Source organism: Dryobates pubescens, chromosome 11 (genome assembly GCF_014839835.1).
Source record: "Dryobates pubescens isolate bDryPub1 chromosome 11, bDryPub1.pri, whole genome shotgun sequence".
Taxonomy (NCBI): Eukaryota; Metazoa; Chordata; class Aves; order Piciformes; family Picidae; genus Dryobates; species Dryobates pubescens.
The window spans coordinates 10,538,073-10,813,889 of NC_071622.1; the positions used below are offsets into that span (position 1 = coordinate 10,538,073).

Sequence of the window (275,817 nt, forward strand, 5' to 3'; positions counted from 1 at the left end):
ATGAATTGTGCCCAGCAATTAGGACAAACAAGATGTGCTGGTAGCCCTTGTTTGAGAGCTGCTCCTTGCAAGGTGAGAAACAACTTCCTCTGCTTTTTCTGATTATCTTCTAGGTGGTTTTATTTACTTGAACCATCCAAGTGCTTAACATCACCTGGTTCAGATGGCCTGAGCACCCAGCAGGGATCAGATATGCAGGGGACCAGTTGCATTCATCCAGAGATTCATACACTGATGTGAGTCAGTAGGACCAACATTCAAACCATGGCTTGAACTTCAAAGGTAGTGACAAGGAGCCCTGCGTGAGGGAGCTGAAGCCCAAGAGAAGGGGATGCAAAGTGCTGCTATTACTGTGGTTTTTGGATGCCAGGGCTGCTCTGTGGTGCTTTGTGGGCTTGCATCAGGGAAAGATGTACCCTGTTGTGTGTGGTCTCTTGATTCATTAGACTGATCTCAGACCTGGGTTTGCTCTTCTGATCCAACCCTTCCTGATGTGGTGGCTCAGGCTGATGTGAAGGGGAAAGGATGGCTGGCTCTGCAGGACAGTAGAACAGGCAGAGGATGCTTCCTGGGCACAATGAGTCCTCTCTGCCTGTCCCTGCTAAGAGCAAAGGCTTCCTTCCACCCTGTGCCCCCACCTTGCTTCCAACAGAGTACAAATTTGGAGTGTTTCCTTTTGCTGCAACAGACATCCCCAGAGCCTTCCTGCACCCCCTGGGTGCCATACTGCCAGTCTGTGGCTCTGCTGTAGGACATCTCTGGGGTTTTTTTGTTTTCCCCAGGCCTTGCTCTCAAAGACTCAAAAGTCTCAGCAGGTTGTTTCCCCCAAGAGCAAGCTCCCAGCCACCAGCAGCTGAAGGCTCAGTTGCTTGTTGCTTTCCCTTATGCAGGAAACTTTCCGCTTGAGCTTTTCATCTTCCCAGCCCAGGGAATCTTCCCTGCAGAAGTGTGTGGGAAGCTTCTGCCCTCCTGTGTCCAAAGTCCCCTCCACAGAGAAGCCAAGGCTGCACTGACCTCACAGAGGAAATATTTTCCATGACACCTCCTTCTGACATCTCCTTTTGGGCTCTGTACCTATAGCTGACCCTGCTCTGGCTGTGCAGCCAGCTGGCCTGCGCTCTGCTGGTACAAGGAACAGGGCTGGATCCTGCTCTCTCCTTTCCTCCCTACAAGTTCCCAGGCAATGTCATGGCCTGAAGGTTTCAGTGACCTCTCTGGACTCCCCTCCAGGGACTCTGCTGGCAAATGACGTAGCTTTTGGGCCAGTGTTGCTCCCTGCAGACATTGACTCCGTAGTTTCTCCAACACCTTCCCTCACCTGCTTGCAGCTATAACATGCTTGTGGCTAGGGGCTGCTGCCAAGCCAGCTGGGATGCTGGAGGCAGCAGCCTCAGGGCAGGCATGAAGCATCTGGGGGCTGGAGGTGGGATGCAGGGAGTTTCTGTTGAAGTGGGAGCAGCTTATCACCAGGCAAAGGAGGGGACATGTTGACTCTGTATCCTTGCTGCTCTTGCAGCTCAGTGACAAGATGTAGGTGAGCCAACAGCTATTTTCCACCTGCAGACTCTTACTCTTTTCACTGTGTTGTTCCCCTACAGAATCTTTTCCCTGCCAGTGCTCTTCTGGAGGGGACAGCCGCGTCCGGTGGTGATCTCTGGTGGGTCTTGGCAGCTGGATTTACAACACAGGTAATGCAGAGCCCAGGGCTCTTCATGGACAAGGTCTACTTTATTTGCAATCACAAGGAGTTGGTGGCTTTCTGCCACTGTTGGTTTGCTGAGAGATGCTGTGGTCATTCTCCTGAGGCTTTTCGAACTGTGTGCTGACTCCTGGGCCCAGGGTGGTGGTCTCCTGAGGGGTACCAGAGCTTCCCATGCCTTTGTGCACAGGACTGAATCCCTTAGGATTAGATTCCTACCACTCTCCTCTTGTGGACCAGGGAGCAGACACAATGTGCTGCCAAAAATACTGCCAAGCATGTGGTGTACACCAGGAAGGGTCAAAAGATGCTCAGGTTGGCCTGACACGCAGCCCTGTACCCATGTATGATCAGGTGACTGCCTGGTGGATGTGGGGCAGGCTGTGGATGTAGTCTACCTGGACTTCAGCAAGGCCTTTGATACCATCCCCCACAGCAAACTCCTGACCAAGTGGCTTGGACAGCAACACTCTGAGCTGGGTTAGGAACTGGCTGGAGGGCCGGGCCCAGAGAGTGGTGGTGAATGGTGCCACATCCAGCTGGCGGCCAGGCACTAGTGGTGTGCCCCAGGGATCAGTGCTGGGCCCCAAGCTCTTTAATATCTTTATCAATGATCTGGATGAGGGCATTGAGTCCATTGTCAGTAAGTTTGCAGGTGACACCAAGCTGGGGGCAGGTGTTGATCTGTTAGAGGGTGAAGAGCTCTGCAGAGGGACCTTGACAGGCTGGACAGATGGGCAGAGTCCAAGGGCATGAGCTTGAACACATCCAAGTGCCAGGTTCTACTCATTGGCCACAACAAACCCATGCAGTGCTATAGGCTAGGGGCAGAGTGGCTGGAGAGGGGCCAGGCAGAAAGGTACCTGGGGGTACTGGTTGACAGTAGGCTGAACATGAGCCAGCAGTGTGCCCAGGTGGCCAAGAGGGCCAATGGCATCCTGGCCTGCATCAGGAACAGTGTGGCCAGCAGGAGCAGGGAGGTCATTCTGCCCCTGTACTCGGCACTGGTTAGGCCACACCTTGAGTCCTGTGTCCAGTTCTGGTCCCCTCAGTTTAGGAAGGATGTTGACTTGCTGGAAGGTGTCCAGAGAAGGGCAACAAAGCCGTGGGAGGATGTGAAGGCTGTTAAGGTGCATCACACCTGAAGGTGATGGTTCAGTGCTGAGGACATGGCTCTCTGCTGGAAGTGCCTGCCTGCTGGACATGGCAGGCTTTTGGTGGGGCATGTTGCACCGTATTTTGGAGGTAGACATCTAGCTGGAAGTATAAACCTTGACTTTCCTGGAGGCCTGGCTCTTCCTTGGGGCTGTTGCTCTGTCTCCTCACATTTCTGGGGAGAGGAAACTGTGGCTAACCTCACCACAAACACAAATCAGTTGGGTTTTTTGGTTGCTTTTTTGGGGTTGTGGGTTTTAGATTTTATTTGTGGGGGTTTTTTTGGTGGGTTTTTTTTGGTTTGTTTTGTGTGTTCAGTTTGAACAATAAAACATCTGTTCCTCAGCTCAGCAGCTGGACCAAAACGAGATGACGTTAGCATTGATTATCCTCCGGGATGAGGAGGCTGATGGGAGAATGGTGCAGATTTCCTGAACGCTGCATAACAAATGAGAACAACAGCTTGGCTGGGTGACTCGTGTTCCCAGGCAGCCTCCAAACACCTCCTCCTCCAGGTACCCACCCTCAGCCATGGGGTGAGTAGGGGAGAAGTTTTGGCAGGCATCAGAGTGAGACCCACTTTTGGTGGAAGGACTCACGGGGACTGCGTGGCAGAGATTTTTCTGAATGCATTTGCCTAATAGAAACACCCACATCAAAAATCACAGCAATTGGGTGTTTTGGAGGGTGTGCTGAAGGGCTGGATGGGCACCCAACACCGAGAGCCCCAGCTGGGACATCACCTATGGCAGACGCGAGCAGCCGGCTGAGTTGGGGTTCGCAGAGGGAGGGGATGATGCAGAATCACGTTCCCTGGGTACAGAAAGGGGCTATTAACAGGGAAAAAGGGGTGAGGTGGGGGGGAGAGATGGAGCACAATGGCTCTGATTTGTTGGCAGTCATGACCCACAGTCCCTGGCAGCACCTCAAAGCAGCTGTGAAGTGCCAGTTGGTGGCGATGCTTCGGCGCGTGATGCGGGCGCCTGACCCTGGCGTAAGGCTGGGACATAGGCTGCCCCGCGGGGAGGGCACCCAACCAGCTAGTCCTCCCTGGGGCCCCCATGAGGAAACCCAAGCATGCTTGAGATGGGCTGAATGCTCCAGGGACAGGATGCCTTCACTTGCCAGGGCTCTCCCCAAAACTTGTTAGCCATGCCTGGGTAAATCTTGCCTCTTCGAGGACTGGTTTTGCCTTCCTGCCCAAAGCTGGGTGAACACAGCCCTGGACAAGTGGTGTCAGGATCCATGCCAAGGATGGCAAGCACACAAAAGTATCTTCCTGGCCCATCCTGGAGAAGCAGCTTATTTCCCCACATCCTGGTAGCACAGAGGAAAAAAAAAACATAATTGTGGGTGGGAAGACTAAAGAAAATGATCAGGCAGCAGCACTCTTCTGAGTGAGCTGCTTTGTACCTGTGCAGCCAGAAACTGGAATAGCTTAGGAAATAATCTGGGCTCCTGCAACTTGGAAGCCTCTGAAATAGGTTTCCTGCTTCCTGGGGAGCTGTGATTTTTTTGGCCTGACAGCTTCCAGCACCACATGGATGAGGTAAAGCTGCTCATCATGGTGGAGCTCCCTGTGGGGCAGGGCTGGGGGACAGTGGAACTTATGGGGCTCACACGAGGCTTGTCATGATTTTTGGAAGGAGAGTGAGTGAGCAGGGTGAGCAGCAACAGCAAGGGAGAAAAAGCCACTGAGAATAGCAGCTTGCTCTGAAAATTTGACAGCATCAAGCACCCTTTTTCTCTGGCTTCTTCCCTGAGTGTCAGGGGTACCACCATGGGACAGGATGTCCATGATGGGCATGTGTCCTGGGCTGTGTTGCTGTACATCTGCACACCCAGGTGCACTCAAGTGCAGGCATCCCCCACAGCACCCAGGAAATACACTGCTGAGAAAAAAAATCCTGTGCTTGCTTGCCTGAGCCATTTTCCTCTAATCCCTTATTGCCTTTGGCCTCCAGCCTTGGTTGTATCAACAAGCCACTCTGGGCCAAAACCACCCCAGGTGTCACATCTGACGTGCATCTCCTCTCTGCTCCCAGTCTGGGCTCTACCAGTGCTCCTGCCTTGGCCTCTACTACCAGAAAACAGAGTCCAGCTGGGAAAAAGCCCCCAAATCCTCACTCAGAAGAGACTTGGTAGAATGGGGAGCTGAAATAAAGGCAGCTTCAGCTTTGGAAAAACAAACAAACAAACAAAAAGCAAACCACTTTATCCCAAAGCAAGTGAACTTACCCCAATTATGCCTACCTTTTGTTATTTGATGTACTGCACTTCAGCCTGTTTTCCCAAGCCTTACAAAAGTGAGTGTGTCATCACTCCCTTCCCTCACTAATGTGCTGAACTGGCTGATTTTGGGGAGATCTGGCATAAGGCATTCATTCCTCCCCAGTTCTCAGGTCTTTCTGGTTGTATGGAAACAGGTGCCGCTGCTGGAGGCCGAGCGGATCTCTCGCAGCAAGGGAAAGGCTTGTTGGGTCCCTGGTTTCCCCAAAACCTCCTGCCTGGTGGTAATTCCCAGGGATGGGATGCATGGATACGAAGGGGAGCAATCCAGGATGCCCTGTGCAGGTGATGGATTTGATAGGAAAAGCTTTTGCAAGGCTGGATTAGGGAAGAGTTCGTCAGCCAGACGCAAAACTTGGTAATCCCTTCGTGCAGGGCTGAGGAGGGCTGTGCCCGGGGCTTGCGTGTAGGCTGGGACTGCCCTGACTCCAGGCACATCCTTCCCTCTAGGCCTGGAGAGACCTGCTAGTGCATTGGGATCTGCAGGGATGGAGCCAAGATAAAGGCTGAGGTCTCTGCACCATGCTTAATTCTCCCGTGACCCATCCATGGTCTCTCCCTTTATTCTTTTGACCCAATTTGCAGGCTTCTGCTTTTCCCAGCTTGCTTGGTAATCCTAAATTACAGGAAGCAGATGCCCTAAACATCTCTTGAGGAGGTGGACCTTAATCCCTAACTACAGCACTGGTGCTCTGGCTCAGTGGAAGCTGTCTCACATCTGCAGGGAGTGAGGCTTCTCTCCCTCCCATCCAGGGCAAAATGCACAGAGAGGTGGGGAACAGGCTCTTTGTAGTCACCAGGTAAGGAGAGTCAGCAGGGCAGGATTAAGATATGCAGCAGTCATCTATGGATCATTATCCAAAGGAGGCTTTGGAGGGATGACTAGGACAGAAAAGGTTGAACAAGGCATAGGAGAAGCAGGGAAATCAGGCCCCTGCCAACTAGGTCAAACGAAAATAAGAGAGCACGACTGGATCACCAGGCGAGGTGATCTATCCCTCTGTCCCTCCAGATCCCAATGCACCAGAGGGTCTCTCCAGGCTGTTTCTGCAGGAGATGCATGAAGCATGTGCAATGCAACTGCCTGCCCAGAAAAAAGAAGGTGGGGAAGGGGGAAAGCAGGGCAGTGTACTGTCTGCCACATGGCATCTGTGACACTGGTGTGATGCTCCATGTAGGCAGTGACTGGGTGAGGGTTGCATGGCTTTACCTTGCCCCAGTGTGTGGCTTTGGAGCTCTTTTGGCTACTGGGGTAGGGCATAGCTTCAGGCTGGGGTTAAAAAATGTCATGACAACATTGGCCTCCCACCTCCATGGGTGCTGTATGCTCTGCAGGGCTCTCATTCAGCCCTGCTCACCTGGAGGCTGCCTTCACCCCAAACTCCAGGCTCAGCATCACCGCCTAGGGCAGCTCTTGGCAGGGACAAGGTTGGGATTATGGGACTACTAGGGCCAGAAGCTGTCCTCCCCTTCATCCCCAGTTCCCTTCACCCCTTCATTTCAACACACTCCTCCACCTCTGGCTTGTTTGCACAGCTCAAAATGTTCTGAGCATTATCAGTGTTTGCACTTTTGCCACTGTTTGTGCTGGTTGCACTTTAAAGGCAATAAAGTCAGGCTTTGTTTGCTTACAAGGAAACCATATTTTTTTCCCCTCATTAGACAAACCAGAGCTCACCCTAAAAACATGGCACCAGCCAGCCCTGTAAGCCTTGGGCCTGCTTGGGCTCCTGGGGACAGTGTCGCTGGAGGAAAAGGGCCTTTATGTGCACAAACGCTGTGCATCAGGCCATGGCTTTGCCTGCCTTCTGCCTGCCTTCTGCTCTGCCTTCATGCTTCATGTGGGGACTGAAGCCAGCATCTCCCCCACCTTTCACTCTTTGGCTGGTCCTCTGAAGCCAGTGCTGAGGTATCCTAGGTCACAGAGCCCTAGCAGGACCTTTTCCAAGAGAACTGGCATCACCCTGCCAAAGCTGCTTCACCCCAAGTAAGTCCTGGGCCTTAAGGGAGCAGTGTGGGATCTGGGTGCTGCTGCTGACACTGGGTGGTGCAGATCCCACCGGTGTGAGGAGGTGACCTTGTGTGTGCCCAGCCTCCTGCTGCTATCCTTGCATGCCTGCGCAGCCTCCTGCCTGCTGGCCCCAACATGTTGTCCCTGTCCACTGGGTTAAACATTAACAGGCTGGAGCCAGTGCAAGGCCAGAGGAGCCTCAGGAGCGACTCAGAGAAGGATGTTATTCATGGAGAGAGCAATGCCAAGAAAGTGCCCTCCACTGTGCTGCTTGATGACTTCCATCTGGCTGCTCCTCCCTCCCTGCTTATGGAAAACCCTTCTCCATCTTCCTTCTTGGCTGCCCATCTGCTTTCTCCATCTCTTGGTCTGGTTGTGCAGGGGCCTGCTGAACTCCTCAGAACAGAGTATTTCATACACCAGCTAAGGCTGATCTAGCCAAGGAGCTGCTGCTGGGCTGTGTGCTGAGCCTCTCAGGGTGATGCCAGCTGGCCCTGCTGCCCCTCCAAACTCTCGGTAGGGCTCCAGCATCCTCGCGCTGGGGCAGAGCCCATGGCAAACCCCTGCTCTCCCCAGTCCCTGGGACTCTGGGGCTGGAGTTGGAGAGTGACAACAGCTGCCCACTTTTCCTGGAAGGGCAGTGCCCCTTGTACCCGATCCCTCAAGCACGTGAGGTATTTTCTCCTCCCCATACCTCTTGAAAGAGCAGCCCTGGTGGCTTAGCACCAGGAACACGATGTAAAGAAGGTGCCTGCTGGCTCCCGGCTCCACAAGGATAGCCTGGGGCTGGGAGGGGCCAAAAAAAGAGCAAAAACCACACAGCTGTAAGTGGGGTTTAAGCTCACAAAGACAAGAAGGGCTGTGGAAAACCAAAGCTGTCTCTGGGCTGGCAAGAACAGCAGCGGCCTGCAGTGTGGGTGCTGTGTGTCAGTCCGTGGCGGCTAACCCTGCCCTCTCCTGGACACCAGGTGGCTGGCAGCCCTCCCTCCTTGGGCCATTTCCTGAAGTGTCTCCCCCAAAAACGCATGGATGAGGAGAGCAGCTTGCACAGAGCTGCTGGGCCAGGGAGGCTTCTCACAGTGGGTGTAGGAGGTGAGCTGCACTCCTTCGATAAGGAAGAACAAAAGACGGGAATAGTGTCTGCAAACCAGGACCGAGGCATGGGGAAACCCTGAGAGAGAGGAGGGGCCTCACAAGCTGCTTGCTGAGGACCACAGTGGGGCTGAGATCTTGAAGCTCTCAGACACGGCCATGAGGATGGGATGGGATATAGAATAGAATAGAATAGAATAGAATAGAATAGAATAGAATAGAATAGAATAGAATAGAATAGAATAGAATAGAATAGAACAGAATTAACCAGGTTGGAAAATTTGAGATCATCAAGTTCAACCTATCATCCAACACTATCTGTCCAACTAAACCATGGCACCAAGCACCCCATCCAGTCTCTTCCTAAACACCTCCAGGGACGGTGACTCCACCACCTCCCTGGGCAGCACATTCCAATGGGCAATCACTCTCTCTGTGAAAAACTTCTTCCTAACGTCCAGCCTAAACCTCCCCTGGTGCAGCTTGAGACTGTGTCCTCTTGTTCTGGTGCTGGTTGCCTGGGAGAAGAGACCAACCCTCTCCTGGCTACAACCTCCCTTCAGGGAGTTGTAGAGAGCAAGAAGGTCTCCCCTGAGCCTCCTCTTCTCCAGGCTAAGCAACCCCAGCTCCCTCAGCCTCTCCTCATAGGGCTTGTGCTCCTGACCCCTCCCCAGCTTTGTTGCCCTTCTCTGGACACCTTCCAGCAAGTCAACATCTTTCCTAAACTGAGGGGCCCAGAACTGGGCACAGGACTCAAGGTGTGGCCTAAGCAGTGCTGAGTACAGGGGCAGAATGACCTCCCTGCTCCTGCTGGCCACATTCTTCCTGATCCAGGCCAGGATGCCATTGGCCTTCTTGGCCACCTGGGCTCACTGCTGCCTCATGTTCAGCCTACCATTGACCAGTACCCCCAGGTCCCTTTCTGCCTGGCCGCTCTCTAGCCATTCTGTCCCCAGCCTGTAGCACTGCATGGGGTTGTTGTACCTCGGTGCTGTGCCAGTGCCACTGAGCAAGGGACAGCCCTCACTTTCCTGCAGCAGTCATGCATTCCTGTTTGATGCCCAGTTTCATACCCCCAAGGACTGAACTGGGGTGTTTTCCACCCCAGCTGCCCAAGGAAGAGTGAGTTCTACTGGCACAGTGGAGCAGGGAGCCATGGGAAGGTGCCTGCTGTCCTCCCATGCTTTGGACCTATGGCTGGTTCTTCTCTGGGGTTTCATTGAGTTTTTGGATGACTTGCTGTTACCTCTAAGCAAACCCAACAATGTGCCTAAGTTTGTTTTACATCCTTGTGGTGTTTACTGTGATGGCCAGGAAAGTTTGGGCTGGGATCAATAATGGGAAGCAGGACTAGGACAGGGAAAGGCACATTGCTTGCTGTGTTCTGACACCTCCTTGGCAAGCAAACACCAGCAGCTCCCTGAATTTCCCATTTTGCTGATGAGAACCATTTCCCAGACCAGGAATGAACCATCCAGCTGCATTCTCCATCTCAGAGGGGATGGCTGGTGCAAAGTGAAGCAAGGCTGTGGCAATGGCTGGCTGCCTGCAAACCCTGCACTATAGTCCCCAGCCTCTCAATCATGCTGGGGTGGAGGTGTTATTTGGCAGGCCAAGGTGGATGTGAGTTGCTCTGGGGAGGAGGCACCTGCTGCAACTGCAGTTTACAGGTCTGGAAAGCTGCCCAGATCATGCTTGATGCTTCTTGCTCCCACCCATCATAGGCCCACCATGCAGGTGGGCACAGGGTCCCTGGCACATACCAGTGCTCAGGAAGCTCATCCTTGCACAGCACAGCCTTGGCTGCAGCTCCTCTTTCCAATCTGCATCCCCCCAGAGTATCTCACCCCACCTCCTGCTGCTCTCAACAGCTCTCTCCCCCTCACAGGTCCAGTTCAGCATTCCTTGGAGCCCTCCAGGCTCTACCAGTGCTAATTTCCCTAAGAAACTGTGATGCCAACATGTTGCAGACACCCCAGCATGGTGCAGGCTCATGAGATTAATCTTGCCTTAGCCCAGACCCAGGGATGGGTGGGCATGGGGTGGACTTGGGTAGGAGACACACTCAGGTCCCTCTGCTGTATCCTGAAGCTCACAGGCAGGGAGCACTGGGTGACATGGATGCACCTGTGGTGCTAATTGCTGCCAGTAACCCTGGGATTATGCTTTCCTGTTTTCCTGTTTGTTACATCCCTCTCCCAGCTCCATTCCCTGCCCCAGGCCAAACCAGAGCACAGCAGGCCTTGGGATCCTCCTCATTAAATGCTATTATTGGGTTTTTTACATCCCAGTTTTGAAATGTGGTTTAAAACATGTGAGAGAAAGACACAAACTGAGCTCAGAGCCCCATGGTTTTCTGCCTCCCAGCCTCCAAACACACCTGGTATGTCCCTCAGAATTAGAGACCAAGTGGTAAGGCCAAGGAGACAAGCCATCAGGCTGACCCCCCTCTCCTTCCCCTGCCCCCAGCCAGCACCCAGGATTGATATATGACAGGGTTATCTTTTTTGGGTGTATCTGGAGCTGCTGAGGCCCATCCTGCAGCACTGAGCAGAGCAAACCCCTGCCTGTCCAGATGGAGCAGTCACCTGGAGGCGCCTCCCTGGGCACGGCTGTATTTCATCCCTGGATCTGGAGCTGCTTATGAAATTATCAGCGCTAGACAAAGGGTGATTTTAGTTTCAGCAGACACACAGCACGCTGGCCACCTTGCTGGAGATAAATCTTTGACCTGGTAATTGTATTTCTCCTGCCTCCTTCCTCCCTGGCTTCAAGTAAATGGGTTTAATTTGGTCTCAGCTCTCTGAAGTGGTGGCACTGAGAGATGGGAAGACATGAGAGGGAAAGGGCAGCAGAAGACTTTCCCAGCCCAGGGCCTGAAATGTCCAGAAAGCTTCCTGAACAGTTTCACCATGAACCCAAGGTGCCTCCAGGATGCTGGAAGAGGCCCTGTCTGCTCATGATCTTCCCTCCGCCTCACCTTCATGGCAAACCACTAGCGAGAGGTTCTGCTGAGGCTGAGGGGTGGGACTGGACAAAACCTCTCACCATCTCTTTCTGCTCATCTGCAAACACCTTTCTGACAGCAGCAAGGGCAGCTGTGTTGTAGCTTTTCTGCCTGTGGCTCTCTTGCTTTACCTAACAGGTCTGGCTGCACTAGATATGTTTGCCTTTTGTGTGCAGAGAATAGTTCACTTGGGAGGATGCTTGGTCCCTGTGCAGATCTCCAGGGAAAGGTATAAAAGCAGAGGATAAGGGGTCTTGGGGTACATGAGTGAGACAGAAGGGGGGCAAGATTTGATTGATATTCATGCTATGAAACACCAGGAGTAGGATTTGTAGGAACTGCTTTTAGAACTGCAAGCTTCTAAAAGGCTTTTGAGGGTGTCTTGTGCACAGCCCCAGAGTCCTTCTGAGCTTTGTTTTCAACAGTGAAGAACCCATTTGGAAACCACAATACAAAGCCATGCATAGACCTGCCTTGAGTAGGGGAGAAGTAGTGGAGGTGTTTAGAATAGAATAGAATAGAATAGAATAGACCAGACCAGGTTGGAAGAGACCTTCAAGATCATCAAGTCCAACCTATCATCCAACACCACCTAATCAACTAAACCATGGCACCAAGCACCCCATCCAGTCCCCTCCTAAACACCTCCAGTGATGGCAACTCCACCACCTCCCTGGGCAGCCCATTCCAATGGCCAAAAACTCTCTCTGTGAAGAGTTTATTCCTAACATCCAGACTAAACCTCCCCTGGTGCAGCTTGAGACTGTGTCCTCTTGTTCTGGTGCTGGTTGCCTGGGAGAAGAGACCAACCCCCACCTGGCTACAACCTCCCTTCAGGGAGTTGTAGAGGGCAAGAAGGTCTCCCCTGAGCCTCCTCTTTTCCAGGCTAAGCAACCCCAGCTCCCTCAGCCTCTCTTCATAGGCCTGTGCTCCAAACCCCTCCCCAACTTTGTTGCCCTTCTCTGGACAACTTCCAGCATGTCAACATCCTTCCTAAACTGAGGGGCCCAGAACTGGACACAGGACTCAAGGTGTGGCCTAACCAGTGCTGAGTACAGGGCAGAATGACCTCCCTGCTCCTGCTGGCCACATTCTTCCTGATCCAGGCCAGGATGCCATTGGCCTTCTTGGCCACCTGGGCTCACTGCAGGCTCATGTTCAGCCTACCATCGACCAGTACCCGGCTCTCCATCCACTCTGCCCCCAGCCTGTAGCACTGCATGGGGATGCTGTGGCCATTGTGCAGAACCCGGCACTTCTCCTGCCTGTCTGAACACTTGGGGATAGCCTGTTTGGCCCATAGGTGTTTTGTCCATCAGAAAAGCAAACTGGTCATGTTTGCAGAGCTTCACTGAAGCAGCATGAGATCAAGGACAAGAGGTCACCTCGTGACAGCAGCTTGGCTGCTTGCTTGGTTTGGTGAACCTCTCAGTTTATCACAGTTTGAGGAAGACACTCTCATATTAAAAAGCATAATAAATCCATACCTTGATGCCTTTTGCATAGCAGCTGAGGGACACAAGCCCTGGTTCTGGGCTCAGAAAGGCTGCCAGGGTGGGTCCCAGCTCCCTTTTCCCCCACGTGACAAAAAGCGATTCCAGTTCTTCTCGTCTGACAGCCAGCTAGCGGCCTTGCACTGCGTCAGATGAAGAGCAGATGCAGCCCTGGCAGGCAGTCAGGAAAGCACTAAATGAGCAAGGTTTTGTTCTGCTTCTCACATCCACACCAGTCCTCGGCGCTTGCAAGTGCGTGGTGTAATCATCCCCCGTTTGTTTTCATGGCTTTGGTTCCAGAATAGATGGGAACAGAAGCTCCAGCAAGCTCAGCTCCTGCTGCTCTGGGAGCTGCAGGAAAAATGGGGATCACAGAATCACAGAAACATTCAGCTTGGGAGAAGGCCCTCAGGGTCATCAAGTCCAACCGATAACCCTGCCCCACAATGTTCACCCCTAAACCATGCTGCCAGGCACCACATCCAAAGGACCACAGGATCACAGGATGTCAGGGGTTGGAAGGGATCCAAAGAGATCATCGAGTCCAACCTCCCTGCCAGAGCAGGAGCATACAATATAGCTCAGGTCACAGAGGAATGCATCCAGATGGGCCTTGAAAGTCTCCAGAGAAGGAGACTGCACAACCTCTCTGGAGCCTGTTCCAGTGCTCTGTGATCCTTACAGTAAAGAAGTTCCCCCTTGTGTTGAGGTGGAACCTCCTGTGCTGCAGCTTATAGCCATTGTTCCTTGTCCTAACCTTTAAACACATCTAGGGATGAGTAGGGGACAGTTACTACTCTGTCCTCTTGAGTACTCAATAACTGAGGTACCCCAAATCAAGCCTCTAGATCAACTCTTTACTATGGAAAACACTTAAAGACATCTGCTATGATCTGAATATAGAGTCACAGAACTATAGAATTGTTTTGGTTTAGAAAAGACCTCTAAGATCATCAAGTCCAACACCACCATGGTCATTAAACCATGTCCTGAAGTGCCATGTCTGTGGTTTTTTTAACACCTCTAGGGACTCCACCACTCCCATGAGCAGCCTGTTCCAGTGCCTGACCATTCTTGCAGTAAAGAAATTTTGCCTAATGTCCAATCTAAATCTTCCCTGGTGCAACTGGAAGCCATTTCCTTTTGTCCTATCACCTGTCACTTGGGAGAAAAGACCAACCCCCACCTCACTGCAACCTCCTTTTGGGGAGTTATAGAGACTATGAAGGTCTCCCCCCAGCCTCCTTTTCTCCCAGCTAAACAGCCCCTGTTCCCTTGGCTGCTCCTCTTCTCTAGACCCTTCACCAGCTGCACTGCCCCTCTCTGGACCTGCTCCAGCAATGTCCTTGCCCAAAAGTGATCCCAGTATTTGAGGTGAGGCCTCACCAGCGCAGTGTCCATGAGCTCAGATCTGCTTCTCTGGCTGACTTACTTCCCCAGGTAAAATATATCACCCTTCCCATCTTCCCATCAGCCGGGGAAGGGAAAGCAAGCTGTAGCTGCCTTTACACACAGCACCCCAAACAGCCTGGGAGCATTGGTTAGCCTGTCAGACACCAACACCAGTCCCTCAAACCATGGACTGGGATTGCACAACATGCAGGAGGACAAAGCAAAAGATTTCTTGCATGGAGAGGAGGAAATAACCAACCCAACATTTCTTACACCAGCAACTGGAAAATTCTTGAAGTAAAAAAGGCACAGCTTGTCTTTTTTGGTCATTTATGTAGTTTCCCTAGGGACAGGTAGTAACTGTGGTGATGGAACATGCTAGTGTAACCCTGGCACCAAGGACAGGATGCAAATACAGCAGAGGCAGAAGGCAGAGGATCCCCAAATTCCTACCTTTGCATGTCACTGGTCCTGCCCTGCTGCTGCAGACTGGCTCTTTGGGCTGATCCTCCATCAGGTTCCCACCGGGCCAAGGACAGCTCAGGGGGTTTGCTCGTCCTGCCACCATGGCCATGCAACCTTCCCAGCACAGCCAACCCATCCAGGCAGGCTTGGCAGGCCAAAAGCAAGCTGTCTGCAAACAAACACCACCAGTTTCCTTATCTCCCAGTGATTTATCCAGAGAAGGAAAAGCTAAGCTGAGCCTTGACATCCTGCTTTTCACTCTGCTGGGTTTTCCAGCCAGGCGAGGAGTTCAGCGAGCGTGGCCGAGGTCAGACCACAAATCAGGGCTCAGTCAGCCTGGCTGTGTGGGAGCCTTCCAGCTCAGCCTCCCAGCCCAGGGGCTCCTCCAAGTGATTTATTTTTTGCCTGCTGGTTCCTTAACTTTTAGTGCATGTGCTGGATTTCCTTCTTACTTACCAAGAGCTGATTTGGGACTCCTTGTCCCCATGCTAGAGGCTCAGTCATAGCTGTGCACTATGCAGGATCATCCATGCAGGGTCTCCAAGCAGTGGAGATGCCTTTACTCTTCCAACTGCCATCCATAAGCAGCTGCACACCGAGGGAAAAGCTGGTTTTTCCTTTTCATTGCCCACAGGAGAAGTCCCCAGTGTCACCCCAGAGCCAGCTTTTAGCTCTGTCAGGCCACATCCCTATCCAGCAGTCAGGGAGCAGCCACAGTTCTGGTGTTTGCTCTGCTTGTTCATTGGCATTTTGGGATGGGATGGGATGACTGCTGATGGGCTCATGGGGTTTCCTCCCTTCCAGCAGCAAGTACTGGGTTGGGCTGGTGCCATGATGCATGGGCTGGACACAGGAGCACAGCATTGCAAGGAGGTGAGCAGCCAAAAGCCCAAGGGGATGGAAAGAAGGTCCACAGGCTTGTGGGAACAGGGTTTTCACCTCAGCCACTGCATAACCTGAGCCTTCAGGCAATTCACTTTGCCAACCATTGCTTCCAGGCAGGTTTCTTTGGAAATGATTCATCTTTTTTAAGAGGCTGCCTGGCACAGACACAGCTCTGGTCATGCACTAACGCTCAGCAACCAGCAGCAGTTCATAAAACCAGTTATGAAGAGCAGTTCCTAACTCCACCACAACATCTGCATAGCAACACAGGTCACTTTAGCTTGTCTGAACTTGCAGTGTGGTTGCACAGCCAAGAGTGGCTACAGCTAAAGAGATCCTGGTGGTGGGGCTCAGTTTCTTAACACTTCAGTATTTATCAGGCTTAACTTCAGCTTAACACAGAGCTTTGTGTGTGCAACCCTGGAGACATGCACCAGGCTTCAAGAAGTTCATGGAATCATAGAAACTTTGGGTTAGAAAGGACCTTAAAAGGCTATCTAGCCCAATCCCCCTGATGTGAGATGGGACATCTGGAACTTAGATCAGGCTGCTCAGAGATGGAGTCTTCACAAGCAAGACTGACATTTAACTGGGTGTTAAATGTCTGGTGCTGCTTGCTGAACCAGCATCACAGGGGTCCACACAAATACCCTTAAGCTGGGTCAGGATGAGCAGAGGGAGCATCTTGCTCCCTTCATGGGCAGAGGGGCTAGCACCCAGTGGGGCAGGGTGGCCCTGAGACACAGGCTGTGTCCCAGCCACAGGGCCAATGCTGGTGCTGGACTTTGGCCAGCTGCAGGAAGGTGTTTACTACTGCCATCCTATCAGCAGCTAAACAGCTGGCAGCTTCCCACAGAGCCAGCACCCCTCCTGCCTGCCAGGCTGCTGGTGGGGACAGCCTGATGGGCACAGCCTGCAGTTGGGAGGGTGGAGAAGCAGATCTGGGGAGGCTGGCAGTGTGCCCCCAGGGTGCTGGGGCAGGGAGCTGAGCTTGCAGTGCAGCTGGGATGTGCATGAGGGCCTTTTGCACGTGCTTGTGTCAACCCAAGTTGGGTGGCAAAAGCTTGTCTCAGCACTTGGACACAGCTTTCCTTGTGACACATGCTCTGGGGTGCCACCCACTATCAAAAGTGCTGAGAACCTACCTTGCTGCCTAATGGTGCAGGTATCAGGTTGTGACAAATGGCATCTCCTGGTCACTGATCTCACAGGGCTCCAGCCCCAAAGACAGACAGCCAAGATGCTCTAAGGTGGCTTGAAGAGGTCTTCATCCAGTTCCTAGGCTTGTGGGGACTGATGGTCATGTGAACCAGCCCTGCTCCAGACAGAAGTGTTTAAGATCTCCTTGGCCCTGTTCCTTCAGATCAGAAAATGACCACCTAACAGAGCCTGAGGTGTGGGGAGGGGGAATTTCTGTTTGTGGTGCCAAACATTGCCCTGCAGCGAGGAGCCACCAAGACCCTCTGGTACCAGTGAACAATGTTCAACAGGACTAACATCACTTTATCTGGGGTTGTTTTTGACCTACAGGGTCTCTAGGGCTGCAGCCCATAACGTTGTAACCTGACTCTGCAGCCCTATAAATATGACCAGTACACCCTATAAATATCACCAGTGCAAAACAGTAACAGTAACTGCAGTAACAGTCACCCCATCTAGTGAAATAAATGACTATCATCCAGCAGATGGGCTGATCAAGTTGTAGGCAGGGATCTCTGTCCAGTGCTGTGGCCAAGTCAGCTCTTTACTGACCTGCACACACCCCAGTCCTGCAGCAGTGAAGATGGCACATGGCCATGCAACGCTCCAGTTCCTAGAAAGGTTCGTGCGGCGTTTGCTCTGCGTCCTTTGGGCATGGCCTCAGCTCCCATGCTGCAGCACAGAGGTTACTCCCTACCTTTTAGGAGCATGGCCTGTGTCTGAAGGTCTGTGGAGACCAACCTCTCTCTGCCACTACAGTGCCCTCCCCCATTACCAGTCAGAGGCTTGTTAGATGCCTGGGAGCTGCACAAAAAGCTCAGCTGGTGTCTCCTTGGCACAAGCCACCCATCTTGCAGGCTTTACACTGGGAAGCTCTTTCTTCCCTTTATATAACTCCCCCAAGCACAAATTCCTACACCAGTGATCAAAAGGGCTACAAATGGATATTTCAAAGCCTCCCTCTTTTTTTTTTCTGCAAGAAAAAGGAAACTCATAGCCAAAGGCAGAATGAAGGAGGAGAGATACCTCTGGCAGAGGCTCTTTGCCAGCCAGAGTTGTCTCTTGGCCACTTATCGACCTCTTACTTGCTTGCCCCCTTCTGCAGGATTAGTTGGTGCTCAGGACTTCATAGACTGTGAGCAGGCATCCCCCTCATCTGCAAAGGAATGACAGATCCCAAGACCCCACAGCCTTGTAACACTGACGTGGAGTAACCTGATTTAGGCTGTAGGAGATGCCTGTTCCTCCCATGGCTCTCTCCTCCCTTTATAACACAGCCTTATTGTCCAGTCTTGGCCAAATCACCAGGCAGGAACCAGCAATGGCCACTGTTGCCTTGATATGATTTTTGCATCAGAGACTCAAACTGGATGAGGAATTGCACTGCACAGCAACTGCAGGGTGTCTGCCCTACAGAGCCTGAGCATCCAGGCTGTCTTACTGTGCAAGCACAGACAGGTGAGCCTGAGCATCAGTATTTGAAAACCTACACTCTGAATTGCACTAAGTTTGGGAACTTTGGGTCTTCTTCTTCTGGGTCTGAGAGTGGAGATCATTGAAGGAGGCTTGGGCCAGAGCTTGGCTCTCATGCATGCATCATGGAGGGGATCACAGGACAGAGTACAGAATTAACCAGGTTGGAAAAGACCTTTGAGATCATCAAGTCCAACCTATCATCCAACACCATCTAATCAACTAAACCATGGCACCAAACACCCCATCCAGTCTCTTCCTAAACACCTCCAGTGATGGTGACTCCACCACCTCCCTGGGCAGCACATTCCAATGGGCAATCACTCTCTCTGTGAAAAACTTCTTCCTAACATCCAGCCTAAACCTCCCCTGGGGCAGCTTGAGACTGTGTCCTCTTGTTCTAGTGCTGCTTGCCTGGGAGAAAAGACCAGCCCCCACCTGGCTACAACCTCCCTTCAGGTAGCTGTAGACAGCAATAAGGTCTGCCTTGAGCCTCCTCTTCTCCAGGCTAAGCAACCCCAGCTCCCTCAGCCTCTCCTCATAGGGCTTGTGCTCCAAACCCCTCCCCAGCTTTGTTGCCCTTCTCTGGAGACCTTCCAGCAAGTCAACATCTTTCCTAAACTGAGGGGCCCAGAACTGGACACAAGTCTCAAGGTGTGGCCTAACCAGTGCTGAGTACAGGGGCACAATGACCTCCCTGCTCCTGCTGGCCACACTGATCCAGGCCAGGATGCCATTGGCCTTCTTGGCTGCCTGGGCACACTGCTGGCTCATGTTCAGCCAGCTGTCAACCAGTACCTCCAGGTCCCTTTCTGCCTGGCTGCTCTCCAGCCACTCCAACCCTAGCCTGTAGCAGAGGACCATCCATTCAGAGCTGATGCTGGGGAGCAACCAGAGGCAGAGAAGTGTCATCTGCATCTCCAGTGGCTGGGTTGCAGCGTGCTCCCCAGGCTCCTCTAGGCATTGCCCACTGGGAGGAGATCTGTGCACAACTGGGAATGAGTGGGGACCAGGGGGACTCAGGGGCTTTGTCAAACTAACCTCACAGCTAACCACACGCTCAAAGGGAAGAGAAGCCCATGGGGCAGAGCGGTAGGGCACGGACATTTTTCAGCTGCACCACAAACCACGTTTTCCCTTTTTTTGCTGCTGTTGGAAACTTATTTGGAAGGAAACATCCGAGCACATTGCCTGGCTGGCTCTGCAGCACGTGGAAAACAAGCAGGAGGGCTGGGAGCAGCAGGGAGGAGTGGGCGGACGAGAGAAAAACCTCACCTCAGCAGAACGGTGGAAGGGCTGGGAGGAAACCCTCTGCGTGCCTTTTGCCACAGTCATCTTTGCAGTCCTGGAAACAAGTGCTGGATCCTGGAAACACTGCTGGAAGAGAGGCTGTACCATTAATTTTGAGTGTAAGGCAAGCCTGAAGAGGCAATGAATGTTTGTGTGCACATCCACATGCCAACCTTTTCACCTCTTCCACTCTGACACCCAGACGTGGTGTCCTGCCACTTTACCAGAGGCTTCAGCTGAGTCCTGTCCAACATGTCACACCCCTGTTTCGCCCTCCTGTTAATCTTATTTCACTCTCTAATCCTCCCACCCTGCCCAGCTTGGCTCCTGTCCAAATGTCCAGGGCAAAAGATGGCAGTGAGGAGGACATGGGCATCACAGGGCCAACAGCAGTAAATTACAGCTCCTACTGCAGTGGTTCTGAGTTCAAGAGGGTGGCTGGAAGGGCAGCTTAATGAAGTGCAAAGGAAGGGGCAGCATGAGATAGAAAAGCTGGGAAAAACACCAGCCTACTGCTGAGTAATTTCCTTCTGACTAGGCATGCCCTGCCATCTCTAAATCCTTCATCCAAAGGATTTCATACATCTCCTGCTTTCCTCATCCCCCACAAACCAGACACTCCTGTGTGGAAGGTGAGTCCCTTTGCCCGTATTCTCCATGATCCACAGCAAATGGATGGGAGCTAGTCTCAGGGTCATCCTGGTGGGTCTGTCACACTGTTAGCCAAGGAGGAGGAGGGAGCAATGTCCCAGGGAGGCAGGGGGTTAGAGATGGGGAAAGCCACTTGTCCAGCTTCTGAATTGCCTTGCAAGAGAGCTAAGGTGGAGAGGAGAGCTAGTGCAATGAAGATACAGTGGATACCACATGCATATTTGAGCCTATCTTGCTTCCAGTTCCTGGAGGCAAGTGGTCTGGCAGACACCGGTGGGATCCCCTTCTGCCAATCAACTTCTCCTGGTCTTTCTTAGCACATAAATTAGACTCCATGTCCTAGTTGTGGACAGCAGTTTCCAGGCCAATGGGTCAGAGCCCATCTCTTCATTTTGACCTTTCTTTGTGCCTGCACTGGAAGAAAATGGATGTGAGAGATTCCAGTCCCCATATGCATAGACCTGGGAGGTTGTGCAATGTCGTGGCACCATGGTGGCCTCAACAATGCCCCTTAAAAGCCTGAGCAAGCTGGAGGCACTTCGGGGTGATACTGGCAGTGGACAGGGCTCAGCACAGGCAGCGCTGCTTCTGCTGCTCTCTCTTGCTTTCTGCCTTGAATGGATTTCAAAGCTGTTGGCACCACCGCGGAAAAGCCACAAAGACCTGGCGCTGGGAGAGGGCTGCAGCTAGCAAAGCAGATACTGTATCACTCCTCTTTGCTGGAGGATGGCTGGGAAGGGGAGGCCCAGGAAATGAGGGTGTATTTCATGTTGACTTTACTATTTGGTGCGATGCCAGAGTATTCAGCAGTGGGGGAGGAGGAGATGATCTTTGCTCCAAAGAAAACAGAGTCACTCTTCCAGGGAAATCTCCTCTGAGATTCAAAACCCAACAGGGCAGTCGCCCTTGATGTTCTCTGGGCTGGCACGGTGTGTCCTGCTGCAAGGTCCTTGCTCCACAGTAGGTACAGCTCAGACCACCAGCAGCAGGGGGAATTACCATAAAGACAGGGCCATGCTGCAGCTAACATCCCCCTGATCATGTTTTCTCTGCCATAGCCCTCATGCCAAGCTGGGTGTCCCTCCCTGCCAACCCTTTCCCATCCTCATGGCATAAAAGGCTCGAGCCCAGCCAGCCCCTACCCTGGTTGCCTTATGGACATGGGACTACGCTGTAGGGAGGGGTGCTCATCCGACTGCTAAACCCATCTCTATCCCTGACCTGAACCTGAGCTGGAGAAGGAATGGATCCCCCTCCCCCATCTTTTCTTTGGTCTTGAACAAAACCAAATCATCTCTGACCACCACAGCTCTGGCAAGTGTGATATGAAATCCAGCTCTTGAGCTGTTTGTTTGGCTCATATTTTCTACAGCAAGCTATAGACCACATCTGTGTTCTGTATCATGGTATCATAGAATCATAGAAAATATTACCTGAAAAGGTTGGACCAGATGATCCTTGGGGTCCCTTCCAACCTGGTATTCTGTGATACCTCATGTACTGTGCCTGCATCCTGCTTCTCACTCAAGCCTAAGTGTGTGTGTGTAAGCATCCTGGAGGACCAGTTTGCCCAGTAAATACCATAACCAACCCAGGGGCAACCAGCACCTCCCTCTTCCTGCCTCTGCACCCATGGGTGAACAGAGCAGTGAGTTTGATGGATGAACCTCCATCCTGTCTACAATTATGTCTACCTGAAGGCTGTATCTATCACTCATCTGACACCAGCCATCCTCCCAGAACCACTTTCCAACCAGTTCTTGCTGGCAGGGCCCTGCCTGCTCTTCTCTTACCTTGGAGGGGGTGTGTCCATGGGTGTAATTCAAAAGGGATCCAAGGGTAAAAGCCTGTGGCTTTGAATCTTTCACTGCTCATCTGCTGGAGGTGTGCAGAGCCATGAAGCAATGGTGGCACCATGGAAAGTGGTTATTCATGCAAGATGTGTGCTTTTCAGGCCAGATATTCTGTGTCCTGATAGAATTTAGAAGAACCAATGAGAAGGGCTGATGCTGCCAAACAGAAGAGGACACAGCAGAAAAAGACTCTTGAAATCTTTTAAAGAAGTAACATCTGTTTATTGACACAGCCCTTGGTGCTGCTCCCAGCTCCATCCCCACAGGGCTAAGCTGGTCCTGCTCACCTGGCAGTGCCCTTGCCTTTCCAGGAGCTGTAACTTGTGGCACGGACAGCTGCAGTGTAGCCTCTGACCTGCTCTGACAGCTAGTGCAGGAGAGCTGCCATGGGATGTCCCAAGCTGCTTCATTGCCCCCAGGCCCAGTCTCACCTCACCCTACACTGTGCAAGAAGTGCTGTGCTCAGCCTCTCCCTGGGGTGAAGCACCACCAGCATGCACAAGGTACTGTGGTACCTTCACCAGCCACTCCCAGCCACCCCCTGAAGACTGACACAATTTAGCCTGGGATACAGGCAGTCCAGGCTCCACTCCCATAGCTTAGCTAAGAGCTGGGCAAGATTTGGTCTTAATGCTTGGACACCAACTTGCACTAGTCACTGTTTTCTTCCCAGCCATTTAGGGCCCCTGGAGCCAGGAGGATGTTTGTTCCACCTTCCTTTCAGCCAGTGCTCTGCCACAACACCCCAAATGACCAGAAGACTTGCGACATTCATCTCAAGATGGCTGGAAAACGTTCAGACGTGAAGACAATCCCCTCTGGCAGTTTCCCTGAAAGATGCAGAAGCTGTGTGGTTACCTGGCCCCCTGCTTCCCACCCTTTGTAACAAGGCCATGACCTTCAAGCCCTCAGCTTACTGAGATCCCACAAGGATTTGGGGGCATTAAGCCATTATGCACCTTCCTGGGCTAAGGCCTCAGCAGGATGCAAATCAGCACAGTATCATTGCTGCAGCTTAGCACGACTGTGTATCCGAGCAGGCGACATGGGACATGTTATCCTGCCAGTTCTGTGTCCAACTATCCATCCCTTACATCATGGATGAGCACTGAACATCCCTGATGTCTCTGTGCTCTGCATGTGGCTCATCCCCATGAACAGAAAACACCAAAATGTTTCTCATTTTGCACCCAGCAATCATCATCAGCTCATGCTGTGTGGCTGCTAAGCCCAAGAGACCTGCAAATAGCCCTGATGCAGGGAGAAGGCAAAGGGACCCACAGCTGATGTCCTTCAGTTAAATCCCCTGAAACTCAGCATGCTCCATGTTTTCATCCCCGCACCTACCCCAGCTGCTTCTGAACGAGGTTCAGAGGGCAGCGGGCTGGAGCCCAACCATTGGCCACAATAAATCACCCCCCAGCACCACTGGATGTACACCCACTCTGCAAAGGCAGCAGCTGCTGCAAGCACGGGCAGGGATGAATAAACAGCAACGCGAGGAGGAGGAGGGGAGGGGGTGGGGGAACCCAAACAATCCTTAGAGCAGGCCGGAAAGCCTGCAAAGATCTGGTTAGACCCAGGGAGGGCAAACTGCTGCTTTCCTTGCTCTGCTCCCCCTCCTTTCTTCTTCATCCAACCCCTAAAACAGCCCCCCTTGATCTGCCTGTGATTAAAACCAGGGCTTCCTTCAGCAGCAACGAAATCTCGTTTTTTGTTTTCTTTATTTTGGGGGGGAGGGGAGCAAGCTGTGTTGCTGGAAAAAGGACGGGAGGTGCCTCCAAGTTCCGACCCACGCCTCTCCTCCGGCCTTGAATTAAAAAGCCAAGGGGCTCTGGAGGAAAGGAAGAAGGGGAGAGAAGCAAAACATGCCGTTCCCTGCAGCCCTACCAGCTCCTGCCCCCTTCCATCTCCGCAGCAGCAGAGGCCCTGGCCTGCTGGCAGCCAGCGGATTGGCTGGGGGTGGGTGGGAAAGGGAGCCCAGTTTGGTGTTACTGGGCAGACTTGGAGATTTTGGGGGTATGGAGGGAGGGAGGGGGATGCAGCGAGGCAGCGCCTGCGTCAGGAGGGCAGCGCGCACAGGGCCGGTTTTGTGATGCTGGATTCCAGCTCGCCTCCGCCGGCGCGCTGGGACACGGCGTCAGCTGCTCTCTGTCTCATGCTGCTCTTTGGGAGACGGCGATAGGGGGGGACCGGGATGGCAGGGGGGTGGTCCTCTGGGTCTCGGTCGGTGCTGGGCGACGCGGTGCCTGTCTGAATGTCCCCATTGTGTCGGTGGGGAGGGAGCAGGAAGCGCTGGCATCAGCCCTCGGAGCGCCTTGGCACCTCGCCGGCACCCTGCCAAGGCACGGGACACCGGGAAAGGGGCTCTGCCCCCAGGGAGATATTGAGGGGAGGGAGGGGGAAATAGGAGGGGAAAAGAAGAAGAAGGAGGGGAAAGGAAAAAAAAAAAAAGCAAGCAGGGTTTGGAAGTAGAAAATGTTACTGTGCAGAAAAGGGACTGAAAGGGAAGGGAAAAGCACAGCCAACCTCTTTGTCTGCTACACTTGGGCATTAAAAATGGCATTTGGGGGGGGGAGGAGGGCAGTAGAAAAGTCCCCCTGTTACTGCCCCAAAATGCTAATTGCATCTCAAAAGCTGGGTTTGCACAGGTGGCTGGTTTGGCAGGAGGCTAAATTGGTGCCAGCAGGATGTTTCACCCAGCCCCAAACCCCACTTATGACTGACAGAGTCTCCCCATTTCCCAGCCCCAGCCAACCAAACTGCCCCCTCTTGCCAGCACAGATGCTGGACAGGGACACCCCATGAGCCTACACTCACCCTGGCCGTGGGCAGGTGTAGCTGAGCTGAAGAGCCTGGGTTCACCTGGATAGTATCACCAGCATGAGCGGAGAAACTCCAAAGCTTCTCAGCACTCCCACAGAGTTTGACAGCATGAAATTAAACCTGAAAGCAGGAGACAAAACCTTAAATGGCAGCAGGAAAGGAACTCTTTTTTTCCTTAAAACATGTGAAAGGCAATTGATTTCTCTAGGCCAGAGCCCGAGAGAAAACCCCTTCTCAGCTCCCCGTGCCAGATGCTTGCTCTGTTCTCCTGTGTGAGGTTCTAGGGTGCCCTCTGAACAAAGTCTGTGCTTACTGCAGGCTGCAGGAGTCAAGGCTCAATGCATGGAACTGAGGGAGATTTCTGTCCCACAGGAGTCACCTTAAAAATCTTAGAGAAAAGAAAACCAAAAGAGATTTTGGAATAATATTTTGAAGAGCATCTACATGGCTGCAGGGCCCTGGTGCCCTGTCAAGGGGTAACCTGGGCTGGAAGGGCCCTCATATTGGACAAGTTGTGGGACTAGCACCTGTTCAGAATTTTTTTAGATTTCTTCATTTTGCTTGCTTATTAGCACAGAAAACATAAAGTCCATCACCCAGTCTTGAGCAGAAGTAACAAACAGGCCTACAGGGCTGACTACCACAAAAGCAAGCAGGATCCACTCCATGTGAGCAGGGGAACCCATCCTGGTGTCAGTTTCCTGAGCTTTGCCTTAATGAATGGGCTTTGTCATTGGGAGGAGCAGACACTCCTCCATTAGAGCAGCACCTGAAGTTAGAGTGTTGGCCAGGAACCAGCACATGGAGAGCAACTTCCACCCAGGGAGTCCAACCAGGGCCCATCACATCCCCCTGAGGGGGTACCTCACCCTCCGAGGATTTTGCTTACCCATGCAACCACCATTAACTCGCAGGGCTGATGCAGGTCCACCTTAGACACCCAGCAGAGTGAGACATTGTCCTAGTGGCCATCAAAGAGAAGATGAGGTAAGTGACAGCAGCTTGGAGGGCAGCCTCTGGAAGATGCAACCTCTGAAAGCCAAGCAAAGTCCAAGACAAAAGCGCGTGGAGAGCCACGCTCATTAGAGAAGACAGCGAGGTGTTTTTTGCTTGTGTGATGTGAGCTTTCACTCATGGCTCCTCATTAGGACTCAAACGACCTGTGGACCTATCCAGCTTTTGGATGCCAGTATCTGTGCTCCTATCAGCCTCCAATTGTCCATGGGGCAGGTCGCTCGAGGGAAAAAACAACAGACAACCCCGTGCAATTAGAAACCAGGCCCTTCCGTGTGGGCACTCTCCTAGGGTGACCCAAGACACTGATCTGAGCCTTCTGCCCTTTTTTCCCATCCACTCCAGCCTGGCCAAGGCCAGTACCAAGGGATTTTAATTAAAACTTCTTTCCAACCACAGTGGTGGGCATTTTGTCTCTTAATTGCAGAACAGACAGCCTCTCAGCGAAACAAATGACTGTCCAGTTGGTCAGTGTACCCTTTCCAAGCCAAGAGCTGGGAACATTAGCTGCAAGCACAAGAAGAGTCTTTCATAGTGAGGACACATGAAAAACAAGAGGTGAGTGGTCGTCATTGTCATTAGGAAGCAAAATGAGAAGAACATTTTCTTCTGCTGGGTACGGGTGGAAACTGGGCTCAGAGCCTGTCTCTGCCATGCTGGAAAACCAGGATGGAAGAAGGGCAACCACATCTCATCCTCACCCCCATTCACTCTTGGGTTTGCCTTCCACTTGCTCCACTTATTCTGGGGAAAGGATTTGTACCCACTGTTCCTTTGGAGGTCTCAGTGGCTCTTGCTCTAAGGGTTCTGATGTCAGTGAAGAGGCCTTGTCATGACAGTCCCTTGCGTGACAGTGTTCAGGCAGCAGCTCAGAGGCACTGTATGAGATCAGTGGGCAGTCAGAAGGCCTTCTCTGTTACCTGCAGAAAATGTGAAGTCCTATTTTACCATGTTGCTTCTCAAGCTCAAAGACCTTGTGTTTTATAGTGTGGAGCTTCATACCATTGTTGCTCCCATTTTCTAGGTCATCCAGTTCTCCTTTAAAAACCACCTATAACCTCCTCTGTATCACTGGCATCCCTGAGCTCTGCCCCATCCACACATCAGCATTGTTCATCTAATTTGTTGGGGGTCATTTACATAAATATGAAAGAAGGCAAGCCTGGGACACTCCAGGGGAAACTTTCCCTTCTACCTAATGCTTCTCCTTGCAATACCAGCCGTCCACTTGATGTGGACTCAGTGCAGACCTACCTCCATCCCACTCTCCAGCCACATACATCATTTATTTCTCCAAAACCCATTGTAGATCCTGGAGCTTTCTCTGAAGGATGGCAGTTTGACTTCTCTGGCACAGTTCATCCATCTCCAGCAAGGACAGGCATCCTCTGCACGGGAGGAGAGACTTTGGTGGGGATGTTGGAGATGAAAGGAACACTTCCAGTTACAGCATTTCTCTCTCTCAAAGCAAACTGACACCTGTATGTGGTAGACCTTGGGCTGTTTGTTGACACAGCACCCACAGCATGCAGCAGCCTGGAGAAAACCCACACCACCCTTACCAGGAAAGAGTAACATCCCTCACTCTAACAGCCCACCTGGGCTGGACACCACCCAGCTGCCAAACCCACTTCCCTCAAGCAGTCCCCTCATTAGGCTGATTATAATTACCTGTCAACCTAATTGCTCCCTTTCCCTAGGGAGAAGTAAGCTCAGAGATGCATCTCCTACAGAGCGTGGCTGGGAAGCTACTGGTAATTAGTGGGATATTTTTATAGCCTATGCTGAGAGCTTTGAATCAAGAGAGCGGATCCAGGCATGCAAAAAGCTGTGGTGTGTACCTAAAGAGTGCTGCTCGTGCTCCTCACGATTAAACATCCTCATTAGCACAACTCACTCGGCAGACAGGGCCACAAAGATGATCAGAGGCTGCAACACCTCCCCTGGGGGAAGAGCCGGGGGGAATTGGGGCTGTTCAGCCTGGAGAAGACAAGGTTCCAGGGACACTTTATCACAGCCTTAAGGTGCCTGAAGGGGACTACAAGAAAGCCAGTAGGGACTTTGTGCAAGGGCTTCTAGTGATAGGGCAAGAGGGAATGGATTGAAGCTTGAGGAGGGTAGTCTTAGACTGGATATTAGGAAGAAATTCTTTACAGTGAGGGTGGTGAGACAGTGGGATGGGTTGCCCAGGGAACTTGTGGATGCCCCCTCCCTGGACATGTCGAGGCCAGGCTAGACAAGGCCTTGAGCAGCCTGGTTTAGTGGAAGGTGTCCCTGCCCATGGCAGGGAGGTTGGAACTAGATGGTCTTTAAGGTCTCTTCCAACCCAAACCATTCTGTGATTCAATGATTTCTAAGCAAGGCATATGCTCCAGGGAGCCACATCTGTGTCTTTCTGCCCTGGAATCATCACCAGCTTTCTTTTCCCCTGGCAAACAACATGAGTGTATTCGTAATTGAAGGATGCTGACTGGAGGATGAAAACAAGCTGGTGAGGAGTTTTCACTTTCAAACACTGCAGCTTCACTGCATGGAAACTTTCCCTGTTTCATGTTCTCCTTTCCAGCCAATTCACATTTTTGTTTCGATCTTTACAGCCCCAGCCAGGCACTTCTGCACGGAGCTGTTGTTAGTGTGTCATGGATAGCAACACATACCTAAGGCAAGGAGTCAACGTTTGCTGGAAATGGGCCTGGCTGAACTCCCTTTCCCCCTCCCTAATCCAAATGGCCACCAGCTTTGGAAAAGTTTTCCTCCAACTCTGAACTCGTTTGGCCCCAACTGCTATAAATAGTCGGAACAAAACCTCCCAGGCCAAATGCCCTGAGTGTTTAGAAAGCTTTGATCCCGAGCTGCTTGAGCCTTTTCCACTCCTGCAGCTTGAGCCCATACTGCTGCTCAAAGTGGGGCCAGGGAGATGTGACTGCCAGGGTGGGAAGCAGGAGGGTGCTAAGTCCTATGTGCACCCCAAGTGCAGACCCTCCTCGCCTCTCCCGTGGTCAGCCAGTATCAGTGCAAGAGCAAGAGGCCAGCGCATTGAATCGGAGTCACCGTACCTGCCTCAAGTGCATGGACCTCCCTGAGGAGAGCTGTGCCTCAACTGGAGCCAGCAGGCAAACCTCCTTGCTCCCAGCTTCCGTGTTTGCTTTCTGTCCCTGTTTTCCTGCTGGTTGAGGGTGCTTTGCTTCCCCCTCCTTCTGGGTGTGCCTGGCTCTTGTGCCTTGGCACCGCTCGCCTTGGCCAGAGACGGAAGTGGAAAGACACAAACATGGGGGGGGGAACCCAAAACAAAACAGAAAAAGGGCTGCTCTTGCAGTCTTTCCAACCCATCAAGCCCAGAGTGAGAATCCTCTGAGAAAGCCAGCTCTCATAAAACCCCAGGCCAAGAAGTTTGGATAAGCAGGCCCAGGGTTTGCATGACCCCCCCCAGTAAGATCCTGATGGTTTCAGAGGAGCACAGCTCAGCTCTGCAGGCCACCAGAATGTGCAGGGGTGCTCAGCACCCACAAATCAGCAGCTGAAGCAAGCACCCAAGCATGCTGCTCCTCAAACCTCCTCTGCCCACAGCTGGTGGGACTGCATGGGGAGGCAGGCCCACATACCTCCCTCAGCCTTCACCAACCCCAGCCTTCATATGGCTCCAGCCATGAGCTTGTCCTTGCCATCTGATGCTGAAGGCTACCTCAGCCTGGATTTCCAAGCTCGGCACTGCACTGGGCAGCACCTGCCTTTTCTACCTCTGCAGTTCCAGCAGGTTTTCACATGTGTGCCTTTGAGCTCCCAGATCCCAGCCAGGAAAACAACTTTAATGCCCAGGAGGCTTTTTCCCTGCCAAAGCTCTCCCTTTTGGGAGCAGAAGCTGGCAAAGGCCTGGCATGCCTGGCACAAGGAGTGTTGCAGGGTAGCCCAGGATAATTCACTGGCATCTTCCTTGTAAGAGGGGACCTCAGCACCCAACATGGTCAGCAGGACAGACAATCAGGACAGAGGTGCAGCACCAAACCATCCTCCCTTCAAGTTGTTTTAGCAGCAACAGGGTTTCCTAGCAGTTTTGCTGCAGCCTTACACTTGGCCAGCACTTTTCCCCAACCAAGTGACTTCAGGCTGGTTACAGGACACTTTACTGCAGAACAAAGCCCACCTGAAACTCTTAGAAGTGTTTCAAACCCCAAGAGCAAGCATTTGCTCTCTCCCTTTTCATCTTGCTCCACAGCAGGCTGGCAGTGGTGAAATCTCTGTGGCTCTGTGGAAATACAGGGGAGCTGACATGAGCTTGGGCGGACACGTCTCTGAGGAGCCAACTTAGCTAATGCTGCGTTGGGAAAGGGCTGAGGTCAGCCCCAACACCCTCAGGCACTGACAGGCATCTGGCATGGGGGGGCAAGAAAGCTTGGAAATTGCTCCTGAGGGGAAGTTAGAAATAAAGCAGCTTAGCTTTAAGGGAGAAGTGAAACCGTCCCAACAGAGCTCGTTTCAGACAGGATCAGCATTCGTTGCCTTCCTCAGCCTGCTGCATCCCATGGTGCATCACACAGGACTTGACCCCGCTGCCTGGGGCTGTTCCCTGTGGGCTCACAGCAAAACCCTTGCAGGGGACATCCAGTCCAGATGGTGTCTGCATGGTGTTCAGCCTAGTGTCACCACTTGAACACCCTCCCTCAGCTCTCCAAGGCCATAAGACCTGCCACCTGAGACCCCACCTTTTCCTGCTCACTCCTCACCAGCACCACGGGACTACTCTCACCCAGCTGCAGAAATGGCTGCAGCCCCCAGAAATCCCCTTGGGTGGGCTCCCAGAACCTTCCCTCATTCCAGGCCACGGCATCCTGGATGGGGTGGCCGCTCCCCACGGAGCACACGGGGCTAGCCCCGCGGGGGGGTTGGCAGCAGAGGCCGCCTCAGAGGTGAGGGCTGGCCCCGAGCTTTGTTTTATGTCCTGTTTATCCTGCCGAGAGAAACAGAGGAGTTCAGTGTGCAGGAATCTCGTGCCCTCGCCCCGCTCCCCCACCGCATGAAAGCTGCTGAGCAAACAGGAGGGAGGAAAAAAAATCAAAGGCGCTGGCGCCCTGCTGGCAGCCTGCTGAGTTTCCGCACCGCCGGCCCCGCTGCCAGCTCTTACATAAGCCACCGGCTCGGCCCGGTGCTGCGCTCGGGGCTTTTGGCTTGCAAACCGAGCAGTGTCCCAGCAGAGCCACCCCGGCACCCCGCAGCAGGGCAGACCCCTCACCTCCCTCCCGGTCAGCCTGTTGGGCTCTTCTTCCTCCTATCAAATAAGATGTGAGGCCTGGGCAGCCTCTTGATACCCAACATTCAGCTGGTCATTGGCATGGCAGGGCGAGAGTGCTGCTTTCCCCATGGCGTCCCGTGGCCCTCAGACCTAGGCAGCCCATGAGCTTGCCACCATCTCCTAGAGTAATAATCACAGAATCACACAGAATCACCAAGGTTGGAAAAGACCTCAAAGATCATCGAGTCCAACCTGCCACCACAGACCTCATGACTAAACCATGGCACCAAGTAATAAAATAGAATAGAATAGAATTAACCAGGTTGGAAGAGACCTTCGAGATCATCGTGTCCAACCTATCATCCGACACCACCTAATCAACTAAATCATACAACCAAGCATCCTGTCAAGCCTCGCCCTGAACACCCCCAGCGTCGGCGACCCCACCACCTCCTCAGGCAGCCCATTCCAATGGGCAATCACTCTCTCTGTGTAAAACTTCCTCCTAACCTCCAGCCTAAACCTCCCCTGACGCAGCCTGAGACTGTGTCCTCTTGTTCTGGTACTGGTTGCCTGGGAGAAGAGACCAACCTCTGCCTGTCTACAACCCCCCCTCAGGTAGTTGTAGAGAGCAATAAGGTCACCCCTGAGTCTCCTCTTCTCCAGACTAAGCAACCCCAGCTCCCTCAATCTCTCCTCATAGGGCTTGTGCTCCAAGCCCCTCACCAACCTTGTTGCCCTTTTCTGGACACGCTCCAGCAAGTCATAGATGTCATAGAATCACTGAGGCTGGAAAAGACCTCCAAGATCATAGACTCATAGAACTGTTAGGGTTGGAAGGGACCTCAAGGATAGAATCATAGAGTCAACCAGGTTGGAAAAGACCTCAGAGATCATCAAGTCCAACCTATTAGCTAATACCTAACAGCTCATGACAACCGAACCATGGCTTCAAGTGCCACATCCAATGATCATCTAGTTCCAACCTCCCTGCCATGGGCAGGGACACCTCACACTAGAGCAGGTTGCCCAGAGACACATCCAGCCTGGCCTTAAAAACCTCCAGGGATGGGGCTTCTACCACCTCCCTGGGTAACCAGTGTCCAGTGTCTCACCACCCTCATGGTGAAGAGCTTCGAGTCCAACCTTCTACCCAACACCTCCATGTCCCAAGGTGCCACATCTACTCATCTTTTTTAGCACCTTCAGGGATGGTGACTTCACTACCACCATCTCATCCCATCCCATCCTCTTCAAGTCTTAGCACTGGGACACTCCTGTTAGAAAATGGAGACACTTCAGTCCTCTGACGTTACAGAGCTCACTTCTCTCTGCTTGGCACCCGGGACATCACAGAGCCGCTCACAAGAGGTTTGACAGTGGTGGCATGGGTGTGTGTCCTCTCCACCAAACACTGCTGAAAGCACCAGAGGAGACCATCCTTGCTTTCTCTAAGGGTGTCTTGATCCTGTCATCTTTAGCTATTGAGCGGTCCCCAGGCATGAGGGTGTCCCAAAGACAGGCCCTGCATGGGCTATGAGGACTCATTTCCCCATCTCTCCTGGGCATGACCTCAGCAGAACAGGAATGAAAACACTGTGAACATAAAAACACCCAGGAAAGACTTATTAAATCCTCTGCCTATCTGCACTTCACCATCAGGCGGGGCTCCACCTTCCCCTTCAACACAAGGTTACTCTGATTTGGCAAAGCGACAGCTAACCAAGGAGGGCCACGAGGAACACCATCATCCTACCTTCTCTTCTTGTCTCCACCCTTTTTTTGTTCTCTTTGCATTCCTTCCACTGCAAGAAAAGGAAGAAAGCAAAGCTTCACACTTTGAGAGGTCACCCAGAGCCAGTGCATGAGCTGAGGTAGCTCTCAAGGGCCCCCAGCCAGCCACACCAGTTCCTCAGCACCACATCTCTGCATCTTTTAAACACCTCCAGGAATGGGGATTCAACCACCTCAAGAACCCTTTGAGTGAAGAAGTTTCTTCAAATATCCAACCTAAATCTTTCTTTGTGCAACTTGAGGCCATCTCCTCTCCTCCTATCACTTGTTACTAGGGAGAAGAGACCAACACCTACCTCACTCCAACCTCCTTTCAGGGAGTTGCAGAGAGAGAAGAGGTCTCCCCTGTGCCTCTTTTTCTCCAGAGTAAACAACTCCAGGTTCCCTTAGACACTCCTCATAATACCTGTTCTCTAGACTCTTCATCAGCGTTGTTGCCCTTCTCTGGACTCACTCCAGCACCTTGGTGTCTTTCTTGTAGTGAGGGGCCCAAATCTGAATCCAGTACTCAAGATGTAGCCTCAGCAGTGCTAAGCACAGGGCAACCATCACTTCCTTGCATAGGATACAGACCAGGATGCTGTTGGCCACCTGGTCACACTGCTGGCTCCTAGTCAGCTGGCTATCCAGCATGATGACTTCCTACATCATTTTTTTACTCTGTTTTCTGATTTCTGATTCAAAGGAATAAACAAACAAGTACCAAAATGCCACTTCCCTGGGTTTCACCCCCATTCACACCTGCCAGCAAAGCAGCCCCAATTACCTGCATGCTCCCCGAGCCCTCGGTAGGGAGCTCCTCAGCATCCAGCATGCAGAGTGGAGGGATGTGGTTTATTGGCCATGGTGGTGCTAGGTCAGTGGTTGGCCTCAATGATCTTAGAGGCCTTTTCCAACAGAAATAATTCTATGATTAGATCAAATGAACTCCTACACGGAGCTGTGGCAGGCTCAGGCAAATGCTGGCTTGGCTGTCCCTCTGTAGACTCCATCTTGCAGACAGAAGGGCTGGAAACAATTTTGCTTTAATTGCTTTTTCAAATGCAGCCAGCAGATGGTTTGGTAACCCGAATTCATGAGTCTTTCCACAGCTCCAGGCTGCTGGCTTGGAAACCAAACCCAAGAGTGACCTGGGTAGTGAGGGACCCATCCTCCCCGCTCTACCAAAATGCTGGCCACGATGCCCAAGATGTAACTGCCCAGGCTGTCCAATCAGGACATCTCAAGGCTGCCCAGGCCATTGGCTGCTATTGCATGCCCTGTCTGCAATCTCCAGCCACCAGCACTAGCAGGAAGTTGTCTCCATTTCTAGGTGTTGGTCTCAGCTCACAAACTAGACAAACAGCAGTTGGGTTGCCCAGGGCTGGCAGGGACATTAAGCGGGCTGGTCTCTGGTCCCAACTGTTATTTTTGGTTGGGGAGGCTCCAGGCAATGGGCTGGCTGCTCCTGAAGAGCACTCATGCAGCACAGAACAGCCAGAAATAAGGGACAATTTACAAGTGCACCACAGCCTGTGGTGTCAGGGCCACCATGCTCAGAAGCAGCTTGGAAGCCTGAAGAGCCCATGAGTATATAACATGGCCCACAGCTTCCCTGGAGAGCATGGCATGGTTTCTTCAGGGCATGGGAGGACATGCCCTCCCCATATATCCCTTTGTCACTTGGTCCTTGGGGGGTGTTCCCATGAACCCGTGCCCAAGAGCAGCCAAGCCGCTCTGGAAAGGCTCATAGGTTAGGTAAGCAGAGTCACTTTTCTTGCTGGCTCTCATCCTGACCTGCTGTGTGATTTCCCACTAGTGCCTTCACCTTTCCCTCTTCATGGCAGTCACAGGATTGCTGGGCCATTGTCCATGCTGTCCCTGTGCCCATCAAACTGGGAGCAGTGACTGACAGTTACACACTGGCTGCAAAGCTAAGCACTTACAGCAGGGGGTTAATGCAGCCGGGCTGACTCTCCTGACCCAAGTGGTTTACTCTTCACACGTAGTCCCCACCCCTCTACGAACACCTACGTGCTCAGCACCCCACAGCACCCAGGTTGCAGAGCTCTGCCCCCAGAGCAGCCACATGACAGTGCAGAGGAGTTAAGGCAGTCCCCAGAAGCTCAGAACCCTCTGGTGAAGCAGGCTTGTTTTTCTCTTACGAAGTAATTTGAAATTCTTGGAAGGCAATCAGGAAAGTACAAAGTATTCCAGCTCAGGACAGCCTGGGACTCATTCCTTAGAGGCACAATGGTTGTTTACTCAATCCCTCATACATTAATATCTAAAAATTCATGAGTTCAATTGTAAACAAGGAGCACTGGCTTTACAGTGCTGCCTGCTTAACAATAGTGGTCCTGGCCTGAATGCTGATTTTGTTATCTTTCTTCTCATCTTGCTATCAGAGGGTCAAGATCTTGCAAAATTATGGGAAATATTTCAAGCCTGTTGATGTCTGGTTTTGAAACTCATCCCTCTAAAACCCAAGGCCAAAGAAAGACTATTTCACATCAACATCGAGGAGCACAGGCAGGGAGAAGTGCTGTTTGTGCCAGCACTGTCCTCTGGCTCAAGAACAGATGAGGAAAAAGCCGTCTGCAGATCCATTCCTGCTGGAAATCTGTAGAAGCTTCCTAATGATTGAGAGGGAAGGTCCCCAAGGCAGTTTCCTAAGGGGATCAGGAGACATGAAATAACCCAAACCCAACCTATTTCCAAGACACAGCACAACTAGTTCCTGGAAACACTTGTACCAGCAAGTTGCCTATGGTGAGCAAAGGTATCATCTGCATTCATCAGCCCAAGGACTCTAAGTCCAACAGTCCAGGACTCTTCCCAACACTTCATCTGAGGAAAGCCTCTGAAACTCCATCCCAATGGCAAGCTGGCAAGCCCAGCTCCCTCTGTCAGAAGGAGCTGTGGGAGATGAGGGTGAAGAGCCTGCAGGATGGACACGGCTCAGAGCTCATTGGAGCTCACCTTCCCTTCTGTCTTTGCTGACTGGCACTGCTGTAAGCCCTTCTCATGCCACATCTGTGCAGCCTCAAGCTGCCCAGCTGGGCCCACTTACAGATCTCTCTCCCTTTTGTGTCTGGTGCTTACTGGAAAACACAAGACGAGACCACAGCTGTGGGCTCCAGGAGGTTGCCCAGGACATTCACAGCTAGGTTGGTAGCATTTCCTGGCTCCTTTACAGCCCTCCATAAACACGTTGATGTTTCAGGCATTTTCAGGCCAGGGAACATGGTTTTAGCTCAGCTTTCTCATCTCTCTTGAGCAACAGTTATTTGTTTAGGTAGCTTAAACAAAATGAGATCCATCCCTGTTGCTTGCAGAGTCAGAGCAGATCAGCTAGCTTCACCTCAAAGCTTTCTTGCACTTGTGCAGAGCTCAGATACCTCCTTACAAGCCATTGCCTCAAGTGGGTGAGAAGAACCAAGTAAAAAGTACTTTCAAGTCTGATAAGGGCTGTGCATGAAAAACCAACTGCTGCTTCTAGGGACAGAGTCTCAGGCTGTGGAGCAGCAAACTGCATGTTAATCTCAAGAGAGGGAAGCAAGAGGAGGAGGGAGCTTCCTTGAGCAGGAGGTTCATGTATCTTTATCTTTGCTGCTGTCAAAGGGCAACAGCTGCGATTGCAGCATCTTGGAAAGTCTCCATGCAGGCTATCTCCTGAGGACATCACCACAAGTCTGGCAAAATCACCTTCACTCTCTTGATAATGATTTCAGTGCACCAATGAACTCCAAGGCAAGTTCCCAGGGAGGAATCACCTCCACTGGCTAGAAACACAGCAGCTTACATTTGAGTGAAACCTTTGGCTCGCTTAAACTATAGGTACCACCTGAGATGCACAAGCCTGTGGTTGCCCATTGTTTAAGCTGTGATTTCTGCCCTGCAGGAACCAACCAGGCAAGTGGGAGTTTGGGCTAGTCATGCAAGTGCTGCCAAATCACTACCCAAGGGAGCAAGCTCTCAGACTCTAAGCCCAGATTTCAACCAGTGAAGAAACCGGAGATGAAACACCCCACAGTTCAATCCCTCGCTCTTCCTACCCCATGAAACACAGCAGGACATGGCATCTGAGAAAGTCCGTGGGCCTCTGATCTTTACTGCTGCCTCTTCAACCAAAATGACCTCCACCAAGAGGATCACTACTAAATCAAAACCTGCAGTGCCACAGCAATGCCAGAGGTAGCATCTGGCTTCCTGTTCCTTCCAGCAAGCAGCTACTTCTGTGGGTGTCATGGGAACACCCCCTCTGGGACATTTTGCTCTATGTTTTGCACACCAGTACTCTCACTGGAAGAGCCCAAAGTCTGTCTCCAAACACTGACCTTCAGCCTACCTCTCCAAGGAGCACATCTGCACCAAACCCAGCTGGGACCATGCTGATGCCACTCAGGCTGCTAAACATCCTGTTCTGATGGAAAAAACCCCATCAGGTTATGGTTGGAAAGGCTCCTTCTGCTCCCTGTAGGGGCTGGAGGTACCATCCTGAAGACTGTAGGCAGGGTGGGAGCTCCTCCCTGACCGCCTGTGGTGACCACAGCAGAGCACAAAGCCAAAGTGCTTTTATGGCTCTGCCTGCCCAGATCCTCGGCTCTCGCCCATCCTGCTGCTCAGCCAGTCCACCCCAGAAGGCAGCTCCCTGTTTGTCTTGGATGACCTCCTGCCAGACCAGAGCTTTCCACAGCGTGGCCCTTCGGTGCTGCCGGAGAGCGGATTTCCTGCCATTTGATCTAAATTTGCCTGTCGGTTCACCAAGTGCCTCCTGATTTCCTTCATCAGCCCTGCTCTTTCCATCATGGAGGTGGCCCCACAGCCCAGGGCTTTTTGGCAGGGAGCTCAGGGACTGGCCTGGTGGTCAGCGAGCAAACGCTGACGTTCCGTGCCTCCTCTGGCCCCAGAGCTGGAGAGGATCTTTCCTCCCGTCCCAGGCAGATGAAGCGTGGACACGCAGTGCCCTCTGCCGATCTGAACACCGAGGGAGATGCGGGAAGGAGCAGCATGCAGGGCTGGGCAGCTTTGCAAACCTGAGTGAGCTGCCAAGCCTCTTGCCTCCCTGCTAGCTAGCTCCTTGCTGCCATGGCAAAGACAGAACATTTCTCTCTGCTGATAAACTCTCGGAACAGCTGTTTGAGAAGGCCAGTGGTCCAGTTGGCATCAGCCAGCTCCACATCTGCAGGTGACAGCTATTTAAGGAAGCCAGAACATCTTCGCTATGCTCTGCAGGCCTACCCACTAGGTCTGAGCAATCACCTTCACCCTTCAGGCTTGAGCAATGAGGAAGGCAAAAGCAACAGGCAAGCTGGGCAGAGCAGCAAGGGACAAGGAGCCAGCATGAGGGACAAGATCATGTTCCTTTTCTTCTTGACCTGGGGCTCCTTTTCCCAAAATAAATGTGCTGCCTTATCTTGAAATAGTAGAGGTAAGTAGCTGCACAGGGAGGACAGGCTGGTGGCCCAAACTGTCACAGGGAGCCCAAGAGCCTTACCAGGAACCTCATGGATCAGGTGTGAAACAGAGACGTCACCCCTACCAGGATCTCAGTGAATCGCTGCCCTTGCTGCAGAACACTTACTGTCTATCTTTGTGTTCCCAGGAATTAATCAAAGGCCCAGAAAGGTCTCTTGCACTGCTCCTGCTCACAGGACTGTAGGTGAGGCTAGCTGTAGCCCAGCATCACGAGCTGCAAGCCACTACCAGTGGATTTAGCAACTGTCAAGAGTTTTAGGTGTGTGAGTGCTGCTGCCCAGCCTTCTTTTGCGAACTGGGGCAGAAAGAGCAACCCAAATGGTTTGGCTGGAGTTGGTAGAGCCCTTCTGAGGCCCAGCAGGTGTAATGGGCCTGGGCTGCTCCAGTGCAGAGGAAGCTGAGAGCTTGGCACAGCCCTCAGACCACCCTGGGTCCCCACCATTGCATGAGAGCAAACCTGAAGCAGCTCCCAGCCATGGGACTGGCAGGACACCCATGGCTCAGACCCGAAGCGAGATCTAGAGGCCACAATACAGGCAGCAAAGTCCAGTCCTAGTTAATAAGAGTCACTTTAAGAGATAAGGCCATCCAGAGACTGATAAGTTTATAACACTGGCAGCAGTCTGACCCCCAGCAGATTTACGTGGCACAAGCCATGTCCAGCTAGATCAATCATCTCCCGGTGTTGGACTGGTATTGGCTCTTCCCTGACTGCAAAGGCTGCATATTCCTTATCTCTGCTGCAGGGAAAGGTCACCACTAACATGCAATACATTCAAGTTTTGATTGCTTTCACCTCTCCATTAGTTTTTCCAGGATTTCTAGGTGATTGAGACACAAATCCAATGGAGAAGGTCCTGGCTCCATTTCACACTTGATTCCAAGGCAGGTTTGTCTTTCTCCTTGTTTCTAGCCATGGCTTTTCTGGTTCTGCCAGTGTCCTTCTCTGGGTACCTGCACCCTATCCCTGCCATCACTCCCTGCTTGTTACATACCACACTTACCGTGCTCTGGGACAGAGAAGACCTCCTGCACCTTCACACTGTGCCTTGGTCTCCTTGGTGCTCCTCCAAATGACTCAGGTAAGGGCCAAGGTGAAAAGTCAAGGCTCTCCTGTGAACCAAAGAAGTATTTCAGAAGAGAGGAGCACATGAAACCACACAGCATCAATGCAGAGCTCAGCTTGAAAACCTCAGTGCCTCTCTCAGGACCTCTCATTCAATGTGACTGCCACCTTGTTTGCAGTATTTCATTGGGTGCATCAGCCCAGGACACTTCCTTCCTCCCTGAGGAGGGCAACAAAGCTGGTGAGAGGTTTGGAGCACAGCCCTATGAGGAGAGGCTGAGGGAGCTGGGGTTGCTTAGCCTGGAGAAGAGGAGGCTCAGGGGAGACCTTATTGCTGTCTAAAACTCCCTGAAGGGAGGTTGTAGCCAGGTGGGGGTTGGTCTCTTCTCCCAGGCAACCAGCACCAGAACAAGAGGACACAGTCTCAAGCTGCACCAAGCTGGATATTCGGAAGAAGTTCTTCACAGAAAGAGTGATTGGCCATTGGAATGGGCTGCCCAGGGAGGTGGTGGAGTCACCATCACTGGAGGTGTTTAGGAGGAGACTGGATGGGGTGCTTGGTGCCATGGTTCAGTTGATTAGATAGTGTTGGGTGATAGGTTGGACTCGATGATCTCAAAGGTCTCTTCCAACCTGGTTAATTCTATTCTGTTCCTCCAAAAACCAGCTCCTGCTGCAGTAAAGCTTGGCTGCTGTCTCATGGTTGACATCTAGGGAAATGCAAATAGAAAACACAGCCACATGGATTCTCCCAGGAGGAATAAATTAGGCTCAGGCCACACAGACCTGCTGCCTTCTGGCATAAAGCCTTGATTGTTTTTTTTATGGAGCATCCTAGAACCCTCAGCCTCCAAGGTACTCACATCCTTCTGCATGGAGCTGAGCTTTGGTGACAGGGGCACCAGGAGGACCTGTTCCTGTCTCTGTTGCCCACTACCCTTTTGTCAAACTGCACCTCTGGCCCCAGTGTGCCCAGAGAGCACAGCTGGTATCTCTGTATTGCACCTCATCAGGAGATACCCAGCCGGGACAATCGCCACCCCTCTGCACCCCTTATCTCCTCCTTATCTCACACCTGCTGTAAAGGGCTGGCAGGAGAAGTGCTGCATCAGGAGTGCTCTGCTGGAAGGAATTAATTTGTTTTTTTAGCACTGGCAGGGCCCTGTGCCAGCCCAAAGTCCTCCTGCCCGAGATGCTGAGGGTAAGTGTGGTTCAGTGCCTCACTCCCTGGGCCATAGCTTGGTCCCAAACCAAGATAGCATGCCCTGGAGCTGGGCAATGGGGAGGCCAAGAGGATTCACAGTACACCTTTTGACAACTCAACCTTCTGGCCTCTCCTTCACAGGCCCACAACAAGGAGCCCTGCCTGCTGATGCTAGTTTCAGTGGCAACACCTAGGAGCTCCCATCTGCACCCAGGGCAGATGCCAGTCCCATTTCCTGTACCACTGATGTAGCCTCCAGCCTGTTCTTAGCACTGAGAAGTCATCAAAACCCAAGGCCACTCCTCAGGAGCCTACCCCAAGCAAGCAAACAGTTCCTACTTCCCTGAGCTCAGCAGCTTGCCTGATAAAGGATGGGATGGAGCTGCTCAGAGAAAGGGAGGTCATTGTGCCCCTGTACTCAGCACTGCTTAGGCCACACCTGGAGACCTGTGTCCAGTTCTGGGTCCCTCAGTTTAGGAAAGATGTTGACTTGCTGGAAGGTGTCCAGAGAAGGGCAACAAAGCTGGGGAGGGGTCTGGAGCACAGCCCTGTGAGGAGAGGCTGAGGGAGCTGGGGTTGCTTAGCCTGGAGAAGAGGAGGCTCAGGGCAGACCTTATTGCTGTCTACAACTCCCTGAAGGGAGGTTGTAGCCAGGTGGGGGTTGGTCTCTTCACCCAGGCAACCAGCACCAGAACAAGAGGACACAGTCTCAGGCTGTGCCAGGGGAGGTTTAGGCTGGATGTTAGGAAGAAATTCTTCACAGAAAGAGTGATTTTCCATTGGAATGTGCTGCCCAGGGAGGTGGTGGAGTCACCATCACTGGAGGTGTTTAGGAAGAGACTGGATGGGGTGCTTGGTGCCATGGTTTAGTTGATTAGATGGTGTTGGATGATAGGTTGGACTTGATGATCTCAAAGGTCTCTTTCAACCTGATTAATTCTATTCTATTCTAAACTCTAACAAGGTGGGGCTTGGTCTCTTCACCCATGTAACAAGTGATAGGATGAGAGGAAATGGCCTCAAGTTGCACCAGGAGAGGCTTAGGTTGGATATTAGAAGAAACTTCTTCACAGAAAGGGTTCTCAAACATTGGAACCGGCTGCCCAGGGAGGTGGTTGAATCCCCATCCCTGGAGCTGTTTAAAAAATGCAGAGGTGTGGTGCTGAGTGGCACAGTTTAGCACCAGACTTGGTAGAGTTACATAAAGGTTGGACTTGATGATCTTGGAGGTGTTTTCCAATTCTATGATTCAGCACTGGCTCTTCTCCCATCAGATAGAGTGCACAGCAGTGCAAAGTCCCTGAGGTATGGCTCTGGGCTGGCCCTGTGGCCCCAGGACATGGTCAAGGCAGGCGGTGACAGCTACAGGGAAGAGCCCAGCTTTCTATCCCACCAAGGCTTTGTGGGGCACAGGAGCATGCCCTGAGCACAGGGAGGAGGTGCTGCCACCTGAGCCCTGCAGCCTGCTGCACCCAGAAAATACTCACTGGCACAGGGCAAGTCAGAGAGCAGGCATGGCCCTGAAGCTCATGTCCCAACCTCACCAAGGTTCAGCTGTGGGAGCAGCTTCACCCCCACTGCTAAGAACAGCAGCTGACCAGCTCTGCAGTATCTCTGGTTCACAGGCACCTCCCTTGCCTCAGTTTCCCCAGCTGTTCAAATTACACCCCTCCAGGACTTGGCCAGAGCCAGCCTGGGCTACTTTACATCTTGGGGCTACCCAGCTGTTACCAGCCTGGTGTAAGCAGCCCCACAACAGTCTCTGCCAGGCGGGCAGCAGGCAGAAGTGGGTGTCTCCGCCTGCATCCTCACTCCCTTCTCCTGTCTGAGTGGCCATGGGCAGCCGAGGTAGCCTGGGGCCAAGGAGCATCTCTACCAGGCACTCAGTGCTGCTTTAAACTCTCCAGATTCTGCTCAGGCTGGACCCATTGCTGAGGGGTGGGTTTGTCCCCTGTTTCCAAGCTGTCAGCACAGAAAGGATCTACCTGCATCCCTGCCTGCTGTTCTTGCAGGGCGACATTGCCATCTGCTGCCTGCTGCTCGGCAGGACATGCCAGCCTGACGGCCTCCCAGCCCCGGCCCTCACAGAATCATGGGCGGATTTGGCTTGGAAGGGACCTTTAAACCTCATCTAGTCCAAGCCCCCTGCAGTCAGCAGGGACATCTTCAACTAGAACAGGCTGCTCAGAGTCCTGTCCAAGCTGACCTGGGGTGTTTCCATGGATGGAGCATCTAGCACCTCTCTGGGCAATCTGGACCAGTGTCTCACCACCCTCAGCATAAAAAAAGATTCTTCCTTCTATCTGGTTGAAATCTCCCTTTTTTAGGTTAAACCCATCACCCCCTCTCCTGTCACAACAGGGCCTGATAAAAAGATGCTCCTCATCTTTCTCATAGCCTCCCCTTTAAGTACCAAAAGGTCAAAAGAACATCTCCATGGAGGCTTCTGTTCTCCAGGCTGAACAACCTTCATCCCAGATTTCAAGGGGACTGTCCCTTTGGAGACCCTCCAGCACCAAGCACCACAGGCACTGGGGCAGCACCCACACCACTATCTCCACAGAGAGCTGCCTTTCAAGGATGCCCCTCTGGCACCAAATCTTGAGGGCAGCTCATGGCTTCAGCCCAGGAATGCCACCAAGCATCTCCAGGTCCACTCCTCAAGAGCTGTGTCTGTGGCTGGAATGCTCATTTGCAGCTTATGAACATGCAATCATCCAGCAGCATGAGGATGACAGAGCAGCATCCCAAACCAGGGCTGTGTCCCCTGCTGACAGCCTGGCTTTGCAAGCACCAGCCCCACCACTCCGAACTGTCACAAAGCAAGTCCTGGTCAAGGAGCAGTGCCCTTGGCTATGCTGGTGACTCACCTGCTGAACAGGAACACATACCTCCAGCTCTTCTTCCTTGAGTTCTTCATCTGGAAACACAAAGATGGTATTTTTTTAAACCCATAGCCACCCCAAGAGACATACATTTAGTTTAAACATTAAAGCACTGCATATTGTTTCTACAGCTTAAGATAGGAGATGCCATCAAGGGAAGGAGAAGAGTAGTAATTATCTGCAGTTCAGAAGTTTAATCTTTAGAGAAGGAGTTGGGTTTGCAGCTATCCTTGTGACATGCTTCTAAGCTGATCTGTTCTGAGAGGCTGAGCAGTTTACAATTGAGATTACCTGCCTGAGACAGGAGGTTTCCACAAGGAGGCCTGGGTTTATAGGTCACCAACACAGACTAAGGCTGCTGGTTGCTGTGATCTTTGAGAGGACAGGCTCACAGAAGATGGCATGGTAGCATCATTGAATCATAGAATTGTTAGGTTGGAAGGGACCTCAAGGTTCATCCAGTTCCAACCCCGCTGCCATGGGCAGGGACACTTCACACTACATCAGGTTGCCCAGAGCCACATCCAGCTTGGCCTTAAAAGCCTGCAGGGATGAGGCTTCCACCACCTCCCTGGGCAACCTGTGCCAGTGTCTCACCACCCTCATGATGAAGAGCTTCTTCCTAACAGCCAATCTGAATCTACCCATTTCTAGTTTTGTTCCATTCTCCCTGGTCCTATCACTACCTGATACCCTAAAAAGTCCCTCCCCAGCTTTCTTGGAGGCCCCCTTAAGATACTGGAAGGCCACAATAAGGTCTCCTTGGAGCCTTCTCTTCTACAGACTGAATAGCCCCAACTCCTTCAGTCTGTCCTTGTAGGAGAGGTGCTCCAGCCCTCTGCTCATCGTTGGAGGTCACTACCAGTAAAAAAATAGAGGAGAAATATCATGTAAGTAACTGGGAAAGGGAATCTGTAATAAATCACAGAGCCATTTTGGTTGGAAGAGTCCCTTAGGCTCAAGTCCCACCCAGCAGTGCTAGCTCCACCACTAAACCAAGTCCCTCAGCACCACATCTATGTACCTTTTAAATCACCCCAGGGATGGTGACTCCAACACTTCTCTGGGCAGACAACCCTTTTGGTGAAGAAATTTTTCATCACATTCAACCTAAACCTCCCTTGGCACAACTTGAGGCACCCTTGGCTTCTCTTATGCTGTTGGCCACGACTACAGGGACTATCCCCAAAACCTGGCTGACAGTCAACAAGAAGGATTACACTGTATGGCTTCTGAAGGGATCTAGATGCCTTCATACACGAGCTTACAGACCCAGCAGCACTTCTCTAGAAAACAGCATCGTTGTTTCCTGCATGAACTGGTGGAGGATGCTGGGGGGCAGCAGCTACCAGCACTGATTGCTGGGTGATGGAAGAGGAGGAAGGTGTAACAGCAGGCTTCGTGTGATTGCTGTTGCAGAAGGCAGAGAGTGGTCAGGTGTGAGGGGTCCCTAACCTTCACTTGGAAAGCAATGGAGCTGAGGAGAGCTCTGCTGGAAACAGATGTTTGTGTCTGGTAGCAAGATCTGCTGTGACACTGTTAAATGCTGCAGTAGCATTTCCTACCCTTTCCACCCACGTGGCCATGCAGCTGCCCCTGGATCCCGGTCTTCCCAGTTACTGGCACCTGGATGTGCCACAGCCTCAGTGCAGTTGTGGCACAGACACCCAGGAGCTGACTTTAGACATCCCCAAAGAGCTGGGACATCAGCTTAGGATCGCTGCTCCATAGCTGCCTCATCCCAATGGCCCATGGGGCTGGGGGGGGTTCTTCTGAGACAGCCCCAGGGCATCCCTTCCTCTGAGCCTGTAATTTGGCTTCCAGTCTGCCTTTGTGCCTCAATGATGAGCCTGGGAGTGCCTTAGACAGGGTATTATTTGGGCTTCCTCCCACCATTGCTTCTCTGTGGGCAGGCAACATGGTGTTTATCCCATAACACTGGTAACCAGGGACTGCAGGGGAAAAGGGAGGACTTCAAAAATAAAAGTAACAATCATAATGATTTTTAAAAAAGAGGCACTCACTTGTGTGCTGCAGCTTTGGGGACATCTTTCTCTTCTTGAGTCACTGTTTTCTCAACCAGGCCGTATGACTTCCATAGAGAGAATAGAATAGAATAGAAATAGAATAGGGATAGGGGTAGGGGTAGGGGTAGGGGTAGGGAAGGATAGGATAGGGAAGGATAGGATAGGGAAGGATAGGATAGGGAAGGATAGGATAGGGAAGGATAGGATAGGGAAGGATAGGATAGGGAAGGATAGGATAGGGAAGGATAGGATAGGGAAGGATAGGATAGGGAAGGATAGGATAGAATAGAACAGAACAGAACAGAACGGAAAAGACTTTTGAGGTCATCAAGTCCAACCTATCATCCAACACTATCTAATCAACTAAACCATGGCACCAAGCACCCCATCCAGTCTCTTCTTAAACACCTCCAGTGATGGTGACTCCACCACCTCCCTGGGCAGCCCATTCCAATGGCCAATCACTCTTTCTATGAAGAACTTAGTCCTAACACCCAGCCTAAAACCTCCCCTGGTGCAGTTTGAGGCTGTGTCCTCTTGTTCTGGTGCTGGTTGCCTGGGAGAAGAGACCAACCCTCACCTGGCTACAACCTCCCTTCAGGTTGTTGTAGACAGCAATAAGGTCTCCCTCTTCTCCAGGCTGGATATTAGGAAGAATTTCTTCACTGAAAGCCTCCTCTTCTCCAGTCTAAGCAACCCCAGCTCCCTCAGCCTCTCCTCATTAGTGCACAGCATCTCAGAAGGCTTTTTCCTGGCTGCATCTTCAGCACAGAGCTGTGCTGCAGTGAGAAAGCAGCCCAGGACACCACGTTCCTCACAGCCCTGAGCAAGGAGCACAGCTCATGCTGTTTTTTTTCTTGACAATGTTTATCCCCTGCTTCAAGAGTCTGAAGGGGAGAGCAATACTCATCAAAATGATCTTTTGCAGCATTTATTTTCCTCTCAGCTGAATGCCTGCCCTGGACAGGGAAAGAGCTGTTGTATGGTGAAGGAAGGACCCCTCCAGGTAGCCCAAAACAGCCAGCACGGCTGGAGCGGGACCAGCAATGCCAGAGTCACCATGGGACCTCCCCAGCCTGGCCATACTTTTGGCAACCTGTGCTAAAGAGAGAGCTTCAGCCCTGGCCCCTGCTTTCTTTGTAGCTTGTGAATAAGCCTCAGCTGGCCCCACTGATGATGGTCCTCTCAGAGTAATGAGTTGAACCTGCCCCCAGCCTCTGCAGAGCTCTTCTCACAACTTTCTCTCACACTCTATATTAAACCATGCCCAGCTTGTGTTCAGTAACAGCTTCCCTATAGGTTCAAGTCCTACCACTGTTCCCCAACACAAACTAAACCACTCTGCTTTGCAGAGATGCTGCCAAGACCCAGTGAATGCTTTTTGCTGGTAAGGTATTGTTTGCTCCAGTCCCACAGGAGGTTACATGGGAATAAAACTATTGGGAGGAGGATTTCAGACTACCAGAAGCAGGGATAGTAATGTATGGGGAACTGGGAAGCCACTTCATTTGTATCAGACCCCTGCCACAAATCATGGTTTCAGCCCTAGGAGAGTTGCTCACACATGCCACCACTCATCAGTGACCTCATGGTCCAGTTATCTCTGACTCCAGAGAGAAAAGACTTTGCATGTCTCTCCTTTCCTGTGGCCACTGCAAGATCAGTTCCTTCAAGTGCTTAAATCTAGAGATCACTCCAAGACACAGGCTCTCATTTACTGCATTCAAGTTGTCCACGAGAGGAACACCAGAGGAGATGAGCACCCAGGGAGCAGGCAGTGGGATGGCCATGCATCCACCTGGCAAGTGGTGCTTTGCTCTGGCCCATCCTCAGGATGCTCCAAGTGCAGCCCAGGGTGTCTACTTCATCCCATGTGCTCCCCCAGTTCCTGAAAGCAGGATCATATTCTTGTATTTGCACATGCAAAGCCCTGGTGCAGAGGTGCAGGACTGAAGGCTGCTCTGCAGCATTTATGTTGAAATATAAGCTGTTGCCAGGACTTTAGGGGATTTAATTTCTGCTAATCCCAAATAAAACAACTGTAGCCAGAGAGTTCTTGGGGCTGAGATTGCCTGCAAAGGCTGTAGCCAGGTGGGGGTTGGTCTCTTCTCCCAGGCAACCAATGGCAGAACAAGAGGACACAGCCTCAAGCAGCACCAGGGGAAGTTTAGGCTCGAGGTGAGGAGAAAGTTCTTCACAGAAAGAGTAACTTCCCATTGGGATGTGCTGCCCAGGGAGGTGGTGGAGTCACCATCCCTGGAGGTGTTCAAAAAAGGATTGGATGTGGCACTTGGAGCCATGGTTTAGCTGTCATGAGGTCTTAGGTATTAGGTAATAGGTTAGACTTGATGATCTCTGAGGTCTTTTCCAACCTGGTTGATTCTGTGAGACAGCTCAAAACAAGGGGGAAAGTGTGATTTCAGTGCCAGAGAGGAGCCAGAAGGAAGGGAAAGCCAAGCAGTTTGTGCAAAACAGGCTGTAAGAGATGCAGGGAGGAAATATCCCTGTGGGAAAGCTCCCACACTGGGGAAGGACAGAAACACACACGCTGGACTTGTGGAGAGGGAGAAGCAGCCTGCACAGTAGCCAAGGAATAATCAGACAGTGACAGATATGTCTTGAAAAGGACAAGAGGCAGGGATTTAGTGCAATACACTGGAGACAGAATCACAGAATTGCCTAAATTGGAAAAGACCTCCGAGATCTTTGAGTCAAATCATTATCCTAACACTGACAAGTCCTTGAGTAAACCACATCCTCCAGGGATGGGGACTCCACCACCTCACTGGGCAAGCCATTCCAATGCCTGATAACCCTTTCAGTGAAGAAATTCTTCCTAATATCCAACCTAAACTGAGTTGAAGGTGACAGCATAGAGTCCAGAGAGGAAGGCAGGGGTAAATCACCCAGTGAGCACTACTGGGGCTGGGCTGCCTTTTTGGAAAGCTGCCTCTGGAAAACAGGTTTGCCCTTGTGGTGTGTCTGAGCAGCTATCCTGAAGTGCTCTTCCACCTCTCTGCAGCAGTGAGCTGTGGCAGGAGGGGCAGCCTGTACACTGCTATCCATAGCTTTCCCTTCGGGGAGCAAGGAAAAAGGTAAAAGCAGTGCTGACATTTCCCAATGTCTCAGCCAGCTGGCTTCAAACCATCCAGCAGCCTCTGAACAAGGGTGCTAGTAAATCAGCATCCAAAGAGGAATTCAGGTTCCAAAGAGGAATTCACCGCACCACTTCTCAGTGAGAGGAATGGGGCTGCTTCTTTTCTGTGCTGGGGTTTGCTACTGGCTTTGCCTTCCTCAGCAGTGATTGCTCAGATGTCTTCCTCCCCACACCTCCCTGGCCTTGCCACGGCATGGGGAGCAGATGAACGTTGCTCTCCAGACCCCTCAAGCAGCATGAGCTCCTTGGGCCATTTTACACATGTGCAAGAAAGCAGGGTAGGGCCCACTGTCCTGCCTGCAAAAATGCAAAGAGCAGTGGTGTGAAAATCAAACTGTCACAGGCCTCACCTCCCCTTCTCAGCACCACACATCCCACAGACAGCAAACCCACTGGCTGCTGGCTGCATCTGGCTCATGGGCAGGGGCTGATTTTCATTCTCTTTGCATGTTCTGCATAGAAGAGAGGAGTAGCAATGTGGCTGCATTGCTCTGTCTGTATCTAGGGGCAGGAGGCATCTTGGCTTGCCAGCATCTGCTGCTGGCAGCACACAGGGCAGCTGCTCTGCTGAGCCAGCACAGAGGGCTGTCAGGCAGCTTTCCTATCCTCGCCAAGCTGTCCTTGGTTTCTCACCCTTTTGCTATTTTTATTTCTCTGGAAAGGCTCTGTGTGGCCAGGTGACCTTTATTAAGATCATGTTATTTAATACTGCATGATTCTGCATTTGCATGGAGCTCTTTTCTCTTCTGGGCTCAGGAATGGGAGAAGCTGCTACTGCTTGCCTGGCCCTGTGACACGGGAGCTGCTTAACCGTCAAGGGAAACGGCCACCGGGTCTGAAAGCTGGCACAGGATCAAGGCCTCTGTAATTAACAACATCTGCATTTTGTTTCCTGGTGGTTCTGCAGTTTAAAACCCAGGAAAACAGTTAATAAAGTGCAGAAAATAAAAAAGTGTATGCCCATTACCTCTTGTCCCATCACTGGGGACCACTGAGATAAGTCTGGCCCCATCTTTCTGACACCAACCCCTTGGATATTTGCTAGATCCCCTCTCAGACTGGGAGCTCCAAGCTAAACAACCTCAGGTCTCTCAGCCTTTCCTCATATGACAGATGTTCCAGTCCCCACAACATTTTAGTGGCCCTGTGCTGCACTCTCTCCAGCAGTTCTTTGTCCTTCTTGAGCTGGGGAGCCTAGAACTGGACACAGTGCTGCAGGTGAGACCTCATAAGTGCAGAGTAGAAGGGGAGAAGAACCTCCCTTGACCTACTGGCCACACTCCTTTTAATGCATCCCAAGATACTCTCATGCAGAGTACATTGGATATGACAATGACAGGTGAAACACTTGCACCCTTTGCTGGGAGAGCCCCACTCTGAAGCAGAACTGCATCGAGCATGTCTACATCAAGAAGCTCCTTTCTGAGAGCAAGAACAGGGACTGGACAGTTGGTAAAAATGGCTTTTCTCAGGGACCTGATAGCTGAGGCAATTAGGAGAGAATTAAACTGACATTTCTAGCTTGCACTGTAAGAGAGATGTGCAGTAGTGAAATAATTAAGAAGTTACTGCTGGGAACATCCCGTTCTCCCACTCGGCTGCTGCAAAGAACAAAAGGGCAAGAAGCAGTTTTGGCTTCTTTCTTTCTTTTTCTTTCTTTCTTTCTTTCTTTCTTTCTTTCTTATTCCCCCCCCCCCCCTTTCTTTCATTCTTGATAATTAATTGCTCATTACTGCTGCATCCCTGACTGCTAGAACCCAAGGGTTTTCCAAATGACGACAGAGATATTTAGCGGTCGGGATCTGGTTGATCCAGCCTCGTCTGGTGACAAACAACAGTCTGCCAGCCCAGCCCTCTCTGCTCAAGTTACTCACATGAAGGGTTTAGAGTTTCATTCTCTGGTTTATAGCACTTGCCTGAAAGGTCTTTCCAGCAACTGCCTAGAAGCAGCTCCACGATCAAGCTGCAGCTCCATCCCTCGCTGTCTCTTGCTGTCCAGCACCATCTGCTTTGCCACCAGTTACACTGGTGTACCAGCTGCATCTAAGCGGCTCAGGCAGGGAAAGTGGTCCTCTGGATGGGAACCCACCTTGGAGCATCCTCGTGTAGATAAGGCTAACAGTGCCAGCTCCTCCCAAGGGCTCAGCTGGTCCTTTCCAGAGATTACTTCCCAGCTGTTTTTTCACAATGCCACAAACACTGTGCTCGGGAAGGAAGATTCGCCAGCAACCTGAGTGTCTCATGGGTCCAGAGGTGAGCCTGAAAGATGAGGAACAGCCAGGGGACACAAGACACTTACCTTGCTGATCTCTTCATTGCAGAAAGGGCCCTAGCATGTGTGAGAAAACAAGGCTCCTTCTAGACCTTTCTAAAAGAGTTATATTTATTGTCTGCCCACAGGATTGCAGCCTGGTCATGATCCAAGTGCCAGCATGCTCTTCACATGAACCTCAGGCTTCTTGAGGCAACCCCAAGTCATCACTGCTTCCAGCAGCTGTGCTTGGCTTGTACTTCAGCCCATCACCCAAGGGCAACACTCCTGTGCTAGCCCAATGCTAGGTTTGCTTGCAGGAGACAACAACAGCATCTGATGTTTCCCAAGTCAGAGTATCCCTGGATTTTAGTCTCTCTCATGCAGAGAGAGGTTGTGTATATCCTGAGCTGGTGTTTAGCAGAAGGGAGAAAAAGGCTTTCTGTGGTTTTAGGACAAGCATCCCCTTCCCCAACAAGGTAAGCGGTGACAGATGAAGCTCAGAGCAGGTATGTGCTGCTCCAGAGTCTCTGTCATTCTATTCAGTATTCAGTATCACCAAGGTTGGAAGAGACCTCAAAGATCATCAAGTCCAACCTGTCACCACAGACCCCATGACTAGAGTAGGGAGGACAATAGTGCCCACTGCAGGCTTGAACTCACAAGCTTCCCATTAAGGGTCTTATGTGCTACCAACTGAGCCACACTTCCAGCCTGCTTCAGCCTGTCCAGCCTCCTGCATGAAAACTCTTCCAGGAAGCATTTGGGGACCAGTCTGGAAGAACAGGGAGGTTGCACGCTAGGCTGACACCATCATTTCCACTGCCAAGGGCAGTGGTTGTGTTTTATAAGACTGTACACAGTCAGCCAGCAAATGCTTTACTGAGTAAGACAGGAAAGTCACTAAATACTCTTCCTCAAGAGTGTTTCCTGATGAGAGAAGCAAAAAAGCAATTACAGCAAACTGTGAACTAAAAAGGAAGTCAGGTCAAAAGACAGGTGAGTGCACAATGCACTCAGCAAGGCTCTGTGCTGCAGATTGCTAAAAGCCCCCCAGATTTGTTTCGCCTTTTTGAGCATGAACAAAACAGCTCAAGCTGAGCCCTTCCTCATTCAGAGCTGGCTGTCTTCCATCACAAGAGATCACATCAGGTTGAGGAAGTCCATGCAAAAAGAGAAAACTGTCCTTGTCTCCAGTTTGGAGAGAAGCAGAGACCTTTCACCCAGCCACCTCCGTGGGCCGGACCTTTACTCCGACTTTGCTGCCAGCAATAACCCTTTGCATTTTGGGAAGATGTCCTGCATTGCTTGGATGGTGCTTCTGGATTCCTTATTCTGCCTTTCACAGTGGTAAAAACCCTGCTGAAGGGGCTGAGCCCTGGTCCTGACCACCTGGCCATGCAGTGAGTTAGCTCAAACCAGTTAAGGGGAGTAGTTGTTAAGTCACGAGCTGGTGGCTAGGCTACCTTCCTGTCACCTCTGCATGGCTCTGAGCGCAGGGACCTAACCTCAAGAGTCCCTCACAGCCAGCAAGATGTGTGCTGATAGTTTGTGAAGAAACAGAGCTGCTCAGGTAACTACTCCTGCTTCCAGATTTGAAAGCCTTAATGAGAAAAGGAGTTGATAGCTCTGATGTTTTCTTCTAGCAGATAAACAAGAGGAAAGCTGTTCTGTGAACTGCATGAGCACACCCTCCTCTGGAAAACACCATTCCCATGCAGCAGCTGTAGTTCAGCAGCATAGCCATCCTACAAGTGGATTTACAAGTGGACTGCACTCTGGTGCAGGAAGCTGCATTGCCCTGTGATGCTATGGCATTTTAGAATAGAATAGAATCAACCAGGTTGGAAAAGACCTTTGAGAACAAGTCCAACCTATCACCCAACACCATCTAATCAACCAAACCATGGCACCAAGCACCTCATCCAGTCTCCTCCTAAACACCTCCAGTGATGGTGACTCCACCACCTCCCTGGGCAGCCCATTCCAATGGCCAGTCACTCTTTCTATGAAGAACTTCTTCCTAACATCCAGCCTGAACCTTCCCTGGTGCAGCTTGAGACTGTGTCCTCTTGTTTTGGTGCTGGTTGCCTGGGAGAAGAGACCAACCCCCATCTGGCTACAACCTCTGTGTCATGGGCTAGCTTCCACTGCTCTTTAAAATGATTCTAACCTTGCACAGGCCCACAGCTTCTCAAAGCTTCAGACACAGCTGGGATCACCAAAATAAAACCACTATTACCCTCCCTATTGCCAGTATGTTATCCTAGTGAAATGCTATTCATCTGCTCTTCTGTTAGTGAGATCTCAGCCCCTGCTTGTTTTCAGTCTGTAAGGAGGAAAACTGCAGTGGAGGCTCCTGATGCCAACAGAAACTTTAGAAGATCAGAGGCAGATTATCACATGATGAAACCTCACTTTAAATAAAAGCTGCCTCCTCCAGAGATTTCAGTGCCCTTTACTCAGTTTAATTGACAAATGATGGATTGCTTAGTTTACATCAAAGATTCCTGCTTCAGACTCCTCCATACCAGGAGAAGGCAAAGAATGCAAGAAGAGGATGATGATATGCAGGGGGAATAAAAAGACTGTATGACAGTAGCTTTTCTTTTGTGCAGGGTGCTGGAGCTACCCTTCAGAAGCTGGGGTGTATTCACTGCCCAACACCTTTGCTAACTAAGTAAGAAAAGAGAACCAGAGCTGCCAAGGACTGGCCAGTGATTCCAGGTCAGTGTGGCTCAGGGATATGCAGCACTAGAGCTATTCTAACTTCTCAGTCTTGGGACAATCTTCCTGAGATGGAAATGAGATGGGCAGGAGTGATGGAATGAGGGGACAGGAAAGTTATCAAAGAGCAAAGGGTAGTTCTCTGCTCTGTGGTTCACAAACACCATTCAGTAATCAAAAGTACTCACAGAGCCAGGATCCCCTGCTGCAGCTTTGTGCTCCTGTCCAAGTACTTCCTGTAACCAAAGGGAACCACTCTTGGTGACATGACTTAGTGGAGCTAACTGGCCTGGATCAGGAACAGTGTGGCCAGCAGGAGCAGGGAAGTCATTCTGCCCCTGTACTCAGCACTGGTTAGGACACACCTTGAATCCTGTGTCCAGTTCTGGTCCCCTCAATTTAAGAAGGACATTGAAACTCTTGAACATGTCCAGAGAAGGGCAACGAGGCTGGTGAGGGGTTTGGAGCACAAGCCCTATGAGGAGAGGCTGAGGGAGCTGGGGTTGCTTAGCCTGGAGAAGAGGAGGCTCAGGGGAGACCTTCTTGCTGTCTACAACTACCAGAAGGGAGGTTGTAGCCAGGTGGGGGTTGGTCTCTTCTCCCAGGCAACCAGCACCAGAACAAGAGGACACAGTCTCAAGCTGCACCAGGGGAGGTTTAGGCTGGATGTTAGGAAGTTCTTCACAAAAAGAGTGACTGGCCATTGGAATGGGCTGCCCAGGGAGGTGGTGGAGTCACCTTCACTGGAGGTGTTAAAGAAGAGACTGGATGGGGCAGTTGGTGCCATGGTTTAGTTGATTAGATAGTGTTGGATGATAGGTTGGGCTCAGTGATCTTGAAGGTCTTTTCCAACCTGGTTAATTCTATTCTATTCCATCCCATTCCATCCTCTGACCTCTGCTGTAACCACAGGGTTCAATGAAGCCATTGCTGTGGAGCAGGTGTATTTGCTCAGAATTTCCCTGTTTCAGCTGCACATCATAACTGGCTATGTCTGTTGTAGGCTATCAGCAACTCAGACTGACACTGTGGGAGTGGCAGGGCCTGGGAGAGACTTCCAAACCTTTATATTAAAGAAGTGACAATCTCTGGGTTAAATTGAGCTCTAAGGGATTTCCTGTAGCTTGCACAGGAGTTAGTGGAAGTTTCTTTGCACACTTTTCCTAGAAGCTATCACATATTTTTACTATTCCCTTCACACACCCAAGTGCTTTATATGCAAGTCAACCTTCCAGGCAGGTATCTTTTGTAACAACCTTTTAGTTAGGCCTAGTAGTTTTCATTTCACCAACCATTTACTCTTCCCATTAACCAGACCTTTGTTCAAAACACTTTCACCATTATGCTCTTGCAGGTAGGAATTCCACCAACTGCTAACACCAAAAGGCAGAATAACGAGATGCTCTCAATTACCACAACTGTCTAAGCAGAACAGTCACACAACATAAAAGTGCTCATAGTGGTGCAGTTTAATTGGATATTAACCCCCCCCCACAGCAAAGGCACCACTTACCAAAGGGAGAAGTAGCATGCTGAAAAGGGGAGACTCTAGCTGATGACTTCCAAATGGATTTAGAAGATGAGGGTGGAAACTTCATGCACGATAGCTTCTGGAATGGCTTTGTCACCTTGCTATCTGCCTTCTATCCAGGTCATTTCAGATTGTGGTGAAGAGCACAGTCCTTGCAGAATCATATAATGACCTCTCTCTGCAGATCAATTACCCCCAGTTTCCTTTCAGCCAGGATTTTTTTTTCATGGAAAGATTGCTCCTCTTAGAGAAGCTGAACACAGCCCTCAGATAAGACCATTCTTTTGCTATGGGGGCACATCAAAAGCCCTTTGGAAAGCTAAACCCATACTGGAACTACCCAAAGCAGGGAATGTGGAGGTCTCTCACACATGCATGTGGTACATGGGGTCCAGTCATCCCAGCAGAGGTACATCACCAAACCTCATCATTTCAGAGACAAATAACACACCCCTATGGATGGGATGCAGATCAGTTCCCTCATCTGGACACTCCTGTGAGGAATTGTAATAAAATGACTTGTTAGTGAGGCTGTCAGTATTAGAACAGAATAGAATAGAGTAGAGTAGAATAGAGTAGAGTAGGAATAGGGTAGAATAGAATAGGAATAGGAATAGACCAGACCAGGTTGGAAGAGACCTTTGAGAACATCAAGTCCAACCTATCACCCAACACTATCTAATCAACTAAACCATGGCACCAAGCACCCCATCAAGTCTCCTCCTGAACACCCCCAGTGATGGTGACTCCACCACCTCCCTGGGCAGCCCATTCCAAAGGCCAATCACTCTTTCTGTGAAGAACTTCTTCCTAACATCCAGCCTAAACCTCCCCTGGTGCAGCTTGAGACTGTGTCCTCTAATTAGTCCCCCATTCATTATCAAGCTAAAGTGCTGCTGCAGACAGTGGTTCAGCTTGATCTGAACCAAGGACCTCATCTCACACACAACCATACCCACAACTATTGGATATTAGGAAAAGTTTCTTTCCTGCAAGAGTGCTCAGACATTGGAACAGGCTGCCCAGGGAGGTGGTGGAGCCACTGTCCTTGGAGGTGTTCAAGAAACATGGGGACATGGCACTTTGGGACATAATTTAATGGCCATGGTGGTGCTGGGTTGACAGTTGGACTTGATGATCTTGGAGGTCTCTTCCAACCAAAACAATTCTATGATTCTGTAACACCTGCTCAGCTGTCACATGGGTGGAAAGTGCTGAACAGCCATCACCACTTTTTACTCTATGAAATATGCAAATGATGCAGTTGGTACTTTACATTAAACAGCCCAATAGCAAATGCCAAGGGATGCTGCCCTGAAGCTTTACTTCCATTGTGCTGCACAATTTCCTGCTGAAAAGACAGAGCACACTGAAAAGAGATGAATGAAATTATAGCAGCCAGAAGGGGAAATGAAGCAAAGCCTTCTGACATGGAAAGAGAAGTAAAATTTGAACTTATGGACAAAATGGATGCTTCTACTACAGAGTTTTACAGTAGATTAAGTGTCATGATGAAGTCTCAAAGTTACAAACCCCATAGGCCTAACTGAGTTACAGCCTTGGGATGTTCATCAGCACCTGCCTGAATCTGCTGGGCCAGTGTGTAAGGCATTTTTTCTTCTCCAACCATCTGAATCTAAATCAAAGTGAAGAGTCTAGCAGACACTTGGGCAGTACTCAAACACAAAACATGGTTTTGTTAGGAGAATCACAGAATAGATCTGGTTGGACCAGATTATCCAGTCCAACTGAAGGGTCAACACTAAACCATGTCCCTAAGCACCAGGTCCCCACTCTGCTTAAACACCTGTAGGGACAGTGACTGCATCACTGCCCTGGGCAGACCATTTCAATGTTTGAGAACCCTCTCAGTGAAGAAATATTTTCTAATATCCAGCCTGAACCCACCCCTGTGCAGCTGGAAACCATTTCCTCTAGTCCTGTCACCACCAAAGAGAAGAGGCTGGTCCCCTTCTTGCTCCAACCTCCCTTCAGGTAGTTGTAGAGGGCGATGGAGTCTCTCCTCAGCCCTCTCTTCTTCAGACTGAGCATCCCCAGCTCCCTCAGCTTCCTTATGTGTGAAAGCATTTAAATGAAGAAGGTTCCTGTGCAAGGAGTAGCAGAGTGACTTACATTTGGTCTTCTGCTCTGGGAATTTTGCATTCTCAAACATTTCCAGCTGTAATACTCAGCTGGACAGATTTAGAGTGCACGATTCCACGAGAGAGACAGATGTACTCAATCCCTCACCCCAAGAACATGCAGCATCATAGAGAAAAATCAAGATTTTTTCCATGATTACCAGACACTCAACTGATCCCATGAAAGTGCATCAGGGATAGGTACTCCCTTAGACAGAAACATTCATGGAATACAGCTGGAAACTGCTGAGTTTATTAAGGAACTGTTCTGTGGTTGCTTTTTGGTTCTTTTACTGTTAAATAACCAACACAATACTTCCCCTCCAAATAAAAACCAATAAGCAATGGCAAGAAAAGCTCAGTAGAATGCCAGGGACAGCTATGGAATGTTCTGAAGTAGCAAAGACCTGCAGCAGCAGATCTCCAAACCCAGTGCCAAAGAACCATCACACTGGAGCGGGAAGGACTAATTTGTCCAGTGACCAAGACTGCAGAGAGAAGTCTCACAGTCTGCGCATCTTTGTGAGAAGCTCAAGCTGACACATTGTCAGTTCAGCAAACTGAGGCAGTGCTGGCACACGTGAGCAATTTCCATCTTCTCAAGTCTCACAGTTCATGACTCAGTGGTAATTAGGTTATTCTTTTCATACAAAGCCAGTTTAAAGCCAGTACGTACGACCTCTACCAGTACAACTCCCAGAGATACCCATTACATAGTGCTCCCTGACAGCCATGGCTGGGAAGCAGGTCCAGACCGGCCTGAGCACATGCAGCGGAGTGCTGTCTCCAGCCCAACCGAGCAGACCTGGTTCAGGCAAGAAGCAGCCAAGGAGAGCCCAACCACAAATGGAACAAGAGTTAAGCTTTGTCTGGTCTGTGCGTGCGCTCGTGCCTCCGCAGGGTGCCCGACTCGGTGAAGGAGTGCCCACAGTAACCGCAAGAGTAGGGCTTTTCCCCGGTGTGGATGCGGTGGTGGCGCTGCAGCGATGCCAGCCGGGTGAAGGTCCCTCCACACTCCTCACAATAGAAGGGGCGCTCCCCAGAGTGCGTCTGCTGGTGTCTCTTCAGCCTGAGCAGCTGGACGAACGCCATGCCGCATTCCTGGCACTTGTAGGGCTTGTCCTGCCGGTGGATCACCTTGTGCTTGGACAGCAGGTTGGGCTTATCGAAACCTTTGCCGCACGTGGGACAGGCGTAAGGTTTATAGTCCTCTTCCTCAGCCCTGTGGCTCTCAGCGCAGGGCTGCCCGGTGTACTCCACGGTGTGCTGGTTGCGGTGCACCACGGACCAGGGGTTCCTGGCCATGCCGTTGCCCAGGATGACCATGGAGCGCTCGATCTTGTGCACGTTGCGCAAGTGCCTCCAGACGTCGGCCGTGCGGATGAATCCCTTGTCGCACTCGGGGCACCTGTGCGGGCGGTCGCTGGAATGGATGAGCTTGTGCATGCGCAGGTTGGCCGCACGGAAGAACTCCTTGGCACAGACGGGACACCGGTAGGAGCTTCCCAGCAGGTGACTGCGCTTGTGCTCCTGCAGCTCGCTCACGGCCTGGAAAGAGGAGCCGCACTTCCTGCACCGATACGGCGAAGCTTCCTCAGAGACAGGCTCCAGGTCCTCATGGAACGCGTCGGCAAGAGCGGTGCTTTCGCTGTCGTCGCACAGTCGCTGTGGTTTCTTGGACTGCTCAGAGGAACGGGGCTCCAAACCTTTATCTTCACACCGCAGGTCAAAGTCAGTACTGGAGGGGACAACGGCTCCAGCTCTACTCTCACCTTGTTTCTGGTAGTAGGTCTCATAGGCTTCTTTGTCTTCATGCTGCAGCTCCGCAGGAAGCTCCTGCTTACCTGAAGGTCCAGCGGAGTTGCAATGAGGACTGCATGCCTGTGAGTAATTCATATCTACCTCCTTCTGGAGGCTAGGTGTGTGGCACACTGGTTTAGTGGTCTTCCTGGAGTTATGAGAATGCTTCTCACCTGTGTCATGAACATTATTCTCAGAGTTCCAGTCCACATTCACATCCATCCTCTGAGGCAGGCACTACTCCACAGCTCATCGATGATGTGTACAGCAAGAGCTTCAGGTCTTTCATGGTAAGGCTCTCTCATTCTCAGCTCTCTTTTACAGTCCTCCCTAGAAAATGAAGTCAAATCCTCTGTCATAATCAAACCTTTGCTACAAATGTAAACTGATCAGTTTCTCTTGAAATTTGCCTGAAGATGAGAAATCTTCAGAAAAGTGGGGCACAAACACTTTGGGCACAGTCCTACACCAGAGCTGCCCCCACCACAGAGCTTTTTCTGAGGATTCACCCTTCATCTTTGTTTTCACCTTGCTAAACACGAACTAGAAGCACCAGTCACAAGGTGTTTTCTTCCAGAAACTACCCAGGTAACACAATGAGACCCAGCAACTATGTCAGCAAATAGCCAAAACCACAAGCAATGTTCAGAAGGGAGGTCTGAAAAGCGTGGGAGCACCTTTGGCCTCCCATTGTGACCAGCATTATCTTGAGGGTATTTGGGGTCCCTGTGCTACTACCAGCACAAAGCAAAGCTATGAAAGAGCTGTCCAAAAAGTTCAGAAATTGTCCTCCCAGGCTTCAAAGCACAGCCGGTAACGCTCCTGAGCTGGCCCAGCTTCAAATTCTCTGGGTAAGCTCCCTTTGCAGGCCAGCCTCGCTAGCAGAAAGTATGAGGCAATGGCAATTGGTCAGAAATAGCTGAGTCACAAACTTTCTTCTGAAGAAGATGCTTTCATTTATGCCACACCAAAGTATGGATTCACAAGAGGGGTTTGACGTTTGTCCCAGCAACCTCTGCTGACAGCAGCCTCACAGGGAGCAGTCACCCACCTGGTTTACACCTGAATTCACATTGAGCAGTGTAAGGTCATTGACTAGCCTAAACTCAGAATCAGAGAATCATTTTGGTTAGAAAAGACCTTCAAGATCATCAAGTCCATCCATTATCTAACTCTACCAAGTCTGATGCTAAAACCATGTCCCACAGCACCACACCTCTGCCTCTTTTAAAAACTTCCAGGGATAAGGATTCAACCACCTCTTTAGGGAGCCTGTCCTGATGGATATCTTGGCTGCCCTTCTGACCCCCACCTTCTCCTTCACACCCACTTTTCATATTCCCTTTACTCCCACTGCTTCACTTCCTTTTAACTGCTTTTGTCCAAGACTTCTCTGAACACAAGCACATGCAACATAGAAACATACATGCAATTTTCCCCATCTTTCTGCATTTTCCTGTGTACATAAAGCCTGTCTCTTTAGTTTCAGCAGGTTTAAACAGTTATAAAGGCATGCATTAAGTGAAAGGTCTTATTCACATCTCAGAAAGGCCAGCTTCATTTGAGACACAAATGTGCTTTCTTCTGCTGTGATACAGAAAACAAGCTGAATTAGCCTTCTTCATTAGTCACTGCCTGGAACAGAATGGCTCAAGTCACCCCCTAACTTCCACCACCCCCATTAATTTAATAACGGGGTGCAGGAGCCGTTCCTCACCTCCACCAAGGGGCTGAGCACCGCCGGCAGCACCCCAGCCCCACAACTCAGCTGGTATTTCCTTTGTTGAAGAAAAAACTTTTGCAAGGGAGGCTGGCACCGCTGGGCTCTTGAGAACTCCCTGACAAAGTCCCGTCCGCTGTCCACCGTGGGGGGAGGATATTTAACTCATGCCGTCGGCTTTAAGGAAAGAAATAAAAAAATCAATAAAATGCATCTTAAAAGAAAGAGATATATTTTGTTTTTCCCCCTCCAAGCAGAAAGAAGCCTTAAAGTTTCCCCCGTGGCTCTGGAGTACATCTCCCTCCGCAGCCGCCGGTGATTCCTTGGGACACCACCACCATCACACCTCCCTGCCCCCTCTACCGCTGCCCGCCCCGACCCGTACCTGCGGGGCTCCCGCTCCGCAGCCCCCGGCCCCACGGGCACCGCGCAGCCCCTTGCGCCGGCGCGGAGACCCCCGGCAGCGGCGCAACCGCAGCCCGGCCCGCAGCGGCCGGCGCCTGCCAGCAGCGGGGCGGGACCCGGGCAGCTCCCCCCGTCTCAGGGCTCGCAGGCAACGCCGACCAGGGGTGGGCCGAGACGGGGACCTCCCCTCCCGGCCCCGGCGCCCTTTTCAAATCGCTGCGGCTGCGGCAGCGGCGGGCCCCGGGCGCTGGGATGCGCGGAGGAACATCTGAGGCGCTGGATCCAAGCGAGCAGGTAAAGCGCAGATTCGTTTACGGCTGGAAAAGTCCTTCAACATCATCGAGTCCAGCCATTACCCAACTCTGCCAGGCCTTATAGCTGATAACACACCAATTTGGAGGAGAAACTTCTTGATCCTCTTGGCCTTGCAGCCCTCCCTCTTGTTCATACTTCTGTCAGCACCTTTCATTCCCACACATCCATTTTTACATTCCCATCACTAACATAACTGCTCAACAGGAGTCATCCAAGGTCCAATAGCCCAGCATTCCAGAAGCATTTCTGGAAAGCTCCCAACAGCATCTGTTCAACCACAACCAGTGGTCCCTGACCCAGTTCCCTCAGCACTCTGCATCTGTCCTCTCCATTATCGTACTGACCAGCTCTGCACTTCTGCACTCCAACATCTCCATCTCATCTCCCAGGGATCACTCCTGCTTTTAACACCACACTGATGATGCACACTGGACAGCTGTCCTGCTGTCTTAACAAAACTCCTACAGGTTTTGGGAATGGCTTTCTACTACCAACAGCAAACCCAGAACCCAAATTCAAAAGGAACAAGAGTGCACATTACAAGCACACCAAAATTTAAGAGTCCTCCATGCTCCACATGATCAGGCAGTTAGATTTATTAACATTCCTTCTATGACAATCCTTGAACCCATGAGAAGAAACCCAGGTGCTCCTTAGTATCATAGTCATAAAATGGTCTGGGTTGGAAAGAACCTCTGATGGTCATCTAGTCCAACACCCCTGCAGTGAACAGGAACATCCTCCATTAGATCAGGTTGCCCAGAGCCCTGTCCAGGGTTGGGGCCTCAACCACATCCCTGGGCACCCTGTTCCAGTGTTCCATCACCCTCATGGTAAAGAACTTGCTCCTAACATCCAATCTAAATCTATTCTTCTCTAGTTTGAAGCCATTGCCCCTTGTCCTGTGACTGCAGGCCTTTGCAAACAGTCCCTCTCCATCCTCCTTGTAGGCCCCCTTCAAGTACTAGAAGGTTGTTACTAGGTCTGCCCAGAGCCTTCTCTTCTCCAGGCTGAACAACCCCAGCTCCTTCAGCCTGTCATCACAGCAGTTGCTCCAACCCCCTGATCATTTTTGTGGCCCTCCTCTGGACCTGTTAGATCAGATCCATGTCCTTTGTGTTCTGAGAGCTCCAGAGCTGGACACAGTACCCCAGGTGAGGTCTCACCAAAGCAAAGTGGCAGAATCACCTCTCTGGATCTGCTGGCCACGCTTCTTGTGATGCAGCCCAGGATGTGATTTGCCTTCTGGGCTGCAAGTGCACACTGTTGACTCATGTCCTACTTCTTGTCCATCAGAACCCTCAAATCCTTTTCTGCAGGGCTGCTTTCTATCACCTCATCCCCCAGCCAGTATTGACAGGATTGTTCTGGACCAGGTGCAGGACCCTGCACTTACTCTTGCTGAACCTCCTGAGGGCTCACCTGTCCAGCTTGTCCAGGTCCCTCTGGATGACATCCCATCCCTCTGGTATGGGGAATCTTTCAAAGAAAGAAACATCATTCCAATTCCCACAAACTAGGAAAGAACCTTCAGAAGATTTTCATTGTTTTTATTGTATTTTTTTCTGAATTTAACATTCTTGGACATTTTTTACTGTGATGCAGTAGCTGGGCAGGGTAAAGGCTTTCTTCCATCTAGACACAGGATGAACAAGCCATGTGCTCCTTCCACCTCCCTCATGGAGGAAAAGCACACAACCTCTCTCCTTATTCATCAGCTCCCATCAGCAGTACCCCAGTAACACATAAGCACACACCCCACCAGAATCTCCACAGCCAAGCACGTGTGGGTGGGGTGCAGGTCATGAGCAGCCATTCCTTAGCAATGCAAATCATGGCTCATTACAATTCATACATTGGAACATGAGAGGATGTATGGAGAGGGGAGGTGAGATTTAGGGGAGGTTTAGGTTGAGTATTAGGACAAAAATTCTTCACCCAAAGGGTTGCCAAGCCTTGGAACAGGCTGCCCAGGGAAGTGGAGGTGTACCTATCCCTTGGGGGGGGCGGGATTTAAAAGCAGTGTAGATATGGTGCTGAGTGACAGGGTTTAGTGGGGACCTGGAAGTGCTGGGTTAATGAAATAGAAACAGAAACAGAAACAGAAACAGAAACAGAAACAGAAACAGAAACAGAAACAGAAACAGAAACAGAAACAGAAACAAGCCAGGTTGGAAGAGACCTTTGAAATCATCAAGTCCAACTTATCATCCAGCACTATCTAATCCACTGAACCATGGCACCAAGCACCCCATCCAGTCTCTTCCTAAACACATTTGGAATTGATAACTTCAAAGGTCTTTTCCAACCTAAATGATTCTAGAGTTCTATGAGAGAAGATCACAGTATCACAGTATCACCAAGGTTGGAAGAGACCTCAAAGAGATGGAGCTGTTCTGGCCAAGAAGGCTGTGCAGCCTGACAGTCACACTTCTGCAAAACCAGTCCTAGAAGGTGGTGATAACCCAGACAGCACTGCTGCAACTTTGAGACCAGGTGTGCACCAGAACTCCTATTTAACACATTCCTCTTACAAGTAACATTACTCTTATGAGACACCCAGATGAGTACAGCTAGTCCTGACCACATCCAACAACGGCACATCTCTTTTGGCTTCAGCCTGATGTGACAGCAGCATTTTCTCTTGCAGCTGCCAAGCAATGGTGTAATGCCAGCAAACAACAGTCTTCCTTGTAGGGAAGAAATGACCAAAGCACCTGCAGATGCTCCAGGTCCTCCTCCTCCTCCAATGGATCAATAAATAAAGCACTTTCATCACCCTCACTTCATTCTTTTTTTGAGGTTCCTCAGAGCATTTAGAGCATTCTAAACCTTCGTCTGCACACTGCAGGTCAAAGTTGGTTGGATTAAGCTTCTGGTTGTAAGTTTCAAAGGCCTCATGTTCTTTGCATTGCAGCTCTATATGAGTGTCTTGTTGGACTGAAGGTCTAGCAGAATGCAACTGGAACATGGTGAGCAATATTCCTCCAGCTGCAGGCTGGTTTGGCAGCCCACCCTTTCTGAGGCTTGTCTGAAATCACCTGAGTGTCCCTCACATGCATGACAACTGTCATTAACAGAATCACAGAATTGTTAGGGTAGGAAAGGACCTCAAGGATCATCTAGCTCCAACCCCCCCTGCCATGGGCAGGGACACCTCACACTACATCAGGTTGCCCAGAGCCACATTTAGCCTGCCTTAAAAACCTCCAGGGATGGGGCTTCCACCACCTCCCTGGACAACCTGTTCCAGTGTCTCACCACCCTCATGGTGAAGAGCTTCTTCCTAACATCCAATCTGAATCTACCCATTTCTATTTTTGTTCCATTCCCCCTAGTTCTATCATTCCTTGACAGCCTAAAAGGTCTCTCCCCAGCTTTCTTGTAGGCCCCCTCAAGATACTGGAAGGCCACATTAAGGTCTCCTCGGAGCTTTCTCTTCTCCAGACTGAATAGCCCCAACTCCCTCAGTCTGTCCTCATAGGAGAGGTGCTCCAGCCCCCTGATCATCCTTGTGGCCCTTCTCTGGCCACACTCCAGCATACTGGAAGGGCACAATTAGGTCTCCTCAGAGTCAAGTCCACCTCCAGCTCATGGTATCACATAGTGCTTACTAGTTAGCAGCTGTGGAGTCAAGGGGTATGAATAGAATAGAATAGACCAGACCAGGTTGGAAGAGACCTTCAAGATCATTGCATCTAACCTATTATCCAATCCACCTCATCAACTAAACCATGCAACCAAGCATCCCATCAAGTCTCCTCCTAAACACCTCCAATGATGGTGACTCCACCACCTCCCTGGGCAGCACATTCCAATGGGCAATCATTCTCACTGTGTAGAATTCCTTCCCAACCTCCAGCCTAAAATCCCTGTGATCTCTCATGGCTGGCTTTTTTCCTGTCAGCTTCCATGGAAAAGAACCAAGAATTTCATTGCCTGCCAGGCCAAGCTAGCATTCAAGATGTCAGTTTAATTGGAAATAATTTAGTGGGAATAAATAATGCAGAACATTGCAAATGGCCTCTCATGGGTTAGATCAAGGACCCAGGGCAACTCTGCTCAGTGTGCTGCGTCTTCTGCGGTCGGTCTGAGATGAAACAGAAAAGGGCTTCTTGTGGAAAGGTGATAAACCCAGCAGATGCACACCCCCACACTTAAGACCAACAAATGTGTCAACATGCTCATAAAATTCATGAGCACAGTCTCCAAGCTAGCCACTTGCTTTCAGAAGCAAAGAACCAGCCACTCTACAGAAGATTTCCTTTTAACCTACAACAAGAAAAATGGAGTTTGGAGATCTCCTCTCATGTGTATTGGCCTTCATCTCGATCAAGTTCCACATACTTTCCTTTTTCCTCCCAGTACAGAGGTACTTAAGATGCACTCTGCCCTCTATTTCATGTTGCACTTACAGGCACATGAATTCATTAAATTCTGCACTCTAATCCTTTCCTATCAGCCTCAAAGAGTTATTCCAGCACTTCCCACCCCACCCCCAAGAAAAGCTGTAATCCTCAAGGAGGAGGCAGAAAAAATCAGTGACACACAGAATGTCTCCACCACCCATTGATTCCTGTTGAATTTACATTACTGGTGCTTTGTGCCTGCCCTACATTTCTATTCCAAACACACGCACATGGATGCAAAAAGTCCTCCTTTTTATTCATGTTACCTCACTTTTATGTGTTTTAAATCTGAGACATCTGTCAGGACATGCAAGTCTCTGAAATCTACTTGTCAGCTGGATCTGCTTTGGAGTCACTTTTAAAATGCATCTTTTAAAATGCTTAGATTCTACACTCCATTCTTCTGTTAAACCCACTGAAAGAAAAATGCAAGCTTGCTTGCTGTCACAGTGACAGCTCAAGTTATTTGATGACAGGTTTAACATCAGGTTCCATCAAACCTGAGTTTTTATTTGCCATAGAGGTTTCTCCCTTGACATCTACTTTGTTTGGGGATTTCCACAAAAACTTTAAACATCTGAGAGCTTCAGACTCTTCTACATAAAAACAAGCCAAAACAAACTCAAAGAACTTTTTTTTTCCTAAGCAGGAGCTCAATTCAGAGAGACTTAACTGGCATTTGGTTGAAGCTTGACCTTTTAACTCCCCAGGGCAAAGCAGGCCTCCCTTTAGCACACTGAACTCTAGTGAAAGACTAACAACAGCTGTTTACTGTTAGAGATACTGAATTTTGCCTAAACAGCAAGACAGCACCAAACAGTAAGTGTTCTCCAACCCAAGCTGATTACACCTCACACCACAGCCACAGAGAGGAAGAGCAAGCAGCCAACACTCCAGCAGCACCCTGCTGCAAGTGTGATTGAAAGGTTCCTCTGATTTCTGATACTGTCCTCTCAAACCACCTGGAGCAAGGAATTGTTCCACTGGCTTCTAGCCAGCTCTAACCTGTTACTGTAACATGCCTTTTTTTCTGTGAAGCTTGACAGGATCTTCTAGGTCTTTATGTCCCAATCACACACAGTCCCAGTCTTCTGTGTCTTTGATGTCCCTGGCACCTTGTAAACAAGACAGTCAAAAGAAACAAGCACACTGAGAAAAGTCCTAACTAGAGCCTAAAGTCAGATAGTTACAAAATCTTGAGTCAAGCTGCAAAGAACATGGAGCAATTAATGGAAAGAAGTTAGGTGAGGACTGCAAAAGGCATGCCACTCAATTAACAAGTTTTTGGCAGGCTCTTGTCTCTCAAACTTGCCTTTTCCTTTGTACATATTGCTCTAGAATGCCAACAACCCCCTGTGCAAAACTCTTGTATGATTCTAGACCAACTCTAACAGATTGATTTCAGTGCTGGAAATCTTAAGGCTGTAGAAGAGTCTGCAAACAAACACCTGACCCTTCTAGTGCAGGACAGAAGGTTGGAACTAGATGATCCTTGAGGTCCCTCCCAACGCTGACAATTCAGAGTCTATATGCAAGAACATCCATACTGTACAGCTTCCTGCAATGCCTGGCTGTCGTTTCAGAGATGCCACCTGTTACTTGCAGCTGTACTTTGTACGTGCTTAGTTCTGAGAACTGACAAAATGCATGCACAAGCTTGTTAAAGAGTTAAAGGATAAATCTCTATCGGCTGAATAGTTCTCCCAGTACCCTTGACCTGTGCTGACTTGCTTTTATTATAACTCTTCATTGACTCAGAAAAGGCATTTGATGACCTGTTCACCCATACAGCAGAAATGATTTTTCCTGGAGTACCCGAGTGTCATCAGGATATTTTTAGTAGTGCCCCAGTAAAACACAGGCTCTCTGAGAGTTCTTTTTTTTGATTAAGAAGGAAATAGAACAAGCAGCTCTCACGTAACACACTACACCACTCAAGTCAGCTCAGAGCACCACGGGGGGAGTTTCCCAGCCCCCTCACCCCTCGCTCCTCCCAGGGCTAAAGAGCGAAGGGCCGGTGGGAAACCCCCCAGCTCGCGGCCCTGCCCGGCCTGGCTCTCCCCGCAGCTGACCCCGCCGCCCGCATGCCCTCACCCTGCGCGGCGAGGCCAGACCGAGCCAGACCAGGCGGTGCCCCCCGGAAGCGCCAGGCCCACGGGCGGAGCGGCGGCCGTCGCGGTGCGGACAAGCCAGGCGAGGGCAGCGGCACCTAAAGCCCGGCACAGCCCGCGCCGGCTGGCAGCCGCCATGTTGCGAGGGCACGCTCTGGAGGGCGGGGAAAAACAGACACCGCCCGCTGATGACGTAGCTCTGGCCCGGCCTGACCGACAGTTCCTGCCGCCAATCAGCGCCGCAGCCGGGCTGTCGGCCTGTGTTGCGTCACCTCTGCGCGCGCCGGCGGCCGTGGGCAGGGGAACGCCGCGCCGAGGCCGGGCCCTTTAAACCCTCCGGTGACAGACATACCCCAGTGACCGGCACAGCCGCAGATTAGCCCCTGGCACGCCTTTGTGGGACTGACATTCAGACACTGGCCCCACTCACACCTTCGGCGGGGCATGCCACAGCTGGAGACTGCCCCAGTCACACCTCCGGTGTGCCTGGCACCCCGAGATCAGTCCTGGCACCCCGAGATCAGTCCTGTCACACCGCCAGTGTGCTTGGCACAGCTGAAGGCTAGCTCCTTTCACGGTCCTTTGTGAGTGACATACTCCTGCTACATCCCCAGCGTGACTGATATGGGCAGGGACCTCCTCTGCCACACCTCCGATGTGACTGACGCCAAAACCCCCTCCCCTGTCACACCTCCAAAGTGGCCGACGCAGAGAGTGGTCGTTCCCCTTCACACCCCCAGTGGAAATGACAGAGTCACGGACCAGTCCCTGTCACTCCCTCAATGTGACTGGCACTCAGACACAAGTCCTGGTTACGCCTCAGGTTTGACTGATACAGCCAGACACCAGTCCCCATCACATGCTCAGTGTGACTGACATCTGGAGACCAGCTGCTGTCACACCCCCAATGCAACTGACACCAGCAGAGACCACCCTTGTCACACCTCTAGCGCAACTGGCAGCAGCAGAGACTGCCCCTGTCATTGGCAGGGACCGCCCCATCACACTCCCCGTGTGATTGACAGAGGCAGGGCCTGCCCTTGTCACACCCCCAGTGTGACTGACACCAGCAGGGACCACCTCCTGTCACACTCACTGTGACTGAATCTGCGGCTGAAGCACTGTCACACACACCTCGGAGACTGACACAGCCAGGGACAAAACCCTGCTTCAGTCCCCAGTTTGACTGACACACTGAGAACACTCCTGTCCCCTAATACCTCACACCCCTGTGAGGCTGACACAACCACCTGCTGTGAGACTGTCACTCAGACACCGGCCCTCGTCAGCTGCCCTGACGCAGCCAGGGTCCAGGCAACACACTCAGAGACCACCACAGCTTTCCACAGCTGTAGCCTGACTGACAGTGAGGGCAATCACCCCACTGGTGCTCCATAGGCAGGTCCAGAAACTGATGGCAAAAGGTATCAACACACCTCCCATTCCCCCAGCATTCCTGACAGGGGGCAGTTGCCTGTCACAGACCCACATGACAGTGATGTCCTCCATCCTTGCACTGCGGACAAGCCCAGGCTGTATCCCTTTGTGGGGCTGAGGAAGCCAGGGTCCTTCTGGACACCAAAAAACCCAGCAGGAGACACCACCACTGCACTCACAGGAGGAGCATGTTGTTTTGTATGGTACTTAGCTGTGGAGGACACCTTGTCAGAGTATAAAGCACTCCAAAAGGAATAAAAGAGAACTCCAGAACTGGGCCCAGCACTGCAGATGGGGTCTTAGCAGAGGAGAGGGGCAGAATCCCTTACTGGGGATGCAGCCCAGGATACATTTGGCTTCTGGACTGTGAGTGCACATTGCTGGCTCACATTCAATAAGGTGTCTCCAGAGTTTTCTTTTCACCAGGCTGAATAATCCCAACTATTTGAGTCTTCAGAGGGGTTCCAGCCCTTTGCTCATTTATGTGGTGTCACCTGGACTTACTACAACAGGTCCATATCTCTCCTGTGCTGAGGACCTCAAAGCTGAACCCAGCACTGCAGGATGTCTGGATACAGTGTGGAGCTCCAACAACAGAGGCTGTGCCTCAAAGCTGGGGTCTGCCACACCTGTTGCATGCTGTGATTTACCCTCACAGCAGCTTTGCTGCCCACAGCCACCAGAGAAATGACTGCACGAGGGAGCGTGAGCTCTCAGTGCACATGAGCAATCCCCAAACAGCGAAGGCTACACAGGAGAAGCCTCCAGAGCCAGGACTCTTTGCTAAATCAAGTCAGGGGTATGATGCCTGTGCTATGCAGATGAGCTGTCATATTGTCTCCCACACAAGACCGTCTCCAAAGGAACCTACACCTACTGCAAATATCCTGCAGCATATGGGCATTTATAGGTCAACCTGGAAGAAGTGAGAGTAATGATTGTCCAAAAAAAGCAGGAACCCAAATAATTCTTCCAGTGTTATTCTGGAAAAGGCAGACAGGGAACAGGCTGAATTATACATACCTGAGAGCCATTAGAAAATGTCAGATCTCCTCTAAAGTGCATTAGAAGGGGGGAAAAAAAAATGCTTCCAGCTTTCCTGTGCAAGAAGAGAATGCAGCACGTAAATGATTCCCTAATAAAAATCAGCACTGGAATCAATTTGCAAGCATATTCTAGCCCTCTTTTGTGATGGGGATGGAGTCTGGGGTTTCATCCTAACAGCCAGAAACATCATCAGGCTGAAACTTTGATAGAGGAGCTGCACTTTCATTGCGGGAGCAACTGTGATGTATAATCCAGGAACAACTCCTGTAATGATTTCACAGCAAACCCAGAAGATTTGTTACCTTTCTCTAAATTGAGCTGGAATGAAAAAAATAACTTCTGGTGCCAGCTCTATGAAAACAATACATGTGTCTTGACAGCATAATGCTCGCTGATTTAAAAATGGAGACCAAGCAGCGACGCAATGTTCCAGGTGTTGGGGGAGGAAAGGGACTGGCAAATCCCAAAGTCTGAAACTCTCAGTATTCACCTCCAGTATGTTCCTGCCTCATCTCCCAGCTGAATGCACCATCTTCAGTATGTTTTTCCAAAACATCAGCTTCTGAAAAAGAGCTAAACCTTCCTTGACTGATGCTTCTGCTGGAGGGCTGAGATTTCTATAATTAGCATCAGAGAGAATTTGAGGAGGAAGCTCTCTTTTTCTTTTCTTATTTTTTTTTTTGGGGGGTAGGGCTTCTTTTTTTGGTAAATTAGGATGTTGCATGCTTTAAAACAAAACATTTTGCTTAAACCATCAGCACATGGGTCCCTAATTGCAGAGTGGAGATGAGGAGCACGTCAGTAGTTGAAAAAACACTAAATTTGCGGGGAAGTGACTGGAGCGGTTGCACAGGAGGGGGCAAATGGAGATAAGACAGGCAGTCTGCTGGTGTTCAGCTGCCAGGAAACCTGCACAGCAGAGACTTACCCTTTATAACAGCAGCAAGGGGGGGTGGAGGTGGGGAGTAGAAAAACTATAGAAACACCTGCTTTCCCTTCTCTCCTGTGTCTGCAAACTCTCCTTAGATGAATTATTGGACCGCTGCTTGATCAGTGGAGACAGTTTCTTGCCGCTGGAACGCATCCCTCTCGCATTTCTGCTGGGGTCTCTGCAGCTACTTCCAGTTGCAGAACTGCACAGCCATGTTCATAATGGTCACATCGTTCAAGAGGGAGAGACCCTCAGCCCTGAATGTTCTGGTCACCACCAAGATGACCAAGGTGTCCATCTTTGCCCATTTGTATGAACATCTTTTCTTTTGGCACCTTTTTAGTTTTCTTTGTCGGAATGGAATGGAATGGAATAGAATAGAATGGAATAGAATGGAATAGAATAAGAATAGTATCACAGTATCATAGAATAGAATAGAATAGAATAGAATAGAATAGAATCACAGTATCACAGAATAGAACAGAACAGAACAGAACAGAACAGAATAGAATAGAATAGAATAGAATAGAATAGAATAGAATAGAATAGAATAGAATAGAATAGAATAGACCAGGTTGGAAAAGGCCTTTGAAATCATCGAGTCCAACCTATCATCCAACACTATCTAATCAACTAAACCATAGCACCAAGCACCCCATCCAGTCTCTTCCTAAACACCTCAGTGATGGTGACTTCACCACCTCCCCAGGCAGCCCATTCCAATGGCCAATCACTCTTTATATGAAGAACTTCTTCCTAACATCCAGCCTAAACCTCCTCTGGTACAGCTTGAGACTCCCTTCAGGGAGGTGTAGAGGGCAAGAAGGTCTCCCCTGAGCCTCCTCTTCTCCAGGCTAAGCAACCCCAGCTCCCCCAGCCTCTCCTCTTAGGGCTTGTGCTTCAAACCCCTCCCCAGCTTTGTTGCCCTTCTCTGGACACCTTCCAGCAACTCAACATCTTTCCTAAACTGAGAGGCCCAGAACTGGACAGAAGTCTCAAGGTGTGGCCTAAGCAGTGCTGAGTACAGGGGCACAATGACCTCCCTGCTCCTGCTGGCCACACTGTTCCGATAATCCCTAGGAAGAGTGGAGACATAACAACTCCTTGCCAATAGGTGGCTATTGAGCCCAAACTGTTCATTTTCAGCTGCAGCAGGCTGTCATTTCCCATTCAAGAGAAACTTGGGAGTGAAGATGGTCGTGTGGGACTAGGCACACTTTGGGCAGCAAAAAAGCTTTGCCTTCAGCCCTGCAAATCTTCCATGAGAGCCTTTCTCTGTCAGGGAGCTGAATCTGTACTGTCCCACGGGTAAGAGGTGGCCATGACACTACTGGCAAGGTTCTTGCCAGCATCACAGCTTTCCAGGTTGAACTGCTTCAGCAAAATCCCTTGGCACTGCCCACAGCTACTAACTGCAGGAGGACACCCAACACGCATTAAACACACAAATATCTCATCAGCCCCCCTCGAACTCGAGGCACAAAAGGTCTGCTTTAATTTGCATTTAGCAACCTTCTCCGACCTGAAGTATAGCAGGCACAGGATCATCATCTTACACCGGGGAGACATCACAAAGTGCTTACCTGAAAAAGAGGCGTCCCTCCTCCATCTGCTAGCAAAACAAGCTTAACATTTAAAAACTGCCTGCAAGATGGGAGCAAATGAAGTCCTGAATGAGTGCAGGAAGTAACAGAACGTTATAAAACTAAGCAGATAATTGCTGATAGATTATCTGGAGACACAGGCCAACCACCACCAAACAAACAGCGAGCCGGAGCATAAAAATAGCTGATAACCAAAGCACAGGGCCCGTGCAGAGTGTGGTAGGTTAGACTTGATGATCTCGAAGGTCTTTTCCAACCTGGTTAATTCTGTGATTCTGTAACAGGCAATCTCATTCCTGGCACCTCTAGATTTGCCTTCCCCTCCCCCCCCTCCCCCCTTTTTCCCCCCCCCCCCAAAGCTCTGCAGTTATTCAGATTACGAAATACTGCTTGCAGGAATCCAGCTAATGTTAGTCACAGCGTTTTGCACTCCACAAGTGCCTCTGTGACTTCACACTGCAAGTAAACCCTATTTTATATCAAACTATCGACTTGCCAAGTGAAAGCTAAGTTGCCCTACTTTTTTTTTATTTTTTTCTTAAACTTGTTGGGGTTGGTTTTTTTTTTTTTTCTTTCCAGAGAACTGAAACTCAAGCTAACAAATCAGAAAATGTAAACTCACCAGAAAACATCTGGAAGAAGAGGTTAAAATAGTTATCCTTACTCAGCTGGAGAATCTATTGGTTATCTGTCCTGGATTTAATTAGTGGAACCCACAAAGATTGCCTTGCTCAGCACAAAATTTCTGACCTGAGCCAATTTCAGATTTGACAGGATAAAATACAGCTGCTTAGAAGACCTGGCTGAACAACACCTACGTAGCCTGCATGCTGATGAGCCTTCAGAGGGCAACTGGCTTTATGAACCCAGCCCTGCTCTGAGGAGACACCTTGGAGAGAGTCAACAAGTGTGAGGAGTAATCAGGGCACAGTTGGGTGCTTTGGTGTACCCCAGGACTGCCTCGGGGTGTGATTTTGGCTGCTGTATCCTTTTGGGTGCCTTTTAAACTGAAGGATCATGGGCAATGCAGAGCAGCCAACACAATCAAAGCCCCTGTCATAGGTAATAACTTCAAGATTCCCAAACTGCTTATAAGTACATGATACTCATATAAAAATTAACGACCCATCGACTGCAAACAGCAAAGTACAAGGCAAAACCAGATTTGTTGATCTATCTATTTGCCATTTGCTGCCTGTCCTCACACAGAAAGTGTTTCTGGTTATGGTTACTGTTAATTGCTTTTTATCTCACAGTGGAGCTAAGAGGTTTCAGCTGAGACAGGATTTCACAGTGTTAGGCAATTACCCAAACATCCAGATGCACAAAAATTCCCCGGTTCGTAATCTGAACGAGGCAGAACACAACAAGCTATCTCGAGCCTAAGGAGAGGTTTCTGGGGGGAAAGAACAAAACCAACAAGGTCTAACTGACCAAGAGAGCATCAGGGAAGGTGGGGGAAAAAAAAATGAATCACTGCCTTCTTGTACTTCATCTGTTACAGCTCACAGATTTGAAATGCATCCACGGTTGCCTGAATTTTAACTCATTAACAGGAACACACAGAAGCGTCGTATTTTCAACCACTCCACAGCTTCTGAAGACATCCCTCCTAAGGAGGGCTTCCTCGTGCAGTGTCATTATCTCCGACAGATCTGCCTTGGAAATTTCCTCCCGGGGCTCCTCCGAGTTGACAAGTGAATTCTCTGCATCAGAAATATTTGTTCAGGGGCTGCCAGGCTCATCAGTCACTTCCCAGAAAAGGAGGCGGTCCAGCGGGGATTCTGCTCTTCCCCCCTCCTATTGCCCTTGCAGAAATGATGTTACTGAGGGGACAACAACTGCAACCTCGTGTCTGTGCCACTCATCTCTCTGTGACACTGCTCATTTCTCTGTGTCAGGGCTGGCAATAACACTACTGCTTGGCCGTGGCCCTCACAGCCAAATCACAAACAGGATAGGATAGGATAGGATAGGATAGGATAGGATAGGATAGGATAGGATAGGATAGGATAGGATAGGATAGGAAAGGATAGGAAAGGATAGGAAAGGATAGGATAGGATAGGAAAGGATAGGATAGAAAATAATAGAATAGAAAGAGAATAGAATAGAAATAGACAAAATACAAATAGACAAAATAGAAATAGACAAAATACAAATAGAAATAGAAATAGCCAGGTTGGAAAAGACCTTTGAGATCAAGTCCAACCCATCATCCAACACAATCTAATCAACTAAACCATGGCACCAAGCACCCCATCCAGTCTCTTCCTAAATACCTCCAGTGATGGTGACTCCACCACCTCCCTGGGCAGCCCATTCCAGAACAAAGATGAGAGAGTATCCTGGATCAGCCTGAGCACAACTTCCAGCCCCTTGGCACCCTCCTGCACTGGGGGTTAAGAAGGCTAAGACACCCCTGCTGGCTACCATCCACCAACACAGGGCTAATAATCTGAGACCTATCCAGGCAGAAGAGAAGCACAATCACCCCAGTATGGCATTGTTTTTAACATGCACCTTTTGTAGTAGTTCTTGGTGGAGTGTACCAAGTGATTTATGGTATCTCTGTGTAGTATCATGAGTGGACAAGGAGAGGAAGGCTGGATCTCAGGCAGCATCTAGACTGGTGGGTTATCAAAGGCCTCCTCTAACAGCTCCCGACTTACTTAATGAAGAGTTCCTTCCTACAGCTCTGCCACTCCATCATTCATCATTAACAAAGCACTTAGGTGTCTTATCTCTGAACACTGAGTTTTCTTGTGTACACACAAATCAGCCTCTCTCTTGTGAGAAAGCTGAGTTTTCACCCAGCCAGCTCTGTCTGAAAGCAAAATCTCTGCCACAAGAATGAAAAACACCTCCCCCTTTTCATTCTCAGACATGCTACATGACAGTCCTTTCATTTTCAAATGCTAGTCACTACTCTTCTTTCCATGTTCACCAATTACTAAAACGATTTTGCTTAGACAGAGACAAGCAAAGTATAGTGCAGCTCCTTGTTGTTTCATCTTCTGTGTTTCTTGTCACACAAGAGAAGATTGAATTTGGTCCCTTTGAAAGATGGCTAGGGACTCATTTGTCTTGATTATTCCCCTTTTAAGCTGGTGCTGCTGTGCTACATGTCTGAAGCTGGATGAACCTCGTGGTGAATGTCAGGTTTCAAAAGATGTCACAGGAGAAAAAGTGTTATTAGTTCATCCCCACTAACAAAGGTGTCACGCTGGATTTTCAGCCTTGCCGCCGCTGCCGTGTCTCTGGTTGCTGAAGCCAATAGATGAAGGTTCATTAATTAACAAAAGAAGCCGGGAGATAATCTTGCAATTATGTTATTGGAGTGGGACCCAGGAGATCTGGGTGGCTTTCTCAGTCCTGGACCGGTTGCTATGTGATCTTATTCAAATCACTGCATGGAGATAAACGCAGAGCGCTGGCGGTGCCAGCTCCCATAGGCTGCAGGCACTGTGGGCAGGGGCTGCCACGCGTTGTATTTGCCATTATTACCAGCTGGAGTCACTTCTGCTCTAAGGCAAGTGGAGAAAACCTTCCCAACTCTAAATACATGTCATGTTCTGTGACTGCCTTTGCTCAAGCTTGCTATTTTTCCAGAATCTCCTGTGATTGACTAAATCACTCCTTTCAGCTTAGGTTTTTTTGGGGGGGGGGAGGGGTTTGGCCTTTCTTCTGTTTCCTAGTGAATGTCTTTACCTTCTGTCTGTTGCAAACGAGAACAGTTTTAATTAGGTGCTGCTGAAATGTCTTTTGCAGTTTGGCATCCTGTTTGCTTTCGCTCCTCTCGTTCTCTTTGCAGCTCTGTTCCTTCCCACATTGCTTATGTTTTCTTGTTTGTGGAAGCTCTTCGTTATCTGCGGGATCTAATCGTGCTGCACTTCAGTTTCACCTTTAATAAGCATAAACAGGGGAAAGAACATCTGAAGCCCCTCTCTCCAGGTGCTCCTCAAGGAGGCCTCTTTACCTCCAGCCTGTCCCTCAAATGTTAAGGGTTTCCAGCTGAACTCAAGGACAAAGAGCTCAGCTCACCTCAATGGATTTGTTGTGCTTCAAATTGCATTTCCAAATTACTTGATTTTTTTTCCCCCATACAACTTTAGGGATCATACTGAGCCTACACCTTCAACAGAAGTCCAGAGCAGTGGGGAACTGCTCAAGAAACTCAGCAAAACCTCCAACCCTCAAGGATGGTGCCATTAGAATCTACAATCAATAAGGCTGGAAGATACCTCAAAGATCATCAAGTCCAACCTGTCACCCAAGACCTCATGACTACTAAACCATGGCACCAAGTGCCACATCCAATCCCTTTTTGAACACCTCCAGGGATGGGGACTCCACCACCTCCCTGGACAGCACATTCTAATGGGCAATCACTCTTTATAAGAAGAACTTCTTCCTAACATCTAGTCTAAACCTCCCCTGGCACAGCTTGAGACTGTGTCCCCTTGTTCTGGTGCTGGTTGCCTGGGAGAAGAGACCAGCCCCCACCTGGCTACAACCTCCCTTCAGGGAGTTGTAGACAGCAAGAAGGTCTGCCCTGAGCCTCCTCTTCTCCAGGCTAAGCAACCCCAGCTCCCTCAGCCTCTCCTCATAGGGCTGTGCTCCAAACCCCTCCCCAGCTTTGTTGCCCTTCTCTGGACACCTTCCAGCAAGTCAACATCTTTCCTAAACTGAGGGGCCCAGAACTGGTCTCAAGGTGTGGCCTAAGCAGTGCTGAGTACAGGGGCACAATGACTTCCCTGCTCCAAACCATCTATTGTCAGATCTCTCCACTTACTTCTTCCCTCAACTGCTGACCTGGGCCAGTAGCTGTAGAGGAGCGGCGGAGGACAGGCAGTGCACTGTCCGAGCAACCTAGGTTTGGGCAGAAGTCAGTCCCACCAAGAAAAAAAACCCAACCAAAGGTATTTGAGAAGCAAGGATTTGCAAGCTGGGTGTTATGAGAAGTGGATACATTCACAGTGACACTTCTTTAAAATCCATTTTTCTGAGGTTTGACATAAGCCAGTCAGGAAATCTCCTCCTATCATGTTATCAGGGACAACTGCCTTGCTGCAGTGAAATCATTTAGCCATGCGTGGAAGAAGAGAGGATTAAACAGAAGAAGACTTGGTGCATGGTGAGTGGGATTTAAAGGCAAACCCTCACAGTCACTGCCCTGCCTCCATCCCTAGGAGGGTGACAAACAGGGAGCTGATCTCTGGGGCACTTTGTCCAGCTGCTGATTCTAATCAAAACATGAGCGGCTTTGCCAGGCTTTCTTTGCCCTTTGGGTTGTCAACAAAACAATTTGAAGGTGCTCTGGGGTTGGAATACTGGGCTTTATGCTGACCTTAGGAAGCAGACAAGCTTGCCCCCTTCTTCCCACACTTTTCTTGTGGGAGCACAGCTAATTCAGCGCAGCAATTCCATCTCTGCAGTTAGGACTTCTGTTTTCATGCTAGCCAGCACAGATTAAAAACCTCTATTTTCACAGAATCATAGAATCAGTCAGGTTGGAAAAGACCTGAGAGATCATCAAGCCCAACCTATCACCCAATACCTAACACCTCATGACAACTAAACCATGGCTTGAAGTGCCACATCCAATCCTTTTTGGAACACCTCCAGGGATGGTGACTCCACCACCTCCCTGGGCAGCACATCCCAATGGCCAATTACTCTCTCTGTGAAGAACTTTCTCCTCACCTCAAGCCTAAACTTCCCCTGGTGCAGCTTGAGACTGTGTCCTCTTGTTCTGGTGCTGGTTGCCTAGGAGAAGAGACCAACTCCCTCCTGGCTACAACCTCCCTTGAGGCAGTTATAGACAGCAAGAAGGTCTCCCCTGAGCCTCCTCTTCTCCAGGCTAAGCAACCCCAGCTCCCTCAGCCTCTCATCGTAGAGCTGGTGCTTGAGGCCTCTCCCCAGCCTCATTACCCTTCTCTGGAGACCTTCCAGCAAGTCAACATCTTTCCTAAACTGAGGGGCCCAGAACTGGACACAGGACTCAAGGTGTGGCCTAACCAGTGCTGAGTGTAGGGGAGGAATGACTTCCCCTCATGTCATCAAATAAGGACACACATAAGAAATCAGTATTCTGTAACTTCTTCCCTAGTGAACAGCACTTCACTCACCAGGTTCTCCTAGTTCTATCCCAAGGGGACACCTGTTGAGTTTAATTCCTTTCTGCACTTACTGGAAAAGCAGCAGCCCTGTGCTCTAAGCTTAGAGATCTGTTCTGGGCCTATGCCAAACCCCCAAACTATTAACAAGTGACATTTCAGCTATAGCAGATGAAATATGTACCTTAAAAATCAATTCCTTCAGCTATGTTTTCCAGGCTTCCTTTGGAGGACTCAAAGCCTTGATCTGACTTGTGGCTTGAGTCCTTTTTTTCCAGCACCTACACAGGTCCTTTTTAATTCAGGCTTCAGCCACAGAGAAGAGTGACCCAGCCACCACCAAAGGCTTTGTAATGGGATGGCGTGGAGAGAAGTGAAAGACTTTTCAAAAACCACTCTCAGCACAGCTACACATTGGCCACAGCAACCCCATGCAGAGCTACAGGCTGGGGACAGAGTGGCTGGAGAGCAGCCAGGCAGAAAGGGAACTGGAGGTACTGGTTGATAGTAGGCTGAACATGAGCCAGCAGTGTGCACAGGTGGCCAGGAAGGCCAATGGCATCCTGGCCTGGATCAGGAATAGTGTGGCCAGCAGGAGCAGGGAGGTCATTCTACCTCTGTACACTGCACTGGTGAGGCCACACCTTGAGTTCTGTCTCCAGTTCTGGGCCCCTCAGTTTAGGAAGGAGGTTGACTTGCTGGAAGGTGTCCAGAGAAGGGCAACAAAGCTGGGGAGGGGTTTGGAGCACAAGCCCTGTGAGGAGAGGCTGAGGGAGCTGGGGTTGCTTAGTCTGGAGAAGAGGAGGCTCAGGGGAGACCTTCTTGCTGTCTACAACTACCTGAAGGGAGGTTGCAGCCAGGAGGGGGTTGGTCTCTTCTCCCAGGCAACCAGCACCAGAACAAGAGGACACAGTCTCAAGCTGTGCCAGGGGAAGTTTAGGCTGGATGTTAGGAAGAAGTTCTTCATATAAAGAGTGATTGGCCATTGGAATGTGCTGCCCAGGGAGGTGGTGGAGTCACCATCCCTGGAGGTGTTTAGGAAGAGACTGGCTGGGGTACTTGGTGCCATGGTTTAGTTGATTAGATGGTGTTGGGTGATAGGTTGGACTCAATGATCTCAAAGGCCTTTTCCAACCTGGTTAATTCTATTTTATTCTATTCCTGCTGAAGTTTTCAAACCCAGCACTGAAATGACCTCCAGAATTATCCAGCATGTTGTTTACTTAGTGGAGGCTCTGACACACTGCAGGTTTGCTCATGCTTAATTGGAGCAGGAGAAGCCCTGTGTACCTTGGCTCTGACAGGCACCGTGACATTTTCTTTCTGCAAGGGGAAACCTCAAAGACGCCCAGGCCTGATAAGGTTTGACTGTTTCCAAGGTTCACATTTACAAAGGAAATAGGCAAAAATATCTACAGCTACAGGAGAAGAAAGTGAAGCAGGTTGGTTTTTTTTTTCCCACTGTGTGGAGTGGAAACCCTAGCTTCAGAATCAAGGCAGCTAAAAATCACTAGTTGCTTTTCAAAATGCTGGCCAAACAGCTGCTGTTTGACATTTGTGTGTGCAAAGTTACTGTACAAAAAAAGGAAAGAGGAGAGACATGTTTGGAAGCACAGCAGTAGCTGCATGCAGAAGAAAACACATGGCTCTTTCCAGCCTGGATTGTATCATTTAACACATCTCTGGATGGCAGAGCTGAAGGCATCGTGGGGTTGTTCAGTCTGGAGAGGAATCTGGGGGAGACCTAAGAGCAGCCTTCCAGTGCCTGAAGGAGGTCTACAAGAAGGCTGGAAGAAAGGGACTGTTTACAAAGGCCTCATCCTGATAGGATGAGGGGCAATGGTTTGAAATTAGAGAAGAGCAGATTTGGATTGGACATCAGGAACAAGTTCTTTACCATGACGGTTGTGGAACACTGGAAGAGGTTGCCCAGGGAGGTGGTTGAGGCCCCATAGGTGGAGATACTCAAGGTCAGGCTCGACAGGGCTCTGGGCAACCTTCTCTGATGGAGGATGTCCCTGCTCACTGCAGGGGTGTCAGACTAGGTGACCTTTTGAGTTCCCTTCCCACCCAAACCATTCTATGCTCGCATCTGATGTATTCACTGGCTACCCAAAAAAACCCTGGGGTGAAACAGGTCAGCGGTGGTAACACTAGCAGGGGTTGCCCTCACTGCACTGCTGGACTCACCAGCTTTTGTGCATCTCACCTGCCTCCCATAAGGGCAGGAAAGCTGAAGAGAGGATGGTTGTCCTGGGTCAAAGCCAGGACTTCTCTAGCCCTCATGGTGGGTCTGTTATGCATCACCACATCTGCAGGACCAAGTTCACTTGGGACAGTGGTGATGCAATGGGTGAGCTCCAGTTTGGTGGAGGACATGGAATATTTGTGCCTTAAGAAAAGCAGCAGCCATGGCAGCGTGGAGAAGAAGAATGCCAGCAGTGTCAATGTCAGGGAATTCTTACAGCTTACAGTAGATGACATGGCTAGATAAATTCCAGGTGGTACCACAGATTAAGTGCATGCCACTAAGCTAATGAAAACACAGCCTGCATTTCAAGAGGGCCTCACTGCAGTGTCAGCAGTCAGCTCGTTTCTGCTGGTCAAGATAATTGTGATGGAGGGCCAGCAATGCCAGCAAGCAAGAAATACTCTGAGAAATGGTGACAGATGGTTTCAGGAGACCCTTAAAATAACACTAAGAGTAGGACAGAAGCATAGATGAAGCCATAAAAGCTGACCTGTTGGATCCTTCATCATAGCAGCAGGTCCTATGGCTGCCAAGATGTTCAGCTACAACGAAGCAAGACTGATAGGTGCTTAATTAGAATAAAAGATGGGGGAGATAAATAAAAGATGAAAGCCTTTAAGTGAATGGACAGCAAACCCCAGCAAGCAGAGCCTCTAAGCCTACACTTGAGAGAAAACAGGTACTGCTGACAGGGCAGTGGAAGAAAAACAAAGGAGGTAAGAGTGCTAGGCACTCCAGACACACCACAAGCTACCTCAGTACCTGGAGCTGCTTCTGCTGCTTGGGACACCAGGTCTGTCCACTGAGAATAGGATGCTCATCCTGGCCGTGGGGTGAGGCTGTAAGCTCTTCCCTCCCTTCAAAGTTTTCCCCCCGACTGCCAGCTAGAAACCAGACACCACAAAACTCCTTAGCTTATTTGCCTTCATCAATATTTTACACAGATATTGGTTTTTACTGTAAGAGCCATCACTTCTTGTTAATTTGAGTGCTGGAATGGCACTGGCAGGCAGAATACCTTGGCTCCAAGCAAACCCTAAGGGGAAAAGGGAAATATATTCCTAAGAACAACAATTGGAAAGACTCTAATTCAATAATAGATTTTGTTTGGTATCATTCTGGCACCAGCAGTCATCTTCCTGGTATTTTTAGGTTCTGATGACGCCAGCAGGTTTTGCTGGGGTTTTGTTCTTAGGGGATTTTATCTTTTCTTTTTGTTATGCAAAAAAAAAAATTCATTCCATAGTTTAACCACATTGAATGAAATCACAATTATCTCTGGAATTCAAGACTTTTTATCTCTAGATCCTCAGCAAAGCACAAAGAGGTTTACCAGAGACAAGAGGCTGAGGGAGCTGGAATTGTTTAGCCTGGAGAAGAGGAGGCTCAGGGGAGACCTTGTTGCTGTCTACAACAACCTGATGGGAGGTTGTAGCCAGGGTGGGGGTTGGTCTCTTCTCCCAGGCAACCAGCACCTCTCAAGATGCACCAGGGGAAGTTTAAGCTTGAGGTGAGGAGAAAGTTCTTCACTGAGAGAGTCGTTCGCCATTGGAATGTGCTGCCCAGGGAGGTGGTGGAGTCACCGTCCCTGGAGGTGTTCAAGAGGGGATTGGACATGGCACTTGGTGCCATGGGTTAGTCATGAGGTCTGTGGTGAGAGGTTGGACTTGATGATCTTTGAGGTCTCTTCCAAGCTTGGTGATTCTGTGATTCTGTGACTTCTGGGTTGGCTTTTGGGGAAGGATATAGAGATGGGATGAGGAGAGGAAGCAGCTGCGTATTCACCTAGCAAGAGACTAAGAAGGTTGTAAATGAAGCACATTACACAACCCAAGAGGCAAAGTCTGGGTTTGTAAACCCAAAACAAACATCAAAATCATCTTGTTTCATGTGACAGCCTCTTTCTTCGTGCTTCCCTTTCCAAGGGATTAGTTGGGGAAGTATTTATTTGGGGTTATAAGCTGCAGCAGCTATACAAACCAGGCACCAAATATTGCAGACACCTGCTCTAGTATTGTTTGTGCTTTCTACTAGGTTGTGAAATTCTTGATCTAAGGAGGGGGGGAAGGGAAAGGGGGGGGGGGGGGAAGAAAAAGCATATTTTGAAGAGCTTTTCCCTGTGACATCCTTTGCCTTGTGCATCCTGGAGACTTATTTTTTGTGTGCACTAAAGGCTTGATAGCAGGGTGGGGACTGCAAACCCAGAGGAAGACAGGAGGGGCTCCCAAGGAGAGCAAGGGTGAAAGGTAGTGTACCAGCATCAGCTGTGTGGCCTTGCACTCAGGGTTCTGTGACAGGGTGTAAGAAGTGTACCTGCTGAACCCAAGTCTCCTCACCTGTACTGAGTCTGAAATCAGGAGCTGTTGCAAATGGAGATGGTCAATCAACTGTGTGGTTCCTGAGCCTTGTTGCCCGACTCCTACACCCACTCATCAAGGTGCAAAGGGATGATCACCTAGCTGTAAGCACACCCATAGCACAGCTCAGGGCCACTGTCTAGCTGAAAATACCTCCGTCCTCTTTCCAGCTGCTGTGGATTTCTTATTCCTCAGTGGAAAAGACTCTTCTCATGTTTTGTGACCGTAGAGGAGCAAGCAGAGAATGGTTTCACCGGGCATCTCCATCTCTTCCCAAGACTGCCTGGCTGAAGGAAAAGAAAGAGGAAAGCAAAGACCACAAGAGCTGCATGTCCAATGATGACAAATACCAGACCAAGAAAGGACGTTACTGTTCCAGGGCTGGCCAAATTGAGAGTTAACCAAGCCCTTCCAAATGAAGGAATTTCTACTTAGGGACAGCAAGATTCATGTCCCCTCACTGCACTTGCTGCTAGGCTTGAGGCAATTTTCTGTAGCTGCATGAACACTCGGGTTGAAGAGACATTGGTTACAGAACTGCTTGAATGAGCTACAACCTATAAATTCATGCTTTCAAGAGTTAGTTCAGCTTAGATGTCACAACTCAGAGTGATACAGGGCCTCATATTTTTTCAGTGGTTAATAACTGGGGAATTCTTCCTGCTCTGGGCTTTTGGAGTTTTAATTTATTTTGGTTTTTTCTCTATCTCCTTTCCATTTTTTATTATTTTTTTTTTTTACAATTTTCATTTTTACAATTACAAAAAAGTATTTGCAAAACATTTCTCCCTCCCCCCCCCCCCCCCCCCCCCTTTTCCCAGATAGCTTCTGGCTGCTTTCAAGCTGAAATTTGGCAGTCAACATGCATTTCTTATTCAATAACAGACACAGATTCTGCACTTTAAAACTTGTGGTGGGTCCAGACCCAAGAGATTTAGGGTTTTTTGGGGCCTTTTCTTTCAAATCGGAATTAAACTCACACATGACTTTTCTTGTCTATTTTTTTTTTGTCTAGGGAGGGGGGGAGGGGCGTTGTTGGTTTTTTTTTTAAGACACAAAACCCTGGGACACGGATTAATGACAGCCAATTAGCCACACAGTGCCTGGGCGGCTCTTGCGGAAAGGGTCTTTAATCAGTCACAAAGTGGTGGAAGCTGCCGAATTTTACAGTGGGGCAATTTCATACTGGGGAACTAGAGCGCCTTGGATGCCAACCGGGAGTGAGGATGTGTGCCTTTTTGTTTCTCTTGGGCGCTAGTCCAAAGCCAGCCCACACCAAGCCCTGCCTGGTGGTTTTACTGTTTGCCGGTCGGTCGGGGTTTGACGATGTGGGGTGCAGGATTAGGGAGCAGGACGTTCATTAGCGTTGCTGCAGGGGAACCCCCTCAGCTGATCCTGCTCCCTCTGGGCTTTTGCATTCATCACCTATTTCCCCGGAGAGAGCTACATTAGAGCAGAAGGAAATGTGCACATCTAATTTTAACTTTGAAGTGGGGGAAATGGTGGCAGGTTGGTTGGTTTTTTTTTTCCTGGAGCTCCTTCTTATCCCACCCCCCCCCACCCCCCCCCCCCCGCTCCTCCTCGCCCCAAATATCTTTGCAGACTTTTAAAACCCTGGTTGGTTTGAATATGCACAGGCTTCTTAGCTCAGTTTGCTCAGACCAGTGCCTTCGGGTAGCTTTTTGAAAAACATGAGAAATTAACATTTGAAAAGGTAGTCCCACACACTCTTTGAGCAGGAAATGTGGCTTCCTTCTCCATCCACTTTATCGCTAAGCAGCTTGGAGGTAAATAATGGAAGCTTTCACGGCCATTTGTGATTAAACCACATCAGCCGAAGCTTTGGGATAATCTCCCAGCGTTTCTTTGCTGAGCAGGGGAATTGGACAGGGAGCTGCACCTAGATATCGATGTGTTGTCTCAGACGTTGCAGACAGTCGCCCACAGACCTTTGCTTAAGAGTGGGTGAAACCGGACAAGGAGCAAGTCAAAAAAGCTATGTGGACATGAGCCAGCAGTGTGCACTTGCAGCTCAGAAGGCCAACTGCATCCTAGGCTGCATCAAAACTAAGCATGGCCAGCAGATCAACAGAGGTGATTCTGCTGCTCTGCTCTGGTAAGACCTCACCTGGAGTACTGCATCTGACTCTGGTGCCCTCAACATAAGAAGGACATGGACCTAATGGAGCAGCTCCAGAGGAGTGCCACAAAAATGATCAGGGGGGTTGGAGCACTTCTGCTGCGAGGACAGGCTGAGGAAGCTGGGGTTGTTCAGCCTGGAGAAGAGAAGGCTCTGGGGAGACCTAACAGTGGCCTTACAGTGCCTGAATGGGGTCTACAAGAAGGCAGGAGAGGGACTGTTTACAAAGGCCTGTAGTGATAGGATGAGGGGCAAGGGTTTGAAATTAGAGAAGAGCAGATTTGGATTGGATGTCCAAATAAGTAAGTTCTTTACCATATTCTTACCAGAGTAAGTTCTTTACCATGAAGAGAGTGGACCACTGGAACAGGTTGCCCAGGGAGGTAGTTGGAGACATTCAAGGTGAGGCTCAACAGGGTTCTGGGCAACCTGATCTAAGGGAAGATGTTCCTGTTCACTGCAGGGGTGCTGAACTAGATGACCTTTTGAGTTCCCTTCCAACCCAAGCCATTCTATGATTCTATGCCAAAACACTCACCTTTCAAGCTAGTGCTGGCCCTGCCAGGCTCCTCTTGCTGGACCACAGCAGTAGTCATCAAGGCTGGAGAGGATACTCTGCTTCCTTGCTTCATGTCTGCCTTGTAAACATCCTGGGTCCTGACACACTACCAAGTTACTGGCAGCTTAAAGCTACCTCCTGGCACCTGTATGGGTAGGTCAAGCTCACTCTGGGCAGGACACCTTGCTTTAAAACACTATGCCTTAGGGCACCACCACATGAACATTGCCAGGCTTGGATCTAGGACCTGACTTAGTATCCTTCCACAGACCCTATGGCTTATGCTGACAGAGCAACTTGCTTTGAGGTAGCATGGGGAAGGGACTAAAGGCCTTGCAGGAGGGACAAATCTTGAGACACAAAGTTCAGGAAAGGCTGATGAGAGTTTTATAGGGCCAAATGCTAACAGACCTACTGCACCAGGCATGGAGACAAAACCTAGAGTGTTGGAGTGCGATATCCAGGAGCCAAAGCTCTCCTGAGGGGCACATTTCAAAGCAGCTGTGACTAGGTAATGGTGAGCATCACCTTCACAGGAAATGAAAGCAAAAACTAGACCAAATTTGCCATCCAGGCCTCAGTGTTTTCTTGCCCATTTTTGCATGTGCACCAATCTGCCAAGCCAGATGTACAACTGTGTTGTGTGGGCAAACAGGCACTCGTATGGGCAAACATTGCCTTGATGCGTGTGTTCTTGTGGGCATGAAATCAGGCGGTGCACAGAGGCAGTGAGGAGAAGCAGGGCTGGGTGAGGGCTGTCCTCTCTCCCTGGCCATGAAAGCTCTTCCTCTAATCCCTGAATCCACGAGTTTGGGACAACTAAGCTCAACAAGGCTCAGAAAAAATGTGCCACACTGCGGGACCTCCTTTCAGGCAGCTTCCCCAGCAGGCTGAACTGTCCCACCTTGCTGGCATTGCCACAGGGTTTGACAAGCAGCCAGCCATGCCTACCGTGAAAGCCATGCTCGACTGAGTCACATCTGAGGTGATGTGATCAGCTTGGATGCGAAATGAATCACGTCAAGGTGCTTACCTCATCTCATGTATGAATTCCTGTCTTCTTCAGGGTGCAGAAGGACAGCCAAGGAGGCAGGGAAGTGCTATACCACTCTTAATACGACGTGCAACACTGTTTATCTTCTTCCATCTATGAATAACCTTGTATAAGCCATTAAAAACAGGTGTGAAGTAATGCATTTGCAACGCTTTCACAAGCTAATTGGGAGCATTACAACAAATGACGAGGTAATTAGCCAGTGTTTCAACCCCAGTAATCACGTATTGTAATTCTAGCAGAACCACAAAGACTCTGTAAGATTGTCTCCTTTTGGAAGAAAGCACCATTAGCCTTACGGTCCGGACCCTTCTTCTTGAAGCAAATACAGTTCTCCCAAAAACAGCAGTGGGAAGAGAGTGTTTTCCATGTGCGGTGCCCTTGGAGCACCCTGGAGCTGAGGATCTCCAGACATCAGCCCTGGTAGATCCAGCTGAGCAGCCCCTGGGCTGTGGCTCTTGGTAGAGGGAGTAGGGGAATGGGCAAGATGGATTTCACCAGGTGGTTACACATGGCTGGTTTGGGCTGAGCAGAGAGAATTGCTTAAAGAGAAGCAGGGCAGGGACAGAGACCTCGTAAAGGATATCCTTCAATCCTCCACAGGCTAAGGGGTCCCTTGCAAGTGTGATGGGCAGCAGGACCAACTGTCAGCGGGGAGAGGACACCAGCTTATGGTCAGGGGGGAAGGCTCTCCTTCCAGACCCAGTCCACCAATCCTCATCTTTGTATCAAAGGCCAGTTACTTCTAATTCAGGGTCCAGTTCACCATCTGGGTGGAAAATAGAGACAGCTTGGAGTGTGCTGGAAAACCCTAGGATGTGTTAGTCTATGGGGGGTGTTTGGGAGGAGACTGGATGGGGCACTTGTTGCCATGGTTTAGTTGATTAGGTAGTGTTGGATGATAGGTTGGACTCGATGATCTCAAAGGTATTTTCCAACCTGGTCTGGTCGATTTGATTCTGCTCCTATTCTGCTCTGCTCTATTCCTATTCTATTCTACTCCTATTCTATTCTACTCTACTGAAGGTTGCTTTGGACATAGCAGCCCCCACAGCCTCTGGAAAGGCCCAAGGTTGCTGAATACCAAGGGTGACTTGCAGCAAGAGCAGCTGACAAAGCTCAGAGCCTGCTTTGCTGCACTGCTCTCTCTGATGCAGAGGATGCCAAGCTGGCACTCGATTCCTTCTTTAAAATATTCCTCTCTCAGCTCCTAAAGCATCCCCCTCCCTCCCCAAAATAAACAAACAAGTTGGAGAGCTCACGAGCCTGGGAACGAGCTGCGGGCAGGAAGCGCTGCGAGATGACGGAGCTCCGGCGTCCCACGACGACGGGGGCTTGTGCATCCTTCTGCCTCATGGTGGTTTCCGGCCCCTCCACGTCACACCCTGCAGCTCCCCCTGCACAACAGCTAGTGTGGAGGTGGTTCACACAGGCCCCATACCAGTGTCACAATGGGTGCTGTCAGGACATTGAGATAGGACTAGCACGGAGTGGCCTTCAGCAGAACCTGGTGCTGTAGGGCTGGCAGCTCACTGGGGAGGCAAATTCTGTGTTAATCCTGGGCAAGAATGACTTAGCCCCATTCAGCACCACAGTGCATCCCTCCATCCCACTGGCTCAGCAAGCAGGGCTGGGGAAGGCATGGGCTGGCGAGGGCGAGGGCTGAGTCCTTACCAAAACTGAGAGAGGCAAGAACGGGATCTGGTTGATCTCAGCCTCCACCACACATCAAGTGAAGGCAGCACCAAGGGATGCTAAGGCTGCTCCTGTCTATGTCAAGGGCCAAGACAGCCAAAAAATCTCTCCCTGCCTAGAGCTCCTCTGCCCTTTATAGGTCTCTGCCCACCTTCTTCCTCGAGAGCGAGGAAGCAGAGTGGAAACAGAGGCTTTGTTTTGAACAGTACCTGTTTCCATAGAGATGTGCTCAGAAAATGACACGAGACAAAGATGGAGGTTAGCAGGCAAAACAGAAGGGCTTCTCCTTGTGCATCACAGGAGATGTCTCATTTTGTCTATGGCCTTCAGCAGCCTCCACTCTCTTGGATGAGGCTGAGTGTGGGTGCGTGGCATGAACCCCAGGGGCCCATCCCCACCAGACACAGGAGCTGGTGTCCTCTGCCACAGCAGATCTTCTGGTAGATCCGGGCATCTCTTATGAGGATGTTGCCAGCCACCCCCTTTTGGAGCTCAGAGGTAAATGAGAAGAGCCTGGCTGTAAAACAGCAAGACGATGGAAAGCAGAAACAACATCTTATGGAACAGACCTCTAAGACCATAGAGTCCAACTGTCAACCTAACACCACCCTGACCATTAAACCATGTCCTGAAGCGCCATGTCCACACATTTCTTGAACACCCTCAGGGCTGGTGACTCCACCACCCCCGAGGCAGGAAGCATGAGAAGCATGGGCAGCAAGGCCTGCCCGTCTGGCAGACGCAACATCCCACCCCACAACTGCAGCATCACTCTGCAGCACAGCTACTGGGAGAAGCCTCCCTGCATCCTGAGCAATGCTCAGCCTGTGATTCACCAGCTACATTTGCTGCTCTGCGTGGGACAGGACAGCACAGCCCCAGCAGCAGTGGCTACCTCTGCCCAGCTGTCCTTTCCTGAGGTGTCTGCTGAGGAGAACTTTGCTGGTTTCTTTTCCTGTGCTTGGCACAAGCCAGGCCAAATTCACCCTGGTACAGCTCCGCTGACACCAACGCTGTTATCTGCTCAGCAAGAGCTGACACTTCTGTTTAACGAGGGAGATTAGTTTCCTCCACCCTGCAGAATCCAGGATTTTCTTGTTCTTCTGGCAAATCAAGATGCCTCGGGAGGAGATAAAAGCATGGATGCAATTAGATTCTCTCCTGTTTGCCTTTAATCAGCTCTCTGAGGGAGCTGGCTCTGTAAAAAAATAGTTGCAAACCCTTGGTTACTTCCACAGAGAAAGGAAGGAGTTGCAGAATAGGCAGGGTGGAGGAAAAAAGTGGGAAGAGACAAGCTTGCAGGATTCTCTAGCAGTTCCCACTGCCAGTAAGTGATAGATGGGGTGCCAAGGGACATGGTTTAGCACAAGCCTTGGTAGTTAGATAGTAGTTGGACTCCATGATCTTTAAAGATCTTTTCAGTTCAGTGGTTCTGTTCTATGATGCTGGCTGATAGAATCACAGCATGGTTTGGCCTGGAAGGGACCTTAAAGATCATCTAGTTCCATCCCCCTGCCATGAGCAGGGACATCTTCTACTAAACCAGGTTGCTCACAGCCCTGTCCAGCCTGGCCTTGAACATTGCCAGGGAAGCACAATTTAAAATGAATCATAGAATGTATTGGGGTTGGAAGGGACCCTCAAAGGTCATCTTGTCCAAATCCCCTGCAGTGAGCAGAGACATCTCCAACTAGCTCAGGTTGCAAAGGGCCCCATCAAGTTTGACACTGAGCGTCTCCAGGGACAGGGCCTCCACCACCTCCCTGGGCAACTTGTTCCAGTATTTTGCTACCCTGATTGTGAAGAACTTCATTCTAGTGTCCAACCTAAATCTACCTTGCTCTAGCTTAAAAACTATTGCAACTCATTCTATCACTACATGCCCTTCTAAACTGCTCTGGGCAACCTGTGCCAGTGACTCACCACCCTCACAGTGAAGAATTTCTTCCCTCTATCTAATCTAAATCTACCTTCTGGTAGGAAGTAGCTATTTCCCTCACCAGATAGAGAAGTGGAGATATGCTGGTCCTACATATTTGGTAAAGAACATAAGGGGATGCAAGCAAGGAGTTAGAATAGATGAAACCTTCTTAGACCATGAAATCTTGTCTTGAGGAAAGGCAAACAAACCTGGACAGAACTGCAAGGGCAATGGGCCCAGGCTCAAAGATGCTGTTAGCTGCCTGGGGAGGTGGTGGAGTCACCATCATTGGAGGTGTTCAGGGGGAGACTTGATGGGGTGCTTGGTGCCATGGTTTAGTTGTTTAGGTGGGTTGGATTGGTTGATGGGTTGGATGCAATGATCTTGAAGGTCTCTTCCAACCTGGTCTATTCTATTCTATTCTATTCTATTCTATTCTATTCTATTCTATTCTATTCTATTCTATTCTATTCTATTCTATTCTATTCTATTCCATTCCATTCCATTCCATTCCATTCTCATGAGGATGGGCTGCCTCAGACCAAGATGGGGCCACAACCCAACACTGCTTTCATCTGCACACCAGCCTGAACTTTGGGGAGCCTGTGGTTGACTTCAGGCCTCAGGATTGCCTACTTCTTTGATGGGGAACCAAAGATGAGGTTTTATCACCATGCTCAGCTTCATCCATAGACCAGTACAACTGCTTCCCAACAGCTTATCCCCAGAGAGAAGTGGCCATTGTCAGGGCCATACAAATGGCAAACAAATTCCTCAGTGAAAGGAACCCATGGATTCACAAGAAGAAAATTACCACAGGCTCGAGTGGGACACAGGCTTTGCCACACAGGGAGACAGAGAGAGACCATCTGGGGGCAAACAAACCTTCTCCTTGAAGAACAGCAATGACTCAGCTCCATCAGCTGGGAAAAACCATCAGACAGAGCTGGGCATCTTCTCAGCATGGGAAAGTCTCACTGGGGAGGGGGCAGGAGGTGGCTGCCGCTGTCATCCAGCCTCTGCAAGGCACACTAAGAAGAGAAGCCAAGCGTCCTGCTGCGCCTTCCAGATGGGGGGGGGGGGGGGGGGGGGTCAGCCTTCACAGACACAGCACCAACGCTCTCCTGGCCACCCTGGAGCCCTTGATGTCACTTTGATGCCACAGCTCCTGGCAGACAGAGCGGCAGCCAGGGCAAGCCCAACTCCTGCTAGTGCTACCCTTCGCCAAGCATGTTCACAGGCACACACCGCCCACAGAGGGGGAGCACGGTGGTGTCTCAGCTTTTCCCAACAGGGCTGGGCAATTAAAATGCAAGCAAGATTATTCAGTTTTATCATAGCTGGGCACATTGAGAAGTCATCTGCCTTTTGCATTCCTGCAAAACAAGAGGTGCTCTCCACTGGCGGGGAGCCTCAGAGCTGCCTCTGCATAGCCTCTGCTTAAAAAGAAAGAAATTCATCCAGCTTTGGCTCCATCTGCAAGATCAGCACCTGAGCAGACACACAGCAGCAGATACCTGCAGAGTGATAGAGCATCGCTGCAGAAAGGGCCAGGACAAGCTGCTCCACACATCTCTGCAGGCTTATGATGCCCACACAAGACAGCAGTGGCATCACCAGAGGCCTGGGCCACTTGGTCCCCTCCAGACAGCAGCTGGTACTCCCAGGGGACAAGAGCCACGAGTTGGCGTCATCCATCTGTGACAGTCCCTAGCACTTAGCAGACACGTGGGGAGAGCTGGAAGCGCAGTAGAGCGAAAAGAAGAAGGAGCAAGTTTCATTTAAAAAACACAGACATTGCAGTCACTGGAATGGTTCAGCTGAAGTGACCAAAGCCTGACAGGACCTACACAGGTCAGGTTGTCAGGCACACACTGGGACTGCTGCTGGGATTCAGCCAGGAGGGCTCCTCTTCCTGACTCATGGCTAATAGATCACTGATAAAGAGCTGTCAAGGTCCCTGTGGAAGAAGCTATTATGAGACACTCATGGTTCTGGCTGCTGGTGGAGAGCTTAGAAAATGCTGGAATCCCCTTTTACAGGGGATCCTTGCTCTGCTGTTCCATGAAGCCTACGTTGGGTGAGCTCACGAAGCCACTGGAGCCTTGTGGAGCACCTTGAGTCATCTTTCTCAGCTGCAGCTGCGGACCCATTGCTGTGCAGCCTCTTTTGTTTGCTGGGCAAGCCACACAAACTTTCATGTGACTAAAGAGCCACACTGGGGTTTTCTCTAACTGGGACATGCTGCTTGCACCTCCTGAAATGCAGACCCCTGCCATGACACCCCAGATTCAACTGATCCCCAGAGCACGGACCCATTGCTGAGTGCACCTTGAGTATCTGTGGACAGATTTTTTGATGTCATCAAAATATCTGCAGCCATCCTCACCCCAGGGAGCATTCCACCAGCCAACACAAGGCACAGGCAACCAACCAGGCATGCAACCAACCAGTCTGCAGGGAGCCAGCCCAGTGCCAGGTGAGCTCAATCCGCACTGGGCAGGCAAGGCAGGCAACCGCTGCCTGTACGGCAGGCGAGCAAGCTGCTCGCAAGCATCTGCTCTCACCAAAGGCAGGCTCTGCTCTCTCCACTGCTGAGACCTCAACACCACCAGTAACTCACGCTTGGAGCCAGAGCTGGGATGCTCAGGACTCAATAACTACCTCCTTCCACAGATGAAGCTATTCATGCTTCCATAAAATAGGATTTGTTTCTCCCACCCTGAGCTGATATGTTTCAGGGAGCAAAGGCTGCCTCCTCCTGCGCATCCAGATGGCAGCACCCCCAGGAGCCCCAACCCTGCTGAGAGGCAGGCTGTCACTGCAGAACACAGCACCAGCAAGCCAGGGGCTTCTTGACAGCATTGGAAGAGCATAGGAAGAGCTTTTGGTTAGAAAGTCACAGCACCTTGCAGACATCTGCCACAGTGACCACCTGAGCCTTGTGCATGAACATCACAGTTTTACAGAGTGTGAAAGAACAGCTCTGAGGTTGCAGCTTCCTCCTTTTATTTTCTCCTTATACTCCTGGGGATGGGAAATGGGCTGCACAGGTCACCTCTGACTCTGCTGCTCTCTCCCCTCCATTTTGCTTTTGCCTTCCCTCCCTTTCTATGCCCATCGCCCATTTGATTCCACAGTGACATTTCATTCTGCATCACAGCTTATTCAACCAGCAGCACCTCAGAGGTCAAGACAAGCTGAGGTTTGGATTAACAGACGTAAAGCCACTAAAAAAGACCCCACCAGCTGGTACGCTCCCCAGTTCCCAAGCCACTGCTCTCAACCAGCACTGCTGTGCTAACACCAGGAGAATTACTAGGTCTGCTAACCGCCCAGACTGCCCCAGCAGGTCAGTGAGGCAGAAAGTCATGGGCATTTAGTGCATCCCCTGATGAGTACAGCACAGCACCCAGGTTTCTGCCACAGCCCTAGACCTATAAATTAACCTGTGGCTGTTCAAGGGAGGTTTTGCTAATTCCCAGGCTCCAAACAGAGACACGTTTCACATCTGTCCCCACATGCTGAAGCCTCAGGCACAAAGCACAGGGATAGGCATGAGATAAAATTCCAGCTGTATCTTCAAACAAATCTATCTGCAGTTTTACACTCACCTCTCAGCTGTTCCTTTGGTTCTGCCATCATCTGTCTCACTACCCCAGCTGTCAGAACTGAGGTAGGATGGTGGACGCTGCCAGGGAAAGACCCTCTTTAGAGTAAATCCTTTCTCTGGAGGTGCAGGGGGGCTGCTGGAGGAAATGGTGAGGCACAAAGGACCTGAGCAGGAGGAGAATGGTAAAGAGGGTCCCCACTGGTGACTTTGGCAAAAAGAAACTCTCCTCTCCATGTCCTGGTAGGAGCCCATAGCATCGACACTAGTGTAGGGAGGTTGGTGGCTTGGCCACCAGCATTAGTATGTGGCCTTTCAGCTTTATAGCATCAAGACAAAGCTCTATAGTGTAGGAACAGGCACCACTGAGCCCATCCAGTACAGATACCTCATGAGAACATCACCAGCGACTGCTGTGCCTACCGCCACACGATGAGGGTGCCAGCTCACTTGGCTGTCTCTTTTGCAGGACCCAGCCTGCAGGTGACGGAGCTCATTCCTGCTTTTCTGCTGTGCACTCAGGAGACCTGGCTTTGCTTTGGGGCTTCTGGAGATTCTTATGGTCTCCAGAGAAAGAAGAATTTATGGGGGAAAAAAACCCAACCAACCAAATACCAAATCAGCTCCCTCTGCCTAAGCCCCTGCTTTATATTCAAGCGCTCATGACAGGCATTTGTCAGGAACAGAGGATACAGCGTTCTCCGTCTGCAACATGTCTCCTTATGGCAGCACTGGCAAAATCAACAAATTGTTCTACTCATGGCTGTGAAATTCTGCCTGGGAGGTCTGTGTAGCCCTCATGACCTCCAGTTTCCCAGCTAAAATAAGTTTTTGTTGCTGGGAAAAGGGCCAGACTCGCTCCCGGTGCTGATAGAGCATCTCCCCTGCCCCCAGCCTGTCTGTGGGACAGCATCCTCCTGGCTCCCCTTGGCCTGTAGCCCTGCAAAGGGCTGGTGGAGCTGTGCTCCTGCACAATGAGCTAGCAGAAGGGGCAGAATATGGAAAATCCTTAATTTTCTGGCCTAGTTTCAGCCAGGAGATGATTGCAGAACATTGCTTATCCGCTTCCTTCCCAGACTGAAACCTGACCTGTTCTCATGGCCTGTAATAATGTCTCTGAGTTAATTCACTGGAGCTGTAGTCATTTGTGCCCAAAAATATGGCTTAACCTTGTTCCTTTGATGGGGAGGGATAATGAGGGCAGCAGCTCAGCCCCCAGCAAGCGCAGCCCCATGTGAAAGCCTCCTGATCCCCTACCAGGTAACCCTTGCAAGCAGAGCAACCAGGGGCTTCTGCAGGGGAAAATTTCAAGAAGCATGATGAAAATGTTCAGGCAGCAAGCACCAGCTCCTGCCAAGACCAAAGGATAGATGCCCAACTCACTAGAAGAGCTATTCAGTGCCTCAGTTTCCCTACTTGTGAGCAGGACTGGACTCAGGAAGGGTGAAAGCCCATCCTGGCCAAAGGCTGGACCCGTCTCTGCAGTGTCTGGTTGCAGATTCTCCAGGAGAAGGGCAGGGAGAGCCCCTTAGCCTCATCACTGCTATTTAAGAGGGACTCATGGGCTGCACCTGGGGACTGCAGCATTTCCATCATGCACAGCTGGGAGCAAGCATCCCAGCTTGGAGCCAGCACCAAGACCTTTGCAGAGCATCTCCTAGGAAGTCCAGGGGTGTTCTTGGTGCTGTCAGCTCCATCTCCAAACCAGGAGAGCCCCGTGGTGACATGAATATGTTGGCAGAAGGTGTGGGCATGCAAGTGCCAACGGTAGGATCTGGGAGCAGCTCATCCCATCAGGGGCTGCAGGTTTTATCTGCAGATCTTCCTTCTGCTACAGCCTCTTACAGTCCACTTGCTTTGGCTGAATATTTCCAAGTGGTTCCTCAAGCATGATGGAGGAAAAAAGCTCATGGGGCAGCAGCAGCTTTACAGCCAGAGATGATAAGTAATCATAGAACAAATCCATGCCAATGTGAATTGATGTGGAGCACCCACAGCAGCTAACCCCAGCCTTGAGCCAGCCATCTCTATCACCCTTTTTCCTCAGGCGGACGTGCTTGGGGAGTGCAAAGGAAGGAGAAGGAAGCCTAGTGAAAGCTGCCTGCTGTGACTGAGATGACTTCCCAGCCATCAGCTGCTGTCACCAGAGCGTATCGCTAAAGCTCCTCCTAGGGCAAGGCAGGAGAGGGGAAAATTAGCAAAGGAAATTAGGCAGGGCAGCCTCCTTTTGTCATGCAGATCGTGGTGGGCCGCATCTGCTGAAGTCTAAAACCGAGTGAGAGCAGAGGAACAAGCTGCAAAGGCCTTTCCCCTGCGAGCTGCCGGTCTCTCCGGTGCCCAGGGAGGGTTTCCTGCTGGGACGTGCTGCGGAGGAAGGGCAGCCTTGCTCAGAAGCGTCCCGTTGGGTGTGCTGGGCATGTTCAAACACCCACCAGCCTCTCGCAGGCAGCGGGGAGAAGCCGATGGTGTCAAGCATCAAATCGCTGTCACTAGCACAGCCTGAAAACCCGCTCGAGGAGTTGATGCAGGCAGAAAAAGAGGCTAAGACCAGAAGAGTGGTGGCACATGTGACTGATAATCCCATCTGCCCGTTCCTCTGTCAGCTGTAGGTCTGCATCCCTGCTGGCACTGCTGAGATGCCACAGGCACGGAAGAGCAAGCTGGGCTTCTGCAGCACAGCTCCGCTTGGCGCAGGGTGAGAGCATCTCCCTCTTCCCAAACCAGCACCAGGAGAAGCAAGGATTTTTCCAACACTTGTCACAGAAATGTCCCCAAGCAGCAAAGAGAACTGGCTGGGCATGAGTGGCTTTCTCAGCCTGGCTTGCATCTTTTGTTGCTTTGCTTCCCCGCTCCCTGGCCCACTGGAGCATCTTCCACCCCTCAGTGATGGCAGACCTGGGGACAGGGATGTTTGTCCTTGCAGTGGGGTGGTCCATCCACTGTGGAGACGCCAGGCACCTAGGGATGGGAAGACCATGACAAACCCCCTGTTCCCAGCACCACTGTGGAGAGCCTGGGGCTGCAGGTGGCAGACTGGATGTGACCCAAGGCTGTGTCCTCAAGAGGATGCAGGGATTCATGGCCTGCCCTGTTCCTCCCCCCAACATCGCAACACCCCCCGCTCTGCTCTCACTTCTGCTGCAGAAAGCAGCTGCAGCTATTCCTGCTGGGAGGTGTAAGACAAGGCTTTGCCAAGGGGCAGGGGAGGCTTTGCTAATTCACAGCTCCTTCGCACTGCTCGCGCTGCTTTCCTAATGTGTTCCGAGCTGCTAGAAGAGGTGAGACTTGCTGATACAGCGCAGTATCACATGCTGGAGGAAGAGAGACTCAAGCTGGGACAGGTCCTTAAAAAATTAGGGCTGTGTAAATGAAGCCCACCCTGTGATCAGTGAGAAAAACCTAAAATTAAAAAAAAAAAAAGCTTGATTGCACTTTTTTTCCACCCCCTACTAAAGTAAATCAGCAATGAAATAAGGCCATCTGCAAGCCCTTGTGGACACTTCAGAGGCCAAGGGGAAGGGCCAGCTGGGAGCTGTGGCTCTGTTGATGGTCCTGCATGCTCTGTGCTTCACCCAAAGGACCCAGAGCTGTGATGCCATGGCCTAAAGCCCGTGTGTTTGCCCAGGATTAAACTCCACTGGGAGGTATAATAACCCTTGGATTTGTTCCTTTCCTCTTCATCTCCCCTTCTGGAAAAGAAAACAGTCCCACATCATTCCTGATGGCCACGATGCAGATCTGTGAAAATCAATCTGAAAATCACATCATCTCTGGCAGATTGCTCCATAAATTGACTGACTGGGTCCCTGGGGAGCATGTGTGGGAGGGAGACAGAGTCTGGCTCAGGCCTGGCTTTAGCAAATAGCAACACATCCTTAACCCTTATCTCTATTCCCTCTGCCTTGCACCCCGAGCAGCACCAGCACCTCTGCTGAAGTCTGCTGGGTGCTTCACATCCGTGCCCTGGTCCCTACAGCTGGACCACTGCAGAGACACCCAGCTCTCAGCCCTGCAGAGGCCTCAGGCTGAGGGTACTGAGTGATTCTGACCACAGATCATCACTGCTGGGTTCCTATCAGTCCGCCCAGTCCTCCCAGCACCCAACAGCCTGCTGACAGGGGTGCCTGGCACCTGGAGAGCCCCACTTTGGTGAGAGGAAGATACCAGCTGGGGAAGACGAGCGAGTAATGCTTTTTGCATTCATTTAGAAGGCAGAAATTTGTGGCTTTGGGGTTGTCTGTAATCTACACAGAGACAGCAAAGGCAAATGAGCAGTGGGCTCTTTCCAGCTCTGCGGCATTTAGCCAGAGGATGGTGGCTACCAGACAAGAGAAACCCAAGGGAGAGGCAGGAGCAAGACCAACTTTTCCTATGCTCTTGCTCCCTGCTGCCTGTAAAGAAAAAGCTGACACAAAGCAGCTCCCAAAAAATCTCCTGGGAGACAACATTTCCCAGCTCCCTCTTGTGTGCACTGGCAGGGGCCATTTTCCAGGGCAGTCCATGGTATTTCACCTGCTCATGTAGGGTCTGTTAAACACAGCCAGTGCAGATGTGCAGAAGGCAGATCACTGTCAAGAGGCATAAATAAATAATAAGAACAAAATATACAGATGCTGAACCAGACTGGGCTGTTCAAGCCTCATGAGCACATCCTACTTCCACGGGGAGCCACACTGCTGCAGGAAAAGAGCAGTGGCTACATGGACTTGCTGGTGGAGCAGATGCTTACTCATGGGAAGGACCACAGAATCACAGAGTTGTTTCAGATGGAAAAGGTCTCTAAGATCATCAAGTCCAGCAATCAATCTAACTCCACCATGGCCATTAAACCATGTCCCAAAGTGCCATGTCCACACATTTCTTGAACACCTCGAGGACCTGTGAGTCCACCACCCCCCTGGGCAGCCTGTTCCAGTGCCTGACCACTCTTTCAACAAAGATATTGTTCCTAATGTCTAACCTTAATCTCCCCTGGCACAATTTCAGGCTGTTTCCTCTCATTCTATCACCTGATAATAGAGAGAAGAAACCAACCCCCACCTCACTCCAACTTCCTTGCAGGGTGTTGTAGAGTGCAAGGAGGTCTCCTCTTCTCCAGACCAAACAATCCCAGTTCTCTCAGCCACTCCTCATAACACTTGTCCATGGTCACCATGGAGGAGAGTCTCAGCTGTGGGGGATGCTTAGCTGTGGAGAGGATGCTTGCCCAGAGAACCATTGGAGCTGCCAGCCCGTGAGCCATCAAAGCCACGTGGCTCCTGGCATGAGTAAGCACCAGCCCCACTTCAGAGCCCACACATCCTCGACACTGGGAGAATGAGCCTGTAAGTACCATGGGAGGAGTGAAAGGGAAGGAGGGGGAGGAGAGCCACCCCCATCATCTCCCCTCAGAGTCATCAGCTGTTTCCCTGCTTGCTCAGCTCTGTATATATGGATCATAAACATCTTGCTGGGGCTGGAAAGAGGAAGGCAAAAGGTTTCATTCTTCCAGGTTTCCCAGTCACCCCCTTTTGTCCCTTCCTCCTGCCAGGGGCTTGGGTTTGACTCCAGCACCCTCACACCTAAATTCTTTCTGTTTTGCTGGAGGGGTGAGTGTGGTCATCAGGAATTTGACTGAGGCGGTGTCTGAGTGCTCAAGGACCCGGGCCAGGCTCCCCTTGCTGTCCCCTAGGGTTGCACAATTGCTGGCATCCTGCCTTAAAAATAATCTGGGGGAGGCTTTAGGGAAGCGCCAGTGCCTGCAGTGCTACAGATGCACTCAGCACTATGTGCCGTTGCAGGGGGAAGGAAGAGGAAAGCACAGCAGAGAGGAAAAAAAGCTAATAAAATGGGGCTTTTTCCTGAAAAGGGTCTTTTCCTGGGACAAAGAGCTAGGTTACAGGATGATGATTTCCTGTGGTCCTAGATAAAGGTCCCCCCAGGTACCTGAGTGAGCTGTGCACAGCTCTCACTGGCATCGTGGGCAGGGATTGTTCCTCCTTGTTGGGAGCCCTGAAGCCGCCACATCAGCTCCAGCATAACCCAGGGCTGGAAGGGCCCTGGATCACACAGGGGCAAGGTGAGGGGAATACCCAGAGGCCAGGTTTTGTTGTTTCTGGTGGCCATATCTCCTGTGTGTCCCCAGGCTCAGGTGAGGAGGAGCAACCCCAGCACTTCTGCCAGCCGTGCACCAGCAGCGTCTGTTTCTGGGGTACTTTTGTTCCCAATTTATCCCCTGTCTCCTGGAGCTATTCTAAGCAGGTACAATCTGCATTGCCATTGTTATTCAGATGATGTACAGATAATTTTAACCTTTCTGTTTCATTTGTCAGGGGGCTTTTTTTAGCCTCTGTGCCTGCCAGGCAGAATGCTGGCTCTCCAACAGTGAAGGCTCCCCGGTTTGCAGCACCAGTTTCCCTTGCTGGGTGAAGCTTTGCCTTCCCTGTGTTGCTCCAGGTACCTTTTTCATGACCCCAGACATGTTAGGGGGCTTGGGGAAAGGCAGCAGAGGAGGTTAAGCACTCAGCTAGCTACATCCATCACTCACCTTGGCACCAGCGCCCCAGGCAGGGCTCCATGGGATGAGTCTGTCAGAGACTTGCATGCTCAGTCCCACTTCCAAAGCCTTTGTTGCAGTCCATACCTAAGACATTCACTTCAAAAAAGGTTAATGCAGAACTCCTGGCACGTGTGGAAGGAGGTCTTCTCCTTAAATTGCTTCCAGCACTAATGCAAAGCCCTCAGTGATGAAAGAGGCATCACTTCCCTGCAGACCCTTCCCCAGAGTCAGGAATGCAGATGACTTTTTCGGTTATAAAATGGGAATGTGCTTCCCAGCCTCAAAAATGCCAGGCTTTGCCTCCACATCCTGCATCCCTTGCCCAGGCAAGTGCTCTCAAAGCTGGGCCACCTCTGAACAACCTGATCTAGTTGAAGATGTTCTTTCTTACTGCAGGGGAGGTTGAACTAGATGACCCTTAAGGGTCCCTTCCAATCTAAAACACTCTGTGATCCTCTGATTCCCTGAGCCATGTGGCTGTGGAACAGAAAACATGCTTTTTAGCACCTCAGGAGCCAAAGAACTGAACCCCAAACCTAAAAGCATTTGAGAAATAATAGGGAAGATGCACAAAGTGAAGGACACCTTTGTGGCACCAGGCAGAAAGGGGCAACAGCACATGGGAGACACACAGGATGAGCTAGGCTCAGAGTGGTCCAGATGAGCAGAGCAGAGCAGTTACCTTCATCCTTCCCTGAGGTCTTCCCAGCACAGCACCCTCTCATTGCTGGGAAAGAAAAAGAAGAGTGCTGTTGAAAAGCCATGAAAATCTCTCCATCACTGTGCTCAGCCTGCAGACTGCCCCAGGCTGCTGACTTGCCTCTGACTACTGGAGAACTTTTTGTGCTTTAAACAGCTCTGCAAAAAAATGAACTGTAAGACCTGACATCAGCATCTTCGTCTGACAAGTCACCCATGAGCTTTGGACCAGGCAACAGCATCTGAATCCTCTTGACATCTCCTGGGCACAGGCATGGAGAGGTGACCAAGCTGTCTGAAGCCCCCAAAGCCTCAGATCCCAGCAGGTTTTCCAAGCCCTTGGTTTACAGGCTGGTGCTCCCTTGTATTTCTCCAGCAACCTGACGCCACCACAGTGCTCTCAGCTTCCCCAGACCAGTTTGTTGCAATGCTGCAGTTACCAGATCCTCAGGCTTCTGGTCCCTGCAGCATCCTCAAAGGCCCAGTGCCAACATCCAGTGTATCTGGAAGTAAGCAGGCATGAACCACAGCTCCCAGACCCACTCCCTGTCTCCTTGCAGCCCCCCCTCCTACCTGAGGACCATGAGGATGCCAGGGCAGCCCTGGCAGGGGACGGTCCCTGTGCCCACACAGGGGAACACCCCATCCTGCATGAGGAGGCTTCCCCGCACAGGCTCTGGGTCACCCCTTCGCTGCCATGGGGACCTTTGGAAAGGGTCCAGCATCTTACCCAGGGTCCCTGTGGCCCCACCAGCATGGGGAGGTTGTGACAAGATGGGGTCCACAGCAGTTCTTTACAACAAGGTTTTATTTTTCTTTCCTTTTGACAAAAAACATTGAAGTTGTACATCGCTGTCAGTCGGTTCGGCTCCCTGTTGGGGCCTGAACCAGTGTGTTATGATACAACATCCCACCCAGAGCCTGGGCAAAGAGGGCAGAGCATCTCCCACCCACCCTCCCTCAGCCCCAGGAGCCTGCAGCCCCACGTGGGGCAGGGGCTTTGCCCTCATGGGGGAACAGGAGAATGGGGCTGTGAGAGCCAGCCCGGAGGGGGACAGCAGGGCTCTGTATTCCGGGATTGGCTCTTCTCCCTGCACACCCTCTGCAGTCCCTCCAGCAGCTTCACAGAACTTTGAGCCCAGTCCCAGCACCGAACTGGGAACCAGTTGCATGCTACTGGTGAATTCCTGCCTCGGCAGGGGCTTGTCCTTTGCAGGTAGAGGTTGAAAAGCACCCCACCTCCCTTTCTCATCCTCCCTCCCATGGTCAAGCACAGCCAGAAGCCACCAACGGTGAGCAGAGCGGCAGATCCTGTGTCCCGGAGGTGAAGATGTCCAAAAACCCCACAGACCAGAGATTGTACAGAAGCAGAGTGAGTCCAGAGCCTTGAAAAGCAAGACACAGGCTGCAATGGTGCCTGGGGGGCCGTATTTCCTTCCCCCTCGGCATAGTCGTTTCCATGGTTCTCCTGGGGGTGGATTTTGGTTTCAGAGACGTGCTTCGGAGGTGCCACCTTGTCCCTGCGGGTCCCTGCCTGCCCTCCCACCGAGGGAGCAGGACTGCAGCTATTGCAGGAGAGAGAGAGGAGCAGACCATTTTAGGGCCACCCCTGGGAATAAAGGGGGCCCGGCTTTGCTTCGTATAGTTTCTGTACACGAGTGAAACACAGGTCTTACATGCCCAAAAGCTCAGGTTTGGATGCCACAGCCCACAGCCACGAGCGGGTGCCCCAGCCCGCACCACCACCGCAGAGCACTGCCCCACACCACTCGCCGGTCCCATCGCGGGGCCGAGGAAAGAAAAAACGCCTGAAGCTTGAAATCCGCATTAAATGTGCCCCCGCTCCGAGAGCATCCCTCCCTCCCCACCCACCCAGCAGGCACAGACACAAAAAGCCGCCTCCTCCCCTCCCTGCGGGCTCTTACTCAGCGCCCGGCGCATTGTCAGACGCCGTTCAGCGCCGGGAAGCAGCCGATGCCAGCACCTGTATTTAGAGCATGGATGGACAGCGGCGCCCCCACCACCGCCCCCCACCCATCCCTGGCACCCACGCAGCCCCACGCTGCCCATCGGGCCGAACTCGCACAGGGAGCAACAGCCTGGCAGCTTCAGGTTGAAGGCATGAGCTGCTCATGGATGGTTAGAAGGTGATGCCTAGAAATGGACAGAAGATATCCATGCCGTGGGCCAGCAGCGTGGGCCTTCCCCACAGCTGCATGGAGCATGATTTGCCCCTGTGCACCAAGACATCAAGAGATGGAGAGAGCTTCCTGGGGAATTTTGGGGATCCTTTGGCAGGTGGAAGTGTGGGCCAAGCAGGGACAGTGGAAGTGCTACCCACCAGTGGGGACCAATCAAGGCAGTAGGAGGTTTTGGTCCCATAAGCAGAACGTGCTCTTTGGTACACAGAGGACAGCTTGACCATTAGAAAGAGGCAGTTTGGTCCATGACCAAACCCCAAGAGCAGGCAGCCTCTGAAGCTGGTGGAATTTGTTACTGGCAAAGCAGAGCTCCTCTGAGGGAGCTCACATTTGGGGCAGGGGCTGATCTGCACATGCAGGAGTGGGGCAATTTGTGCCCCAAAGCATCTTTCTGTTGGGAGAAGACATAGATTATCCAGAACCGAAGCAAAGCCTGGCCAGAGCTGCTGATCAGCCAACCAAGGACCTGGACCACACCAACCTGCAACAGAGCAAAGCCACAGGCAGGATGAGGGCTGCACCAACTCCCGCTTGCCCAGCCCAGCAGGCTGAAGACCACATCACATCTCCACACACATGACCATACCTGATCCAATCACACCAACCATACCCCCCAGTTCCATGAGGCAAGCTCTTCCCTGAGGCTCCAAAGGCATAATACCTTCTGGCTCCCCAGAACCTCTCTCAGGCTGAGGACAGACACAACTTTCAACAGAAACACATTGGTGATCACCAGGGTGAGCCACCTATCACCACAAGGACACCAGCATCTCCCCTGGCTGATAAGAAAAGCATCAAACACACAGCCAAGGGTGTCCACAGATTGTTAGAGCTGACAGCACATAATTATCAGATTGGTTAATGACCAGCACTGGAAGGTGGTCCTGTACTGAATCTTAGCAGGAGTCGTGAGCCACCCTGCTCATCCTCCAGACTATGCTCCTCTCCCAGAGCCCTGCCAGCTCGTGGACATCTCCCTGCCCCTGTGCTGAGGCCATGGAGTGTGCAGACCCAAGCCACCCCCATGACAGCCCCTTCTGAAGGGGATGTCAGCCCTGGGAGCAGGCAGTGGCCATAGCTGCAGGAGAAATGAAAGCAGGGGAGGTGCCAAAGCTGGGCTACTCTTCCTACAGGACAGAGCTCAGGTTACTGTCACACAAGCACAGCATCATCTCTCCCCTGTGGACATAAGAATCTTTTTCTGGGACAACACAGCAAAGAGGCCTGTGAGAGGCTTGCCACCAACCCACTGGCACCACCATGCCAAGTGAGCTGAATCATAGAATTGTTTTGGTTGGAAAAGACCTCCAAGATCAGTGAGTCCAACTGTCAACCCAACACCACCATGGCCGTCAAACCACATCCTGAAGTGCCATGTCCACGAGTTTCTTGAACACCACCAGGGATGGTGACTCCACCACCTCCCTGGGCAGCCTGTTCCAACGCCTGACCTCACTTTCAGGAAAGAAATGTTTCCTAATAGCCAACCTAAACATGCCCTGGCACGACTTGAAGCCATTTCCCCTCATCCTGTCAGCTGGTACTAGTGAGAACCCCCACCTCACTCCAGCCTCCCTTCAGGAAGTTGTAGAGAGCAATGAGGTCTCCCCTCAGCCTCTTTTTCCCCAGACTACACAATGTCAAGCCCCTCAACCACTCCTCCTATGACTTGTTCTCGAGATCCTTCACCAGACTTGTTGCCCTTCTGAACCCCCAGGGACAGCCCTGTCCTTGTCCCTTGGGCATCCTAGAGTTGCCCAAAGACCCCCCTCATCACATCCACCTCTTAACAGAGAAAATTCCATTGCCACCACTGGAAACATCTGGGATGGGATGAGGGGAACAGTGTGACGCTCCCAATGCTCTGCTACAGCATCAGGTGCACAGCTCAGTCCTGCCCCCACTAAAGGGGGTGTGGGCAGGAAGGGCCCCGAGGGGCTTCCCAGCATCATCAGATGACTGAAACCAATCCATGTATGTGTGTATCTTTATATATACAGCGTATAAATATATATACACCCCCTGTATGTACACGCACAGGCACACCTAGGGATCTCCCTACAGAAATAAATATATGTTGGTGGGAGACAGGATACATTGGCCAGCACTCCCCCTCCCTCCCCCCTGCCCGCTCCAGGACAAACCAGTTGGCTTCGGTTTTGCCCCACTTCAGGCAGGCAGAGCCGCTCTGGTCTGCCCGGTGCACCCCGACCCCTCAGCCCCTGCATCCCACTGTGGCACCTCATCCTTTTTCCAGGCTGGATGAGAAGCTCGGGGAGGGAAATTCAGAGCCACAGCAGCACGAGCCTGAGCGAGAGAGGGAAGTGGGTGCCCTGGTACCCCCTCGCTGAGACTCTGCGGCCGCGGGGGAGAGGAAAACCATCAGGATGAACCTTCCTGGGGGTCCTGCTCGGGGCAGGACCTGAGGGAGGGGTGGGGGTGTGTGTGTCTCATTTGCCCCTCAGCACATGTGCCTGGCTGGACCACTCTGCCACCCATCAAATGCTTCTCTGTGCAGAAAAAAAAAAGTGATGGTAATAAATGAAAGTCAACAGGGTTTAATTTTTTTTTTTGCACAGACTTTTTTGTTGCTCTTTTTTTTTCTTCTTTTCTTTTTCCTTTAATTTTCTTCCCTTTCCCCCTCCATTCTGGTCGGTTTGGTTTTTCTCCTTTTCCCCCTGCGTTTGGGTTTTTTTTGGTTTTGTTTCATTCCCAGGCGTGGCAAAGAGCATGCATTGGAGAGGGGCAGGGTGGCGGTGGGGATGATGGGTTGAGGTGGGGGGAGCCGAGATGGGGCAGGGCAAGGGGAGGCGGCAGCTTCTAGCACTTGTCGTCTTCCTCGGTGTCGCTGAGCACATCGATGCTGGCCCCGCACATCACGCCCTGCCCTGCCCCTCGCCTCCGCCGCCGGTAGTGCCCGTTGGGCATCTGCCAGCTGTGCCGCAGCGGCGGGGCCGAGCCGATGGTGTTGGAGCGGCCGAGGCTGGTGGCGACGGCCGCCTCGAAGGTGAGCGTCTCCTCCTCACCGCAGTCTGAGGCGTGCGAGTCGTCGTGCAGGGCCAGGTAGGGCTCTGAGATGTAGCGCTGTGGGGTGGACTGTCGGCTCTGCTTCCCCGCCGGGGAGCTGGAAGACTCGGTCAGGCCGGCGGCGTTGGGCTCTAAGGTGGAGGAGAGGAGCGGGGAACCCCCTTCGCTCTCCTCGGCGGGTGGGGAGGCGTCTCCGGCGTGCCGCAGCATGGAGGCGTAGGAGAGGAGGGGACGCGGCTTCGGGGGCACCGGCGGGAGCTGGCGGCGGCCTCGCCGGGGGGTGCTGGTGTCCGAGATGGAGGGGATGGAGCTTTCGCTCAGAGAGCCTGTTCCCTGCAACACACCCGGGAACACTGGGATGATGGGCAGAGCTGTGCACCCACTGCCCTCTACTCTGAGCTGGGGCTCCCTGCTGCATCCTCCCCCGCTCTGCCCCACTGCCCCCCAGCCTGCCCCGCTCCTGCCTGGGACTTGGCTCCAGGGACAGAGATGATGTCTGCTCTTGCTGGCCAAAAGGAAAAGCATCTGCAACCCTGCTGCAGGAAGGGCAAACAGCTCACCGGCTGCTGGTATCTACAGGCAGCATCTCCACGGGCTTCAAGCACACTCAAGCAGTAGTATTTCATACAATCACAGTATCACAGACTGGTTTGGGTTGAAAGGGACCTTTAAGGCCATCTAGCCCAGCCTCCCTGCAGTGAGCAGCGACATCTGCGACTAGAGCAGGTTGCTCACAGCCCCATCCAACCTCGCCTGGATTGTTTCCAGGGATGGGGCATCTCCCACCTCTCTGGGCAACCTCACCACTATTTCACCACCCTCACTGTAAAGTATTTCTTCTGGAACCTAGCCTAAATCTCCCTCTTTTAGCTTAAAACCGTCCACCCTTGTCCTGCCAAAAGAGGCCCTGCTAAAAAAGTCCATCCCCACCTGTCCTTTAGCCCCCGCTTCAAGCACTGAAAGGCCACAATAAGGTCTTCTCAGAGCCTTTGCTTCTTCCTGTGCTGAGGACTCCAGAGCTGAACCCAGCACTGCTGGTGGGGTCTCAGCAGAACAGAGGGGCAGAATCCTCTTCCTGGACATGCTGGGGATGCAGCCTAGGACATGGTTGATTCCGGGCCATGAGTGCACTTCGCCAGCTCATATCCAGCTTTTCATCTAGCAAGAACCCCAAGTTCTTCTCTGCAGGGCTGCTCTCAATCTCTTCATCTTCCCCAGTCTGGACTCATACTGAGGATCACCCAACCCAAGTGTTGGACCTTGCACTTGGCCTCATTGAACCTTGGGAGGTTCACACAGGCCCTTTGGCCTCATGAGGAGCAGATCTTGCCTGACTAACATAGCAGCCTTCCGAGAGGAGTGACTACATCAGTGGACAAGTGAAGAACTACAGATGCCACCTATCTGGACTTCTGTAAGGCCTTTGACAAGGTCTCTCACAACATCCTGCTCTCTGCACCGGGTGGACCTCACCCTTGGCAGACAGCTGATGCTGCAGCGGTGAGGCAGTCAGTGTGGAGATGCTCCTCAGATGCTCTGCAGGGTGCCAGCTGCTCCACAGCTGCTCTGCCTCCCTAATCTGCCCATCTCACAGAACACGTGGAGATGCCAGCACAGGGGGGAGAGGTGTCACAGAGCTCCCAGAGTTGGGGCCTATCTCCACGGTTTTGGCAAGAAGCTTTTTCTACGCCTCCTTTGTGACGAAAAGAGGTTTTGTCACCCACCTGCCTGTTGGGTGTCTGCGACCTGCCCTCGCTGGGCGACCGGGACTCACGCCGCCGCTCCGGTGACTCATCGTGCGCCTGCGGACTCCTCTCCTCCGAGTTGCAGCGGGAGATGTCAGGGGACAGCAAGTGCTTGCGCTCTTTGGATCGGCCCCGCTCTCTGCCACCCGAGCGATGCCCCTCGGACCGGTGACCTGCAGGACAGCCGGGTCAGTCTCCCCTGGCCCCGACCCGGGAGCAGAGGATGCTCACCTGGAGGGGGCATTTTTGCTGCTGGTGCGGGATGGGGCCTCCTGCCCTTGCTCACCCGAGTCAGCGTTGAGGCGTCGGGCGGAGAGCTGGAGCGAGGAGTGGTAGCTGCGCCGGCGGGACTTGTAGGTGTTGTCGCTGCTGCGCTCCATGGAGAACTCATCCAGCCAGGAGCTGTTGGTGCGCTTGTCCCGGATGGTGGAAAAGGAGCGCCGCATCGAGCTGGTGTCTGTCACCACCTGCAAGCAGCCCCGGCCGGCCGGGGAGCAGCTTAGGACGAGGCAGGGCTGGGGGGGGTGGTCGTTGAGCGGTTGACCAGTTCACCCACCAGCCACCAGCCTCTGGCATGGGGAGATTCAGAGCCAGGGGAGCGGCCAGCCCAAGCACAGCACCCCTACACAACCCTTGCACAAAATAGGGGTGGGAAGAAAATGGGGCTGAGCTTTCGTGCTTGTGAGCTCTTCTGCCCCAGCTGGGACCTGTGCTCCACCAGCAAAGCCAGCAATGGTGATTCAAGCCCAGGTGTGTTGGGGGCAGAGCAGCAGCATCCCTCTGTGTGTCCCCACCCTGGGTGTGGGGACACAGAGTAGCAGACCATTGCCCCTCCAGGCTGTCTCAGCATCCCTCCCTGCCTTGGGAACAGGATCAAGTGGAGCAGAGACAACATTGAGAGAGGGAGGATCTTTCAGTGCCCTTCACTTGGTGCTCATTTTCCTGGCTGCTTCCACTTTTCCAGTGGCAGCACCATCCTTGGTCCTGTATTTCTGCATCCCCTTTCCCCACGCTCATTCCCTCTCTTCCAACTCATGCTATTGTTTTATTCTTCTTTCCTTTCTCTCTTCCATGCTTCTCCTTTTACCATCTCCCCTCCTCCTAACTTGTGCTCTCACATGTGCTGTGGAAAACATCATCTCCTAGATGTTCCTTGGCTTTCTCCTAGCAGTTTCTTGCCTCTGCAACCTCAGGCCATTCTCCTTGTCTCCTCTCCTCTCCTCTGCACCATGTCCTTTGTGCTCCCATCCCCTCCCTTTTGTCAATAAAGCCCAGAAAGCAAAGCCTCACTTCCTCTTCATGCCCCCTCAAGTGCCAGGACACCTGACACCAGCACTGACAGCAGGACCTCTGTGAGAAAGCAGACCCAGAGACTTCACAGCAAAACAACCCCACAGAGTGTCTGTGTCTTGGTGGAGGCCAAGTACAAGACAGAATGACAGAGAAACCAGGCAGACAAACAAGAAGGTGAGATGTGGCCTGGGTTCCCCTGGACAGATGGAGAAGCGTGTGTGTTGGGACAACAGGAAAGGAAGGAAAAGGCTTTTCATCACCTGGGAGATCGCCTGACAGCTGGGATGGCACTCCTCAAACCTTAGCCAGCACCTAAAGCTGGAGGAAATGAGGTGTGTCCCACTGCATGGGGACCCTGCAACATCCTGGTGTGGCCCTGCTCCACCGTGGACCTTCCACGTGAACCAGGAGATCAATTCCCCTGGCTGCTTTCTGCCGCTGGTGTCTCCCGTGTAGAGGAACATCAGATCTCCTACTTGTGCAGCACCCCAAAGATGGGGAGATGCTCTGATATCAAAGGAAGCCATGGGGCTTGCCACACTTGTTCAGCACGGAGAGAAGCCCCAGTGTTACCTGGTAGGCTTTGTTCGGACCCAGCACCCATGGGGGCTTTGCTTGGTTTTACCTGGGGATCCACAGTGAGACGAGGCATGGAGGAGGCCCTCCCAGAGACAGCATGCTCCTGAGTGTCCACGGGAAGGTAGCTGCCACGGTTAGAGGGCTGCACTCTTTGAAACTCCCTAACCTCTGGCTCCTGGAAATAAACACACAGCCAAGCTCTTGGGATGGGATTGGAGCAGGGCAGCACGCTGCTTCTGCCCCGTTTGCAAGGGACAGTCCTGCTTGTCCAGCTTAAGAGGGCCAAGAAGGGAGCCTCGGACATCTCATCTCAGACATCTCATCCATCATGTCACGACTGAAAAATCCAATTCACAATCCATTGCTGGTGAGCCCAGATGTGGTGTTTCAGGCTTGCCTGAGGGCTAATCCATCTTGAACCTCTTCAGTGGCAATGGAAACCCTGCCTGGACCTGGTGACACCTTGACTGCTCAGGCTTTAACTCCTTCTCCTTTTGCCAGAAGAGGACAAATGTATGGGATTTTCTCTCTCACCCTCTTTTAAAGGCTTTCTGGCTACCTGTGGTACCTTTACACTTTGGTTAATTCCCAGATTAGGGGACTCTTGTATAGGATGTGCTGTCAAGGAGATGGATAGTGAGTGATTCTGGAGATCTACTAGAATCCTGGCTTGTATCAGCAGTAGTGTGGCCAGCAGGACCAGGGAAGTGGTTGTGCCCCTGTACTCAGCACCGGTGATGCCACACCACAAATGCTGGGTTCAGTTTTGGGCCCCTCACTTCAAGAAGGATATTGAGGTACTGGACTGTGTCCAGAAAAGGGCAAAGAATCTGGTGAGGGGTGGCTGAGGGAACTGGGGTTGCTTAGTCTGGAGAAGAGGAGGCTGAGGAAAGACCTCATTGCCCTCTATATCCCCTTGAAAGGAGGCTGTAGTGAGGTGAGGCTCAGCCCCTTCTCCCTAGTAGGACATGAAGAAGTGGCCTCAAGTTTCACCAGGGGAGGTTTAGGTTGGACATTAGGAAATTTTTTTCCACTGAAACAGGCTGCCCAGGGAAGTGGTGGAGTCACCATCTCTGCAGGGGTTTAAAAGACTTTTAGATGAGGAGCTTAGGGGCATGGTCTAACAGTCATGTACAGGGAAATGGTAGGTTATGGTTGGACTCAATGGTCTTGAGATCTTTTCAAACCAGGTGATTGTCTGCCACCTCCTCACCAGCAGGATGGTGGCATGGCCAGGGCAGCAGGGCAGGGGTACACAGCTCACACAGAGTACTACAGACCCCAGGGACACGGACTGGGCTGGAGATGCACAGTGGTACAACACTGCATCTGAGACAGCATCGGGGTGGTGCCCCAGGGCACACACACAGACATGGAGAGGTATATACAGGTATGTATATAGAGATATACAGACAGACAGACAGACACTGCTGCTGCCGGCCGGCGTGCGAGGCCGGAGGGGTGTGCTCCCGTGGGAGACAGTTTGATTGACAGCTCACTTTGGGACTGGGGGACACCAGCACTGACAACAAAATGAACATGAATCCAGAAACATCAGATAGCACCACTCTGCATGGGGAAGCCCACTGAAGTGAGCCCTCAGTGGCAAAACAGAGCAGCCTGTGGAGAGAAGGAAATCTTACTGCAGGACGCTGGACCTTGGCCACAGCTCTCATTCCAAGAGCATTTGTTGCTGCCTGGCCCCACCATTCAGGAGTGGGCCAGGGATAGCTGAGTCCCCTCGCCCCAGAGCCCCAGCTGGGGGACACTCAGGGATGCTTTTTTCCTGCTTTGGGCCCACGCATGCCCCAGCAGCTGCCACCTCCCAGTGGTGCTTGCTGCCACAGGGGCAAGGAGCAGCATTTCACCACTGTGCCGGCAGCCCCGCACCTCCCCATGCCCGCCAGCATCTTCACTGGGAATGCAGGCAAGTGTCTGCCTGGCAGTGTGTGACTTTACCAGAGACTGGTGCTCCTGGAACTGCCCGTGGGATGGATCCATGCATGCCAGCTGGAAGATCTCCTGTGGTGAGAGCGGGCTCAGCGAGGGAAACCCGCTTCGGCCGCTCCTGCAAAGAGAGGCGACTGTGATGGGACAAGAGCCTCAGCTTGTGCCAGGGGAGGTTTAGGAAGGACATTAGGAAAAATTTCTTCACCAAATGGGTTGTCAAGCCCTTGAATGGGCTGCCTGGGGAAGTGGTGAAGTCGTTCCTGAAGGGATTTAAAAACCATGTAGGTGAGGTGCCTAGAGGTGGTGGCCTAGCAGTGCTGGGTTAATGGTTGGACTTGATGATTCTAAAGGTCTCTTCCAGCCAGATGATTCTATGACTCTGTGACAGTCTGGTCTCAGGAAAGCCACAAGCCAGGTGCTGCCATTGCTAGGCATTGCCTCTCCAGTGACTCAGAGCTGCCCCCCTCATGCTTGCCCCCCAGATTGTAAAGACCCCCAGGACATATTCCTTAGAGACCTGAAATGGTATCCAGGCAGGAGAGGACACCAGGGGTCCCATGGCAGCACTGGGGACATCCCAAGCACAGTACCAGCAGCTCACCTCATTCCTGCCAACTCCCATCTCATTCCCTCCAGACAGGGTGCTGGGATCCTCTGCCAATCCTGCACCACCCAGGGATCCACTGCTGAATGTGTCTTGAGGTTCAGATCTATTCCCAAACCCTTGTAGGTAAGTGAGCTTGCACTTAGTGCTGTCATGGTCCATGCAGACACCGGGCCGTCCCCCTTGGCCACCTCTGCTGCTGTTGGTGATGCTGACGCACACCAACTACCTGGAATCCTGCTAAAGCTTTGTGCTAGGAGCTTTCTATCCCAAACTCTTCTCAGCAGCTCTTTAACCTTCTGTGCATCTCAGCACCAGCTCCAGAGAACAAAACAAGGGCTGCAGGGACAGAAAAGTGACAGGATGACCCCCCTTCCTCTCAGAGCAATACTCACAGGCCCGAGAGCGTGTCTTGCTGGAGGTAAGGCAGAGCCTTCGCGTTGGAGATGATTTCCTGCGGCAAGGAGGACGGCTCCATGCGCTGGAACATGGGGGCATTTTTCTGTATTGAGGAAAAGAAGCTGCTGAGCCTGCAGGAAACGTAGGTGAACATCCAGTGCTCCACCAACCAAGTCTCCACTGCTTGGCAAGGCACAGGCGTGCTCATGGTCACTGTCAGGGACCAAGGATGTACATGTGTGCACCTTGTAGTCGCCAAAGCCTAACCTGTAACACCATCTTCAGCCCTCAGCTGCATGTTTGGTTGGGACATGGTAGGAAGCAGTGAGGGGGCTCTGAACACCCCCATCCTCCCCACCATGTGCCCTTGCTGAGCCTCACCTGCTCCTCCAGCTGCTGCCGCTGCTTCTTCGCTTTGCACTGCTTGTAGTAATCCATGATCATCATGGCTGCATATATTTTGCCAACAGTCAGGTCAGAGGCTGAGAGCAGAAGAGGAAACAAAGTAGGGACACTTGTGTGTTAAGCAGCATGGATCCTGGGATCCCCCAGTCCTGCTGTGGGATAGATAGCCTGGTGACCCTCAAACTTTGCTCTCTGCTCCAGAAGACAGAGGATGCTCCACGTTGAGATAAAATGGATGGAGATGGCTTGAAAGCATCATCATAACCCACCGTCTTCATCACATCATCACATGTAACAGAGCAAGTGATGCTCAGCCTCCTGGCCTTAGATGCTCCAGAAATGATTTACAGGAGACTGTGGGTTTGCTAGGAGTTGGTAATTGCAAACTGGGTGTTTTTCAAGAGGGCTCCCAAGCAGCCAGGCAGAGCAAGGCTGTAAGCAGCACACTTTTCCCACTTCTCCCTCAGCTGGGAATGAGTCTGATTGGTCCCCACCTCCCTTTGGGAAGAAGCTGCTGCATGCATGATGTAAACTTGGCAGCAATGACAGTCTCCCCCAGAGACTCACTTTTTGGCATGGGTACCAACAGGTCAAGCATCTTCTGGGACAGGTGAGGCCAAATGGTCAGGATCTCCTTTTGAAGCTCAGCGTCTAGCTGCTGCCAATCTGCACCACCTTGAACAGCAGGGTGAAAAAGAAAGGTCTGTGCACCCACATCAAGACCTGGCACCACAATCCAACTGAAAAGACCCTCATGCCCTTGTTGAAGTGAGCTCCACAAGCAGCAACCAGGTCCCTCTGTGCTGGGAGGGCCACCTTGCATCAGTGAGCTTGGTCTTCTGCTCTCTCAGGGAAACCTTCCTACCATCCCCATCCATATGTGTGCCTCCATCTCCCCATCCCCTGCCCTCCCACTCAAAGCTGCCATCTTCAAGCTTGCCTTGGGTCCGTCTCTGCGGCTCCAATCCTACTCCAGCCCACACACACCTGCTGCTGCCCCACTTTCTCTTTTCTGGTGAGCAGATCATGTGCTGGTGAAAGAGCAGCTCCACTTGGTTGAAATACTTAAATGTTTGGTGGCATTGTGCAAGCAGAGCAGAGTTCTCTGGACAGTGGTGAAGGGCTTGCTGAGCTTAGGAAGACCCAGGCTCAGAGGGAGCTGTCAACACGTGCCAACCAAAGGTACTAGAGCCCAGGGCAACTCTGCCAAGCTGTAGGAGATCCAGGTTCATATCTCTGCTTTATCTAGAGGGGCTTGAGCCCATTGATTCAAGATACAAGGAGCTGAGAACTGGGCTTGTGCTGCTATCTTGCCCTGGGTTGGGTTTTCTTCCAACTGCCGAGCTGTTCCCAGGGGATGTTTTATTGCAAATGGCATGTTTCTGCAGAAAGCTTTTGATCTGATGAATCAGAGCATTTCCAGCAACAACAACAAAGCAGGTTTTCCTGCTCTGAACATGTTCTCCTCCCTGACATAGATATTTCTGTTCTCCACAGCCTTAGGAAGCCAAGCACATGTGATCTTTTCCCTCCTTGGTTTGCTTTGTACATGGAGAGGATGGGGAATTCTCTCTCTGCCCCTTTACATGGTGGACATCGAGCTGTTCCTGCTTTCTAGAAGCAGCTTTTAGTGGGATACTGATCACCTCTTTCCTAAAGAAACAGATTTTTAACAGAGAGCAGTGAAAATTTGCCTGCTCAAGGTAATCACTTCCATTCACAGGCCAGGCTCTGGGTGATTGTTGCAGGTTTAGGGCTAGTGCCCTACTGTCCTAATTGTAAATAAGAGTTCCCCAGAAAAATTGAGAGGGTCCAGGGGATGGACATTCCCCAGGGGGCTGAACAGAACACCAGAGATACGATTTATCCCATTTCAGTGGTCTGCAGGATTTCTCTACAGTCTGAAAGCACAGCTTGTTCTCTGTCTTGCTTGCTTCTTCCCCCTGTCTGATCTTGCTTGCTTGGCTTGATCATCTGGGTTATGGTAAGGAACAGTGGCAGGGATGACAGAGAGAGATAATAACTTGTTAGCTGGCAACAGCCCTCTGGGCTTTTGTCCAGGGTGGTGCCCAGGGGGAGTCTGTACATGGGAGTAGCTTGGCTATTGTCTAGTGGTCTATGTATATATGTATTTGTAGATGTTTATTACCTTTTATATTTAGCCTATTTTTGCAACCAATAACTTCATTTAGCTTTCAAATGTTATATGTATTTGTATACTGTTTATTATCTTTTATATTCAGCCTATTTTTGCAGATAATTATTTCACTTCACTTGCAAATTCTGTGTAGTGTGGCAATTTACTCCTTGGGGTAAATCCCAGGTGACAACGTGGGGCACAGCCAAAGCACCACAGCGACTGACCACAACTTGGCTGTGATGTCTTCAGCTTGTCCGAATCATACAATCAACCAGGTTGGAAAAGACCTGAGACATCATTAAGTCCAACCTGTTACCTATTACCTGAAGAGTGGTTGCAGCCAGGAGGGGGTTGATCTCTTCTCCCAGGCAACCAGCAACAGAACAAGAGGACACAGTCTCAAGCTGTGCCAGGGGAGGTTTAGGATGGAGGTTAGGAAGAAGTTCTTCACAGAAAGAGTGATTGCCCATTGGAATGGGCTGCCCAGGGAGGTGGTGGAGTCACCATCACTGGCAGTGGTTAGGTAGAGACTGGATGGGGTGCTTGGTGCCACGGTTTAGTTGATTAGATAGTGTTGGGTGATAGGTTGGACTTGATGATCTCAAAGGTCTTTTTCAACCTGGTTGATTCTGTTCTTCTATTCTATTCTATCCTATCCTATCCTATTCCATTCCATTCCAATACCTAACACCTCATGACTACTAAACCATGGCTCCAAGTGCCATGAACGCCTCCAGGGACAGGGACTCCATCACCTGCCTGGGCAGCACATTCCAAGGGCCAATATCTCTTTCCGTGTAGAACTTTCTCCTCACCTCGAGCCTAAACTTGATGATCTTTGAGGTCTTTTCCAACCTTATTGATTCTATGATTCTAAACTTCCCCTGGCACCACTTGAGACTGTGTCCTCTTGTTCTGGTGCTGGTTGCCTGGGAAAAGAGACCAACCTCCACCTGTCTACAAACTCCTTTTAGGTAGTTATAGGAAGCAATAAGGCTTCCCCTGAGCTTCCTCTTCTCCAGGCTAAACAACCCCAGCTTCCTCAGCCTCTACTAATAGTGCTTGTGCTGGAGACCTCTCACCAGCCTCATTGCCCTTCTCTGGACATGTTCAAGTGTCCTTGTTGAAGTGAGCTCCACAAGCAGCAACCAGGTCCCTCCATGCTGGGAGAGCAAGCCTGCAGTGTGCCCAGGCAGCCAAGAAGGCCAATGGCATCCTGGCCTGCATCAAGAACAGTGTGGCCAGCAGGAGCAGAGAGGTCATTCTGCCCCTGTACGCTGCACTGGTTAGGCCACACCTTGAGTACTGTGTCCAGTTCTGGGCCCCTCAGTTTAGGAAAGTTGTTGACTTGCTGGAAGGAGTCCAGAGAAGGGCAACAAAGCTGGTGAAGGGTTTGAAACACAAGCCCTGTGAAGATAGACTGAGGGAGCTGGGGTTGCTTAGCCTGGAGAGGAGGAGACTCAGGGGTGACCTTGTTGCTCTCTACAACTACCTGAAGGGAGGTTGTAGACAGGCACAGGTTGGTCTCTTCTCCCAGGCAGCCAGTACCAGAAAAAGAGGACACAGTCTCAAGCTGCACCAGGGGAGGTTCAGACTGGATGTTAGGAAGAAGCTCTTCATAGAGAGAGTGATTGCCCACTGGAATGGGCTGCCTGGGGAGGTGGTGGAGTCATCTGGGGTGGTGGTGGAGTCATCATCATTGGAGGTGTTCAGGAGGAGACTTGATGGGGTGCTGGGTGCTATGGTTTAGTTGTTTAGGTGGGTTGGATTGGTTAAGGGGGTGGACGCGATGATCTTGAAGGTCTCTTCCAACCTGGTTGTTTATTATTATTATTATTCTAAAATCGAGGAGCCCAGAAGTGGGCACAGGACTCAAGGTAGCCCTCTTGGCTCTGTCCTCTCTCTAGCTCCCTCCCCTCGACCTTACCTTTGGCGATTTTGATGTCCAAGGCTGTGCGTATCAGCGCCATCAGGGTGGAGGTGAAGTGGACCGTCATGTCCTCGGCCACAGGCATGTTCATCAGCACCAGTCTCTGCGCAAGAGAGAGAAGAAAACAGCGGACGGAAAACAATATCGAAAAACACATCGACCGGGCTGGAGGAAAAGAAATTAAACATTAAACAAAAAAAGGGGGAGGGGAATAATTAAAAAATAAAAAGCAACAAAACAGTGTCAAAACAGCACAGCCAAAAAAGAAGGGCAAGGATCACCCCGCCCCCAACCCCCCTCTCCCCTCCCCCGGCTCCTTCCACCCCAGGACACCGGCTCACTGCCTTCCAGGGCTCCTCCTGCACCCCAGGAATGGCCCCTGAGCCCCCTCCGCACTGCACCGGGGCTGCCACGGCACCTCCCGGCTCTTTGGGGAAGACACACCTGATCCATTAGGGATGTGGGCATGAGGACCGGCAGAGGGGGCTCAGGTTTCCGTTCCTGGGTGGTTTGGCTTTCCAGCTCTCAACCCTTCCCACCTGGGGCAGGGGAGAGGAGGATCCCTAACCTTCAGGGACTTCAGATCAGCTGGATTCCTCTAGCATGCTACATCCTGGCGCTCCCTTTTTGCGTCTTTCAGAGATGAAGTTTGCCAGCACATGCACAGGGTCCAAATTATCCAAGGGTGGGGGAGGGAAGGAGGGAGAGAAAAAAAATGCAGAAGGAAAGAGGCAGAAGAAGGGCAACCAAGGCAGGTTAGGCACGCCATGCTCCTTCCCCACCCTGGGCAGGTGGGGTGCAAACCGAAGTGACCAGATCCACTTTCCAGAGAGTATATTTTTGCTTTGTGAATACCTTTGGGTCATCCCTTCCCTGCCCATTTCTTTTCACCAGGCTTCTCATGTCCTTTCCTTGGCTTCAAGCCTCCTATTTTCTCCTGGAAAAGTGTGATGGGGGATGTATGCACGTCTGAACAAACACCTCAGAGCTGGAGAGGGTGGCAGCATGTTTGTAGGTGTGCAGAAGTCCCTCCTTCACTAGCCTTGGGTGCTGATCAAAGGGCTGCAGGCGGCAGCCCATGGCCAAGCTTCACTTTGCTCCAGACCTGGGCAACACATTGATCTGTAGCTCCAGGTGTCCTAACAGCTCCCATCCCACTTCCTTCAGGGTTTCCCACACTTCTGCTTCATACCTATGCTGTGCCTGTGCTGTGAACCAACTGCCAGCCACCACCCCAGGAGGTAAAAAGGGGTCAGCTCAGAGGCACCTGGCTTTGCCTTGCACCAGCCATCCTTGGGGCAGCTCGTGCTAATGCATCTGGCTCCTACCACACTGCAGAAGTGCTGCTAGAGGACACATCCTTGATGCTCATCTGCTTCCCCTTTCCGTGGGCTTTAAGCCCTGTTTCTATGCTGGCTGGGACAAGGATGGTTCCAAGCCCAGGGGACTAGATTGGGTCACAGCATCACAGTATAACTAAGGTTGGAAGAGACCCCAAGGATCATCGAGTCCAACCTGTCTCCACAGACCTCATAACCAGACCATGAGCTCCTAAGAATATGCCACTCTCCTGACTGTGCTACAGGGCTGCTCCTCACACCTCATCTTCTCCAGCCTTCCCATTCCCACCCTACTGATGATTCTGTCTCTCCTCTTCCTTCAGGGTCTTCCATCCCAGAGCTCCCTGTGCTTGCAAGTGACCACAGCAGCATTACATAAGTGGGCAGTGGAGACCAGCCAGCATGGCCAGGACTCCTCTAAGCACAGCAAGCTCCCCAGGAGCGAGCTAAACACATTGGATGCCGCCAGTGCCTCCCCAGGTCCCCAGAGTCCCACCTCCCGCAGCTCCCTTGAGCCCCGGCTCCTGCTCGGCTCTAGCCCCGTAGAAGGAAGGGTTGATCTACCTTATAGGCCACTTTGGAAGGACATCTCTTGCCGAGGCCTAGCGGTGGTGACATAAGAGTCAGCATTTCATACATCTCAGTGTAATGGATTCGGCCACTGCTCATGGAGGGGGAAGGGGAGGGAGGGAGATGCAGAGAGAGAGAGAGGAGGCATTCCCAGAGAGCCGAAAAAAACCACGTACAAACAAAAATAGTACAGGAGAACAGGAGAGAAAAAACAAACGGACAAACAGGAAAAGAACAGGAAACCCGTTAATCAAGGCAAATCATACGTGAGAGACTGTCCTGATGTGGATTTATAGCACTGCTCACACAGACCCAGGAATGCTGGCAGAAAGCGACTCACCCCTCTCCTCTCTGCTGCTGGCCTTGAGCGCCTGTCTCGCTAGCAGTCTGGGTGTCCTTCCTTCTCTGGTCTCAACCCAAACTTTCCTAAAGCCCTCCAGCAGCCCCCAACTTGTCCCACAGGTTCCAGGGCTGTGTGTGAGTGGTATAAATCAGATACACGGCGCTCAGGCCATGGGTTATTGAAGATAAGGGTGGTTTGTACCACAGTGCTCTGTGGCCTCCGTAGCATCTTCCCTCCCGGGCTCGGGGGGGACAACCTGGGTATTGCTTTGCATGAGGGCCACCTAACCCATAGCCAGAAGGCTGTGTATCCCCAGCTCGATTAGGTCTATGCAATTGGGAGGCAGCATCTTGCATAGAAGGCAGTGGGCCAGGGTCACTTGTCAAAGGAAGATGCCCAGTTGCTTCCGTCTGGCTCTGCGGATGGACCACTTTCCCACCATGCACCAGTGCAAAAGGCATGCTGAATTGGCTGAAAAGAAACAAAAACTGGGAGGAAAAGTCGTACATGCCATGCTCCCGCCCTGCCTCTCTCCCACATGCGGCTGCAAGTTCCACCAGGTTGGAGTTTAAAGAGTCTCAGCAGAGGCAGCTGTTTGGGCCTTCCAACATTGGGGTTCGTTTGGGTTTCCCAAGGGAGGCGCCCAGGACGGATCCCCACCTCTCGCTCCTCTGTTCCATAAGGACCTGCCTGGGATTGCCGCAGTGAGCAACGCTACCAAAACCGGGCCACCCGCTGACGCCTTGAGCCCTCTGCCAGGCTGAGGTATCTGGGCTGCTTCTCGCTCTCTGTGCAATATTCAGGAGGCCACCCAAGTACATCTCCCAGGGATCCTGAGCTTGGCCACCTCTTCTTCCCCTCAAGTCAGGTGTCCTCCCTGTACTGCAATATTCAGAAGGATTTACTGGGCAAGGACAGCCTCACAACAACAAAGGCATTGAACCTAAGAGCCACGATACTGCTGGAGGAGAACTCATCTCGTCTGGGGTGACCTGGGAGAGAGGGCACCACTGAAAAACTAGTCCCTCACCATGGGATTTTGGCCTTCTCCCTACCCATGTGCTCAGAGCAGCGTGGAAAGGGGAGAAGACGACAGCTTCTCTTCTCAGGGGGTACTGCTGCTTTGGAAGCAGACTCCTGGAGAGAGAGACCCCCGTAAAGATAAGCCCTGACATTTCAGATGAGAACTAGAAACAGTGACTACCCCAAACAGGAGACATTTGGGAAGCAAGCACAGAACAGGCTGGGCAAGCCATCCCCTGTGAGATCTGACACATCTAAACAGGCTGGAAAGAGGACTGATAACAACACTGGAGAATATTAAGTAGGACGAACAAGAAAAAATATCCAGGTCTGGGTGTTCTTAAGCAGTGCCTTGGCAGAGTGGGATATGCACCAAGCTCAAGATGTCTGAAGTGGAAAAGATGACCTGGAAGTTTTCATGCCCGAGAATGTTCTGCAGAAAGGAAGCAAGAGAGTGATCTCCTACCCAGTCTTCCCGGCAAGGGGGACTGTAGCACACACTGGATGCTCTAGATCCTACTGAACTTCTCCATGCATTGAAGGAAGAACAGATTCCCATGAAAGGAACATCAGTAACCAAGAAGGTCCACAGGAGAACTGTGATGTTCTCACAGAAGGGCTTTGCTGCTTCTCTGAGCAGACATCTTGAAGTGTTTTGAGCAGCACAACCATGCCCAGAAACCTCATCCCCTCAGAATGTAGCGCAGGCGGGCATGTGGAATGATATCCATCTGAACCAGAAGATAGCTCCCAAGAGCTGGTCCAAGCACAAGCTGGCCAGCTCTCCTGTGTCTGGATGGAGATGAGCGCTGTGACTATGGCTCAGGGTGGCCTGTAAAAGCACCAGGAAGTGATGGCTTGGTCCTGGTGCTCCAAGAGACCCCCGTGAGTTATTGAGGAGGAAATGTGGGGGACATCTGTCCTCCTGTGGTTAGGAAATAAGTACTGTGTTGTACCAGGCTGTTAGAAGCACAGCACCAGAGTATTAACTGCTGTGAGAGGAAATACAGGAGTGGATATCCATCCACAGGAGACATGAATGTCTGTAGAGCAATGATCATCTCAAGGGCTACTTTTAGAAGTCAAAGGTGATGTCCATCTCCTTGGCTTCCTTTGCTTTATTTCCATGACTGCTGGAAGCAGATGAGTTGAAGAAAGACAGAGACAGCCTCAAAGAGTAGAGCTGACTGCCAGGATGCAGTCCCAGCAAGATGTGGTTACAAGACCTGCCCTCCCCAGCATAAGGACAGAGCTTGCTGGCCTTACACAAGAAGTCTTCCTACATCAATGTCCCCTTGTTAGTCCACCTGCAGATGGCCTAGTGGGTATGCTTCCACACCATGCTGCACCCTTGTGCAGAGCTCTGAACCTACCCAAGAACCAAATCTTCCAGAGCAGGCTGTCCAGCACTCCATAAACAGGTTGGTGGCTGTTTCTGCAAGTCATCATTGTTCCATGGCACAGTGTGGACCTGTGCACTGTGATGTGCAGTTCCCCGTCAAGTTGATGAGTGGGGTTGGCATTTTGGGATCTGGACCGCAGCGGCAAGATGCAGTGACTGTGTGGGCTTTCTTTCTCCCTCAGTTGCCTTTTAGGAATTCTTCCAGGGAAGTAGGAGTCTCTGAAAAATCTCTCATGTCCATGCACAGAGGGGAAGAGACCAAGGGAACACAAAGAAGAGATGGGGATATTCTCTCACACATGACAGCAGAAGTTCTGTTCTCTCTCTGCCTCCATCTCCTCTTGAGTTTATCCACCTCCACTGCTCTGTCCGTCCCACAGAGTCAGGAGAAAGTCCAGACTGCTGCAGGGCTCCTTCTTCCCAGGAAGCCTTACAGGTACTTTTCTGAGGTCCAGGTGATCCAGAAGAAGAATGTTCACCAGTGAAACCCTGATGTCCATCAAGAATGACAAGAAATTCTTCCTGAAGGTGCCTTCTGTCTGCAAGCCTCCTCAGCAGACCTGCCACCCTCTGTCAGAGATGCAACAAAGAGTGGAAAGACTGCAAGGAGCTCCTCCACAAATGGATAAGCCACCTGAGATTCCTACAAGAAATCTCCTATGCCTAAATACCTCTTCATAAACAAGATGATTGAGCATCCAGGTGTTGTCTTGCTTGCTCTGCTTTATTTGTGGTGGTCCACTTCAAGATTCCAAATGTGTGCACAATCCCCATGACCACCTGTGGAGTATGACAGACCCTTTCCAGGGATGCTGGCTGGAAGAAGCATTTCTGATGTGGTGAAAATGATGTGGTGACTACACAGTGCCACATCAAGGAGCCCTCTGTTCTGCAGAGGGAAGATCAATGTCTGGGCACATTTGAGGTGCCCTATACATTTCCGTGGATGCTGTGAGTGAAGCAGAGGGAAGACTAAGCTCTGTGATTCAGCTTTTCATACCACAGACCCAGATACAGACACAGGCAACATGGCACTCCTGAGAAGGTGGCTGGTGCAGGGTTTTGCTCAGCTATCACACCAAAAATCAGATTGTATAAACCCCTGCAAGTCTGAGAGATACAAGGAGGCCAAAGCACTGCTGTGGACTCAGGGCCAGCAGCCAGGAGCTCAGCTCAAGCAGAAGAGGAGCTGTTGAGCTCCAGAGACGTGTCCAGGTGCCACCACCTCCCAAGTAGGTCCAACAAGCTAAGGGAAAGACTAACAGTTCTTCTCCCAAGAGATGCAGTCATGAGTCCTCCAGATGTGTTGGGCACAGCATGATGTCCCCCAAGGACAAGTGTCACTCAGGCCTCCCCATCCTCCCCTTAGTCCTCACACTCCAAAATAGTGGCAAAGGCCTCAGTGTCCCCCTGCCTTTGCTTCCCCACTTCCCACCCCAGGAGTAAACCACATCCAAGCCCCCCCAGAAGCATCCTGCTCTCACGTGAGGGCACTTTGAGAAGCCAAGCAGAGATGGTGGCATTTGTCCTGGCACCTTTCATAGGCTCTGTGCGACAATGGAGCCCAGGCAACGGGACGGGCTGGGGACGCAATTTGTGGCAACCCACCCTGGGAGGCTCTGAGCACCCCCTGGCCCCACTCATGCCTCCCCTGGCTGGGGGACAGCTGCTGGCTCTGGGAGGCCGCGGACCTCTTTAAACTCGAAGGAAAGCAACGTCAGGGTTCCCTCGGGAGGCGCGGTGGCGGTGGAGCAGGGGGAAAGGAGGGGTGGATGGTGCGTCCCGTGGCCAGGTTGTGGCGGAGGACTGGGAGGCAAACCTTGCACGCCACCCTGTAGGGGCAGTTCTCTCCTAGGCCCAGAGGAGGCGAGATCACCCGAACTAATTTGTACATATCCTTATACGAGATCCTGCCGCTGCAAAGGAAGCACAGGTGGGTTAATAGGACACTGAGAAGGTGGAGGGGAGGATGGAGAGCTTAACCAGGGGATGCTGGGGCCATCTGCAGGGCAAGACCCTCAAGGGGGCACGGCCTTTCTCCTGCTGGCTCTGCCACACCCAGGGCAGGGAAAGCTGTGAGCATCATCTACTGCCTTCTCCACCAGGAGTCAGCTCAAACCTCACCACACTGACCCATGCTGACCCTGATGAAGGATGGTTTTGGTGTTAAACACCACTCCATCATGCTTCCTCGCTGTGCCCCTTGCCACCTATACCTGATGGGAAAGGGCTGGGAGTTTAGATGAGGTGAACCTGCAGCCATCAGGAGCAGTTTTGATGGAGCTGCTTCTCAGCATGCCACCAGAGAGCCTGCCCTCACATGGCCAATTCTCTAGTCCCCACAGGGTCTCAGTGAGGTTGGCAGCTGAGTCATTTATGTCTCCGATATCTGGGGAACCTGAGATGGGGAGAGAGAATGTGACCAGCTGGTGACTAGTGGCTGTGGCACTAGCACCTAGGTCTGTGGTGGTCCAATCTTGTGCTCTGACCACCAGAGCACGCTCTGCCAAAGGTCCACATTGTGAGAAGCAAACCCTCCCATACATGTGCCCCTTCTCGCCCGCAGAAGCACATCTCCCCTGACCCAGGTGCAGTCCCTGCAGGATACAGCCTGTATCCCTCCTGCACTGGCTGGAACAATGAAGCAGTCAAGGTGGAGAGCTGGCAGGAGAAGGTGCAGGGGCTGTTGGATGCTGAGAGCCCCACTCCACTCCAGACCAGAGCCCTTTGGGAAGCGGAACCGTGTGGGGTGGAAGTGCTGAGGTGCAGCATGCTGCAGCCTCCTGGGCATCTTTAGACAAGCTTCGAGGGAAACCACGCGAGGAGGCAAAGAACAGCATTACCATCCTACCCAGACAGCATCTTTGCCTCTGGTTTCTCCTTGCTCTTCTCCCATCCCCTCTCCATTGCTGGCCAGAGCTAACCCAACCATCCCTGAGCCCTTCTGGTGCTGTGCAGCCTCCTTGTGAGACCTTTGTGTGATGATCCCAGTGTCAGGCTGCAGAACTGGTGCCCCGCTCAGGTGGTGTGACTCATGTGGACGTACTCACCCGTTCCTCACCCAGCAGCAGGGACCAGGGCTGCCCCCACAAGCCCAGCACCACCAGCTCCTGTGCATGTCCCCTAACCACTGACATGACTAAAGGGCAAGGCTTGCTCATAAATCAGAGAGGTGCATGGCATTGATAGGACAGTTCAGGCATACTTCCACAGTGACTGTCCTGGAGACCCAGGTCATCAACATGGGGGGCAAGAGTGAATCAAGTGCCTGGTGTGAAGAAATCCTGCCCAAAAGCCATGGGTCAATGTCCCACACCAAGAAACTGGGTGGTTCACTGCTCTCACCTCCTTTCCCTTCTCTAGCTGTTCATCAGGACATCTACTCACCCATGGTGACCTCTTTCCGTTGCACAAGGCATGCTGACCCACTAACAAGCATGCCCACCTGCCCATGGGGAACCTGCACAGCAGCAAGAGTGCTGGAAGGGGCCATGCAGGAAGGAACCTGGTCGGTGCTGAGCTGCATGGGGCTGGACAGAAATGCCAGTAGCTGATGGTATTAGGCATAAAAAAATATCTTGGCAGGGACTGCTCCCTCAAGGGGCAGGATATTATTGGTGGAGATGAAGAGTCTCCAAAGGGAGCACACGTGGCTGCCAAGGACTCTCAAACTAAGATTGCCCATGCTTCCTGGCACAGCAGTGGTGGGTCATGGCTCCAAAGAGGCTGTCTCTGGGCTGTGGGAGGAAGGAAGAGGCCACACAAGATGCCCTGGTAGCACTGGGTGGAGTGGAGGACAAACATGCTCCCAGAGCTGCCAAGAGCTCCAAACTGTCTTAGGAATACCCCAGATCATCCTGGGAGGGAGTGGCGACCAAGTCCTCTGCAGCAGCAGCAACAGGACAGAGCCAAAGCACACCAGGGTGTGCATGGCTGCTATGAACCCACCCCATTGCTGGGAACAGGCTGCTGCCTGCAAATGGGAGTCCCATGTGCTGAGGTCCTCACCAGCAAAGACATGAGTGCAGGAAACAAAGCCCTCCCATCTCCAGAGGGATGAGATGAGCAGGCTGGCCAGCATAGAAACACAATTCCACAAACCCAGACAGAATTCAAAATTCTCCACAGGTGACTTGGCAGGACCCCATTAGTCCCCCAACATCTCCCCATGGCTGGGAATAAGTCACACACATTCCTGCTCTGATGGGGTGCTGTGGGTGCTGGGTCCAACTAATGGAGCTGGTCTTATGGTAGAGGCACCCAGATGGTGCACGGGACAGGGAAGGAGGCTGAGATGGACCTGCACGCTGGCCAGGGAGGAGAGTAAGAGCAGGAACCTCCAGCACTCAGGATCAACTCCATGGCAAACTGTGAACATCACCCAAGACATCTGTGCTGCCAGGCACTGTAGGAACCAGCTGCTGCCCTTGTAATGCCCATGGGTGAGAGCAGCCCTTCCCTGACCAATCCAGGACCACAGGTGGTTTCCAATAGCAGAGCAAGGAGATGTCTGTTTAAAACCATCTCTGAGAGGTTGCCTGGGAGAGAAAGAGCTGGCTACATACCACGCTGCTCTGTCATACTCTGCCCAGATCCGGACAAACTCATCTAGGTGGTGAGGTCCCAGGATGGAGGAATCCCGAGTCAGATATTCAAAATTGTCCATGATGACTGCCACAAACAGGTTGAGCATCTAAGTGAAAGGGAGAAAGGCAGAGAGAAAGGAAAAGTGGGACAAGAGGGAGCAGAAGGGAAGGGGGAGAGAGAGAGAGAAGGAGGAGTAATGGTGAGAAGATGGAAGATGATTGCTGACCTTGTGGTGGAAATGCAGTTTGGAAGGCTGATGAGAGGACCCCCCAGGGCTCTCAGGGAAGAGAAACTCACCAGGAAAGAGCAGAAGAAGATGAAGGAGACAAAGTAAACGTAGGCCAGGTCGGTGCCGCAGCGCTCGTTCTCATTCTGCCCAGACGTTGCCGTTGTGTCTGGCTCGCAGCCTTTGCCCTCCAGACAGGACAGCATGATCTCCTGCCATGCCTCTCCTGTGGCACTCCTGCACCCAACACACCTCTGCTCAGCAGCTTGTGGTGGAACAGCATGGAACCAGGGCAGCATGCCCTCAGAAGCTTCCTCACAAGAATCTGTGCAACACCTTGCCCAAATAAAACACCTCTCTGGTGTGCACAAGGAACTGACTCAGCAGCGACCACGTTGGACCCACATGACAGCATCCATGCCAGGGGGTAGCTCCTGGCACACAGAACACACTCTCCCCAGCCAGCTGCTCCAGAAAAATGGGGGACAGACAATGGGGGCAGAGTTAGGAAATTAAAAGGGTTCCCAAGCTCCTGTGGCCATGTGCTTTCCCAGCTGGTCTCTAGCAGCAAAAGATGACCTCCACCAAAGAGTGTGCCGTGAGAACCTGCCCAGCCTGCACCCAGAAATGCTGCCCAAGGATTCTTCTGTGGTTGCTCACCTGAAGAGGAGCATGAGGGAGCCCAGGAAGCTGCGGAAGTTGTTGTGACGGTTAATGTGGCTTTCCTCGTCAAGTTTGATGTTGCCAAAGACCTGTGGGAGAGAGAAAAAGGACTCAGTTATTCAGGCAAGAGCTCAGTGGCCATGAATCAGCTGCACATTTACCTTGGCACACGACAGGGACCTGTCTTGTGCCAGGTCCATCGTTGTGGGCATACCCAGCTCCCCAAGCACCTGACATCCTCCCTCCCATGCAGTCTTCCATGGAAACACAGAGTCAGTGCACCAAAGAGCTGGCCCTGAGCAGGGAAAGAGACTCTTCTTCTCAGCAAGGATTTGCAGTGGGCAGTAAAGGCTGAGATGCCATGGAAACAGGAGCACAGAGGACTTGGGATCAGCTGCGTCCAACTGCTCCACATCCATCCCTCTGCTGTGCTACAGGCAGCATCTGAGCACCACACAGCACCCAGCAGTTCCATGGGTACTGGAGGTGCAGGGATGAGTTGCACCATTCTGGGTGGGTGCTGGGTCATGGTCCAGAAAACTCCTATGAGCTTTAGCCTTGGTGGGGGAATGGTTCATGATCACAGAATGGTAGGGGTTGGAAGAGACCTCTGAAGATCCTCAAGTCCAACCACCCTGACAGAGCAGGATCACCTAAAGCAGATCACATAGGAACAGGTCCAGAAGGGTTTTGAATATCTCCAGAGATGGAGACTCCACAGCCTCTCTGGGCAGCCTGTTCCAGTGCTCTGCCACCCTCAAACCAAAGAAGTTCCCTCTAATGCTTAGATGGAACTTTCTATGTTCAACTTTACGCCCACTGACAAGGGAGATTGGCACAGTGCTGCAAACAGGATAGGGAAGGGCTCAGGGAAGGAAGGAACAGACCAGCTGCTGACCCACCACAGAAAGCCAGACAGAATCACAGAATGCCAGGTTGGAAGGGACCCCAAGCATCATCTGGTCCAACCTTTCCAGGTGACTGTTGTTGAAATGAGCTGGCTCAGCACCCTGTCAAGCTGAGTATTAAAACTGTCCAGTGTAGGAGATTCCACTGCTTCCCTTGGGAGATGATTCCAATCTCTCAACTGCTCTCATGGCAAAATATTTTCTTCTGCAGTCCCGTCAGAATCTCCCCAGCAGCAACCTGTACTCATTGCCCCTTGTCTTTTCCATGGGGTTCATGGCAAAAAGGGAGTCTCCATCCTCCTGGTAGCCACCCTTTATGCACCACGCTCCATGGCCTTCTCTTCTCAAAGCCTTTCCTCATCTGGCAGGTAGGACTACCATGCTCAGAGCCAAAAGAGGCCAGGAAACGCCAGATGGGGACAGTATCCTAGTAAAGACCCTAAGCCAAGGCCACGATAGGACATAAGAAATGATCACAGAGTGCCTCAAATAGAAAAAAAATGTGCTATTGTTATGTTAAATATTTATTCCACTTTCTGTGGACCTAAAAATACACCAACTGCAGAGTATATATATATATATATATATATATACTTATTTCCCCCCCCCCCCCCCCCCCCGTACAGGTTTTTTGGGAATGTGTAATTGTGGAATATTTTCTGCCTCCAGCTATTTTGCTCAAATAACGCCCACAGACTTTACTGCTTGGGGATTTGTTCACAATGGTGTTAAAAAAAATAATAAAATACAAAAAATCAACTACTACCACACGGCAGGGATGGGGGGGAGGGGGAAGGGGGTGAGTCAGAGGGTGGCTGTTTAGCACCAAGAACACCTGGAGCACAGTGCTGAGAGGTGTAGGACAGAGAGGCCAAGACAAACCCAGGCAGCCAAGAGGGCCAATGGCATCCTGGCCTTTATCAAGAACAGTGTGGCCAGCAGGAGCAGGGAGGTCATTCTGCCCCTGTACGCTGCACTGGTTAGGCCACACCTTGAGTCCTGTGTCCAGTTCTGGGCCCCTCAGTTTAGGAAGGAGGTTGACTTGCTGGAAGGTGTCCAGAGAAGCACAACGAAGTTGGTGAGGGGTTTGGAGCACAGCCCTATGAGGAGAGGCTGAGGGAGCTGGGGTTGCTTAAGACTGGAGAGAAGGAGGCTCAGGGGAGACCTTATTGCTCTCTACAACTACCTGAAGGGAGGTTGTAGACAGGCGGAGGTTGGTCTCTTCTCCCAGGCAACCAGCACCAGAACAAGAGGACACAGTCTCAAGCTGCACCAGGGGAGGTTTAGGCTGGAGGTTAGGAAGAAATTCTACACAGAGAGAGTGATTGCCCATTGGAATGTGCTGCCTGGGGACGTGGTGGAGTCACCATCATTGGAGGTGTTTAGGAGGAGACTTGATAGGGTGCTTGGTTGCAGGGTTTAGTTGATTAGGTGGTGTTGGATGATACGTTGGACACGATGATCTTGAAGGTCTCTTCCAACCTGGTCTGGTCTATTCTATTCTATTCTAAAAGGGGGACTATTTGGGATTATAAACTCTCAAGGTGGGAGAGAGGAGGTGGAAGAGACGAAACAGCCGCACTGCCAAGCAGCCTGAGTGTGGGGACGCCGCACTGCCTGCTGCCTCCCCAAAATCTGCCTGTGCTGGCAGAGCGCGGCGGGCAGCGGCGCTGGGTGCTGTGGCAGCTCGCTCCTCAGGAAGCTCCAGAGCCCAGGTGCTCAGAGTTGAAGATGCTTTGTCAGAGCTTCAGCGTGGGATTTAGTCATGGCAGAACCCGGCCAGCCCCATGGCACGTGTGGAGCTGAGAGGTTTAGCTCACATGCTTCTTATTTACCACCTGGAGCCTGGAAAGCTCACATCTTGCCATGCTCTGCAGACCTCCCTTCACCTGGTAGGTCGTTGTGCAACAACCCAAGCAGATCATCACAGTGCCCCTATGCAGAGGGACAAGGTGAATGGGCAAGCTGCAGGGATCACCACCATGATCTGTCTTCTCGGACAGGAAAAGCAGAAGGCTGCTCCCCAGATCCCTCAGACATGAAATCCATCTCTCAGGGCTGCTAGGGACTTGGTCATAGGGTGTGATTTCTAAACGAAGAGAGGGCAATTTGAAAGCAGCTGCCTCACAGAATCACCAGCTGAGCCCCCAAGGCCACATCTCCAAGGGTACAAGTTGGGAAGGCAGCTGTGGAGTTTGTCTGAACAAGGCTGTGGCAGCTCCCCCAGGGCATGAGGCTCTGCAGCTCTTAAACAAGCTGTTCCACCCTCGGGACCTTCCTGGACACGGTGACTGACTGAAGCAATGACAGGCAGGCACAAGGCTGGCTGCTGTGCATAATGCTGAGGACATGCTGGTGCAGCCTGTCCGTGCCAGCAGGATGCACACCGAGATGTCTGTGCTCACCTGCATGCCAATGATGGCGTAGATGAAGAAAAGCATGGCGATCAGGAGGCAGACATAGGGGAGGGCCTGCAAGAGAAGCAAATGAGTCATCTCAGTTAGCACAGGTCCAGCTCCAGAGGAACACAAAAAGCACAGCGAGCAGGTAAGCTGTGCCGATCCATCTCCCCTACAAGTCAACGAGTCAGCAAGAGCTTGAGAACAGCCTGCGTTGGGAAGCAGCAGCCCAGCACCATGGCCTGGGAGGAGACCAGGGGCGCTTGTGGCTTACCTTGAAGGACTGCACGAACGTCCAGAGCAGGATGCGGATGGTGTAACCCTGGCGCAGCAGCTTGATGAGCCGAGCAGCCCGGAAGAGCTTCAGGAAGCTCATGTTGAAGCTGCTGGTGTTCACCAGCTGGGAGGAGATGAAGAGGGTCAGAGGGAGGTGGGAGCTCCCCACCCCCCGCAGCAGCACACCCCGCCGCTCCCAGCCCCTGCTTCACCTTGGTGTCGGTCAGGATGATCTCCGTAATGCTGCCGATGACTGTGATGAAGTCAAAGATGTTCCAGGTATCTCGGAAATAATTCTGCAAGAGAAAGGAGAGGGGGAACGTGGGTTTGGGCTCAGGAATGGCAGGTCTGAAGGGAGCTGGGCCGTGAACTGAGGCTGCTTATGGACAATGGTGATGGCAACAGACACCTTGCCGCCCATTTGTATGCGGCCACAGTGTGGATCACTGTCCTGCGTCTGAGACAGTGACAGATCTGAGCATGTCTGCAGCGAGCAACTTCTCCTGGGAGATGACTCACCCACCCAACAGGCTGGCCTGGTGAATGGGAGTTCGAAAAGCAGCCACAGCCAGCCCTGGTCAGGCTGCAACAGCTCATCATGCCAACCTTCACAGACATGAGGTGGCTTTGCTCTGCTCTCAGCGCCCAGACCCATCTCAGCCCCTGATGTTTGTGTAGCAGCTGGTGCAAGATCAGACTTGACCATAGCTGGTGCTGCTGAGAGAAGGGAGGGTGACCAGAAACCCTCCTGTTAGTGGACCTCATCTCCCAGTATAGATTAGAAACAGGAAAGAAACTATGAAAGAGCAAATCTGACAGTTGCTCATAAGCAGCAGGGTAGCTGAAGAAAAGGGAGTCCAGGGCTTCAAATCTGAATCAATAGGACTTGAGCCTGTGAATTAGGCAGGGAGATCTCACTGCTGATCAGGTCTGGTCCAACTGATACAGCCCAAGGGCAGCAACGTACCAGCATCTCAGTGCTCTGGAGGACAAGGAACCGCAGCTACCAACATGATGGCAGTAGCTTCAGCAGAACAGTTGCATGGCACCAGAGGACCAGAGAAACAAGGCAAAAAGTCAAGCAACAGTGTGGCTTTCCCCACCAGCATCCAGCAGTGGGAAGTTCAATGAGAACCAAAGAAGCCATTCCAACCTAAAAGCAGCTCTCAGGCTGGGACCCAAAATAAATAGCAACAATCTCACATTATTAACACCTCCTCTCTGTGGCCTGTGTGCTGCCAAAGCCCAAATTAACATCCTCATCAAGAACAGGAGCAGCCACTCACCAGGAAGCCAAAAGCAATGATCTTGAGGACACACTCCAAAGAGAACACCATGGTGAATGCGATGTTCAGGTACTTCAGGGCCAGCTCATAGGTGTAAGGAGCAGAGTAGTACTGATAGAAAGAGAGAGAGACATTGCTAGCCAGGAGGGAGCCTGCCAGCCTCTTGGCTGATATCTGTCCCAGGAAGACCTGTGTTGGTCCATATTCCTTGCTCTGAATGTATCAAGACCATCCCCTCTTTATCCCATTTTCTAGGAGAGCTGCTGATCCTTTTAAGAAGGAATCAGAGAGTAAACCCAAATCTTTCTGCTGTAGTCAAGAGGTCCAGGCAGTCTGGGTTATCTCATTTAGGGAGTATCAATCTTGCCTCCAGTTTGGGGCATGTGGTGTTTTAAGTGCCTATGTCAAGGGCATACATGCTCAGACTGTCTCAAAACATCTCTTAGAAACAACCAAAATACCTTCCACTTCCCAAAGAGGACAGGCTTACTCTGACAGGCTCACCTTCATCATCAGCACCACAGTGTTCAATGCTATCATGGCCATGATGGTGTACTCGAAGGATGGGGAGACCACGAAGTGCCAGACTCGGTACTGGAAGGTGTGCCGGTTCTGGGGCATGTAGCGCGTGAGGGGCTTGGCGCTGATGGCAAAGTCAATGCAGGCCCGCTGGAATAAAACAGCACGCATCAGACCCTGGCTGATGGCTGCCACGCTGCTCTCCTTCATGGGCTGGCCAGGCAGGTGGCTCATGGCTTTCTTACACCTTTTCACCACCTAGGAAGCTTCAAGCTCCCAAAGTGCAGAGAACACACGGAAACGTCCTCTTCCGCCCTCCCCAGACCGTACCTCATTCTTCTCCAGACTGCACTCCTCCATCATTTTGTCTCCTTGCTCTTGGAACGTAATGATGATGAGAGCCACGAAAATGTTGACAAAGAAGAAAGGGAAGACCACAAAATAGACAACATAAAAAATGGACATCTCCATGCGATTGCTGCGGCTGGGCCCGCGATCCTCCTCAGTCACATCCACTGAATGCTGCAGCACCCTGTGGGCAGACAGGAGAAGAAAAGCAACCAGAGATATGCCCATCAGGACTGCCACCACACGGCACTTCTCGTGGGACCCACTTTGTCCACAGTTGCAACAACGGTAAGATAAACCTTTGCCTTAGTGTGCTCTACAAGGACAACCCTCCTAAGTGACTAGAGCTTGTTTTATGCTGCTTTGCTTGGGCCCCTGGTGGAAAATGGATTTTCCAGTGCTTCACTACAGAGAAAATTGCCCAAGCTCACATGGGCATGAAGTAAGGGCTAGTCCTGTGGTCTTGAGGTAACATATACCTCAGAGCCACAGAAGAGAAGGGACTATTCATCAGTACTGTGTACCTTTCTGGGCCCCTCGGTTTAAGAAGGACATTGAGACTCTTGAACATGTTCAGAGAAGGGCAACAAGGCTGGTGAGAGGCCTCTAGCACAAGCCCTATGAGGAGAGGCTGAGGGAGCTGGGATTGTTTAGCCTGGAGAAGAGGAGGCTCAGGGGAGACCTTATTGCTGTCTACAACTACCTGACGGGAGGTTGTAGCCAGGTGGGGGCTGGTCTCTTCTCCCAGGCAACCAGCACCAGAACAAGAGAACACAGTCTCAAACTGAGCCAGGGGAAGTTTAGGCTGGAGGTGAGGAGAAAGTTCTTCACAGAGAGAGTTGTTAGCCATTGGAATGTGCTGCCCAGGGAGGTGGTGGAGTCCCCGTCCCTGAAGGTGTTCAAAAAGGGATTGAATGTGGCACTTGAAGCCATGGTTTAGTAGTCATGAGGTCTGTGGTGACAGGTTGGACTTGATGGTCTTTGAGGTGTTTTCCAACCTTAATCATTCTATAATTCTATGATCATTTACACCCCAAGTAAGAAACTAACACCAGCCACAGTTCCAGCTTTATATTGGGGACCTAAAGTTCTTTTCCCCTGACAATTTCTCATTCTTCCTCTCCTTCCTGCCCAGCAGCAGTCTCTCTTTCAGTCCCACCTGGCTGTTGCCAGCTATTAACCCAACCACCCCAATGGGGACATGTCCACCATAACGCAAGGGGGGTTAATGGAACAGAATACTCACTGGGGCCAACCCTCGCCCGTGGAGACTGTGAACAGGGTGAGCAAAGCCCAGATGATGTTGTCGTAGTGGAACTCATGGCGCTTCCATTCCCGGCACTTCACTTCCATCTTGTTCTTCTCATGATCCACATAGTTGCCTCTGCAAGGTGTAGAGAGAACAGTGACCTTGGGTTTTAGGCTGCCAGACTATGAGACAGCAGTTTTAAAACCTGGGGACAGCATGTGTGCGTGGTGGGGACACAGACGCCAGAGGGAGAAACGAGGAAAAGGTGTATAACGACTGGGGGAAGGGAGAAAAGAGAACAGGATCAAAATACAGGGCTCTGCATCCTGCATCCCATGCAAGGATGTACAGTGCTGATATAGCAATGGGAAAAAGGATCAGCCCAAGACATCCACCCCAAGAGCTAGTCATGACCAAGGAACCCAGGCAGCACCCTGCCTTTGCCAAAGGTGTCAGCAGATTGGACCTACTGTACAGGGCACCTACATGCAGTCCTTCTCCGTGTCCTTAGAGCTGTCAGTGCAATAGAAAAACTTCCCCTTGAAGAGCTGGACAGCAATGACAGCAAAGATGAACATGAAGAGCTTGTAAACAATGAGGATGTTGAAGACGTTCTTGAGGGAGGTCACCACACAGTCGAAGACGGCCTGCAGGAGAGGGCACAGCTCACCATGGGGAACCAACACTTTTGGCAAAGGGCAAGATCAAAAGCTTCCTCAAGACTAGCACTGAGAAAGACTCCTGGGGTGGAAAGGAGGGAAGACCTGGGCCTTCTCTTCATCAAAGGGCTATTTCATGACTGAGTTTAGCACCCAGAGTACACCCCTGCAGACGTGGACACCAAGCAGCCCCCAAGACAGCAGCAAAAATGGATATTTATATCCTCCAATGTTCCCTGCAACCAGGTCAGCAGACAAGGGACAGCCCTGATGATGCAATTAGCAGCTCTCAGGACCAATTAGTAAACACTTTTTTGTTCCACATCACCCCAAATAACAAGGCAGAGCAAATTTCCTCTTGTGGCAGCAGCACCTCCCAGGCTGTGCTCTCAGCCCTCCTTCTCACAGCAGTTTAAGAAGGAGATAAATGTCCTTATTCCTGCTTCCTGGTGAAGACAGAGGTGTCCAGAAATGAACTGACACAGGGTCATCCATCCACTGATTGGGAAGAAGAGCTGGGGTCAAAACTCATGTCTCTGAGGTGCACCCTGGGTGTTATCCATCAGCCAAAAATTGTCTTGTGCAAAAGCCCCAGGGCTTCCTCAGCTTCTTACTCCTTTCTGGCTCTGTACTCCACCAGCTAAGGTGGGAAATCCATAATCCTACCTGTGCTGCATAAGTAATCCCTCTATTCGTGTGGGCAATCCTGCTTTGGTGCAAGACCATGCCAGCACGGCACACAAATCCTGCTGTTCGCAGGCTGCTCTGGTGGGAAAGATGATGAACTTTGGAAAGAGATTTGAGCTCTTCCAAACCAGGGCAGCTTATTTTATCTGAAAAGCATCTGGGCTTTGCAGCCTTCTGCCTGCTCCAGACTCACTTTCCCTGGTAGAGGAACTAACTCTGACACCTTGCAGAGCTCCAGGCTTGCTTGCAGTAACTCATTTCACCTCCAACTATGAAGGAACCTGAAGGATGTTGCTTGAAAATGGGGCTCCTAAACCACAGCAAATGCTTTGGAAGTTGTTTGCTCATGTCTCACAAGCAAATCCATGCGTGTGGTCCCTGCAGCCACCAGTCCATGCTGGAGAAGACAGATGGAAGGCAGGAGGTGGGATCATTACCTTCAGCTTGGGCAGTCTCTTGATGGTTTTCAGGGGTCTCAAGACTCGCAGCACACGGAGGGACTTGATGGTCTTGATATCCCGGCCTTTGTTGGTCCTACCACGTTGGAGGGAGGCACATGGACCAAGAAATGAAGTGAAGAGACAACGACCTTGCAGACCTGTGCTTGAAGCTCAGGGATTTTCATCAGCTGACAACACACCCCACCCCAGCATGCATGAGGATGGGAAGGGGAGAATCAGCAATCACAAATGTGCGATTGCCGAGTGCTCAGCCCACCCAAAGGAGTTTCCTCCACCACATGTGCTGACAGCTGGCAGAGGTGAAAAATGGAGCAGTCCCTCTCCTCCTCAGCGCTGGCACCTCTCCCCTCAGATTTGCCTAGGGAAGGACCTGCTCTGAGCTTGGTTTCTTTGCACAAATCCTGTCTCTTAAGGCTTTCTGCCGCATTCCATCAGTGCTACCCGACTCGATCAGCCTAATCTTTCATCTCACACCTCAGCCCTCTCTTCCCTATCCAGCTGCCTCCACCCCAAGTCAGCTGAGGGAGGGAGAACCTACTATCAGGATTATTTAGAAAAGCAGCACTAAAAGCCCTCTTGACCCTCATTTCATGAGCATGGTGGTTAATCCCACCCACAATATGAGGGGTTTGTTCCCTTGTCTTTTGACTAAAGCCCACGGGCTGGATCCAAGGATGGAGAAGAGAGGTGCTGGTGAAGGTGGCACAGTTTGTATCCACCCAGCACCTTGAGAAAGCAATAAGGAAATGACTTACAATAACAGATGCTCCAAATTACACAGCTCCTTTGTGAAGGTTAATGCAACAGGGAGCACAATAATGGGCTTAATCATTAAGAGATGTAAACAAAACCACTAATTAATAGTCTTCTCTGGGAGCACAGCCCCACAAGTGCATGGGAAGCAACTGTACCAACAGCCCCAAGACCCACTTTACATCTCCCATCTCCTGTTTTGTCCAGTGTCAGGGCCTGGGTAAGCAGCTGGGGCATCTGACTGCAGGCTGGGGCATCCAGCTTGGGGTTGGGGTGAGGCCTTGATGGCAGTGCTCAGTTAGTGCAAGCTGCTACCAAGGATGACTCAATTGTACTGGTTTACACCTGCTCAGGAGGAACCTCTTCATTACCTCAGGAAACCTCCTGTATATTTGTTTGGGGTCCAACATGAATATGGGATGGATAACACCTGGAAGAAAGCCTGGCCTTGCTGTGTCTATAGTTGAGACTGAGCTCATCTCAGCCCCTTGAGCTTGGCATGAACCACATCCCATGCCCTTTAAGGGCAGCGCAGGCAAAGCCCCCACTGGGGCAGAGCCTTCAGCTCTGTGGTGACACCACCTTCCCTGTGTCCTGCTCCCCCCCCCTCCATGCTTCATACCATCTCTGCAGCATACTGTGGTCTCTAGGAACACAGCTAAGGGTCAGCAGAGGCATCAGACAGATGGACACTCGCCTGCACCCGCCCCCCGCCCTGGCACTCCCCAGGTTGGCACCCCAGGGTGACCCATCTGGCATAGTTACCCCAAAGCATTCCTGTCGGTGATCCAGCCCAGCAGCCACCAAATAGCACCAACAGAGAGAGGGAAAAAGAGAGAAGAGAGGAAAAAGGTAAGAAAAGCATTGGTGGAGCTGCACTGGGACAACTGCAGCCTCTGGAGCAGCTGACTGCCACCCCACACCTGGATTGAAAGGCATGATGAGTAGACCATGTTGTGTCCTCCACAATGGGGCTTATCTCCAGGGAGGAACCCATCCAGCAAGCTGGGAGCCCCTGCCCTTCCCGTAGGAGGTTGTGAGAGGGGGTTGCATAGTGAAAACCCTCCTGCAAGAGGAACTCGGGGACAGTGGGACAATAGGCAACAGCAGGTGGGGTGCACAGAATCATAGAATTGTTTCAGTTGGAAAAGACCTCTAAGATCATCTAGTCCAAACATTAACCCAACACCACCATGCCCATTAAACCATGTCCTGAAATGCCATGTCCACGCGTTTCTCAAACACCTCCAGGGATGGTGACTCCACCACTTCCCTGGGCAGCCTGTTCTAGTGCCTGGCCACTCTTTCAGTAAAGAAATTTTTCTTAATATCCAACCTAAACCTTCCCTGGCACAATTTCAGGCCAATTCCTCTCATTCTATCACCTCAAGCCAAGAGCTGGGGAGGTACCTCAAGGCTCGGCCCCAACTAGCCACAGGCAGCTGCCTCTGAGGGAACACATCTGCAAGACCATAACAATTATCATGTCAACAGACTAACTCTGACAAATCACCTCCAGCAAGAAACCCACCAGTTAAGAGCTTGAGGCACAGTATGGGATCTCCTGAAACCCAGTAGGATATCTGACTGGACAAGCTATGGTGGTCTGCAAGGCCTCCAGACAAACCCAAAAGCCTACAAAGTAAAACATTTCTTAAAAACCATAAAAACAACCTGGCTGCATGTCAGTGAAAGAGGTGGAAGGTGTGTTGAAAAGGTGGGAGATTAACTCTGCAGCACTTCTGCAGCTCTGTCCCAGCTGTCACATTGGGTTATATTGCAGCACATAGGGTCCGTTGCTTCCAAACACCAGTGCCGAGAGGCACAAGGAGATGCTCCTCAGCAAAGAAAGAGGCACCTCTGCTGGGTACCTCTGGGTGAAGAATCATAGAACTGGTTTTGCTGAAAGAGATCTTCCAGATCATCAAGTCCAACCATTAACCCAGCACTGCCAGGTAACCACTAAACCATGCCCCTCAGCACCACATCTACACAGATTTTAAAGGCCTCCAGGGATGTGAGCTCCACCACTGCCCCGGGCAGCCTGTTTTAGAACTTGAGAACTCTTTTGATGACAAAACCTTTCTTAATATCCAACCTAAACCTTCCCTGGTGCAACTTGAAGCCATTTCCTCTAGTCCTGCCTCTTATTACTTGGAAGCACAGATCGACCCTCACCTCACTCCAACCTCTTCTCAGGAGTTGTAGAGAGTAAGAAGGACTCCCCTCAGCCTCCATTTCTCCAGGCTAAACAACCCCAGTTCCCTCAGCTGCTCCTCATAAGACCTGCTCTCTAGACCCTTTAGCAGCTTCACTGGCCTTCTTTGGCAGCTCCTGCTTTTGCTCACCAGGTAAGACAACAAGAGCTACACACTGACTACTCAGCCTTTCCACCACCCTTTCCATCACTCAGCCTTTCCAGCTGCTGCAATCCCACAGGCATCTTCTCCTCTTGGCAGTGCCTCCTCAGAGCGTGCCACGGGAGGCCAAAGCAAGCAGGGTCTTTAGTTCTGGTTCTGGTTCTTTCAACTAATTTGATTTGAACTCTTGGAAGATTTACAGTTGTGCATCAGGCTTTTTCTTTTGGCTGCATGTGACTGACACTGTCGCTTTCCACGTGGTGAGTTTCAGATGGGCCAAGACAGCCTCCCACTTGAGATGGATGGCCTCTGATAGGGCAGTGGACAAGCTGCCATGGCACACGAGGAGATGGCTTTATGGGTGGCCACTTGCTTATTGATGATTTGGATGCAGTACCAACAGCCCAGCAAGATGATGCCAGCACTGCTGGACTAGCTCAAAGACCTCCTGCTGTTCCCACAGCTACCCAGGAACCCCACAGGAAAGCTGAACCATACACAGGAGGCAAAAGGGGTGGAAAACTCAAACAGCACAGCATGTCCCAGCACTTCTTCAACCAGGAAGTGCTGGACCTGGTCACCAGCCACTCTCACCCACATAATCACCACAGCCACTCCACAGGTACCACTTTGTCCACCCACTGCTGTGGAGGTGAGGAGGGGTAGAAGGAAGATACATCCACCCCAGCCCCACATCAAAGAGGGAGGGAAAAGAAAAGGAGAGGGATACAGATATCACCACCAGAGTTTTCCTCTCGAGATCATGATGGGGGGAGGGTGGGTGACAGGTTGGGACGCATGTAGCTGGCAAACATCCCTGGAGCAGCACTGGCAGCAGGCTGCCATGGAGAGAGGCAGGTCTCCTTATAACTGCTTCATAATGTATAAACCCACTGGAAATTGCTGTGGTTCCTTTGTTCCCCTCACCTCTGAAGCCATGAGATCATCTGCCCCAGCAGGAGCCACTGTCAGCTGTGGGGGAGAGGGACAATCTCGCAGGTTTACATTATAGAGAGCCCTCATCCACATCACAGGTGACTCAGTATCTAGCCAGCTATGGCTACACGAGTGGGCAGGAGACACAAATACTTGCTGCAAAAGGATGTGGAGATGCAAAGGTACTTTCCATGGGAGGGGGTTCAGTGCTGTGGCTGAAGGGGGTGCTCGCCCTCGAGAATTCAGCTGCCCCATGGCCAGAGGGACTTTTCTTTCCTTTGGGAGGCTGGGTGGAGGCAGGCAGGTGGCAAGCAAGACTCAAAGGGGCACTGTAGCTTCCCTTCATGTTTGGCACTGGCAGGCAGAGACACTGCCAGCTCCAGGGGCCATCCCAAGAACTGTGTCACCTTTGTGGGGTGGAGACAAGAGGACAGTAAGCACCAATTATGGTATTGTTAGTGGTGTTGAGAACACTCACCTACCCAGGAACAAGCTGAGCTATGATCATCCAGCCATCAGAAAGCCGTGATGAAAGATGCCTTAGAAGGAAAAACCCTCCTTGTCCTCCTAAAGACCCTCAAACCACCCAGCACATCTTCAGGCTGCTGATGCCCTTGAGCCCCCACAAGACATGCTCTGAGGGGCTGCCCTGGCAGAGAAGAGATCAGCCAGACCCTGGAGATGCTCAGTCCATCCTCGTTGTAGTCTGGGTGCCTACTTGGTGCTCAGAGCCAGCAGGACCTGCCCCATGCTGGTCTGTGGTCATCCCCCTGCCCTGCCCAGGGGCTGATTCATCCCTGTGCCGAGCAAGCTGAATTCTCCTGTGCTCTTCCTGAGGAGAGAGCGGTGGCTGCAAGCACTGGGCGAGGAAAGGGTGAGGAGGGTGAGGAAGGCAAAAGCAATGAGCCAGGGAGGGTGCAAGTGGGTGAGAGCAAGGGGAAGGAGCTGCCACCTGGCCTGGGGTGGGATGGGAGGGATGGATTATGGGCTGTAATCCATCAAGTGGCCTCGGGGCTCAGACCCAGCCACCCCAAGAGCCTGGCACGGTACCTGGACAAGGACAGGGCTCCAGTCTGCGTGGCTGCCAGGCCCTCCCTTCTCACCGGCACTAACACCACTGCCACCAGTGACAAAGGCACAAAGAGAGAACAACAGTGTGACAAAGGAGTGTGAGCCTCTCCTCTCTTCTCCTTTCCTTCCACAGGCACTGATGGGGCACCATGGCCCTGGGGACCAGGGGGTGCCCCTTGCGTGTCATGTTGGCACCCACTCTCTGGGTACCAGCACCTCCCTGTGCTCACACTGCATCACCTGACCTAGTTGACAGCACAGAGTAGGGCAGAGGGGCACGAAGCTCATCCCCACGTGCTCCTGCCCTCCATGACATGGGCACCACAGACATCAAGCCACTCTATGCAGGAGGACACACAAGTGCCACAAGCTCAGCAGCAGAGCCCAGCTGCAAGGTGATGCTCAGCGGGGACATGCTCCAGAGCAAACACACAGCACCCTGCCCTCAGCACAATGCTGCAGAGGGAGTGAGCACAAACCCCACCAGTTGCAGTCCCATCTCTGCAGGGCTCTGGGGCAATGCTTCCCCTTGGAGCAGAGGAAAAGCCACCCACCAGAGGTACCATTTCCAGCACTAACGTTCAGAGGACAGCTCCACCTCGCAGACAGCTGCTATTGCTGTCTCTGTGAGCCCCAGAATGTGAAGCAGGTAACTCCAGCTCTGCCACCTGTTCCCCCCTCTAAAAGCCTCTTCTGTCCTCTTTCAAGACCACTTTCACCACCAATCTCATCCTAGCATCTCCTGCTTGCCTTGCTTTGCCCCTGCCTGCTTGCTCACCCGCATTTGAGAAACAAGAAGAAATACATCTCTGGAGCAGCCAGACACTGCTGCCAGGAGACATCCCAGAAGCAGAACTGAAGGGTGCAGAGAAATGAAAAAAAAAATAAATATAGAAATCAGGGAGTAGCAGCCATAACACACAATTGCCTCCTCCTCCCACCCCAGCCAAGGGAAGGTAAAGAGCTGACAAGGGTGACAGCCACTTACGCCAAGGCAAAAGCCACCAGCGCTCCCACCACCACGATGAAATCCAGGATGTTCCAGAGGTCTCGAAAGTAGGAGCCGTCCTGCAGGATCAAGCCCTGATCAATCATCTGCAGCAGGGGGGGGAAACAGTGGAAAACAAACCAGGCAGAGTATGAGCAGCTCAGCCATCAAGTTGGAGTAGCTGCAGGCTACTGCAGGGGACAGGGACATTGCTGGGGAGCAGAAGATCCAGCCCTGGACCGTGGGTATATGTCTGGGAGCACTGTATTTTGGGAGCCTGGAGACCAATAAAAGCAGTGCTGATCATTTTCAACTCTTGCTGCTAAGAACCATGTTTTGAAGTCTTCACCAGCCAAATTTAGGACCAGAACCAAAAAAAACCCACAAAAAAACCCAGAGCTGTTTCCCATGTGGATGCAGGACACAGCATCCCCAGCAAAGCCACTTCATAAGGTCTCTTACCTTGATAACCATCTCAAAGGTGAAGACGCCAGTGAAGACATAGTCAAAATACCTCAGGACCTGCAGAGAGAGGGCACAGAAGCTCTGCAGCAGGTGCCATCAAATGGGCTCACTGGTGCCCACCCAGGCCCCATTACCACCCCTGCACTGGGACTTGCCTGGCTCATGTGCAGACAAGAGGGTCAGCTTGCTTGCCCCAAACCCAGCCTGTTCCCTAAGAGTTTGGGACAGCCATAAACACACACCGTGTAGGCAAGAGACGAAGGATTCCCATGCATGATGCAAGCAGCTCTGAAATCATGCTGGAAGCTGGAATCATGCTCCCCCATACCAGTCCCTGCACACACCAGAATCTTCCCAGTTTAAGCTACTTTACTGTTGATGAGGCACCTTGGTCTGCTCCCCAGGCTCTATAGACTGTGTGTGGGAGGCTGAGAGGGATTTCCAGGGTTTATTAAGGAAGGGGATGGGTAGAACAGACTGAGAGTTGGGGCTATTCAGTCTGGAGGGGAGAATGCTCCAAGGAGACCTTATTGTGGCCTTCCAGTATCTTGAGGGGGACTACAAGAAACCTGGTGAGGGACTTTCTAGGGTATCAGGTAGTGATAGGACCAGGGAGAATGGAGCAAAACTAGAAATGGGTAGATTCAGGTTGGATGTTAGGAAGAATTTCTTCACCAGGAGGGTAGTGAGACACTGGAATAGGTTGCCCAGGAAGGTGGTAGAAGTCTCACCCCTGGAAGCTTTTAAGGCCAGGATGGATGTGGCTCTGAGCAACCTGACCTAGTGTGAGGTGTCCCTGCCCATTGCAGGGGGGTTGGAACTAGACGATCTTTGAGGTCCTTTCCAACCCTGACAATTCTATGATCCTAAGTCAGACCCCTCGGCACAGCGCAGGTGCTGCCACCCAACTGCACCGATCCATCACCCATATGCATCCCACCATGGAAGCTAAAATCCTCCAGGCCCTTCTGCATGCTGGCTGGGGGAAAGCAGGGGAGGTTTGCATTCACTTTGTTGCGGTCGGAGTTGGTGAGGACAGGATCCTCAGCCGCGAGGGCGATGCTGCTGGCGGCGATCACCAGGAGGATGCACATCTCAAAGTAGCGCAGGTTCACGATGTAGTGGCAAGCCCTCCGCACCCTGCCAGGAGACAGCCCACACCTTGACCTCTGAGTCCCAGGCATGGCCCACTTGCAAAACCCACCCCACCTTGCCAGCTTCCAGGGCAGAAAGACGGCCAGCAAAGTCTGAGGAGCAAAACAAGAGAGCTGGAAGGACTGTTTGGGCTTCCTGATCATTTTGTCTCAGCTGTCCCAGTCTCCAAGACACCCCACAGCCAACCAAGGGTAGCCCTTGCAAAACTGAGGTCCTAATTCTGCCAGCTTGCTGGAGCTGGACAAGAGCTAAGAGGGAGCAGAAATGTGCAGAAAAAGAAAAGGTAACAAGCATTGAATAAAAATCAGAGCTGACAATCAGCAGTCAGGAGTAAAAACTATGAGCATGGCTGGAATAGAGGGAGAGCACTGCCAGGGCTGGGGGAACACCGCAGCTGGTTATCTGGACTTTTGGGAGATATTCAGCCCCTTTCCCAAGGGGACTCCCCATTTTCAGTGATCCCTAAGACCTCCCTAAGAAGGATTCTGCAGGGGAGACCTTCTCACCCTCTACAACTACCTGAAAGGAGGTTGTAGAGAGGAGGGGTTCATTCACTTCTCCTAAAGTAACAAGTGATAGGATGAGGAAGTGGCCTCAGGTTGTGCCAGGGGAGGTTTAGGTTGGACGTTAAGAACAATTTCTTCACTCAAAGGGTTGTCAAGCTGCCCAGTGAAGCAGAGGAGTCCCCATTCCTGGAGAGATTTAAAAGCCATATAGATTCACTGCAGAGGAACATGGTTTTGTAGTGGTCTGGCAGTGCTGAGTTAACAGCTGGAGGTGACGACCTTATAGTCTCCTCCAAACAAAATAATTCTATGCTGCCCCTTGCAGCCCTCCCCAGTCCAGAGCTCCTACAGTCCAAAAAATATCTCACGGGTTGGTGGTGCTGAAGATGAACATGGAGCTGTGTGGCACCATCGCTTTGCCTGTCTCGCTTTTCTCCTTCTTCCGCTTCTTCTTCATCTCCTCCTCATCCTCTTTGGTCTCGGCCTCCTTTAAGGGGCTGGCTTCACCATCTGTCTTGTTGCTAACTGCAGGAAAGCGAGAGCCTTTGCCTGGTCTTGCACCCGGACAGCGCTTTGAGGTGCCCCTACCACATGGTCACACGTGCAACCTCCCCTAGGTTTCAGCTTTGCATCCCCATGTTGTTATAGAAAGAGGAACCAGAAGGCAAGACACAAACTGCTGGGATGGGCAGACTAAAGGGGTTTTAAGTAGGCCAGCTTCTGTGGTGCCGTTTAACATACACCACCATTTAAAGCTGCTCACCTTGCCAGCAAGGATGCTGTTAAGGGGCTTTAGTGGCAGTGAGCAGGGCAGAGGCTGTGGATGTGTTAGGAAAAACAAGGCATGCAGGGGTTTTCCCCAGGGCAGAGAAGAAGGAGGAATCAGGCAAGGGGCAGGTAGGAAGGAGGTGAGAAAGAGAGAATTCCCCCACGAGCCAGTGACACATCAGTTCTGCATTTGGGCTCCCCTGCAAAACTGGGATGCTGGAGAGATGCTGCAGGGAGCAGCAAGCAAAGCCCCCCATTTACTGGACATGGATAGAAAAAGCCCTGCAAGAGGCTTTCCAGCCCCACAGGGTCCCTGAGGGCCAGGAGAGGGGCTCAGGAAAGAGAGATGGGTCCTCACTCTGTACCACAGCGGAGTCGTGGACATCGATCATGATGGTGGTGCTCTCCGTGGCCTTCTCGGTGTTGGGGGTGATGGAGGAGAGGTCAGGCTCGCTCCGGCTGACGGTGCGGCTGGCCTGCAGCAGTGCTTGCTCACTGGTGTCTGGGCTGCTGCAGTCCTGCTCCATCAGGCTGTCAGTCTTGCCCCGGTGGGGCTCAGGTGCTGCTTGAGAGGGGCTCCCCTCCTTGGTGGTTCTGACCAGCTCGACATCACCTGCAGGGACCCCATTTGTCCTGCAGGAAGAATATAGAGGGAAAAAGAGATGCCAGGAGATAAGCAGAGAGGACAAGAAGCCCTGGGAACTGCAAGATGCTCTCTTTGGGTACCAACCTGACAGGCTCCCCGCTCATGCCTGGCTCCCTCTGAATCAGTGCCTCTGTTGCAGCTGCGTCCCCGTGGCGGTCCCCATCTTGTACCCCCTCCATGGGGCTGGTCTCCTCCAGCCCCATCTCCTGGCTGGCTGAGCGGCTCCCCAGGGCACTGGCTGGCTCCTTCCCCTCCATGCGGGCTCTGCGGTGGCGGCTGCGCCGCTGGCTCTGCCTCATCCTGGCTCTGTCCTCGATGCCACCTCCTGCCCCATCTTGCTCACCCGACTCACAGTTCCCATGGCACGACCTCTGGTGCCAAGACTCCTTGTCTCCCTTGACACGGGGCGACGGGCTCCTCCTGTCCTCACCCCCACCAGGGTTGGCTCCTGGGACTGGCTGCTCGGGTCCCTCGGCCGGTGGCCGCTCACCCTTGCTGCCCTGCTCCTCAGCACATTTCTCCAGGGTGACGCCATCCCCTGGTTTCTTCCTGCGGAAGATGCTGGCATGGGGGTTGATGAGGGGTGGCTCATCCTTGTTGATGCCCTCCTGGCTGGACATCTGCATGTGCCGGCGCAGCTGGCTGGTGCGCTGCTCCCACACCGACATGTGGTGCCGACGGCGACGCTCCCTCCTGCAACGGGAGATGGCAAGGTGTTGGCATCCCGGCTGCCCCCCTGGTGAAGGACCCACCCTGGATTCAATTTGGGAATCCCAGGAAGAAAGAAATGCCAACCCCAGGGCTATGGACTGGGCTCCTGCTTTGTCCCCAGGGCTTCACAGCATCAGTCTGGTGCTGGTAAGGGCTGTACTTCTGCCCCTTCAGAGGACATCAGGGTGAGGAAGGACCAGTCTCATCAGCCTCACAGCTGCCCTGAAGCTTGCAGGCAGCATGCCCAGCTTGCTGGGAGCAGCAAGCACCCCGGCTTGCCCTATCCTGGTCAGGAAGTGACCATCTTGCATAACTGCCTGGGGACCTTCTTAAATACAGGCAATAACCTCTTGTTGCAGCCAAGGATTCCTCTTTGTACTGGGGATGTCCTCACAACACCAGCTCCTTGGAGCCTGTCTCCTCTTTGGAGTGGTGCTACCTTAATGGTACAGATGATGGTGATGAGGGCTCTGACAGGAGAGTCAGCTTGGTAGCAAGAGTGGCAGTCCTGATAGGACTGGGACAGTAAGAGATGAAAAGATGCCAGATCTGAGACCTGCCTTTGTCAATGACAGAGGGCAGAGACATGTGGCTAGAGAAGGCTAGAAAAATGATCAGAGGGCTAGCAACACCTCTGCTATGAGAACAGGTCCAGAGAGTTGGTGTTGTTCAGCTTGGAGACAGCAAGGCTCCAGGGAGACCTTTTTGTGGCCTTTCAGCACTTAAAGAGGCCTTTAAGAAAGATTAGGTCAGACTTTTTAGCAGGGCATATTGTGACAGGACAAGGGGTGATGGCTCTAAAATAAAAGAGATAAATTTAGACTAGATAGAAGGAGGAAATTTTTTACACTGAGGGTGATGAAACACTGTCCCAGGTTGCCCAAAGAGATGGCAAATGCACCATCCCTGGAAATATTCCAGATCAGGTTGGTTAAGGCTCTGAGCAGCCTGTTCTAGTTGAAGATGTCCCTGCTGACTGCAGGGGTGGTTGGACTAGATGGCCTTTAAAGGTCCCTTCCAACCTAAACCAGTCTATGATTCTATTCTACCTTTCTATGATTTACAATGGAGCATGTCACCAGGCACAGGAGGTCTCTCCCTGTCCCTGTGCTCAGCTATGCTCAGCCAAGACAGCCCTTCACCCAGCACATCCCGGGTAGGAAGCCTGCACAGAAGCCTGAGGAGCAGTGGGTTTGCCTGGCTGAAGGTGAAAAAGCTGTACTGGGCTCCTCCATATGGCTGCAGGTGTGCTCTAGGGAGAGCTGGGCTCTGCCATGACACCTTTTCAGCTCCATAAACCCGCACACAGACCCCCTGGAGCAGACAGATCCCAACCCAGGGGAACCCCCACGAGCACACAGGTGTACACACACAGCTCCCCCTGGGCAGCGGTGCCCGTGGGCGGTGGGGCACACACGGACCCACGAGCACACGTGCTCACAGACGGGGGTGCACACAAAATAGAGGCACACACACACAACACCACCACCTCCCCGCCCCTCTGGGGAGGCCGGAGGGGAGCGGTGCGCGAGCCGGCCCCGCGGACGGACGCACAGACAGCACAGGAGCCACAGACGGACACGCGCCCCCGCGGCCCACATACAGGTGGCTGCTGCGTGGCTCCCACATCGACATGTGGTGTCTCCTTCGCCTGTCTCTTCTGGGGAGGAAAAACAAATGGGTTCAATCCCCCCTTCAATGCTCCTTTGACTCGTGGGGGCAGCGCAGAGAGGTGCCCCCCACCCCGCCCCGGGCAGCTGGCATCTCTTTGCCCAGGGATGGCAGAGTGCAGCAGGCAGCAGTGAACACCCTGCAGGTACACAGCTGTACACCAGCTTCCAGCTGCCTGCCAGGCTGCCTGTGCTCACACTCATGCCTTGTGGTCCATTCTGTAGCGGCCACAGAGCCTTCTCCACACTTTCTCTGGTGAATTTCCAAGCTTGCCTGGATGCGTTCCTGTGCAGCCTGCCCTGCTTTGGCAGGGCAGTTGGACTAGATGGTCTCTAGAGGTCCCTTTCCCACCCCTTCCATTCCATGATTCCGTGATTCAGTGATTCTCTGCTGGCCAGTTGTGCAGTGACACAAAAAGAGTGATGCAGGCTGCAACCCCTCAGAAGCCCTAGTACGTCCTTAGATAACTAAGAGCTCTTTCGAACTGCTCCAAATTCACTTATCTCAAGCAACATGTGGCAATTTAAGAGGAAGCAATGCTTTGAGCTGCTCAGAGCCATCACCATGGGGGTTGATGCTGCCCTGAGAACACAAAGGTGAATGTGAAGCTACCCCGCTGAAGCAAGGCATGAACCCAGGGTTGAGATTCTCCTGTCACCTGAGCAGCCCTGACACAGAGGAGCTTAACAGGGCTGTCAGGCCCTTCACCCTCACCGACTTCAGGCAGCTGGAGAGAGTCAAGGCTTTATCCAGTACAGGAAAGATTCAGATAGGCACAACTCCAAGCAAACAGCGGCGGGCTTTCTCAGTTTGCAAATGCCATGGCCGTGTGCAGGACACGTGAGTAAACAGAGACCAGTCACAGGGGACCGTCTGCCCATGTGCCCGCAGAGCTCACACAGGCAAGATGAGCTATGAGGTGTGAGGTATGAGGTATGAGATGCACCTCGCTGCCATCCTGCGAGTACAGCGATGCCCACAGCCCTCAGGTGAGTCACAGTGGTCAGTGCCCCCTGGAGCAGCCCAGTGTGAGGCTGGAGGCGGGGAGCGCGTTGCACACAGGCCCACCCACCGCTGGCCCCCCAGCAAGGTGGCTGAGCCTTCACAGGCATCCACGCACTACGGTAGGCACCAGCACATGACAGCAGTCGCATGCGTCCATCTGGCCACCCACTCTCCAAACACAGCCCCAAGCCATCTGCACCGCCAGCACCCATGTACCAATACAATACCCCCAGCAGCACCGCAGCTGCCCACGCCAGCCTGGCCACGTGGGAGCTGGCAGCCCCAAGCACCAGTGGACCTCTCCACAGGCAGAGGAACGCCCGTACCCAACCTGCCTGTGCTGGGTACACATATAGAAACAAATCCATCTCTGTCTGCTCACATCCAAATGCAGAGACCAGCTCAGCTTCACCACACTGAGTTTCCAGCAGCCCTTTAGTACTGGTTGTGCCTTGCTGCGATGCCCCCACTGTGCCTTCCCAGCTGCTGGCATCAGTGTAGCACCACCAAAAGCACATCAGACCTGATGCTGAAGCTGGTGGCACCCATGGCATCACTCCATTCTCTGTCCCTGACACTGTCCATCCTAATAAAGGGGAGGGAGGAACAAAAATCTGGAAATATCAATACCTCCTATTTCCATGCCTCTAGGACCACAACAAAAGGTTGAAGATGGCTGGAAAACTCCAGCAGGGATGTGCAGCATGGACAAATCCTTGAGTGTCCTCATACAGTCCATCTCCCCTTCTTCCTGGCCTAATGCAGTCTGACTCCTCCTCTTCCTCTCTCCTATCTGCCCATTCTCCAGTATCTTCTGCAGCCTAAATTCCTCTCTCTCTTCACTTCACCCAACACTTTCCCACCAATGGCCAGAGATGGTCATGATCCGCAGACTTTCCCATAAATTCCCCTTCAAGTACTCATCCAGGCTCCGATTTATTGTGAGCATCCCATTACCCCCAAACCTGGGTGACATCTGCAGTTGCAGGGAGACCATGCAGGATCTGTTAAGTACCTCCAGCTCCCACTGCTCTTAAACACCTGGCTGATGGAGGACCATCACATCCATCCCACCACAGCCAAGACAAAAGAGGCTGCCTCTGACCCCATCCAGATCAGGGCTCGCCTGAAGACAGCGGTTTCTCTCCGCAAAGCTGCAAGAGATTCTGCCATGTATGAGCTTGGCTGGGTTTCAAAGCAGAATGAAACCTAAAATTCCTTGGGAAGAGATTCTATAAAAATAAAATATATTAAAAAAAAAAAAAAAAAGAAAGAGAAAAATCAAATAATCCTTTCAGCTGTACTGCAATGTACTGTTTGGGGGAACACATCAAACCGCCTCGTTCCAATGGTGACTTTCAAAGTTTTATGTGATTTAGACCATATGATGCTGCAAAATAAAGGGGGGGGGGGGGGGGGGGAAAGGCATCCAGAAAGGAAGGAAAAAACCACCAGAATTTTCTTCTGCTGCAACCCAGAGACAAGGCTCCTTAACACCATGTTGGCAGTTTATACGGTTTAGGACTTTTTTTTGTGGGGGTTTTCTTGCCCAAATCAAATGTCTCTGCAATCCAAGGTGGTTTCACAAACCTGCTTCATCTCTCATGAACCACATTCACATTCTCCTGGGGGAGATTTGTGACAGTGCTGCTCGCTTCTCCCCAGCCCTGCCTGCTCTCCTGCAGCTCTGCCAGGAAGACACACTCCTCAGGAACAAGTATCACCCCTCCTCAACAAACTGTTGAGACACCTTCCTCCTCCCCAACCTCCTTCCCCACCTCTAGCGGCCACCCTGAGTGTTTGAGCTGTACATTTGGGGCAGAAAGTCTCTTTTAGTGGGCTTCTGTCATGCACAGGCACTTTGTGCTTGGTGCAGCAGTGGACAGCCCTATGTCCTGATCCCTGCTCTGACACCTCCCTGGAGGCACTACTGCTCAAGGGGAATGTGCTCCTACATCTTCATCCATCCATCCTCAAGAAGACACATTTTTCTTGCGGCAGCCCCACAACCAGCTGAGCCAGGCTCCACTTTCAGCTCTTCACCACGCTGAGAAACCCCACTGGGCTCAGGGAGGCACCAGGGTGGTGGTGGGAATGGTTACTCACTCGATAGCAGGCATGTTTGGGGCAGACATGGGACTGACTTCTTTGGCTTTCTGAAGCGCATGCTTCTGGTTGAAGGCCTCCTCTTCCTCTTGCTCATCCTGCAGAGGAAAGAGGGAAGCTGCTTAGTGAAATGTTGGGGTTTCAAGGAAAGGTGCAGCCATTAGAGGCAGCAAGGGATGCACAGGGTTTCTCCTTAGATAAGCCATAGATACCAATATAAATTAGATACTGTATGTACCCTAGGTACCAAAGTGTGCAGGAGAAAAAGGGAGCACCACCTGTATCTCCAGAGACAGCCTTTGTTTTATTATGGGGACACAATTTTCCCACGAGGTCAGACCTTACTGAAGGTGCCTGAGGTACTTAAATAAGTAAGGCGAGCGGGGTGCAGGCAAGAGCTGCACGGAGCCCTCTAGAACAGCCTCAGACGGTGTAGATCAGCTCAGCCCTCCCCCTTCACAGTCACAGGGGCAAGACAGGCATCCGTGAATGACCCCGGCAGAGACTGTATTGCTTTAATGAGTACGGTTGTGTCTCCAGAGCAAAAAATGTCATTAGGAGTCATTAGCGTGCTTTCAGCCTTTTCAAAAGCTCAGCATTCCCTTAATTGATGCTGCTGGCACTCCGCGGGGCTCTCCCACCCTTCTCATCCCAGCAACAGCCAGCAGCCCCTGAAGTCCCACCTGCACCCACCGTGGGAAGGCAGGGACTTCAGCACGCACCCCGGGGCAAACGAGCACCAAGCTCCTCTTCATTTGCTGCTAACACGTCAGATTTAAAACATCCTGGAACCCTCTCTCGCTGCTTCAAGGGCCTGAGTAATAGGCATGGGCTCCACAAAAAAGGGGCCTCCTGGGATTGTTGGTCCCCTCCAAAGAGCAGCAACATCCTTCCAGTTCTCGCCTACTCATCATTATCCAGATGGTGCCCCAACATTTTAACATTCCCGAAATATTTCCCAGCATGGTCTTAAAATCAAGCTAAGCCAAATAACCCTCTCAAGCACCATCCTAAATTGCATCCTAAATCAAGTCCACTGCCCTGTGGACAGATGGGGAATAAATATTGACACCACTGGAAAGCAATTCCTGCTCCATACCTCCAGAGTGCTTGGGCAAGTAACTGTCCCTGTATCAGACCCCATCAGACCAATGAAGGGTATCTCAGTCTGACTGGAGCTTAAATGGAGAAATACTTAAGCCATGCTTGATGAGCAGTGTGGATGTTCCTGGAGAAACATGAGACCAGCAGGTTTAAGCACTTTCCTGACTCAGAGTCTAAGTGGCTTTGCTCAGCAATGTAGGTTTGTGCTTCCAGGGAACATGGTGTGTACCCTCCTGGAGGAAGAACTCTCATTTCCAGGTTGATCCAAGCTCAGTAGAGACAAGGTAGCCTCAGCTCTGGAGCGAGGACTGTCACTCCAATGCAGTTTCTGCTGGCCCCATCTTTTACTACCTTCAAATCAGAAGGAGAAGAAAGAGCAGCAAGCAGGACATACCTTGGTGAGCTCCTGAGCATTGGCCAGGTTGTCCACTGCGATGGCCAAGAACACATTCAGTAGAGTATCTGTGAGCAGCTAAGGATGCACAAGGCACATGTTAAGGACATGGGTGTCTGCAGCCACCAAGGGAGGGTGGCCCTGACAGCTTCTCAACAGCTGAATAGGGAGCAGCCAAAGGGATAACTCCTTGCCCATCCTATATACACAGCCCTCAGCTCAGATCCAGACAGGTCCTTCTCTGGTTTTGGAATATGCAAGGCTGCCACACATGATAGGACTCCAACTGGGAAAGGAGGAAGGACTGGTGGGTGGGGAGGTGGATGCCCTCAGAAAGAGGGTTGTCTCCACTAAAGCACAGTAACCAGGTGGATACAGTTTCCAAACAAGGTGAGGACGATGAAATAGATGGAGGACCACATGCCTGAGCGAACACCTCCCTGGGAGCGGATGCCGTTGTACATCACCTCGTTCCAGTCCTCACCCGTCAGGATCTGCAGGAAATCAAGCCAGCAGCTACGTCACCTGCTCCTTCTTGTCACATGGACAATCCCCTTGATCTACCCCACCAAACTGCAGCAGCCAAAGACAGAGACTGTGCAGCAGATAGCCTAGCTCTACAGACTGTGCAGCTCTTGAGGGAGATGATGTTGGACACTGCTGAGGATTTAGGTCTCATCAGAAGAGTCTTGAAACTCTTCCACCTGGCAAAATGGAGGTGGAAGCATTTCCATTTCTTGCCATTGTGGGAGAAGATGAAGGATGAAACAGAGGAGAATTTGTTTGGTTTAGAGAGCCCTTTTCAGCCAGGGGTGAGTGAGCAGAGACCCAAGACCTTTGGCTGTGTCCCCTTGAAATCCATCTCCTACCTGGAACACCGTCATGATAGCTGCAGGAAAAGTGTCGAAGTTGGCTGATGGTGTCCCATCAATGAAGTTGAACCTGGAAGTGGAACCAGGAGGACATACATGGGCTGGAGTAGCAAGATCATCAAAACTCTGACTGACGTGTTATCAGCTCTTTTGTGCTTTAAGAGGACCTTTCCCCACTTTAAGGAAGGTCTCCTGAGCATTTGGTGCCACAATCCAAAATGCGTCCATCCCAGAGGCACCTGCCCAAGCAAAGACTTTTACACAGGAGAGGTACCACTGTCAGCAGCAGGCCAAGGACAAGACTATAGTCTTCCTAGGCCCCCAAGAAGGCTTTAACACCAATAACAACCTACCTGCCTCCAAAGAGCTGCATTCCCAGCAACAGAAGAGGTACCACTGTCAGCAGCAGGCCAAGGAGCAAGGCTACAGTCTTCCTAGGCCCCGAAGAGGGCTTTAACACCAATAACAACCTACCTGCCTCCAAAGAGCTGCATTCCCAGCAGGGCAAAAACTACAATGAAGAGGAAGAGGAGGAAGAGTAGGCTGATAATAGACTTCATGGAGCTCATTAGTGAGACCACCAAATTCCTCAGGGATGCCCAGTACCTACAAAAAACAAGACAGTTCTGGAGCACTTGCAGAGATGCTAACAGGGGAAGAGGAGTGACTGGATCTGGGCTGCAGCCACAGTCCAAGACAGTAGGTGATAGGCTTAGATGGTTGGTACATACTTGGTTATTTTGAATATCCGCAGGAGACGAAGAGCTCGTAGGACACTGATCCCAAAAGAGGTTCCTGGCCTGAAGATAGCCCAAACCACTTCGAAGATGCTTCCCACAGTGACCTGAGAAGTGCACATACCCAGGAGTCAAAAATAGGCTCAGGACAGGCTGGTGCAGGAAAACTTCACGTGCTGGAATGTGAGCACCCACCACCCTGCTCAAGACTTGTGTCTCTGTCTGGCACAGGCAGGCTGTGCCAGCAGAATTAATTCCCCTGCACACTGTGAGGGCCATCTCATTCTTCTCTTCTTTGGTACCTTGCACTGCAGAAACCTGCCAACCATCTCCCCCTACACCCACAGCATCTCTGGGACTGCTTACCCCACAGTCAAAGCAGTTGAAAGAAGAATGGAAGTAAAGGCGTGGCCCCATCCCGTACATCTTTAAGGACATCTCCAGGAGGAAGAGCCCAAGAAACAGGAACTCTGCATAGTCTGAAAGAGAAAATCCAGGTGAGCTACCCCCAGTGTGCCAAGCTGTGAGGGGCATCCTGCATACATCCACTCATAGCCCACAGACCACATCACAGAGATGGGACAAGTTGAGGACCTTGCTGCTTCCCCAAGCTCTCAGGGTTTGCAATGAGGGAAGCTTGTCTGCAAGGAGCTAAATTGTATACAACAGACCACAAACCCCACAGGTTAAGCTTTCAGGGTAGGTACACCAGTGTCCCACAGGGCTGAGAAGACCAGAGATACCTGGCATGGAGCACAGCATCTCTAGTAGTTTACAGCAGTGGTTGGGGTGACTGCAAAGGCATTGACCACACAACACTGTAGGGAAATATTAGCAACCTGGATGGAAATCATTGCACGCCTGGAACTTGGCCAGGGAAACCGAACCCAACAGCCAAGAGCCAGTGAAAGGCTTCTCCAGCTATTTCATGAACATTAGCAAGCAAGAGTCTGGCTCTTCACCTCGTCCAAAAGATGCTTCTCACCATGACCAGCTGTCATACCACACCATGGCATGCTGAGATCCCAGCAGGCCTAAGAGTGCTAATGTAGAACCAGGGAGACCCAGCTCTTAACATTTTCAAGGTAACAACAGCAGAGCTGAGAAAGCAGCACTGTCCCTACTGCAGGAGCTCAGGAGCAGCACATGGCTCCCATGAGGCTGACCACACTGTTCTGCCATTAGCACCATGATGGATAGACTTGGGTACCACCTCTGAGACCTAACCTCACACCATGGCCTGTGGTAGGCTGGGTGATGCTCCAGTAACTACTTTCAAGCTTGGGATCTCCATGCCACACCTTGCATCAGAATTTTTACCAGATGGCTCTCCCACAACCAGCCCCAGCCCTGCAAACCCATGTCTTTCCAGCAATTGCTTGTGGGCATTCAGAGATGGATTTCCACCAAGCTTTGCACCACCACTATTCAGAGTTTTTAGGATAAATCCAACTGTGACCTGCAGCCTGTTTCTCTCTCATGACAAACACATGGGACCTGAAGGGCATGAGTGTAGTAAAACTCCTCCACACGTGCTCACAGGAATAAGACAGCCATCAGTGGCCATAGGGCCAAGGGCAAAGCTGAATTAAGTGGCTACACATAGTCCCTTGTTATCAGCAGAATTATTCCCCACCCATCTCCAAACCAACATGACCAACATCCTCATGTGCCCTAGGGCAAGGAGTGAGAGTAAGCTTCAAGCTCTGGCCATTGAAGATAAGAAGGCTGCAGGAGGTTTTACATGTCCACACAGTGCTCTCACACATACACAAAGCCCAGAGACTCACAGAGAAAGTGGGTGAGCCAGGCTGGCTGGTTGTGATGGACAATGGCTACGCAGGCAGTGTTTAGAGCCACCAGGCTCAAGACGATCCAGTAGAAGACCTGGGATTTCACCATGTGGCGAACGGAGATGCGCAGGAGCCGCTCCTTGTGCCGTAAATAGGAGGCACCATCCACCCTGGCACCTTTGAGGCCAGAGTGACTCGAGGGATTACCTAAGAGCAAAAAAGAGGGAGAGGAAGTTGAGTGCTTCAGTCAAGGTGAGAGAAGGCATTGGGTGCCCCAGGGTTCCCAGCTACATGAGATAAGATGGCTCACACACACTGCTCTTATGGGACATGACTTATGCAGACAGCTTTTAGGGGGTCTGCCCCCTTTGTTGCCTGACTAGCAGAGATGGATGATCTGTGAGACCCCACCTGGAGTACTGTGTCCAGTTCTGGAGCCCCTAGTACAGGAAGGATCTGGATGTGCTTGAACGTGTCCAGAGAAGGGCATGAGGATGAACAGAGGGCTGGAGCTCTGCTATGAGGACAGACTGAAGGAGTTGGGGCTGTTCAGTCTGCAGAAGAGAAGGCTCCAAGGAGACCTTATTGTGGCCTTCCAGTATCTGAAGGGGGCCTCCAAGAAAGCTGGGGAGGGACTTTTTAGGGTGTCAGGTAGTGATAGGACCAGGGAGAATGGAGCAAAACTAGAAATGGGTAGATTCAGATTGGATGTTAGGAAGAATTTGTTCACCAGGTGGGTGGTGAGACACTGGAACAGGTTGCCCAGGGAGGTGGTGGAAGCCTTATCCCTGGAGTATTTTAAGGCCAGGCTGGATGTGGCTCTGAGCAACCTGACCTAGTGTGAGGTGTCCCTGCCCATGGCAGGGGATTTGGAACTAGATGATCCTTGAGGTCCCTTCCAACCCTAGCAATTCTATGACAGTCTCCCTGTGGTGAGTGTGACTCTAACAACTCAGGAAGCTGACAGAGGTTTTGGAAATAGAAGCTCCGAAGTGCACTGACCCAAGGTTGGATGGAGAGGTCTTCTCTGTGCCAGTCTTCGTTCGCCTACGGAGGAGATATCAACACAATGCTCATCACCTGAGGCATCCGTCCGGTTCCTTTTGATGGTGGCTCGCCTAAGCACTGAGATGAGAAGAGGAGTAGGTGTCGGAGCCATGGTGGCCCAACTCCCAGTAGCCAACTTATTGGACTAGGACCTGGTGATCAGTGCCTAGCTAACTCAGGTAACAGGACAGAAATACCCATGTGACCCTAGTCCAGAGCTATCTTTGGCGTAGGAACCAGACACCTCCTGGCCTCCATGTTCCCTCAAGGGTTATGCTGTCAATCCAGCTCCCCAAACTCCTCTCTCGGGCTGCAGACCCCACTGGGACATCCCCAGACCTCCCATCACAGCTGGAAGATTTCAGCTGCAAGAAAGCAGAAGGATGAGCAGATAGAATTTTAGGTAGGGCATTGTTTTGTTTGTCTTACCTTCTAAGGCTGAGGTCCCAGAATTTTTGTTCTCTTCAGCCAGCATGACTTCCTCTACGCAAAACACACAGTTCAGCATCAGGAGACAAGACACCATTGGCTAAACCTAAGCACTTTGCCCAACCAGGATGCGGTTGCTTCAGGCAAGTTCTTGTCAAGAATTGGTTAAGTGTCCAAAAGCAAGTTCTGGGGGGTGGCAAGTGTCATTAACCCTACTAAAGAAGTTGAACATCATAGACAGGTTTTAGGGTTCATCATGCCAGCCCAGGACCAAGGCTGAGGTCTGAGGCTCAGGGTTCATTTCAAGATACTCATCTTTTTTTAAGTCTGCATGCTAAATGAAAGTGTAAAACCTCCCTTCCCAGAGCCAAGCACAGTGACCTGATCCCCATGAAGGGCTGTGGCAGTCTGGGGGATTGGCAACCGCAAGCAGTTGTGTCTGGATGGGTGTCAACAGGAAGCCTGAAAACCTTCACTGTCCCCAGCCCTTTCCCAGGTTTAGGAGCCCCAAGGTGGGAACTAGTGAGTTAATGCCCTCCAGACTGCTCCAGGAGAGGGTTTAGCTAGAAAACCACTGTCACTGTTCACTGCTCTACTTCCCACTGCCCACCACTGCAGGGGATTCCAGCAAACATCAAGAGAAGGAAAACCATTGCAGAGAAAAGCTGACAGCCATGATGCTCACAGCCTCCCCTGGAGATGTAACATGCTTCATGCTGAAATTATGACAGTTTCCTGCCAGAGAGCAGGAGGTTTCATCAGCTGTTACCGATATTCTTGCTTGCTGGACAACCACATCATCTTCTGCTGACGTCTCCCAGGCACCCAACACTGTAGTGGGAGCACCTGTGCAACTTTTGGGTTGCAGTGGGTGATGCTCGAGGATCCCTTCCCATTCCCACCACTCTGCATGACCAGCAACCTGCTGTGGCCATTGTGCTCCTGGGACTCCCTCCACCCCAGCCCACCAGCCTTTACCTGCTTTGTCTATCCAAGCCCGGTAGCCGTTGAGCTCCCGCTCGATTTGCTGCTGGCGCCGCAGCTTCATGAAGGCTCGGCGGTTCTCCACTCGCTCACGCTCTTTGGCAAACTCCCTGGGAAGGGAAGGGTGGAGGAAGGTGGTGAGAGCCTGGCCAGTGGGCAGCAAGATGCTCAGGAAGCTGGGGCACCACAGGGCTGGGCAAGGAGGGAGGGACCAAGAGTGAGCATGAGCCAAGGTGGTGCATGTTGGAGAGATGCGTAGCCACCCCAGCCGCAGCACAGCCAGAGGATGGGTGAACAATCAGAAAGGAGGACAGCCTTCTTCACAGGAGGAAAGGACTGGGCAAAACCCCTGCTTGGTCACTCAGCCCTATGTGTCCTAAGTGGGAGCTGCTGCCATTCAGGGGAGATGCTCCCAGAGCCACCTGACTCCAGAACCAACTCAAGCTTCATTTGAGTGTTAGTTCAGGGAACAAAAACAGGGCACTGAGGGGAAGGTAGAGGGCAGGTCCAGTGCCTCAGCTTTACCTCCTACTCTGAATCCTCTGTCTCCAGCCTCTCTTTGGAGGGTTTTCCCAGGACTTGAGACATCCCTATTATCCTTCTCTGGACTTCAGTGTCTCACACAAACTGTGCAGGTGTGATGACCAGTCCAAAGAAGAACAACAGCTTGTCAAGCCCTGCAGTAGGCAGGAGCCTCATGGGCTCCGTGAAGGCAAGAGCATGTCAAACCCTGGACAACGCTGGCCAGAGCTGATACCACACCCACTGCTCATGCAGGTGGTGCACAGATATGCCAGCATCCCTGTGCTCATGTGAACTCCTAAGAACACGCAGAGACACATTCCTCAAAACATAACACATGGTTTCATCTATGGCCTAGTCCACAACGGTGCAAAGAAATCTTCAGGGTCAGGTTGGATGGGGCTCTGGGCAACCTCATCTAGCTGAAGATGTCCCTGCTGATGCAAGGGGGTTAGACTAGATAACCTTTAAAGGTCCCTTCCTACTCGAACAGTCTGTGACTCTACATGCAGATAGGGCTATTTACACCTTCTCATAGGTTGTCAAAACACAAGACCATGACAGTAAGCATGGTCTGCTTTCTGGTTTGCATACACCTGCTGCCATATGCAGGAGACCCATGCAGATCTTTTCACCATCTTGTATGACGAATACCTGAAGTATATATGCAAAGACCATCACACACACTCAGAGAAATGAAAATACTTGGCAGCAGCCTCTACAGAAGAGATGTGGACATGCTGGAAAGTGTTCGGAGAAGGACCATGAGAATGATCAGAGGACTGGCAGACCTGCTGTGTGAAGAAAGGCTGAGAGAACTGGGTTGGTTCAGCCTGGAGAAGGAAAAGCTCAGGGGAGACCTTATTACCATGCACCAGTACATAAAGGGTGGCTACCAGGGGGATGGAGACTCTTGTTTTACAAGGAGTCCCATGGAAAAGACAAGGGGCAAGGAGATTCTGATTGGACTCCAGAAGAAAATGTTTCACCATGAGAGCAGTAAGAGACTGGAATAATCTCCCAAGGGAAGCAGTGGAATCTCCTACACTGGACAGTTTTAAGACGCAGCTGGACAGGGTGCTGGGCCAGCTCATTTCAACTACACTATCACCTAGAAAGGTTGGAATAGATGACCCTTGGGCTCCCTTCTAACTTGGCATTCTATGAAGCACAGGGGTGGCAATGTAGGCAATCCCACACACCCCCCATGGGTTATATACGAGACAACACAGCCAGACCTACCACCCTGTGTGCTTGCATACACCATGTGCCTGGGGCATCTAAACCCACACATTATACCTCTGATGATGACCACATTTGCACACAGGCAGCATCTGTCACACCAAACATCACCTCAGCACACCCTTCCTCAGTTCAGGAAAGATGTTGATTTGCTGGAATGTGTCCAGAGAAGGGCAACAAAGCTGAAGAGGGGTTTAGAGCACAAGCCCTATGAGGAGAGGCTGAGGGAGCTGGGGTTGCACAGCCTAGAGAAGAGGAGGCTCAGGGGAGACCTTGCAGTCTACAACTACCTGAGCAGAGGGCATAGCCAGGTGGGAGTTGGCCTCTTCTCCCAGCACCAGAACAAGAGGACACAGTCTCAGGCTGCACCAGGGGAGGTTTAGGCTGGATGTTAGGAAGAAGTTCTTCACAGAAAGAGTGATTGGCCTTTGGAATGTGCTGCCCAGGGAGGTGGTGGAGTCACCATCACTGGAGGTGTTTAGGGGAGACTGGATGGGGTGCTTGGTGCCATGGTTTAGTTGATTAGATGGTGTTGGATGATGGGTTGGACATGATGATCTCAAAGATCTCTTCCAACCTGGTCTGGTCTGCTCTGGTCTGGTCTATTCTATTCTATTCTATTCCTTCCTTGGAACATCACCAGCAGGATGCAATCTGCTGGGTGCAGGTCCCTCAAGCCTTGATGGGCACAGAGCACCAACTGCACAGAGTAACCCAGCCCATGTCCTCAGCCCCTTCCTGGTCCTAGGCTGCTTGGAGGAAAGCATAAGTGTGAAGAACAACTAGCACTGTTCTCTCTGCAAGACAAACATCTCTCTCCCTGGAGACTAGCAGCAATCTCCAGCTTCCAAAACCAGGAAAGGAAGGGGGAAAAAAAAGATTCAGAAGAACTGCAAGAACTGGTCTGTCTGCTGCAGAGAGAGTTCAAGTGCATTACCCAAGCTGAGCTATTACACCCTTAATGCTGTGTGGGCTTTCGCATGTGTGTGCGCGCGCGTGTTTGTGTGAAAGCCTTGAATGTTCCCTGCACCTCTTGTTCGAGATCCCCAAACAATTCAAGCGATTTTAATTCCACCCCAGGAAGGTGAAGTTTCCTGCCGCTCTGGCGTTAAGCATCAAATGACTCTCCCCCTCCACTGCTGGCTTTCAGACTGAAATGAGACTTTCTTCCTGGGGCAGAGAAGGGGGAGAGAACAAAAAGCAAGGAAGAGAAAAGCAGGCTAAGCGGAGGGAAGGAGGGCGGGAGGAGAGGGGGGAGAAGGAAGGACCTCCCGCAGCCAACAGCAAAACGCACTCTCAGCTTTGGGCATGCCGTGCCAAAACCCTCCTTGCCCTAGCTGGAGGAAAGGCAGGATCCACTTTGGCTGTGCCATCAACGGCTTTTGTTAGCAAATTTGGGATGTCAAGATATGAGAGGATGCTGTCTGCGGCCAGAGTTAGTTGGGAAGTTGCCTCTCTCCCTCTGGCTTGGTTCACTGGTCCTCCAGTGTGCTGAACGTCTGTCTCACAGACATAGGGACAACCAGCACCTTGGCAGAACTTTGGCCAGCAGGACCTCACAGATATATTCTGTGATAAGGAGCACCTAGAAAGCTTCCCATGCTTTACATTAGCTAGGAATGTGGCCCCTTTCTGCCACCTCTCTTGCCCACTCCCCTGCCTTTCAGCTCTTCCTCTCCTGTGGTTGGTGTCTCCTTTTGCTGCACGGCAAGAGAAGGCATCATCATCATGTGTCCATGATGAAATCCAGCCAGGAGGAGTGGATGAGCTTCAAATCATCTTCTCCCAGAAGAGGGACTGGGATCACCTTTTCCAGTTCCCCCATTGCTGAACAGCATTTTTTCCCCTTACCCAACCCTTTGCTCACAGAGCCCTGACTTGCAAGAAGCTGGTGCCACACACATCCAGGGACAAGGCAGCAGCGCAGCTGCACAGCGTCTCCGAGGGAGACAGTTCCCACACACTTGATCCCTAATGGAGCTTAATTGCTTTTGTCCATTAGAAGGAGGAAGGGGTGGCAGAGAGGGGAGGGGGGAAAAGAAAAAAAGAGGGGGGGGGGAAGAAAAAGGAAAAAAAAAAAAAAGTTAAGCTCAAGTTAATGAATTATTACATTTCAGAGAGACACGTTACTGAGCAGGGCAGCAGCGGGGGCTGGTGACATCTGAGAGTGGGTAGGCGATGCTGACAGATCAAGGATTGCTCAGAGCCAATTTGCAGCAGCGGGTAGAGATAATACTGTGTGTGAGTGAGAACAGGGCCAGCGCTGCTGACTGACAGCTGCCTGGGAAGGCGCCAAGGCGCAGGCAGGGCCGCATGGTGTCGCCCAGAGAGCCGGGCACTTGCCACCCATTGAAGGGCTCTGGTCCCCAGTGGGTTTGGGACAAATTACAGAATCACAGAAAAAAAGACTAGGCTAGAGCAGACCTTTGAGAGCATCGAGGCCAATCATTAGCACTAACACGGAGAGCGGTGTGCTCAGGTGGCTAAGGTGGCCACAACAGCACCCTGGCCTGAATCAGCAATAGTGTGGCCAGCAGGAGTAGAGAGTTCTCTTCCTGGAGAAGAGGAGGCTCAGGGGAGACCTTATTGCTGTCTACAACTACCTGAAAGGAGGTTGTAGCCAGGTGGGGGTTGGTCTCTTCTCCCAGGCAACCAGCACCAGAACAAGAGGACACAGTCTCAGGCTGTGCCAGGGGAGGTTTAGTCTGGATGTTAGGAAGAAGTTCTGCACAGAAAGAGTGATTGCCCATTGGAATGGGCTGCCCAGGGAGGTGGTGGAGTCACCATCACTGGAGATGTTTAGGAAGAGACTGGATGGGGTGCTTGGTGCCATGGGTTAGTTGATTAGATAGTGTAGGATGATAGGTTGGACTCGATCTCAAAGGTCTTTTCCAACCTGGTTAATTCTATTCTATTCTATTCTATTCTATTCTATTCTAATACAATAGGGAAGTGATTGTTCCCTGTACTCAGCACTGGTGAGGCTGCATCTTGAATACCATGTTCAGTTTTAGGCCCCTTACTACAAGAAAGGCATTAATGTTCTGGAGTGTGTCCAGAGAAGGGCAACAAAGATGGTGAAAGGTCTAGAGAAGAGGTCTGGTGAGGAGCAGCTGAGGGAACCTTGATTGTTTAGTTTGGAGAAGGCTGAGGGGAGACCTCATTGCTCTCTACAACTACCCAAAAGGAGGTTGGAGTGTTGTGGGGGCAGGCAGTAGGATGAGAAGAAATGGCCTGAAATTGTGCCAGGGAAAATTTCTTTGCAGAAAGAGTGGTCAAGCATTGGAACAGGCTGACTAGGGAGGTGGTGGAGCATGGCACTCTGGGACATGGTTTCATGGATATGATGTTAGGCTGACAGTTGCACTCAATGATATTAGAGGTCTTTTCCAACCAAAGCCATTCTATGACAAGTATTTGACTAAGCCATATCACTAAGCACTACATCTATATAACTCTTAATTCCCTCCAGGGATGGGGACTCCACTACCTCCCTGGGCAAGCTGTTGTCTAAGGATGGCCTGATTTTGCTTTGCAAAGAGTTTAGGGCTGTGCTGCTCACCCTGCAAGAAACCTCAGAGGACCCTAGCAGATTTCACAGTTCTGACCAGCAACACTTCTGTTTGTCCACTTGAGTGTCCTGGCCCAAAATTCTTATGCCACCAGCATGAAAACATCCACCCACAAAAGCTGAGCTCTGTTTGTGCCTACCCTGTGTCATTGCAGCCCTTCCCTGTTGGGCCATGTAAAGCCAAAGGCATGCAGTGAGTGATAGAAGCGAGTGCTGAAGGTCATGGTGGGAGCTGGGGAGCAATGTACCATCTGTATGTACCCAGCCTGCCAGGGTGACTGGAGCACAGATGGTTTGCGTTCCTCCTTTGCCTGAAAATTCTCCTCTACAGCCTTGGCATTCCTCTCACATGTCCTGAGAGCGTCTCTGCTCCTGGCAGGAGATCTTGAGGGGACACCACAGCACTTGGCCACCTTTCTCCTGGGGGCTCTGCACCCTCAGTCACACCAGGGAGCAATGCTTTCACAGCATCAGTGTGCTCTGCTCGAAGGATTGGAGATCCCAGGTCTGGTTTGAATGGGAGAAAAAGCCATGTGGACACATCTATCTTGAAAATGGGCCCCTTTTTTGAAAGAAAACAAGTAAAAAGGGAGAAAAGCTAAAAACCAACCAAACAAAACCAAACAACACCAAAAAATCCCACAAGAAAGCAAAAGCAGTTAAGGGGGGAAAAAAAGAAGTCACAGATACTGCAACCCACTTTTCTCCCTTTTTTTGGAGCTCCTTTGAGTTCAGGGCAGGTATATAATGGTGGTTACATCAATACTGTGGCTTCCACGGTCTGAAGCAACAAGCCAGCCACCTTCAAACCCATCAGTTCATTGCCTTTTGCCACCAACAAATCTGTTCCAACAAACCAGAGGTGTCTCCAACAAATAATTCAACAAAGTGGTCTTAAAACAACATGAAGCAGCAAAAAAGAGAGGGTGGGAAGGGAGAAACACTCAATTACAGGCTGAGGATGAGACAGCAGTACCATGGTGCTGTGAAAAAAAAAAAAACCCAAACCAAAACATATATAATGGGATGAATAACAAGGAGCACCATCTGTAAGACATCAGGTAAGACTGCTGCTCTCCTCAGCACTCATGGGGTGTCAGCTCACGGCTCTGCTTCAGGTTTGAGCACCACAATTTGAGGAATAAACTGCCTTCAACTCCCAGGAGGGTGTCAGAGGAGGTTATGGGACAGAACTGACAACAGACGGTTTGGAAAACACGGATGAGACAGTTGCAAACCAGAGGGATCAGATGGTATTTACCCAAGAGGTGTAAAGGAACTCAAGTAAGAGTGTTGAACTAACTGTGCAGTCTGTAACCTGGTGCTTCAGCTCAAACAGACGGTGGCAAGCAGGCACAGCAGAGCTGGCACTCAGCTGGCACAGGATTATTGCACTGAACCAACAGCTAAGGCTAGAGCAGGCTGTCCAAAAGGTACCAAAACCTTTGCTCTGGAGGGACAATGTGCTTCACTTGCCTGTGTTGAAGAAGGCAACATGCTTTCTGGATAAGGGTAAACTGCTTAATTTAAGTTTACTTGAATTTCCCAAAGTCAGAGGAGATTCAGATCCCTGTTCAACATGACCTTGAGCAACCTGAAGGTAGGATCATAGAATTGTTTCATTTGGAAAAGGCCCTCCCTGTCACCACCACTGGAGGTGTTCAAGCAGCATGTGAACCTGGAGATGACAGATGTGGTTTAGTGTTGGCCCTTCAGTACTGGGCCAAAGGTAGATCTTGGAGGCCTTTTCCAATGTTCTGTGATTCTGTGACCTCTAAGATCATCAAATCCAGCCATCAACCTAAACACCACCTCTGCCATTAAATTGTGTCCCGAACTGCCATGTCTACACATTTGTTGAACACCTCCATGGATGGTAACTCCACCACCTCCCTCACCCACCTGTTCCAATGCCTGACCACTCCAGAGGAGAGGTTGAGGGAGCGGGGGTTGCTTAGCCTGGAGAAGAGGAGGCTCAGGGGAGACCTTATTGCCATCTACAACTACCTGAAGGGAGGTTGTAGCCAAGTGGGGGTTGGTCTCTTCTCCCAGGCAACCAGCACCAGAACAAGAGGACACAGTCTCAGGCTGTGCCAGAGGAGGTTTAGGCTGGATGGTAGGAAGAAGTTCTTCACAGAAAGAGTGATAGGCCATTGGAATGTGCTGCCCAGGGAGGTGGCAGAGTCACCATCACTGGAGGTGTTTAGGAGGAGACTGGATGGGGCAATTGATGCCATGGTTTAGTTGATTAGATGGTGTTGGATGATAGGTTGGACTCGATGATCTCAAAGGTCTCTTCCAACCTGGTTAATTCTATTCTATCAATTCTATCTATGCAGGGAGGGTGGGCTTGATGACCTTTAAAGGTCCTTTCCAACCCAAACTATTCCATGACTCTAAGATTCCTTAACGAAGATGAGCTGCTTCAAGAAAGTCTTCTCACGAAGCACTAACTGGTGAAAAGAAAGAAGATGCAAAAAAAGGGAAACAAACAAACAAAAATGTCTTATTTCTTATATCCCCTTCCAGTGGTAGCCATGAGCTTCAGTTCATGCCCATGTAGCTCAGCGAGGGTTATGTGTTCGCCACGTAGTGACGAAGCTGCAGCGAGAAGCAGAGCGCAGAGCTGACGATGCGAAAGAGAGCACATTTATAGAGTGCCAGCAGACACCCGAGTTGGGGGATGAGAAGCTGACAAGCTGTTGGCGACATCAAACAGTGAAATGGGAAGGAGCTGGGAGATACCAGCCCTAAGCTCACCCATTACATCACTGTCCTATTTAAGAAAGGCCAGATGCTGATGGGTTTCTTCTACCTTGGATAAAACTCATGATCGACTACCTGGATTTCAACCAGGCTTTTGATGTGGTTCGAGTTGTGGGCACCTCAATTTAAGAAGGACATTGAGACTCTTGAACATGTCCAAAGAAGGGCAATGAAGCTGGTGAGAGGTCTAGAGCACAAGCACTACGAGGAGAGGTTGAGGGAGCTGGGATTGTTTAGCCTGGAGAAGAGGAGGTTCAGGAGAGACCTTATCGCTGTCTACAACTACCTGAAAGGAGGTTGTAGCTGGGAGGGGGTTGGTCTCTTCTCCCAGGCAAGCAGCACCAGAACAAGAGGACACAGCCTCAAGCTGCACCAGGGGAAGTTTAGGCTGGAGGTGAGGAGAAAGTTCTTCACAGAGAGAGTTGTTAGCCATTGGAATGTGCTGCCCGGGGAGGTAGTGGAGTCACCATCCCTGGAGGTGTTCAAAAAGGGATTGGATGTGGCACTTGAAGCCATGGTTTAGTTTTCATGAGATGTGGGTGACAGGTTGGACTTGATGGTCTTTGAGGTCTTTTCCAACCTTATTGATTCTATTATTCCCACAGCCTTCCCCTAGACAAATTGATGTGTTGGGGTCTAGGCAAGTGGCTTGTGTAGTGAGTGAGAACTGGTTGATAGGCTGCACCCAGAGAGTGGTGGCAAATAGTTCAAACTGGAAACCTGTCATAAGTGGGGTCCCCCAAGGATTGATATTGGGGTTGATAGGCTGCACCCAGAGGGTGGTGGTAAATAACTCAATCTGGCAACCTGTCACAAGTGGGTCCCCAAGGATTGATATGGGCCCAATGCTCTTTAATATATTAATAAGCAATCTGAATGAGGCTATCAAGTGTACCCTGATAAGTTTGCTGATGATACCAAACAGAGTGGAGAAATGGACACTTTGGAAGGGAAAGCCATCCTGTGGAAAAAACTGGAGATGCTGGAAGACTGGACTAACAAGATTATGTAGTTCAACACAGCCAAGTGTATGGTGTTGGGAAAATATAACCCAGGAGGGCAGAACAGGCTGGGATCTACCTGTCTGGGGAACAGCTCAGTGGAAAGGAATTTGAGGGTGCTTGTGGACAACATGCTCAATAGGAGTGAACAATATTCTGCAGTGGAATGCTGGGTTGCTTCAACAATGGCATCACCAGCAGCAATAAAAAAGTCACTATCCCACTCTGCTTAGCACACACCAGGCCCCACCTGTGTTAAATTCTGTTCCCTACCACACACAAAAAAGGTATGGACAGACTGGAGAGGGTCCAGAAAAGGGCCACCAAGATGATCCAAGGACCGGGCAGCTGCCATGTGAGGAACAGAAAATAAGGCTTAGTGTAGATGTCAGCACCATGTTCCAGTATTTACAGGGTGGGTACAAAGAAGATGGAGACTCCCTTTTAACAAGCATTAATGGGTGCATGTTACTCCTGAGGAGATTCCAATTGGGCACAAAAGGAAAATTTTTCACAATAAGAACAATCATTGGAATACTTTCCCCAGGGAAGTGGTGGAGTCCCCAGCATTGGCCCCCTCTAAGATTCAGCTGGAGCAGGTACTGGGACATCTTGTCTAGATCCTACTTGTGCCAAGAAAGGTTGGACCAGATGATCTTTGAGGTTTCTTCCAACCTGGTATTCTATGACTGATTTAAATCAGATTTTACTATAGGTACTTGCTGATGTCTGTCACTTCTAACAGGTACTAAAGGGGCTTGCATTAGATAGGATTGAGACCAAGCAGTAACACCTCATTGCACTAGTTTGCATAGACACCCTGTGCTAAGGAGAAGTGAACAAAAATAGAGGCAGAAGGGACAGGCAATGACAACATGAAGACACAGAGGGAAGGCAGCCCAAATGGGAAACTCTCCTTAAGTGAGGAGGGGACAAAAGGGCTCCAGATGATCAGCTGAGCAAAGTCAAGATTCTCAGTGCTAGAAAGCTCATTAAAGAAACCACTAAGGAGACTTTGGCCATCATGGCTCTATGCAGAGCCCAAAACAGCAGGGACAGGGTCACTGTTGGCCACTTATGTTATGGGATCTATCAGGTCCAAGATTTGGGCAGCTTTGAAGACAAAGTTCAAGGATTCAAATAATTCATACTTGAGGAGAGCCAGAGCAGAAGTAGAGACACTCAAATGACTCAAAGCAGTAAGAAATGCAGGAGAACTCACTTTGCATTTGCTAATGGGGAACACAGTGCACTGAGCAGCAAGGACTTTAAATATCTCCTCTCTTCTCTCAAGTAATCCCTGCTTCTTGTCTGCACTTAGCTTCAGGCAACAAGCTCTCCTTCATCCAAGAACAGGTTTTTGTCTTCAAACAGGCTTTGTCTTCAGCTCAACCCTGCTGTGGTGACCTTTAAAAACCAGATAGGTTTTCCACAACTCTTAGATTGGGCCTAGAGCAACCAACAGTTTTGAGAGCTCATTGTTTTGAAGGAGCGACTAATACATGACAAAAAGGGAAATGCCACCAGAAGAAGGGAGCCACAGGCATGCCAGTTGTAGGGTCTCCATTTCAGCATTTTTCCAAGGTACATTCCAAGATGAGGTTGGCATCTTCTCAAAGGTCTCTTCCAACCTGGTTAATTCTATTCTATTCTATTCTATTCTATTGCTCAGGGAAGCCTTCAGTGTTGCACCAGAGGCAGCAATAGCACGGTCAAGAAAACTACAGCAAGGTGGTGAGGGCTGTGGCAGCTCCAGCAGCAAGAAGCAGAAATGGAAGTTCTGGATTTTATTTGCCTCTTATCAGGCAGGGCTGGTACAGGCAGTGCAGCTTCACTGCTTCAAGAGCCCCGGGCTTTGTTCACAATCACTCCCACTGGCTCATGCAGTGCTGGGGAAATGTCACTCCTCCCCTTCCCTGCTATGCTCCAGTTTTTATCCTCTGCAAGTGCAGAACAGCTTTACAGTCCCTCTTTGCAAGCAACAGCAATCTGCAGATGAAAGGCGCACGGCCAGTACTACAGGTGAGTTACAGCACAGGGGAGGGGAAAAAAAGACTAATTTTCAACATTTTATCATGTTAACTTCCCAAGAGCATCTGAGCATTCAACACACAAATGCATCGAATTCAGAATCAACCTTCAAGCCTGAAAGCCACAATGCAGCTGTAAGATATGTCACTGCACCACTGCAATACAAACAGCCGCCCACAACGTGCAAAGAACTGATAACAAAGAGCTGATAACACCACATGATCCATTCCCAGCATCCTGCCCAGCAACCCTTTGCAAGGATGGAGTGGGTCATGGAGAAATTGGGTGTCTCCAAAGCCATTCACTAAGTCAAAGAACTGCAGCTATGGCCTCATGATTGCTGTCATTAACTGAGATGATGGAGATTATGATGATCTGGAAAAAGCAACTCCAAAAGCTGAACAACCTGCCCTAGTTGAAGATATCTCTGCTCACTGCAGGGGGAGTGGACTAGATGACCTTTAAAGGTCCCTTCCAACCCAAAACATTTGATGATTACACATAAAGCAATCTGTAAGCAAGAATTATCTGCCGAGTGCTCCGCCGAGAGGATCTAACCCGAGGCTTTTCACTCACAGTCCACGTACAACAGGCAGTCCACAGAGAAGATTGGCAAGGAGGCACAGATAAGAGAAAATCTGAAGAGGCTGAGACACACTGGCACATAATTTGCAAAGAGAAATCAAAGGGGACAGTCACTGAGTTGTCTCTTTGTTGTGGATTTATTTTAATCCTGGCTGGCTGGCAGTAAGAGGAGTCATCACTCCCTGTACCACCAGGGGACACGGCACACCAGACGTACGTCTCTCTTTGCAAAGGGCTTGGAGGCCCTCTGCAGAAAGGTGGTACAGCAGAGCAAGGCAGAGAGTCAGTCATTGAATATGGATGCCCACCTGGCTGCTGAATAGAGATGAAGATCTCAAAGGCTCCTTTGCTTCACTCATGTTCAAATACCACATTGGTGACACAGGAGCTTTGCCAGAACAAAGGGACAAGCGTGGCAGCTTCTCACCAAACACAGCCCAACCAATATGCCTCCCGTGATGGTGCTGGGTAACCTGACAGGAGACATCACAGTCCTCCTCCCCATTACACCCACACCCTCCATTCAAAAGCAGTTCCAGCTAGTGAATCTCCAAACATACAACTGGTACAGCCATTTTACATCTCATCTGAGCCACTCCTTGAGCTGCTACAACCATGAAAGAAAAAAACAAAACCAAACACCAGCGACACTTCCAAGCTTTCACACTTCTGACGGAATATTTCTCAGGCATGTTTGCTGGCATCTCGCTATCCCTCATGATCTCCCCACAAGCCTTCCTGCATTGTGGTGACATGTCTCCCTGCTTTTCCTGTCCACAAACCACCTACCTCCAAGACATTAATCCTCTTCCTGGGTGATTTTGGCTGCAAACCACCTGATCCATCTCGAATGCGCAGGGGCCAGGTTTTGTGTAGAGCTGGTAGCAAGAAGTCCCTGCCTCCACTGAACATGTACACTCATTTCTTCGGTGTCCTCATTATTAATTGCTATAAAAATTAGTTTTATTCATCATTTGTTATGTCTCAAAATTGGATGGGGGAAAAAAAAAAATAATTCAAATTAAGTGAAGTGAAAAGATTTCAGAGATGGTACAGAAGGCTCCTGAAGGAGCTGAAGAAAACTCTCCGGAGACTAGGAAGGCAGCGCTAACCCAACCTGAAAGAAAGAAGATCTTAAGACAAAGAAATCTTGCCAAATTGATCCTTTAATTATAACATTAGTCTTCTCTTTCAAAGGCTTAGTGCAAGAGCTGGGGGTGGGGGGCAGAAAAGATTTAAAGGGAGAAAAGACTGAACATCACCAGGATGAGTGGAAGCAATTAGGAGGATTTAAATTACTCTCTTGTTTGGTACAAGGTAGATGGATTTCACTTTTCTTGCCATTGTGCTCAACTTCTTGCTCTGCCAGTAGCTTCCAGAGGTCTTCTTTTTTGCAGACTTAAAGATCCAGCCTTCCTAGGTCAAGCAGCATCCCCTTCCACTCTGCATTCTCTCATCTCTTGCTGCAGACCACGAATGCCAGTGATTATATATGAATAGAATAGAACAGAACAGTAACTTTGTCCCCCTAGAAAGAGACTGGAAGTACAAGACTGGGTAGGGGAAAGGAGTTCACCAGAGCTACAGGTCTACCTCAACTGAAAGACAGATTCTGCAGTGAATCTGGGGATGAGGAAAAGGAGACAGAAAAGAGTCAAAGCACAGCCTGTCTGGGATCAGAAACTCCACGAGTCCTCAGTGTTACTCCTCCAAGCATGGCTTATTTTTTATCTTCACCCTTTCATCTTCTTGCTCTCAGTGACAAGCTAGATATAAGCCAGCCTCTTGCCAGGAAGGACCTCTGCAGTGGCTAGGCCAGTTGAGCTGTGGTCATTACTGGGATGCTACTACTACTGCCATGGCACCATGCATGTTGCAGACAGTGGGCACTGGCCAGAACAGCTCTTACCTGGTCTCTGCTACTCTAGAGATGCAGCATGAACACACAGATCCAAATGGTGTTACAGAAGAAACAACTGAGCAGCAAAGCCCCACCCATTTCATGAGGAAGGGGAAGTAGCTCTTTGTAAATCTTCATTCTGTGGTAAGAGCAACTTCTGCATCCCCCTGACTCAAAGCCAACCAACCACAACAGGCCAGCAGCCATAAGGTGGGAAGAGGTCCCATCCACCCATCCCACACCAGAGATGGCTGCAGAACACAGCTCTCCCTCTCTGTGCTTTCGAAGTTCTCCTTAGGAAGAGGTGCAGAGGTGTGGGTACACCCTGCCCCACCGCAGCAGGGTGCTGGATGACACCGACCTCAGGCTACAGGACAGCAGCAGGCAATGCTTGGTATGAGTCTCAGCATCTTCCCGAGCTCCCGACTCCGCCAGCTGCCATGTGGCAGCAAACAGGGCGTTTCAGCTGATGCTCCATCCTCGCTCGCTCCCACTGACTCTCTCTTCTGCCAGAATTATTTCAGTAGCTTGTGTAGCTTTAAAAGCTGAGCAGTCACATCTCCTTGGGCTTCATACCTGCTCTCTCAAAGAGGAACAGGGCCAATTTTTTTCCCCCCCCTTGCCTGCTTTCCAGTTAGAATTAATTGATCCATAATTGCACCCATAGGGGGTGGGGGTGGGGGGGTGAAGTTAATAGTCACAGTAAAATAAATGCCAAAGCCCCAGCAGAACTGGCTCTGGAAGCCCCTGCCTGGAGCGACTCCATCTCCTCTTAATAGCGTCGCATGCATGTGTGCGCCTTAGTATTTAGAGAGGAAAAAATCGAGGAGCCGCGGCATGATGGAAATCATTTCTTCTCCTCTCCCACATACTTTGTGCTTAGGAGCAGATGGATCCAGGCTGTTTACATCACGGAGGTCATGCCTCAGCTTAACAGTTGGGGAACTGACTGTTGGGAGAGATGCGCATCGCAACCAGAAGATTGCTAAATCTGGGCTCCGGCAAACTTCTGATGGTGGCAAGTTAAACATACAAATGTCCTCCTGCAGCCTCTTCGCATTCAAGACCTGCCTGGGGTGTTTGATTGTTTCCCCACAGAAAACCGCTGCAGAGATGAAGTGAGGGCAGAGAGGCAGCTCTGCAGCAGCTTGTGAGCGTGAACTTTGAGAAGGAGGCTGGAAATCCCAAGTGGACCTTGTTATTCGCTGGTGCAGATGGTGCAGTTCGCAAGCAATGCGGGTCCAGGTTTCTGCAAGCAGGCTACCAAGGCTCACCGTTCACCACTGCGCCCTGAGGTAACAGAGTGACCGTGATCTCAGCTAGCTGGGCTGCCTGTCTTCCCCCAGAGCAGCCTTGCAATGCTGGGGAAAGGTTTCTTTTGCGTGGAGATGTTTCCATGGAGCTCATCCCCAAAGTGACATTCTCTCCTCCCAGCTCAACAATGCAGGGGGATCTGGGCAGATCCTGCCTGCTCATCCAGGTCACAGGCTGTGAGATGCCAAGGACACACCCTGCCCTTCACGCAGCAGAGCCAACTACTTTCTTCCAGCACAAAAAGACGGCAAGAAGTGTTAAAAATAATAAAAACTAAACAAGCAACACTAGCAGCAAAGCCCTTCTTATTGCACCCAAGGACCGCATGGTTTGCGTGTAACATCTCATGCCTCGCATCACACCCCTCTATGGCTCTGAGGCATCAGCGTTGGCAAGAGGATGCTTCACCACTGCTGAGGTCCTGCACCCACTGAGCCACAGGACAACACATGTGGTAGCCTTGCCATCGGGTGGCAGAGCCTAGCTCGCCGCCTCCAGTTGCTCACCCCGCTCAGCCCTCCGGGGAGCTGAGCAGTCGAGCTTTTCCCTAGGTATCTGGCACGCCACAAGAGCATCTCCATTGCCAATTAGGCCACCCACCCACTTGCATCCTTCCCCAGTACAAACCCTATCAGTGATAAACAAACAGTGGAAATGCCAGCCGGTGCCTGGGAAGAGCCCTAGACAACTGTGTCCAACTCAGTGGGCTCATGAACAGCTGCCTTGCAGAGTCCCAGAGCAAAAAGAAACTAAGCATGGACCAGAGCAAGGGCTGGGCATCCCAGCAGGCACCCTATGGTCCTCCTGCCAGTGGCTGACTTGCAGGTCAGAGTGGTGAAACTTCACCATGTCCACAGGCTGCTCTCGGCCTCACACCAGCACCAAAAGCTCCAGAGTGCACACAATGTGCTACACTGGAGAGATTCAATACAGCAGCAGGGGCCTTTTCCAGCTACCCAGCCCCAAGCTTCATGGAATCATTCTGATTGGAAAAGACCTGTAGGATCATTGGGTCCAACCATCAACCCAGCACCACTGTGGCCACTAAATCACGCCCCAAAATGCTGTGTCCACACAGTTTTTGAACACCTCCAGGGATGGTGAGTACACCACCTCCCTGGGCAGCCCGTTCCAATTCTTGACCAAGTTCACTTCCTAACTTTCCTTCTCTGGGCAAGTTTCCACTTGACACTGACACCCAGCTGGATTTTGCTCAAATCCCCAAGCTGGATGTGGCATAAGAAATGCAAAAACCACTAAACCCTGCTTGGACATCCTCATATTCCATGAGGTCTCCCTCCCCACAAGACAAAGTGAAGTTCTTTCTGCAGCCTGTTCCCAGAGCCTCTGGATTTAGTCAGACCCCAAACCAAGAGCTGGACAAACACAATTCAACACCAGATCCTGAAGTGTAGCCTGCCACTCCAAAAGCACTCCTAACACCACCACTACACCTCAACTAACAGAGACACCAAGGACAGTGACAGAAATGACCAAGGCCAGTCTCCATGTTGGTCCCTGCATCAAAGGGCTTCCCAGGCTTTTTTTTTTCTCCTTGACATCACGAGCAATTAGGAAAAAATTGCCTTCTGCAGGGCATGATGTCCCTGATGCCACCTGTGGGAAGGGCAGAGGAGCCCACATCCCCCTCCCAGTGCAGAAGAGGACATGCTATCGCCATGCACCAACCCCTGCCAGCAGCTGAGGATGCGCTGATGCAACCACAGTTCATTGTCATGGAGACAAGAAGTCTTTTTCTCTCCAAACCCAGCTTAATGGCTTGGATTTAAAACCTCCTTTCCCCTGGGAAGAGCAGAAGAGGGACAACTGCATTGTCCCTACCTCCCCAGCTTTTCCATATGCACCTCAGACACCTCTACCTTCATCACAGTTCATCTCTCACCAGCACTGGGCATGCCCTCCCAACCACGGCCTGCAAGGCACAGAGGTGCCCCATATCATTCCCAAACCCATCCCAACCCATGCCCACCACACTCCATCAGCCAGCAAATGCCTGTCCCACTACAGACACATCCTGGATTCAAATACATTTCTCTAAGCCCTCGCCCATCCCCATCTCTCCCCTCTAGCAACTCCCAAGCAACCAGAAGATCAACACTGACCACTTCTTGCAGGTGCCCAAACCCCTGAGCTCTTCAACAAGGCAAAACAACAAGAAAGCATCTGTAAGCCTTCCTCTTTCCCAGCTCCTTGAGGAGTGAAGGCATTAAGTTGAGCTGAGGAATGATCCTTTGCTGCGGGGCAAGTAGAGTTGGAGGAGGCAGGGGTAACGAGCTACTGGGATTCAGGGACACACAGCAGCAGGAAGAGTCAGAGGTGCTCAGAGACATGCAACAGGCACAGCCTGGAGGGGAAGGATGGCATCTTGCTTACCCTGACAGCACTCCCAGGACAAGGTTGAGGACAAAGAAGGATCCAATGATGATGAGGGGGATGAAGTACAGCCAGTTCCAGGTGGCTCCTAAGGCATCATTGGTCTGGAGGGGAAACAAAAAACACATGTGACATCTTCAACACCAGCACCCAGGTCAGAGGGATGGTGTGTTAGCTTTAGCACAGTAGCAATTCTTTCTCCAGGCTGACCACACCAAGCTCTTCTGGATGATGTGGCTGTGCCTGTCAAACCTTGATGGGCACCAGGTGCTGGGGAGCTCCCAGTCAGCTGTGCCTTGATGCCCCTAGGCACACCCCTGTCCAGGGCATAAGGATTGGAACTAGATGTATGAAGAGAAGTCCTCATTGGGCAGGACCACTCTACTCTGCCTCCTCCTACCATTCCTGCAGGGACACAGCAGATGTAAGACAATGTCAGAGGTGCGGGGCCCTGCAGCTCCAAGTCTTGCCCAGCAGCTAAAAAGGCTGCTGGCAAGCCCTACTCAATGCCTCCAGACATCACTTCAGTGAGGCTTTTAACCCAGCAGTTCCCCTCTGTCCCTCACAGCTGCTTCCCAGGCCCCATTTATCCTCTGGTGTCAGGCACGGCGCACATGACGCCGGGCTGGAGGGTGATGCGGCAGAACGTGACTGTCTGGGGGAGGTGGTATCAATCTTATTGCAATGAAAGGCTCTTTCTCTTTTCTCTCTCTTCCCCTCCTTTCCCTGTGCTAATTAAGCCCTCATCTTCATCTGAGTCACTGGCACCACGTCTCCTGGTCGGCCAGTGCAGGAGCTGAGACAAGGCTCTGCAAGGGGAGAAGCTCGTCTCCAAGACTCCACCATGCTGGAGTCTTTCTCTGGTGACCAAGGCATGAGCAGGAACCTCAGCATCCCTGCTGCCCTGACACTGAGCCCAAGGCAAGAAGGGTGACACCAGCACATCCCACTGCAGACACCCATCACAGAACCAGGAGGTGGATGCCGTGGGCAGAAGCGTTGAGGAGGACCTGGCACACAGCGGCAATTAGGGCTTTGAGGTTGGGAGAAGCATCTGAAGAGACTTAGCAGCCTCCTCCTTCAGCATTAGGGAAACCATGCACATCATCTTGAGGTCCTGCACTTTCAAGAGCCCTGGTCTACCACCAGCCCCTTTCCTCAGGACCATGGGAGAAGTGAATATAGAGATGTACAAGGGAACCGCATGTAGCCAACATTCATCACTGCCCTCCAGAGACACCCACGACCACCACACTCTGCTCTAACAGTACCATTTGCCATGGCATAAGTCTTCAAGGTATCATGCAACCCTTCAGTCTGAGCTTGGCTGGGCTTCAGCTCCTGCCAAGATGCTATTGGGCACCTTCCACCTGCGCCAGGATTGCTCGTCTTTGAAACTGGCTCCTGCCCAAAACCCAAGAGTCTTCCCTAAAGTCCTTGGCACAGAGGATGCAAAACAGATGAGCTCATTTCCTACAGGTGAAGAAGGCATCTTCCCCTGGGCTTGGGCCACCACTACTCCTCCTTTGGCCTCTCCAGCAACACTCAGCAGGAGATAGAGGGGGATGAGATGATGTAGCAGAGGGCAATTTCCCCAGGGTTATCAGCCAGCAATACCAGCAGTAGTATCCAGACCACCTCCTCCTGCTCTGTCCTGTGGACATAGCTAAAGCTGGCAGCACTGAGGATGAGCAGCTGGGAAATGTGAGGCAGGGGCTTGGCAGCATCCTGATGGAATGGGTAATCTGTGACTCCAACCTCTATGTGCATGTGGGTACCCAGCTCCCATGGGGGTGGAGGGAAGGGGGATTAGACAGATTTGAGGGGGTTACATGTCTGGCACTACTAGCATCCAGTAGCTCCAAGAGAGGCATTGCTGAGACATGAGATGGGATGGGGAGCTGTGGTCACCAACTCCACAAAATCAAGTACACACTGCTGGCCAAAGCAAGCTCAGAGATGGTCCTAACCACCCCAGCCAATGACAGCAGCCCCAGGAAGAGTTCTGCCCTGAGCACCCACACCAGTCCCCCTGGCTGGTGCCAGCTTTTCTGGGATCCCCCAGTCCCAAGATAAAACTTCCCATGGCACATCCCAACACACCCTTATGAAACCAGGTGATGTCCAGCCAGGCTGTGGTGGCTTCAGTCTGTAATCTGGTACCTACTTGGTTGTTTCAGCTATCAATGTTTGCCCCTATTTCCTGCTACAATGCTGGAAGAGTTGCTCTAGCACCCTTGCAGCACCCAGGCTGCAAAGGTCCCAGGCAAAGGGGAACAAGAGGCCTTGTTTGGGAAACACAAGGGGCTTGGCATCTACACCTACCACTGCTTCTCTAGCCCGTGGCAGAGAGAGCATGACCACAGAGCACCCAGAGCAGCAGGACACCAGCACACACACAGAAGGGGATGCATTCCCTTCTCTCCACTCCCACAGCTAAAGCACATCTACCCAGAAAACCAAAGCAACCACCATATCTGGCCATAGGTGCTGTCAGTCCCAATGCTCTGCCCACAGCACGCTCCCCAGCTGGAAGCCAGCAGGTTTGCCTGAAGGGAAGACACAGACTGCAAGGATCTTGCCAAGTTGCTGAGTCCAGAACCCCTCATGGCACGTGATGTCCCTCAGATTTTGCCAACACCATTCCAGCTAGAAGGCTTCTCAAGCAGATGCTCCAAAGGCTGCTCTAATTTTCAGCCTAAATGTATTTGTGGTCACTTTGTATACCATGGTGTTCTTTTGCCAGCATTGGCCTTTGGCTGAAGTAGCTTTTCATCCCGTTTCCCATGCTGATGTGTTTATAGGTAGCCATCATGGCCACCCCCAGCCTCTGCTTCGCTAGCCAAAGCAAGGTTCTTTCAGTTCTCCCTTGCATGACTAGCTCTCCCTCCCTATTTTACCTAGCAGCCCCTTCCCTGCTGCAGTTCATCTTCCCTGGACACAAGAGACCTGAGTGAGTCATTCTGATGGGTCCTACTCTGTCCCTGCAAGAGATGATGGTCCTTCCATCCTGCAGTCACCCTGTGCTCACTTGCTCATCCCCTCCTCCTCCACACTGCAACTTCCCAACCAACAAGATTTGGGCTCCTAGGAGATATCTTTGCTGTTCCTCAACAAGCACACGGCTTTCCATTTCTCACTGCATCCCACATCTCTTCCTTCAGCCCTTCAACTCCTCCAGCCTAGGGTGGCAGCATCCACCCCCCACAGCTCCATGAAGCCACCAACGCTAGGAGCAGGAAAGCATCCCTGAGGAGTCCCACTGGTCACCACCAGCCACTACGTCCCCTCAGCACCATCCCCACACTGCTCACTTCCCTGCCAGCCTCGCAGCGCTCCTCTTTCCCTTCCCATTTTCTCCACTTCATTAACACTTCCACAGAGCAAAAGCTTTACTACAAAGAGCAGCTCCACACGTTTCCGGGTCTCCGATGCCAGGTTAGCCTGGCATGACCTGTCTTTGGCAAACCCATGATTCATTTTCCTCTTCTGCCTTCCAAATCTGTTCCAAAATGGCAAGCGATCGAGGTCAGGCTTACAGCCCTATTCCTGCCTGCCTTACTTTCCCCCCCCACCCCCACCCCTCCTCCTCCCCCCACTTTTAAATATAGGCTTCGCATTCGCTGTTCCCCAGTCAGATGGTGCCTCCCCCAACTCCATGGAGTTGTTAAAAATACTTGTTACCAGACCTGCCATTTCATGTGCCAGCTTCCTCCCAGCATGGCGGGCGGGGGGGAAGCCATCCTGAGCCCCAGGCTGGTGAGCAGGATGGTTTCAGCACTTGGCTTCCACATTGGCTGCACTCTTGGCTGTGTCCTCCTTCCTATTACCCAGCCTTTGGTTGCCTCTGTGTTGACCAAAAGCCAGGGTGAAATATCCATGCATGTTCAGATCTCCCCAGCCATTGTTTCACCTTCCATCTGCATCTTCACACCACCCCTTTGACCATCTTTCATGAAGTCCACATCAGCATGACTTCTTGTGGCTCCCATAGCACATTCCAACTTCTTTGGCACCAAGATGTGGTTGTCTTGGCTGAGCAGCCTCTTTTATCACACCTTTGATGCTTCACCCCTCTGTAGGGCAGTGGTTCATTGCCTTAGACCACTGTGCCTTCCTACAGATCTTTTTCTGCTTTGCTGAAGGTCCCAGGAGGTCATCATGTGCAGAAGTGAGGGCAGATACAGAGGGTTTAATCCCCAAATCACACAAATGTTGTAACTCATTTAATGAAGAAACTCCTTGCTCCTTGTGCAGCAGACCAGGTCCCCTCCTTCAACCAAGCCCTTTGGGAAACAGAGGAGCTGCCTGATATGCCTGATCTGGGCTGCTTCTTCCCTTCCCTTTAAGGCAACCACCTTTCCATTATCTACCCCACAATCTAAACCACCACCCCCCAAACTCTCCCATGGCCATCAGACCAAGAAACACATTTGCTACTGCCTCCAGGCATACCCAGAACACCAACACAACCAATGCAACCTCCTTGGTGAAGACGAAGGAGCCACCACTTCCCCAAAGGACTACACCCCCACCCCCCCGGGGTGCTTTTTTGATGCCAAGACAGTGATGGAAATCCCCAGTTGGAGCTGATCCACCACACTCACATCTCAGACATGATCCATTCTGATGCCAGCAAAGCCTCCAAGCCTATGCATGACACCAGCAAGGCATGGAAGCAGAACCCTCATGAGGAAACACAGCCAGCATGGCAAGTCCCCACCCAGCAAAGGAACCCCCACCAGCTCCCACATGTCAGCCCCTGGCACGGGGTTATTCTTTCAGCAGCTCTTGTGTTGTTTTGTGGTTTGTTGGGCTGGAATTTTTTCCAAAGGGCAGGAAAAGGCACAGGGAGCTGCAGAAGCAGGTCTCACTCAGGGGGCCAGAAGCCTAAAGAAATCTAAATATATACCAAGAGTTGAATGTAAAAGCACAAGCTCACAGCCCACATGAACCCTCCCTCAGGCTGCACTCACGGGAAACTTTAGGAGCTCTTTGCTATAGGAGAATGGGAGAGGGGGGAAAAAATCCTCACAAATTCAGTCTCTCCTACCTAAAAATAAACAGAGAGCATGTTCTGCCTGCTCAAGGTGACTTTAATGGCCACTCACTCCCACTAGTTTGGGGAAGAGTTTTGAGAACCAAGGCTATGGGCACCAAACTCATCTGAGGAGCAGCAGGATCCAGGGAGCCGCTGGATTTCATTCACACAGAGATCCCCTCTCATTGATTCTCCAATGTCTAGAAGTGTGGAGCTCCCAATTTAGGCTTTCCTTGGAGAACAGGGGAGCCTTCTGACCCTTCCCATCATGTGATGTGCCCTGGAGACCTCCATGTCCATCTTGGCCAACATCACTAGCACACAGAGATGCTAGTCAGGTCCCCTCTCAAAATCCATCTGCAATAGGAGAGAGCTTCTGTAGTTTCTGTTTGAATCCAGACCAAAAGGGCAAATAATTAGATTGAGTTAATCTACACTCATTACTGTAACCAACTGGCCGTGACGTGCTCAAGGGGTAGAGCAGCAGTGCACTGCAGGGAAGGGGAGAATCCACAGGACCTCCAGCAGCACAGCTGCACCCATTCTGCTCTCATCATAATCCTCTGCCAGGGATCTCCCACCCCATGAAGGCCCACTGCAAGCAGACTTTACTGGGCAGGGACAGGGTGACTAAATCACCACGGCTGGGCAGGAGAGATCTGTCTGTCCCCCCAGCTTCAATCCTTATGAGAGGCTTTGGTGATGATGGAGAAAGATAGGAGGCTTTTCCCTGGCTGCTGTGCCTGCTTTGCCCATCACTTCCCAGGGGCTTGCTGCCTGGCACTGGGGGCAGAGCAGACCTGCAGGAACAGCAGGTGCAAAACTACCACAGCTGCCATGATTTGTACACCTCAGCTCAGCAACCCACGATGGGCTTTGCCGGGTGGTGACACCCACCATAGCCCCTTCACAGCTGATGCCATCATCCCCGCAGCATCATAGAATCAACAAGGTTGGAAAAGATCTCAAAGATCATCAAGTCCAACCTCTGTGGCTAATAACCTGTTCCTCCTTGCAAACCACAGCTGCATCCAGCTGAGAAACACACACAAGCTACCAGGAACAGCTTCAAAATCTCCACATCCCAATGAAAAGAGGGGGAAGGGGGGGAATAAAAATCCCTTACAGGAGATTCCTTGGCCTAACCGGTTCCCTCAAGACCTTGGCACCCACTGCCTGCTCTCCCCAGACCAGTAACAGATCTCTCTCTTCCCTTTAATAGCAGTAATTTGATCTCCAGCATGCAGGACCATGCCTCACTCCCTGCCAGCCCTGCCTGGTATCCATCAGAGACCCCAGCGCTGGACAAGATCTGAATGAAGATGCTTTGCTTTTCCCGATCAGCTTAATGAGGAAATTGGTACATTTCCTTTGCAGGGCCAGGGCTGGCCCACGGAGGGACATAGCCTGCCACAGCCATGTTATCAGGTTGTCCTAGAAGGGTGGGCAGGGACAGGCAGGAGTCCCTGCAGAGGGGTGCAGGAAGCCCAGTAAAGCCTGTTTGTGCGTGTTCCTTTGTAGCAGGGCCTCTTGTGACAGGACAAGAGGTGACAGTTTGAAACTAAAAGAGGGAGATACAAGGACGACTAGATACAAGGAAGAATGGGTTTACAATGAGGGTGGTGACATACTGGCCTGGGTTCCCAGAGAATGTCCCATTGCTGGGAGCATTCCAGGTCAGGTTGTCTGGGGCCCTGAGCAACCTGCTCCAGTTGAAGATATCCCTGCTGCCTGCAGGAGGGTTGGATTAGATGGCCTTTAAAGGTCCCTTCCAGCCCAAAACGCTTTATGATTCTATCTTTCCTAGATACAAGACCATCCCCAGCTCCAGCTGCGATGATCCAGGGCAACAGACACATGCATAACCTCACTCAAGGACCCCACCTCACCTCAACACCCCCAACAGTCCAACCCAGACAGAGAGCAGCGTGTGCATCAACACAGAGGTATGCGAGCCGCTTCGCAGGGCCTCGTCAGCACAACTGCCAGCACCAAACCCACTAATGAAATCACAGCTTAACAAAGAGGAGCAGTGGAGGGGCCTGGAAGCACCAAGACACCTTCCCACCTCCTCTCCATGAGCCTGGAGTTGTTGGGCAGTGCTGGAGCATTGGTATTGGAGCACCAGTGGTTCCACTGGCCCTTGACTTTTCCATTCCTGCCGGCAGACGATCTAGGAGAGAGACTTTCCCGCGCGGGCAGCGCGGAGGGTGTGGGCAGAAGCTTCTGCCAGAACATGCCTGCAAAGCTGGCGATCCAGCAGACACAGTTTGTTTCTTGCTGTGTCATTTCAGCACACACACACACAGGGAAAAGGGGAGGGAGGAAAAAGGGGGGGGGGGGGGGGAGGGAAAAAAGGCAGGAACATTTGGCAAGCTGGCGAGGGTCTGGCTTTGCTGAGTGTGGAGAAAGAGATGTTTCTTGTGAAGGGAGGAGAGGGTGAAGCAGGCTGGCTGCCACACACGCGTCCCTCGGGGATAGGCTCCAGCACCCACGGCTGGCAGCACGCGAGCTGCCAGCTTGGGCACCAACAGGAGCCACTGAGGGAAAATCAGCTCGTTTCCTTGAAAGTTAGGAAGGCTTTTAACCTTCTGAGCCAGCAGTCTGCCCACATGGCCAAGAAGGCCAATGGCATCCTGGCCTGGATCAAGAACAGCGTGGCCAGCAGGAGCAGGGAGGTCATTCTTCCCCTGAACTCAGCACTGGTCAGGCTTCACCTTGAGTCCTGTGTCCAGTTCTGGGCCCCTCAGTTTAGGAAAGATGTTGACTTGATGGAACGTGTCCAGAGAAGCTAGGGAGGGGTTTGGAGCACAAGCCCTATGAGGAGAGACTGAGGGAGCTGGGGTTGTTTAGCCTGGAGAAGAGAAGGCTCAGGGGAGACCTTCTTGCTGTCTACAACTCCCTGAAGGGAGGTTGTAGCCAGGAGGGGGTTGGTCTCTTCTCCCAGGCAATCAGAACCAGAACAAGAGGACACAGCCTCAAGCTGCACCAGGGGAGGTTTAGGCTGGATGTTAGGGAGAAGTTCTTCATAGAAAGGGTGATTGGCTGTTGGAATGTGCTGCCCAGGGAGGTGGTGGAGTCACCATCACTGGAGGTGTTTAGGAGACTGGATGGGGTGCTTGGTGCCATGGGTTAGTTGATTAGATAGTGTTGGATGATAGGCTGGACTCAATGATCTCAAAGGTCTCTTCCAACCTGGTTAATTCTATTCTACTCTATTCTAGGTGGAACTCAAAGTCTCCTTTCTCAATCATAGAATAGTTTGGGTTGGAAGGGACCATAAAGACTATCTAGTTCCAACCCCTCTGCCATGGGCAGGGATACCTTCCACTAGACTGGCCTTGTCCAACCTGGCCTTGAACACCTCCAAGGAGCAGGCATCCATGACCTCCCTGGGCAGCTTGTTCCAGCATCTCACCACCCTCACTGTAAAGAATCTCTTCCTAATTTCCAGTCTAAATTTGCCCTCCTGAAGCTTCAATCCATTCCCTCTTGTCCTATCACTACAAGCCCTTGTAAAATGTCATTCGCTAACTTCATCACATTTGAAGCACTTGGTCTTTATTGTTTTGGAGGAAAAAGCAGGACAAGGCTCTGTCCTACAGTGCCACAAGTGCTGGGGACTTTTTAGCAGCCCCTGTGCCCACCCCCCAGCCCCCTGCCACACCCTGCTTCGCCTGCACAGCCAGGAGCCACCAGTAATAGCTGCAGAGGCATTAAGATCTATGCTTGCTACCAAGCTGCTGAGAGCACTGGGTGTTGATTAAATTTTCATACCTCCCTGACAGGCTATTTTTTGTGTGTTGTGTTTTAATTTAAAACACACAAGAAGGGACTCCTTTTTTTCCTTCGCAAGCATTCCTGCTCAAGATCTTGACGTCATCTCAGGGCACAGAGGGGTAAAAAGCTAAGTGCTTTCCCCCTCTCACCATCCCCCTCATCTCCTCCACTCTCCAGCCTCTCTCCCTCCCCCTCCCCCTCTTCCCAGACACCAGCTCTAGTCAGCACCACTCCTTTCTGGAAGCCATCGTTACCCATCACGCTCCCAGATTCACGCTCCACAGTGCCTGAAGGAGCGGTAGAGCAAACTCAGTCCTGGTGTCACTGCTGTACTGAGCTCCTTTGCCCATTAGCATGGTGCCAGGGCAGGAGGTGTTCACTGGGGCCTTTGCACCACTTTTCCTCGCAGCAGAGTCCCCACAACCCTCAGCATGGACCAGCATCACTAAAGTTCTCATCCTGGGAGCAGGGACCTGAGAAGACAGGCACCAGCATTCAAAGGAGCTGCAGCAGCCTCTGGAAGCACCAGGGCTCAGGGGGGTTTCTAAGCTCAGTTCCAGGTGCAAGCAATCCTCAGCATGAGGGCAAACTCATCCCTAGTCAAGTAGTTAGTTTTTCTGGTCCCTGGCTGCCTCACATAAAGCCAGGCATTGTCATTACTTTCCAAAAGGCAAGAGGACAAACCCACTCCAACCTGCATGATGCTTAGGTCCCACTCACACTGGTCATGCATAGGTATGTCAGAGAGAGCAGCTGAGCATACCAAGTGATCATAGAATGATAGATTGGTTTCACTTGGAAGAGAACTCAGAGCCTTGTCCAGCCTGGCCTTGAACACTTCCAGGGAAGGGGCATCCACAACCACCCTGGGCAGCCTTTTGCAGTGTCTCATCACCCTCACTGTGAAGGATTTCTTCCCAATATCCAATCTAAATCTACTCTCTCTTCCAGCTTCAATCAATTCCTCCTCATCCTATCACTAAAAGCCCTTAGAAAAAGTCCCTCTCCAGTTTTCTCACAGCCTCCCTTCAGGTACTGGTAGACTGCTCCAAGGTCTCCCCAGAGCTTTCTCTTCTCCAGGCTGAACAGCCCTAACTCTCTCAGCCTGTCCCCGTACAGGAGGTGCTCCAGCCCTCTGGTTATGACTGTGACACCCCAGGAATTCATGCTAACAAGTGATGAGCAATTTTGTGTGCACACACATTAAAAAATAACTGCTGTGCACCAGGTCCCTCCTTTGAGTCCTGACTGGTACAGCTGTGTACCTGGCGGGGTGCAGGACTGCCAAGCTTTGCACCCTTCTCCCATCCATGTGCTTCAGCATGGCCAGTGATTTAACACACCTGCCCTTCCCTTCTCAGAAAGGATGGATGTTTCACCAGGTTTGATGACCAAGCTCCAGCAGAAAGTCTCAGGTTTGGTGCTTCATGGCCAAAACCAAGCCAACTTCTAAAAACCGAATAGAATAGAATAGAATAGAATAGAATAGAATAGAATAGAATAGAATAGAATAGAATAGAATAGAATAGAATAGAATAGAATAGACCAGACCAGGTTGGAAAAGACCCTTGAGATCATCAAGTCCAGCCTATCATCCAACACTATCTAATCAACTAAACCATGGCACCAAGCACCCCATCCAGTCTCCCCTAAACACCTCCAGTGATGGTGACTCCACCACCTCCCTGGGCAGCACATTCCAATGGCCAATCACTCTGTCTGTGAAGAACTTGTTCCTAACATCCAGCCTAAACCTCCCCTGGTGCAGCTTGAGGCTGTGTCCTCTTGTTCTGGTTGCCCGGGAGAAGAGACCAACCCCCACCTGGCTACAACCTTCCTTCAGGCAATTGTAGACAGCAAGAAGGTCTCCCCTGAGCCTCCTCTTCTCCAGGCCAAGCAACCCCAGCTCCCTCAGCCTCTCCTCATAGGGCTTGTGCTCCAAACCCCTCCCCAGCTTTGTTGCTCTTCTCTGGACACGCTCCAACAAGTCAACATCTTTCCTAAACTGAGGGGCCTAGGACTGGACTCAGGACTCAAGGTGTGACCAACCCTGAACCTGTCCAAGTTTTGAGCCTCAAGCTGCCCAGGGCAAAAGGACAGAAAAGATTTTTACCCCTTCCCAAGGAGTAAGCTAAAAATGCTCCACATTGATTGGATGTTTAAATGGAAGTTCTGTTTACATATATACACAAAACGTATTCAGGTAGAAGGAATGCACTCATGAACTAGGCTCAGTCCTTCACCTGAGCCTTCCAGAAACTTCCAACCCCTTAGCCTCAGCGTGCCCAAGAGCAGATCAAACTCCCCTGACTACACTCAGGCCTACCGCTGCCTCACGGGGTCCAGCTGTGTAGCTGGAAGTGCCTTGCCAGCCAAGAAAGCCATTTTCCCCCCAGACCACGAGATAAAATGCATGCTCTTCCTGGGGAGGAGAGAGAAGAGAGAGATACCTGGCTGTGCACCCTCCTCAAACAGTGAGATACCAAGAAATAGAAGAGAATAACAAATTACTATATCCTGGGACGAACTGTCCGTCCCCTTGGGACTTTCCATCCTCTGAAGGGCTTTCCTTTGCGGTTATACCAATTAGCTCTTGACTTCCCTTAGCCTACCCCAGCGTCCAGCAGCCTGAAAGCCTGACCTCTGCACACCTGGCACGGGATGAGATGCACTTTGCGTGCGGTGACGCTCATCTCGGTCCTTTTGCACCCCGCATTTAGAGAAGACCCCAGACACCATCCTGGCCCCAGCACCTTGAGCGTGCTGGAAGCACATGGTGGTTGAGTCACTTTCTCTGCCAGCTCCCTTCCTTGCAGCAGCTCATGTTCTACAGCCGCTCTCACGGAGCCTCTGCCACCAGGCTCTGCGTGCACGCTGCGCGCTTCACACCTCACAAGTGCCTTTGCAGCTGCTCAGCTGCTTGCAGAAGGCTGCTCGGCTCTGCATGGGGCTGCAAGACCTCCACACTCCATCTCCCCCAAGGCTGTGCCACACAGATCTTCCTTCCCACAACCACAGCCTCTCGCTGTGTATTTTGGAAGCTGCCAAGGATTAAGATTTAGATCAGATGTTAGGAAGAAGTTTGTTACCGCAAGGGTGGTGAGACACTGGAGCAGCTTGCCCAGGGAGGTGGTGGAAGCCTCATCCCTGAATGTTTTTAAGGCCAGGCTGGATGTGCTCTGGGGCAAGCTGATCTAGTAGAAAGTGTCCCTGCCCACGGCAGTGGGGTTGTAACTAGATTATCCTTGAGATCCCTCCAAACCCTGACAATTCTGGGATTCTCTTTCTTTCAGCAAATGTTCTTGTCTTGCTGAAAAAGCACCCTAAAGGCTCCTAGCATCCAGCCATGGCATCTCCTAAGGCTCCCTGGACCTTTTTGCTCTCCTTCTTCATAGAACCATAGAATCAATAAGGTTGGAAAAGACCTCAAAGATCACCAAGACCAACCTGTCAACCAAGACCTCATGACTACTAGACCATGGCACTAAGTGCCACATCCAATCCCCTCTTGAATCCCTCCAGGGATGGTGACTCCACCACCTCCCTGGGCAGCACATTCCAATGGCTAACAGCTCTCTTTGTGAAGAACTTTCTCCTCACCTCCAGCCTAAACTTCCCCTGGTGCTGTTTGAGACTGTGTCCTCTTGTTCTGGTGCTGATTGCCTGGGAGAAGAAACCAATCCCCTCCTGGATACAATCTCCCTTCAGGGAGTTGTAGAGGGCAATGAGGTCTCCCCTGAGCCTCCTCTACTCCAGGCTAAACAATCCCAGCTCCCTCAGCCTCTCCTCGTAGGGCTTGTGCTCGAGGCCTCTCCCCAGCCTTGTTGCCCTTCTCTGGACACGTTCAAGTGTCTCAATGTCCTTCTTAAACTGAGGGGCCCAGAACTGGACACAGTACTCAAGGTGGGGCCTAACCAGTGCTGAGTACAGGGACACAATGATCTCCCTGTTCCTGCTGGCCACACTGTTCCTGATACAGGCCAGGATGCCATTGGGCCTCTTGGCCACCTGGGCACACTGCTGGCTCATGTTCAGCCTACTATCAACCAGTACCCCCTGGTCACTTTCTGTTTGGCAGCTCTCCAGCCATTCCAACCCCAGCCTGTAGCTCTGCATGGGGTTGTTGTGGCCAAAGTGCAGCACCCAGCACTTGGACTTGTCAAATGCCATCCTGTTGGACTCTGCCCATCTGTCCAGTCGGTCAAGGTCCCTCTGCAGAGCCCTTCTGCCCTCTAACAGATCAACATCTGCTTCCAGCTTGGTGTCATCCACAAATGTACCGATGATGGACTGCATCCCCTCATCCAGATCATCAATAAAAATATTGAACAGGCTGGGGCCCAGCACTGATCCCTGGGGGACGCCACTGGTGACTGGCCTCCAGCTGGATGTGGCACCATTCACCACCACTCTCTGGGCACGTCCCTCCAGCCAGTTCCTAACCCAGCTCAGAGTGTTGCTGTCCAAGCCAGGGGCTGACAGCTTGGCCAGGAGTTTGCTATGGGGGATGGTGTCAAAGGCCTTGCTGAAGTCCAGGTAGACTACATCCACAGCCTGCCCCACATCCACCAGGGAGTCACCTGATCATAACCTATAACCTCAATCCCTTGCATCATGAGAGGCCTTCTGGTTTACAATCAGGCAGCTCCTGGTAGCCCTTGCCATGCATGTTCAATTAGCAGCATGGCTGCACTTCCAGCACTGCTTTAACACGTGTGCTTCAAAAACTGGTATTTTACCCACAGTTGTTAATTCACAGGCCCCGAGCAAAGTCAGGCTGGTTCTTTGCATGACCTGGCTATGGCTTGGTTATCACTGCCATGCAGCCACTCCTGCCTTCCTGCAGCTTGCTCTGACTCTCAGCAATTTACTGGAGCCACGACATTGGAATCATAGAACTGTTGAGGTTGGAAGGAGACCTTTGAGATCATCAAGTTCAACCACTTGCCTTGAGCTCACAATCCCACCACCACTGCTAAGATACCACCACTAAAACAGGGGATCAGGAGCTCAACCTGATGGCCAGATCCATGCAGGGAAAAGGTTTTCCCAGCACAGATTCTGGTTCTCTGCACTGGCCATGCTGTATCTGTGAAACATTCAGAGCCTTTCCCAGCATGAGCAAAGGGTGGAGGCTGAGGGGAGATGCCACTGCTCTCCACAACTAACCTCAGAGGAGGTTGTAGTGAGGTGGGGGTCAATCTCCTCTCCCTAGTATCAGGTGACAGAACAAGAGAAAATGGCCTGAAATTGTGCCAGGCAGGTTAGGGCTGGATGTTAAGAAACATTTATTTCCTGGAAGAGTGGTCAGGCACTGGAACTGCTGCCCAGGGAAATGGTGCATCACCATCCCTGGAGGTGTGCAACAGTGTTTAAACATGGCACTTTGGGACATGGCTTAAGGACCATGGTGGTGTTAGGTCAACAGTTGGACTTAGTGATCTTAGAAGTCTTTTCCAACCAAAACAATTCCTTGTTCTGTGATTCTACATGGCCATGCTTTTACTTGTGGCAACCACAGGCAACGTCAGCAACTGCTTGCAAATGCAACCACTTGCACCTTGCAGCACCCTCAGTTCCTGTGAGTGATGCTGGCAGGAGGTGCAGGAAGCCCTGGCTCCCTTGTCTACATCCATCCCTCCCTCCCTCCCTCCTGTGACTATAAACAGCAGCTTTCTCCATGCACTTGTGTTTTCATTAGTCCTGGACTCACAAATTCCTGACTGGGAACTGTGGTTCCCATGTGGCATAGCTGGTGTTACCAGATCTGGCAGCTCCAGAGAGCAAAGAGCAATGCTCCAGGTGAGAGAGTGGGACAGGCAGAGCTGGCCTCTTTCCTGCAGAGCCCACCAAACCAGCCCACAGCCTCAGCACACGCTTGCCACGGGCGGTTTTCTTCCCATCTCAGCTCCCAGCAGCCAGGGAAGGTCCCTAATCCCTTCAACTACACATAATGGTTCTTTGCAGAGGAGAGGGAAAGGGAGGCACCTTATGGTCCTGGCCACAGGGGACACCATGACAGAGCACATCCACCCAACACTGCAACTGGTGCTGGGAAGATTACTTGGACACCAAGGTTGTGGCCCCCTGGGTGTGCCAGAGAGCCCTTAATTTAGCAGCTATGGTGGTAATCAGGGGATTCCAAAGGGTAACTCTTGCAAAGAGTGTGGTCCTCAGTGCCCCCAGCAGCATCTCCCACAGTTACCTTCCAGTAAGATTCAGATGGAGGATCAGTAAATCTCAGACACCAACTAGATCAGACGTGGTAAGAACACCTTAAATGGTCTGAGCAGACTCTCTCAGGAGCCGCGGCACAAACTCCGGAGGTTGATCAGACCATAAATTGCCCTCCAGGTGCCAAAGGATGTGGAGGAGAGGACATGGGAAAGCAGCCTCTGACTTTTGCTGAGAGGTGGTCATTAACAGAAGAAACAAGGTGCCAGGCAGGTCACTGGTGGTGGACATGCACAGCAGTGTGAGCAGGCAGCAGCTTCCCAGACACACTTAAAGGCAGGGGAGCCACATGGTCAGACAGGAAAAATCACCTCTCCTGCTCTGCTCAATTATGCATGGGCAAGAGGTGCTGTAGTTAAGTCTCTAATCCCACTGATTCACCAGAAGCAGCCAAGAAATGGTCTTTTTTCAGGCTGAACACCCAGGTGGTTCAATCCTGCCTAATCCTGTCAGCAAGATCCTGACACTGCCATCTCTTTTAGGAAGAGGAAAATCAGATCTTCATGGTAAGGTCAAGCTGTTGCCATGAACTCCAGAGGGACCTAGATAAGCTTGGAAAGTGAAGCCATCTGAAATTTGTGCAGTTCAAGAAGGCCCAGTGCAAGGCTCTGTGCCTGAGGTGAGGCAACTACTGTTACTGACACAGGCTAGGAGATTATGGGACTGAGAGCAGCCCTGCAGAGAAGGACTTGGGGGTGCTGGTGGGTGTAAGGATGGACCTGAGACAGCAGTGTGCACTTGTAGCCCAGACCCAGCAGCATCCTGAGCTGTATCTCCAGCAGCGTGGGCAGCAGGTGGAGGGCAGTGATTCTGCTACTCTACTGTGCTCTGCTGAGGCACCACCTGCAATGCTGAATCCAGCTCTGAAGTGTTCAGCACAAAGGAGACATGGAGCTCCTGCGGGAGTGTGGCCAGAGAAGACCACAGGAATGATGCAAGGTCTGAAACCCCTCTGTTGTGAGAACAGGCTGAGAGAGCTGGGGCTGTTCCGCCTGGAGAAGAGAAGGTTCCAGAAAGACCTTTTTGTGGCCTTTCAGGATTTAAATGGACCTACAAGAAAGCTGGGGACAGACTTCTTAGCTGGGGACAGACTTCTTAGCTGGGCCTGTTGTGATGTTTGAAACCAAAAGAGGGAGATTTAGACTTGATAGAAGGAAGACATTTTTTATAGTGAGGGTGGCGAGACTCTGGCCCAGGTTGCCCAGAGAGAGGTAGATATCCCATCCTTGGAAGCATCCTAGGTCAGGTTGTTTAGGGCTCTGAGCAACCTGCTGCTGTTAAATATGTCCCTGGTGACCACAGGGGGTTGGACTAGGTCCCCTTTAAAGATAGCTTTCCAACCTCAACCCTTCTGTGATTCTGTAACTCTCCCCTTTCTACCCTAGTCTGAAATTCATGGTTCATCTATATCCTGCACCTCCAGAAGGACCCTGGATAGAATATAGAATAGAATTGACCAGGTTGGAAAAGACTCTTAAGATCAAGTCCAACCTATCATCCAACACTATCTAATCAACTAAACCACGGCTCCAAGCGCCCCATCCAGTCTCTTCCAAAACACTGTGATGGTGACTCCACCTGCCCTGGGCAGCCCATTCCAATGGCCAATCACTCTTTCTGGGAAGAACTTCTTCCTAACATCCAGCCTAAACCTCCCTTGGCACAGCTTGAGACTGCGTCCTCTTGTTCTGGTGCTGGTTGCCTGGGAGAAGAGACCAACCCCCAGTGTGCAGGGAAGCCCAAGGTGTGGGCAGCACAGTGCCTTCGCCTGGGGTTAAGAAGCAGCTTTTCTGCTCGCACCAAAGTATCAAATACAGAATACAGAATTAACCAGGTTGGAAAAGACCTTCGAGATCAAGTCAAACCTATCACCCAACACCATCTAATCAACTAAACCATGGCACTAAGTGCCTCATCCAGTCTCTTTTTAAACACTTTCAGTGTTCCACTCCACCAGCTCCCTGGGCAGCCCATTCCAATGGCCAAACTCTCTTCCTGTGAAGAATTTCTTCCTAACATCCAGCCTAAACCTCCCCTGGTGCAGCTTGAGACTGTGTCATACTCTTGTTCTGTCACTGGTTGCCTGGGAGAGGAGACCAGCCCCCACCTGGCTACAACCTCCCTTCAATTAGTTGTAGACGGCAATAAGGTCTCCCCCAAGCCTCCTCCTCTCCACAGCCTCTTTCCCCACCACAAGCCGCCCAATTTACCTCCTGCAGAGCAATGCCACTCTGCCAGCGTGCAGGCATTATGGCAACCAGGGTGTAAAACATTCCTGGTGTGATGATGCCCAAACTGATGCTGGCATTAGGCTGAAGTGGCACAGTGGCTTCCAGCCCATGCACCGGAACACATGCGCACGGCCGGTCGCCCACACTTTGTCATCGCCTGCAGCTGGTTTGCCTGCTTCCAGCTTTGCCCCTAAGTTGCTCCCAGGGCACCACAAGAGCTTGGTCATCAGCAGCTTCAAGCAGCTGCAAACCCCAGGAACCTAGCCCAGCCATTGCTCTGCTCCATCAGTGCCAACGGATGTTTGCCACACAAACACCAAGGGTCCCAGCTCCTGCAGGACACCAAAACACTGCCTCTGCCCCAGGGAGGGGTTCTGAGCTCAGATTCAGGGCTTCCCAAAGCCACTGCAGGGATGCAGGCACATCCACCACCTGGGCTGCAGGGACAGCGGATGTGCAGTGCCCAGAAACCACCTCCACTCTTACAGAGCTGCCCTGGGGAGCACAGGAGGAGGAGGGAAGGAAGAGTACCTCCCCCACTCCCCCAAGACAGCCCTGGTGCAGCAGGCTTGCTGCAGCCCATGCTCACAAGGTTTTTGCTTTCTACAACAGGTTGCACAGTCAGATCAGGGATGGGGCCAGAACCTTTACATCTGCCTTTGCTCCACATGTAACAACACAACTCTTCATTCCCCAACTCCTGCTCAAGGGGGATTGACTGAACCCATTTTCATCAGAGAGGACACTCATCACCTCACAGGTTTCCAGGACACAGAAATACCATCTCCAGCTCCCCATCCCCCTTCCCAGCTGCCCAAGGAGACCCCAGAACCACAGTACTCACATTATACAGGACTGTGGTCCACCCTTCCATGGTGATGCACTGGAAGACGGTCAGCACAGCAAAGAGGATGTTGTCAAACTGCGTGATCCCATCGTTGGGACCAATCCACTCCCGGCATTCATAGCCTGGGGGGCAACCCTGCACCCCACATGGATGGGGGGGGTCCAGCTCTTCTAGTTCACCTGCAAGTACACATCAGAGAGGCAGGGTGAGAGAGAGGTGAGGAGAAGAGCTTGAACACAAGCATGCACGGGGTGGAGCAGGAGACAGAATCACAGAATGGTAGGGGTTAGAAGCCACCTCTGGAGATCATCTAGTCCAACCTCCCTGCCAAAGCAGGGCAGGCCACATGGGAAGGTGTCCAGGCAGGTTTTGAAATACTCCAGAGATGGAAACTCCACAACCTCTCTGGGCAGCCTGCTCCAGTGCTCTGTTACCCTCACAGCAAAGGAGTTTTTCCTTATGTTGAGGTGGAAGTTTCTGTGTTCCAGTTCCTTGTCCTGTCACTGGGCACCAGTGGAAAGGACTGGTCCCATCTTCTTGACACCCCAATGGGACCAGCCTTGGCTGTGCATGAACTGCCTACAACTACCTGAAGGGAGGTTGTAGCCAGGTGGGGGTTGGTCTCTTCTCCCAGGCAACCAGAACAAGAGGACACAGTCTCAAGCTGCACCAGGAGAGGTTTAGGCTGGATGTTAGGAAGAAGTTCTTCCCAGAAAGAGTGATTGGCCATTGGAATGTGCTGCCCAGGCAGGTGGTGGAGTCACCATCACTGGAGGTGTTTAGGAAGAGACTGGATGGGGTGCTTGGTGCCATGGTTTAGTTGATTAGATGGTGTAGGATGGTAGGTTGGTCTTTTCCAACCTGGTTAATTCTATTCTATTAGAAACTGGGAGGTGCTGAACACAGCTGGGTGATGCCTGGTGTGCATGAAGCAGAATACAGGACCTTCTCCATCTTGTCCTTCCCACAATAGCAGCCTGTGCTCACCCCAGCTGTTTTTCACCTATGGGATGCAAAGTTGGTGCAAAGCCCTTCTGCCTACCTGAATTGTTTGTGTAGCAGGCTCGATGCAGCTTCCCGCTGTAAAACTCCAGGCCAATGATGGCAAACATGAGGATAGCGAAAAAGAGCAGCAAGCCAATCTGGAGGAGAGGCACCATGGCCTTCATGATGGATTTCAGCACAATCTGCAGGCCTGGGAGAGGAAAGAAAGAGCACAGCTCAGCATGGTGATGCCCATCCCCTGCCTGGGGCACGTCTACCCCTCCTCTGGCAAGAAAAGGCTAGTAAGCAGAGAAGTCAAACAGTCATCACACATCTGATGTATGTGGTGAAACCTCCAGCCCAGCCTGGAGGATCCCTGGGCAGCTAAGGACTCTGGGATGGACCAAGTGGTCATCATGGTAAGGGGAGCAGGGAAGGCCAGGCTTCAGAGCAAGGCTCCAGAAGGACTGGCTTCTGGATCTGGCCCCTGATCTGTTGTCTTGGCCTGTCCTTGCCCCACTAGGACTTGGTGGGATATGGTCCATGCAGTTCTGTCCCCCTAGTTGCCCCCAAGGCATGGATCCAGCACACCACCCAGGGCAGGAGGGATGGGAGGACCGATGCCAGCAGCAGCCTAGTTTCTTTATTTATCCCCATGCTGGCAGATGAAATCTTGCATAAAAACCAAAAAATCTCCCCTGAATAAACCTCAGCCCTGAAAGGATCCACCCACTGCCTTCTGGCCAGGGAACTGGGGCTGCCAGCAGGCCCTAGCAAGCCACCAAGCCCAACCTCGTACCACCACAGAGCAGGGGGAAATGTCACCCAAGGACACCAAATGCTGCCATCCCAGACCTCCCACTGCATGGGGAGGTTTTCCCCCCTCATCCTTGATTGCACACTACTCCTCTGAGTCGGCATGAGGACATCAGGGACAGGCATGGACACCCCAGTAGAAGGACCAGGAGCATCCAACTTACTGGGAATGCCCGAGACGAGCTTCAGAGGCCTGAGCACGCGCACGGCCCGCAGCGTCCGCAGGTCCACGTGAGTGTTGAAGTGAGTGCCAGCGGTGGCAAGGATGCTGTGGGCACACAGGGAGAGAGCAGAGTTATCCCAGGCAAAGCCCCCCACCAACTTGGTGTCAAGAGCTATGTCCTCATGCTCTGGGGGAAGCTATGAGGAAGACCATGTCCCCAGGCAGATTCAATGCCTCCCGAAGCCCCAGTCAATGCTGGCACTAAAATTCATGGGTCTCTATGCTCACCAAAGCCGCTCATGGGCCATCCAGTCCTGGTAGAGTCATAGAAGGGTTTGGGTTGGAAGGGATCTCAAAAGATCAGGTAGTTCCAACCCCCCCTCCCATGGGCAGGGACACCTTCCTCCAGACCAGGTTGCTCAAGGCCTCACCCAACCTGGTCACCCCCCCCTTGATGCCTGCCACACAGCAGGGTGGCCGGGTGCAGCCCCGTGCTGCAGCTCTGGCCATCACCCCTGCCACACGGTCCCGCCCTGGGGTCTCCACACTGCCCATGTTGTGTTCATCACAGCTCTGTGGGTTTAACCTCCCTTCCAAAGTTCCAACAACAGTACCCCAGAGATGAGGGCTGCTCCCCTGGCAGCTCCCCAGCAGGTAGCTGCTCCAGCTTTTTCCACCCGTGGGGCTTCCTTGGAGTCCCACCTCTGGGACTGTCACTGAGCCGAGAACCTCGCACACATTCAAAAATCTATAGTAATTGAGGTTTGGTGACCTTGGGAGGCAACTGGCAGGCACAGAAAGGACTCCAGAGGCTTTTCTTTTAAAACACAAAGACTTTTTTTCAAGCCTATCCCTGGAAAACAAAGCAGGGCAGAAGGAAGCTGCTGCAGAACCAAGTCCAGCAGTGGAAATGCTCAGGGCCACTGCACTTGCTGGGGAAGGCAGAGCTGGTGCCGTTCAGGGATGCCAGCAGAGCTACAGGAGCACAGCAAGGAGTGTTGGAACTGGTGGCCTCCCATCTGGGCTTGGTCCCCAGGGTGCTGGGTAAGGAGGAGGAGGAAGAGGTGTAGAAGCAAGGGATGGGAGAGGAGTGGACAGGCAGGAGAGTGGGGACACGGAGGTAGCAACCTCAGAGTTGTTTGCAGCAATCCAAAAACTGAAGGAAATTGGGTCATTGTTCCACTAATTCATCTAATTACAGGCCAGAGCAGCTCTCTGGCGCGCTGAGCAATTAGCACTCTTTCTCTCCCCCTCTCCCTGAGGTACAGCAGGTACCAACCTGCCCCTCCAGAAAGGCAGCTAGGTTTCCTAGGATACCCCAGCAGCAGAAACTGTCTCACATCAGCAAACCAGGTTGTTTCAACTCCTTTTCCTGGCCTCCTCTTCCTCCCTGACCCAGTGGAAGGGGTTAAGTGCAAAGCCTGGTCAACCATCTGGGCATCTTCCCAGCATCACTCACAACTTCCCAGAGATCAGACTGTTCATCCCTGATGTACACCCTTGAGGACACCTTCCCATTCCTCTGTGCCCCAGCCTATGACAAGCCCCCACTACCCACAGGGCTGACAGGAGAGGAGAGAAGGGACTTAATTAAGTCAGGAGCACCCAGAGGCTGGGGAGAGCTGCGCTGTTAAATTGGTTGTAAGATCAAAATCAATAAGTATGATAAAGCATGGCCACTCCACAGCATGTGGGAGAGAGAAGAGCACAGACACTGTCATTTCTTTCCTGCAATCTGCCAGTGAGAGCAGAGTAACCCAGTGCTCTTCAAACCAGAGGTGTAGAGGACACTCTGTGCCCAACACTGTATTGCAGACTGCAGGACCCCCCTTCAGCTTTTGCTCCAACACCTGGCATCCAACCAGCCTCCTAAAGGGATGAGAGAAAGGCATTTGCATATCCTGCACTAACTCCAGCTAGGGCTACGCACCTCCAGGAGACCAGGGATGCTCCCAAGGGCTCACTGATGGAAGCCTAACATCATGAAAAGCCCAGCCAGAAGGCAGAAGCGAGAGCTCTCGCCTCCAAGCATGGAGCCCCACAAATCATGGTCCTGCAGACCCACGGGGAGGGATGGAGGTGGAGCCGCCAGCATTCGCAGCTTCACCATACATCTCCTCCCTGGGACAGGACCGTTCCCAGCTGCCCACTGTGGTGGAAGGGATCAGAGCACCCTGGCTGCAAAATCCTCCGCTAACCCAGATTTGTTTGAAGGGCTCTGGAGCCGCCGCACCGAGCCTCCAGGCAAGGTTCAGGCGATTTCAGGGCACTCCTTTCCTGCGCTCTAAATTAGCTGCTAAGAATGGGACTCCTCTGTGGCAAGGTGACATGCTCCTTGTCCTCACTGGGGGACAAGGGACATCACGAGATCCTTCAGAAGGGGGTTTGGATGGATCACCTGAGCGAGGTGGCTGCACTGCAGGCACGTCTCCAGACCAGCCAGCACCATGTAATAGGTGCCTGTGCATCCCTTTGCAGGCACAGCGAAGGTGGATGCACTGGGAGCGTACGCTGCGGAGCTGCTCCCAGCAACCCCACCCATCCCAGTGCACCAAGGCACCCCAGAGCCCCCAAGCAGGGTCTAAGTAGACTTGGACCACCTGTAGGCTAATTGTGGTGGCTGGAAAAAGCCAAACAAGCTTCCAGGCATGCGAGGATGGCTTCCATCTGCCTTTCCCAAGCCCTTCAATGGTTCTAAGTATCAGGCATCACCTCTCCCTGGTAGCTGAGCTTTACTAGCACACACAGATACCACCACCACGTTACTGCTAATCACAAACACAACCCTCCAAACACAGCCTCTTGCTTCAGACATCAGTATCTCACTACTCAGTGGCTCCTTCCAACCCTTTTCTCTTTGTTTTGTGCAGGAAGGCACCCCTAGCACCCAGCCTGGCCCAGCTCTGATTCATTTAATGGCACTAGTTAAGGTTTCTTTCTGGGTTTCCCACTTCAAGAGAGACAAGAAACTACTGGAGACAGTCCAGTGGAGGCTACAAAGATGATGAGGGCATTGGAGCATCTCTCTAAAGAGGAAAGGCTGAGAGACTCAGGGCTGTTTAGCCTGGAGAAGAAGGACTGGGAGGGGATCTGATCAATGCTGATCAACAGCTAAAGCTAAAGCAGTGGAGAAGAGGATGGGGCCAGACTCTATCCAGTGGTGTCCAATGACAGGACAAGGGGCAACTGGCACAAACTGGAACACAAGAGGCTCTGTCTGAACACGGGCAATGAGGCTGGTGAGAGGCCTCGAGCAGAAGCCCTGTGAGGAGCGGCTAAGGGAGCTGGGATTGTTTAGCCTGGAGAAGAAGAGGCTCAGAGGAGACCTCATTGCTCTCTACAACCACCTGAAAGGAGTTATAGCCAGGAGGGGGTTGGTCTCTTCTCCCAGGCAATCAGCACCAGAACAAGAGGACACAGTCTCAAGCTGTGCCAGGGGAAGTTTAGGCATGAGGTGAGGAAAAAGTTCTTCACAGAGAGAGTTGTTAGCCATTGGAATGTGCTGCCCAGGGAGGTGGTGGAATCACCATCCCTGGAGGTGTTCAAGAGGGGATTGGACAGGGCACTTGAAGCCATGGTTTAGTACTCATGAGGTCTGTGGTGACAGGTTGGACTTGATAATCTTTGAGGTCTTTTCCAACCTTATTGATTCTATGATTCTTTGCTGTGAGGGTTCTGGCACACTGGAGCAGGCTGCCCAGAGACATTGAGGAGTCTCCTTCTCCAGAGAGCTTCCAGACCCGCCTGGACACTGTGATCCTGGGCAACCCGTTGTGGGTGACCCCGCTTTAGCAGGGCAGGGTTGGACTAGATGATCTGCTGAGGTCCTTTCCAACTCCTACCACCCTGTGATTCTTATAGCTCCTCAGGCTGCGTGGTGCGGAGATGGGACTGGGGCTGTGACAGAGCTTTGTGCTGATGCAGAGCAGCAGCTCCGGTACCCGTGGAACAATTTAAAGCCTTTTTGAACACATACAATATCCACGTCTGATGTGCTAATAATTATTCTTTATTTTTAGGCAAGGACCCAAACTAAAATTACATCTCACCATCCAAGTTATTTGAAAAAAAGCTGCCAGATTGGGCTATAAAAATCCCAATGATCTCATGCTTTTCATCATATGTACCAGAGGAAAAAAAAAATAGAAGAAGAAGAAGAAGGGAAGAAGAAAAAAAAAAGAAAGAAAGAAAGGGGGGAAAAAAAAGTGAGGGCGTTTTTGTAGGTCACCCAGGCAAAGGGGTTGGCTTTACTTCTTGGGAGGAAAGAGGGGAAGAGAGACTTCAGGTGGAGAAGAGAGCAAGGGAGAAGAATGCAAATGAGAGAGGAGGCAGGATGGGAAATATATGCTAATCCCCAAAGTATAATTGAATAGTGAGCAATCACCAGCAGACAAAAACATGCTTTCAGGGAAAATAAGATAAAATAAGTGCAATGCATTGTGTTTGCACCCAGGGTGATTGTTCTGTTTTATTTATTTCTGGGCTCTCAAATTAAGGGCAAGCTCCTGCCAGGCCCGCTGCACCTGCAGGCTTTTGGGGTGGCTGCTGGCAGAGTGATGCTCAACCCTCAGGCACCGCTCCAGCTCTTGGCAGCTGAGCAAAGTGCATGCCCTCACCTCCAGCTGAAGACCTGCACCTATGGGTTTCTTTGCCAGAGTGGGGAAAAACAATAAAGAATAATCGCATTTGGAATGACTCTCTGCTCTTTGGGACTTGGCAGAATGAACCATAAGTGAAGCTTGATGACCCAACCCACACAAAGCCTTTTTACTGGCACTGACCCAGCACCAAATCTGGGCACCGTCAAATGTTACAGCCTCTGCTGCCCGTGCCAGGGGTTATGCATTGCACCCACTCCTGTCTCCAGCAGCTGCAGCCCTGAAGCCTCAGCCCTTGTGGACAGCCCACACAGCTCAGGCCATAGAGTCATAGAATCATTTTGGTTGGAAAAGACCTTTAAGATCATCAACCCAGCACTGCCAGGTCACCACTAAACCATGTCCCTCAGTACCACATCTATATGGCTTTTAAACAACTCCTAGGATAGCGACTCCCAGAATCACTATGGTTGGGAAAGACCTTTAAGATCATCAAGTCCAACCATTATCTAACTCTACCACATCCTTGAGCACCATATCCAGACAACTTTTAAATACATCTAGGGATGGTGATTCAACCACTTCCCTGGGCAGCTGCAAAGGACTTTGTACCGGGGACCTCAAGCAAAGGCTGAACCCCTAAATCACAGAATCACTGGGTTGGAATAGACCTTAAGGCCATCAAGCTCAGCCATAACCTAACATCTCCTTGTACACAACTGCTAGACCACGTCCCTTAGCTCCTCAGCCAAAAAAGGATCGGATCAACCCTTGGATTCATTCCTCCTCATCCCAAACAGATCACCCCTCAACCCTCAGCAAAGGGCAGCTGCAGGGTGTGCTGGCTGGAGGGAGGGAAGGGCTGAGACAGACTTATCTCAGCTCAAAATCTGGGGCAGGGAGGGTGCTGGCTGGCTGGCTGATGCGCAAATTAATATTTATAATTAAGTGGAAAGGCCCCTGAAGGCTTGCACTGCCACCTCACTCTGTGAGGGAGACTACTTCATAATTAATAGACTGGTCAAAGAGCTCACAGAAAGTGAGTTACCTGATGGATTTACCCCATTCTTGCCCTTTGCTACAGCTCAATCAATCCCTCCCATCTCTGCTGATAGCATCAAGAGTAGCAGGGTGTACTCTGAGGTCCAAACCCTCCTCAAGGCAGGGCCAGGAGGATCAGGTTACCTGCTCTGAGGATGCCCCAGCAGAACGCAGTGGTCCTGCTTTGGCTATGCCAAGGGACAGGAACACGGTGTCCAAGCCCTGTCCTCAGCACAGTTCAGAGCAACCTCAAAGCCTCCATCCTCTTTGCTTTCTCTTTCTAGGTTTTGGGGCCATGACACAAGTGGATGGCACTGCTGCAAAGCTGCTGATCCCTTCTTCCATGGCAGCTTTGAGAGCCCTTAAGTGGTCACTAATATCTCCCTGTGAGCATGGTGTGATGAGGGTAAACAAAACCTGCCTTCACTAGCCTTCAGTCTCGGGGTTGAAATGATCTCACAAGGCCAGCTCTTCCTAGAGAAGCCTCCAGGCTTCAGTGTATTGAAGCAGCATCCCATCTGCACCCTGTGACCTCACACCTTTGTCCTACCTCTGGCCCCTACAACAGCCCTTGGCAGATGCAGGATTCGGCAGGGGGAGACGATGCTGGTGAAACTGCCCTTGCACATTACAAGGCCTGGTCATTCATTAGGGGGAGGCTAATGGGGGAGGTAAGCCAGCCCGACAAGAAAATACAGCACAGGCAGTCATGGACCACAGCAGCAGCTGTCGGAATCCATGCCAAAGGAGTGGTCTGGGACTCCAGGGACATCCAACCAATCCTGGGTGATACCACCTCCCGTGTGAGGATGGGGTAGAAAATAACCCCTCTCCCCATCCTCTGAACCAGCTTTCACCCCAGGAGACCTCTGCCTGCGGCAGCACAAAGAAACAGCGCACAGGGACTTTGCATCTTGGCCCAAGGCTCCCATGAGAGGATGAGAGATTCACACCAGTCTGAGAGCCCTGTAAGGGTGTGAGGGCTGTGACAGTAGCTGCTGGGGACCACACGGGGTGGAGGGGTGTCTGTGAGAGGTGGTGATGTCCCTGGGAACTAGCAGCCACGTAGGAGGGACTGACTCACTCCCAGCCACCAGGGAAGAGGAGCTGGGAAGGACAGGGCGAAGCACGTGAGCAGCATGTGGGCCAGATCCTGCGCGAGGGGAAGGCCTGGCTCCCCCTAAAGCCAGAGCTGTGGCTTCTCCTGCTCAGAGGTCCCTCCATGTCCCCCGGGCACCCACCTCCCTTGTCACCCCTGCCATCCTCTCCCCGGGCCAGGGAAACAGCACCGCCCTTTGTATCGGGTGCCGATGTCAGGCACGTCCTGCTGCCGTGGCATATGGCACATGAATCATTCACAAAGCTGGGGAATTAATTATTCATCCAAACGAAAGACCAAACACTTTACTGATTGTCCTGGAAGAAAAGAGCTGGGGAGGGGGTGGGAGATGGGGTAGGTATCAGGTTGGAGACCAGCACTGTTCATGAAAGGAAAAGCAGGGAAGGTCTTGTCTGGTGTGATAGAATCACAGACTCAGAGAATTGTTTTGGTTGGAAAAGACCTCTAAGATCATTGACACCCAGAGTCCACCTAACACCACCACGGCCATTAAATCATGTCCCAGAGTGCCACCGCCAAACATTTCTTGAGTACCTCCAGGGACAGTGACTCCACCACCTTCCTGGGCAGCCTGCTCCAATGCCTGACCACTCTTTCAGTTGAAAAATTTTTCCTAATATCCAACCCTAATGTCCCCTGGCACAATTTCAGGCCATTTCCTCTCATCCTATCACTTGCTCCTTGGGAGAAGAGACCAACCCCCACCTCATTACAACCTCCTTTCAGGGAGTTGTGGAGAGCAGCCTCCTTTTCTCCATTCTAAACAATCCCAGTTCCCTCAGCTGCTCCTCACCAGACCCATTCTCCAGACCCTTCCCCAGCTTTGTTGCCCTTCTCTGGACATGCTGCAGGAACTCAGTGTTTCTGCTTTTGTGTTTGGGGTTGTCTCTTTAATGGTGTATCCTATAGAACAGTACCCCTGGCAGCAGAACATGCTCCAGCAGAATAATCCTGTTGGGATGCTGTGCTTGTGCCCCAAGCCTTGCACCCACTCCCCCAGACTTCCTTGCCTTGTGGTGTGCTGTCCTCCCTCAGATAGGAAAAGGCACATAGCAGCACTGGGGGACGAGCCTGCTCCCAGCCTGCTCCCAGCACACACAAGTGCATGCTCTCATAGGGTGGCAGGCATGCTGCTGGGGCCAGCACCCCAAATCATGAGGGGGTGCAGCCTGTGAAGACTCATAGAATCACAGAATTGTTCTGCTTGGAAAAGACTTTTAAGATCATTGAGTCCAGCCAGGTCACCTTTAAACCATATCCCTCAGCACTACATCTACACAGCTTTTCAATCCCTCCAGGGATGGGGACTCCATCACTTCCCTGGGCAGCCTGTGCCAGTGCCTGTTCAAGGACCTCCTCTCCATTTCTGCACGTCTGAGACTAAAAGACCACCTAAGACACTCAGAACTTGGGTTGCATGAGGTGCAGTAAATATCAGAGGGCAAAATATCTGCATTCCTGCCATGGGGTAACCATGGGGAATTATAAAAAGGACATCAGGTACCTTCCAGGACAATCATTCCAAAATCCAGGCAGCACCACAGCATGGAACAACCTGCCCTCCTCATCCCCATGCTCACACTTCAACACTGAAGCAAAGAGGAAAGCAGCCTCCTGGGAGCTGCTCTCTCCTGCTTCACCTCAGCCACAGCCGAAATCAGGGCATGAGTGTGGGCAGGATTTCACCATTAGGTCAGAAGGAGAGGCTGGACTCATAACTGTTATTTGTCTTTGCAGAGAGAACTTTGGGTTTGGGGCCAGCCATGCAGGCTTGGAGAGCCAGGCTTTCCTTTGCCAGCATGGGCTGGCGCCCGTCTGGTCAGCTGAGAGTCTGCTAAGGGCATGGTGGCAGGTACTGCCATTCATTCCTACCTTCTCTTGGCCATGCTCCACCCCACAAAATCCCTTAATGAAAACCACCACACCCCAAGGGCTTCACAGAAGGCATCCAGGTGTAGCAGCTGCTATTAAAGCCTCAAAAAAACCAACCCCACAACCCAACCCCGATGCCAGCTCTTCCTTTTAGGGACGCCACTGTATTCACCCTGCTTGTACAGCAGCTGCTTCCACAGCTCCTGAGCAGCACAACTTCACAAGGGCCTTTTCATTTCCATTTGGATTTTGTTCTCCCCCCATTGTTAGGAGTGTTCCCCCCACCCCTTCCCCTCTCACGTAAGGTGTTATTGTATTACTGCTGCAACTGCGATAAAAAAAGCCAGCACGCTGCTATGATGCTCAGGCACTGGAGTGTGTGAAGCACACACCCACCTGGATATATTTTGCAGAGGGAGTTTAACCCCTTTTTTCCCAGGAACTTCTTCAAATATGGTGTAGGACAAGGTGGGCTGGATCAGGATCCTCACCCTCTATTCATGACACTAATGGCACCTGGGGAGCAAGGAGCTGATGCTCCGCTTGCTCATGGCTGAAGGTCCTTCAGCCTCTCAGGACCACCAGTTAAGAGGTCATCAAGCTCAATGCTGCCTTTTCAGAGCATTTCTGAGCAGTTTTCCCCTTTCTTGGTCCTGGACACAGCACTGAGCAGGCCACAAATCCAGCTCTAGGCAAGACAAGCATCAATGAATCATGGAACGGTTTGGGTTGGAAGAGACCTTGAAGATCATCTAGTTCCAACCCCCCCTGCTATAGGCAAGGACACCTTCCACTAGACCAACTTGTCTAGGCCCTGTCCAACTTAGCTTTGAACACCTCCATGGAGGGGGCATCCACAGTCTCCCTGGGCAACCTGTTCCAGGTCACATCCCCAAAGGGCAGAGAAAACACAGATGTTCCCTTCCCTAGCTCTATCTCAGAACAAGTCAAGGTATTTTATTCACGTTTTCGGATTAAAGCGTTCTAGCTGGGGGAGAAGAGGGCTGTTTCTTTCAGGCAGCAACGATGATTTGGAAACCACAGGTTATAAACAGAGCAGATTTACAAATGTGACTATTAGTTCCCCAGTGGATGCTTGAGCATCAGGGAGTTTTAAGTGGGTGTTGATTTCCACCGAGATGAAAAATCTGGATTTATTGACAGAAGCAGCTAACACCAGCTGAACCCAAAGAAGTGCCATCCATTCCTCCATGGGGTCCCAGGAGGCCACTCACAGCACCAGCACCTCATTAGGCTAATTTACACCAGGAAGAACCTGCCCAGGAAATCCCACTGCTTGTGGAAAGCCCAAGGTGGTGTCTGCAACCCCAGTGCCACTTGTCCCACTGGGTAAGTCTGGAAAGGAGCAGTAATAACCCGTGACACTCTTGAAGAGACAATGACCAGCAAGCATCATGCTGGTGCCCTCTGATCCCACAGGAGGTGTGTCCTGTTCACATGGATACCCTCTCTGGTCCATCATCATGGGATGTATCAGCATCCCAGCCCAGTCAGCACATCCTGAGGAGAGCACTACCCTACACCTCTGACACACACAACATCCCTTCCTCCCCAGCTGCTGCCTCTTGCTAGGTAGCAACAAGATCCCAACGGCCATTAATTCTCCCAAGCCTGATAGTCTCTGTCCCCACACTCACACATGGATCAGGTATAAAGTTTTTAGCCCTTGAAGATGATCCTGAACCCACCAGTCACACATATCCCCCATGCAGCCTTCACCACCCACCTGACGCAACCGACGCAGCGTGAACCGCCAAGCGCAAACCCTCTCCCACAAGCTGTTTGCAAGTCATTTGCCAGCCAAGGATTATTTGCTGAAGAAATTTGCCAGTAGTTCAGCAGATCAAACAGGCAGGATTTGCTTGCAAGGGAGGTGCAACCATGGTGCTGAGGAACAGCAGCTTTGTCAGCATCCCAAGGCAAAAGCAAGAGCTCAACAGCAGAGAGCAGCCCATGACCTGGTCCAACCAAACCCTCAGTGACCCAGTCCTCCCCAAAACTGGTCCAGGAGTAAATTCCTGCCTCCTCCACCCATCATACAACACAATTAGCCCCGAAAGCCTGGTGACCCCATGGCAGCATGCACTGGCACTGCCTGGGGAGAGCTGATGAGTAACCAGGCATTTCTTGGAGAAGGTGTCATGCCTCTGGAGAAAACATCAGGATGCAAGGAAGATGATGGAGGCAGAGCAGATCCCAGAGGGCTGTGTCCCGTAACCAGTGGTGTCAGGGGGACCTAGGCACCTCCTGCACAGTGGCTGGCAGGGCACTAACAGTCCTTCATGGACAATTGATTCCCTGGCACGGGGCCCAGCCCAGCGCGGCACTGAAAGGAGCTGGCGAGGCTTTAGCGAGTGAGTAATTGCCGAGCGCTGACTCAGCACCAGCTCGGTTACAGTCAGCTCGCCCGGAACCATGGGGAGGGCACGGAAAGGTCCACAGTGAGCCTCCTCTACCATCCCACTGCTTCTTCTTGGCCCAAGCCCCAAAGGATGCCAGGGTCAGGAGACACCAATGGGCACTTCCAAGCCATCCGCCTCCTTTCCACACAACTAGCCCAGCCCTGCAGCTGCACAGCGAGATCGAGACATCCCTTCTTGATGCTATCAAGGGTGATACCTGTGCCCACTGTCCTCAGAGATGTGACCATGTATAGAACCATCCTAGCCCAGCCCAGCTGCTGTGCCCAGTTCCATCACCAAGCACACCCGGCAACTGAGCCCTCCCTTGAGAGACACTTTGCAGATGCAGAAGAGCCAGCAGCATCCCATGCAATGGCTGCAGCGCCCAGAGGCAGCCTGTTTGGTGCCCACCCACCACCAGCACACCAAGACACCTTGCCTTCACCTTCAGACATGGTCCCACTTCTCAGTGAGGCCATCCAGGTCCACACTGGACTAAAGGAGTCAAAACGTTCCCAGTCATGCTCTCAGCAAGCCTTGCGTCAAACACATTCCCAACCTACACCTCTCCACAAGGGACAAGCAGCAATCATGGCCACATCTCTGACAGCACTAGGCTCAGCATCTCCCTTCCTCCTCCAGACGCCCAAGCAGGTGGCACATCCCGCATGGTGCTGCCACTGTGCAAGTCAAGAGACAGGACTGTGCATCAAGCAACTCAGGAGACACCCCAGGTATCTTGCCTGGCTCCCATGCCTCAGTTTCCCAGCCAGCCCTGCAGCTGCTCTGCACCCAGCAAAGCTCATGAAGTGATCCACAGAGACCATCTGTTTGTGTGCATCAGACCAGCTCCTCTGAACGCAGTGGTTTCATCTGCGTGCAAAAAACAGCTGCCACAACCCAGACACTCCTTCTCCAGGGTCCCTTAGTGTCTGCAGACACCAATTCTGCCCCCCACACAGCAAGGCCCCGGGGGGGGTGTCACACTGTGGGGGTTTCTCCTCAAGCCAATCGCCAGTGCCTGGCTAATGCAAGCTCAAATTCCTCTGCTCATTTCTATGTCACCAGCACAGCCCAGCACACCACAAGCAGGACTCAAATCTGGGCCACATCCCTGGCAGGTGACACCACCAGTGACACCACCAGTGCCCGTGAAGCTCTGTGTGCTACCACCCCCAACATCACTGCTGCATGCTGGGATGCTGAGTGAGCATCACCTGGGAATGCAGCCCCACCCAGACCTCATTTCTAAATCCCCAGCACCAGACCAAGGGTGGAAAGTGCTTGGGAAGGCAAGAGGAGAAGAGATTTTCTCCCTCTACAAGTAGGGTTTGATCAAAACCTCTCCCAGACCATGTCCAGTTGCTTATCAGGCCATGCTCCTCACCTCACCCCACGCCCAGACAGCTGACAGATGCCAGGCCACCAGCTGAGGAAAGCTTTACATGACCTCTCCAGAGCCAGCCCTCCTCGCCCAACGAGGAAACAACCATCAGCAGCCCACAGCCAAGCCACGCAGGAGCCTCCAGCCTGGGGAATCATCCCTCACTGGGATGAGGAAATGCCACTGACAACAGCTAACCAGGGCCTTGCCCCACATCCTGGAGCTCGTGGCTCTGCTGCCCAGCTGCCCAAGCCGAGCAGGGCCTGACTCACCCGCTGAGGACCACGATGAAGTCCATGACGTTCCAGCCGTTGCGCAGGTACGAGCCCTTGTGGAAAACGAACCCCAGGGCCACGATCTTAATCCCGGCCTCAAAGCAGAAGATCCCAATGAAGTAGGGCTCTGTCTTCTCCTGCCGGAGGGAAACCAGGGACACAGTGAGACCCACAGACTCACGGAGTTGGAGATCATCTAGTTCCAACCTCTCTGGCATTGGTAGAGAGAGAGGAAGAGCAGGCAAACAGCACCAGACATTTCACACTGACCCAGCTCACATCCCATCTCACCTTCCCCAGACCCATCCTCCCCCCTCAGGGAGCTTTCCCAGCCCTTCCTCAGCCAGCATTAACCCCAAAACCAAAAAAGGGTGGCTATGACTCACTCAAGTTGCCCCATCCCTCTACCCCACTTTTTAGGAAGCTTAAACCTTCCTGAACTCCTTCAGTGGAGGAAGAGTACATGACAGCAGCCTCAGGAAGGTTAGAGGAGCTGGTCCCATAGCAAGCCTCCTGCCCTACCACCCTAAACCCAGAAGAAACTGGCTGGTAGAACAGGGTGACTCTGCTTACCCACCAGACCCCCCCAAATGCTGGGCAGAGAGGAACAGATGTGGGGTACTTACTAATCTCCGTGACATGGGTGTCTTGTCATCCTCAGGGAGATGCTGCTCAAGGGCCAGCACGATGCAGTTGGCAATGATGGTTGCCAGGATCATGTACTCAAAAGGAGTAGAAGGAGAGTTAAGGAGCAGAGAAGAGGGGGATGATATCTTCAACCCACCAACCCAGTTCCTCTCTCTTCCTTGGTTTCACCTGCTCATTAGTCACCACCATGGCTTTCCCCACAGGAACATCCACATACAAAGCCCAGCATACACCCCCTGCTGCTCCGAGGCAGGAAGATGAAGCCCACCTTGGTACTGTTTGGAAATGAAAGGGATGACAAGCAAACCAGAGACCTGCTGAGCCTCATCACCTCCTTCACAAGTTCATGGGATGTTAATCAACAGCCTTTGACAGGCTGTGAACTCTCTCGGGAGAGAGATGCTGCTTGTGGTGGGAGCCCAAAAGATGGACACAAGCATGAAGGTGGACAACCAGGCTCTCACCAGGCTGGAAAAGGGTTTGGTATGGTCCCCAGCAGTGTCAGGGAGGCTCTCCATGGCATGGCATGCTGATGGTCAGGACTGGTATGTCCATGCATGTCATAGCCAGGCTGTTTGCCTTCTCTCTTCCATCACGAATCAGCAGGATGAGATGGAGAGGACAGGTGCCAGGGGCTATCAGCAGCTCTGGTTCTAAAGCATCCTCATAGGAGACACCAGCCTGGGGAGGATGAAGCACCCCTTGCAGGTCTCGGGGATCTGACCTTGACCAGCCCACCATGTGCACCATGCTGGCAAGGTGGATGTGCCCTGGGAACTGAGGAACCTTTGCCAAGCACCCTGTGGGGAGACAGAGTGAGCCCAGGCAATGCTAGGAGCTGCAGAGCACCAGGCTGAGCATTCACAACTCAAGCCACTGATGGCACCAGAGCTTCAGTTCAAGCAAAGTGTAAACTCCCTGTGGAGACATCCCAGCTCAGCCACACTTCAGCAAGACCCCAAGAGGTAGCAGCACCTTATCAATAGGATCTGGTTGGACCCTTAGGAGCATCCTAAATTCTACGTCCTTCTCCAGGAGCAACCCCATGCCAGGACAAGTGGCAGCAGATGCTGGCACCCGAGAAGCTGAGTGAGTGGGGAAGGTGGAGGAACGGTCTGGAAAGCACCTTAAACTCATCTCTCTCCAGCCTTTTGATTCAGAGGGGTGTGGAGCTCCCTTCTCCTGCCTGGCCCACTGCCAAGCCCAGAAAACAAAGCACTTTCAAATGACAGCATGGCCACATTTTTCCAACTTCCCATCCATCTTCACCACATCTTTGCAACAAAAGCCCTGTTGTCCTCAATAATGAAATGAGATGAGATTCATCAGCAGGCAGCACAATCCTTCTCCATTCCCTCCATGCCAAAGCCCTACAGCTCTACTGCTGTCACAACTGGCATCAGCTGCCAACTCAGGAGGGGATTGCTACATTCCCAAGGCTCGTGTCTGCAGAAGGCAGATATGATCCCACCTGGGATGAACTTGCCTATGAAGAAATCATAGAATCAATAAGGTTGGAAAAGACCTCAAAAATCATCAAGTCCAACCTGTAAATCATCCACGTTCCCACTGACCCAAGCCAACATGAGGACCAATGCCCTGGATGAGCCTTTCTCTACCACTCCAGACCCAGCAGCTTCAGATTCATGCTGCTCAGGTGGGGAGGTGCCAGAAGCCCATGCCATCACCCCTGGGAAAAGCGATGCTTTTCTCTTTTGCAGCCTTACCTTTTGGCCACCAAAGCTGCTGACTACAGCAAGCTGCTTTAAACCAGTGGCCCTGGGCCCACGGGCAAGAGAAGACACACCAGTGCTGGCCACAGGCACTGGAAACCATGAAGCGATGCCAGCGGCAGCAACCCTGGCAGCATTGACCCTGTGCTCGCTGTGGCACGTGGGCAGGGTGGGAACCATGGCATCGGAGCAGGTCTCTGGAGACTTGGCCAGGACGGGCAGCCAAGGAGAGCCAGCAAGAGCTGGGATGTATTTAGCCTGGTGGGGAGAAGAGCCAGGCAAGATCCAGCCAAGGCATTTAAAAGGCCACTCAGTGAAATTAATGACTGCTAAGTTAAAGGCAAACCAAAAGAGAGAGCACGCTGCAGAGCTGCCTGCTGCTGGCTCAAACCTCGGTGCCAGCCTGGTGCGAATCACACGCAGCTCTCCATGCTCAAAGGGAGGCCAGACCCCTAAAGTTTCCCTCTGAGTTTGAATACAAGTGAGGGTTTCACTGCACAGCTCCTACAAAAGCCACACAGTTGCCCTGCTTCCCACCTCTGGCCACACTCTTGAGCCGGTACGCAGCCTGCGGCACTGGGCCCTGTGCCAGCAGCCCCTCAGGGGTCTTTTTTGTTTCATTTTCCTGAAAGTCTGCGAGCAATTAACAGAGGTTTAAAAGGAGGCAGGGCGCTCGAGGGCGGCACAGCCAGCTCCCCAGGCGCCAGGCACAGTAGCCTAGATGAGAAGTGTGGAATCGGCACGGCGCGTCCCTCCGCCCGTCCGCCCCAGCGCGGCTAACCCCGGCGAGCATCTGGCATTCCTCCTCACTCTGATGGGCATCTCCCTCCCATAGTCCCACGAGAGAAACGCTCAGGTGAGAAAAACCCAAATTCTCCAAAGCCAGCAGCATAGGTGCCCTGTGCAGCAGTGGCTGAAGGGCTCAGGACCACCTCAGCTCACATCTGTATTTCTTTATTGGCTTCAATACCTAGTTCGCCAGCATGAGGACAGTGCACATCTGTCACAGCCCCAGCACAGGACCCTGTCCTTGCTCCACCTCCAGCAAGTGTGTGGTATGTGGGTCAGCAGGTATCAAGTTTAAGGGAAACAGGGCAATCACTAAGCATGAGGATGCTGCCCAAAAGTCACTCTCCCAACCCCAGTGGCCCACTTTTCCCAGAGATCCAAGCCTGGGTTTTCACATCTCGAGCTGGGTGAGAGCTACAAGGTGCCAGCCCCATGGAAACAAGTCCCTGTAGCTCTGAATCTGCCGAGTTTGGAGAGGTAAGAGGTAAGAAAAGCCTCCACAAGGGACAGCAGGAACATCTGGCTGAACCAGTGGAGATTTTATTCACTCACTTCTACCCAGCAAGCATCCTCCCAGCTCAAGGCTGGAGACTGCCAGACAATGCTCTCTTACTCCTTTGCTTCTTCTCTCATTAGATGTCTAATTACACAACCTTCCAGCCACCCAAAATTCAGAGTAGCACTCGCCTCTCTCCAAGCCCAGCAATGGAAACCCTCCAGCCTTCTCCTCCTCCTTCGTCTGGCTTCTCCTGGAGGATCATTAGGGAGCCGATAAAAATAGGTTTTCTTATTGATTTATCTCCTTTCCCCAACACTCTCCCCCCTGCACCGTTGACTTGTTTCCTTAGCAACTTGGCTGATCCCAGTGCACACCACACCTGCAGCTCCACACTTCCCTCCCAGTGTGTTTAAGGTGGGGAAAGTACCCTCCAGCGCATGTAGACCATCCCCTGACCCATACCTTAAGCTCATCCAGAGTATGCATTGTGGGCTAATCCCATGCCTGGAGGTGGAAATCCAAGGTGGGTCTGATAGGAGCAGTCAGAGAACATTAAGGAGAGGACCAGCCACTGGTGGATCCTTGCTTCCAGCTGTGATCCCTCTTCTTCAGCTCTCTCCCCAACCAGGAGCAAAAACCAGCCAACCAAGAAGATCTGCACTGCTAGTGCAGGGAGTGTGCCCAGCTCCAAGCCCTGAAGGTGGATTTTTGTTGCTGATAGAATATTGATGCAACCTCCCCAGGAAATGGGGTGTGAGATACCCCCCTCCACAGACATAGGTGAGGGCTGGGAGCTGCAGAGAGCCACCTTCCATCTCTTTGCTTGACTGACCATGCCTTCTCCACAGGTGGGAAAGGAGCAGTAAAGCCAGGAGTGAGATCACCTGCACATCTCCAAAAGGGCTCTTGGGGAAGCCTACCTCAGATGGCCAGCAAGAAGTATGGGAATGATTTAAACCCTTACCCTGCCTACAACACCCAGCCCAGCTCCAACATCTTCTAGAAACTTGTTTGTTTCCCACTGGTCCCTAAGGCTTCCCCAGGACCTGTTGCATCAAGGGGCTCTCCCTGTTTCTCAGGAGTCAATGAGAGGGAGCTTCAGTTCCTACATCTGTGCACTTCATCTTGCTGGCCCCAATCCCACCACTCCACAGAGCCATGGTGTAACAGGAAAAGAGACCCATGTCTTCAACATCCACAACCCTCTTCCTCTCAGCTCCCCAGCAGAAAAGTCAGCACCTCCTCTCCAAGGCTGTTTTCCAAGAGAAACCCACAACATTAAAGAGAGCAAAGAAAATGAGTGGTCCTAATTCAGCTCTGGGTTTCCCCAGCCCTACAGCACCTCCTTAGCAGGTCTCTGATGGCACAAGGGATCTTCCCCTAGCAGTTAAAGCTGCCACTGAGCCATGGCCTCTCAGGGCTGTCCCCATCCCTGTACCCTACCACCCAGTGCTCCCAGTCCATCTATGCTTTGCTGGGGTTGACACAATGCAACGTCCTGAGGCACAAGGTTCTAACAGCACCCAAACCCTCTCACTGCACTCTGAACACGACCCAGCTCCTACATAGAATACATAGAATACATATAGAATACATAGAATAAACCAGGTTGGAAGAGACCTTCAAGATCATCGCGTCCAACCCATCAACCAATCCAACTACATACAGCAGAACAGGCTGAGGAGAATGTGTGTGGGCTTGGGGTCATGCTCTTGCCTCCACACTGCTCACAGGGAGCATCCAAGCAAGGTGCTCAGCCTGCCCAAATCTCACTGCATGGACATGCCTCCTCTGAGGGGACACCTGCAGCCATAACGTGGCTGCTCACGAGTCCAAAACCTGGTGCTCTGCTCTTCACCCGAGGCTAAACCAAAGGCAGTGCCAGGCAGGAGGTGGTCGTGGCAGAGCCCACACTGCTGCCACTCTGTAGGGGTGTGGGCACCTGCCTGCCACGTGTGAGCAGCTCCGTGGAGAAGCCTCTCCTTCTCCCCCACCTCTCCCTGCGCTTCAAAACTGGAAATCAAATCTCTCTCCTCCTCCTTTTTTTTTTTTTTCCTCCCCAAACAAAAAAGAACCACATCATGTGATTTCCCTGCCTTAACATCAGTTTTTTAACTTTGGTTGCCACAGCAACAGGATGCAACTTGGTGTCACCATGACAACAGCTGCCTCTGTTTAAATTCACCATCTGACAGGCAGCCTCGCTCTCCCCGGCTGTCAAAAAAGATGGACCTGCCATTACACCTACTCGCCCCTCCCCATCCCCCTCCCTCCCTCCCCCCACCACCACCACACCCCCCCACCCCAAGGAAAAAAAAAGAAAACATTTTAAAATCTGATGAATGAAGAGCACAGAAAACAGCCTTGGAGGAAACAAAATTATTTAAGCAAAAAAAAGGAAAGAGAGAGAGAGAGAGATGTTCCTGGGTAGTGCAAGGAGGGAGCTGCCCAAGGATGGCATGACATGGCGCAGCTCTTCCTGTGGGGAGCCCACACCTGTCAAAATCTTGGCTGGGCAAAAGTAAAGCTGCAAAAGATGCTTGCCCAGATGGGGCATAACCCTGCCAGGCTCCCCAAATCGTAGTGACCGTGCAGCACCAGCGAGGCTTGGGTCAAAGCGGGGGGTCACCATGAGGGAAACGGTACAGGTCCACGAGGGTGTGCATCCCACGGAGCAAAATCTCCATCCCTGCAGAACCAGGGACGTGGGCTGGAACTCTGTGGACACCTTGGCTGCTCTTGGCCAGCCCAACACCAGATTTGGTCTTCAAAAGGGCTGAGATGGGAGAAAGTTCTTGCTGCAGGGAACAGCAAGGACCCCGGAGGACTGATGGACATCTCTCTACCTTGCAAACCAGGGGGACAGGTACAACGCTTTCAGCCAGAGGTTGTCCTTGGGGACAGAGCCAGAGCCACACAATGTCATCTGGCCCTTCTAGGGCGGGAGAGGGATCTTATCCAGGTCAAATGTGATTAAGCGGATGAAGAACGGAGCAGATATAGATGAGCTACAGCCCATCTTGTGTGCTAACTGAATTGCAGCTTTCCAGGCAGCTAAACAAATGAAATCAGGACTGAAGGCCTGGCCATCAGCAGGAGGAGAGCAAGCAGGACAAGGATGTTTCTGAAGAAGAGAAGTAGATGTTCCTACAGCCAGAAGAGCATCTGCCTCACATTTTGGGCAGGACCAGTAAAAAGAGCAGCTCCAGTGGAGATAATGCACTGGGCAAAGAACTAGGCACAGACATGAGTCCCCGTGGAGCTGCACCCCAATCCCAGTTTCTTGAATTTCTCTTTCTTCCCCTCCATGCATCATCCCTATTTACACCGGGAAGCCAAACTGCAGAGGCTGCTGGTTATAATTATACAGTTACCCAGCAGATATACAGGCCTGAATCACCAGTTATTTTTAGCCCTATTACCTAGTCAACTGGAGCTGGATGAAGAGCCTCCACTCCTCCCCGCACTCCACCCCAGCCCCCTTGGCTTTCCTCGCTGCCATGCCCATTCCAACCTGCAGCATTGGCCATGTCCTTTCCAAGGCCAAAAGCCCTCCTTGATTGTGGCCAAAATCCAACGCCTGCCTTCCCAAACCTGCCTTGCCCTCACCCAGGAGTGATGCCACAGGCTCCAGGCCAGCCAGCTGAGATGCTCACACATTTTTCCTGGCCCTACCAAAAGGCAACAGCTTTGTGTGTCAGGCTATAACTACAGAGATGGGAACAAGTTGCCTAGCCAACCTCACCAAACTCCTCACCAAAAAGCCTCATCCAACCCCAGCCCTCGAGAGCTCTAAGCCAGGCAGAGGAGCTGAGGGGTGGATGAGTTCCTTTAGGAGATGGCAAGCAGGTGAGGCTTGCACCACGCCCGTTCCCAACAGTCACACAGAGATATGTCATTTACTTCTAGGAAAAAAACACACATATAAAATGATCCCATCTCCCTCATGCATTGCAAATTCCAGGGAAGAATAATGCTGGGGAGTTTTTACTGCACGGTGGTGAGGCTCGAGTCTCTAGGAGACAGCAGATGCCTGGAGATGAGACATCGTGCCGGCACGGGACCCCAGCCCACGCAGGGAGTGCCAGGCCAGTGGCAGCACCCCAGCTCCTCCATGCTTTAAACAAAAGCCAAAAGGGCAAGGGCCCTCCCACACCATGCTGAAAGAGACAGTGAATAATTTGGCATGTTCTGGAAGAGCAGGCAGGCTGGGCTGGCCACTGCCCTGCATGGCTCCCAGCCCAGCTGCCATGTCCCCGTTGTCCTCACTATTGCGCCTGTGCTCCTGCAGCCACCCACCCAGCAGGCACTGCCAGGAGGGGCAGATTTAGAGATGCCATGGATAAATCAGCCCCACCTTGAGCTACCCCTTAACCCCCCAGGTCACTCCCTCCTCAAGCCTGGGGGCTTTGCAGCTTCTCAGCCAGGACCAGAAGCTTAACCTGACATGTCAGAGCTGCAAAGGGACTATCTCCCTGGTGATGCTCAGCAGGGTGGGCAATCCATGCTGCATCTCACCAGAGGGTATCCCCAAACTACCTGTTGCAGCAGACCAAGGAATTGCTGTTTGGCACCAAGGAGTCACTGTTTGTCACCGGGGCATCACTGCTTGGCACCGGGGCAAGCTCTCCTGCACTCACCAGAGGAGCCAGCAAGTTAACCAACAAGTTGCAGGGAGAGAAAGCAGCAGTGTGAAGAGCTGCATGTAATCACCACTGCAGAAAACAGCATGGGGAGGGTCCTAAAGCCAAAATGTGGCCACGGGGAAGTTTTCAGGCTCAGCTCCTTGGTGGGGTAAAAAGGCCCAGGAGGGGATCTCAGGGGGATAGCAGGGTACTGAGCCCAGGTTGACTGGGAGCTGTGTGCTGCGGTGCTGGGCACTGGCCAGGGCACCCTTGGGGAGGGTGGGAGGCGAGAGAAGAGCACGGAGGTGTATGAAAGGATGGAGGAGCCGGGGGGGGGACATCTGCATCTGCACCCTCCACGCAGCCCTAGGAGGGGGGTCCCTGTGATAAACCGCAGTCCCCTGTGCCAGCCCCGCCAGGGGCCATGGGGCACAGACAGAGGATGTCAGCATCTTCCCCTCTGCTGCAGGGAGGGGGCAGCCAGTTCCCAGAGCCACCACGGTGGGGTCTGGGGGCTGCAGGGTAAAGATGGCTGTGCCCCTGCCAGGTGTGATGAGCAGCGAAGAGGGCACACACAGGTAGGCGCAAGGGGGGACAAAGCCATCACCTGTCAGGGACTGAAGACTGGTAGGCTCCTGGGGGATCCAATCCCAATGGGATGAGTGGCTCTGGGAGGGGTGGCAAAACTCCAGCAAAACATTGAGGCACAAAGGAAAGGCCACGACCCACCCCAGGCACACGCGCACAGAGCATGCAGGGTTAAACCGGGATCCTTGTCAGCACGGGGCGGGGGGGCTTCCAAATCCAAGCCTGAGGAGGGGCTGAGGGGCTCCCCGCAGGGAGAAGGTGCTCAGCTCTCCACCAGGCACCGAGCGGAGCATGGCAGGGAAAGCAGCAGCAACAGGGCGAGGAGAGCATCCCCGGGGGACCGGGCACCCCTCTCCGCACGCCGAAGGAGAGCAGAAGGCAGGAGCTTACCTGCCGGCTAGTGCCACACACACGTGTCCTGGGCGGCCACTGAGGCAGATCTGGGGAGCAATGGGGGGGGCTTGCAGGGGACGCAGAAAGGATATGGCCAGTCGATGAGCTTCTTGGCATATTTCCTGACTATGTTCTCTTCCCCAAAGAGGAAGAGCGATCTGTTGACGGTGAAGCAGTTCTGCCGGACGGGGATGGGGTTGTACAAAGCCATAGTCCGGGCTCTCTGCGCTTTGGTTTGCTTGAAGCCTCCCGGGGACCCTCCTGCAGGGGCAGGAGGTCCTTGTCGACTCCGGTTCTGGTCAGAGCCCCCATCTCCAGAGCCCAGCCTGCCAGCCACTGCCTCCCCAAAGCGAGCCATCCTGGAAAAAAAACACACAGGTGAGCCAAAGCAGCACTACCAAGGCGGCAGAGAGGGGGGATGAGAAGAGGGAGGGGGGTTGCGGGGCGCAGTCCCAACCACAGCCCCCTCCTCCTCTCCGGATGGTGCTCAGCTCCGTCTCTCCTCCATCTCTCTGGGGGAGCAGGCACTCGCATGGAGAAGGGAAGACGGCAACGCGGCACCAGCTCAGCGCATCCAGTGTGGCATGGTGGGCAGCAGGCTGCCTCTAACCCCCCTCCCCAAAAAAACGACCACCCGGGCAGTGGGGAGGTCAGGGAGTCGTCCTTTGTGCTCAGCAGAGGCTGCAGTGGCTCGGCCACCAAGTACCTTTTGCCACCAGGCAAGGGGTTAAACCCAGCCACATCCTTCCCACCGCTTTCCTTTTAACCCCCCTCCAGCAAGGCAAGCCCGGGGACCGCCTGCCACCACGGAAAGGGCTGGGATCCAAGATCCTTCCATCTACCCCATCGCAAAGCAAGACGCAATTTGGTACAGCACCCAGCACAGCAGCGGAGGGGAGGCCAGGGGAACAGGTTGTAGCGTGGTCCAGCCTAGTTGGAGCCAAGTGTCCAACTCCCTCCTCCAGACTCCATCTTCAGCAGCCTGCAGGAGCCCGGTCACCCATCGGTTGGCTTCCCCGGGGCAGCGGGCAGAGACGGCGGGCAGAGCTCCCACCCGCGGCGGGCAGGGACGCTCAGCCCTTCGCTGCCAGGGCCGGAGCTGGCAAAAAGGCGATGGTGGCTTCCCCGCAAAGAGCCGGGCCACGAAATTCAAGGCTGCCTGAAATTAAAGGCTGCCGCGCCTCTGCAGCTCGGGGACAGCTTGATTTAATGAAGTCAGTGGCAACACACGCGCACACAGGCGCGCACACGCCCGCACGCCCGGCTCGCTCCCTCGCTCCATCCAGTGCATTCTTTTGGCAAGCACGGGAGATGCCGCAAAGGAGGGAAAAAAAATAATTCAGAGGCAAGGGGAGGGTCTGAAGGGAACAAAAGGCAATGGGGGAGCGCACCCCTCCCCCCCCCCCCCGCCTTTCCCCCTCCAACCCCTACAAGAAGCGGCCCCCCACCCCCCGCCTCCTCCCCAGCCTTGTCTGCAGAGGGCTTTCCAGCACATGGGTGCTTCTAGGTGAGTGGCAAATTTGGGGGGCATGGAAGGGCAAAGGGAGGCTTGTGCCACATTGCTGCCTGTGGAGGAGTGGAAGGGTTCACCTCATCTCAGCCTGCACTGATCATCTCCCCAGCCACATGCAGTGTGTGCCCCCCCCCCCCCCCCGCCGGGAAACTTCGAGGCTCCCTGCTGGAGCCGCCCCGATGCCCGGGGAGAACCCTCCTGCTCACTCGCATACAGATCAGCCTCCTTAACATCCCCCCACCGCCTCGGTATGTTCTTTATGACACTTGATGTTGGCCAGAAGCAGCAGCTCATGGGAGAGGTGTAAACAACCTGGTCTGGATGTGTCCCTGCAGCAGCTGCCACAGAGCGGGGGGGGGGGGGGGGGGGGTGTGTGTTTCCCCCAGCCATCCCACTGCCCACCATGGGCAGAGGACCGGGGACATTGCTAGTGCTGCACCCTCACCTCTGCAGCCATGTGGGTGGCAATGTTGCCCAGGGATGCTCAGGGGACTCTGGGTTGTGCCATGGTGCAGGGGCTGCCTATCCACTCACTGCTGAGGAACCCACCTTGTCCTCCTGGCAAGTGCAGTGAACCCACAGTTCCCCAGTGTCCTCCCTACCCACTGGGCATAGCACTAGACTGGCACACCCTGCAAGCAGGCCACACACAGGATCCATCACCACCCCTCACCATGAAACCTTACGTCCAAAGGGCTCCCTAGCTGCCCTTCCTGCAGGAAATAGCTCCAGCCAGTGTCACAAGACACCACAGGTCCCCCATCGTGCTCTTCTCCCATCCACTCCACTACCAGCGACCTCCTCTGCAAACACAGCAGCTGCTGCACTGTTCCCCCCCTGCTGTGGGGCAGTCAGGGTCATTTGGTCAGATTAAAAAGAACCAAAACATAACAATGTAAAACTATCAAGCCCTTAATCACATAATACATCAACTCATTGGCAAGGGCTTCTCTCTCAGTGCAGCCTGGCAGCACTTCACCATCACCTTCTTCACCCTACAGGCACTACTCTGGCCAGACAGCCATGGGACTTGCATTTTGGTCCAGGCTCTCATGGGTGCATTGCTAGGACCCCTTGGGCTGGCTGGGAGAGGAAGGGGAAGGATCAGGCCCTCCTCATCAAGATAACAGAGGAGTGTTTGCAATAAAGGCTGTGGGATCATTCTCCCAACAACACTCGGACACTGAGAGTCCACCAGCTCACTATGATGCCCATCTGCTGCCCCTCTACTTGACTTTGCTGTTGTCATCAGCCTTAGGACAGAGATGAGTGTGACTGGGGGTTTCATAGAACCACAGAATTGTTTCAGAATTGGGAAAGACCTCTAAGACCATTGAGTCCAATCAACAAGCAAGCTCCCAGCCACGTCACCACCACACTGCAGCACAAAGTGGAGCAAGGGTGGGAAGATTCTTCCCAAAATGCTTCCCAGGCCACTGACCAACCCCAGCAGAAATCAGAGTGACCCTGGGTTTTCATTCCACCAAAAACAGACAGTGAAGAGGCCACACCAGCTACTGACTAATTACAGACCTTTCAATTCATTCCAGGCAAGATGCTGCCCTAAACAAATCAATTATGATTTGTGGCTCATCCCCTTTGTCTCCTCCTCCTCCTCCCCACCACCAGTGCACCACCAGGAGCAATGCCACCCTTCCCACCTTTCAACCCTTTAAGCCACTGTTAATTAAGCCCAAGGTTGGGCTGACTGCCAGGAGCAGATCCGCAGCCCCACACGGCTTCTGCCTTGGCTCCCCCCTGGCTCCCCAGCCCTCTCCCATCCCCTGAGCCTGTAGGAAAGCCTCCACCCAGCCTAAATGCTCATGCTCTGGTTGTACCCAAAGGCCAAGGAGGAAAGGGAAGGCTGGACCCAGAACCACCCCTGCATCCTCTCTGCTTTGCCACTCCCCAAGCAATGCAAGAGGCTGAGGAGAAAGAAGGCAGCTGCCTTCTTCTTCCTGCCCCCTTAAAGCAGGGATGCACCCCTTACCTGGCCACTTCTGCTGGGGCTATCCCAGGCACCGGGGGGGCTCACTCAGCTCTGCCCTACATTTGCTGCTGCAGAGCAGAGTGCAGGATGACCCCGCTGGGAGCTTCTCTCCTGCTCAGACGGTGCTAAAGGCTGGGATATTTATGAGAAAGCAGCTCCTTAAGAGAAGATTGAAAGCAAGGAGGGGAAAAAAAAAGTAATAAAAAAAACCCAGAACCAACAGTCTCTGACTCTGCCAAGAGATGCCAGCTTGGTTTCCAAGGATGTTTATTGCCATTCTCATCTTGACCCTCACCCCAGCGCGCTGGGATCGGTGAGTCAGGGAGAAGCATGGCTGATATCTGCATGATTCAACGTGGCACACAGATCCAGAGCCAGGTTGTTTGGATTATATTTTTTCTTGTGAATGAAGGAAATCCAAGAAGTCAGGACAGCAGCGGGTGCCAGGACAGAGAGGTGCTTGGGATGCACTGGGTTGCACACAGGCATGCTAACCCTGATTTTGCCAGCCAAGCTTTCTCCTCGCTAGTTCCCCCTTCCCAGTCATATCCTGCCCCTGCACTGCAGGACACCACTGGAGACTCTGGAGCCAGCTGCCCAGGGTAGAACCGAGCCTCCTGCGCCCGCCGCAGGGCCGGTAGCGAGTCGGGCTGCGCCGCTCCGGCAGTGCCATCTAGCGGTCACTGGCTCCCCTGCAGTCCCCCGGCAGCCCGGCTACCGGGGTTGAGGGGAGCCTAGCAGAGCCCCCCACACACACCCGCCGACACAGAAACAGACTTGTTTCGGATGGGAAAGAGCTCTAAGATCAGCGAGTGCAGCCGTCAACCCAACACCACCATGGCCACTGAAGCATGTCCTGAAGTGCCGTGTCTACACGGGTTTTGAACACCTCCAGGGACGGTGACTCCACCACCTCCCTGGGCAGCAGTTCCAACGCCTGAGCACTCTTGCAGGAAAGACGTTTTTTTAGTATCCGACCTAAACCTCCTCAGCACAATTACAGGCCATTTCCTCTTGTCTTGTTATTACCCACATCACTACAATCTCTTTTCAGGGAGTTGTAGAGAGCACAAGAAGGTCTCCTCTCAGCCTCCTTTTCTCCAAACTAAACAATCACAGTTCCCTCAGCCACACCTCACAAGACCTGGTCTCCAGAACCTTCACCAGCTTCTTGCCATTCTCTAGACATGCTGCAGCACCTCAATGGCTTCCTTGTAGTGAGAGCCCCAAAACTGAATGCAGTATTTGAGGTGCAGTCTGACCAGTGTAGAATAGAGAATTAACCAGGTTGGAACCTGGTTATCCTTCGAGATCATCAAGTTCAACCTATCACCCAACACCATCTTATCAACTAAACCATGGCACCAAGTGCCTCATCCAGTCCCCAGAGTAACCTTCCAAGCAGTGCTTGGAGGCAGCAGCAAAGCCTGCCCTGAGCAGTTGTTCCAACCCCTTTGACAGCTCTGTTGGCCCTAGAACAGCTTCCAAATTCACCCCACACAACCCAAAATCCATCTGTGCATGGCTGGGGACAGGCAACACCATCAAAGCACCTTCTTTTAAGGCATCTTAGGGACAGCACCATGCAGGAAACAATAATAATGATAAACCAGGTTGGAAGAGACCTTCAAGATCATCGCGTCCAACCCATCAACCAATCCAACACCACCTAAACAACTAACCCATGGCACCAAGCACCCCATCAAGTCTCCTCCTGAACACCTCCAATGATGGCGACTCCACCACCTCCCCAGGCAGCCCATTCCAATGGGCAATCACTCTCTCTGTATAGAACTTCTTCCTAACATCCAACCTAAACTTCCTCTGGCACAGCCTGAGACTGTGTCCTCTTGTTCTGGTACTGGCTGCCTAATACAGCCTAGGGGAGGGGCTGGAGAGGCAGGACAGGCTCTTCTTTCCTGACTGATATTCCCAGGAGTTCTGATGGGCTGCACTCATCTTCGAAAGTGGCTTTTGGCATCCAGGTTTAATTTTGCTGTTTAAATGATGCTGTAGCTGTGCTGAGAGGGGAGAAAAAAAATAAAATAGGATCAAGTGATAATCATCTACAGTGCTCTGGCCAAGTTTCAGACCAGGCCTGGGTAGCTGTGACTCAGAAGCGTGTTTAAAACCAGGCAGGAATGGAAGTGGGTTTTTTTCCAGGAACAAATTTATTACCTGCTGGAATAGGATGAGATGTTTTCCTCATTTGCAAAGGAGAAGCCTGGCCAAGCCGGGCACCTCCGCAGCAGGGAGGTAGAGTTCCCAGGCTGGTGCAGCTCACTCATGGACACCTGGCATGTGGGTGGAGAATCATGGAATAGTTTTGGTTGGAAGAGACCTTTAAGATCGTTGAGTCCAACCATTAACTCAGGACTGCCAAATCTCCAGCAAACCATGCCCTTCAGCACCACATCCACACATCCGCTCCAGGGATGGAGACTCCACCATTTCCCTGGGCAGTCTGTTCCAGGAGTTTTTCCTAACACAGAACTTAAACCTCCACTGGCACAACTTGAAGCCATTTACTCTTGGCCTGTCACTTGTTCCTTGGAAGAAAAGGCTGACCTCCACTTTGCTCCAACCTCCTTTCAGGGTAGTTGTAAGAGAGAAAGAAGGTCCCCCCTCAGCCTCCTTTTCACCAGACTAAACAACCCCTCATAAGCTGCTTCTCATAAGACCTGTTCTCTGGATCCTTCACCAGCTTTGTGGCCCTTCCTGCAGTGAGGGGCCCAAAACTGAGCCCAAGATGTGGCTTCACCAGTGCACAAAGAGTTTCCTGCTCCTGTTGGCCACACTATTCCTGTTACAGGCCAGGATGATGTTGGCCTTCTTGCCACCTGGGGACATTGCTGGCTCATGTTCAGATGGCTGTCAACCAACACTCCCAGGTCCTTTTTTACCTAGCAGCTTTCCAGACAGGCTCCCAAGCTTGTAGCACTGCATAGAGTAGTTCGTCCCTAAGTGCAGAACCTCACACTTGGCCTTGTGGAACCTCATACCACTGAACCTGGACCATCAATCCAGCCTGTCCAGAAGCTTCAAGCAACTCAAAGATGGCATCTCTGCAGGAAAGTACCACACAGGCTTTGCCTGATGTTCAATTTGTGCAGATGTCTGCAGCTGTGGCATGGTCCACTGTGGCCGTTTGACGCTGTGCCTTTAAGGAAGGGGCACACTGGCTAAATGTTTGTAAAATATTTTGGTTTTCTAAACGAATTTCATTGGTAGGATTGTGGGAGGAGAGATTGGACCCAGGGGAGTTGGGAACTTTCTCTCAGTCTTCCTTCCTTCACTGTCCCTCTCGGCTGGATCTGCTTCTGGGCTTCTTGCCAAAAGATAAGAACTAACTCCCTGTGCATAGGCCTCCGCTTGCTGTACTAACTCCCTTTTCGTCTCTTCTTCTACCTCTTTTGGGGGAGAAGGGAGGTAGGGGGGTGAAGGGGGCACAGGGGGAAGCCCCCTCTGTGGGGGGTCTGGTTTCTGGTTGAGTTCATTTGCTGTATATTCCTGTATATATTGTAAAATCCCTGTATTTGTTGTGTTACATATAATCTGTTTCCTTGTAAAATATTACTCTCATTTCTCCGACTGGGTTTAGCCGTGGTCTCTTTCTCAGTGGGGGAGGGAAAGCAGAGCCTTTCCTTTCAAACCACCACATCCACAACAGCCCTTTTGGCATCTTGCCTGCCAACAGAGCCCCAGGCCAGGCACAACAGCTATGCCCCAGAGACTCCGTGCTGCCTTGCAGTCTTGCCCAAGCCATGACAAGTGTTTCCTCTCTGCCATCAGAAAGAATGAGCAGATGGGCAACCTTGCCTGAACCCTGAGCTGCTGGAGCACGTCCAGAGAAGGCCAACAAAGCTGGTGAAGAGTCTAGAGAACAGGTCTGGTGAGGAACAGCCGAAGAAACTGGGGTTGCTTAGTCTGGAGAAGAGGAGGATGAGGGCAGACCTCATTGCTCCCTACAACTTACCTGAATAGAGGTTGTGGTAAGGTTGGGGGTTGGTCTCTTCTCTCTAAGTATCAGATGGTAGAGTGAGAGGAAACAGCCTCAAAGTTGCATCAGGGGAGGTTTAGGTTGGTTATTAGGAAAATTTTACAGAATGAGTGGTCAGGCATTGAAATAGGCTGCCCAAGGAGGTGGTGGAGTCCCTGCCCCTGGAGGTGTTCAAGAAATGTGTGGACATAGCCCTTCGGGACATGGCTTAATGGCCATGGTGGTGTTAGGAGGACAGTTGGAGTTGATGATCTTTAGAGGTCTTTCCCAACCAAAATAATCCTATCACTCTGTGGGGTTCCCCAAGAACTGCCCCACCTTGCCAGGATGTGCCTTTCCCAGAATGAACAGCAGAGACAAGCAGCATCTTCTTGCAAAGCTGCCTGGCCAGGTTCCCAGCAGAGCCCCAGCGGGCTGATCTCTCGGGGTCAGCCCCGTAACTTATTCACTGAGGCGGCTGGAAGACGAGTGACAGCCAGCAGGCCTCACACTGAGCTATGAACTCTGCATCCAAATTTAAGCAACTGCCACTACTCCACCAAACTCATCCCAGTCCTTCAGCTGAAGCAGCTGCACCAGGTGCCACACAGCAGCAGCAAAGCTTTCAACTGCTTGAAGCTGAAGAGTGTAATTTGCAGCACGCTGCCAGAAAACACACCCGTGCTCACAAACGCTGCAGGGTTTAATTGCCAAGACCCAGGAGTCCAACACCCAGTCTTTGCATCTTGGAAATCAATGAGATATCCATCTTGTAAAAATCTCTTTCCTGGAAACAGGAATTTTGGTTGCTCTAATCTCCCCTCAGGAAGCTCTCACAAGCAGGAGCACAGGTGACAGAGCTGCAGATGGAGCAGCATCGTAGCTGCTCTCACCAAGTTTTCCCCCTCGCAGCCCCTTCACAAGATACAAGGTGCAGCACAGTTTGCATTCCCACCACAAGATCCCTTTTCCTAACTTCTGTGCAAGTGTTTCCCAAAGGGAATCCAACCCAGAACAGCTTTGGCTTCATTTTCAAATGATGGGCATGGCACTTTGGGAAGTGGTTTAATGGCCACAGTTGTGTTGGGTTATGGTTGGGCGCAATGATCTTCGAGGTCTTTTCCAACCAAAACAATGCTATGATTCCTTACCCCACACTGGGTGTTTCTGAGGACTGCGACACTCCTCAGGCTGACTGCCTTAGGCTGGGAGGCTTTCACAGCTCAGCAGAAGAGGCCTGAAATAATCACCCATTAATAAATTGCCTGGAGTGCCCTGCTGCTTTATTTAGCTGTGCAAGTTGGGCTCTAATTAGCATTCACAGCCACATCCCAGCTGCTCCGGGCAGGCACACAGCAATCCCACCTCCCAGAGAACAGCTATCTGCCTGCCCCTGCTTCTCCATCAGATTAAAGCACATTCCAATCCTTGCTTCAAATCCCAAATCCCTCTGAACAGCCTGTCCCCCTCAGTTAAGCCATGGAGCATCCCAGCCCTGCACTGCCTGAGCTGGCAATAGGTGAGATACAACCTCTCCATCCTCCTCCATCTCAGATGGGTCTAGTTTGGGGCACTGTTGTTCCAGAGAGGCTGACTTGAGAGGATTTAACAGGAAAAAAAATTAGGCAAACTGGATATTTGAGAGTGATAGACTCATACTTGAGTTGGCAGGGATCTTAAAGATCATCTAGTTCCCACCCCCAGCATGGGCAGGGACACCTTCCACTAGACCAGGTTGCTCAAGGCCTCATCCAGGCTGGCCTTGAACAGCTCCAGGGATGGGACATCCCCAACCTCCCTGTGCAATCTGTTCCAATTTCTCACCACCCCCACGAGAAAGAATTTCTCTCTAATATCCAGTCTAAATCTACCCTCCTCCAGCTAATTTCTAGCCTGGCAAAGGGTTGGAGAGGGATTTTTCAAAGTGTTTTTTTCAACCACTGCACAACCCTAAGTAGAAGAAAGCCCTCACTTTCTCCAGCTGCATCCTTGAGACCCCTCTGGCACACGCTGCTGCCAAAGCCAGTGGGAGGTTTTCTCCTCCCTAAGATCTCCTCTTCGCCCACACAGAGGGCAGGTCCATGCCTGAGGACCATTCTGTGCTTTCTCTGATCTTCCACCCACCCTGCAAGGCTCAAGTTAGACCAACGCAGCATCCCTGGCACCAGCGAGGTGAACGACCGAGGAGCCTCCTGCCTTCGGGCTGCAAATACCCTAAGTAACAAAAGGAAAGCTGGAGCAGAAACCCACCAACTCCGTTCTCCAATCTAATGAAGCCAAACCCACAGGCTCATCTTGCTCAGAAGCAACCTGCATGCTTTCAATAAAATTACACTGTCAGGAAAAGAGCCAGGAGAAGATGGAGCTGCTACATTTTTTTTCCCCCCAACAAGTCTGAACTTGTGCCGAGCAGCTGATGCTCAAGACAGTCAGAGAAGTCCCATCCTTGGCACAGAGCCAGGAAGGAGATGCTGCTTCCATCTTCCAAACCTGTGAAAGAGAAAAGGCCAAAGAGCAAAACCTCTCTTTGAAAGCTACACAGTGCTGGGAGGTGTGGAGGAAAAAAAAAAGGTCCCCCTTGCCACAGTGAGAGGCAGGCAGCAGCTCGGCAGCCTCTGCCAAGGTGAAACACCCTGGCAGAGCGAAGCTGAGCACGACTCCTCAATGGGAAAAAGTTCATTGAGGAATTTTTAGCCTTACATCTACTTGAATAAACACATGGAGAGGGCAGCTACAGCATGTTAACTACTGGTTTAGCACCCCGTGACCTAGAGCAAGGAAAAAATGACTCCTGTGAGGCTCCTCTGAGGAGGAAAAAAAGGCCTCGTGGTTCGTATCAGAGCTCACAGATCATAGAATGCATCAGGTTAGAAGGGACCCTCGAAGGTCATCTTGTCCAACCCCCCTGCAAAGAACAGGAATATCTTTTACCAGATCAGATTGCTCAGGCCCCATCAAGTTTGACCTTGTATGTCTCCAGAGATGGGGCCTCCACCACATGTCTGGGCAACCTGTCCGACTATTTTGCTGCCCTGATTGCAAAGAATTCCCTTCTTATGTCCAACCTAAATCTACCCTGCTCCAGTTTCAAACCCTTGCCCTCATCCTAGCACTCCAAGCCCTTCTAAATGAAAATGAAAAGAAAAGAACTTCTTCAAACCTAACAGTTTATGACAAAATATAACCCTAGAGATTCAAATTGCTAAAAGTGAAATTAAATGTTACCTCTTCTTTGGGCTGGGCTAGGCTGGGCTGGGCTAGGCTAATCCAGGTTGGAAGAGACCTTCAAGATCATTGTGTCCAACCTATCATCCAACACCACCTAATCAACTAAACCATGCAACCAAGCATCCTGTCAAGTCTCCTCCTAAACACCTCCAGTGATGGTGACTCCACCACCTCCCTGGGCAGCACATTCCAATGGCCACTCTTTCTGTAAATAATTTCTTCCTAACATCCAGCCTAAGCCTCCCCTGGCACAGCTTGAGTCTGTGTCCTCTTGTTCTGGTGCTGCTTGCCTGGGAGAAGAGACCAGCCCCCACCTGGATACAGCCTCCCTTCAGGGAGTTGTAGACAGCAAGAAGGTCTCCCCTGAGCCTCCTCCTCTCCAGGCTAAGCAACCCCAGCTCCCTCAGCCTCTCCTCATAAGGCTTTGTGCTCCAAACCCCTCCCCAGCTTTGTTGCCCTTCTCTGGACTCGTTCCAGCAAGTCAACATCTTTCCTAAACTGAGGGGCCCAGAACTGGACACAGTACTCAAGGTGGGGCCTAACCAGTGCTGAGTACAGGGGCAGAAAGAGTCCATCCCCAGCCTTCCTGTAGGTCCCCTTCAGACATTGACAATACAAAGATGGTGCATGTCTTGTTACGGCATCATCCACTATGGAGGTGTGCTCCAAGCTTGCAGGAACACTGCTCCCCATCATTAACCTGCACACAACTGGTTAGCATCAGCCTTGAAAGATGAGCCACACCACCAGCCCTTTCCTGTGTGTCTTGGGAAGGACCATACCACACCACAGTTCTTCAAGACTGGGGATAAGCATCATCACTTCTTAACCAGTTAAAGAGTGAGAGCCTTACCGGTGTGCATACTGTCAGTCCAAAACCAGACAAGCAGAGTAGGCAATGGATTTTGGGTGACCCACATACCTGAAGGATCAGAGAGGACTTTCCCACCAAGCTTGCAAAAAGACAAGAAACATCTCTCCTCTCTGCTTTCCTAAGATAAAGCTCTTGATACCAACTTGATAAATGAAAAGCCACCTTTGAAAGCTGCTCTAGAACCACTCTGGGAACCTTCCTCACTTGTCACGTGGAATCTTTCCCAGCTCTCACGCAGCACAACTGTTCCAAGCAGGGATGGATAAATGCAGCAAACACCTTCTGAACTAGGAAGGACAGTCTGGCAGGTACAGAAGAAAAGGCTGTAACCCCTCAGAGCCAGCTGAGCTCAGATCATGCCCCACACAGACTACAGACTCCACCATCGATGGCATCCGTTTGTGGACAGTAAGGTGGAAGTTCCATTTTCATGGTGCAGATCAGCCTGCAAGGAGTGAGTCTCTCTGTGGGCACCTTGTGCACTGACCTTCACAGCTGGGCTCTCACCAGGTTTGAAACTAAGGCAATGCCATTTTGGGAGGGTGCAACAAGAAATCATCTGTGTTTTGAAATGTAAAGCACCCTCAAGATGTATTTAAATGTGAAACAGAGTTAAATTAGAAGCAAGGTCTAGTCTTAGGAGACTAGATACCTCCTGAGGTCTTTTCCACCTTAAATTAACATCTTACTCTGTCATCTCTTAAATATACCAGGGGAGGATGATGTATTGAATTGAAAATAACATGAACCATGTATGCTTTAGAGGCTGGAAAGCATCTCTCCCACAAGCATCTCCTGGCCAGTAGACAGCCTGCCATCAGAATCACAAAGGGATGGCTGGGGCCTGCCTGGGAGAGGGAGGCAGGTTGGATTATTCCAGGAGAGGAAAAGGATGAGGGTGCAAATGAGTGCTGAATACCAGAAGTTTTACAGGATTCATGCTGCACCGAGTCATGCTTGCACAGCTCAGTTCAAAGAGATGACAGAAAACCAGGACTGATAAAGCAGAGGGTTGTGCTGCCATCCAGAGGGACTTCTGGAGAAACCAGCAAAGGAACAGCATAAAGTTCAGCTCAGGGAAGGGCCAGGTCCTGCTCTTGGGGAGGAGCAGCTCTACATGCTGACCTGAAAGACCTGGGGTGTTGGTGGACACCAAGTTGACCTTCAGCCAGCAAAGGAGACCAGCAGCAAGGTCTTGCCAGCAGGTCAAGGAGGTGACCTTTTCCCTCTTCTCAGCCCTGATGAGACACATCCATAGTGCTATGCCCCCCAGGGCAGGAGAGACATAGACTTAGTAGAGAAGTTCAGCAAAGGCAGCTAAAGGAGCAGGACATCAGCCCTACAAAGAGAGGCTGGAAGAGCTCGGGCTGCTCAGCCTGGTTGGAAAAGACTCAGAGCAGATCTTAATGACATGTTTGAATACCAGACAGCGGAGGCTAAAGGCAGAGCAAGGCTCTTCTCTGAGGCACCCAGTGACTGGGCAAGAGACAACAGGCACAAATTGCAATGAAATAAACTGTTTATACACAGGTATAAACTTATTGACTGTGAGGGGAGCAGAGTACTTGGGACAGGCTGCCAAGACAGGTTGTAGAGTCTCCACCTTTGGATACAATTGAAACCCACCTAGACACAGTCCTGAGCAGCCTGCTCTAGGTGACTCTGCTCGAGGTTATTCCCCACCTCACTGCTTCCCAGCAACGCTGTGCTTCTGAGCCGTGGTCAGCCCCAGGCTAGGGGGAAGCTCTCTCCCAAGCCTGATTCTTGGAAAGCACCACCAGTCCCAACACAGTGCATGGCTTCGACAGCCCTGAAACGTGCTAACAAAGCTTCCCAGCACCCAGGGCTGAGAATGTGGTGACAGAATGAGGCAGCAGATCCTGAGTGGATGCTTCCTCCAGGAACCACCTTGTCCTCTACATTCAGCAACCAGCTCTAACAAGGCTAGCTCCCTGGAAGAGTGGCCTCAGCTATGCAGGAAGGTTGGGTCTGACTAAGTGCTCACTCTCCCAGCAGCCCCTGGGATGCTTTACAACATCACCTGAATTAACTCTGGAGGGAATTCTTCCTCCAGGGTGTGCCAGAACCCCAGACTTTGAGGCAGCTCAACGAAAGATGCTGCTATTTCCATGCTGTTGCCAGGGTATTCAGCAGAACTGAAGTTCATCCCAGGTCAGACAACAAACTCCTCCCTATACATCCAAGCCTTGCTCTGTGCTGAAGGGAAGAGGGAGAGCACAGGGAAGCCCAGGAGGGACACCTCTGAAGAGATGCTCCTCTGCTGCTCAAGGCCACGTTACCATAACAAAAACCACATTTCAGTGGCCCCAGGTTTGGCACCAGCATCTCAGGACTTTCACCTGCAGAGGTCCTTAAGCTCCTGCCAGCTGCCTACACTGCCCCAGCCTTCCTGCTCATCTCCCCCAGGCTCTTGGGCACATGGCAGCAGACATCTAAGCAGAAGCCCACAAAGGAGAAGAACATGGCTGAGCTGCATTTGACAGCAACCAATGCTACAGAGGTGCTGGAGGAGGAAAGTCGTCTGCCTCTCAGGGCAGGCTCAGGGAGGGAGCTGTGAGAAGGAGTGATGGGCACTGGACACTGTTGGCAGAGTCCAGGCCAGGAGGGGATAGGAGGGCACCTTTTCCCTCCCTGGCAGCACCCATGGGGCAGCAAGGGCTGCCATTTTGCAGGTCCTTTTTGGCAGCCAAGTGCTGGCGTCTTCCTCCAGCCCCACGCTGCAGCAGGAAGGCACCGAGCAGTCCCCCACAGAGCCCACTCGGGTGGGCAGGAGTTGCTGAGCAGAACAGGGATGCTGCTAACAGCACAGCAGCAACACCCACTACATCCAAAACCTCTCCCAAAATTATGCTCAGAGCTACCAACATCAGTAACAGCAGCTCGGAGCCACCCTGAAATTTATCCCTTCCCTGCTTATCTGAAGAGGGCCAAGGGTGACGGGCACTGGTCCAGCCAGAGCCACGCTGCTGCCAGCACAGTCCCAGCCCAGGGGCATTTCCCAGACAGCTTCACTGGCAGGAGGAGCTAGCAGCAGCGATGTCCTGTGCACAGTCCTGCCCTAGCCATCTCTGCAGCTAATTAAATGCAGATCATGCAGCACACTGGGGAATATGCTGGGAAGCAAGGACGGAGCTGGAAGCCCGGCATACACCAAGGGAACCTTTGTTTCATTCAGCACCAAGGGGAGGGGGGAAAAAAAAATAAAAGAGAGATTAAAAAAGCAATCTTCATTTGTAATCTGGGCTGCAGAATGTGCAGATAGACTGCCAAGTTGTACAGAGTCCCTGAGATCTGTTAGCAACACCCTGCATGTTCTCACAGCTTCTTATGTTCCCTTTCTTCTTCCAATAAAGCCACGGGGAGGCAGAGCTGCAGGAACGTTACACTCCAGCCCAAAAGGCTCCCCATGACCTGTGTTTGCAGGTATGGATCTGAGCAAGCAGGGGAAACTCTTTTGTGCTGCTGCTCCATGGACCATAAGTTTCCCCAGTGGGTGATGGGGATCTCACTGTGGATCGTACCGTGCAGTGGAGAGCTATCAAACCCCTAGCATCAAAGCCATTAACTCTAAGATGCTACAATACAGGAGCTGGTTTTTAATGGCCCTGTGCTTTAGGAGCACTGTCCTGTACTGTAGCAGAGTGCTATGACATGGAACTGCTGGAGCAGGTCCAGAGGAGGGCCAGTAAAAAGATCAAGATGGCTGGAGTGCCTCATCTGTGCAGACAGGCTGAGAGAGTTGGGGCTGTCCACCATGGAGAAGAGAAGCCTCTGGGGAGACCTTACAACAGCCTTCCAGTATCTGAGTGGGACCTACAAGAAAGCTGGGGAGGGACTTTTTACAAGGGCTTTTAGTGATAGGACAAGGGGGAATGCATTGAAGCTGGAAAAGGGCAGATTTAGACTGGGTATTAGGAAGAAATTCTTTACAGTGAGGGTGGTGAGACACAGAAACAGGTTGCCCAGGCAGGTCAAGGATGCCCCCTTCCTGGAGGTGTTCAAGGCCAGGTTGGATGAGGCCTTGAGCAACTTGGTGTAGTGGAAGGTGTCCCTGCCCATGATGGAGGTGGGGTTAGAACTAGGTTATCTTTAAGGTCCCTTCCAACCCAAACCATTCTGTGAATCAGTGAAAGAGTGCACCACTTCCCATAGGACACTGAAACCTGCCACCCATCACCCAGGTACTGCAACTCTCAGCTACAGCATCCCACCTCCACACCATCACTTCCAAACTTTACCAAGACCCAGCTGGTTTCCCTCCGTATTCTCTGCTCCTGCACTCCCTGCCCAGCAGCTGGGATTGGAGGTTTTCCATACATCCTTGCTGTAGATATCATTCCAGAATGAGGGCGCAGCCTGCAGCCCCCAGATTACACAAAATAAGCTCAACAAATGTCCATGCACACGTGGTTTGAGCCATGCAAGGCAGGTTGGGGATCTGCCTGCTGCAAATGCAGCTTCTCAGGAATGTTCTCCAGGTGGCTCTGCCTGTCCTTTCCATCAGCTACAGAAGTGGCTGCTCAGCCTGGAGAAGCCACAGGAGGTTCCCATTTGCTTATTTAGACATGGAGCTTTTCTTCTGAGCTCTGTCAGCCAGACATACTCTAAAGGATGCTGCCACATGTACCTAGCAAGGACATCAGTGATTCAACCACAACCACTCCACACAGCAGCAGCATGCCAGGTCGTGAAGCCTCCTATGCTGTATCTCTGAATACCTCCATCCTCGACCATGGAATGTGAGCAGTGGACTGGAGGGCAGAGCACTGGGCCAGGACTATGGAAAGCAGCTTTTAGTGTCTGCCTCAAGCCTAAAGCCCTTAGCCAAGATCACGGTGGGCTGGTACATGTGTCCTTCACCGTGAAGCTCAGCCTCCCACAGAGCCAGTGCCCTGCATGCATTTAGCAGAGAATTTTCTGCTCTCTGCCTCAGTTTCAAAAATAACTAACTAAATAAATATTCAAACCAGTGACAAGAGCATTTCCCCCTCCCACTCCTTGTCCATCTTAAGAGGAAAGCACATTCCACTGGAGGGTTTTTCCACTGGCAAAAGGCAGCAGAGATAAGGGTTTGGTAAGCCTCAGATCCATTGATGCTAACACTGCAGAGCAAGAAAAAGCCTTTGCTCTCTTCTCTCACTGCAACATCTGGCAGCACAGCAGGAGCACTGCATCTGCAATGATGAAGCTACCTCAGGAGAGCAGAAGTCTCTTGCACAGCAGAAGAGAAGCACATCCGGCACATGCTCCTTGTGCCCATCCCACCCAGTCATGGCTGACAAACAGGAGCCATGGGGGATCTCCATCACCTGAGCAGATAGAATAGAATAGAATAGACCAGACCAGACCACGTTGGAAGAGACCTTCAAGATAATCGTGTCCAACCCATCATCCAACACCACCCAATCAACTAACCCATGGCACCAAGCACCCTATCAAGTCTCCTCCTGAACACCTCCAGTGATGGTGACTCCACCACCTCCCCAGGCAGCCCATTCCAATGGGCAATCATTCTCTCTGTGAAGAATCTTTCCAACATCCAGTCTGAACCTCCCCTGGCGCAGCTTGAGACTGTGTCCTCTTGTTCTGGTGCTGGTTGCCTGGGAGAGCTCCCAGAGCCCTGACCAAGGTGGTGGATTATCAGCAGCATCATGTTAAAAACCTGTGCTGGAGTTAATTCATGCAAGACAGGTGGCACTCAGAGCACATGGTTTAGCCAAAAGCTCCCCAGAAGCCTTACTGGAGGTAGTGCAGCCCTCTCCAAACCACTTCAGCTTAATTCCTCAGGTGCTGGCACCAAAGAAGAAAATAAACAAATAACTAAGTTATTCTGGAGCTGCTCTGACCCCACAGGCCATCCCCTGGGTCTGCCAAGGCTCAAATCTTAGCAAAAAAGCCGTTTTGCTGGTCCCCCAGGACCCATCTAATGCCAGGGCCATGGGAAAATACCACCCCCACTGCTCACTGGGAGAGACAAAGGCAGAGCTCCCAGGTGAAAGGCCCTAGAGCAAAGCAAAGCACGTGAGATGGGCTCTTCCAAAAAGCAGATCACAGGGAAATTGCATTAGTACTAACAAAGTTACAGACAAGGAAATTAATCTGCTCTTTCTCCCCCACATGCCATCTGTCTAGTCCCAGAGAGCATCTATGCTACCAGGGTCACTGACTCTGTGCACCTCCAAAGTTTTGAGGGGAACATCACTATTTCTTGAGGCTCTGGCATGTGGGTTTTGCAGGCTGATGGGCTATCAGGGCACATCATTCTGGGAGAATCATGGATCCAGCCCTCTGGGGTTCAGTCTCTCATGCCAAGGTGACTAGCTCCCCAGGAAGGGAGCTGGCCAGGAGAGGCAGTGGGGCTTTCTGGTTCTTGGCAGGACAGGAAGGCTGTGAAGCCTGATGGCTGCCACCAATGCCGAAGCCTGGGAGCTTCTACAAAGGGCCAGCTTCTCCGCCTCCTGCTGCTTGGCTGTGAGCTTGGGCATCTGCAGGTAGAGAGCTCCATGGCCAGACCCCAACAGCAGGTGAATGGAAGAGCCCATCTCAAATCTCAGATGTGGCTTTGCACACACCCCCAAGCAAGCTGGCTGAAATGCCAAGCCCAAGGACTCAGGAAGTGGGGAATGCAAAGATTGGACCGGCCTGGGGACCAACTGATTAAACAGGCTGGGATGGCAGCAGCCAGCACAGCCATCTGCATATTCCCACTGCGCTGAAGACAAAAATATTAGGCTTTGTGTTTGGGTTTCTGCTAGATAGGGCAGCTGAAGGGGCGCATCCCGGGTGGTACAGCAAGAAGGGTTCCTGCTTCATCTCCTTGCCACAAAATAGAGCTGTAGTCATCCAGGCAGCTAATTAGCCGGCAGCCCTTGTAGGAACTCGCTCCGCCAGCCGACAATTAACGAGGCCATCCCTCTGCTTCCTGCTCGGCCATGATTTATTCATCTGGCATCCCTGGTGGGTCACAAAAGATAACAAGGCACCGAGCACTTGCTGAGCCCATATGTCAGTTTATTTCCCCAGCGCAGGGCTTCCCGAGTCCACCGGCCAGGAGGATCCCCAGGCACAAAGGGATGAGCACCGAGCTGAAAGGAGGAGGGAGAGCCCGCCCTGCCGATGGGCTGCCCTCCAAAAAAGAAGGCAGGAGCAGCCCCAGCTTTATCACAAGTAATGTTAACGTGCAAATCCTCCCAGAAAAGCCCTCCCAGCTTCTAACCAGCTGAGCACTGACCTGAATCTTGCCAAAGCAACATGCTACATCTAATTAACACAGGGGGGTCCCCACCTCCTTCACTGCCCTGATGTTTTATAACACATTGAATATTCTCCAAATACAGTGCCCAAGGCAGATTGCTGCTCCAGACCAGTGATACTGGAGCAGACTGTGCTGCAGCAGCTTATTCCAGGCACTTTTGCTGAGCAGACACAAGAGTGGGGACCTTGTAATTTAAATGCAGGATGGAAGCGTGTGGCTGCAGCCTTGGCTGCACCATGAAAGGGAGAATAAGCCAGGACTTGGAGCTGGGGTTTTCTCACAGCTTGCTCCAATTCAGGGGGACTTGGACACCTCTTATGATTAACCATAGGACTGTAGGGGTTGGAAGGGAACTCTGGAGATCACCTAGTCCAAATCACCCTGCCAATGCAGGGTGCCTAAATCAGGTTGCACAGGAACATGTCCAGGTGGGTTTTGAAAGTCTCCAAGGAAGGAGACTCCACAAATCCTGTGCAGCAGGGCTGCCCCAACAAAAGCAGAAGATGCTGACCAAATACATCCAAAAGCCTCACTAAGCCAAGGGAAACTGTCTTGAGAACTTCTAAGACTGAGAACTTTCAAGTTTCATCTATGTCCTAAAATTAGAGAATCCCTCATTCCCAGAGGCTCCTTTGCAGCATTCCCATTAGATGTCACCTTTCAGGCAGGAGAGGCATCACCAGCAGCTTCAGATGACAATCATTCCCCTCCTGCACACAGTTCACCACTCTCTCTCTCTCCATCTCTCACATGCACCCCACAAACTTAAACCATCAGAAAAGCATCACTAGACCAGCCCAGGCCCTACAGGATCTGTAGGAATCATGTCCAAGTCCCAGGGCAGGACAGGTGCTGCATGAGGCTCAAGCTGCTGGGTGCAAGACACACATCCTATCAGTTTCAAGAGCACAAGGAAAGGAAAGGACCCAGAAAAGGATTAGCAGGATGAGGAATAGAAAAAGAAACATGCCAGATATATTATTTCTGCTATTTCCAGTTGTTCACTGCCTTTAAAAATCCTCCATAGAAAGCAAAGATCACAGAATCACAGAACATTAGAGGTTGTAAGGGACCTCCAGAGATCATCCAGTCCAACCCCTTGCCAAAGCAGGACCACCTAGGGTAGTTGGCACAGGAGTGCATCCTGGTGGGTTTTGAAAGTCTCCAGAGAAGGAAACTGCACAACCTCTCTGGGCAGCCTGTGGCTGCTGGTGCTGGTTGCTCCTTGGGGGTGACATGGACACGGCTGGAGAGCTGCCAAACAGAGAGGGACCTGGGCGTGCTGATTGACACCCGCCTAAACATGAGCCAGCAGTGTGCCCAGGTGGCCAGGAAGGCCAATGGCATCCTGGCCTGCATTAGGAATAGTGTGGCCAGCAGGAGCAGGGAAGTCATTGTGCCCCTGTACTCTGCATTGGTTAGGCCACACCTTGAGTACTGTGTCCAGTTCTGGGCCCCTCAGTTTAAGAAGGACATCGAGACACTTGAACGTGTCCAGAGAAGGGCAACGAGGCTGGGGAGAGGCTTTGAGCACAAGCCCTATGGGGAGAGGCTGAGGGAGCTGGGATTGTTTAGCCTGGAGAAGAGGAGGCTCAGGGGAGACCTCATTGCTGTCTACAACTACCTGAAGGGTGGCTGTAGCCAGGAGGGAGTTGGTCTCTTGTCTCAGGCAACCAGCACCAGAACAAGAGGACACAGTCTCAAGCTGTGCCAGGGGAAGTTTAGGCTCGAGGTGAGGAGAAAGCTCTTCACTGAGAGAGTCGTTCACCATTGGAATGTGCAACCTAGGGAGGTGGTGGAGTGACCATCCCTGGAGATGCCATGGTCTAGTCATGAGGTCTGTGGTGACAGGTTGGACTTGATGATCTTTGAGGTCTCTTCCAAGCTTGGTGATACTGTGACAATCAACTCCCACAGAGGGCAGAGAATCCCACTCCCCCTGGCTGCCCACCTGGGCTGGGGGCTCTCCGGTACTTACTCCCACTCCTTCCTCCGTGCCTGCGGCGTGCTCTGCATCTTGTGCGCCTCGTGTGCCTTGATAATGTCCCTCTGCTCGATCAGGCCGCCCCGCCGGCGCTTGATAACATCGGGGCTCACCGGGACGTACTGGCCCAGCCCCAGATCGAGGGTGCTGCCCGTTTCCGTGCAGGCGTCGGCATCCCGGGAGCGGGGCTGGTAGAGGGCATCGAAGCTGGCAGCGCGCGAGACCAGGGCCTGGGCCAGGCTCTCGGGCTCCAGAAGGTTGCAGGATTGGGTGGTTTGCATCAGGCCGAGCCGGTGCTTCCGCCACGTCTCCTGCTCAGGCAGGGCCAGGACGTAGCGGGGGCAGGCGGTGTCCGGCTCAGCCCCCTTGCCCGGCGCCGGGGCACTGACGGAGCACGTGCCAAATCCCAGCATCTTGGGTGCTGTTGTAGCTCATCACTCTGGAGGGGCACAAGACAGAAATGGGATGCTCAGGGTTGTGGTCCATTCGTTCCCTAATTCCCTCCCTTCCTCCCACACCCACAAAAAGTCCCCTTTCTCCTGCATGGCCCTGGCTAGACCACCTCAAACCAGGCAGAGCTTACACCACCAGACTCCAGGGTGAACCTCCTCCTTACTGATTTCCTCCTGCTCCCCAGTCTGGGCATCCCTGCAGCTCTCTGACGCAGCAGCAACCTTTCTCTGTGGTCCCTGGAGCAGGACAGCTCCCCAGAGTCAGATCACAACGTGAGCAGCTCCCACACCCTCTTACAGATGGGAAATGAGGACACTGGGGAGACCTAGACCAAACCACTGCTGTGCTGCTTGGGGAGCATTTTGATTTTCTGCTCTATTGCTTGGGGGTGTCTTTGCTTTTGCAGGGGTTGGGAGGAATAAAAGGGGCTGCTATCACACAGCTCAGCTGGAAGCACAATCCAGTAACCCCCCAGCATCTATGGACAGAGCATCCATTCCTAGCCCCATGTTTGTGGGATGACATCTAGGCAGCCTGGCAGCAACTGAGGAAGCTGGATGTGGAAGCATCAGTGTGGCTTTGACTGCAGAGCTGCACACGAGAGCAAAAGGTGCAGAAGCACTGCCAAAAACACCGCATTGAGCAACATCCCTTAAGCTTGCTCCTGTCTGAGAACACACCCAAAGCCTTGCTGCGGTGAAAGGCTTTCTATTCACGTTGGAGAATCTCCATTCAACATCTTATTGCTGCAGGAAGGCTTTGCTTCAGTGTTCCCTTCAATTCCACCTTCAGTGCTTGCCCGTGACAGAGGTGGAAGAAAGGAAGAGAGAAGAACAGGGCAGCAGGGCTGTCACCTCCCTTCCTAATGACATCCCTGACACAGGAGAAAACAATGTAGCCAGAAGGAGGAGGATTTAAAACCCCCAAAATAAAACAATAATGCAGCAAATTGAGCATGTTAATCATCTTAACCCCCTCTCAGGAGACACCTGAATTCTCCCTCCTGAGCAGAGACGAGAACAGCAGTTGGCAGAAAGGCCCAGAAATCACCCCCACCAACAGCAAAACCACATTAAGTACAGGAAAAAAACCCAAACAAACAGAAAAACCACACCCAAGAGTAAATGAGGAGGTAAAACAGAGCATGGCTCCCACTCTAGCCAAAATAAGCCTGCCATGCCCATGCCACAGGGGCAAGGCTGCATGGCCCAGCTGTGGAAGGGTCCCACCTGCTCTGGGTCCGAAGTGCAAATATGAAGTAACTACAGCTACCCCTAAATTTAAACCTGCCTGGCTCAAGGGATACTCATCCTTTGGCCAGCTCTTCAGAAAGAAAAAGGCAACTGCCAGCAAGAGCCTTAACAAATTAATTAGCACATGGGTAAGAAGAGTTTGGCTGCTCCCACTGAGAGCTATAAACAGCTTCTTCACTCACTACTTTGCTTACCCATACGACTGACTTTTAAAGAGGCATTAATTACTTTCTGTCCTGGATACCTTTACAATTTCTCATGTTCCTAACATTTGCTCAATCCAGTCCTGGATACCTTTACAATTTCTCATGTTCCTAACATATGCCTTTCCTTCTCATATCACTTTCCTCACCTTCGTCTGCTGAAGTTTAACTCCACATCCAGCCCCACCAGGCTTTCTTTGGGGGGGTAGGGGTGTTGAATTTTGGGTTGAATTTTGCATTTGGAGGTTTATTTCTTTGTTGGTTTGGAGGAGTTTTGTTGGGGGGTTTTTTTGTTGTTTGGTTGGGGGGTTGTTTGTTTTCCTTTTTTTTCCCCCTTTTCTTCCTCCCCCCCCCCCCTTTCTCCCTCTCCTTTTCCCTCTTCAACTTCCCCCTCTTTTTTTCCCTTCTCTTTTTTCCTCGCCATCTTTTCCTTTCTTTTTTTTTTCTTTGTTCACTAAACAGTGATTCTTCAGCCTTGTTTCTTCCTTGAGCATTTCCTTAAGGAGGACAGGAGGCTTTCTTGTGTACTAAGCCCAAGCACTCCAGGTATCAGCCACGCTATGGCCGCAGCAGCCCCATGGGGACAATTAGCTAAGAGCAGCTCAAGACACATCTCAAGGGCAGGTCCAGCATCCATGCAGACCCCACCTCTCCTGCTGCCTGCGAGTACCTCTCCCCTCGAGCTTGCTCCAGGGACAGCAGTGACACCCCGACAGGTTAACCTCAAGCAGAGATCACAAACAACAGACTGAGAAACTTTGAGGAAATAAATAGAAATAATTAGCTCTGCCTCCGCCTAAGCAAACAGGGCTCATGCTGCCAGCAGAACAAGCCACGTTCCCTCCACAGAAGTGACAAGCAGAGAAAGGAGGATGCCAGAACATTTTGTTAAGCTCATGAGGCTACACACTAACGAGGGTGCTCGCAGGATGCCACACGCTCCGTACGCAGCATCTGACACCGGGGCATCTGTCCATCTTCTAGCCTTTGGTCCTCTCCTTAGACTGAAAACAAACCCACTTTATTTTTCCACAAAATCCAAATTAGTGGGGAAAACACCACATTTGTTCATCTCATTTGGCTTCTGCTGTTTAGACATCAGCCCTGCCTCCCGCAGAAGGGAAACGTGTGGCAAACCGACACGTGGCTGCTTTGGAGAACAGGGAGGAGGCATCTTCTGATCTCACTGGTAGAAAGCCACAGCCTAGTATGTGCTGGGAATGGGTCTGGGCCAGAGGCAGGGCCTCCTTCCACATTGAAGAACTACCTGAAGGGAGGTTGTAGACAGGCAGGGGCTGGTCTCTTCTCCCAGGCAACCAGCACCAGAACAAGAGGGCACAGTCTGAAGCTGCACCAGGGGAGGTTCAGACTGGATGTTAGGAAGAAATTCTTCAGAGGGAATGATTTGCCATTGGAATGTGATGCCCAGGGAGGTGGTGGAGTCACCATCATTGGAGATAGAATAGAATAGAATAGAATAGAATAGAATAGAATAGAATAGAATAGAATAGAATAGAATAGAATAGAATAGAATAGAATAGAATAGAATAGAATAGAATAGAATAGAATAGAATAGAATAGAATAGAATTAATCAGGTTGGAAGAGACCTTCGAGATCATCATGTCCGACCTATCAAATGTTTAGGAGGAGACTTGATAGGGTGCTTGGTTTCATGGTTTAGTTGATTAGGTGGTGTTGGATGATAGGTTGGACACTCTGATCTCGAAGATCTCTTCCAACCTAGTCTATTCTAGTCTTTCAGCCTCCAAACATCCACTTATAAACTTTTCCCTCCACTTCTCTTGCCACTTCTGTAAGGTCTCCAGCCCTTGCTTTTCATACTCTCAGTTCAGCCAGTGTACTTCTGAGTTTGCTTAATAACACACAACTCGGGTTCATATCAATGCCTCTGAACCCTTCCAACTACAAATGAGAGGATGCTGAGGGATATGGTTTAATGGTGGACTCATTGTTAGGTTAACAGCTGAACTCCATCCCAAAGGATTTTTTTTAATCTAAATGCTGCTTCTGTGGTTCTGCTGTGTTTACCTTCATTACAAGGAGGACATTGAGGTGCTGGAGCTTGTCCAAAGAAAAGCAACTAAGCTGGTGAAGGGCCTTGAACACAAGTCTTAGCTGAGGGAACCAGGGCTGTTTAGTCTGGAGAAGTGGAGGCTGAAGGGAGACCTCATTGCTCTCTGTAGCTGCCTCAAAGGAGCATGGAGTGAGATGTGGGTTGCTCTATTCTCACATGCAACAAGCACAGGCAAAGAGGAAATGGGTGGCCAAAGTTGTGCCAGGGGAGGTTCAGGTTGGATATTAGGAATAATTTCTTCACAGAAAGGGTTAACAAGCCTTGGAACAGGCAGCCCAGGGGGTTGGAGTCACCATCCCTGGAAGTATTTAAAAGTCACATGGATGTGGTGCTGAAGGACATGGTTTGGTGGTAGTGGCTGAGCAGTAGTGGTGGGATTGTGAGCTCTGGGCAAGCAGTTGGTCTTGATCTCAAAGGTCTCTTCCAACCTCAGCAGTCCTACATTCTGTGATTCTACTCAAATCAGCCTGGGAATAAACCCAGGTTTGCCATCCAGCTGCCTGTCAACAGCTGGGCAGAAGATGGCTTTGCAGATCTGGTAATGACAATTAACAATTAGAGAAAAGTAAACACTGTATCTGACCTCCCCACGGGATTACACATGATTTCTCACCAGTGACTCAGGCTGATGCATGGGGTCTGTATCCCTGGTTACAAGGCTGGGACGTGGTGAAAGCACAGCACAGACACAGGCATGGCTCCAGGCAGCCCCTGCTGCCCCCTGACTATCCAAAGGCACCAAAAGCAGAAGACATCATTACACAGAAATGCTGCACTCAATACAGGAGAGGAATGGCTGCTATTGTGTCACACAGCAGGCTCTCAGTACCACGAAATGAGGTTTCTAGGGGCTCTTATTATTTTTATAGACTGAAATTTGGGAGGTAAGAGTCAGGAAATTTACTGGTTGCTCCTGAAGCTGAGGAGTCATCTAGTCCCTGGCCAGAGGGCACAGGGAACAGCCAAAATGAATTGGAGTGTGGATATTCAGCTGTAAAAAGCACTGCCAGTTTTGCTTTCACCTGTGCAGTGCCTGGGAGCAACATGATGCTCCCAGCATCACCCAGGGGACATCTGAGGACATAGACCACCCAGCTGTGATGATGCACAGCTGGAGCTCACCCTGTCTAATGTGGATCTCACTAAAGAGATCATACCCAGCATCCATCCATCCCCTCTGGTGCTGCGAATGCCACAGCCAGACAGGGACAGTGTGCTGAGCATCTCTTGCTCCTTGGCCTGTGCATCAACACAGGCTGAAATGGGACACAATCCCATCCCACAAACCACCCAGAACAGCCTTTTCAAGACCTCAGTACCAGAGGATGAGTGACAGAAGAAATGTGTACAGATCCTCTGCAGCACCCTTGAAAGACAGCAGCACACTGCCAGGTGACTCAACCCCATTATCCCAATCCAAACTACACATCAGGGCCAAGGAAGGCAGAACCTGGGCTCTCACACCACAGTTTTTTCCTTCTAGCAGCTGATTAACTAACAAAAAGCTTCAGAGAGAAGCAGCACCACTGACCTACAAAGAGGTTTGTGTTGCAGTGGCAGCAATCAAGGCTCTAGCCTGGCAACTATGTACTATTTTTATGGCCTCAAGTTGCACCAGGGGAGGTTTAGATTCAATATTAGGGGAAAAAAATGTCTTTACTGAAAGAGTGGTCAGGCATTAAAACAAGTTACCTAGGGAGGTGGTGGAGTCACCATCCCTGATGGTGTTCAAACCAAATGTGTAGACAGGGCTCTTTGAGTCCAAGCAAGCCCAGCACCACCATATTCACTAAACCATGTCCAAGGCTTAGAGGTCTTTTCCAACCTTAATGATTCCATGATTACCATAATCACTACACTCAGCACTTAAGGCAGTAGGTGAGCTCTATGCTGCCATTACCTGACTAACCTTCAAACTTGACAGAGCTAAAGCAGGAAGCCTTCAGGAATATTGTGCTGGCCCATGGGGGCTGGTCTTCTCCAGCCAGCACAAGGGTTCAGCACCCCAGAGCGGTCAAGAGCTCTGGATGAGTGAGGAGGCAGAGACCTCTTCCTGTAGAGGAGAGGAAACCTCAGTGCAGGGTGGACAAACCATGGCTGAATTGTATGCAACAAGCAGCAAAGCTGCCTGAGGCATCCAACCACAGTCCAGCAGCCTTCCCTGGCAATGTGGGGAACTACTTCTTACTCTGATGCTGCTGCTTCTGCTTGTGAGCAAGCGTCCTCCTCTCTCATGAATGTGCAAGGAAAGCGCACAACAGGGACAAGGTTGAATCCTCCCAAGAAGATAAGATAGAATAGAATAGAATAGAATAGAATAGAATAGAATAGAATAGAATAGAATAGAATAGAATAGAATAGAAGATACCTTTGAGATCATCGAGTCCAACCTATCATCCAACACTATTTAATCAACTAAACCAAACACCCCATCCAGTCTCTTCCTAAACACCTCCAGTGATGGTGACTCCACCAGCTCCCTGGGCAGCACATTCCAATGGCCAATCACTCTATGAACAATTTCTTCCTAACATCCAGCCTAAACCTCCCCTGGTGCAGCTTGAGACTGTGTCCTCTTGTTCTTATGCTTGTTGCCTGGGAGAAGAGACCAACCTCCCCCCTGGCTACAACCTCCCTTCAGGTAGTTGTACACAGCAAGATGGAGGGGAAGAATCCAGGATGCTGCCTCTAAGCACCTTGGGGACACCTTGAGCCAAGGAGAGTTTCTCTGCTTCACCAGCCCACAGGGTATGTCCCTTCCTCAGGCTTGGCTGGTCTTGCTGCAAGCTCACATGTTCAGAATCCTCAGCCCCACTCCATCCTTCCCGGGGCACCGGGATGCTCCAAAGCCACTCCCTCTGTGCAGTGCTGGAGACTGTCCAGAGGAGGGCTAGAGCTCCTCTGCTGTGAGGACAGGTTAAGAGAGTTGGAGTTGTTCAGCCTGAAAAAGAGAAGGCTCCAGGGAGACCTTGTTGTGGCCTTTCAGTGCTTAAAAGGGCCAATCAGAAAGCTGGGGACAGGCTTTTTAGCAAGGCTTCTTTGACAGAACAAGGAGTGATCAGTTTAAGCTTAAAGAGTGGACATTTAGTCTAGATACAAGGAAAACATTTTTTGTCTGCTGAGGGTGGGGAGACACCGGCCCAGGTTTCCCAGAGAGGTGGTAGATGCCTCATCCCTGGAACCCTTCCAGGTCAGGCTGGACAGGGCTCTGAGCAACCTAATCTAGTTAAAAATATCCCTGCTCACTGCACGGGGGGTTGGACTAGATGAGCTTTAAAGGTCTCTTCCAACCCAAACCAGTCTGTGATTCCCTCTGGCTTGCTAACCTGCCTCCCCTGGGCCATGGAGGTCACTTGGTTTTCAGGACAATCAAATGCCATCTGACTCTCTCCACTGTGCCACGATTACCCTGAGCTGCTAATTATTAGTCCCTGCTCCAGGGGAGGAGAGCTCACAGCATGGTGAAGCAGAGCACTAAATCTCAGAGCTCTAGGAAGAAATTCAGCTTGGGGCCCCTCCAAACAGAGACAGATGGGCTGCAAGAGAGACTGATTCATCCTCGTGGCCTTTTCCTCTCTCACCACGTGCACTTCCACTCTCAGCAGCACAGATGCTGTGGTGGGAGAACCCTGCTCAGGCCAGCTCCAGACCCATCCTGGTCCTCCAGCTCCTGTGTCTTGCACCCCAGACAGCAGCTGGGTCTGTGCCGTGGCTGCAGGAACCAGCTGGCAAGTATGAGCTATTTTCAGTCCAGTCTTTTGTTCCTGGGGGAAAGTTTGATGGATTAAACTCCTCTTCCATAGCCCCTGCCACTGATTTTGCCAGGAGGAGCTGCTCCTGCCATCCCTGGTTCACACCTGGCACCCAGAAAGAGCCAGTGCAGAATCCCATGCCTGGGAGCTTTGTATGACATCAGTAACAGAGATTAAAGCAAGGTGAAGAAGAGAAGAAAGAGATTTAGAATCAAAAGCTCCTTGCACAGACCTATTCCAGTCCTTCACTGCAAGAAGGACATTGAGGTGCTAGAGCAGGTCCAGATAAGAGCAATGAAGATGGTGAAGGATCTAGAGCACAAGTCTTGTGAGGAGCAGCTGAAGGAACTGGGGTTGTTTATTCTGGAGAAGAGGAGGCTGAGGGGAGACCTTCTCACTCTCTACAGCTCCCTGAAAGGAGTTACAGCAAAGTGGGGTGTCTTCTCCCAAGTAACAAGCAGTAAGGCAAGATGACAAGAGGAAATACCCCAAGCCGAACCAGGATTGCACATAGGTTGGAAATCAGGAACAACTTCCTCCCAAAAGGGTTGTCAAGCCCTGGCACAGGCTGCCCAGGGCAGTGATGGAGTCAGTAGTCCTAGAGAGATTTAAAAGCTGTGTAGATGTGGTGCTGAGGGACATGGTTTAGTGGTGACCTGGCAGCACTGGGTTGGACTTCATCTGAAAAGCCTTTTCCATCCAAAACAATTCTACAATTCCTAAGCTCAGTAAGATGCAGGCAAAAGGGCTGGGCCAAGCATCCCTGTACAGGAGAGCCAGGGGAAGGCAGCACACACACACTGAGCAGAGGGACATGGTACAAGCATGTGCTGCTTGGCTTAAGAAAAATTCATTTCCCATCACCCATTCACATAAACCAAACTATTACTTGGGTCTTTGCAGCATCGAGACACTACAACAAAGAGCACTAGAAAGATCAGATAGAGGGAAAAGCACAGTATCAAATACCCAGGGGCTGCTGCAGACAGTCTTATGTCTGGGAAACAGCTTTTGTTCTGCCACGTGAGGGTTTGCATGGAGTGATGCTCCAGCAGCAGAGCCCACTTCCCAGGAACAGCTGCTCTGAGCCTAGACAGGGCCAGGCTGTTGCTTGGACCCCATTCCAACTAGGAGGCATCTCAAAGCCCAGTGAGCCCATGGTGGGTGCAAGGGTTCTGCCCATGCCAGCAGCAGGGTAGCACAGCTCCTGGTACAAGAGCCCTCCTGCAATGCACCTCTCCCAAGGGAATCAGCTTTAAGAATATCAAAACATGGAATTATCTCATCTCTCCTTTAAGAGCAACTGTTAAACAACTCCACTACTATTTATATAGATGAACGTCAAAGAAATCAGCCCTCCATCTCCAGCGCAGGAGAGACAGAGGCTGCCTGGAGAGTGGCATCCCCAGGGCTGGCTGCAGGTACAGCTCCAGCCCCAAAGAGGCCTCCAGGGCACACTCAGCTGCAGTGCTGCTGGGGCAGCAGCAAGACATAAGGTTCTGACTGCCCTGACACAGGGATTTCAGTGACAGGGTAGCACCAGACTTGGACAGCAAGATGTCCTGGTGCCTGGGAACACCCTTCCCAACAGACAGTGCCATGCCCACACCTTTTCCAGCATCACTTTTGAGTCTCTCCTCCCTCCACCTCTTCCTGCACCCCTCATTGACAGACAGACAGATGTTTCTGTATCTCAAAGAACCTCACATCACACATCCATCATGCCTGCAACCCACCGCCCTCTACCTTACCCTCACAACAGAACCAACACCCACCAGTTCCCCCAACTCCAGCCAGCAGAGAGGACCCACAGGGGCAGACCTGAGAGCACACGTGCCATCAGAAGAGGAACCCAGGATGAGATCCAGCACAGCTCAGCATTCTCCTTCCTTGCACAAGTTCTTCCCCCCAGGAGGGCCCAAGCAGAGAGGTATCGCTCCGGCGGGCAAGCGCCGGACTCTGGCTCGGCTGTCAGGGCACCGCTGCTCTGCAAACAGCACACGACAGAGCCTGGCAACAGAGATGACCTGGGGAGGGGAAACACAGCGTGATCTGTGCAACAGCAGCATCTAGAAACCAGCAGGGCTTGCAGCTGCACAGACACGTAGCCAGAGAGCGTGCCCTCAGGAGCTTGCTTTCCAAAGAAGGGCAGAGCCAGAACTTCGCAAGACAGTTTCCAGCTGCAATCACCGGGACACCCTCCAGGGATATAACTCTGCTCCTGCACAAGGCTGTCACCCCGCTGGGCCCATTCTGCCCTCCTCCCTCCAGCTCCCACCACGAGGCTTTCCTCAGAAAGGTGCAATGATCCTCCCGGGCTGCCTGTCATTCGTGCAACACAGGACACAGCACACACAGTGCAGCTATGGAAGCAGCCCCAAGCTCATGGACCTCAAAGCTATCCCCTCGGCCAGCTGTGGGTACAGGGAGAGCAGCATCTCCACACCCACCCTGCCATTCTCTGGATATTTGGCAAACCAAGAGCCAGCACACACAGGACTGCCCCAGGACAGAGCCCCACCATCCCAGAGAACAACCTGAATTTATGGGTTAATTAGCACACAGCAGCAAAACTGCCTCTCCATAGAGTACCTCAAGCTGCTCCTGCACCCAGGGATGCAGGCAGCAGTGCTGGCTCAGCCTGATAACTCAGTCTGAGCTGACTCATTTCAAAGTGGACAAGTGACCCCAAGTGACATCAGGGCTCAGCATTAATCTTCACCACTCAGCCCAAAAGTAGCTCCAAAAAATACCAAGGTATGGAGAGGGGAAGGAGCTGCCAGCACAAGCCAGGATGTGTTAGAAGTTGCTGTGCAACAGAGAAAGAAAAGGCTTTTAAAAAATAAATAGAGCAGCCTCTGGGAAATGCTGCTGGTAGAGACAGCCCAGCCCTCGCTCCAGAGCACCTGAAATAAGGCAGCCCAGGGGCAGGGGCTGAGAACAGGGCATTGCTTTTTGATGTGGGAGATCAGAAACTCAGGTCAGCTTGAAACCAGGGCTGCAGAGAGGATTTGACATAAATCCAAAGGGGAAAAACAAGGAGTCAGGAAGCATCCAGGTCTCCTGAGCACTGCCCTGTGAAAAGCGTGTTCCTCTGCGCCAAGGCAGGCTGAACACGTGTGGTCCCAAGAGGGACCAGAGAGCCAGAAGCTGCTCAATCCAGGCTCACCAGTTGGTGGTCGTGGGTCTGAAGGGCAACCTGATGCATCTTGGGCACTGCCAGCACATCCCCAATTCTGACTTCATGCTACAGCTTATGGCTTCTCCAAAACCATCCAGCTTAGCCAGGAACTGCCTGCTGGGGTGGGGCATGAAGGACACACAACTGGCTACAGCAACTGAGCTAGCAGTGTGCCCTTGTGACCAAGAAGGCTGGGGTGCATTGAGAGGCAAGTGTAGCCAACAGGTCAAAGGAGGTTGTCCTCCCCCTCTACTCTGCCCTGATAAGGTCACACCTGGAGTACTGTGTCTGGTTCTGGGTTCCCCAGTTCAAGAGAGACATGGAACCACTGGAGACAGGCCAACACTAAAATGCTGGGGAGGCCTGGAGCATCTCTTTTACAGGGAGAGGCTGAAAGACCTGGGTCTCTTCAGCCTGGAGAAGACTGAGGGGGATCTTATCAATATATCTAAGTATCTAAAGGGTGGAGGTCAAGAGGATTGGGCCAGACTCTTTTCAGTGGTACCCAGTGATAGGACAAGGGCCAGCAGGTATAAACTAGAACACATGAGGTTCCACTTGAACATAAGGAGAAATTTCTTTGCTGTGAGAGTGCTGGAATGCTGGACTATGCTGCCCAGAAAGAGTGCAGAATCTCCTTCTCTGGAGGCTTCCAAAACTTGCTTTGACACAATCCTGGGCAACTTGATCTAAGTGAACCTGTTTCAGCAGGGAGGTTGGACCTGATGATCACTGGAGGTCACCTCCAACCCCTAGGATTCTGTGCAGGAGGACAGCAGCCCATGACCATCTCCCAGGCCAGCCTTCTGGGCTCCTTCCTTGTGTTGCCCTCTCACTGGCCTCGGTGGCAGCTCTTTTGGACTGCCATTCTTCACTCCAGCTGGGGAACTTAACCACAGTAACAACAACATTCTTGTTTAACCTGGCAAAGCCAGTTTTCATTTCCAAAGGTGCTTTTGCTGAGGTGACTCACAAACCACAACGTGTGTCACTTCTTAATAGACCTGCAAAGGTAATTATATGATCATGCAAACATCAGGTTCTCAGCACAAGGAGTCACAGCACCCCTGAGAGGCTAAAACAAAGGGATGCTTTAAAAGGTGAGCGACAGGAGGCTTTAATCTTCTTTGACTTCTGTTCTCCTTGAGTACAAAGACTGACTGAAAAGGTCTTACTCTTTGTGCAAAAAGAAGACAGTCTTTTGCACAAACTGCGAGTGAAGAAGGGAAGGGGATGGAGAATCAGTCTGGACCCTGAGAAGCAAGTGTGTTGTTCATCCTCTGCTGCGAGGTATCATAGTATCAGTCAGGGTTGGAAGGGACCACCAGGACCATCCAGTTCCAACCCCCCTGCCATGGGCAGGGACACCCCACACTAGATCAGGCTGGCCAGAGCCTCATCCAGCTTGGTCTTAAACACCTCCAGAGATGGGGCCTCAACCACCTCCCTGGACAACCCATTCCAGGGCTTCACCACTCTCATGGTGAAGAACTTCCTCCTCACATCCAGCCTGAATCTCCCCACCTCCAGCTTCATTCCATTCCCCCTCGTGCTATCACTACCTGATATCCTGAGAAGTCCCTCCCCAGCCTTCTTGTAGGCCCCCTTCAGATACTGGAAGGACACAATTAGGTCACCTCTGAACCTTCTCTTCTCCAGCCTGAACAGCTCCAACTCCTTCAGTCTGTCCTCACAGGAGAGGTGCTCCAGCCCTGTGATCATCCTCGTGGCCCTTCTCTGGACACGCTCCAGCATGTCCATATCCCTCTTGTAATAGGGGCTCCAGAACTGGATGCAGTACTCCAGGTGGGGTCTCACCAGAGCTGAGTAGAGGGGAGAATCACCTCCCTTGACCTGCTGGCCACACTTCTCTTGATGCAGCCTGGCATCTGAGTGGCTTTCTGGACTGCAGGTGCACATTGAGAGCTCATGTCGAGCTTCTCATCCACCAGCACCCCCAAGTCTCTCTCCTCAGGGCTGCTTTCCAGCCAGTCACTGCCCAGCCTGGATTTGTGCCTGGGATTGCCTCGACCCTGCACTTGGTCCTCACCAGCAGCTCCAGCTGCAAGCATAGGAACAGGGCAGAGCCCCAAATCACTGGATAAATAGAGCAAGACCTCCCTGATTCAACATCAACAGAGGTTTTCCTTCTGCTCCTTCACCCAAGTCTTCTATAACCCTTCCCTGTTTACCTTGCACACTGCAGAGAACCAAGTGGATTTGCATTTCACCTTATCCTGGATGGAAGTGAGTCAGGATAAATGGACTCTTGCCTGTCAGCATAACAGATGGACAAAGCAGGCATTGAAGACCCTCTAGAAAGCAACCAGTTTCCCTGCTGCATAGGAGAGTATGACTGAGGACACTCAGCTGCTCAGGGGCAAAAGCCTGGACTAGCCATTGTCCTTCTTCCCCTTCCTCACCTGTCCCTGCCACCCTGGACCACTCCCAACTGCCACACACACCAAGCCCAGTTTCTCCTTGGTATCCTCCAGTATGGGAGATGGAAAGAAAACAAATGAATGGCTATGGGGAGCTCAGAAGAACATTTCAGCAATCCTGCTTTTTCCACTGTGGCTAAAAACCTGGGTGAGCAAGTGCCTAGTCCTCACCTCCCACCCAAAGCCCACATACCTGGGGAGCTCCAAGGGCCCCTTCCCCTCAGAAGACATCACCAAATCCTTTGAGAAAGTCTAGTTGCTTCCCTAAAGGCAGCCACCGGTGGGGAGCCACGGGCTAAGCCAGCCTGGGCACAAAGCCAGCCACTTCGCTAAGGTGCCAAGTGAGAGGTTAGTGCTTCTGGAAACCATCTGGGCAAGGGGACAGGCACAGAGCACAGCATTTTTAGAAACTGCTCTTTTGGGTATGCCTGGCTGGACCCCAGATGTCATCAGCTGTCTTCTCTCCCTCCAGCAAGGCAGCTTTGCCCTCCACTCCCGGTGCCAATCCCAGCCCCGTGCCCCAGCTTATCAACCACTGCCTGTCTTGCTTTGCCGGCATTGGCAATTCCTGCACCCCTCGTCGGGATCAAAGCCACCACCTTATTGTCAGGCTCTCTCTTCTCCTCAGAGCCATTTCTCCTTTCCACAGGAGCTCACCCAGCTTCTCTTTCCCTCCTTTTATGTCTGCTACAATTGCTGGCACCGAGCTGCTAATTCTGCGATTGCCTCCCCATCTCCTCTTTATTTGCAGCATAATTTCACTGCTAGTTCATCCCCCTGAAGCACGGTGCTCAGGATAATTTATACCAAAGCAACCTTCCTGCCAGAGAGCTGCTTCATGGGACATTCATGCATAGCACAAATGAGCTCAAAACAAGAACAAGATAAATTCATGGTAGAGAGGAGGGCAGGTACAGCCAGGGATAACAGCCTAGCTGCAGTTGCCAGGCTCTGTGCTGCTGGTAGCTGGAGCCTGGGAAGATCCAGCAGACAAAGAGCAAAATACATCCCATTTCATAGAATGGTTTGGGTTGGAAGGGACCTCAAAGATCATCTAGGTCCAACCCTCTGCCATGGGCAGCAACACCTCCCACTAGACCAGGGTGCTCAAGGGCCCTGTCCAACCTGAGTTTGAGCACTGCCAGTGAGGGGGCATCCACAACCTCCTTGGTCAACCTGTTCCAGTGTCTTACCACCCTCACTGTGAAGAATTTCTTTCCAATATCCAGTCTAAATCTGCCCCTTTCCAGCCTCAATCCATTTCCCCTCATCCTATTACAACAAGCCATTGTAAAAAATGTCCCTCCCCTGCTTTCATGTAAGCCCCCTTCAGGTATTGGAAGGCAATACAAGGTCCCCCTAGAGCCTTCTTTTCTCCAGGGTGAACAGCCTCAGCTCTCTCAGCTTGTCCCCAGAGGGAGGTTTTCCAGCCCTCTGATCATTTTCATGACCTCCCCTGGACCTACTCCAGCAGTCTGATGTCCTTATGCTGGCTGTACCAGAACTGGACACAGTACTCCAGGTGGGGTCTCAGCAGAGCAGGGTAGAGGGGGAGAATCACCTGCTTCATCCTGCTGGTCACACTTCTTTTGATAACAGTCCAGCACATGGCTGCCTTCTGGGCTGCCACCAACCACTGATGGCTCATGTTGAGTTTTTCCATCAACCAACACCTGCACGTCCTTCTCCTCAAGCCATTCCTCCCCCAGCCTACATTTGTGCTCAGGATTGCCCCAACCCAGGTGTAGGATCTTGCACTTGGCCTCATTGAACTTCATGAGGTTGGCTTGGGCTCACCTCTGTAGCCTGTCCAAGGCCCTCTGGGGGACCTCCCTTCCCTCCAGCATGTGTTTCTTAGACCATCCCTTATATTTAAGGCTCGCACCAGTATCCCCCAGTCATTGCTGAGAAGCCAGACCAGGCACGGAGCAAGGAGCAAGCTGACTGCATCTCAGTCCCAGCTCTCTACTCAAATGATGCTCAATGGCTGAATCAGCTCATAGCTCTCTGAAGCTGGCAGCTCCTGCCCTTGGAGCTTGGACTTCACCATATTTGCAAACAGCAGCAACCACGTCGTGACGGCTGCTAATCAGCGAGCCCCCCCTCTGACCCAGCCCTCCCCATCTCCAGGAAGGCAGGCGAGGCTCTTCTGAGGGTGGCACAAGGCTCTTTTTACACTTGGGAACTGCCATCTGTAAATTCTAGACATCTCCAGGATGGCTGAGGACCGGCAGTGCCAGACTGAGGCACACGTGAGCGACGGCAGCCGCCTGGGGGTTCCTCCTCCAGCCGTGCGATTCGGCACTGCCCCCTCCCTCACCACCACCCCCAGCACACGCTCATGCTGGACACCAGCAGAGACTATTTGCCTTCAAAGCCTCAGCAACTCAGAAATGGGCACTGCTATTTCTGGCAGCCTCACTCCCCCTCTCTCCTCTTGCCCACTCACTCCTTCCTAAATAGTTTAGCACCATTGATTTTCCCATGCCAGCCGTCCACCGTCTGCCAGCAGGATTCAGAGCACCAGCAAGATGTTAGAGGAAGGTGTGGCGCTTCAAAAGACCATCCTTCACGGTCCCCAGCCCCCTGTCTCCACCCTTCAAAGTGACAGTAATCAAAATTCATCCCTCCCAGGAGGGTGCCTTGCTGAGACATCCACCCTTCCCAGGCTGGAGCTGATACACAACTCCCCTACAACATTTAGAGTTTAAACCAGGTCATTTTCTTAGTTTAAACCTTTTTGTGCGTGTTAGATGCCAGCAGAACTGCTTGTGAAGACTTCAGCCCTCCTCCAGTGCCTGCTGGCCTGCTTAGGGCTGTACTAAAACTCCATCATGCTAGTGTAGAGTCACCATCTAGGAATACAAAATCCATACTTCCTTGGGCTTTACACCATTCCCTTGGACCACAATGAGTCAGACAGCCCCTATGAAAAGGGCCAACAATCTCTTGCAGTCTCTGGCTTGGAAAAAAAGAAGATGCTTAAAGCCTGTGAGCACCCAGATAGGATCCCCAGTCTCAGTGAGCACCCTAGTGTATCCTCCATGGGGCTCAGCACTACAGCTGGAGCTGAGGCTCTCTAGCAAAACTAAGTTTTCTCCTAACACAGGGGCTGCCAGGACCAATCTTCTGGCCTCCCCCAGCTCCAACAGCTGCTTGAAGGCTCTGCCCCATGGCTACCCAGCACTGTCACCCTCTGCAAGCAATGCTCAGCTCATCACCCCTTCTGCAAGTGATGCTCAGCTCATCACTTGCACTGGGCTCCAGGAAAACAGGAGAAGGTAAATGGTCCTGCTCCTTTTTTCCTTGCCTAAAGCCTGAGTGGAACAACTCTAGCCTCCTGATGGTGAGGAAGAAGGCTTCATGCCCAACACTTTGCTGTTCCCTCTTCCCCCTGCCCTCGCCATTCTTCACCACAAACCCTCATTGAGGAAGTTGGACATCAAGACACAAACTTGCCCCATCTCTCCTCCAAAAATCACCCCTGAACTGAAGCATCTTCTAGCCCAAATTACTCTTGCACACAAGGTCATCCCCTTCACCAACCAAGTACAGACCAGACACGCCCATCCCTACCTCACACCCTTGGGATGTCTCCTCATCCATCACCAGCCTTATGCACACAGACTGTCTCATTCTGTGCCCATTGGAGACACTCATCTGCAGCAGTCCCTGTACTGGCCCTTTCTGCACCTCTTGGAACACCCTGTGCCACCCAGCACCAACGGTGGGTCACACTGCTGGGGCACCTGCTTGCACCCACACCCCTCCCTAAGCTGCTACTCCCTTCTCGTCCTTGGAGCTCATTTCCACCACACTCGTTTTTATTCTGCACAGAAAATCTGGCCTCAGAAATTCATCAGCAAAGCTTGTTAACACCACAGCAAGCACACAAAGAAATTGTCAAGTTGCCCACAAAGAACTTTCCAAGCAGTCAGCTTCCTCATGGATCTCATGCAGCCACAAAAGGATTTCTTTACACAAGACTCAACACATCATCAGCATCCAAGTTACTCCTCTGGAGAAACTTCTCAGAGGCAAAAACAATCCAGAGTGGGCTTAGGCTCCATCCAAAGTGTTGAATCACTTATAGCCTGATGCAAGTCTAAGAGCAAGCCCAGTGGAATGGATCCCAGCACATTGCAAGGAGCCAAGACAATGCTTCTGGGTTAAGTCCCTTTCCTCTACAGGCTTTCCTGTCCCCGTCTCAGTTGGTCTCTTCTCTCAAGTAACGAGCAATAGGACAAGAGGGAATGGCCTCATGTTGCACCAGGAGAGATGTAGGTTGGATATTAGGGGGGAAAAAAAAATCTTCACTGAAAGAGTGATCAGGCATTGGAAGAGGCTGCCCAGAGAAGCAGTAGAGTCACCATCCCTGGAAGTGTGCAGTAAACATGCACACGTGGCACTGGGACACGATTCAGTGGTCATGGGGGTGTTAGGTGGACAGCTGGTCTTGCTGATCTTAGAGGTCTTTTCCAACCTTGATGATTCTATGATCTTGAAATCAAAGGAACGAGTAGCACAGCACTAAGTGCATGGCTACGGTGTGCTGCTTGGTTCAGCAGTAACCCAGCGCATCTGGAGCCCGGGGCGCAGTGCTGTGGGCACGGCCCCCTCTGCACAGCCCCTTGAGCAGCTTCCAACCCAGGATGCTGCACGCACCAAGCGCCTCATCCTCTGCAGAGAGAGGGGCTGGGGTGCTCTCCACAGCCCACAGAGGAGCTGGAACAGGAGGCCAAGCCAGAGTGTTTCTAAAAATCGCCGCCTGCTGCGAGACGCGGAGCACGGCGTGTGCACAGCCTGCTGGAAACGGCTAACAGATCGCATCCATTCCAAGCCTGCCACTTCCATATGCCAGGGAAGGAGAGAAAAACTAAAGGTTTAAAAAAACAGCCTGAAACCAGAGTAGTGATAACAAATTTCTAAATCTACTGTAGCCTGGGAGGGGGGGGAAAAAAACAACCCAACAACCAAAACCCTGTAGTAGAAGCAGCCTCACACCATCTCCCACCAACTCCCCACGCTGCAAAGGCCAAATTATTAATGCAAACGGAAGGGGGAAGAATTAAAAAGCCCTGGCAGAACAGATTGCCATTGTGTTTCCTTTCAAGAGGACAACATTGCCAGTAGTCCCTTGCTGCTGCTTTCACACTCAGCATGCACTTCAGCAGCTGGTTGTTTAAGAAGTAAAATTCACACCTTCTCCTTTAGGTATGAAGCAGGGAGACAGAAACACGGGCTCGCTCCACGCCGCTTGGATCGAAGTGCAGCCACTGTGTTCAAAGATTGTATTGGGTTGGAAGGGAACCTCAGAAGTCATCTTGTCCAACCCAAAGGGACAAGGGCTTGTCCTAAACCCAATAAGACTTGGACTGATTTCACCCATTCTTGTCACCATGCTTCACTCCAGGAACCACCATATCCTCCCAGGGTGATGTGCAGGGCTCAAACCCATTGCCCTACCAGTTACCTGGCCACAGCAGTGACCAAGGGCCTCAAGACACCAGCTAAACCTGCATGGGGATACTGATATTCCCCTCAGCATCCCCAGGGCCATCTCCAACCCAGCCAAGAGTCTTCCATCTAGGAAAAGTTTCATGCAGCAAGCCCCTCACCCCAGACAGCTTTACGGCAACAGCACAGCCCCAACACACTCATGGGGCACAGGAAGGGAAAGCTCACAAGTGCTCACCTTAGGCTACACCACCCATGGCTCCTGCCGCTCCTGCCATGGCTCACCCAACCCTCATGGTGTCCCAGGCCACTGTGCCAGCTGCTGTGCCAGGACCAATTAATGCCCTTTTGGATGCAAAGCAATCCTTGTTAAAAGCAGACTGTACCTGTCACCCTCCCAGCTCGCACAGGCGTCATCACCTTGGCCCCGGTGCTCATCCTGGCGTGACTAACGCCAGCGGTGTGTGACTAACACCCTGTCCCGCGCCAGTGAGGGAGGGAGGCAGGGAGGCAGCCCCCAGCAGCACAGGCAGGCACGTGTGGGTGGCTGAGCTGCAGCACTTTGGCTGGAGCAAGCTCTCCCTCCTCTTCCTCGCAGGGTTTCTCCGTGTATCTCACCCACTTTGCCAGCACACACCATCCTGAGCTGGGAGCACCTCATGGCGGTGGTGCCACCCACCACCCAGCTCCTCCAAGCTGGTCCAGTCCTGGTGCAGGGAAGCTCCAGTCAAAATTCAGCCCACACAAGGAAGAAGTTCTTTACCATGAGGGTTCTGGAACACCGGAACAGGTTGCCCAGGGAGGTGGTGGATGCCCTGTCCCTGGAGATATTCAAGGTGAGGCTCAACAGGGCGCTGGGCACACTGCTCTGACAAAGGATGTCCCTGCTTACTGCAAGTGGGGGCTGGACTTCCAACCCAAACCATTCTATGATTCTGTACCCCCATGGAGCCAGGGAGAGGCTGCCATCCCAATCCATTGCTGTGTGCCTCAGGGATCCTGCAAATCTAACAAGGTTTTGGCTATTTCTGAAAACCCTGGGGGCTGAAGACAGAAAATCAAGGTGAACTCATCTGACTGGAGAGGAAGAGTTGGCCCAGTCCCACACATCCCTCTATGGAGATGCAATCCTGGCTCAGCACTAGGGGAGTAGCACTTTCTGACAATCCCCAAAGCAACCCCAGCCACTGAGGCCTCAGGGAAGAAAAACACCCACCAATGAAGACACTGATTGAATGGAAAGAGTCCAGAAAACAACCATGATGTGGGAAACCATGAGTCTGGAGAAAAGATAGGAAGAAGCACAGCTGTTTGGCATCCAGAAGACAAAATGGAGGCAACATCTCAAACATCACTGAAAGGCCACTAACCAAAACAGGACTGGACCAGAAGTCCCTTCCAGCCCTCCCTCCTGTCCCTCTTCAGCCTCAAGCTTTCAGAAAAGAGAAAAACCTGAAAATATGAACACCAAAAGAAAAAGCTAATGGTCTTCAGCCCTTGTTTTTCTAAGCAGAAATCATCATTTCTATGTGTTTCCATATCTCAATGCAATGTTTGCACCTCCTTGGCTGGACAGCAGCAGGATACAGCAGCCCAGAGCCTGCAACATTCAACCTTTGAATCCACAAAACCAAAGATCCAAAGAAAAGTGGCTAAAATTCAAGCCAAAACATCAAAAGCAACTGGCAAGCAAGGAGACATTTTTAAGACACCCATAGCCCCAAGTCTGTTAGCAACACATTAAACACTCCTCAAGACAGCTTTTATATATTGTGCTGGGAACCAGGCAGGGCCTGAGGGAGGTTATTTGTCTTCTCCTCTCAGCGATGCACAGCAAGAGTAGTTGGCAGCCCGGGTGATTTAACGGCAGCTGTGCAGGACACGCACAAAGGCAATGGCAACACACAGCCAGCACCTGCCTCTATTGACTACGTCCACCCAGTCCAGCCTCAGCTAGATAAGCACCATGGTGAGAGAGAGGATAAGAGGGTCACCACTCAAAGACCTGCCTCAATCCTCATTTTACACACCCAAATACAAGATGAATAGAATAGACCAAACCAGGTTGGAAGAGACCTTCAAGATTGAGTCCAACCTATCATCCAACACCATCTTATCAACTAAACCATGGCACCAAGCACCCTATCAAGTCTCCTCCTAAACACCTCCAATGATGGTGACTCCACCACCTCCCCGGGCAGCCCCATTCCAATGGCAAATCTCTCTCTCTCTGTAGAATTTCCTCCTAGCATCCAGCCTAAACCTCCCCTGGTGCAGCTTGAGACTGTGTCCTCTTGTTCTGGTGCTGGTTGCCTGGGAGAAGAGACCAGCCCCTGCCTGTCTACAACCTCCCTTCAGGGAGTTGTAGACAGCAATAAGGTCTGCCCTGAGCCTCCTCTTCTCCAGGCTAAGCAATCCCAGCTCCCTCAGCCTCTCCTCATAGGGCTTGTGCTCCAAACCCCTCAACAATTTCATTGCCCTTCTCTGGACACGTTTCAGCAAGTCAACATCCTTCTAAAGGTCCTTCCCTCCCCAGAGTGGCCAGAGTCAGGCCACCATGTCCAAGCAGCTTCAGCTGGCAGATGTAAGCATTTCCCAAGGCAATCCCATGAAGCAGCATTAACATTGATGTGTTACAAGAGCATGAGCTGGAGTGATCCGTTCCTGCTGCAGGGTACTCCTGTGCTCCAACAGCAACAATCCAATATCACCTGGAAGGGAGAACTGCCAAGCCTTACTCTGTAGCTCCAGGAACCACATTTCACTTATTTCCCAAATCTGTCCTCCTCTAATATAAAAAAAGAAAATCTGAATCATTAAGGGAACCAAAGAATAAGAGAGTGAGATGAAAACACTGTCATTTGCACTCTCCTATCTGTTCAACTTGATTTATTTTTTTCCCCTGGTTTCTTAAAGCATTTAAATCCTCCCTTTGACATGTTGCTGCTCCTGCTGCAGGGAGCTCCAATCACAGCATAAGCCTTTTATTAATAAAATACATATTTGATCCAACAGAGCAGCTTCAGACTTTCTTCTCACCACCTCACCCCAACTCTCCTGCAGGTAAGGTTACTCCTCTAAAGGTGACAGGGTTGGAGTATCACACATGCTTGTGCACACACACACACACACACACACACTTTCCTTTCTCCCCTTCTTCCAGGCATGGAGAAACAAGCAGCCGTGCCCCAGAGCCCCCTCCCTTGTCCACAGCCCCCCTGGCAGGAGGAGCCCAGTGCTGCTGTGAACTGACCCTCTTCCTCACTTTGGTACAGAGGTGATAGTGTTCACCAGTCCTGGGAATTGCCCCCATCCTCTGCACCCTTCATGCCATGCCCTGTGGCACAGAGCACCCCCAACAGCACCCGCTCCCCATCACAGTTACAGATCTAGTGCACATGAAGCAGACGGTGGTGCCTTCAAGATGCTCAGGTTAAAGCACCACACCCTCCTCCATCACCTGCACCCCTGGGAGACACTGCTTTGGGAAAGCCAAAACACAGGAGCTCCACATCTCGCTACCCAAACACCTCTCCTGAAAGCCTGGGCCAAGAAACTCACCTGTTTTGGCACACGGAGGCTGTCTCAGAAGCCCCGGTGGGATCGGTGCCCAAGCTGCCCGTCTGCTCTCTAGGAGCTGCTCCACAGCCCCCAACAGTGGTTCAAGTTTTTGGACTTGATGATCTTAAAGGTCTTTTCCAACCTAAACAACTCTACAATTCCTATCTCACTGCAGAGGGAAACTATCCACACCTCCGTCTCGCCTCCTGGGGTAAGCTTCACGGGATGGATGATGGGAGCAGGAGAGCGTGATCACATGCAAGAGCTTTCCAAAATTAAAAGCAAAGAGAACAGCCTTTGGGGAAGAAGCTGAGATAATTAAAACATTAATTCAGATTGGGGGAAAAGCTGCAAGCAAGCTCAAGTCACCCAGAAACCCTAACAATGGATAGCAGCAGTTCTGAGCCACAACCCCGTCACCCAGCACACCAAAGCCTTCTCCAACACCCCACCAGCCTTCTGTAGGGCAGAGGCTGGAAAGCTGCCTTCCTCCAGAGGGGAAATCAAGCTCCAGCTCCCAAGGAAGAGCAAGAAAATTAACTACCTGGAATAACAAGTAGGAAACAGGTGACAGCTTCAAGGCTAATAAACCCTCCCAGTAACACTAACAGCTTTCTGCGTGAGCCAAACAGCCAAAGTGACTAAAACAAAGTCACGACAGGCACAAACAAGCGGAGCGAGGCTTACGCAGACAACTGAGTAAGTTTTGGCACTTGGCTGGGAACAGGCACTGGAAAGGAAAACAGGCAGAGCCAGCTGCAGCATCCCTGCCACCCAGCTTTGTGTCTAGCTGTAGCCCGGCCATGTGATGCTGGGAGAAGAGTAGCGCCTCTCCTGAGGTCCTACACCACAGCAGGAGCTAAGGCGCTGTGTGTGTTGCCATCATTCACTGGGAGAAGGGTACAATCCTTCCAGCACAGTGTGGAATTAGAATCATAGAATGCCAGGATGGAAGGGACCTCAAGGATCATCTGGTCCAACCTTTCCAGGTGATAATGTCGTTGAAAGGAGCTGGCCCAGCACCCCATCCAGCTGAGTCTTAAAACTGACCAGTGTAGGGGAATCCACTGCTTCCCTTGGGAGATGATTCCAATCACAGAATAGTAGGGGTTGGAAAGGACCTCTGAAGATCATCAAGTCCAACACCCCTGCCAGAGCAGAATCATCTAAAGCAGATCACATAGGAACAGGTCATAGAATCAATAAGACTGGAAAAGACCTCAAAGATCATCAAGTCCAACCTGTCACCCAAGACTACTAAACCATGGCACCAAGTGCCACATCCAATCCCCTCCTGAACACCTCCAGGGACAGTGACTCCACCACCTCCCTGGGCAGCACATTCCAATGGCTAATGACCCTCTCTGTGAAGAACTTTCTCCTCACCTTGAGCCTAAACTTCCCCTGGTGCAGCTTGAGACTGTGTCCTCTTGTTCTGGTGCTGGTTGCCTGGGAGAAGAGACCAGTCCCCTCCTGGCTACAACCACCCTTCAGGTAGTAGTTGACAGCAATAAGGTGCAGGTGGGCCTTTGAAAGTCTCCAGAGGCAGAGGCTCCACCACCTCTGGGCAGCCTGTTCCAGTGCTCTGTCACCCTCAAAGTAAAGAAGGTTCCTCTAAGACTTAGATGGAACTTCCTATGTTTAGGTTTATTCCCAGTGTCTCACTGTTCTTATGGTGAGATATTTTCTTCTGGGGTTGGATCAGAATCTCCCCAGCAGCAACTTGTACTCATTGCCCCTTGTCTTTTCCCTGGGACTCCTTGTAGAAGGGGAGTCTCCTCGGTAGCCACTCTTTATGTACTGGGTCCATGGTAAAAAGGTTTCCCCTAAGCTTTCCCCCTCCCAAGGGTGAACAAATCCAGTTCTCTCAGCCTTTCCTCACATGGCAGGGCTTCCAGTCCTTTGATCATTCCTGTGGCCCTTCTCTGGACACTACATCTTTTATGCATGGTGGGGACCAAAACTGAAAGCAGTACTCCAGGTGTGGGCTGACAAGCAAATTCTCCCTCCTAGACCTTTAATAGCATATGCAAGTGCTGCTGCCATCCCAGTGTGCAGGGGGGTGAACCATGTACAGGGCAGGAGAGAGAATGATGCTCCAGAAGCTGCTGGAGGCAAAAAGTACCAAGAGAAGGGGGAGGGTGTGGGGGGGGAAGTCACTTGTAGCTGGTTGAAACTGTCTTCTCCAACACAGCAGACACTTCATTTTTTCAGTTTTGCTTTTTATAGCACATCCAACAGGAGAGAAAAAAAAAAAAAACACCACCAGGTTTTAAGGAAAAAAAAAAAAAAGTGTCTTTCAAACCTAAATCCTTCAAACCTTCAATTTCCTATTCCAACATGCAACACCAAATTTGGGTGTTTTCAAAGCTTCTACGCTTTCCTCACCCCTCTCACTTGCTCTCGTGAATTTGCCTGGTGCAAGACAGATTCACTCCACAACAGCATTTAGCCTTCAACCAAGCTGCTCTCTCTGAGGCTGGGGAAAGCCCTGTGTGTGGCCACCAGACCTCACTGCAAGGCACTGGTCCAAGATGCTGGATGCCCTTGGACTCCTTAGGCCATCAAGCTGCACACCACTTTTTTTCCACCTTTCCTTGCTCAGCATTACACCAACACATGGGAAGGCGTTTGACAGCATCCCACATCCCTACAATCACAAAGTGCTCCAAGACTCAGCAGTGCTTTGGATACCAGAGAGAGGCTTGGGGTTGTGCTTGACCCCAGGAGAAAGCAAGGAAATGGCCTTGGGACAGCCTCAGGGAAGCAGCTCTGGGATAGGACCGGCAGGAAGGGAAGCAGCTCCCAGAGCTCTGCATCCAGCTGCAATAAGCCAGGAACATGAGCAGGAAAGGGTTTAAGAGAGGCCAGAGAGAAGGCTGGGGTTAGGGTATGGGGTGCAAGACTGATGACTTTCCAGCCTAGGTCAGAAGCAGGTCGGAAGGGCACAGCAAAGATGCACAGAGAGGTATGAAAGTGAACAAGCGGGTGCAATGCTTTCCTGCCAGGAGCAGATTCCCATAGCCACGAAGCCAAATAAGCACTGGGTCAGCTGGGGAGGGAGCAAAGCCAACATCCAATCTATTCCTGCTACCTTTTCATCCTGACACCAAACCTGGGAGACAGCCTGGCTGCCAGAGAGCACAAAGAGGCTGCATTCCCAATCTCCCCCAACCCCTTCCTGCCGCCTCCGCAGCTGCTTGCTCCCAAGCGTTCACCCTGTCCCAGCCCGAGGTCACACCACTGGCAAAATGGGCAGCAGAAGGCAGGGTCCAGCAGATAAACTGGGGACCTGGAGCAGCCTCCACAAGGAAGCACCAGCTGAAGATGGAGGAAGGAGGCAGGAATATCACTGAACACAAAGCAAGGAAGACCGGGAGAAAGGAAAAGGAGAAGGGTGCGTCAATCCCCATGTGGATGGGAAAAGCCACGTGAGCATCGTCTCGCCAGACGATGCTGGTGAAAGCAGCAGCCACCACATGCTGGCACAGAGCAAGAGATCACCTTGCTCCCCTTTCCTTCCTCCCAGGAATCCAGAATTCTGGCAAAACCTGCCCAGCCTTTGCATTTTGCAAACCTCAGCTCTAAAAATAACCACCGGTGCAAGTGACACATTTTGAGTGGAGCCGGCAAGCAGCAGCCCACAGAACCAGACTCAGAATCAGCAGGGATGTGTTTTGTAAACAGGTTTCTGTAAGGTTCCTTAGTAAGCTGCTGATGCAACAGCCAAAGCCATTGATATGATGTGGCAGAAATGAACGAGGGACCCAAAGAGAAGGAAAAAAATCCCACAGACAAGGGCAGGAAGGGGAAAACTCAACGGCCATACCTTGTACCCAGCATATCCCTTCATTCCCCAATTCATACTTTCAAGATGGAGTTTCCAAGCCATTTCATTCCCCAGGTGGGACCCCAGCTCCAACCACACCCACAGCACCAATGTTCCCCCTCACCAGCTGCCTCCAGAGAGCGAACACCCTGCTCACATGGAAAGCAGAGGAGCAGCTATGGCCATACAGAACACCCCAGTGCCAGAGGTCTATGCACCATCTCCCACCCCAAAAGTCCAGGAAAGCAGGATGCCATCATGCCCCAGCTGCTGCCAAGGGCTGGCATGATCAACAGAGCAGAAGGAAGAGTCACTCAAACTGTTGCTCAGATCATCATGGTAATTAGCCACCATCTTGAGCCATTCCCATTAGTTACAGCCTGATTTTCTCAGGCACAGTCAGCACACAAGGTTTCAATTAAAACTCACCACACAGCTGGCTTGGAAGTAGGCACCCTGGCCCACCATGGGACCCATCCAGGTCATGGAAACATGCAGAAGAGGTGCTTCTTTCCCTGAAGGATCCAGTTTGATTGATTTTAAACTGAGCCCTGTTTCCCAGCCCTGCTCAGGAAGCCTCAGGGAACACACGCCGGCTTTGCAGAGCAGATGCTGTAGGGCTGGAGGGGAGAGGCTTCTGTTTTTCCCACCCGCTGCAGGGGTTGGATCCATGCCCCAAGCACAGACCAGAGCCAGGCTTTCTCCTTGGAGCTGTGCCCACATGCTTCCAGTGAGACCTGCTCCCAGTGACAGGCAGGGTGGCAACAGCAGCCTGCCTGCACGCTGCCCTGGTTTTGGGGAGCAGGCTCAAATTTGCCTGCAGGAAGAAGCACACCTCCAGGGCTTCTTGCTAAGGGTATCAGGCTGCACAGAGCTCTCCAGCTCCCACGTGAGTCCACACCAAACAGACTGCCCAGCATGGACATGAAAGCACCCATGCTGGTCCCAGACAGAGAGCACAAAGTAGATGAACTTCTCACTGCATCCAGGGTAACAAAGGGTTAAAGCCCCCCTTCTGCCTGCAGCTTGGCTAAATGAGGCAGGGGGAATGCAGATGATTTGCTGAACCAGAAGGCTTCCTAAAAACATGAGACACAGGTTGTCTCTCTTAGTAATCTGCTCCCAGGGGTAAGGCTCATCACCACCCAGGCCTGCCCACACCTCTCTGCCTGAAGGCACCTCTCTGGCTGCTTTGGTGCTTATTTATAGGCTGCAGTCCTTAGGGAATGGCAGGAGGAGATGGAGCTCAAGACCTTCCACGGGGAGCTCAGCAACTTTGAGCTTTCTGCTGCCTGGCTAAGTGAGGAGAGAGGGGAGTAGGTCCAGAGAGTGCTGAAATCAGGCTCTGGTGAATCAAGCATCTTGCCCACACCATCAGATGAGTGCTCTACACCAGAAGCCTGATATTCTTAACAGGATCCCCATTCACCACTTGGTAAATGAAAGTAGAGTATTTGGGTACTAAAGGAACAGAACAACAACAAACCCGAAGTGAAACAACTGCCTGGGAAAACAAATCACTCATTTAAATCCCCAGGAGGTGGCCTCTGAGGCATGGGGCACAAGCCCATCATGGAAAGCATTGAAGATAACACCTCTCTGGGGTAAAGAGAGGAAAACATTCCTTCTGAGCCAATAACTAAGACAGAAGTTGGGCATGGTTGGAGGGTCCCCTCGGCACCAGCATGATATTTTGGGGGGAGAACCCCACGAAGCAGAGGAGAAGCCAGACCCTCATTTTGCAGATACCACACAGCAGGGGGATTGTGGAGTAACAGATGCCAGGCAACTTCTGATCCCACCTGCTGCTGAGAGCAAAGTCAGGATGATCACAGAATGTTAGGGGTTGGAAGGGGCCTCGGAAGACCATCATCACGCCTGAGATGTTGGAAAGGGGGAAAGCCTGAAGCCTTCATCCCCTGTCCTGCTCATTTCTCAGGCTGACAGAGAGCTCAGCAGCCTGTCCCCAGGCACCGGGCCTCACAGCTGTGACTAATGGTATGTTTTGACATCCCTGAAATACTCCAGCAGTTCATTTCAGCCGCGGGGAGCAGGAAGGAAGGAGGGGACATGCTGGTGGGGAGCCGGCACCAGGAAGGAGGGGCAGGAAGAGCTTTTCCAAAAGCAACAGGCAGGGATAAAGCAAAGCAGCATGGAAAAGATGCAGGAGATGGCACGGACTGGGATCTGGAGAGCACCCAGGAAGCTTGTCTGATCTACTCCTCGTCTTTACCACCCCTAGAGCTCTGCAGGCATGCAAGGCATTGGATTTATTTAACATCCCACCTTCACCAGCTGCACTGTTTGAGTGGGGACACAGGGATGCTCCACCAGTTTCTAATGAGCCTGGCCCTGGTGGTAAGGGATGTGGGATTACCCTGATTCCCTGCCCAGGCAGGCAGGAGAAGACAGTGCCCCCTGCCCCAGCAGCCTCCTGCAGCCCCCCACTTGAGGCTGTCTCCAGCAGAGCCAGGAAGGCAACAGACGGTGATCCCTGGGGAGGTTAATTAACAAGCATCTTCCCTGCGTTGAAAGAGTCACCTCCGGCCCCAGAGGGGGCACCAGAGACAGCCCCAGCTTCTAGCAGGGCATTAAAGAGCATCCCAAACCACCAGCAGAGCTGCTGGCCATGACCATCTGCCAGCCAGCAGCACCGGGGAGAGGAGCAGCCGAAGCCACGGTGGGGGGGATCTGGCTTTTTTTCCTGACAGCTCTTGCTCATCACCAGCCGCTCCTGCTGGGGATCAGATGGTCCTGCTGCACCCCATCGTGCAGCAGGAGAGGAAAGAGCAGGATGTCTGTAGGGGCCTCCTGAGAGAATGTGTGAAATCCCCAGGGAAGTGAAGGTGGTAAGTGGCCCAAAACACACCCTGCCCTGAGGGAAGAGCCAAGGGCTGGCTCAGCACCCCACCAGACTCACCCCAACGTAGCAAGCGAGGCCCCTTTAGCACCAAGGTAGAACCGCCATCCTCCAGGCTGTGTTACCCCAGTGTTCACCCATCCATCTCAGCCATAAGCATCCTAGATAGCATTCACAGGTGAGCCAAACCACAGGATGCAGAAAGTTAGCAGAAACTCCAGCTGCCATCACCAAGGTGCCGCTCACAGAAGTTTTCTTGGGTCACTGCGAGCAAGCTGCCCGGTGTCTGCAGTAGTGGTGATGGGGGAGAGGTGGGGGGAACTGTTTTCTCTTTTCAGCTGTCACCAGAGTCATTGCCAGTGTGGCTGTGTGTGAGTGATTCACACCAGTGTATGAAAAGCCTGTGACTCACGCACAATGCACAGTGGGTGGGAGCATTGACTCAACCACGCCGGGGATGGGGCGTAGGGGGTCTGCAGCCTCCTGTGGCCACAGCGACAGTTCTGCCTGCAGGGGGTCAAAGGCACCGCTGACCAGGAGACGTCCCTGCTACGTGCTCAGATCATCAGTGCCCTCAGCAGCAGAGGGAGACGCTGCACCATGGCATCAACCGGTTGCCTGTCCAAAACAGGGGCCAAGGGGCAACAGGGATGGGCTGCACCCTCATTTGGCCTGTCACTGGGGAAAAGCTTTATGCTATCCTGTATGCCAGCAGAGGAAGAGGAAACCCCCAGGCACTCAAGGGATTCAAATACATCCCAAACTACAGTGAAGAAACTTTCCAGGTAAACCAGGAACTCTGAGGAGTGGAGGAACTCAGCCAAGCAGAAATGGAGACCAGAAGGGAGCTCGGTGCTAGGGTGCAGCCTGCTGCCACAACCATCTCCCCCACCTCCCAAACCTGCAGACACACATCCAGAGGAGCACAGCCCTCCTGCTACACCAGTGCCAACACCTGCCCTGCAGCTCTGCCATGTTGCTGGAAAGCTGTGTTGCAGAGAACCCCCCACAAAAGCCAGCTGGAGGGGCCCCAGTCCTCAATTCCCTGGCACCCCCACTGCTGCTGCACCAGCAATGCTGCACAAACGTTCTGGTGAGAGGGAGCTGAAGGGACCCCTTTCAAAAGACACTCCCATGCAGATAGCACCCAGTTTGCAGTTACTCAATGGGTGATAGCTCTGCCCTGGTCTTGCCAAAGATGCCAGCAGCAGCAGCCGAGGCTGTGAACGTGTGTCTCAGCTCGCTGACAGCGCCTTCTGCAACGCTGTTCCTCATGTGCCAAACAGCTCCAGCCATGGATCTGGACCAGCCGCGAGTGTCACCACATCCCACGGCATCCTGAGCCCATACCTCCCCATCTGCAGCACCACAGACCAAGCCTGGCCTTGAAACAGCAGCGAGAGCAGGAGGAGATCACCCACTAGAGGAGATGTGGCCCACGGGGGAAGGAGGCAGGGTGGTCTGGGGTGCGAGCAGCTGAGGACCGTGGGGGAAGAGTGTTGTTGTCCCTGCCCCCGCTCCAGCCGTGCACAGAGCCAGCAGGAGCCACAAGCACCAACAGGCTCACTCTGCCATGCAAGAACAGCCAGGAAAGCTGCAGGAACAAGACAAACAAACCCTGCTTTTGGGGACCACTCATTCTTCACTGCCATCAGCAACACGCAGACAAGCACCAAACTTAGGAGCAGCACCCAGACCCACAGAAGGTGGGGACGTGGGTGCAGGGAGACAGCATGAAACACTGTGTGCCTAGGGCAGGCAGGGGAGGCTGTGGGGGGCACCCACGCAGCTTGCACATCTTTGGTGAAGGGGAGACCTGGCATTTTTGGGAGGCCTTGAGCGGGCAGAGGAGGACTTGAGCTGAACCAGCCCACTGCTGGCCACTACTTCTGCCCCTTGCACCTCAGCAGGGGCTCCCCAGGGCATTCAGACCTCTCAGGTGCCCGAAGGAGAGGAAGGGGAGGTAGGAGTCTACACAGCTGCAAGCACCCCACACGGGGTTTGAGGTAGGGCAGCCCCCCCAGCACAGACACCTCCCATCACAGACACACACACACGAGCCCCTCAGCTCTCTCCCGAGGACCGCAGGATCACTGGCTTCACCAGAGGAGCCCTGCCCAGCCACGCTGCCCGGAGCTCCTCGGCCGCACCCGGCCCCCCTCCATCGGCCCAGCAGAACCACCTTAAGTGGAGCACCGAGGCTCCTAGGCTACCTTAATAAAAACTTTGTGGGAGCAGAGCCGCTTTTCTAGGCACAGCCGAACCCCCCAAAAAACAACCCAGAAAGGAGCAAAATGGGGAGTCAAGCTTCAAACTTGAGGTGTCCTCCCAAAGCGTAGCTCCATCCCGCTGTGCGGAGAACAAACACCCTCCCTGGCCCCCTCCAGCCCCCCGGGGCCACAGCCCACCTCTCTCCGGTGCCTTCCGCCGGCTCCTTCCCCTCCCGTTCTCCTTCGCAAGGTGCGCCCGGGGCTCAGCGCATCCCCGGCGGCAAGGCTGGAGACAAAAGCCGCCGGAGAAGGAGGAGGAGGAGATGTCCACCGAGACCAAACCGCTCCGAGAGAGGAGGAGGATGGCGACAGCCCCAGCTGGCTGGGACTGCCGGCCCCCAACAGGTAGCAGCGAGTGGAGTGGAGGGATGGACACGGCGACAGCATTTGGCGACTTTAGGAGAGCGAGTGGGAGGTCCCCAGGGCCAACATCCCCGCTAGCAGCCAGCCACCGCTTACCTGGACATAGAGGCATGGCTCCTGCAGGAGCGCCGGGTGAGGTGGAGATGTTATTCCAGAGACATTATCGGTAATAGAAAGGGAGAAAAAGAGCCGGGGGGGAGGGGGGGGGGGGGGGGGAGGGGAGGGGAGGGGAGGGAAGGGAAGGAAAGGGAAGGAAGGGAAGGAGAGAGGGGGAGACAAGAGGAGAAGGGATGGAAGGAATGCCAGAGGAAAGGGGAGTGGGGATTAAACGAAATAAGGGGGGGGGGGGGGGAACCGAGGAAAAATAGAGACAGTTAAAATCTGTCTCCTGCCCACACAGTGGGAAAGAAATTTCTGACAATTGGAGAAAGAGAACTCGCACATTTACCAGAGGGGGCAGACGGGGGATAACAAAGGAGGGAAAGAGCCGAGCTCCGGCAAAACAGAGCAGAAACTGTCCGAGCACACCCCAGGGTAAGGACGAGATGCCCACCCAGGACAGCACGGCCACCTTTGTCATCAGCCAGCCATCCAAATACCTGCACACCAGCTGGTTCAGCAGGTTTGAGCTGACCAGCTCAATCCCACACCAGGGCTAAGGACTGGTGGCAAAGGACTCCCAAGTTGCCCCACCAGCAGCTGTTGGTGCTCCCCAAACCCCTTTTTTGCAACCCCTTTCTGCACAGACCTTGCTCCCAGGACGTGAGGACCTCCACAGCTCTTCCCATATATAAGCAAGCAGCAGTTTTCCAGCCATCACATATCCATGCAAAGTGTAACTCTGGACTCCTTGCCCTTAACCAGGAGCCAAAGTAAAGGCAGCTGTGGGGAGAAGGGACATGGAGGTATATGGCCTTCCAGATCAACCAGAGATTTACCCCACAACACCTGAGGGCTGCTGTTAGGAAGGGGTTGCATGGAAGGCCTCTTGCTAAATCATCTTTGCACCCCCAGTTTGCAGAGGTGCATCCCCATTGCTTCCTCCCAGGCTCCATTTTGCCTTCCCAGGCACCCTGGGCAGCACCCATGGGCAGCTGGACCTGAAGGTGCAGGGTTGAGGAACTAGAGGTGATGTGAGCTTTCTGCATTTCAGCCAAGGAAACCCATAGCACTGTCACAGCTGCCAAGGGGCTGCTGCGCTAAGGCAGCACATAGCTTTATGTTCCCCTTTAGCAGGTGCAGGGAGAAACCCAAGCATGGCACAGCACAAGCTCAAGCTGCTTTGCATGAGTGCCCTAAAGCTCATCATTGCTGGCTTCTCTGGGAGACAGCCCACAGCAGCCTTGGCCAAGGGCTTGTTTGGGTGGGCAGGATGCCCCACACACACACCCTAATGCCCCTCCATCTCCTCCCTTTTCCTTCCACCACACAGCATCTTAGTAAACCTGTGCTACTTGGCAGTGCCCAGGAGCATCCTGGGCTTCAGCAGCTGCCAGGGCTGGACATTGTCAGTGTTTCTAATGCTGTTCCAAAGCTGCCCCTCTCCTCATGCTTGCACTGAGCCCCAGCATGTACTGCCACATGGCAAATAGCTCCTGCCCTAGAATGTACCTCACTGGTATGGGGCAGTCACAAATGGCATCATGGGTGGCACATCACCCTAGAGAGCCAGGGCACCAGGCCATTTGGAGAGAGATTCTGTTTGCTTCACTAAGATACTGCATGGCTCTGCAGTGCCTTGCTGACACATCCAGGGCTGGGGAAGCAGCAGAGCTGAACACTCAGCCATCCCTTTGCAGAAATGCCCACTTGTGCCACCCAGCCTGTGTGCTGTCTCTTTAAAACCTTCATCCCTAAATCTGAATGAAGCTAAGGGAAGAAAATCCTGGAGATGAGTGCTTCATTTAAGCCTCCCCTCCAGTGCTCCCATTCATTCACACACTCAGTTCATGTGCTCCTGCCCCAGCACACTTCTGCCAGCACCTCAGGGAGGAGGCAGAGAAGGAAACTTCAAATCCTCATCCTCTCTGGGATGCATAGAAATCCCTCAGCCCACTGTACACCAAAATCCCAAATCCAGCCCAAGCAAGGCCATCCTGAAATGTGCAGAAGGGAACACACACTGCCAGAGGCATGCCCCCACACACCAGCAACCCCATGCCTCACCATTTTCCCCATGTTATTAGCCATGAGCAGGCATCGGTAGGGCTGCAAATGCATCCTATCAGGGTGTATCCTTCTGGCTTCCCAGAAGAATTGGCTTTAAAACCCTCTCACACGCAGCCCTGTGCACACAGTGACCCCAAATCTTGCCCTGAATGGCCTCCCTACAACTCAGATGACCCCAGCACAGCAGTCAGCCCAAACAGAAGCCCAGGGTCTTTATTTCAATATATATATGATGTTACTTGGGGACTGGTGATGCCTTGCATTTGGATGTCTCCATGGTTACCTTCTCATGGTGGGAGCTGGGGATAATTGAACTCTAGGGGTTCACTGTTCATTGCCCATCTCCATCTCCTCACCTCCATGGCTCTGCACAGTCTTTCTGCCTTCCCAGGCAAGCGCTGAGCTGCCAGCTTCCCGCTCAGTGCTGCGGGAGGGGGAGGAGAAGCAAGGCTCTCCCCGACAGCTCGTTACGTGAATAGTTTTGTCAGCACCGCGGATGATTAGACATGAATGCAGAGCAGCTTCCCCATCCCGAAAGAAAAGAAAGACAATCCTGATCAGCGGGGAGACGAAGCTGAGCATCTCCTCCCACCACCCAGCCAGACAGCAATGAAATATGGAGAGACAGCATCGGGAGCAGCACCGACATCCCGGGGGAGCGAGTGGCAGAGGCAGCGGCGCCCACTCGCTGGCGGTTCTCCCCATGAGCCTGGCTCTACCCGGGAGCTTACTCACTCCTAGGAGTCTTCCTCAACCGTGCAGGCAAGCGAAGGCAAGGTGAGCACCTGGGGTGCAGGTTAGCAGCTCAAGGCACGGGCTGGAAAGAACTCACAACATGCAGAAGGGCAAAGCCCAGCTAGACAGAAACAAGCATCTTTTTCATCCAAAAGCATCCAGCTTTGCTTGACCCCAGGCTTTGTGGAAGCAACCAGAGACATCCAAGCCCACAGCCCAAACCCAACATCATTTAATTTACAGACTCTACCTAAACTCGATCTGTTTTCACTTCTTGCTTGAGAACCACTCATTCCCACACAGCAGCACCATGTAGAGTAAACCCCAAGGACCTCCAGCTTTTTACTATTGCTTTCCCTCCATGCAGCACAAAAGCCTAACTACCTTTTCTCCATTGCCTTCTCACCACAAACAGATCTGGACTAATAGAAGACAGGTCAGGAGGCATACAAAGAGCAGGAAAACAACTTGTTGGTGGGGGAAGCCCAAAAGAACTGGGTTTGTCTAGTCTGGAGATGGGGAGAGAGATGATAGCAGCCTTCAATCATGTAAGAGGTTGTTACAAAGGGTGCAGGAATAAATTGTGCTGCGTCCCCACGGGGAACAGGACAAGAAGTAATGGGCTGTAAATTGTAGATTAGACACTAAGAAACTGAAAAGAAAATGATTATTTATATATATAAAAATATATCTCAGCAGCTGAGATTTAAGCTTTGACATAGACAGCTGGGGAGCTGCTGGGATTTGAGAGCAGGTCAGACAAACCTTGATGAGACATGGTCTGGAAAAGCAGCTCCTGTTTGCACAGCATTATAAAATAGTTTGGGTTGGAAGAGACCTTTAAAGATCACCTAGTTCCAGTCCCCCTGCCATGGGCAGGGACACCTCCCACTAAATCAGGTTGCTCAAAACATCATCCAACACTTCCAGAGATGAAGAGCCCACAGTTTTTCTGGGAAACCCATTCCAGTGTCTCATCACCCTCATACTAAAGAGCTTCAGAGATGGGGGAACAGGCTGGACAGATGGGCAGAGTCCAAGGGCATGAGATTGAACACACCCAAGTGCTGGGTTCTGCACACTGGCCACAGCAACCCCATGCAGAGCTACAGGCTGGGGTCGGAGTGGCTGGAGAGAGGCCAGGCAGAGAGGGACCAGGGGGTACTGGTTGACAGTAGGTTGAACATGAGCCTGCAGTGTGCCCAGGTGGCCAAGAAGGCCAATGGCATACTGGC

General features: G+C 51.8%; 2 protein-coding genes across 2 annotated transcripts; both read right to left on the reverse strand.

Annotated features, from left to right (window-relative positions):
* Positions 1 to 57,382: 57,382 nt before the first annotated feature.
* LOC104301596 (zinc finger protein 493) lies at positions 57,383 to 60,953 on the reverse strand. Its single transcript, XM_009902001.2, has 2 exons — positions 60,783 to 60,953; positions 57,383 to 59,395 (listed from the first exon to the last, which is right to left on the reverse strand). The coding sequence occupies exon 2, from the start codon at positions 59,285 to 59,287 to the stop codon at positions 58,124 to 58,126; it is 1,164 nt and encodes a 387-aa protein (XP_009900303.2). The 5' UTR covers positions 59,288 to 59,395; positions 60,783 to 60,953; the 3' UTR covers positions 57,383 to 58,123.
* A 45,843-nt stretch (positions 60,954 to 106,796) lies between these two features.
* Positions 106,797 to 240,255, reverse strand: CACNA1E (calcium voltage-gated channel subunit alpha1 E). The gene is made up of 49 exons (XM_054165170.1): positions 239,954 to 240,255; positions 219,208 to 219,474; positions 210,467 to 210,572; positions 209,838 to 209,977; positions 197,129 to 197,232; positions 196,207 to 196,359; positions 195,162 to 195,343; positions 177,032 to 177,135; positions 159,700 to 159,815; positions 158,722 to 158,775; positions 158,248 to 158,370; positions 157,243 to 157,452; positions 155,819 to 155,931; positions 155,447 to 155,559; positions 155,190 to 155,321; positions 154,713 to 154,785; positions 154,220 to 154,337; positions 153,844 to 153,911; positions 152,346 to 152,443; positions 149,167 to 149,223; positions 146,937 to 147,545; positions 146,565 to 146,839; positions 145,807 to 145,963; positions 144,788 to 144,917; positions 143,775 to 143,834; positions 143,313 to 143,419; positions 138,723 to 138,734; positions 137,181 to 137,277; positions 135,884 to 136,044; positions 135,395 to 135,532; positions 134,131 to 134,332; positions 133,786 to 133,950; positions 133,282 to 133,392; positions 132,208 to 132,291; positions 131,994 to 132,119; positions 131,726 to 131,791; positions 128,410 to 128,501; positions 127,821 to 127,986; positions 127,502 to 127,629; positions 120,163 to 120,259; positions 118,256 to 118,361; positions 114,756 to 114,863; positions 114,165 to 114,265; positions 113,780 to 113,886; positions 112,790 to 112,898; positions 110,877 to 111,005; positions 109,245 to 109,425; positions 108,938 to 109,131; positions 106,797 to 107,546 (listed from the first exon to the last, which is right to left on the reverse strand). Exons 1-49 carry the CDS (start codon positions 240,238 to 240,240, stop codon positions 107,007 to 107,009), a joined length of 7,176 nt encoding a protein of 2,391 aa, XP_054021145.1. The 5' UTR covers positions 240,241 to 240,255; the 3' UTR covers positions 106,797 to 107,006.
* Positions 240,256 to 275,817: the final 35,562 nt, after the last annotated feature.

Bases quoted from the DNA above. Each gene is read 5' to 3' on its own strand.
- LOC104301596 (XM_009902001.2), bottom strand. From the start codon at position 59,287: ATGGATGTGAATGTGGACTGGAACTCTGAGAATAATGTTCATGACACA.
- CACNA1E (XM_054165170.1), bottom strand. From the start codon at position 240,240: ATGCAAACCACCCAATCCTGCAACCTTCTGGAGCCCGAGAGCCTGGCC. The intron at 157,453-158,247 runs GTCAGTGCACTT...TTTTGCTCTTAG, and splicing joins ACCTCTCCATCCAACCTTGG to GTAATCCCTCGAGTCACTCT. The intron at 133,951-134,130 runs GTACGGTCTGGG...GTTTTATTCCAG, and splicing joins GCAGTCTGGAGAAGAATGAG to CGGGCCTGCATTGACTTTGC.